This window comes from Stenella coeruleoalba (genome assembly GCF_951394435.1).
Source record: "Stenella coeruleoalba genome assembly, chromosome: 4".
Classification (NCBI taxonomy): domain Eukaryota; kingdom Metazoa; phylum Chordata; class Mammalia; order Artiodactyla; family Delphinidae; genus Stenella; species Stenella coeruleoalba.
In genome coordinates, this window is record NC_137149.1 from 126,796,033 (window position 1) to 127,084,390 (window position 288,358).

General features: G+C 40.1%; 2 protein-coding genes across 6 annotated transcripts; both read right to left on the bottom strand.

Annotated features, from left to right (window-relative positions):
• Positions 1 to 7,018: 7,018 nt before the first annotated feature.
• SMARCA5 (SNF2 related chromatin remodeling ATPase 5) lies at positions 7,019 to 54,516 on the bottom strand. The gene is made up of 24 exons (XM_079920387.1): positions 53,882 to 54,516; positions 50,624 to 50,698; positions 45,281 to 45,447; positions 42,787 to 42,887; positions 41,199 to 41,299; positions 40,249 to 40,428; positions 38,706 to 38,861; positions 38,476 to 38,607; positions 36,100 to 36,168; positions 32,844 to 32,953; positions 24,496 to 24,722; positions 22,543 to 22,664; positions 22,313 to 22,465; positions 19,894 to 20,026; positions 16,963 to 17,111; positions 16,642 to 16,761; positions 15,754 to 15,864; positions 15,318 to 15,431; positions 14,758 to 14,880; positions 13,874 to 14,006; positions 12,767 to 12,885; positions 12,136 to 12,348; positions 9,558 to 9,665; positions 7,019 to 8,755 (listed from the first exon to the last, which is right to left on the bottom strand). The coding sequence occupies exons 1-24, from the start codon at positions 54,056 to 54,058 to the stop codon at positions 8,690 to 8,692; spliced, it is 3,159 nt and encodes a 1,052-aa protein (XP_079776513.1). The 5' UTR covers positions 54,059 to 54,516; the 3' UTR covers positions 7,019 to 8,689.
• A 26,088-nt stretch (positions 54,517 to 80,604) lies between these two features.
• On the bottom strand, positions 80,605 to 209,176 carry GAB1 (GRB2 associated binding protein 1). Of its 5 annotated transcripts, none has more exons than XM_079920750.1 (11): positions 207,669 to 209,176; positions 124,047 to 124,341; positions 112,502 to 112,727; positions 106,599 to 107,200; positions 105,085 to 105,170; positions 104,591 to 104,894; positions 96,719 to 96,808; positions 94,886 to 94,979; positions 93,048 to 93,171; positions 87,357 to 87,479; positions 80,605 to 85,152 (listed from the first exon to the last, which is right to left on the bottom strand). In XM_079920750.1, exons 1-11 carry the CDS (start codon positions 207,738 to 207,740, stop codon positions 84,994 to 84,996), a joined length of 2,175 nt encoding a protein of 724 aa, XP_079776876.1. In that variant the 5' UTR covers positions 207,741 to 209,176; the 3' UTR covers positions 80,605 to 84,993. The 5 variants fall into 5 exon arrangements, with proteins under 5 accessions (XP_079776876.1, XP_079776879.1, XP_079776880.1 ...); XM_079920753.1 differs by lacking the exon at positions 207,669 to 209,176 and adding an exon at positions 200,907 to 202,761; XM_079920754.1 differs by lacking the exon at positions 207,669 to 209,176 and adding an exon at positions 192,654 to 192,855.
• Positions 209,177 to 288,358: the final 79,182 nt, after the last annotated feature.

A 288,358-nucleotide genomic window follows, 5' to 3' on the forward strand; every position in this document is an offset into this window, starting at 1 on the left:
TGCATATATAAGTAGAGAAGTCCTTCTCTCCCATCAGCCCAGGTTGTGCTTCATTGCTAGACAACATCAGCTTCCCCAACCAGAGAGGAGATTTCTCCAAACTACTTCACAACTCTTCACCTCACTTCTCCCTCTGTAAAATGAGAAGTTTGCACTCCATTTCTGTTAAGATCCCTTTCAGTTCTAATTCCTGTCTGAGTAAGTATCTACCAACAGAAAGTCACCCTCCCTCATCTTCCAATTTTCCCAACCACCACAATCAAAAATCTTTTAAACTCAGTTAAATTCAACAAACACTTACTGGCCTTCTCCAGCATGTCAGAGAGATATGGATCCTTCATAAATGTTTAAAAAAATAATAATAATGAGAAAACTACATCTTGGCCAGGATAACTCTCAGATACACCCAACAGGTCCTACTGTTGCCCTGACTTAGTCTCCAAATGAAGCAACCAATTTGACCTTCCCACTGAGTACTTCTGTGCCCAGGAGAAATTCACATTATCAGCCTTGTTAAAAAAAAAAAAGCCAAGGAGGATTCTATTTTGCACCTGAAATTAATCCTAGCCTTTCCGTGTTTTGCAGAAAATCACTCTCTTTCTCTCTCTTATTCTGTCTTTTGTTAAGGAATTACATTCAGATGAATGCAGTGCTTATGCATACATCTTTTTTTCTGGGTGACGTTACCCACGGCGATTTCTATGAAGTTGATCTGTTACATTCCCAGTTTCCTCCCAGTAAGACATGCCAGGGAAGCAAAACTAAGTTTTTTAGGCTTCTAGGATAAAACCTAGTGTATTCTAGATACAACCTACGGTGTATTCGGTAGCTGGGTTATGAAAATGATCTAATGGCTTAAAAGAGTGAAAAATGCCTCATTTCCTACTAAGAATGGAGCTACACACTATGGAAAATTGGGCTTATTTTCACTCTTCACATATTCTTCCCCAGGGATAACATTTTTATGGAGAAAAAGCATATACATTTTTCCTGATTTAATATTTTAGTTTTCTTAGGGATTTGGAAGGCATAATGGAGATATACCAGATGCCCATGACATCACTGTTACTGTGTAAACTATGAATGGAAAGATGTTGTACATTTTCATTCCAGTACCCAGTGCCAAATTTAAGGAGCCCACATACAGGGTGAATGAAAAAGGCAGCTAAGGGCATTCACTTCCCATAGTGGAGACACCAGGCACAGGTCCTTGCTGTGCTGCTACACCCACCAGGGCTCAGGTGATGACAGAGGATGACTCCACAATTAGTTTTCTGCCAGGTAAGCATTCTAAAATTTATTTGACACTAGTCACCCCAATATTGCTCCTACTAACCTTTTTTATAATAATAATAAGCAACCTAAATGTCCAGTACTCAGGAAATAGTTCATTGAATCATGAGATAGCCACTTGATGGCATAATGCATTCTAGATTATCAGTGATCATGTTGCTACTGCAAGCCTTAAAAAATATGGAAAAAACTGGGCTTCCCTGGTGGCGCAGTGGTTGAGAGTCCGCCTGCCGATACAGGGGACACGGGTTCGTGCCCCGGTCCGGGTGGATCCCACATGCCGCGGAGCGGCTGGGCCCGTGAGCCATGGCCGCTGAGCCTGTGCGTCCGGAGCCTGTGCTCCACAACGGGAGAGGCCACAGCGGTGAGAGGCCCGTGTACTGAAAAAAAAAAAAAAAAAAAAAAAACTAAAAGGACATGCCTCGAAAAGATAAGAACTTTGTGTTAGGGTAATGAGATTATCACTCATTTTTTCCAAACTTACTGTATAGTTCTATTGGTAAATCTCTTCAATGGCAAGTTGTTGCTATTTATGAAATTAAGGAAATTAAACAGGTTGTAATGATTTCTCTCTACTGTAATATCACAACTTGGGACAGAGTCATATGGGGTCCCTTTGGGAACATTAACTCTGACTTTGGAAAAATGAGCCGGACACCAAGAGGTATATGCAAGCCATCAAAACTAAGTACAATAGAAGTGAAAAGAAAAAGAAAAGTGGAGTTCAGTAACTGGGCTTCACTGAATGTGTCTCTAAACATTGGGAGGTAAGACAAAGGAAACGAAACAAACTGAATTTGACAGGTGTAGCAGGCTGAGTAACGGCCCCCAAAGAATTCAGGTCCTAATCCATGGAACCCGTGAGCCCTAGCTCATATGGGATAAGCATCTTTGCCGATAGGATTAAGTTACAGATTCTGAGGTGGGAAGATCATCCTGGGGCACCCTAACTGTACTGACAAGTGTCCTTATAGGAAGGAATCGGTGGAGATGACACAGAAAAGAAGGCAATGTGACCATAAAAGCAGAGATCGAAGTGACAAGCCACGGACGGTTGGCAGAGGCAAGAACTGGATCCTCCTCTAGAGCCCCTGGAAGAAGTGCAGCCCCACCAATGCCTTTAACGATAGCTTCCAAACTCCCACCCCCTTACAATTTCTCTTACTGTGTAAACTTCCTCAAAGCAGATTTCTTTTTTCAAAGGTGGCAACTGGAAGAGAGTGGTACATACATACAATTTATACTGTCGAATCAAGAAAGAGTGCCAACAGAGGGAATTCCCTGGCGGTCCAGTGCTTAGGACTTGGCACTCTCACTGCTGTGGCCTGGGTTCAATCCCTGGTCAGGGGACTAAGATCCTGCAAGCTTGCAGCCAAAAAAAAAGAGAAGAAGAGTGCCAACAGAGCGTTTGGAAAGAGGAGTCCGGAATATTATCAGTCCACACTCTCCTTTGCTGGGGGCAAAGCCTTCAAATGCAGAAGAGCCAATCCTGAGTTCCCGACTCTATCTCCAGATACACCTGCTGATAAAAACAAGGGCACCCATACTCAGCGTATCGCCCCGAACCTTTAAAAAAGCCAGCTTCCTCCAGACTTGCTCCCAGGTGGCGCAGCTCACGGGACTAGAAACTATAGGTATGGATCCTCCAAGCAGCACCATGTCCATCTGGGGGACGCAGCTCCTGTTCCTGAGCTGCCTCATGTTACTGACTTCCCTTCTACTCAGACATAAGGTTGATGTCGCAGATGAGAAAAATGACCAATCTGTAAGCTACTTTAACAGCAACCAGACAGTAACTCCACTCAGCAGTTATGGTGACTCCTCAGAAGTCTGCCATGCTACAAGCTGACCTTGACCATCCCTAGCAGCAGATATTGTCGTCTGTGCGTCAACAGGGGGACAAAAGTTTCTGACTTCAAACCAGATCAACCATGTATCGAAAGTGACAACATACAGCAGGACAAATGTGCTGAGAATAACTTTTGATGTTAAAAATGGTCCTTCCTGTGAAAGAGATGACACACTCATCCAAAACCCTTCTGTCACCACGTCTGGTTCTTTAACCACTGTTTGTACATCATCCCTATAAGGAGAGGTGGCTTATAGCTCTACCCATGAACGCCTCACCTTCGTTATAAAAATGAGATGACTCAGGCATGATTTGTTTAATGACCCACGCACTCAGCCTGCTTCCTTTTATAGTCTCATAATTGGATTTATAAAAAGGTGAGTAGAAAAATGCAAGTCACCATCCAAAGTCATGTAACATTTGTTCCCTTTAAAGGAAGGGGAAACCAACAGGTATAGTGAGAGGTACTAACCCAGTGCATCTCAAACTTCAGTATGAATCACCTGGAGAGCCTCGGACATAAATGCAAGCCACCCACCCCCAACCCCGCTTCTCATTCAGCAGAACGGAGTGTGGTGTGATCTGATCTGAGCAATTGTAATTTTTTTTAACATCTTTATTGGAGTATAATTGCTTTACAATGGTGTGTTAGTTTCTGCTTTACAACAAAATGAATCCATTATACGTATGTTCCCATATCCCCTCCCTCTTGCATCTCCCTCCCTCCCACCCTCCCCATCCCACCCCTCTAGGTGGTCACAAAGCACCGAGCTGATCTCCCTGTGCTATGCGGCTGCTTCCCACTAGCTATCTATTTTACATTTGATTGTGTATATATGTCCATGCCTCTCTCTCGCTTTATGGGGAGGGGGAAGGGTAAGCTGTGGCAATTGTAATTTTAACAAACTCCCAGGTGCCGCCACTGCTGCTGGTCCTCGGACCACACGCTGCTCCAATGTAATTGAAATGTGGTGACTTAAATGCTAGTATATTACAGCTCACCAGAGGAACCCCTGCTAAAACTATCTGCAGATCCAAAATTCAACATAAAAGCATTTTCTCTGAAATAGTATTGAATGATCTTCCTGACCTAAACTAAAAGATCTGTTACCCTGATGATATCATGTCAATATATCTGTTAAACAACTATTAAGGTTTCATTTTATTTTACTTTGGCAGTTTAAAGCAGTGCTTTTCAAAATTTCCCGTGCATATGAATCACCTTGGAGGGTTTTATTAAAATGCAGATTTTAATTCAGCAGGTCTGGCATGATGCCTGATTCTACATTTCTTACAAGCTCCCAAGGTGAAGGTTTTAGTTTATCACTGTAAGTCCACAGATTACTATGATATCTCCGTTTTCAAAATACATCAGATTCAGGGTGATACTTTTTTCTAAGTGCAATTTGCAGTACTGAGTGATGCCTGAGATATAAGCAGAAAAGAAAAGTGGTTTGAGAAAGGTGTACATGGTGAGGATGTTGGAACACTGCCCCGACTGCTTCTGCTGTCAAGGTTCACCAGTGTTCAGTGAGTGACTGCCTAAACATAGGCCGTAATTCTAAAACTTGGTGCACAAATCTGAGTGTGAGGACTGTGCAGGAGTATTCTGGCTCCAGACACGAGATAGGTTACACTATTATTTTTACAAAGAGCTGCCCCTGCCTTTAAAATGGTCATAGGAATCAGGACAACTGTGTTCTATGCCTGAAACAAGTGCATTATTGTGCACTTGATTCAACCTGTTCATACTTTTTCAACTTGAGCCTGCCTGCCCACTGAATTAATTCCCCCTGAGACACACTGACAGGAAGGGTCTGGTGTTAAGGGCTGGTGGCCTCTCAGAAAAGGGATTTATAAATGTTCCTTAAAATGTTACTATACCTGAACTTATCTACCACACTGACATACTGATCTTTAAAAAAATAGCAATATTTTTAAAATACACAAATATGAAATAAAATATTACAAAGCATAATCCTATTTGAGAAAAACAATTACTTGAAACCACCAACAAATAGGTTAATTGGTTAAAGTGTTAAATGTTAACATATTGACCCTTTTTACTATCTTATCACGTACCTGTTACACTTAACTGGACAGTATCTGTTTTGAATTTTATTTTTTTATACAGCAGGTTCTTATTAGTTATCTATTTTATACATTAGTGTATATGTGTCAATCCCAATCTCCCAATTCATACCACCACCCCCCCCCCAACCGTGCTTTCCTCACTTGGCGTCCATACGTTTGTTCTCTACATGTGTCTCTATTTCTGCCTTGCAAACCAGTTCATCTGTATCATTTTTCTAGATTCCACAGATATGCGTTAATATACGATATTTTTCTCTTTCTGACTTACTTCACTGTGTATGACAGTCTCTAGATGCATCCACGTCTCTACAAATGACCCAATTTCGTCCTTTTTTATGGCTGAGTTAATATTCCATTGTATACATATACCACATCTTCTTTATCCATTCGTCTGCTGATGGGCATTTAGGTTGCTTCCATGACCTGGCTGTTGTAAATAGTGCTGCAATGAACATCGGGGTGCATGTGTCTTTTTGAATTATGGTTTTCTCTGGGTATATGCCCAGTACTGGGATTGCTGGGTCATATGGTTTCTACTTTTAGTTTTTTAAGGAACCTCCATACTGTTCTCCATAGTGGCTGTATCAATTTACATTCCCACCAACAGTGCAAGAGGGTTCCCTTTTATTCACACCCTCTCCAGCATTTGTTGTTTGTAGATTTTCTGATGATGCCCATTGTAACTGGTGTGAGGTGATACCTCATTGTAGTTTTGATTTGCATTTCTCTAATAATTAGTGATGTTGAGCAGCTTTTCATGTGCCTCTTGGCCATCTGTATGTCTTCTTTGGAGACATGTCTATTTAGGTCTTCTGCCCATTTTTGGATTGGGTTGTTTTTTTAATATTGTAGACAGTATCCTTTAAAGACCAACATTTAGAGATCCATAAATGCCACTACCCTCAATTAGGGCTATTCAGTTCAGATTTCCTAAGGAAATGAATAAAACTTTAACACATTAAAATGAGCGTATGTAAGCACTGCTATAAAATTAAAGCACACACCTTAAGTCTACTATATGAATACAAAATACCCTAAATTTTTAAAAAAATGTTTGCTATTGGAAAATTTTCCATTATCTTTTTTCTCCAAGGTTACATTAATATTTAAAAGACTTAAGTTAAAATTACATTTTATTAGTTTTACCTGTATATTTTCCCAATAGAATATAATCTTCCCAAGAGAATAATATAGAGAGCCTTACTCAATTAACTATTAAATGAAATATTCTGGGTAACAATAGACAGTGACCCTGGTCACCTGTGTAAACATCCAGCCTCTTTCTAAGCTGGTTTTAGGGACCATCCCTTCCCCCTATTTAAGCCCTCCTATTCCTCAACTGGAAATTGAGGAAATCAACTGGAAACTGGGTTCCAATTTTGAGTCCACTCCAACCACCAATTCCTCTTTTAAAACAGTTGGGTTGAGCTTAGTTACCATTTTTCCTTCCCTTAGCTAGCAGTGTAAATAAAAACTTGGCTTTACTTTATTCTGGATAGACATACAAGAGCGATATCCTAATTGACCTGGGAAACACAAATGCCTCACACATTGGCTAAACCACAATGCTAAATTTAATATTGTTTCTTTCATGCTTTTTTCAAGTGTTTCCCTGTACACATGTTCCCATGTCCCTGAGCTCTGAAGGGCTGGCACTAGGTTCCTTTTGTATTTCCACTCTCAACCTCCTCCCACCTCCTCCACTCCCTCCTCCAACACCACACACACACACACACACAAATTAGGCTGTGTTTTCTTCCTCTTGAAATCACCACTTCCTTTGTGAGCTCCGTAAAGTTTTCTTTGGCCTTATATTTTCCCAATTATTTCCTCCAAAATAAAGCCACCACTCAAGAATGATAGCTCTTTTCATGGAAGGAACAACCATTCCTCACGTTTTGCATACATTAGATCCATAATTGTTATTTTAAGAATCCAAGGCTATAAAGAAGTCAATTTGGGGGGAACACAAAACAAACCAAATTACTCCAAAAATAGCCATGAACACTGCATTTTGCTTGACACTGATGGCAGCAATCCCACTTTTTAAAAGCAAGCAGTAGTAGTAATACTATAGAAATCACCCTTACAAATAAAAATCCCAATTATGTGTGGGCAAATGAAAACAACTGATAGAAATCTGAGACGAAAAAATCCAATTAAGGAAAAAAGATAACGTCCTAAGGAAAAAAGCAAATAAAAATCAAATGAGAAAAGAAAATTACAGCAATGGAAAGAAAAGACCACTTAAGGATTATAAAAGTTATATTTATTCACGATGCTACATTTATTGCATTCCCTTAGAAAAATGGAGACTATTTATGTACCCAATTTGCACATATAAAACTTTATACAAATTATGTGTAGCACATAAAGGCCTCTGGTACAGCTAAAATCCTGACACTACAATTTGGGTAATCCTGCTTCAGGGTCTCCAGTTTATCAAGTCTGTCCACAGAAAATAAAAACTGGAATTATAGTCAGTCTTGCTGCTCACACTTAGAAATTATTTTAAATATAATAAAATAAAACGTTCAATTACTCTAAAACCCAAAAAAGTAAACTGGAAGGGGATATATTTTACCAATTTCATTTTAACAGTATGACAAATTCACACCTTATTTTGGCTAGGTCTTTTTAAAAAAAAAAAATCACCTTAGTTTTGACATTATTTCTAAGCTGTGGCTGCTTCAGAAGGTAATTTGTCAAAAATATTTACCGAACAATTAAAAAAAGTAATAATAATATTCCTTTTACAAAATGGTACAACAACACCTTAAGGAACCAGAAAATACTAAATGTCTTTGGCTATGTAACTAAAAGGCCATTCTTCCAAACAAAATAGGGCATATTCACCTCAGAACCAACTACAGAAACAGAAAGCGTAACAGAAATATGCATAGAATTTAATGAGAATTTGTCTTGCCTTTTTTTCCCATTCTACCCATATAATAAGCAAGGAGAATGCAATTTACATAATCTTCCCAGATGAGACTCAATAGCACTACAAAGATACCCAAACTTCTGCAAAGGCAAAGTGAATTAAAACAATTACACAACTAAGTGAAGACTGAAGGGACAAATGTTATTTGCAATTTTCTGTTTTTTAACTTGTTTGCTTCTTTTTAAGCCTTACAAGTGTAGAAATTATAGCTGATAAACAAAAGTCACAAGCCTCACAAATGGAACTATAATATAAAAATAAATCAAATGAAACATTTATTAATAAATGAAGCCTATTTTATTACTTCAAGTGTTAATGATAAAAAATTTTCAGCACAGCTGTTGCATTTAAAAAAGTGAAACTACATACTATGTTTCTAGCTTGGTAAACAGATGAACCTGATGTCTTTGAATGACATAACAATTGAGCATTGTACAGTACATCTTATGAAGACCCGTAAATTAAAGAACTACTGGTTTAAAGTTAGTGATTATGAAACAATTATGTATTCATAGTTTCAGCTTCTTTTTTCTTCCTCGGCCATCAGGTGCTCCATCCATTTTACGTTTCTGGGTCTACAAACAAACAGAAGGATTATCTTCATCACAAGAGTAATATTAACATGAAATACATTGGAAGACTCATGATAGCAATTTATTAATAACTGCCACTTAGTAACAGGTATTACTTTTCTTAACCAGAATAACCTTAATTCTCCAAATAATCTTATCTACATATTTTACTAACATAAATACCTTAATGCTAATAATGAAGTAAATGAGTAATTCACAATTAGCAATAGTAAATCAATACACCAAACAAATGTATAACATGCCCTCTCATCAAAAGAAAGCAGTAATGAGAAATACTTTGTGAGTAAACTAGACTTTCCTGATACGTTCACTTACGCATGACTATATAAATTATTATTAGATAACAGAATTAGTTAACATTATTAGATGACTTTTTTTCTTATAATTCTTGCCTTCACATTGCTAAGATATTGGTACAATAAATCAAAGTTTAGAAGTGGACAGTAAAGGTTGTAAAGGCCACTGCCTTCCTAATATTTCTTTACATATTCTAAAATTATAATGTGTACTCTCAACATCAAGTGTAGGCTCTTGCCATTCACAAGACAGACCTTCCCATATTCTCACAAATCCCCATACTGTGAACTACCATCATAACATGATTTTCCCCACACAATGCAATCAAGTTTAATTTATACTTTTAAAGCAATCCAAGGCCATACTACTTACCAAAAAAAAAAAAAAAAAAAAAAAACTAACACATCAGTGATAGCCAAGTAATGTTCAAATTCTTGAAAAAAGTTAAGTTCCCCAAGAAAATATTTACATTTTCATGAGTACTTACTGAAGGTTTTGGTCCTCTTTTCTTTTTCTCTGCCTTCTCCTTTTCTTCTAGTTCCATGTTTTCTCTTTCAATCAAGGTAATTAAAGTGTTACACCTCCTCTGGAGCTCCTGAGTTACAAACATAAATTTACATGGTAAACTTGTATTCTCCATCCATAAGTTTTCATGATTACAATTTCAAAACCAAAGGTATGTTTTAACAGTGTAATATCACTTATATACCCCCAATAGACAAAATTTTAAAAAGCAAAAGGAACTGGTAATTTTCATACACAATCCATGCTAGGAGGATAAAAAAAGGTATCTGTAAACTTTTCACTTCATTATTTAAGGCCATACTGTTGTGTATTTTTCATAAATCCTTCCTTCACTTGGGAACTGAAGCAGTGAAAATGAACATCTCTTAATATATGCAATTCTGCTACATAGTGTCTATGCCTGAAAACTGTCATCTACCTCCAAAACTTAAAATTAACAGAGCACATATTTGAGGGTCAAAATCAACTAAAACTTAATAAGAGGTATATATAATCTTTCCCTTAAACGCATTACCACTAGAATTGTGGTAGACGGTGTACCACCTGCCGTCTTTCCCAGTTCGGGAAAAATAGTCATAGAAATCTATGATGAGTTTTACCTCATCTCTCCTTAGCAGTCTACACAGGCTCCAGAAAGGATTTTAAATTATAGTGTAGAAATAGTAAATACCCCTTAAGAAAACAGGAGTCCATTTGTATCATTGCTGGCTACCTACTGAGTAAAATTGTTTTTTTCCTCTCCTCGTCGTAACATTCTACACAAATGGTCACGATAAAATCATTTAAAAATATTATTGTATAGGACACAACCATATAAGGTTTGGAAATATTTGCAATAGTATATATAGAGAGAAGGTAGTACACTGCCTTTATTACCTTTAACAGGTACACTGAGATACACATGCCAGAATGTGTTACAGATGTACTATGGCATGAATCTTCTTGGCTCTTAGAGAAGGATTATGCCTCAACTGTTTATCACAAGGGGCCATACGCATATTATCATTTTGTATGTGTGCCTTAACATGAAACACATTAGGAAATAACACGCAGTTTTAGACCATGGTATTGTACTAGTAAATCAATGTGACACTGCATCTTGTTTCACTCACCACAAAATCACTTATTAAAATTGTTCCTACTTTAAAAGACGTAATACAGAGCTTATAGCAACTGAATGTGTCTCCTCTAAGTATGTATTTACAATGCATTTATAGTGCAACATTTCCCAAACTAGGGTTTCATAAAACAGTAGCCTCTGTTGATGTTTACTGAAAAAAACCCCTTCAGTGGTCACATTTAAAGACTAAACACTATCCTCCATCTTGAAGAGTGACAATGTATTTTAAATATACTGAGGTAAATCCTACTGTAAAGCTGTTTAAACTTTGCTATCCTAGTACATCTCAAAATTAAGACTACAGAATTGTTTTGGCATTATCATCATCCTGAAGAACACAAGATGAAGCTAAAAACTCAAAGGTGGTAAAATACAGTAAGTCAGACAGAGAAAGAGACATATCATATGATATATGCGAAATCTAAAAAAACATGCTACAAATGAACTTATTTACAAAACAGAAGCAGACTCAAAGGCTTAGAGAACGAATTTATGGTTACCGGGGGGAAGCGGGTATATTAGGGAGTATATGAGGGAAGTATATTAGGGAGTTTGGGATTGACATGTACACACCGCTGTATTTAAAATGGATAACCAACAAGAACCCACTGTATAGCACAGGGAACTCTGCTCAATATTATGTAACAACCTAAGTGGGAAAAGAATCTGAAAAAGAACAGATATATGTATAACTGAATCACTTTGCTATTATACACCTGAAACTAACACAACATTGTTAATAAACTATACTCTAATATCAAATAAAAAGTTTAAAAAATACATAAGAGAAGAGCAATTCATCAAAGCTAAACTTTTCTGAATTCTAATTTTAGGTCATTACAAATGGAACTTGCTGATCAGAAACAGGTTGATATTGGGAATAAAAACAAAACCTAGGATTAAATCAGTATAGTGTTTTACTACATTAAGCTCTTTTTAAATAACTCAAACTCAGCATTCTGATGGGCAGATGCGTGAGTACAAGTCCTTTCTTTATAGAAATGTGTTCATTTATAAAACCAAAAGTCAAATTTTAAATTGTGATCATTACATTCAGAAGTTAAAATTGATGGTGACATTTCCTACTTAGAACCTGATTAAAATTCACATAAAAAATTAGTCCTATCATATATAGTGATGTTAAAAGATGTGCTATTAAACAATAGAAAAAATAAACTTTGTAAGTTACTTATGACATTAGGTTTTTAACTGTGGATGTAACTTTCTTAAGGAACTGATTTAAACTGTAATACAAACAATATTGTAACAAAAATTTACTTCAAAGATACAGCTGAACCACAGTTTTCTCTTAATAGAATTTAAAAAGTTACCTTAAAGAACATTAAATAACCTACTTCCTTTGAACTGTCAGAGGAAGTTTAATTCTACTACATTACAGAAAAAGGCCCCCAGTACTCACCATTGCAGTTCTGGACTTTAGAAACCAGTCAAATCTGAACTGAGGAGAGTTGCGAATACACTGTCGCAATTCATCATAAACATTTTCTTTGTCAAATCCAAGCTTGTGAAGCATACAGATCAGAAAACGATCCTCTTCTTCAGTGTAGTTTTTTCCTTTGTTAGTACCATAAGATATTCTCAGCTGATGAAAAGGTGCTTTGTACCGTCCAATCTATGAAAATCAGATTTTATATTATATAAAATACAAATCCTATATAATCTATGTTTCAAACTCGGCTTTAGTAAAGTTAGCTATAAATGTTGTATTTCACATCAACTTTCTATCCAAAGTCAGTTACGTTGTAATCTTTGTTCTAAACCAACTTCAGTCTTTATTATTTTAAAAAGAAATACAGACTCAGACTTTCTGGTATACCACACAGCAAAGAGCCAATCATAGTGACTCTGACGCAGATATATCAACTGAAATACTGAGGTAAATTCTGTTGAGAACACCTATAATGTTTGAATGCTGTCCTTTGAAAAAAAATTTTATATCATCATTTCTTTTCCTTTTTAAAAGTTACTTTAAACTCTCATATTACTGAGAGGAGTTATTTTACTATCATATTTATTAATATTCAAAGTACCTTCGTGTCAAGTGCTTTTTTGATACTAATTCTTCTTTGAATTCTTGCCTCTCCCCTTTCAATCTGAGCCATAATCTTCTCTATGTCCTGCAGCTCATTGCATCTTTCCCAGAACACAGCTGTAGGAATAAGAGTTGGGCAGATGAGATAGGTGGGGGAAGGGCAGAAAGATAAATAACTTCTTGTTGTAAGTGCTCTATTTTACTTGCTAAGGATTAAGAAATGTTTCCATTTTCCCCACATCTAACACTAGTAAGTCACGTAATTATTTCTCAGTTTCCTTAACTATGAAGAAACCAGGAAGATAAGCTGGATGATTATAGGAAGTATCCCCCAATTCTTAGTTGTGTCTATTCTGAAGCTCTGGGTGGACCACCAGAGCTATACCCACCTGACAATCTGACTGGCTCCAGGAGACACAGAAACACATAACACTTGAAAACTTATGAAAGACAATGAAATAAAAATGAAGGCACTATTATTCAGTGACCTATTCTTGTTTCCTTGGCTACAGCTAGTGAACAGGGGTAAAAAAAAAAAATTAACGATGCCATTTTAAAGAAGGGGAGATTTTCCAATTCAATTTTTAAAAAACACAAAACAAAACAAGGCACTAGGGCTTCCCTGGTGGCGCAGTGGTTAAAATTCCGCCTGCCAATGCAGGGGACACAGGTTCGAGCCCTGGTCTGGGAAGGTCCCACAGGCCGCGGAGTAACTAAGCCCGTGCACCACAACTACTGAGCCTGCGCTCTAGAGCCCGGGAGCCACGACTACTGAGCCCACGTGCCACAACTACTGAAGCCCGCACACCTAGAGCCTGTGCTCCACAACCAGAGAAGCCACCGCAATGAGAAGCCTGCGCACCGCAACAAAGAGTAGCCCCTGCTCACCACAACTAGAGAAAGCCTGCACGTGGCAACGAAGACCCAACGCAGCCAAAAATAAATAAATAAATAAAATTTATTTAAAAAAAAAAAACAAGGCACTAAGTTGTGGTGAAATTAAGCTTATCAAAACAGTATTCAGAGTAAGAAAATCTGAACTTTCCAACAGCTCTCCAGAAGCCTGAGAACATTCTTATACCTATTAAAATAATACGAGAATTACCTGAGTATTCAATGACTTCTTCTGGAGTTTTTCCTTCTACTTCTCTTGCTATATTTTCAATATCATCACGACCCCACTTCTCATTGGCTTTGATAAACTGGTTAAAATCTCTCTTATTCCAATTGGTAAATCCCTTCAAAGCGATGGAAACAAAACATACAATCACAGCACACTGAACTTGGGAGAAAAGCTATTAAACTTTACCAATGCTGCTGAGTATTATAGAAAATTTTCAGTTGCTCCACGTTTTCTTTTTAAGTTAAGTGCTTTTAAAGTAGTAGATTTTCATGTACATAGATGAGCACTTTTAGCAATACATCATATATTGCTTAGATAGCCAAGCAATTGAAGCTGAGTGGGAGAATAAAGAATGCTGCACAAAAAGGTGACATTTTCACTGAGCTTTCAAAGAGTAGAAGTTTGCCAGGAGGAATGAACATACACTAAAGGGCAAAGATATAAACCAAGTGGGAAAACAGAAGGAAAATAAGGCTTTAAAGGTAGGTTAAGGCCAGATTCTGAAAGGCCTTGGCTGAAACTTAAAGGATGTTAAAAAAGTATGGAGCAGAGATTTGTCATTGAGAATTATAACTTAGTAGCAACGTAGAAGATTCACAGGAAAGGGAAGATGGGAGTGCTGGAAGAATGGTGATCAAAAGGATACCCATTCTACCAAGGCTGGTGCAAATCCATAATCTTCTCTACCACCTCAACAACTAATGACAATCAAAATGTAGCAAACACCATATGCCCATGCTTTATGATCACCAATTATTCCATTTTTGAAATCAAAAAAATGTACTTCCTTTATATATTCCAACACAGCCTAAGACAGCACCTTACAAAATAATGTTACTAAATTCTGTGTTGACTGAAGGCTATACCTGTGTTAGAAGCTTCTCTTTTTCCTCTAATTCTTCATCATTAAGGGGTTCAGCTTCATCAATTTTAAGCTGTTCTTCTTTTTGTGCCTGTGCTGCATTTGGTAGGTCAGGATTTCGAGGCACCTAAAAATATTTTTTTTTTCCTATGTCATCAGTCAATATATTTTAGGAAGTATGCAATCAACTAAACTCTTAACCAAGTACATGACATTTCACAAATTTTTCACAATTTTTAATCCAGCCATGAAAGAAAACATATTGATATTCTGCATTTATTAAGTTAAAAACAAACCAGATTAGGGACTTCCCTGGTGGCCAAGTGGGTAGGACTCCACGCTCCCAACGCAGAGGGCCCGGGTTCGATCCCTGGTCAGGGAACTAGATCCCGCATGCATGCCGCAACTAAGAAGTGCACATGCTGCAACTAAAGATCCCACAAGCCACAATGAGGATCCCACATGCTGCAACTAAGACCCGGCACAGCCAAATAAATAAATAAATATTTTAAAAAACAAAACAAAAAACCAGGTTAGTTACGAACAAAGTGTTACTTCTTCTACCTTGTACCCAATCGTTTTTCTGTAATATAGAATTTCTTTTTCCAATAATTCAAATAGACGTGGAGGAAAGAACTGGAAATCCTGAACATTAGGTTGTTTTGGAGGTCGAGGAGCCTAAAAACAAAAAGTATTCTTCATAAGAAAGCAACTATTTTGCTTTAAATCTATCTATAACCTTTATTCATTCTATAAAATCATGACAGCCAATTCTCCAAGCAACTGAATGCATCTTCCACTAAAACTGAACAAACATTAATCAAATTTTAAATGCTTACATTCAAAATTAATCTTTAGAAAACTTTTAACAAAAGCTGAAGGAGGTGTACTGTAAGAAACCATAAAATCTAATTCTCAATCTGATTTTATCTCAAGAGTATAAGAAGAAAAATGATTTACAGTTCCAATATTTTTAGACATTTGTGCTCTGTCAACTCACCTTGGGTGCTTTAGGTTCACTGACACGAAGAGCTTCCCTGAAATAGGCATCAACAGCATAGTTGGCTTTTCTTTCTCGTTTAGGTGGTTCAATCCACTCTGTGAATGCAATCTAGCACATGGGAAACAATTCAAATCACCAACTTTATTATGTAGTCGCAAATCCTACATGAATGCAACTCCAGCTATGTACATCACTACGACTGTTATTTATAAATGCAAAGATATTCATAAAATTTTAGACTACAAGCTCTATGAGGCTAGGGACTATGCAATTAACACACAGGAGGTCTAGTGAAGAGCATAGGCATTCAGTAAGTATTTCCTGACCAAATGAATACTAGGTGAAAAACAATGCTACAGAAGGTTTAGAACCCCAATTAGGAGACAAATGTAGATATATATTTAGCCTAGAAAAAATTCAGAGGATGTACATGCCTAAACATTAAAAGGGAAAGCACTAGGTAGAATTTTTTTTTCTTCTACCCTGTAGGTATTTTCTAATTTCACTATATAACAGCAAGTATTACTTATGAAATAAGAAGTTATTCCCTTTAATTATTACCAGCCAATTCTGCTGTTTAAAAAAAAAAAGTCTAATAAGGTTGTGACGATTTTTTTTGGCAAGTTTTAATTTTCAAATATCCCAAATTACTATAATCACCCCACACAACATCGTGCACTGTAACAGTATACATAAACTTTTTAAACATTTCACTTTACCAACTGAAAATGTCGCATTAAATTTAACACAAAAATGAAAATAATTTAGTTGTGAGTAAACAGAAATGACTGCTGTTTGAGACAAGGCATTACACCTAACACTTAAATTCCAAGTTTCAAGTAAAATATTAAGTCTTCAAGTAACCAAAATCTCTTTCTAAATTACCTTTTGTTTTTCTCTATAATCTTCTCCTTCAAAGTTATAAACACTCGACTCTGTATCCATTGTAAAGTTTCTAAGTGAGCTTTCACCCATCTTGGAGAGCTTTTCATTCATCTCTGCAGTCTAGGAAACAAAAGAAACATCCTATTAAATGGAGAATTTAAAAAGCATGAGAACTATAGTCAAAATAAATTAGGCTTTATACTACATAAAAACTTCTTTCTGTGGAAGTCAGATTACCGATAACTCACATAACCATTTCCTCAAACAGTTCTGGTTTAAAATATTTTACATATTAAACATATCATTTAATCTGCATCTCACCTTCTTTGCACCTCTTTCCAAAATACCATCAATATCCTCATCAGTAATCTCGCTTTCCTTTGAAGCAAATACATGTGTTGCCCCATGCCTTATCATTTGAAGCATTTCATCTTTCCCAATTTTGTTCAGATTCTGATCCACAAGTCTTCCTGAAAAAAAGGTTTTATTGTGTAATGTTAATCAAACAAACTTTAGGTTACTGGATATTTGGAATTTTAAATGTTAGATGTAATACCACATAATTTTGCCTCAAACGTCAATCATTTGTTTATTCTCATCTGATAATTTTCATTTTTATATAAAATACCAAATTCTAATCTGTAAACTCTGAAATATTTCTAAACTTTACATATTACATAATGAAGCCTACCGAATGCCACTTCAATAAAATATATTCTTATACGGTGAGAATGACAGTAACTTGGGATATCTGAAAATCAAAATTATTACCATAACTTTAAGTATCAAAAGGTGAGAGTATTATAAACACAAGAAGTTTCTGATAAGCAGAAACTGATTAGTATTATTACTAATGCTCCCAAATCAGCTTGTTCTACTTACAAAAGTATAAAAACCTTCATATTGCCAAACTTCAAGAGCCACTCACATATACTTCTTCTATTTTAATTTTTCTACTTCAACCAACTTGTAATGAGTAGGTAAAGATACAAGCTGTTTTCTGGGACCTTACATACTTGTATCATGGTTTTGGATCCCTAATAGAATGCACCATCAAATATGTGACTTTCAAAGTTAGAATATATCCACAGAACATGTTTCTTGAAAGCTATCTCACTGCTATCAAAATGCTCTTAAGCTTACAGAAATTACTTCCCTGTGGACTGGGAGGGAACTTTTCAGACATAAAGTACTTCTGTATATTCTCATATTTTTAGTTATACCCCTTAGTCCACAAAACAGTTAACACAGAGGCATATGCACCCAAGGCTTGTTTGACTAATATGTCTATAAATGGGATTAACAAAGCTACTAGCACAAAATTTTGCTCCAAAAGTTGCCTTAGTAAATATTAAAAAATACCCCAAAAACATTAAGTCAAAAGACTGAAAAAGCTTTTCTAAGCTGACTGTAAAAGAATTTGTATATTTTTAATCTTCAAAAAAAAAAAAAAGAGAAGGGTTTCAGAGATGAAAATAATTGAGAACAAGAACCATAAGGCAGATGTATTTCTAAAAGCATGGATGAATGTGAGGGGGAAAAAAACTAGCCATTACATCACTCATGAGAAACCTGTTTGGCAGGCCCCAGAAGTCCCCAGAGACCTTCCTAATTAAACACTGCACTGTAATAGTTTATATAGCTCTTGATGCCCCGGATGAGTCACCTCCTAGCTGTGTAAACGGTAAATAAGTGACTTGCTTCTACCTCTGATGCCAACCTCCAGCTGGCATGAAGACTAAAGAAGGTAATACTCAGTATTTAAATATTTAGCACATGGCTTGGTACAAAGTAAGCTCACTATGTTAAGCAATTATTAACAAAAACAACTAATAATAAAGCAATCATGTATTGTCTTTTTTTTTAACATCTTTATTGGAGTATAATTGCTTTACAATGGTGTGTTAGTTTCTGCTTTTTAACAAAGTGAATCAGTTATACATATGTTCCCATATCTCCTCCCTCTTGTGCCTCCCTCCCTCCCACCCTCCCTATCCCACCCCTCTAGGTGGTCACAAACCACCAAGCTCATCTCCCTGTGCTATGCGGCTGCTTCCCACTAGCTATCTGTTTTACGTTTGGTAGTGTATGTATGTCCATGCCACTCTCTCACTTTGTCACAGCTTACCCTTCCCCCTCCCCATATCCTCAAGTCTATTCTCTAGTAGGTCTGTCTTTATTCCCGTCTTACCCTTAGGTTCTTCATGACCTTTTTTTTTTTTTCTTAAATTCCATATATATGTGTTAGCATACCGTATTTGTTTTTCTCTTTCTGACTTTATGTATACAGACACGTGGCTAACTCTATGGTTGGCATTAAGGGATAACAAAGAAATGTAACATTCCCTTCCTTACAAGGAAATTAGAGACTGGTTGACAAAACCAAGATACACAAATGTAATAATCAGTGGATAATACAACAGTATACCTCTTAGCTTTAGAGACAGATAAAATGCATTTGGTCATGACACAATTTGGGAAGGAAGGAAACCAACGTGGACTCAAGGTTACTGAGGGTTTGTTTTGGTTTTTACATTTTACACATCCCATCACTAACTCTATTTTAAGCTTCATGAAAATATAAATGTCTTCCTTGAAAGCTGATCTGGCATGAGAACTTGAAGTTCCCTTCAATTAATCCAAAATAAAATCCCACTTTCACCATCTAGTCCTATTTACAAAGATGTTTATTGTGTGTCTTGCTCTCACTAAATTATAAAGTCCTTGAAAGTAAGAACACTGGTTGGTTTCAGTCACCACTGTATTCTCAGCACTAAGAACAGTGCCTGACATCTGCTGGTGCTCAATAAATCGTTGTGGATTAGGAAAAAGAATTCTGAGTTTTACTGTTATCTCTTCAGTTTCCCCAGAGTAGTCAATTGAGTGTTAGTACATGTAAATCACTCATCACACCTCTATTTAATATGTACCACACTGAATGCTGGGTATTTTTATATACATTATCCCCTTTAGTCCTTAAAAATCTCTGTATCCCTATTTAACACATGAAGAAGAGGCTCAGATAGTGTAAAAGAATTGCTAACCAGCTGAGTCAATATTCAAATTTCAACCTTCCTGAGCCCAAACCCATCCTCTTAACAAAACTGAAGCTTACTTTAGTCTGGAATATAAATATTGTTGCCTGGTAGCTTGATTTAATATATGTTTAACAACAAGAATATCCTAAAAAAAAATCCAGGAAAAAAGTGTTATAAATTCAACCTAGTAAATTTTTAAAGTCCTAAGGCTCACCTTGCTGGATGACTATTGAATCCAGTCTGAGTTTCATCTCAGCACGTTCCACTATTCTTTCTTCTACAGTGTTATCCGTTATGAAGCGGAACACTCTGACTGTCTTGGTTTGTCCAATTCTATGGGCTCGATCCTAGAAAAATAACCAGGTTACTTTGAATCCAGTTGAAAATTCACATAAATAACATTTGAATGTGTACACTGAGAAACAAAATGAAAATATTCTCATGTACAAAATAGTTTTAAAAATACGAAACAAAACAACTATAACGGATTCATATTCCATTAACATTTCTTAAATTCTCAGTTTCAATCAAATTAACTGGTTATCTCACAAGAAAATCTTTTAGGAGGTATAGAACACGTCATAGTTGCTGAATCTGTGAGAAACTACTGTATTAATTTGTCTAGGTTATACGGAAATAAAATATACATAATGTCTCCAGACAAGACAGACACAATTATAATCTTCAAGTCTGATGATAAAAGTTTTTAAAAAAATCTTTTTTTCTTACGTTTAAATTCAAAATGCTTTTCTACCTAAATCAAATCTAAATTTTCATTGCAATTAGGGGAAAAAGTGACATGAATAAACAATCTCCACAAACAATATAAAAATCCTAGGGGCTTCCCTGGTGGCGCAGTGGTTGAGAGTCTGCCTGCCAATGCAGGGGACACAGGTTCGTGCCCCGGTCTGGGAAGATCCCACATGCCGCAGAGCGGCTGGGCCCGTGAGCCATGGCCGCTGAGCCTGTGCGTCCGGAGCCGCAACCAGAGAGGCCACAACAGTGAGAGGCCCGCGTACCGGAAAAAAAAAAAAAAATCCTAGTCTTTAAATAGTGCCCAATTAACTACATATAAGTAATCAAATTAATTTGAATTCCATTTTCTGTTTAACTTCTGGTAAGTTCACAAAACACATCTTACAAAGCACCCCTACTTCTAATTGATCAATTTCCCCAGCCACCATTACAAACAGTCACAGGATGAAAGTGGCCAACACCAAAGATGTAAATAACACAGGTCAAATTATTAGCAATATCAAACTTTAGAACTTTTAAGTTTTCATATTAATCTATAGCCCATAAATTTTCTCAACATAAGAATGATTAGAGACTGTCATACGGAGTGAAGTAAGTCAGAAAGAGAAAAACAAATATCGTATATTAACACATGTATGTGGAACCTAGAAAAATGGTACAGATGAACCGGTTTGCAGGGCAGAAGTTGACACACAGATGTAGAGAACAAATGTATGGACACCAAGGGGGGGAAACCGTGGTGGGGTGGGGATGGTGGTGTGATGAATTGGGCAATTGGGATTGACATGTATACACTGATGTATATAAAATGGATGACTGATAAGAATCTGAAGTATAAAAAAACAAAACAACTAATACTAAACTTTCTTTGGGTTATTTGTAATGGAAGTATGTTAACATAAATGTTTCAGACATTACATGAAATTTCTAAAAATCTTATATGTTCTGGTATAATGTTATAAGTCATAATTCTAGTTATTACTTTAAAATGTATATCTCAGAAATAACTAAAAAAAAGAATGATCCTCTTGGGATTTCCCTGGTGGCAGAGTGGTTAAGAATCAGCCTGCCAATGTAGGGGACACAGGTTCAAGCCCTGGTCCGGGAAGATCCCACATGCCACGGAGCAACTAAGCCCGTGCGCCACAACTACTGAGCCTGTGCTCTGGAGCCTGCAAGCCACAACTGCTGAGCCCACACACCTCAACTACTGAAGCCCACACGCCTAGTGCCTGATCTCCTCAACAAAGACGAGCCACCGCAATGAGAAGCGCGCACACCGCAACGAAGAGCAGCCCCTGTTCGCCACAACTAGAGAAAGCCCGCACACAGCAAGAAAGACCCAACGCAGCCAAAAATAAATAATAAAATAAAATTAATTAAAAAAAAAAACGAATGATCCTCTTGATCTGGCCAAGATAGTCCCACACATGGGCCTGAAATTTTAAACATCTAATGTGGCAGGCAGGTTAGCAGCTCCCCAAACCCACTACCCCTTCCTCCTGGGACACAACTATACTATCATTTACCAACTCCCTTGCAGTAAGTTATGCTATGTGATTGAGTGCTGGCTAATGAATGTGGGGTCACTTTCAGTTCTGCCCCATAAAAAAATTTCCTGGGCAATTCTCAGCTTTCTCTCCTCCCCTTTCTACCAAAAAGATGCAGATATAATAGGACTCTAAGGTCCTAAGATATGGCAAAGATGTAAGATGGAAATACCCTGATTTAGATGGAAGATCACCAGCAAAATACCCTCACTGTACTATGAGGTCAGAGAAAATACAATTCTACGGGATTAAGTCACTGACATTTGTAGACTGTTTATCAGTTTACTTTAAAACGTCTGTTAGGCACAGAATATATTTATCTCTTACCATAGCCTGAAGATCTACTTGGGGATTCCAATCCGAGTCATACAAAATTACTACATCAGCAGTAGCAAGATTGATGCCAAGACCACCAGCACGTGTGCTTAACATGAAAACAAACTTTGTGCTGTTTGGTTCATTGTATGCATTGATGGACTCCTATAGACACAAAATAAATGTCAGAAAATTATTTTATCTGATAATTTTTTGATCTCCCCTCCCCAGATTTTACTTACTTGTCTCTCATCATGAGGTGTCTGCCCATCCAATCTACAGTAGTCATAATTTCTCCACATGCAATAATCTTCCAAAATATCCAATACCCTCGTCATCTGACTGAAGATTAGTACTCGTGAACCTGTCAGCAAACATTAACAGCCCATTATCAGAAGCTTCAAAAGTAAAAAGAAAAAAAAAAATTTAAATTTAAGGCTAACCAAAACCAAGACTAACCAATTACTCCTTAATTCCAGGTTACGTAGTTAGTTACAAGAAAAAAACTGTACATTATTTATTATCCAAGTTAGTCACTCCCCACATTATTCCCATCAATGCACAAATAGAAAAGGGTAGTATTTACACAACACACTGAAGGCAAGTGTTTTTGTAAACAGAAAAGGGTATTTACACCTCTGGCCTGAGAGGTCTTGCCATCCCAAAGGCTGAGAGAATCACTATCTTTTTATCCCACATACTTAAAAATAACCCTCCACCACAGCTCCTCCCTGTGCACAGCCCGACACATCTCCGAACACACACCCAACACCCTGGTCTCATTCTAGTTCTCCATACCCAATCCAGATGGAAGGACCATAAATATGCGCCTCACATCTAGACCATCACCCTTCACTTATGCCGTGACTCAAATTATCCAACTGCATTTCTTCAGCCAGCTGCACACCACCTTCAATAGGACTTACGAAGACAAAGGGATCCTTTTAAAAAATAATGATTACGAAACTATCTTCTCTTAGAAGCTGAGGCTCATAATCTGCTCTTGTCCACCCTCCCACATCCTAAATGCATACGGACGTTCAGTAGTCTCCTAGCAAGTTCCTGCCACTCCTCCCCATGTATTCAATTTCTTCAATTACTAAGCGTTTAAGGAAAACTATTTATTTATTTATTTATCTATCTTTATTTATTTATTTAGCAGCAGGGTCCCGGTTTACTCTGCCCTGGAAGGGTGGTCCTGAGAGTGGCAGGTGCCACCCTGTCCTGGGAGGTGGGAGGGCCCGAGGGCCGGTTAAGGCCAGTGGCGGGAGAAGCGGGGGATACTGCCCCTAGAATGCAGTGAGGCCAGGCTGAGGCCCAAGGAAAGCATTTTACAAAATACATTTTAGAAAAAGGTATAAAAAGAAAAAAGTAAACCAATTCACTGGCAACTCTTACAATGTTTTCAACAGTCAATATGCTAGAGGAAATTCATCTACTGGTACAATTTTCATTCTTACCAAAATATACAGAGAAACACAAATGGAGAAACTTTAAATCTGGCTGTAACTTCGTATTACAGAATGAATAATTTGTCTATGAAATGCTTTGATGTCTGGGATTTGGTTCAAAACGTTCTCAGAGATGGAAAGTAGGTACGATGTAGATGAAAACAAGTTTTGCCATGAATTTATAACTGTTGAAGCTGGCTTCCTACTAAATTCTCTCTACATTCTTGTAATTTAAATACATCTGTACACATACTCAGTTTCATATTAAAAGCCAATGTGTTACAAACAAAACCGCTTTGGGTCCGTGCACATGTCATTTAATTAAATTAAAAATCCACACAAACAGCTAAGAAAAAATACCATGAACACAACACCACTGTCTACCAAAGGCTCTGGGAACTACATATGGGTGAGAAGAGCATTCTTGGCATTTTATAACAAAAAGTTGACATTTCTAGGAAAGCATGTATAAAATAAGAAAGAACTCTCCCCCAAATCCAGGGAGTGTGGCTACCCTAACTACTGATCACTTTCTAAAAGATTTAAGGCTTAAAATAGGAGGGCGGGGGGGAAGCTCAGATAATGGACAGAAGTTTTTAAATGTCCCACACTTCAACTTTAGAAAGTGCCAGAGTAGTCATTTCATAGGGTAGGATGGCTCCTTCATCTTAACATCAGAATCTTAAGATTCTGTCTTAAGACAGTTTCCATTACTTCTCCATTTGATACCAGTAACGTAAGTACCTTGTTCTTTTAATTTAGGGAGCAGTTTGTCTAACACCACCATTTTGCCACTGTTGGTAACTAGATGCATGTCCGTTGTGTAAGGTGGACCAGGTTCAGCTCCGTCAAAGAGATATGGGTGATTACAGCATTTCCTCAACTGCATCAGGATGTTCAGTAGCCTCATTTTGTCCATCTTCCCTGCAGAGTTTAGTATATCTATATCCTTCATTAATATACGAGTATACCTAGTGAGAAGAAAAACATTTTAAGAGGGCTCAAATGTTCCTGGGACGAGTCTCTGCCACTTTACATCCTCAATCCCATCTCAACCCAAAATACCTGTAAGAAACAACCCATCAACTTCTAAGGTGTAGTTAGGAGTCTATCACCTATAACCTCTTTCTTCTTCTGTTTCTCTTTATTCCCCCCAGTGTTCTAATGTGTACCATTAATGCTTTGGGCCTTGAGGCCCGAAAGAGTAAATTCGTCTCCTTGGGATGAATTGAAATGCAACAGTATGATACAACATTTTTAAGTAATAAAGCAAAACTTAAAAGACCAGTTTTAAACATAATTTTTTTGTGTGTATGTGGTACGCGGGCCTCTCACTGTTGTGGCCTCTCCCGTTGCAGAGCACAGGCTCCCGACACGCAGGCTCAGCGGCCATGGCTCACGGGCCCAGCCGCTCCACAGCATGTGGGATCTTCCCGGACCGGGGCACGAACCCGTGTCCCCTGCATCGGCAGGCGGACTCTCAACCACTGTGCCACCAGGGAAGCCCTAAACATAATTTCAATTCGTAGTCTTTTCCAACAGAAGAGTGCCACTATTCCATTATAATTCAACGTAGCTAGTGTAGCATTTGGGTAAGAACATTAAGAGCTAAGGAGGGAGAAAGAATCATGAGAGCATAAAGCATATGATGATGATAAAATGAATACAATGCGATTTAAATATAAGTAAAAGTGTACAGGCTGAGGGAAGAGAAGGGATCAGTTAAGCTAAGGCTGGATTATGAAAAGCCTTGACTGTATACACTAAGAAGTTAGACATTATTCTAAAGGAAAGAGCAATCTGTCCAAATACCAAATATTCAGCACCTTGAACCCACTGAGCAAAGTAACATAAACAATGAAAGCAATCTATGCTTAACAACTCCAATTATGGGGCACGAAATACTCAAGGCACCCACAATTCCGACTGATATAAAGTTCCTCAATATGACTATAACTAAAAAAGATTTGTCTTCCCTCAGCATTGACTCATGTCTTAATTCTGTATTTTAGAACTATATAAGACAAGCCTAACCCTAACACCTTTCAAAATTTTTAGGATGGCCTATCTTCTACACTGGTCATCTCTTTACCAGATAACATCCCCATTTCTTTGCCTTACATCCCTTCTGTCCTTTTACCAACAACTGCAGACCCTTGCAAATACTTATCAATATAAAGTATGAAACAATATACTTGAGATGTGTTCTCTCCTGGTTATACCACATTGGCTATTTATTCCCCTCCTCTGAACACTACACTTAAGTCAGCGGTTTCCAGCCTTTTAGATTTCAGATACCCATAAAACTTTTAAAAAAAGACAAAAAGAGGAGGAAATGAAAATTAAAACCACAGTGAGGATTGGTTCAAGCTGGCGGAGTACAGGACATGCTCTCACTCCCTCTTGCAAGAGCACCAGAATCACAACTAACTGCTGATCAACGACAGGGAGACACTGGAACTCACCAAAAGATACCCCACATCCAAAGACAAAGGAGAAGCCACAATGAGACGGTAGGACGGTAGGAGGGGCAATCACAATAAAATCAAATCCCATAACTGCTGGGTGGGTGACTCACAACCTGGAGAACACTTATACAGAAGTCCACCTGGAGTGAAGGTTCTGAGCCCCACGTCAGGCTTCCCAACCTGGGGGTCCAGCAACGGGAGCAGGAATTCCTAGAGAATCAGACTTTGAAGGCTACTGGGATTTGAATGCACGACTTCCACAGGACTGGGGGAAACAGAGACTCCACTCTTGGAGGGCACACACAAAGTAGTGTGTGCATCAGGACCCAGGGGAAGGAGCAGTGACCCCATAGGAGACTGAACCAGACCTACCTGCTAGTGCTGGAGGGTCTCCTGCAGAGGTGGGGGTGGCTGTGTATCACTGTGAGGATAAGGACACTGGCAGCAGAAATTTTGGGAAGTACTCTTTGACGTGAGCCCTCCCAGTGTCCGCCATTAGCCCCACCAAAGAGCCTGGGTAGACTCTAGTGTTGGCTCACCTCAGACCAAACAACCAACAGGGAGGGAACCAAGCCCCACCCATCAGCAGTCAAGCAGATTAAAGTTTTACTGAGCTCTGCCCACCAGAGCAACACCCAGCTCTACCCATCACCAGTCCCTCCCATCAGGAAACTTGCTCAAGCCTCTTAGATAGCCTCATCCACCAGAGAGCAGACAGCAGAAGCAAGAAGAACTACAATCCTGCAGCCTGTGGAACAAAAACCACATTCACAGAAAGACAGACAAGATGAAAAGGCAGAGGGCTATGTATATGTACCAGATGAAACAACAAGATAAAACTCCAGAAAAACAATCAAACAAAGTGGAGATAGGAAACCTTCCAGAAAAAGAATTCAGAATAATGAGAGTGAAGATGATCCAGGACCTCAGAAAAAGAACAGAGGCAAAGATCGAGAAGATGCAAGAATGTTTAACAAAGACCTAGGAGAATTAAAGAACAAACAAACAGAGATGAACAATACAATAACTGAAATGAAAAATACACTAAAAGGAATCAATAGCAGATTAACTGAGGCAGAACAACGGATAAGTGACCTGGAAGACAGACTGGTGGAATTCACTGCTGTGGAACAGAATAAAGAAAAAAGAATGAAAAGAAATGAAGACAGCCTAAGAGACCTCTGGGACAACATTAAACGTAACTTACATTCACATTATAGCGGTCCCAGAAGGAGAACAGAGAGAAAAGACCAGAGAAAATATCTGAAGAGATTATAGTCGGAAACTTCCCTAACATGGGAAAGTAAATGGCCACCCAAATCCAGGAAGCGCAGAGAGTTCTATACAGCATGAACCCAGGGAGAAACACACCGAGACACATAGTAACCAAATTGGCAAAAATTAAGTACAAAGAAAAATTATTGAAAGCAGCAAGGGAAAAACAACATACAAGGGAACTCCCATAAGGTTAACAGCTGATTTCTACTAGAAACTCTACAAGCCAGAAGGGAGTGGCATGACATATTTAAAGTGATGAAAGGGAAGAACCTAAAACCAAGAGTACTCTACCCAGCAAGGATCTCATTCAGATTCGATGGAGAAATCAAAAGCTTTACAGACAAGCAAAAGATAAGAGAATTCAGCACCACCAAACCAGCTCTACAATAAATACTAAAGCAACTTCTCTAAGTGGGAAACACAAAGAGAAGAAAAGGACCTACAAAAACAAACCCAAAACAATTAAGAAAATGGTAATAGGAACATACATATCGATAATTACCTTAAACGTGAACGGATTAAATGCTCCAACCAAAAGACACAGGCTCGCTGAATGGATACAAAAACAAGACCCATATGTATGCTGTCTATAAGAGACCCACTTCAGACCTAGGGACACATACAGACTGAAAGTGAGGGGATGGAAAAAGATATTCCATGCAAATGGAAATCAAAAGAAAGCTGGAGGGCTTCCCTGGTGGCGCAGTGGTTGAGAGTCCACCTGCCAATGCAGGGGACACGGGTTCGTGCCTTGGTCCGGGAAGATCCCACATGCCGCGGAGCGGCTGGGCCTGTGAGCCATGGCTGCTGAGCCTGCGCGTCCAGAGCCTGTGCTCCGCAACGGGAGAGGCCACAACAGTGAGACGCCCGCATACCGCAAAAAAAACAAATAAACAAAAAAAAAAAAGCAAAAAGAAAGCTGGAGTAGCAATACTCATTTCAGATAAAACAGACTTTAAAATAAAGAATGTTGCATGAGACAAGGAAGAACACTACATAATGATCAATTCAAGGGATTGATCAATCCAAGGGATCAATCCAAGAAGAAGATACAACAATTATAAATATATATACTCCTAACATAGGAGCACCTCAATACATAAGGCAACTGCTAACAGCTATAAAAGAGGAAATCGACAGTAACACAATAATAGTGAGGGGACTTTAACACCTCACTTACACCAATGGACAGATCATCCAAACAGAAAATTACTAAGGAAACACAAGCTTTAAATGACACAGCGGACCAGACAGATTTAATTGATATTTATAGGACATTCCATCCAAAAACAGATTACACTTTCTTCTCAAGTGCGCATGGAACATTCTCCAGGATAGATCACATCTTGGGTCACAAATCAAGCCTCAATAAATTTAAGAAAATTGAAATCATATCAAGCATCTTTTCTGACCACAACGCTATGAGATTAGAAATCAATTACAAGGAAAAAAACGTAAAAAAAACACAAACACATGGAGGCTAAACAATATGTTACTAAATAACCAAGAGATCACTGAAAAAATCAAAGAGGAAATTAAAAAATACCTAGAGACAAATGACAATGAAAACATGACAATCTAAAACCTACGGGACGCAGCAAAAGCAGTTCTAAGAGGGAAGTTTATAGCAATACAAGCCTACCTCAAGAAACAAGAGAAGCCTCAAATAAACAATCTAACCTTACACCTAAAGGAACTAGAGAAAGAAGAACAACAAAACCCAAAGTTAGTATAAGGAAAGAAATCATAAAGATGAGAGCAGAAATAAATGAAATAGAAACAAAGAAAACAATAGCAAAGATCAATAAAACTAAAGGCTGGTTCTTTGAGAAGATAAACAAAATTGATAAACCATTTAGCCAGACTCATCAAGAAAAAGAGGGAGAGGACTCAAATCAATAAAGTTAGAAATGGAAAAGGAGAAGATACAACAGACACCGCAGAAATACAAAGCACCCTAAGAGACTACTACAAGCAACTCTATGCCAATAAAACGGACAATCTGGAAGAAATGGACAAATTCTTAGAAAGGTATAACCTTCCAAGACTGAACCAGGAAGAAATAGAAAATATGAACAGATCAATCTACAAGCACTGAAATTGAAACTGTGATTAAAACTCTTCCAACAAACAAAAGTCCAGGACCAGATGGCTTCACAGGTAAATTCTATCAAACATTTATACAAGAGCTAACACCCATCCTTCTCAAACTCTTCCAAAAAACTGCAGAGGAAGGAACACTCCCAAACTCATTCTATGAGGCCACCATCACCCCGATACCAGAACCAGACAAAGATACTACAAAAAAAGAAAATAACAGACCAATATCACTGATGAATATAGATGCAAAAATCCTCAACAAAATACTAGCAAACAGAATCCAGCAACACATTAAAAGGATCATACACCATGATCAAGTGGGATTTATCCCAGGGATGCAAGGATTCTTTAATACACGCAAATCAATCAATGTGATACACCATATTAATAAATTGAATAAAAACCATATGATCATCTCAATAGATGCAGAAAAAGCTTTTGACAAAATTCAACACGTATTTATGATAAAAACTCTCCAGAAAGTGGGCATAGAGGGAACCTACCTCAACATAATAAAGGCCATATACGACAAACCCACAGCAAACATCATTCTCAATGGTGAAAGACAGAAAGCATTTCTTCTAAGATCAGGAACAAGACAAAGATGTCCACTCTCACCACTATTATTCAACATAGTTTTGGAAGTCCTAGCCATGGCAATCAGAGAAGAAAAAGAAATAAAAGGAATCCAAATTGGAAAAGAAGTACTAAAACTGTCACTGTTTGCAGATGACATGATAATATATAGAGAGAATCCTAAAGATGCCACCAGAAAACTACTAAAGCTAATCAATGAATTTGGTAAAGTAGCAAGATACAAAAATAATGCACAGAAACCTCTTGCATTCCGATACACTAATGATGAAAAATCTGAAAGAGAAATTAAGGAAACACTCCCATTTACCATTGCAACAAAAAGAATAAAATACCTAGGAATAAACCTACCTAGGGAGACAAAAGACCTGTATGCAGAAAACTATAAGACACTGATAAAAGAAATTAAAGATGACACAAACAGATGGAGAGATATACCATGTTCTTGGATTGGAAGAATCAACACTGTGAAAACGACTATACTACCCAAACAATCTACCGATTCAATGCAATCCCTATCAAATTACCAATGGCATTTTTTACAGAACTAAAACAAAAAATCTTAAAATTTGTATGGAGACACAAAAGACCCCGAATAGCCAAAGCAGTCTTGAGGAAAAAAAGCAGAGCTGGAAGAATCAGACTCCCTGACTTCAGATAATACAAAGCTACAGTAATCAAGACAATATGGTACCAGCTCAAAAACAGAGATACAGATCAATGGAACAGGATAGAAAGCCCAGAGATAAACCCACACACCTATGGTCAACTAATCTATGACAAAGGAGGCAAGCATGTACAATGGAGAAAAGACAGTCTCTTCAATAACTGATGCTGGGAAAAGTGGAAAGCTACATGTAAAAGAATGAAGTCAGAACACTCCCTAACACCATACACAAAAATAAACTCAAAATGGATGAGAGACCTAAATGTAAGACCGGACACTATAAAACTCTTAGAGGAAAACACAGGAAGAACACTCTTTCACATAAATCACAACAAGATCTTTTTTGACCCACCTCCTAGAGTAATGGAAATAAAAACAAAAATAAATGAATGGGACCTAATGAAACTTCAAAGCTTTTGCAAAGCAAAGGAAACTACAAACAAGACAAAAAGACAACCCTCAGAATGGGAGTAAATATTTGCAAATGAAGCAACGGACAAAGGATTAATCTCCAAAATACATAAACAGCTCACACAGCTCAATATCAAAAACACAAATCCAAAAACGGGCAAAAGACCTAGACAGACATTTCTCCAAAGACGACATACAGATGGCCAATAAGCACATGAAAAGCTGCTCAACATCACTAATTGTTAGAGAAATGCAAATCAAAAGTAAAATGAGGTATCACCTCACACCAGTTAGAATGGGTATCATCAGAAAATCTACAAACAACAAATGCTGGAGAGGTTGTGGAGAAAAGGGAACCCTCTTGCACTGTTGGTGGGAATGTAAATGATACAGCCCCTATGGAGAACAGTACAGAGGTTCCTTAAAAAACTCAAAACAGAATTACCATATGACTCACTACTGGGCGTATACCCAGAGATAACCATAATTCAAAAGGACACACGCACCCCAATATTCATTGCAGCACTATTTACAATAGCCAGGTCATGAAAGCAACCTAAATGCCCAGCACCAGATGAATGGATAAAGAAGATGTGGTACGTATATACAATGGAATATTACTCAGTCATAAAAAGGAACGAAATTGGGTCATTTGTAGAGATGTGGATGAATCTAGAGACTGTCATACAGAGTGAAGTCAGTCAGAAAGAGGAAAAACAAATATCGTATATTAACGCACATATGTGGAACCTAGAAAAATGGTACAGATATACCGGTTTGCAGGGCAGAAACTGAGACACAGATGTAGAGAACAAACGTATGGACACCAAGGGGGGAAAGCCGCAGGGTGGTGGGGGTGGTGCTGTGATGAATTGGGAGATTAGGATTGACATGTATACACTGATGTGTATAAAATTGATGACTAATAAGAACCTGCTGTATAAAAAAATATAATAAAATTCAAAAAAAAAGAAAAGAAAAAGATAATTAAAAACTTACAAGGTTTTCAACTTTTTTAGTATGTCCTATTCAAGTATTGTAAAAGTAGCTACCATGTGTCATCACCATAATTTCACAAAAGGACATTTTATCCTGCCTAAAATAAAACATCAACTCAGAACGGAGTCTTTTAAATTAAATAAATGTAGCTTTCTGCGATAAGAGAAAGCACTTAAGTTTTCTCATACCTCTACAATCTCCAACTTCATCAGGGACTAACACTAGTCCACGGGCCAGTATTTATGAACCACCGGGTTAACCACATGTCTCACATCTGTGCCACCACAGCTTCTTTTATAGAAACCCAAGCAGCAGGCTTTAAATGCATCCCTGTTAAATGCCAAGTTTAATTTTTGAATTCATAAACCTCCCAACTTGATTCCTTCATCTAATAAAGGCTTTGCATCACAAATTTGATTAGCAAGTCCTAATCAAATTATACGACTGGGAAACTCTTTAGGCTGAGTTTAATCTAGCAAACAGAATTCCTTGACAACACAAGTTAGGAAAATAAAATACAAATGAAAGTTAGTACAGGATCAAGAGTGATTTCAAAAACGTCTCAGAACACATACCATTCCCTTTGCATTTTGCTGAGACCCACATAGATTTTTACTTCCTTCTTTGGAGGCAAACTCTTTTCAACATCAGCCTTAATTCTACGAAGGAGGAATGGACGCAAAACCTTAAAAGAGCAAAAAGAAATGCAGATGACCTTATCTGTAATATAAGTATTATTTCAGGATCTCAAAAGTGTCTATTAAATACATAGAAAGAAATGTAACTTCTTGGACATCAAATTATTCTTAGGACTTCTTCCTTCCAAATATACAGCTTATTATTAGTGATTTCCTAAAGAGTAATGTTAAGATTAATATTTTTTCAATATGTAGTCAGAAAGAGAAAAATTAATATCTTATATTAACGCATATATGTGGAATCTGAAAAAACTGGTATAGAGGATCTTATTTACAAAGCAGAAAGAGATGTAGAAAATGTATGGATACCAAGGGAGAAGGGGAGGGCGAGATGAACTGGGAGATTGGGACTGATATATATACACTATTGATACTATGTATAAAACAGATAACTAGTGAGAGCCTGCTGTGTAGCACAGGGAACTCTACTCAATGCTCTGTGGTGAGTTAAATGGGACGGAAATCCAAAAAGGAGGGGTTGTATGTATACCTATGGCTGATTCACTTTGCTGTACAGCAGAAACTAACACAACATTGTAAAGCAACTATACTCCAACAAAAATTTTTAAAAAATATATACTGTCATAAAGTATTAAAAATAGTAAATTTTCAAGATGATATTTTCAACATTCATTGCCTCTCAGATTTCAAACTAGTTACCTGCATGTAGACTGTCTAACATTACTTAAGAAATAGCTAGGTCTACATTAAGATGTCTTCATGGTTACAGTTTTTTAATTTACTACCATTTTCTTATGGAAGTAGACAAATGTAAAGTATACAAATGTAAAGTATACAAAGTATACAAATCGTGAATGCATTTTAATCAAGTAAACATACCCATGTAACCATCTCCTAGATAAACAGAACATCCCATAAATCCTTCTGTAAACTTACCAGTCACTATCCCCCTTTTTCTTCCCAAAGGTAAGCAATATTCATACTTTTTAACATCATAAATTAGTTTTGCCTGTTTTTAACTATAAAGACTCATGCTCATTTATATCTGGTTTCTTTTACACAACATTATACTTGTGAGACATACCAATGTTGTATGCAGTTGACATCTATAAAACTAAAGATATTCTTTTATTTGTGTCATCCTTTGTTCTATTTACACTAGCTTATAAAAATATAATCACCACAAAACAAATTAAAAATTGGTGAGAAAAATAATAAGCAACAGTACTCTAATGCCATCACGTAAGGAAGCTAGTGCGGCCCTAGCCGGAAGCTAGCACCAACTGCCAGACACATGAGCAAGGACCTTCAGCCCCACTGGCCCTCTTCCAGAACCGTCCAGGTATACGCAGCTGGATAAGTACAGGTAAAACCAGCAAAGAGCCCTCTCAGCCAACTCATAACTTCTGGAATTATTAAAACACATACAATTTAGGTTTTGGTGCGGGTTTTTGGGGGTGCTGGGGGGTGTTGCAACAATAGAAAACTCATACGACAAGAATTATCTCATTCCTAAGTACACCCATGTGATTGTGAATATACTCTTTCATTATGAGATCACAGGAGCTATGGTGGGATTTTCAGGACAGAGCAGAATGGTAGCCACCAGACCTTTTCCCCTGATTTGGTAAGTATCTTCATACAAACAAACAAATGCCAAAACTGGTATTCTGTTGTGTGGATTTTAGTATGCTTTACCTACATATACCCATCTATTTATTAAAGCAAAGCCTACATATATACTCCACAGTCCTTCAAACAGATAAATCTAAGTGCTTACATGCTTGAATGCCATCTAAATTGAAACAAAGGTGTCTAGATCATCATCTTCAAATGTTTAACAAAATAAAATTTCAGTACATAGAATTTTAAAGTATCTTAAAAATTAATTTATGTAGAAAGAAATATCGGAACATTCATAAAATTTTTAATTTTTTCCCCTTAATCAAATATCCACTTTGAGCCAGGCATTGTGCTAGGGATACAAGAACAAATGTTAAGACATACTCTGCCTTTGTGTTTACAATGCAGCAGGGAAAACATGTGTAAATAAGTCATTTCAGTACCCTGTGCAAAGTCCTATAACTTAGAATGTCAAGATTAGTAAAGATAGAATATACAGAAGGAGTCTCTAGGCTGGTCTCAGCCTGGGTATTCATGGAGAAAGTGACATCACCACTGAGTCTTGGCCTAGGTGTTATCAGTTAGAGGGCAGGAAAGGGGATACTAGATGTGGCAAAAAAGGTAAGCAGAGAGACTGAAATTAGCACAATGTTTACAGAAAACTGACAATGGAGCCAGCAACTCTAGCAAATTAAAGCTTGATATAAGAAGTGAAACAGAAGTTGGAAAATACTCGAAAGGTTAACGTTTTGGAGGAGGGGCAATGTTGCCCTGCAAGACATGTTTATAATGCCTAGAAACATTTTTCATTATCACAAATGAGGGCATATACTCTGGCATCTAGAGCACAGAAGCCCTGGGGATGCTGTCAAACAAGAAAGCCACCCTTCCTCGCCCTCCAAAAAATTATTTATACCAGAATGTCAACAAAAGTTGAGGAACCCTAAGTTAGGTCATGAAAGGCCTTCTATGTCATGCTTACATGATTTACCCTGCAGGCCAGGGTATCACAATTTGTGGTCTATCAGAGAAATTTCTATCTTCCTACCAACTTTCACTTGTGAATCTCCACAGGAAGAAACGAAGCCATATTTCACGGCAAAAACATATCAACTCTTCTCGCACTGAGCTATTAGCAACTGCTTACACACAGTCACTGGATTTAAGAACAACAGATGGACCTTTGGCCTTTTAGAACAAAATCTGTTAGATTCTCCTACGGAATGTAAATGGAACTAAGCTTCCAAAACTTATCTATATTAAGTCCTTATGCAACTCTTCTTTCCCCCACTGTACTTTTTTAACCCTAAGGGATTACTTTTTTCCTTCATAAAGTTAGTATTCCACCCTAGGTTCGTTCTAAGGCTAAAACTGCCTATATTACCCCTCCTCCCATCATAAGATTAAGCAGTTAAGTGGGCAGGATTCAAACAGATCTGATGCTAAAGCCACTGTGCTTTCTGTTAACAGAAAAATAATGCACTAATTTAAATCTGTAGCATTTTTCCCACTGGAAATATGCTTTCTAACCCTACTCCAAAATACTTACCATATGAAGCCTCTCAACTAGCTTTTGATCCCCAAGGCAATTGTTTGTATCAAACCAGGAATCAAAGTCCTAGATTAACAAATAAAAAATACGTTAAGATCAGAGATAATATTAACTACAAATACCCTGTTATGCTAGTTATATAGCATATAATAATTTCTAAAATTAATTCAATGTTTGAGTTGTGAACCACAAATATCATTTAGTTCAATTCTTTACTTTTCATATGCGCTATTGTTAGCAATTAATTTTAGAACTAGTTTGAGAATCATAATTTCCTTAACATTTTTCTCAAAAACATCCAGATGCCAAGTTTCATAGTGAAAAGAAAATTGTTAGAAACCAAGTTTTACAGAATTAGAAAATCAATATCCTTGAAAAAATATCCTTCTTCAGTTTCAGAAAACCTTAAAAACTAAAACCACTTCACGGTTTGTTCTCAAAGACCATTCAGACTACTCAAACACAAGCTTTCTAGAGCAATGTCAATTTTCATTAAACTTACTAAAAGTGAAATTGAGATTATCAGCATTTCATTAGTATTTGGGTAGGATTTGAACAAGGACAGTTTCCCTATCCTTACCTCTTTAGCATATTTATTATATACAGCTGACCCTTGAACAATGCAGAGGTTAGGAGCACCAATACTCCATGCAGCTGAAAATCCACATGTAACTTATAGGCAGCCCTCCCACTGTGGATCATGCAGAACTATAGTATTTACTACTGAAAAAAAAAAATGTGGACCCGCCCAGTTCAAACTTGTATTGTTCAGGGTCAACTGTATTTCCTTTGTTAGTAAACATAATCTTAGAGTTCACTGTGTTAACTAAAACAAAGCTTTAGCAGAGATTATTAAACAAATGGAAGTGTCAATGTGGTAGGAAAAAAATTATCTCAAAAACAAAATCAAAATACATAAAGCAGAACTAAAGTAGCTTGATGACACTGACTAAATGTCTTTCAAGAACACAATTTTCTCTACTCTTAAAATGATCCTTACTTAACACAACAAACCAAAATTAACACCTTTTTGGAACTTATTTGAATAAGCTCTTCAAAGCCACACACACTCCAGCAATGGGAACAAAGGGTCAAAAATGAATTCTAGTCCAACAAAAAAATGAAATTACTAATAAGCACAGACTCTCGACATAATGTACATTATGTTCCTAAGTACAACCAACAGTTCAAATAGTTAATTAACCATTTCCATCACTGCAAATAATCTATCAAAGGTGAGGATTAGGTTCTATGTTTGCTAGACCGTAAGAAAGAATGGTTAGACATATTTCACCAAATTGAAGGCCATCTTGGGGAGAGGGCATCCTGGGGACTTAAAACACAGGCAACATGAAGTACGCAAATTCACTTGGGGGAACACCCTGAGCACTACCTTAAAAACATAAGCAATCCACCTAGAGCCACTGAAACAATGTCAGGCCAACAGGACCACCAAATAAGAATGTGACTCTATGACATTCCAGAGAGAACAAACCATGATTTCTAAAATAAGACTAAAATCAAAAGGCACAAAAGTAAATTCTCAGAATGCATACAAAACTTAGTAGGTTACACGAGGCTAACTACCTAAAGGCGTAAAAAAGTAATGATTATCTCAAGTAGACTGAAAGGTAGGCCAATTCTTTTTTTTTATTCTTCTGGTTTTATTGAGATAAACTGACACACAGCTCTGGGTAAGTTTAAGGTGTACAGCACAATGATTTGACTTACACACATCATGAAATGATTATCACAATGTTTACAGAACATCCATCATCTCATATATGTACAAAATCAAAGAAACAAAAAATATTTTTCCTTGTAATGAAAACTCTTAGGATTTATTACTATTAATTACTCTTAGTTGTTGTTTACTCTCAACAACTTTCATGTATAACATACAGCAGTGTTAACTACGTTTATCACTCTGTACATTACATCTCTGTTACTTATTTATAAGTGGAAGATAAATAAGTACAATAAACTTTGTGCCTTTTGACTGGCTTCATCCAATTCCCCCCCTCCCTCTGCCTCTGGTAACTACAAATCTGATCTCTTTTTCTATGAGTTCATTTGTTTGTTTGTTTGTTTTGCGATACACAGGCCTCTCACTGTTGTGGCCTCTCCCGTTGCAGAGCTCCGGACACGCAGGCTCAGCGGCTATGGCTCACAGGCCCAGCCGCTCCGCGGCATGTGGGATCTTCCCGGACCAGAGCACGAACCCGTGTCCCCTGCATCGGCAGGTGGACTCTCAACCACTGCACCACCAGGGAAGCCCCATTTGTTTGATTTCTGAAGCAGGCCAATTCTATTACAAAAATGTATAGTATTAAAAAACATTATTCCAACTAGAAAATAATAAGAAATACTTACATCAGCTGAATTAAAGACATCTGGCAACAAAAAATTAAGAAGTGACCAAAGCTCATGCAGGTTGTTTTGAAGAGGTGTTCCAGTTAATAATAGTCGATTTGTAGTCTTGAATTCCCTCACTATTTCTGACAACTGAAAGAAACAAATTCATCATTAGGATGAATATTCTGTACATCGATCGAATTCTAAACTAAGGTACAAATGATTTGCACATCTAAATATCAAATTACCTTCGATTTTTCATTTTTGATCCTGTGAGCTTCATCTATAACTAAGTACCTCCAATTAAATTTCTTGAAAACAGACTTCTCTTTAATAAGCATTTCATAAGATGTTACACATACATCCCATTCTCCTGGTAATAAAACGTCTCTGACGAAAGCAGCCTGTGTAGCAAAAGAAAAAATTTACACCATGCAGAAATAAACTATACATTAAATTTACTGATGACAAGGAGGTAATCTACTATGTAAAAGGGGGTGGGAAGAGTAAAAAGAAGAGTCATCTATAGTACGCAAGCAGCTAGAACCAGCTCAAAGTAACTTCATTAACCATGAAGTAATCATGTCAGAGCCATTTAGTAAAAACAAACTGACAAAATTCTTCGGTACAAAAGTCAACAGACTAACTATTAAAATGTCTTCTTTCCTCGATTCCACTAGGTGCTGAAATTCTTAGCACATAGGTTTAGAAAAGGATAGAGAGTTTTCTGACATAAAGATAGATAAGGAGTAAAGGCTAGTTTGCAGTAAGCACTTTCATTCCTTTTATGTTTATAGATCTATTAAGACATTGCTATTAATTTTCTCATTTTACAGGTGAGGAAACTAAAGACTGGTTAAACAATTGGGCTTCAAAGCATAATAAGCAATTTTGTAACTTAGAATACAAAAAGGGAGAAAAGAAATCTAGAGTCATCACTGATATCTGAATAAAGGGAAAACAAAATTAGGTACATAGTCCTTCAATGCAGTATGAGTACATTTTTTAATCTGAATTTTATACTCTTAATAGTGTCATTATTTCCATATCTTCTTCCAAAAAGGATGTGCCAACTTATCAATATTTTAACTTATTTCGATAGTTATCACACCGACTCATCACGTTACTATTTACATTATTATTTACTATTACAAATTACTATTCCATGACTATTACCATTATATACATCAATCTAAAAATCTGGCTCCTTAAATTTCTAACCACCTCACACACTCAAAACTTCTTTTAAAAATAAGAAAATGGGGCTCCCCTGGTAGCGCAGTGGTTGAGAGTCCGCCTGCGGAGGCAGGGGATACAGGTTCGTGCCCTGGTCCAGGAAGATCCCACATGCCGCGGAGCGCTAGGCCCGTGAGCCATGGCCGCTGAGCCTGCGCGTCCGGGGCCTGTGCTCCACAACGGGAGAGGCCACAACAGTGAGAGGCCCGCGTACGGCAAAAAAAAAAAAAAAAAAAAAAAAAAAAAAAAAGAAAAAAAAAGAAAATGCTGCTAGAATGAGACACAGCCTTTGATTTTGTAACTACCCCCAGAAAGCAGGAGAGAAAACAACTATATTCTTATAGCTTTCTACAGTCTACAACTCCATTTTCATAGTATAAATCTTAACCATCAAAAAAATATTCCACTTATAAATTACTAATATTTGTGAAGACCAAGCTTATTATTGGACCCTTTTTCCTCTCCTTTTATCCCTCCTCTAATTATCCCCCTCCCACAAAACCTAAATTCAAATTCTTTTAATATCAAAAATGTAATGAAATATGAGAAACTTACTCTTTGTTCTTTATCTCCTATTAAACAAACAGACCTAAGTGTTGGTACCCATCTCTTGAATTCACTCATCCAGTTGTGTAATGTAGACTTAGGAACCAAAACCATATGAGGACCAGGAATGTTTCTATAGTGTTTCATGTACCCAAGAAGAGAAATTGTTTGAAGAGTCTTTCCCAGGCCCTGAAAGAAAAATAAACACAAAGCAATGAAATACAAAAACAAAACAGACTTCCATATTCATCCTTCCCGACATATATGGAAACATTTAAAAGAAAAGCTATGTGTACAGCTAACAAATGGCAAAAACTTAGTATGTGTCAAGTTTACAAGTGTTACGTCATTTAACCTTCACAAGCCTTTGAAGGATGTACTATTACCATCTCCATAAGGCCCAGATATTTAAGTGACTTTCCCAAGGTCACCTAGCAGAGCTAGAATTGATACCTATTTCTTTTGATTCCATACTTTCTCTAAGCAATTGTCTTGGCACTATAGCTATAGGGAAACATAAAACATTCACTACATAACTAGTAAATAGTAAACAAGATATAATGTTTTACGGGACAGAACTGTACAAGCTACCATCATGGATAAAATATTTCTCGATGACATTCAATTGACCCCACCACCTGTGTTTTGTAGAATTGAAGGGAGATGGCCAAATCATTACATTGTAAAAGTCAACCAAAGGCATGTTTCTCAAAATGTATTATTTTTAAATTTATTATACTTTCATAGATAATAATTCCTCACAGCTGAAGTACAGATGTAAGATCCCACTTATGCAACTAAAGTGAGCTTTTATCAGTTTGACAGAGGGTTAGTTTGCTAACAGTTCTAGAGTATAATCAATAAACTATATGCTGCAAGCCTTAACTTTTATAAATCTAATGATGTATAAGGTTTTAAATTATAAAATGTGGACTTGTACAAAGCTATCAAACACATACCATTTCATCTGCTAGGATACCATTGATGCCGTTCTCATACAAAGAAATGAGCCAATTTAATCCTCGGACCTGATAATCTCTCAGTTTACCCCATTTTACATCTAAGAACAAAAGAAAAACGACATGCACATTTTAAAGACAATAAAAACAGGTGGGAAGCTCCCCCTCCATCTGATACTCAGAGGTTTAACTTGGGCCTACACATGTTTATTCTGACTGTACTTTCTTTACTAGGTCTTAAGAATGGGAATTTTGCAAGTTTCAAATCAGTGGAGGTAGTGGCGGTGGTCTGGAGTGGAGATGACGGATATGGAAGACAACCGAGTACAGGAACCATGACAGGTGGCATCAGAGTACCTCAATCACTCAGTTCCTATGTTACCCATATACTGGTCCTAGAGACTCTTTGGCCTCTCTATTTCCTTTTTCAATGTTACTACAAGTGTTTCTAACCAAACGTTTCCACCTTCCCTGATGACCTCTGGGGACTTTGTTTTTGTCCTAACAAAGAGGAAATAGGAATTAGAAGAGATCGTTTTTCCTTTACCCTTCCCTAATTTACTTTTTTTACTTTTCCAAGGGGTCCTACAAAAAGGAACTGTATCTCTTTCAGGGTTTATTACATATTTCCCACCCCATAATAATTACTAAGTATATGGAACATAAATAACCCAACTTTTTTAAAAAACTATGTATTTTGTACTCCATCCCTTTTGAAAAACACTGCTTTGAGATGAAGAGTTCATCAATGCTGGGAAAACTAGTTACAATGTAGGAATGTGAGAAAGAGATAACAAATCATTCAAATTTCCTTTCTCCTGGTAAATCTGGTTCTGGCCTCTAGCTTCATGAAAAGAAATGGAAACTGCGTACTGTGTAGCAAAACAAAAAAAAAATCTGGAGGTACACGCTTTAACCAGCCTGCTGAATTTCTAACCAAATCCTATCTTCCCCGAAGTTCAGTTTGCTAATTATTAAGATAACAAATCCAAACTATACATCCTATATTGACTATTATAAATTTTTTTTTGCTCACAACCACTATGATCATACAAACTTGTCATCAAGTGAGACAGAGAAAGGAGGTCAGGAAAAAAACGCTGGGCTTCAGTGAAGACAACCGTGCCACCAGACAACCAAGATCATATATGGGTAAAACCTAAACCTTGTTAACCATGTTTTCTCTTGGAAAACCTTTAATAACAAGTACATTTTGGAAAAAAATTTAAAACAGAAAATCAGAAGATGAGTAAAAACAGTCTTTATGAAGTGCCCTTTTTTACACATTAGTCTTCTTATCTGGGGCAAATATAAGGCAAACTTCATTCCCAGTTTTACATATACATTCAGGCCACAACAAGCACAATGGCGTTTTATGACCCTTTGAAATACAGCACCACTATTGTACTAATATACTATGGCTTCCATCCAAAAAATATCTGAAGTTCATTTCATTATCAATAAATTTCAAAAGATCACTAAAAATTCCATTTATAAATTACAGCCAAGAAAAATCCAGAACATTAACCAAAGGATATCTCACAAGGGGATGTTTCAGAGATCAAGTAATTAAATATGTGTAACGTACATGATGGAGAGTCTTCAAATCGAGTGCAAACATTGGTTGCTTTGGAGCTTTCTGTTAATAATTCTTCATCCTCCTCTTGCTCTGTTCTTCGGTGCCGATAGCTGTCAAGTTTAAAATAAAATCAAGTGATTTGAGTTTTGGCTTTAATTTTGACTACCAGCTACTATTTCAACATAATAGTCAAGAGGCTGACCAAGATTACACAATAATCTCTTAACAGGGATGTAAATTAAGACAAAAAAGTAAACAGTAGAAATAATTAGTAAATTTAAACCTGAAATGTTTTACATGGCTTTCTAAGATATACATACAGTTTTCAAAATAGAGTAATACCTTAGGTTAACCAGAACCTGATAAACATAAATGTGATAATCTAATTTCAAGGAAATATGCAGTCAGAAAAACCTCATAATTTGCATTTTAAAGTTAAGTATTTTGCCCCCCGACCTCAAATAGTACCAAAAGTCACGTTTTTAAAACTACAGCTTTCACCAAAAGCTGCAGAATATGCAGAATAGAGACTTTGGGCTTAAGCAATGACTCTTAACTAGATTCATCAGAATTACTCAAAGCATTTTAAATACACTTGCCCAGATTCTACATCCCAAGAGAATCAGAGACTTCCTCTTAATAACTAATTTTCTGTAGTTATAATATTGCCAGATGTCTTAATCTCTAAAGGACTCAGGTAAGTAAAACTATTTACTCCCCAATTCTCAAGTTTCCAATTATACCTTCATATTTTCAACAAATATTTTCATTTAAATTAGAAAACAGTAGATTATTCCACTCTTGTGACCTCTAAATCTAACTTACTGCTTATTTCTACCAAAACTACATGCTTGATGGGAGAGGATAATCAGCCTTCCCAGACAGAGAAATATTCCTCAGAAATACAGGCCAAGGCAATAAAAACGCAAGGATGTTTTTGTTTGTTTTATGTGCTTCTAATCAGAAGGTCTTAGTGAAAAGTGTTATTTCTTGTGCTTCTCTGCATTCCAACCCTATGAAACCTAGTGCAAAGATCTACCCGCCCCCCCAACCCCAAGTTATTCTCCATAAACTGAGAATATTAACTTCGTTTTTTTCTTTATAAAGTCTCCTTCACAATATATTATCAAGATAATTATTATGGTTGTTAAAACTGAAGATAAAAGCTGGAATATGCTTTATTACTTCAAATTGAGGCATCGTTGATTGTTAACTGGATGATGGAAAGGGGAAAAAAAGCATATATCTACTTTTACTGAAGGACAGGACAGTACCATTACCCTAATTACTTCACTTAAGCTAATTTTCCATTTAAGATGGTTTGATGGGTAGAAAAGAAATCTATTAACCAAGACTCCTTTTCTTCACCAACACTAATAAGATCAAAGCTGAACAATTTTTTATCTATTTACTACATGGTATCTTTATCTTACAGGCTCTTAATAGAAGTGTTTCTTCTCATGCCATCATACTGATGACCCCATAACAATATCCATTACAGCAGTCTGCATTTCCAGAGCACGAGACTGACGCTATTTAAACAGCTGCAAACTTCAAGTCTGAAAAATTTAAATACATCTGAATTGCAAAGTTCTCATGAAGTTTCATACGTATTAAAACAAAAGCACTTTGGTTACAAACAATGGATTAGCAAAAAAGATATATCAGATGAGTAGAATACCCCAAATAAAATTAAGGTAATATGCTTTTTGATGATAATGCCCTCGAGATAGAGCTAATACCTCCATGTTTCTGTATACTATGTAGTAAATTTAACAGTGTTGATAACAGTTTGTACTCTCCTCTTTTAAATAACCTAGCATATTTTAATTACTGATCACATTTCATTTTTCAGTTTGGAAATTACATATAGCCATTCCAGGGAGCTGAGATTGCCCTAAATTTATTATTACAAACTGAACATCTTAGTTATCCAACCAGCACAAATTCTAAAAAAAATCTATCAATTCAACATGTAAGAATTACTTTACACATATTGAACCACCACCTAACAGTGTCATCATACACCTTGACACTTCAATTTATATAAAGAAAACTAAGTATGTAACAAAAATTTTAAACAAACTGCTGTGGCATAAATCATCACAACATCCACACACAAGCACAGACTTCAGATAATAGCAATACCCTCAATGCATGTATGTGGTTTAGGAGACCAGAGCACACCCCAAGTCAGATCTAAATTCAAAGCTGGATTATTCTAATTCCTTCTAGGTGATGTTAAATAGGCCGCTTAACCTCTGCATTTGTTTCCACTCCAAGGAGTGGAATACATCTGAATTCCCTATTCAGTCCATATAAAAATAAAGCATTATGCAAATTTTTATTTATTTATACATGTATGGCTATATCCTGCCAAGCCAATCAGGCCAAATAAATAACAGCACCAAAACAATTTTTTTTAATAAAGTGATTTTATGCTCCTAATGAAGACTATCAAAAATAAGTCTGCTTCAACTATTAAGTATCAAATATTACTCACTCGCCAACTGACAGCAAGTTCTGTTTCTCATCCTTTTTTATTCGTGGGCGCCCTGGTTTCATCTTCAAAGGTGAGGTTGGAGTCTTCTGAGCAGCAGGCTGAATGAAATGTGCAAACAGCTCTGTCTGCTTTAATAAATATTCAAATCTATTTGCCCGGTCAGTTTGCTGCAAAAAATTTTAAAACACATTTTATCAGAATATTAATACAACTTCAGAAATCAAGGTTTCAACATGCCTCCACACAACAATCTCAGAAATTAAAAGGAACAAACTACTGCTATGGGTAACAACACAGATGAGCTTCAAAAGCATTATACTAAATGAAAGAAACCAAACATAAAAGACTACATACTATACGATCCAACTTATATGAAATTCTAAGCAGTGATTTCGTAGAAAGCAGATCTGAAGTGGCAAGGGGATGAGGGCAGGAGCAAAAGTTTTGGGGATCACAGAACTGTTCTACATCATGACTGTAAGGTGGTTAAATGACCGCATGTGTTTGCCAAAACTCACTGAATTACAAATATAAAACTACTGTGTGTCAATTATACTTCAATACAGTTGACGAAAAAATATCAAATAAAAAATCAAAAGACATTATGCAATACAAGTGTATTTATTCAGAAGGGGGAAAATGCATTGGTCATTCATCAGTTAGGCTGTTTTAAATTTTAAAAGGCTATAAGGCTTGAAAAACATCTATTAAGTTCATGAAATATTCATTAACCCAATGCAGTTCTTAATACCATTTCTTATTTTCATATCTAAGATCTACTGCTTTGAATGTTCCCTATTATCACACAAAGAGAATGGAAGAATTTAAACCAAAAAACATTTAAGATCTTGAAATGAAGTTTTTATAAAAATAAACAAGGGTGGGGCTTCCCTAGTGGCACAGCAGTTGAGAGTCTGCCTGCCGGTGCAGGGGACACGGGTTCGATCCCTGGTCTGGGAAGATCCCACATGCCGCAGAGCAGCTAGGCCCGTGAGCCACAAGTGCTGAGCCTGTGCGTCTGGAGCCTGTGCTCCTCAACAAGAGAGGCCGCGACACTGAGAGGCCTCAGCACCGCGATGAAGAGTGGCCCCCGCTCGTCGCAACTAGAGAAAGCCCTCGCACAGAAACGAAGACCCAACACAGCCTATCAATCAATCAATCAATCAATAAATAGAAATGCTGTAGAATTATTTAAAAAAAAAAACCCTTGGGGGTTAGTTCTGTGAAACACTGCATAAAATTTTAAAAAATAAAAATAAATAAACAAGGGAAATCGAGAGCCTTTAAGACAACAGACTTTTTACAGACACTCTAACAGTTTGGTTAAAAAAAGGAGAAACAAGAAGACAAGAGTTCAATAAACAGAGAAACCAGTTACTCAACTCAACATCTCTACCTATAAATGCTTAAAATGTCAATTTTAGAATGAATTCCAAAACAATATTTTACCTAGCAAACACCAGAGATACTCAAACATCGTAATGTTGTAAAAACTATGTATTTTTTAAAGGAAAACATAATTTTTTTAAATCATACCAAGGTAAAACTGAAGCCCAATTTGCTATCAGGAAGGCACAGGGTGACTGTTTCACTGGACCACAAATGTAGCCCAATCCATACAACTAACAACAGGTCAACATGTTTCTCCTTAGTAATGTTCTATAGATGACAAGCTTCAGTTGTTTGTTTCTGAAGACTAAAAAACTGTTTTAAAGTACTGAACTGAGATCCATATACATATATGTATTTTGCACAATTTCATTTCCTAATACATGTATAATAAAAGAAAAGCCAAGAACATGCAATGAGAAAGATGCTGCTACTTAAAAAAGACTATTATTGTTGCTATGTTTGGATCAAGATAAATAAGCTCTGGAAATAAATTCAGATAGGTCAGAGTCTAGATATTTTAAAGTAAAAGTACTCTACAGTATTCAAATCACTGAATATGTATTCTTCACTTCTTTAAAAACATTTTCAAATCAAAATTTTCTTCATAAATACCTATTCAATTCAAAAAATACTTCTGTGTGTCTACCAGAAAAGGTGTTTTGTTTCTTTAGGAAGTTTTCATTATAATCCAATATTGAAAACAGAAAATAGGTAAATTATGTAAGATTGTCAGAAAATGATGAATACTCAGAAGTAAAAATAAAGCAGAGTGATGGCAAGTGCAAGGAGCACTGAAATTTTAACCACGAAGATCAGGAAAATCCGAACAGAGGTAATGTTTCAACAGAGAAGGGAGGGGGTCCCCCCAATTCTTAGACCTTATCACACCTCTCTAATGCTCAAAAACCTTTAATGGCTCTAGATGTCTTAAGGTGGTTATTTTTTCAAAGTGTGGTTCATGATCCATCAGACCAAAAATATCCAAGATCTCTGTTCTCTGTTATCTTCTACAAGGTCAAGTTTGAGAACTACTGTCTTAAAGAATTAAATATAAGTTTCACCAGGGCCTTACAAAAGATTCCATAATTTCCAAAATTCTCTCTCGGTTACAAACTAGTTGCAAAAAACCAAGTTCAGAACACACAGAATAAGCTTTCAGTAGAACTGTGGCAAAGATTTGAGGGGAATAACAGGCAAAGACCTTGCTGCTTGAAAAAATGAGAAGGTTAAGATAAAAATGACTTGAAAAAAAAAAAAACAAAAAAAATTAAAAAAAATAAAGTAATTACATTTCAGCAGGAAAAAAAAATGACTTGAGATCTTAAAAGAGGGGTAAGGAAAATGAACCTATCTACAAAATAAAAACAGATTCACAGACATAGAGATCAGACTTGTGGTTGCCAATGGGGGGGAGGGGAGGAAGAGGGATGGACTGGGAATTTGGGGTTGGTAGATGCAAACTAGTACATTTAGAATGGATAAACAATAAGGTCCTACTCTTAGCACACAGAACTACATCCAATCTCCTGGGATAAACCATAATGGAAAAGAATATTAAAAAAAGAATGCATATATGTGTAAAACTGAGTCACTCTGCTGTACAGCACAGACTGGCACAACACTGTCAATCAACTACACCTCAATTAAAAAAAAAAGGTTTAAGGAGAAAAATCGCTTCCTAAAAATCAGAAACAATAGAATAAGATTAGGAACCTAAAAGGAATGAAGCATAAAATCAAATGGAAGATTAAAATCAATAGCCTTGGAAAAAGCTTCTTTCTCTGAGACAGAAGGAAACGACCAGGACAGTAGAAGCTATACATGCTTGGAAACAGAGAGGAAGTAAATTGATGATGGGCCTGCAATTCTTTGTGGAGGAAGACTGAAAATGAGGGTGTGGCAGAAAGGAGTAGAACACTTAATCAGAGTGGCAAAGTTTTAGAATGGCTAAATGGGATTGTTGAAAGCCAAAGACAGTAAAAACCATAAACTTATTCCGGTACCAGTCAGCGCTATTATTTTAGTTTTCTCAAGTAGTACTCAGCATCTTGGGTTCAAGAATGAAGAGTGGATATCAAGACTTACCTATGAATAGGATCTAGCAGATGATAAAGAAGTTGCTTGGAAGAAAACTGCTTCTCAAGATCATGATGTTGAAAAAGGAAATTAAACTAGGAGACTAAAAAATCTGTAGGAAGTGAGAAAAAATTTACAATAAAGGGAACCGTGAAGACAAGAAGCATTGTAAAGAACCATGAAAACCTCCATTATATAATCAGATTTGTGTTGTAAATATACTTTGCAAAAACACAAAGAGATGTGGAAGAAGCCAGAGCATCAGAAAGGAGCCAAATAAAGATGCCAACACAATTATTCATGCAACAGAAGAATACTGAACTAGGGTGATGAGGAAAAGATAAGAGAAATATTTATGAAGTTAAATTTGCCAAGACTATTAAAACTATGAGGTACTGTAACAGCTTGGGTATTTATTAAGAGAAAGTTTCATTCATTGAGATAATCCTAAGTGTAAGTGTGGGGTAGAGATAAGGAATTCAATTTTGGATACTCCTAAATAAGAGGTACCAAAGGAACTTAAATGTCCAACGAACAAATGAAAATGCAATGGTTGGAGGCATCTGAAGTATTCACTTAGAGATGGCAGATGAAAACCAGTGACAAGGATCAAACTGTCCAAGAACAAATGTTCAGAATGTAATGAGAAGGACAAAGGAATTAGTCAAGTAAATAGGATATCATCAAGGAAAAAAAGGTCTCTCAAGGCAAGAAAAAATTCTGTGGAGTGGTCAATGGTGTCAAACACAAGTGACAGCAAGGAAAATCAAACTACAATTAAGCCAAAGAACTGGCCATTAGAATCACTAGTACAGTGTTAATGACAGAATCTAAGTTGTGAAGCGTTAATGGAACGAATGGGAAAAGTAGAGCTGGAAATTATATCTTTTCCTTCAATTAAGTTTGACAGCAAAGAAAGGCAGCAGGACAGTTACAGATATACACATATATAAATGTAATAGAATTCATATAGAATAATACATCATTTCTACTTTACATATTGCAATATGTATTATGCACACTATATGTGTGTATACATATACACATGTGCATACTTTTACGATTTTGAAGCTATTTAAGAGATTCAGAAACATTTATTGATATTGAAGAGAAAGTCAAAGAACAAGGGGAAAGTAAGATTTGTTAAAATGTACTATGTGCCAGATATTGTTCTGGGTGCTGAAGACAGAAAGATGAAGACACTGTCCCCACTCTTAAGAAGCATACTGTGTTGTGTAGTGGTGTTATTATTACACCTGCTATTTTAACTTTTTAAGACTTCAAAACAATTAAATGAGTTTAATCCATACAAAGCACTTAGAACAGGGCCTGCTACATAATAATCATTCACTATTAGTCATTATTATTGAATCTAAATTTAAATTTAAAGCTCTTTGTAGGTACTGGTTAACTCAGGGTAAAATAAAGTTTCCTAAGAGGATATGAAACATGAGCTGGGTATTTTTCAAGTATAACATTCATATTCTCTTTTGTAAAGATCCCATCCATATTATAAGAAGGCTGTAGGCAAGGAGCATGTATTATTTCCTTTATAACCAGTAGAGTACAATGCCAGACACATGCAGAATAAACATTACCTTGAATAATTACTTCTCTGGTCTTTAACTCACCTCACTCCCAAATGCTAAATCTTAAAATATAAGGGGTGTTAGCATAACCCACATATTTACATAATATGTGAATTCATGCCATACTTCTATATTTGGTTTACACAGTCAAGTAAGTCAAGTAAGGTACAAAAGTTATAGTACTCCACGTTATACATATTTAAATTGGGTATCTGTGCTTCAATTTTGGTACACTTAATCACCTAATAAAAGCTGATATAAAACTCTTCATATGCCTAGAACATACCATTTTTTCTTCATAGGTAGGATCTGGTTCTTGGATTTCTTTTTGCTTTCCAGGAGACGCATCATCAAATACTTCCTGGTAGGAGGGAAAAATCATGGATTGTTCTTCAAGAATACTCAACACACCATTATTAGACTGATTTCTGCCCAAAACACATTCAAAGTAATACACTCCTGTCCCAAATTTCCCAGATACTTAAATAGCTGTCATCCTACCTGATAGGAAACCTTGATGAAAAATACCATGATGATAACAACTTATTTAATCCAAATATGTAAACTGCATGGCTATTGCCAAGACTGAAACACAAGATTATTATCTCCATCATCCCAGAACAAAATTACTTTCAGCAAATGTTTCATTTTCTAATCAAAAATTATGAAGCTAAATTCAACAGTATAAAATGTGAAGAAAATACGTTCCCTTTTAATCATAAAATTGCAGTATCTACTGTACTGCTACACAAATATACACCTGGAAAGCCGCATTAGTAACGGTGATTCCCATCTTCTGGAAAATTAAAAAATTTCATCATGCAGCCTAAAGTGAATACCCTTTAAGTACAATCTGATTCCTAAACTGGTAATAAATGTGCTATTTTTGCAAATTTATTCACCCTGACATTCAAAACGCCACAAACAACAAAATAACAGCAACAACTACACTGCAAAGTTCCACTCATCCATTAAAAGAACATAAGAAGAGCTGGTGAAAGTCTAATTTTCATTAATGATGTACTAATCTGTGTGTGTCAATACATACTGTAATAAAACTACCTGTGATTAAGAAGTTGGGGGGATGGGGCTGGTATAGCACTAAAATTAAGAGGTCAACTGACCCAAATTCAAGTCTAACTTCATTGCTAAGACCTGTAGGAACCTGTGTAACCTTAAGCTCATCACAAATCTCTGGTCTCCACAAGTAAAAATGACAAAGCCACCAACCTAGCCTACTTCACAAAATGGTAATGGGATACCATGGAAGGTCAAATACATACTAAAAAAATAAGATGTGCTTTCCAACAGCAGTCATTATTTCTTTCACAGTTTTAATTTAAAAAAAAAAAAAGGTTTGGATTTAGGACTCTTGAGGTCATATAGTTATTGGTATACAGTGTACCTACCTATCAGTCGAGTCAATACTGAGAAATGAGGATGAACAAAGACAGGCCCCCATCCACATTGCCAAAAAGATCACAATAATAAACAAAAAATGAGACTGCTTCTGTGACCTATCAGTACCAAGCAAAAAGAAAAAATTAACCTAATACATAGGAAAGCTAGCTAATATTTCTAGGAAAGTGGGCTCTGTCAGAAAATAAATGATTTTGGAAAAACCCAAATTAAAAGACCAAGAAAAGAAAAATCACATATAATGTGAAGGAAAAAATAAAAACTAAAACTAGTCAGTAAAAAGATTGATAAAATTACTGATGTTCCTATTCTAAGAAGGTAAAAATAACTAAGTCACTCTTCAATAAATGAAATCGTCAAACACCTTTTTTGTAAGAATATGAAAGGGCAAGATATTCGGGGAAAGGGTCAGTTTCAGAGCCAGATGTGGGTTCTACTTACCAGAAGACTCAATTTCCCCATCCGGCAAATAAAAATACCACTGACATCATTTGGTACTTGTTGTAACATTAATATTCATAGTTAAACTTTAATTCTACTTTAACTTAAAAATAGCAACTGAAAGCCAAAATATTTAGTTTAGGCTTTAAATTATTCTGCTTTCTGATGTTTCCGTAACACCTCTTGTGAGACTTTGGTTGTTATTCCAACAGTTGAATGACAGCCCCTTTTGAGAAGCTGAGGACAACTAAGGACAGCAATTTGCAGAGAACTGCATATTTACATACAATTGCTTTTAGTGTCAAACTTCAAACCCCCTTAAACCACGAAGCAGGAATCCAAGTTAACCCTGGGAATGCAAAAGAACCATTTAAAACCTGAAGAAAGAGAAAACAGGTAACACCAGATATGAATTTGAAACAAATCTCGTCACTGAAAACTACAGAACACCAGATGTCCTAATCCATCAAAACCCACCGTCACCTAAAAGTTCTTTGAAAAACTAGTAACATGTTACTTCACCCTAGATTAGACCGCTGTTGCCCAAATAAAACTACTGCGCCAAATGCTTCAATGGTAAACTGCGCTACCAATTCCTTATTAATCCTGCAGCAACGTTCGTTTTTAGAACAGTATTACCTTCGCTCAATCTGTCCAAGGATGGAAAACTCCCAGAAATCTTTGGGCTGCAACTATAAAATATCTCAAAACAGACTGAAGGCCAAGAATAAAATTTGGAAGGAGCAAGCAATCACTTTGTTCCCAGACATCGCAAAGCCTTGGAGCACACCCAAGAGACCCGCCTGGCAGTTCCCCAATCTTTCCACCCCCGCAGTACTGTCACCATCCCCTGGCCGGCCAGCCCCAGCCCAGAAGACAGGCTCGGCAGCGAAAAGTACCAATTTTCAAAAAAAAAGGCCAAGGTCCCCAAAGACGAATTGCGCTGGTCTGAAAGCCCCTGACTCACTAACTCATTCATCCATCCATCCATCCATCACTCCTCCCCAAATGAGATGGGGGTTCAAGACAGCTGCTGCCGCCTTGGTCAGTTCCCTCCCCATGGAACAGTGCCTGGGAGGAGCCTCCTCTCCCTCCAAGGGAGCAGCTGCGCCCCGCTTATCCCCACTGCGCCCTCGGCTATCCAGCTCTCGCCATTGTTTCTGCCCGGAACAGATACCTCCCCCGCAAGGACCGGGATGAAGAAAAGGAGGCCCAAGTCCTCAGAGGCGCTCCTTTTAAATGCCTTCCCCACCGCGCCCATCTACCCTCTTTCCTAAGGGGAAATCTCCCTCGCCTTCCCCCCAAGTTTAGTGGAAACTAAAATCGAGATTCAGAGATGGGCGAGGGAATTATGGGAGTCTAGCTTAAAAAAAAAAAGGTAGATCCCACTCGGCCTCAGTAATCAAGAACATGTGTCTAACAAGAGCGTTCGAGGGTTTGGCAAGGTTCGCCAAAGAGACAAATAATGTAAATGTGAGGTGCCAGAGATCCATTTGAGTCGGCTGGGATAGGCTAGGCGCAGGGCGCAAGGGTGAGAGCATCATTTCGGATCCACAGGGTCCGAGGCCGAGTCTGGGTGCACAGGGGTGAAGTTCGGCTCTGCGTCTCATCACTAACACAGAGGCGAGGGAACCAGTTCCTCCTCCCCATCCCGCCGTCTCCCCACGCCACGAGCCGCTCTCACCTCCATCTCAGAGTCCGCGGCGCCGGCGCTGGCCGCAGAGGCAGCCGCCTGGGCTGCGACGCCCTCGGGGCCGCCTTTGTTGCTGTTGTTGTTCCCGCTGCCGGCGGCCGAGGTTGCGGGCTTGGAAGGCGCGCTCTCGGGAGGCGGGGGTGGCGGAGGGTCGGCCGCGGACGACATGATGTTCCTCCTGCGTCACCCGCTGCTGCCAGAGGCCGGGCCCGGCAGAGATGAGGAGGAGGCCTAGGCCTGGGAGGCTACGTCGCAATGAGTTGGTGGAGGAGCGAGAGGACCACCCGAACGCCCCCTTCGCCGCGGCTCCGCGACGAGCCCTAGCCAGGCCCAGCAGCCTCCCCCTCTCGTCGTCCTCCTCTTCCGCCGGGCTCGGGGTTCCACCAGCGCTTTACCTCACGGCGGGAATCACGTCGACGAGAGTGGGCGGGGTCACCCGGGTCACTGAGGTCAGGAAGGCGGGCTGATTTACTGTAGGGCGGAGGGTTGAGGGAGAAGGAAAGGAAAGCGAAAGAGGGACCGGGAGCGCACAGTGACTTGGCCGCCTCCTCTTCTTCCTGTGGTAGATATCATCTATCTCGCCTGCATCCAGGTCTACTACCTACGCCACCGACTTTCAACACTCGCGAGATTGATAGTTGGCTAAATGACTGAGTTCCAGTTGCGCATGCGCATTCTCTCCTCCTCGCCCTTGGCCACTCCCCCTCCAGGGCCCCCAGCAAGCTCTAGGGCAAGGAGTGGGCGGGGCCTCAAGGGAGGGCTCGGACGCGTAGGTTTGTGCTTCCGCTCCCGGGCAAGACGCGAGTGCAATCCTACAGGCGTTCTTAACGGCACACGGTCCCCGGACGCCGCATCTCCTGTGGCTGGCAGCGATCGGCAGCACTCCCTGAAAATTTGCACAGGTTTTGCGCTGCCTACTGCAGCATGGAGGTCTGGGCAGGCCTTAACACTTTAACCGCCTTCGCTTATACGCGTGACGCCACTGTGTTGACGACGTTGTGGTTATTCCAGTTGACGTCTCACTGTTTTGTTGTCTAAGGAAGAGTGCCCGTTAGTGTGATTTTTTATTTTTCTGTCATCAGATGTTAGCTATATCAGTCATTTCTAAATTCCTTCTACTCTTCGGTGCAGAGTTAGGCGATATTTCCTCTGAATTTACATGCTGAAAGTAAGCAAACTGTGCCCACCACCATGTAAGTGAGAAACGTGAGTAATCAATAGATAAGAGGCGATGGGTTGTATCTTTTCCTCAACCACCAAATATTAAATTAAAATGTACATTCTTCTCTTCTTAAGAAATGTTACAACTATTCACCACTGGTTTGTACCCTGCCTTGCCCGCTCTTCAACACAGCCTGAGGGTCTTGCGCACCCATCTGCTGCAGATTTTAAGCGCAGCGTGTTCTATTCAGTAGCAAATCTGCACACTGCAATAAATTGCTATCTGCCCTGCACAGGCTCTTATTCATCTTTGTATCCCCATGTCCAGTATCTTATCAGTACGTATTGAATAAAGGAGACACACTTTTAAAGAGTTAAGGCTTGAGCAAACTGTTGATTATGTTGAATTTCAAACAGAAGGGATCTCCTATGAATATATAGGCTGCAAACTTTTAACCAATCGAGTGATAATTCTTTAATTGAGATCTGGAAAAATGTCCCCCAGCCCATTATAAATGCTATTTCTGAGACTATAAGGAACCGCCTAAGGATATATGAAAAGAAGAATACCTAAATGATGTTCATCACAGGCTTCGCATGTAATTGCAAAAAAACTAGCAATAGGCTAAGAGTCCAACATTGAAAGTATGATTTTAAAACTATTGTACACCCACAAAATGAACTATTCTTGACCTTTAACAACAATTAATGTAGAAGAATGTTTATTCTATAGTGTTAACTGAAAAGAAAATTTAGCAGTTCAAAAATATGAATAAAACTTTGGAAGGATAATCATAAAAGTATTGAAAGTGATTGTTGTTGGTGTATATTTCCTAATTCTTTTTTGTTTGTATTTTTTAATTTTTTCTAAAATGAATTTGTGTATTATTATATTGAGCAAACTTATTTTTAATATCTAAAAAATACTTTCACCAAAAATAGATTGTGTGGAAGGGTAAAAAGTTAGTGTCTAGGGGAGTAGCTGACATATAGACACTCCATAAATACTTATGAGAACTTCCCTGATGGCACAGTGGTTAAGACTCTGCGCTCCCAATGCAGGGGGCCTGGGTTCAGTCCCTGGTCAGGGAACTGGATCCCACATGCATGCCACAACTAAGAGTTCTCATGCCAAAGCTAAGGAACCAGACTGCCACAACTAAGACCCGGCGCAACCAAATAAATAAATATTTTTAAAAATAAAAATAAAATAAATACTTATGAGTAAATATTTATTTAATATTGACATTAAGTAGAAAGAATATAACATTTATTTAATATTCAGAGTATTTCTTCACCCTATAATGAAAGGTAAATATCTTGGGTCCTGATTTGGAAACCCTAAAAATATACTGAATATATAAATGGATGAAGCTTAAGTCTGACAATTTAAGAAAAACAAATAGCAAGAAAAACAATAAATAAAATTGCCTCCAAAATGACAACTGTCTTTTTTAACATACACATTTATATTGTGAGTGCGTTTCTCATATGAGCATATGAACGCTGTATGAGAATCTTGTGGGGAAAATTATAGAGAAAAGATACTTAAAGGAAAGGAGGAAGGGACTTCCCTGGTGGCACAGTGGTTAAAGAATCTGCCTGCCAGTGCAGGGGACATGGGTTCGAGCCCTGGTCTGGGAAGATCCCACATGCCGCGGAGCAACTAAGCCTGTGCACAACTACTGAACCTGTGCTCTAGAGCCCATGAATCACAACTACTGAGCCCGCATGCCTAGAGCCCGTGCTCCACAACAAGAGAAGCCCCCGTTTGCTGCAGCTAGAGGAAGACCGTGCAGCACCGAAGACCCAATGCAGCCAAAAAAAAAAAAAAAAGGAAGAAGAGAAAACAATGTTTGAATGTTTGAATCACTAATCTAGCAACAGGGACAGAGAAACCAATTTTGAGCAGGGTCTAGAAGCAGGGAGGAAGGGGAGAGAGGAGTTACAGAAAAGACAGGATGCCCGGAAATTGAGCTATAGGGACGTTAATTGAGTTAGGCAGATGGTAGTACTTATATGGTGGCCAAATGACAAAGGCCTGTTGTTCTTCAAATACTAAGAGGCTAAAACTAACAGCTAGTTCCGAAATTGATAGTATAACATAGGATTGGTATAGTGGCAAGAGAATAGGTTAGTGAGTCAGGCAAGCCTAGATTCCCATGCAGGCTCAAGAACTTAGTAGTTGTGTGAATGCAGGCAAGTTATCTAACTTCTCTGAAGTCAGTCTTTTCTCATCGTTTTGCTATTATATTATGCCGACTTTATGTTTGGATAACATTCTTATAATAATGTCATAAGAATTAAATGACATTTAATCATTTAATTGTAAAACACCCTAGTGTACATAGGGTGTTTAATACAGTGCCTGACATAGAGTGAGCTCTGGGTTCAAGTCTTGGGTATTCTAATCTTGAAGACTCATAAGCCTAAGGGTCAGCCTCTAGCTGTAGGAAGGGTAATCTAATTGTTTTTTAATAAGGAGGAGGGTAAAGGGAGTAGTGTCACGAAAACACTAGAAGGAATTACTACTTTAAACATGTTCCCAGATATAGAATACTACAATGTAAAATCATGTTAATCTCAAATATGCAAATGCATTTTGTTTACACCTAAAATTCCCTCTATTGGATTTAGTGTGCTGGAACAGCATGTTGTATGCTGAATAGAGTGGAGCAAAGAGATATTGCCAGAGGACAAAAGATGCCAAAGAGCCAGGACTCTCTCAACATTTTGGCCTTGAATGGTAACAGAAAGGATTTTATTAAGTTTATCAAAAGCAAAGTAGTAATGTTGAGGCTGTCTTCCTCACGTACTCATTTATTTTGTGAAAGCCTAGGAAAATAAAGTCTGACTACTACGTGACAACAATAAAACAGTGTTGAGTTTGTGAGTATCTTAAGAATGGGGATTTCCAACACTAGGTACCAATGATCACATATGTATCTTTTTCAGAATTCTCCTACTATTAAACAAAAACATTAAGTAAGGTTCCAATGCATCCCCCTCATATTTGGTCACCAACTCATATCAGTGGGTGACTTTGTGTCTGCTGGATGTTAATTCATGTATTTATGTAGTCATTTAAAATTACCTTTTTTTCCCCTACTATTTACAAGTTAAAAATTCGAGTCCTCTGTGCATTTCCTTCCTTGTGGAAGATATTTTCTTCTTTCTTGAATTGGCTCTAGGTAAAAAACTTCTTGGAACCCAAATATTATAATCCCAAATGAAATTTTAACCACCACTACTCCTGAAATATTTTCAAATGAATTAACTGTAGCCAAAGCTGTGGTTAAGAAATTTGGTGTTCCTTTGCTCAAAAGATTGAAAGTAAGAAGATGGGAAGATGTATCCCTCAAACGTTATTCAAATGAAAACAAGAGTGACTATATCATTATTAGGTAGACTTCAGAGCAAAGGAAATTACAAAGAGCAAAAACGTTACATAATGATGAAAGTGTCAGTTCACCAAGAAGACATAGCAATTTGAAACATGTATGCACCAAACAACAGAGCTGCAAAGTATCAGAAGCAATAACTGACAACTGAAATGAGAAATAAAAAATCCACAATTATAGGTGAAGACTATGGTATCTTTTAATAATTAATAGAACAACTAAGCAGAAAATCAGGAAAGATATAGAACTCAACGACTCCATCAACCAAGAGAATCTAATTAACGTTTATAGAACATTCCATACAGAAATAGAATACATACTTTTTGAGAACCTTCAGAAAATATACCAAGAGAAACCATAAAACAAACCTCAACAAATTTAAGAGAATTGAAATTATACAGTGTTCTTCAACCACAGTAGAATCAAACTAGGAATCAATAACCAAAAATTACATCTCCAAACTTAATGACACCCTTCTAAATAACCCATGGGTCAAAGAGGAGGTCTCAAGAGAAAAAGTACTTTGAACTGAATGAAAAATACAATATATCAAAATTTGTGGAAAACAGCTAAAGCGGTGCTGAAAAGAAAATTGTAGTACTAAATGCTTACATTCAGAAAAAAAGGAATAGTCTCAAATCTAAGATTCCATCTCAGAAGCCTAGAAGAAGAGCAAAATAAATCTGGAGTAAGCAGAAGAAAGGAAATAATAAAAGCAAGAGCAGGAATCATTGAAATTAAAATCAGAAAAACTTAGACAAAATAAAACAAAGAATTGGTTCTTTGACAGGATAAAATTGACGAACTGTTAGGAAAACTGACAAAGAAAAAAGATACAGATCACCAATATTAGGAATGAAACAGGACCTATGACTACTGACCCTGAAAACATCAAAAGGGTAAAAGGGAATACTACAAACATAAATTTGACAACTTAAATGAAATAGACTGCTTTTTTGAAAAATAAAATCTACCATAACTCAGACAATATGAAATAGATAATTTGAATAGCCTTATAACTATTTAGGAAATTAAATTCATAACCTAAAAACTCCCCAAAAGAAATCTCCAAGCCCAGATGGCTTTACTGGAGATTTCTACCATATATTTCTACACAATTCTACACAAATTCTACACAGTCTCCTCCATAAAAGAAGATACGGGCTTCCCTGGTGGTGCAGTGGTTGAGAGTCCGCCTGCCGATGCAAGGGACACGGGTGTGTGCCCCGGTCCGGGAAGATCCCACATGCCGCTGGGCCCGTGAGCCATGGCCGCTGAGCCTGCGCGTCCGGAGCCTGTGCTCCGCAACGGGAGAGGCCACAAGAGTGAGAGGCCCGCGTACCGCAAAAAAAAAAAAAAAAAAAAAGTAGATGCACTTTGCAAATCATTTTATGAAGCTACTGTAACCCTGATACCAAACCAAAGATGCTATATAAAAGAAAGAAAGACCAATATCCTTGATGAATATAGATGCAAAAATCCTTAACAAAATATTAGCAAGTACAATTATACAATGTATAAAAAGAATTGTGCACCCTGATTAAATAGGATTTATTCCAGAGATGCAAGAGTAGTTCAATATTTGAAAATTAATTAATATTATCTGCCATATTAACAGGTTAGAGAAGAAAACTCACATGATTATATCAAGCAAAGCAGAAAAATCATTTGACAAAATTTCAACATCCTTTCATGATAAAAACTCTCAGAAGAAGAAAAAGAGGGAGACTTCCTCCGTAAAGAGCATCTAAAATACCTACCGCTAACATGATGCTTAGTGAGACAATGTTTTTCCTCTAAGATCAGAAACAGGCAAGGATTCTGCTCACACCACTGATATTCAATACAGTGCTGGAAAGGAAATATAAAACTGTCCCTATTGGTCAATTACATGATTATTTACTAGATAATTCCAAGAAATCTACAAAAAATCCAAAGGCCTAATAAGTGAGTTCTGCAAGTTTTCAAGATATAAAATAAACATTCAAAAATCAACTCTATTTTAATAAACTAGCAATGAACATGTAGACTCAGTGCAAAGAGGCTTTTCAACAAACGGTCCTGGAGAAATGTCCACAGGAAGGAAAAAAAGGAACCTTGACCTAAATCTGACACTTTGTATAAAAATTAACTCAAAATGGATAGTAGATTTAATGTAAAACAGAAAACTATAAAATTTTGGAAAAAAATAGGAGAAAATGCTAAGGATCTAGGTCTGGGCATAGAGTTCTTAACATTTGACACCAAAAGCATGATCAATGGAAGGAAAAATTAATAAATTGAATCACGAAATTAAAAGCTTTTGCTCTATAAGAGACTGTCAAGAAGGTGAGATGACAAGCTACAGAGTGGGAGAAAATATTTACAAAACACATATCAGACAAAGGATGAGTGTCTAGAATATATAAAGAACTCTCAAAATTCAACAGGAAAAAAAGCAAACAGTCTATTTAGAACACTGGGAAAATAAATGAAGAGACATTTCACTGAGGAAGATATACAGATGGCAAATTAGCACATCAAAAGAGGTCAAAAGCATTAGCCATTAGAAAAATGCAAATTAAAACCACAATGAGATGTCACTTCATACCTAACAGAATGGCTAAAATTAAAAATAATGACAACGCCGAATGCCGGTGAGGATACCAATAAAATGAATCACTCACACGTTGCTGGTGGAAATGTGGTGCAAAGGAGTTTGTAGACCAAAAACCCTGAGAATGGCTGCTTCACGAAAAAATTATTTTCCTTGCAAAACAAAAGTAGGTACACAGTTGTATTTCTCTGAAACTATTGCTTTTAAGTATATGGTCTCAATCATTTGTATTAATAGTAACTTTTAACCAAAGTAACTTTTATTTTACAAAAACTACAGGGTAAGTAATTGTGAACTGTATGATATATGGCATTTTAGCAGACTAGCAAAGCTTATGAATACACGGAACACAGCTGTCTATAGCCACACACATCCTTTATAAGGCTTCTCACAGTGGCAAAAATAAGCACCTTCGTTAACAGACCCAAAGAAATACCCTCTTTGTAGCATTTAAAATACAAAACAAAAGCATATAAACTGAAAATCATGCTCAGTAATCAATGTTTCCATTCCATGATTTAGAAATATTGATAATTTAGGCATCCAGTGAACATCTGGGAATTAATTATATAAGCCTAAGGTTTTAAGTTACCTAAATAAATTATTTTCAATCTAACATACTATAAAATGTAACTTCTATTGAAAATCAGAATAATAATTCAATTTAGTTAAGCACAAATTTATATATTTTTAATCTTAAACATTAAGTGGAAGTAATGCTAGCTTATTTGATCAATAAGCCAGTATAAATTTAGGAAGGTCATTCCCAACTAGAGTAAAATGTAGGCTTGCATTATCCTTAACAGTGATAAATCAGAAAAGGCACAGCTGGATTTATTAAACCAAAATATTAAACTAGTTTTGTTTGCCAAAGATTCACCTATATTCTGTGAGCTTGGCTTCTTAAAAAGTCACTTGTTAGTTTTGCTAAGAATACTTTTCTTTCCTTTTAGATTCTAGCACATTTAAAGTATTAGAAGTTTATTTTCTGGGAATTTTAGGAATATTTAATCCATGTAAGTACTTATTGACCTCTGTTAGCCAATCAGAACAAGATCGCTTAATTTAAGAGTTTTAACCTATTCAGTCAATAACACCCTAAGATGGGAAAGCATTACACACTTACACAATGAAGAAACACAATGAAAAGTAAAGGTCTTTCTGAATTGCAGACCCACATAGAGAGCACTTACAGTTTCAATTCTAAGATTTCAGCCACAAGTCAAGCAAAAATAAACACAACATCACAATATGTCTCTGGTCCAGGTATTAAAGAGCTATTCTTCCTGGTGGTCAGAAAATTCTTAATTGAGTTGAACTCGAAATAGATAAACAGACAAACAAAAGACTAACAAGCCCAATACTCTTTTGTCTTTCACTCAGCAGGAAATAGATCTCTATAAAACACTAGTGCTTTTTTTTTTCTCTAAACTTCAGTTTATTCATCTTTAGTCAAGGCATATCACAATTATAAGCTAAGTGCAAGGATGAAAAGACATCAACATGCACCAGAGAGAGAAAAAAATGAATCAGAATCTTCATAGTCCTGGGGTATCTGTATCCTCTCCAAAGAGAATTATCTGTAGGTAACTCTACTGCACAGAGATGGTAGAGGACAACTATTTATTAGTGTAAGGTCTGTCACATAAAATATTCTTACCTAATTGGAGTTCTCATTTATTTCTCCAACTCTTCTTCTCAGATGGCCCACAAAAGCTTTGTTTAAAGTATATAAATTTACAGACATTTATCTGAACTGTCATTATGTATGACACTTCTGAGCATCAGCTTAAATTCTCACAATGAAGTTTCTGTTTTCCTAATGTGTAGTTTTGTAGTATGGGCATGTGAGAACAGCTATGAAAATTCAAGAGAGCATCTGTGACATTTTTAGTAAATTACTAGCTGAGAGTCTGCTCCAAGTCTGAAGTCTTGGTGTTTTAATAATTAAGTAATGGGGACTTTCCTGGTGATGCAGTAGTTAAGAATCTGCCTGCCAGACAGGAATAAAGACACAGATGTAGAGAATGGACTTGAGGACCTAGGGAGGGGGAAGGGTAAGCTAGGATGAAGTGAAAGAGTAGCATTGACATATATACACTACCAAATGTAAAACAGATAGCTAGTGGGAAGTAGCTGCATCGCATGGGGAGATCAGCTTGGTGCTTTGTGACCACCTAGAGGGGTGGGATAGGGAGAGTGGGAGGGAGATGCAAGAAGGAGGGGATATGGGGGATATATGTATACATATAGCTGATTCACTTTGTTATACAGCAGAAACTAACACAACATTGTAAAGCAATTATACTCCAATAAAAATGTTAAAAAAGGAAAAAAAAAGAATCCACCTGTCAATGCAGGGGACACGGGTTCGAGCCCTGGTCTGGGAAGATCCCATGTGCCGCAGAGCAACTAAGCCAGTGTGCCACAACTACTGAGCCTGCGCTCTAGAACCTGAGAGCCACAACTACTGAGGCCGCGTGCCACAACTACTGAAACCCGAGCCTAGAGCCCGTGCTCCACAACAAAGAGAAGCCACCACAATGAGAAGCCCATGCACCGCAACGAAGAGTAGCCCCCGCTCGCCCGCGTGCAGCAACGAAGATCCAACGCAGCCAAAAATAAATAAAATTTTTTTAAGTTGTATAAAAAAATTGGGTAACAATTATTTATAATTAGCTTATTAAATGTTAGCATTCAAATGCTTTTATTAAAATAACTTTATGAGATCTTATATGGTTTGTAGCCCTTGAATTTCAAGGAATTTAAAGAAAACACTAATTCTTTTAGAGAAATCACCAAATGGTCAAACTACAAAACCAAATCGCCAGTCATTGCTGCCACTAATAGAAAATAATTGATCAGATGCAAAAGAACCAAACCAAAACAAAATTAATAGGGAAATTAAAAATAGAAAAGCAGCAAATCTGCTGCTTTGGATTCACCTCTGAGAGCCAAGAAAAGACAGACATGGACTTAAACTCCCCATGAGGTGCACTTTTTCATGGCAAAGTTTACCTGGTCCTGTTAGGGGAATCCACTGGGCATCTTGGTGGAAGACTTTCAAAACGGTCTAAAAATTTTTTTCAAAAAAGTAAAATTATGACTCTCATACATATATGAAAAAGAATGCATATTAAATGTATGTTTTATTTAACTAGTTAATGAGGAAATTAATGCGATGTTACAACCAGTTCAAAGGAGAAGTCAAAAACGCATAAATTTATGAGAAGTAAAGGAATGGTGAATGTGCAAAGGAGGGAAAACCAGTTCCACAGTGGGGAAAGAAAGTCAAGTTACTCTCTGCTGAACAAGACAGTATTTGCATTGCTATAGGCAAGAATTATTTTGCATTTGTATCAGTTATTTGTGATTTAGAATTGTGAAATAACTGCTGCAGAATCAGAAAACCCGGAGGGTTGTCCTCTAGGCTTTAGACAAGTCATAGTTTTCATTGAAGCACATTTTTCCCTACACACCATTGCCCCTAATTATTATAAATACTTCTCATTTGGACTATCATGTAGCTTCCTAACTGGATAATTTTTCTTTATTCTACAATAAGTGGAAGAACTAAAATTCAACTGAAGTCCATGCTGGTAACCACTGTAGTATATATTTCTGTCATTCTCCTGCATGTCTCTCTAGAATGGCTTTCTCTACTTTCTCTTGGTTTCACTGCTCTTGATTAAGTACAATGTATGTGGTCTGCCAAGTTTCCAGTTGACTATGCATTGTAGTATCTCATGGATTACTATCCGTGTTTCAATTCCAAATTCCTGGTGTTGGGAGACGGATTAGCCCAGTTTAGATCAGGTGCTCATCTCAAGTTCATTTGGTGTTAATAGGGGTCGGGGCCACTAGATACCAATATAGTTACCTAGGACTACCTCTTGAGCAGGAGCCGGGATGGGAGGCAGGTTCTCTTAAAAGGAAGAGTTATAGATGCAAAACGTTGATTGGCATCTCCAGCATCTGTCTACAGTCTATTTGTGTCACAGAAGATTAATTTTTTTATTAAAAAATCTACTAATATTCCCATTCAAGCACTCTGATCCTTTTAATTTTCATCTGCAGTTTAAATTTAATCAAAGGTCAATTCTAAGCTCAATTGCATTGGAAATACATTCAGCTAAGTTGTATTTGAAGTATGTTTTTGTGAGAGCCGGGGGTTAATTTCATCCATTTGAAAATTAGATTCTTACCTCTTTAGGTAAGAATCATGAAAGGAGATATGAACTTAATATCTTATAAATTCTAAAAAATTCTTTCAGCTTTTGACTTCTCTCAAAATAGATGCTCTTCACAAGTGCTGAACTTAATCTTCTGTCCATAGTAAATGCCCCAGAGGGTATGTAAGTGGGGAAATCCTGTGACTTGGTTATGAGTCAGGAGACCCACTGAGTTGCATTCTTAAAATAGCACAACTTTTGGTTCTGCCCTCAGAAGATAGGCTACTTCAGAGCCTAGCTAGAGGAAGGAAGTAGAGATTTTGTAAGTCTCACATTCAGACATAAAAGAGAAGGACGGAAGTCAAAGGAGGCATCACCCATTTACTTACTATTTTGTAAGAGAATCAGGAATTAAAGAGCAGGGACCTTGACTTTGTAACAAGTTTGTAAGACTCTGTAACCTTTGCAGGCCACTCCTACTTGTCACTTTTGTCACTCCTTTTGGTGAGCACTTAAAATCAAAATTCTCTTACCATTGAATTTTCTTCTTCTACAGTTCTTTCAGTATTTTGAATTGATGTACCATGATATTTGGAAATAGATCGAATTTTAATTCTGGAGTTATAGTTAAATTCTCAATGAAGTAGTTATTTTCATTATGCTATAATTTCCATTATGAAACTGGTAAATCTTTTTTTTTTTTTTTTTTTTTGCGGTATGTGGGCCTCTCACTGTTGTGGCCTCTCCTGTTGCGGAGCACAGGCTCTGGACGCACAGGCTCAATGGCCATGGCTCATGGGCCCAGCCGCTCCACGGCATGTGGGATCTTCCCGGACCGGGGCACGAACCCGTGTCCCCTGCATCGGCAGGCGGACTCTCAACCACTGCGCCACCAGGGAAGCCCAAACTGGTAAATCTTATGCAACTTTGATTCCAACTCGATACCTTAAGGTGGAAATTGTGATTGTAATTGTATCTTCCAGCTGGTTGGCATTTTATTTACATATCGTGTTCATGCCCTTGTGGAAGCAGACACCAAGACAGGATCAGACATGCAAGAGATTGATTGGGGGAAACGTCTGTTAAGGATAAAAGGGGGAAGCAGAAGCGGGTATGGGGTATCTTCAGAGATGCAGGGCTAACACTTGTAAAGAAGAGGGGAACAATGGAGGACTGGGAGTGTCATGGAGTGTCATAGTTTCACGGTGGTGTTGGAGACCAGAATATCCACTCCAAAATATGCCTCTTTGGCATGAGGATTATTGTGAGCTGGAAGCAAATGAGAATCAACAGATGCAGAAAGAAGCCTTCCTGGAGCTAAAAGCAGAAACTTTTGAAAAATGAGGAATGTCATAACTCTCCTCTCCCAGGGAAGTTTTATAGCTATGAGGAAGATAGAAGGTTGGCACCCAGATGGATCTGCACAAACCTTACTACATCGCTTTCCCCCGTATATTTACCTTCCCACAGTTTACACCCCTTGAAAGCCTAAAACCTTGTCCTTTGCTTTGTCACTTCTCTACAAATTTATTGTTCTTTTGTGAAGATGCTATAGAAGCCTAAGTTCTAACTACCCCTTGAATTACTCTTCATTGAGGTTTCTCTTGCGTTATGTGCACTACACATTAATCAATTGTTTGGTTTTCTCTTGTAATCTTTTGTAAGTCTAATTTTGCAGGGCCTCAGCCAGAGAACCTAGGATGGTAGAAGGAAAAAGCATTTTTTTTCTTCCCTACCATGGCCACAAACATATATGATATGTTTTGGAGAGAGAAAGATGTACTTTTATTTTATTTTATTATAAATTTTATTTATTTACTTGTTTATTTTTTAGTTTTTTTTATTTTTGGCTGTGTTGGGTCTTCATCGCTGCGCGCGGGCTTTCTCTAGTTGCGGCGAGCGGGAGCTCCTCTTCGTTGTGGTGCACGGGCTCTAGGAGCACAGGCTTCAGTAGTTGTGGCACATGGGCTCAGTAGTTGTGGCTCGCGGACTCTAGAGCACAGGCTCAGTAGTTGTGGCACACAGGCTTAGTTGCTCCACGGCATGTGGGATCTTCCCCGACCAGGGATCGAACCCGTGACCCCTGCATTGGCAGGCGGATTCTTAACCACTGCACTACCAGGGAAGGCCCAGATGTACTTTTAATAAATTCATCTTCTAATTTTACTTAACTAATTTCAAATGATTTTATATACACATATGTACACATGCATACATATACACACACACGCAAACACACACTACACAATCTTCAGGGTAGACAAGACGTAAACTTAGGTCCTAGTACAGGTGTTTTACATGTGTTAACTTATTTGGCCTTCACATTAGCTCTTGTGAAATTGGTAATATTTGTCCCCATTTTGCAGAAAGAGAAACAGACATAGAAGGTAAAGTGGTTTGCACAGCACTGTACAGCCAATGTATGATACAGCAGATTAATTAGACCAAATTGCACTGGAGTAAAAGATGAAACCTATAGTTCGAGACTGGTAGCTTATTATGAGTGTGGAAATGAATGAAGACCACCCAAATGAGAACAAACAAAGTGACCATCACTTGTTCTAGGCAGAGTAGAAAATCTTTATAGTGGTATGCTCTGATTACAGATTGTGGGCGTGGAAAAGCTAGATGTGGACTAACTAGAAGCAGGCCATCTTATATACATGATCGGTTTGAAGAGCACATTTGGTTTTCTCTGGTTGGTCCTGAGTTTGAGGCAAAAAGTAGAGAAGTTGGCAGTCACTGACCAAGTTCTGATCATTCTGGGCAGATTGCCGTAGAGGCTTTTGTGGTTTAGCTTCTCAGGCTGGTTGCTACACAGGTTGTGGGTCAGAGTTCCATTGTCATATATGATCAGTTTGTGTATTCAGCCTCTCAAGAGGAAAAGAAGTCATCCAGTTTATCTGAACTCTGTTAATAATAGTTTGTTTCTATAAGGATAATGCTGATAAAATGCTATTTAGGCTACCTCACTATATATGCATGCAATGAGGTTCTCTGCAGAAAAAAGTTAGATAAGTACCACACACGAGATGTACATATACACATATATAAACACAATTGCAGAAGAAGGTTAATTCTAAAGAAAATCCAAAAGGTTAGTGCCTCCATTAGTTCCTATATTGCTGTTACCTGAGAAAGTCTTTTTTGTTTTTTTGGTTTTTTTTTTTAGCTGTGCCACGCAGCATGCGGGATCTTAGTTCCCCGATCAGGTATGGAACCCACTCCCCCTGCAGTGGAAGCAGGGAGTCCTAACCACTGGACCGCCAGGGAATTCCAAGAAAGTATTTTAAAGTGTGTGATGATGACAGACTAAGAGTTGTTCTTTAACTACCATTATCCAGTGCTTTCATTTTAGCTGGACACGTGGCCATGCTGAGTAAAGAAGGCATTTCCCATCCTCCCGTGCAACCATGTAAGTGAAGGATGAGTGCAATTTACTTGAGGAAGAAATGAACTTCTGTTGTGAAAGCCACTGTTATTTTGAGCCCCTACTACACACCACTAAACCACATTCAGTAATACAGTGTTTAATTTTTCTCCTGTGCACAATTCTGGCCTTGAGAATATGATTTTTCGTAGCTAATTGAGACCAAGAGAAAAAAGTTATTTAGAGACAGAGACTCAAAAATGGTTTTCTGCATGGAGCAGGTGCCCCTCAATGAAAAACAAAAGGACGTCATCAGGACACAAAATCAGTACTTCCCAAGTGCCCCCAAATCAGTTTCTTTCTAAAATTTCTGCTGTCTATATAAATATCTGCATGTTGTCTGTCCAGAAAAGGGTAAATGTTTGGCTAAAATGCATTTATAATTACAAGTTTTATCCATTCCCAGGGTGAGTCAGAGTTCTTCAGTATACTGAAATAAAGTTTTATTGATACTAAACAAAATAATTTACTTTCTATTTCATACATGACTTTGTTTAAGTAAGGATTACTTTCCTAGGCTACGTAGGAGCTAATCACATGCCTGGGAACCACCAAGTCTTGGAGGAGATTAAAGAAAAGAAAAATAGCTTATATTAGCTTATGAGCTTGCCCATGTCTGTGGCTTCTGTGGTCTTAGAGAGGGGAAAAAAGGGGTTTGGAATTTGGGACTATCCCTTGTCATTTCTTCAGTGAAAGATGGGAGGATGTTAAATGACTAGTATTGAAGAGGAAAACCTCTTTTTAGTTCCTCAACAAGGTATTATGAGTTCTGTTGTTAGGAATCTGGCAGAGGAATGGGCATCTGGAGCAAACTTACGCCGCCCCGCTGGGAAGCAGAGCTCCAAGCACGCTGTAGGGCCCATTGTCCCAGCTCCACACCACATAATTAAAGAACTAATGCAACAGGATCTGTGTGCCCAGCTCTTTGGTGAGGGGAAAAGTCAAGCACGGGAATGAGGAGAAAGAATACACAGGTTCAGAAGAGTAATTCTCAAAGCCAGGCACATCCCCAGGGACATGTCAGCTCAGCTCCAAGGCAGATATCGAGAAAGGGACTAAATATTCCAATTAGAAAAAACAATTGTCAGACTGGATAACACAACATAACTAGTCTAAATGCCACTTACAAGAGATACACTTTAAATGTTAAATATCCTCAAAGGTTCAAAGGAAAGAGATAGAAAAAGATAGTCCTTGCAAATACTAACCAAAAGAAAATTGGTATAGTTATAATAACAAGAAGCATTACTAGAAATAAAAAGGAACGCTTCCTAATGGTAAAAGGGTCAATTTACCAAGAAAATATAAAAATTCTAAGTTCGTAGGCATCTAATGGCAAAGCCTCAAAATATTCAGAGCAAAATTTTACAAAGTTATAAGAAGAATTAGAGAAATCTACCATCAAGTGGGAAATTTCAGATTCCTTTCTTAGAAACTGATATAACAAGGAGCTAAAAAAAAATCAGTATGGATAGATGTAAGATTGGTATGATTAACAAACTTGGCCTAATTAATATATGTAGAAAATTGCACCTACCAACTGTAGAAACTCATTCTTTTCAAGAACAGGTAGAACATTTGCCAAATTTGAGGCTATGCTGAGTCAGAAAGGAAGTGTTGACAAATTTCAAATACTTTAAATCAAAGTATTTTCTCTGACTATAGGGGGATTGAGCTAGAAATCAGTAACTAAAAAATTACTGTAAGTCTCTCATGTTTGAATTTAATTTGGGTTTCTTTGTAATTTATAGAGATGAATACTTGGACCATTGATTTTGGACTGTCATATCTTTATTACCATTTAGTTCAAATATTTTCTAATTTCCCTTTTGATTTTTCCAGTTGATTAATTTCCAAACATGAGAGACTTATAGTTCTCATTTTACCTCCCAGTAGGATTTCACACTTTCGACCACTGCCTTTTTCCTGAAATACTCTTATTTCTTAAGACCACACACTTCTGGTTTCCCTCCTGCGTTACTACCTGTTCTTTCTCAGTCCCCTTTGCAGACTCCTTGTCCTCTGCTTGATCTCTACATGTTGAGCTTAGTCATGAGACCAATTCTCTTTTCTAACTGCACATTCTCCCTGGGTGACCTCATCCATTTCCAGGACTCTCTATATATCTATACTGTCAGGACTCCCGGACATATATATCGATCCTTGTGCTCTCTCTGAAATTTTGTCACATTCAACAGCCTATTTGTCTTTGCTCTGAGAATGTTTAGAACCCTATCTCAGACTTAACATGGCAATACAGAACTTTGTCTTCAAACCTCAAGGGCATCTCATCTCATAAACGGCACACAATCTATCCAATTAATCCCACCTAATGTCTATTCTGCCAAGACCTACTGTTGAATAGGTCTTGGAAAAAATACCTCCTGGATTTTAAGGAACGTAATGCTGAGCATTAGCAAATACCAGGTTTCCTAAGTGCTTGGACTAACCTATAGGCAGCTCTGGCAGCCTCAGAATGCGTATTTAGGTGTGTCTCCTGTCTTCCCCCATGTCCGCTAAATCCCAGACTCTGAGGCAGGGCTTGGGTGGGAATATAGCCAATATTTTATAATAACTATAAATGGAATATAACCTTCAAACATTATGAATCACTATGTTGTACACCATATTGTACACCAACTATGCTCCAATACAAAACAGACGTAAACAAAAGGCACCTGAGAGGCTTGAGTGGAGCCCTAAATAGAGCCCAGAGGGGCCAGGTGATCCCCAGCAGTGATCCAGGTGAGAAAAGATACAGGATTAAATGAAGGCAGGAGCAGAAGAGAAGAGAATGGACTTAAGAAAGAGGGACATTTATTATATGGGTAGAGAAAGAAGACTGAGAGTTATAAAAACATGTTAATAAGAAGTCTTTACAATCAAAATATATCACAAAACATGCATTGATAGCATGAGGGTGTCAGTAACACATTTCTCTTCCTGAGGAGGTCTCTCCCACCGCCCTGGCCATCAGTCTGACCAACCATGTGCTACCCAGCCCCCTCTCCAACTTGTCTCCCTCTCCTCTCTTCTCCATCTTTCTTCAGCTACAAAAACAGGGAATTAGAGCAGACTTGAACCACACATCCCTTAAAAGCTGAGTAAAACTATCTAACTAAAATGTCACAGGAAATCATCAAAAGCTGTTCAATCTGCCCCATCCGATATGGGGATATGATTGTAAACTTTACTAATGGTAACGAGAATTAAGTCAGTTCTGTTAACTGTTCGTTTGGTGAATTGGTCTGATTCCGTAAGATGTAGGGTGGAAACTTGGTGGTAGATGGCTGAAGGAGGTGGAGGAAAAGGTCATTAGAGTTCAAGGAGCTGAGAGAGGCTAGTGTTCCGTATGCACCGCTCAGGAGGATATTAAAGTCACCCAGAGCACTGAAAAAAAAATAGGAAAGAGCAGACAGTGATCTATGGGGTGGAGTGGGGGTGAGGCAAGAGGGAGTGACCACTGAAGGAGAAGGGGTGACCACGAGTCACTAGATTATAGCAACAAGAAGAGTGGTGTCTTAAGCTAAATTGCTAGGGATTGGGGAGGAGGGAGCAGTGCTGGACAGGAAGGGAACCCACTTCCTGCTCCCAGGGCCGGGAGATAGTTCCACGTGGTCTCCTCAGGGGAGCCGACATTCCATTAAGGCAAATGAGGCATGAAGTGGAGATAAGGTTTTTCAGAGAACCAGAGGAAAGGCTTGGCAAAGGGAGAGGGGGCGAGACGGTGGTAGCTGATGGGATGATCATTTGGAGGTTAAAAAACTGGAGATGATAGTGACAGGAATTCGGGGAAGGTTGGGGAGACTGCGGATGAGAGGAGCCCTCAGGTGTGGTGACTGATAACTGTGGTTGGGGTGGTGTTGGCAATGGGCAAAGAAGACAATTGTTTCCTCCTATTGTAAGCCTTTGAGGGATCGTCTCAGCTCAGAAGGTTTCCATCTTTGCAACTGTAGAAGGAGGACAATTGAATGTTGGTAGCAGCGTTATTAATAACAGCCAAAGAGTGGAAACAATCCAAATGCCCATCAGCTGATGAATGGATAATTAAATGTGGTGCATCCCTGCAATGGAACATTATTCAGCTCTAAAAAGGAATGAAGTGCTGATACATGCTACAACATGGTGAACCTTGTACACATTAAGCCAAGTGAAAGAAGAAATTCACAAAAGACCATACAGCATATTGTACGATTCCATTTATAATAAATGTCTAGAAAATGGAAATCTACAGAGGCAAAATAGATTAGAGGTTGCCTAGGGCTGCAAATAGGGTTGGGGAAATGGGTAGTGACCACTAACAGGTAGGAAGTTTCTCTTTGGAGTGATGAAAATGTTCTAAGAGAAATTGTGATGATGGTTGCACGACTCTGAATATACTAAAGACCATTGAGTTGTACACTTTAAATGTGAATTGTATGGAATGTGAATTGTATCTCAATAGAAAAGGAGGGCAGTAACTCCTGTTCTAATTAAACAAAATATGGATGTGAGATTTCTTTGGAAACCAAAAATCACAAAATACATACGAGATCACTAAGGCAAGTGTACGGACACTTTCAATGAGGGTTGAAAGAAAAGGGTGAATATTTGGGGGCTGGTCAGAACTGAGTAATTGAAGCTATAGCTTCAAGAAACTTTTACAGTTGTAATTCTGTGAAAGAACAGTCATATAAGTTTATTTCACTTTTTGTCAGGACTTCCCTTGTAGATTCGGTTTTATGCACAAGGGGGCGATGTCCACCAAACAACAAAAGTTCATAGGTGCTGGGAATATGCATATATAATCTCGGGGAAAAAACAAAAGTATAATTAAGAACAGCTGAAATTTATAAGTTGCATTAATACATATGAATTTGCTTATCAGTGCACATCTGGAAAAACAATGTGAAAGGGATACTTTTTGTGTTTTGAACTATGTCATTGTATTATTTATTCAAAATATATAGAAAAAAGACTTCATAAGGAAGATTATTTTGTGCTCTTATTTATTTAATTTATTTTTTAATAAATTTATTTTGTTTATTTATTTTTGGCTGCATTGGGTCTTTATTGCTGCACACGAGCTTTCTCTAGTTGTGGCGAGCAGGGGCTACTCTTCGTTGCGGTGCATGGGTTTCTCACTGAGGTGGCTTCTCTTGTCGCGGAGCACAGGCTCTAGGCACGTGGGCTTCAGTAGTTGTGGCTCGCGGGCTCAGTAGTTGTGGCTTGCGGGCTTTAGAGTGAAGGCTCAGTAGTTGTGGTGCATGGGCTTAGCTGCTCCGTGGCGTGTGGGATCTTCCTGGACCAGGGCTTGAACTGGTCCGTGTCCCCTGCATTGGCAGGCAGATTCTTAACCACTGTGCCACCAGGGAAACACTGTGCTCTTATTTAGATTGAAATATTAATTTGATAAAAGTGATGTGAAGAATATATGCAAACATATAGACGTTATTTTAAATGTTTTTTAGAATGAGTGCCAATTCACACTAATAGCTTTTAAAAAACATGTTCTGATGAACTCAAGGATTTCCTGTATATTATTTATTTTACCATTCTGTTTTCTATTTCTTCTTCCTTCTTTCCTTCCTTTCTTCCTTACTCTTTCCCTCCCTTCCCCTCTCTTTCCCCTTCTTTCTTTCTCTCTCTTTCCTTCTTTCTTTCTCTGTTTTTCTTTTTCTTTCTTTCTTTCTTTCTCTCTTTCCTTCATTCCTTCCTTCCTTTCTCTCTTCTTTCTCTCTTTTTTTCTCTTTCTTCTTTCTTTCTATAGGAAAGATCAATTATCTGTTCAATTATTTTTCAATTTTCTACTATCAAACTCTTCAATAGAAAGGTTGAAAGAATATTACAATAAGTACTCACTACCTTGACAATTATTAATATTTTGCTTTATTTAAATCTGTTTCTCTACATATACATGTATTGTGAGCAATTTTTTCAGATGCTCTAACCCTAAATATTTCCACATGCATCCATTTGATGAAGGCTGTTCAACTACAGTACCATAATACTGTTATTACACCTGAGAATGAGTAATTCTTCAATATCGTTTATTATCTAGCCATTTACAATTTTCTATTTGTGCCTAAATTGTCTTATATGGCTTTTTACCCCCAATCAAGGTTTACATATGGTATTGTGGTTGTTAGGTGTTGGAGGACAGAGGGAAAGAAAAGTACCCACCGAACTGAGAAGTCACCTTGAGACCAGAAACTGAGGCGCAGCTCCATATAATCAATAGATCAGTTTATTACAGGGTAACTTCCTCACAGGGTGGGATTGTGCAGACGATGATCCAGAAGCATTCGCAGTTGCACTCTATACCACCAAGAGGCCATTGTGCCATGTTGACAATTTTATAGTTAACCGAGAGTATCCCCTACATACGAATGAGTTCCGTTCCGAGAGTGCATTTGTAAGTCCAATTTGTTCCTAAGTCCAACAAAGTTAGCCTAGGTACCCAACTAACACAATCGGCTATGTAGTACTGTACTGTAATAGGTTTATAATACTTTTCACACAAATAATACATAAAAAACAAACACAAAAAATAAACATTTTTAATCTTACAGTACAGTACCTTGAAAAGAACAGCAGTACATGGGACTTCCCTGGCGGTCCGGTGGTTAAGACTACGCACTTCCACTGCAGGGGGCATGGGTTCGATCCCTGGTCAGGCAATGAAGAACCCACATGCTGCATGGTGCAGACAAAAAATAATAAAAATTTTATAAAAAGAAGAGTACAGTAGTACAGTACAACCATGAAGTGTGACGTTTGCTGATGGATTTTTAAAATAGATATTCTTGTCTTTGTAACACGTTTCTTTTTTTACTTCATGTTGATAAGAATTTTGTTTTTTAAACCATACATAGATGTTGAAATCTATCAACCAGTTTTCTGCATTAATTGAAATGATTGTGTAATATTTTCCCCTTTAATTTACTGATGTGGTGTATTACCTTGCATTCCTGAGCTCCTGTAGGATTCGCATGATTTCTTTCTTAAAAGTTTGGTAATATTTATTGGAGATTTTGTCTGAGCCCAGAATTCTCTTTGTAAAAAAGGCTTTTAATTATAAAATTCATTTTAGGTGACATAGGACTATTCAAATTTTCTTTTCTTTACTCAGTTGTAGTAAGTCTTTTATAATAGCCATTTGTTCATTTTATAAAATTTTCAAATTTATTTGCCTCAGGTTGTCCATAATATCTTTTTAATCATCATTTTAATGTCTGTAATATCTGTAGTGATATCCTGCTGTTTTAGTGCTATTAGTTACATACAAACATAGGATTATACTATGTTTAGTTATATAGCCTTAATTTTTACACAGCAGTATATCTTGGAAAAACCATTCATGACATTAAACGTACTTTTATTACAACAGTTAGGATGTTTTCCACTAGCAGAACCTATCTTTCAAGTAAAATCTTACACTTATCTTCCAATGTGGAAACAGAAGAAGTAGAGAAAGTAAAGCAAGGTGAAAGGGCATTGGACCTCCCAAACTTGGCCTCCCTTTTGTTTCAGAGGTCTCTCTTGTTAGAGGAACACACTTGAAAATTATTGTTCTATATTATAAATGGCTATATACATATGTATGCACAATTTAACCAACCCTCCATTGTTGAATACACTTCCAACTCCTTGGAGATAAATTAAAATTATTGTGCATACATTTGATTAATTCTTTAGGGTTAATTCCTTAAAATTCAGTTGCTTGGTTAATGGTTAAGTATAGTTTCAAGACATTAAAATTGTAATAATAAACTGCTCTTTAAAAAAAGTTGTACCACTAGACTGTGAATTATGGAGAACAAGACTGGGTCTGTTCATCTCTGAATACTCAGCCTTGCACAGTACTTGGCATGATGTAGATTCTCAATAAACAGTCATGGAATAAATGTAAAAAACAAAATGTTGTACCACTTTTTGCTCCCAGTGGTAGTACAGTAAGTCCCCTACATACAAACCTTCAAGTTGCAAACTTTCAAAGATTCCAACGTGCGTTCCATCATCGTCAGGCGTGAGTGAAATTGCAGCTTGCCCTCCGTGTCCTATTGACGATCCTTCAGCTCTACCCTCTCCCACCTCCTCTCCCTCCTCCAGTCAGTAACTCTTCTTGCCTGTTTACTTGATGTCAGCCCCTGTATGCCAGCTGTTGTACTGTACTACTGTACTCTTCTTTTTATAAAATTTTTATTATTTTTTGTCTGCACCACGCAGCATGTGGGTTCTTCATTGCCTGACCAGGGATCGAACCCGTGCCCCCTGCGTAGTCTTAACCACTGGACCGCCAGGGAAGTCCCATGTACTGCTGTTCTTTTCAAGGTACTGTACTGTAAGATTAAAAATGTTTATTTTTTGTGTTTGTTTTTTTATGTATTATTTGTGTGAAAAGTATTATGAACCTATTACAGTACAGTACTACATAGCCGATTGTGTTAGTTGGGTACCTAGGCTAACTTCGTTGGACTTATGAACAAATTGGACTTACAAATGCACTCTCGGAACGGAACTCATTCGTATGTAGGGGACTTACTGTATATGCCAGTGTTCCCTTCCCCACACCTGTATCCAAATTGGATATCATTGAGTATTTTAAAATATTTGAAGGGATATTATTCAGTCTTTAAAATAATAATTCAGATAGATGCTTAACACCTGGGAAGATATTTATGACAGCAGTAAATGCGAAAAGCAGAATCTATCTGCACATTTGCAGGCAAAGAAAGGGAAGTAACACAGATTGCAAGTGTTTTTCCTCTCCTCTCCCACCATCCCCCAATTTTCTTTAGTTATACAGTTTTGCAATATGAGAATAAGAAAAAAATATACTCCAGAATCCAAGAGGCAGGAAAACTGGCCCGTGTCAGTTTTCAACAGGGGTAAGCCACTCTAGCAATTTTAAACCAAAAGAAATTTACTATAGAGCTAACAATCACTAGCAGGTGTATAGGCCTTTAGGAATGATTCTCAGAACAATGCCACAGAAGAGCCAGACATGGAAGCAATCAGGAATCTGGGTTCAAGAAATCACCTCACTCGTGGCTGAATCCAGGATCACGTGCCCATGGCGCCATGAGGGTGCAGGAAGCTGCCACCACAGACGTGGGCTCCAAGAATATGCCATCTTAGCTGTCGACCAAGGATTAGGAACCATCGCTTCATCTACTAAAAGTGAACGGCTTGATTTAACAATACTGATGCTTCGCAGAGTTCCGCCTCCCGCTCCACTGAACTGTTTCTGACTTTGAATGTGACTGGTGGAAAGTGGAGGATGGGCCGGGCCCTAGCTGCAGGGAAGTCTGGGAAATGTAGTTTTTTATCCTTACAGCTTCTGAAGTACACGATGGCACTCTAGAAAGAGTTTGGATCAGCTGTTAAGCAAGCCAGTCTTCCACAGACCCTTTATTTCTTTGCTGGTTTGACACGGTAATAAATACGATTGTGAAGGATTTTCTCTGTTTGCTCTGTCTGACCTGCCCTCTTGCCTTCTCTGCCTTGCCATGTGCCCTGAGAAGATGACCTCCATGTATTGATATTACATCTCTTGGGTTATTTCTGGCTGCTGGTTGTCTTTAGCCAATGGCAAGTCACAGGAGAGGTAACCTGACTCCCTCCCTGCTGGTCTGCAATTGGTAGTGTTGCGTCCTTTTACCTAAGGCTGAAATGTCTGCTGGTGGACAGCTCTTGCTGGGTGTAACAGCACCATTTCCCTCCTCAGTTCCAAAAGTGCTGATGGCTTCTTACTGTTGCTAGTGGTTCTTAACCACCCCTTGTTTGTTCCCTTCACCCAATCTACAGATTTGCAACAGTTTCTTCATTCAACTCTCTTCAATTACTCCTTTGAATGTGCCATCTTTTCCTGCCAGGGCTGTGACTGATGTAATGACAGATAAGACAGTTTTTATTCTAAGGTGCATATAGCTAGGTAGATGAGCTAAACACAGCCATCTATTATGGACTGAATTGTTCCACCCAAAATTCATGTTGAAGACCCAACCCCCCGTACCTCAGAATATGACTGTGTTTGGAGATGGGGACTTTAAAGAGCAAATTAAGGTTAAATGGGTCATAAAGGTGAGGGTCTCATTCAATATGGCTGCTGTCCTTATAAGAAGAAAATATGCCACCAGGATTCCCATGTCCAGAGAAATGGCCAAGTGAGGGTAAAGTGAGAAGGCGACCATCTACAAACCGAGGAAAGAGGCTTCAGAAGAAATTAAACCAGCCTACACCTTGACCTCTAGCTTCTAGCCTCCAGAACCGTGAAAACATAAATCTGTTATTTAAGCCACCCAGTCTGTGGTGCTTTGTGATCGTAGCCCTAGCAAATTAATATACCATCACAAAAGCCCAAAGTGAAAACCAGAAGAGACTCGCCAATTTTGTGACTTTCAGAGGAAGGAGCTAGCACCTCTGGGTGGGGTAGTTGAGGGAAAGCCTTATGGAACTGTTTAAGTTGAAACTTGAAGGTTGGAGAGAATAACATTACCGACTTCACAGTATTACGAGGATTAAGTAAGAGTGACTATAAAACACAGTGTCTCAATTAACTGTTGAATAGCTTTGTAATTTATAATGACACAGAGCTAAACGCATAGACCCAGGTTCAGCACTATCTCCTGACTTCCTGTGGCCTACTCTTTCCAGGCTTTGTCTTCTGACATTTTAAAGTTCTTAATTCTCAATACACTTGAGTTCCTTGGTCCTTAAGGCCCTCCATCTTTAGTGTCATCTCTTAACACTCAACTCTGCCTCTGTGATAGCTAGCCTCTTAAGATGCTGCCCACGATCCTTACTTCCTGGTATTCATGTCCTTGTATGTCTCCTCCCACAGTGAATAGGGAGTAGACCCAGAGAAAGAACCTGTCCATCCATCCATCCATCCGTCCATCCATGTATGCTGTGCATCTATCTATGGAAATGGGGACGGCACGTTTGAAATCTGTAGGGCAGGTTGGCAGCCCGGAAATTCACACAGGATTTCTATGTTACGGTCTTGGGGCAGAATTCCTTCTTCTGTGGGAAACTTCAGTTTTTGCTTTGAAGGCCTTCAACTGATTGGATGAGGCCCATCCACACTATGGAGGGTGATGGGCTTTACCTAAACGGATTGTAATGTTAATCACATCCACACAGTATCTTCATAGCAACGTCTACACTAGTGTTTGAACACACACAGGGGCACCACACCCTAGCCAAGTTGACACATGAACCATCATGATACCATATTGGAGAAAGTGGGCTTTTAAAACATTTATGTGATGTTTTCTTTTCTGTACCACCACATACTGAGTCCTCCAAATGCTCTGGGCACCACACACAAAATCAGAGACATGTTGAGCTACGAGTGAATCACCAACATAACCATGATTAAAAGTAATAAAGTCCTGTCTAATGAATTATAGGAATAAACTTTAGGAACTTAATTTTCTTCCCAAATTTCCCAAGTATGATCTAATGACAGAGTCAGAGCTGCAAAATGCTGCGACTTATAGTAATTCTTGGGGTTTTCTGAAGCACTGGAGGTGTCTGAAAACTTTCCTAGAAATGAAGAAGCCCAGCCAGCTGTCATTTCCCAAGTCATGTTGGGAATGTATTTCCTGATGGTAAAGGTTGCATACAGGCCCTTACTTATTGGCCTTTTACTCAACAAAGTGCTGGTAGCATTGGCTACATGAAGGAATAACGCGCATACGCGTAGGGCAACTGGGTCTCAGGAGCTTTTTCTATTTGGTTAGAGCGTGACTATTATATTTAGCATGATTTAGTGGGATCTTTACTGCAGAAAATGAGTGACCCTATAGAAGTAGAACTGCGAAGTGTAGTTAATGGCAGAATTGGGTTTTTGATTTAGATAAAGACTCTAAGGAAGAGTTGGAAATAGAAGTTTTATGTCCTTATTGGGTCACAGTTTCAGTATCCAAATTGACTACTTAAGGTCTTGAAACCAAATTGTTTGAAAAGTTTTATTTGGTAGCAGAAAATATCTACAATAGGATCTTTACAAAAGAAGATGTGCAAGAGGGGAGAAATAAGTTTATACATAAGATTTTGCTGTGGAAATTTGGAATGATTATCAACAATTGATTTAGGTTACAAGAACTCACACAAAGCCGTATCTTTTTAGTAAAGGAAGCCAGAAGCTATGTTAATCCCTTGACGAAACAGTCTGTTGAAACTCACAATATGCATTATACTGATCCTAAAGAAAGATAAGTCTATGGACGATGAACTAAATTATTTCAAGCTGTAGTGATATATAAACATATTTAGTCAGATTAAAACCAATCATCTCAACAACCCGACAAGTGATTTTTCATCAGAACAAGTCCATGATGTCTACAACATTCATTTGCACCATGGCTTTTTCACCTCATAGTTGTTGGTATTTTAAATTATATACAGATTTACATATAGCTGATGTTATTGACAATAACTGTTATCCTGGGATATGCCCCTCTCTCTCTCTGTATCCACTTGGTTTGGTCATGTTATGTCAATCCTGTTACAGACCTGACTGCTTATCTACCAATGGAGGATAAGACCTACCACATGACCCAAAGATAGGAATAAAAAGATTCCGTCTCCCTTGTTGTTTCTAAACTGTTTAAGGCTAGTATATTTTTAAAGGATAATTCATTTGAAATACTAACACCAATCCTTTCAATGCGCCAAATAAGGAGGCACTAAGAGTGTTTGGGAATATCTAAGAATTATGCCTATGGTATAGTGTACAGGCATAAAATAGTCAACAGTTTAACAAAATATAAAAAATACTGTTTTTGCTAAAGGGGGAAAGCAGACAACTTCCCACTAAAAGAAAAAGAAAAACAAACACTGGTGTTCAATTTCCAGTTTGAATGCATTTATGACTATGAAGATTACGACCTCCGATGAATTAAATATAAAGAGTCCAGAGGGAATTATGACTTATGACATTAATGTACAAGTATGGCAGTATTTCTATATCAAATTAAACTTAGTCTATGATTAAATACAATGCTATATATACATACACACACTCATAGTACCTTTATGGAATTCTCTAAAACGCTCACAGTAGCTTATATGGTATTGATAAAAATAAAGATGAAAACGTATAGAGTGTAGATAAAAACCACTTTTATAGCTTTCTAAGGTGATGCATCCTGTGGGTTAAATAGCTTACATTATTCAAGTCTGAATTTTGAGTTTTGAAAGCAGAGCTGCGCACTGGTATTCAAACTTTCATAAAATTGTACAGTTTTTCAAAATAAGGAATAAAAGGTAGAGATCATCAAACGTGGGAGAAAAAAACTTCTGATTTATAACACAACTGTTACACAGTTAACCAGTGGTGTTCAACCCATGCCTGGCCAAAACTCAGCTTCTTGTGGGCGATTAGGGGTATTAAAGAGTTTGATTCAAATTTTGTTTTTATAAAAGTGTGTAGTTTAAAAACTTAGTAAAAATGCACATTCTAATGTGTTACATACACTATTTTACCACACTGGAGTCTGCTTATGTATAAACTTCCACTACCAGGATAATTTACGTTTATATAAACCTGGGAATACAACTTTATCTATTTCTAGTTAAAGAATCTCCTGAAATGTGTGTTTAAACCCTATTATTATTTGTACTTACTTACATTTGCATGAAGTAAAATTCGCTTGATAGCATGTGAATAAAACAAGGCATAGAAACAGACTGGCAGCTAAGGTTTCACCAACTATCTATAACCCCAATTTCACATTTGTGTTACTTAGAAATGTTATTCTTAGTAATGTTCTAAGACAAGTAAACATAAATGTGGACTCAAAATACAGTTACACTGATCAAATGGACTTTCCAGGCTTTACATATTGGGCTTACACAAGAGTTTACTTAAAAGAGATTCTAGTGCTAAAAAATCTTTGGGAAATACCACTCTATAAGAGACTGTCTTTTCATTTAATTTGTTAATGCAATGTTTAATGTGATTTAGTTTAACAAACTGCCTAATTTTCAATTCTTAAATTACTCTGCGTAATGGGAAAATTCTACAGATTTGAGTGCTGCGGGTCTTCAAAATGGTAACTTGCAAAAAATTGAGAAATTACACTAAAAAGTTCATTATTGCCTTAGACTCTTCTGATAGGTAGCTTTTAAAACGAGATTTCTTTTTTTTTTTTGCGGTTCGCGGGCCTCTCACTGTTGTGGCCTCTCCCGTTGCGGATCACAGGCTCTGGACGCGCAGGCTCAGCGGCCATGGCTCACGGGCCCAGCTGCTCCGCGGCATGTGGGATCTTCCCGGACCAGGGCACGAACCCATGTCCCCTGCATACGCTCAACCACTGCGCCACCAGGGAAGCCCCCAAGATTTTTGAATTAACAATGTATTTACTGTTGTGTTCTAAATCTCAGAGTATGTTTATCCTCCATGCAACACAATTTGGTATCTTCACACATCAACTGCGTTATGTGTTTTGACAGTTGAGGCACATTTCAATGATTTTCGACTCTATTTTGTGGTTTCATTATAAAACAGCTTACTCACAGCAAACTCAAACAATGTTTTTTTATTTAAAAATCCACCTCAAAATTCAGTTCTGGGTTTTAGTTTTTGTTTAAAAAGAAGCAAACATTTAAAAGCATTAAATGTTACTTGTCTACAATTCATCTTGTTATGAACGTTTTTAGCTCATGGAGGGGACATAAACCCATTACATTGATTAGGCACAGTACGGTGACCAAGGGGCCAGAAATCAGGGCACATCTGTGTACTCAGGTAACATTAAAGGTCTGCATGGAGGGAAACATGCCTCAGCTGTGGGCTCTTCAATCTCTATGCCCCCTCCAAACACTGTTAGTAAGTCTCAAATCAGTACATAAGAGATTGTATGTAACTTAGTTAAAAACCAATCAAACCAATAACTATACCTGCTTTCTAAATTACATTGCAAAGCCAAGACAGATAAATTGTAGCCTTACTATAGATAATGTGTGGTCTTGCTATAGGACCATGTTATAGGTGAGAAAGAATTATACGACACCTCTGGTGGTTTCAGAAATCTGGTTGGAAGAGGTCCATGACTTTAAGATTTCACATTATAGCAAGGCTCCAATATTTCTTGAATTGGGGCAGTGAATATAAATCACAGTACACAAGCCTTAATTCTTTTACTGGAAAAGCAATAGGTGCTACATATGAGAATCACTTATATAACATCTGTTTTTTTTAAAAAATGCAGATATAAAATATTAATTGCATAGGGATTTAAATAGGATAAGGCCAAGAAGAATATTAAGTAAAGTTTAAAAAAAAAATCATAGGGCACTATGGTGTCAAAAGACAGAATTTCATTCTTCGAGTAATAAATCTGAATGACTGTCTAATTAAAAATCACAGTATGTTGCTATAACTAACAGTGAATGTCAATTGTGCCATTAATTCCAAACTGGAAACCAGCATTAGAGGACTAACACGAATACAACTAAAGCTCACTGTCTAAACCTGATCATTGTATTAGCACATCAGTGCCTGGTACGTACCTGATTAGTTATATAATCTACACTTTGCAAATAACGTAAAGTTTAATACATGTTGAAAATGTGAGAGCACATCGTCACCACATGCCATCAGTGAGTTGTACGCTTACTTGATAGTGTGATTATTCACTCTTTCCAAGGTGTAAGATCCCACCTGGCAGAATCTTCACGTAATGAGCCCAAAACACTGTAATTAACAAAATACAAGAAAGTCCCACCACTGAAAACCAAATGTCCATGAACCAGAGAACAAAGTCCTGACACCAGTAGGTACATGATGCTTAGCACTTTGGAAGGCAATGAATGATGAGTCCAACTCTACTTTGTAGTTTAAGCTAACGGTTACCCCATTAAGTTTCAGGTAGAAAGGTATATTGTGAATCTACTTCTCACGTCCTGTTGTTACCCTGCAGCTGAAAGAGCAATTTCCCAGTGGAAAGTAGCTTAGTTCACGTAGCATTGTTCTTAAGAGTAGTGTGAGGAAAACAAGAACTCCCAACAGAATCATGTTAAGGTCCATTCGGGAATACCCAAACCAATGCTTTAAATGAAAAAGTGCATAAATACAGTAATACTACAAGTGTGTTAACTACGAAACAAATGTTTCTCTGGGAACCAAACAACAGTATTTTCCCACATTATTTACATGTGATGAATTGTTCAGATACCACAAAGCACCATTTACACGCTCAATGGCTTGATTAAGTCTGAAAGGTCCTCTGACTTCGACTCTGTTCAGTTGAGGGTCTACCTAGAGTACAAGGGTCAAGTTATCTTCAGTCAAACAGGATTTCTCCTTACAGCTCAGTCCTCTTTTGTTCAGAGACATTAAAGCGGCATTTTCACTTCACATTCTTGGCTGGTGTTTCAGACTCTGTGGACTGTCTCCCATCGGTCCAGGCTTCACGGGTGCTCTTCAGAGCCAGCGTCTTCTGTTGGTCAACCACGACATAGTCCACTCTCTCGTCAGCTACACTGCTGCCTGAGCCACTGCTCTTTTGCTAAAAAGCAAAGGAAAAAACCCCATAAACCTCCACAGAAAAAGCGGTGCTTCTGCATGAACTCCAGTCTTAAAACACAGACACATATGCACTGTGAATAACTCTTGAAATTCTACTGGGTCACCAAAAAATCAGTTTAACAATGTTGTCTCTCTCCTAACTGTACTCTGTTTTTCCCTTAATTTTAAAATTATTATATTTAAGAATTCAAACTAATGCTCCCATAACAGATGAAATTCTTAGAAAAGAAGGAGAGCAGCCCCCTGGTTCACCTTAAGAGACACAGCTTGCTTTTAGCTTAAGCTTGACTTTTTCAAGTCCTGAGAACAGGTACAGGTGTTTACTTTCAGAGTTAAGAAATGTTTTTTGAAAAGGAGTATTTCAAGAATGGCAGGCTACATAAAATCCAACTAGATACTCACTAACTTAAAACAAATGTAATTATTAACGCGTTGCTGGGCTCACGAGAAATTAAGGGAAATATCCAAGGTGTGAGGGAAATGGAGGGAGCAGAGAGCTGCTAAAGGGTCAAGACGGTGTCGTCTTCAGGATGAACGTCAACTGAGCAGTGCAATCAGGAGGCCTGGGTGGGAGGAATGCGGAACCCAAAACTATCCTGTTAGGATAGGGACCCTTGAAGGAAACTGAGGTAGTCCTAGGGTGGTAGCATCACCTGCTTCCTAGCAGAAGCAAATGCAAATCCTTTCTGAAGGAAATTTAGGTCTGCAGGTTTCCCACAGATATGCTTAGCAAAATAAATTCACAATAAAAATGCACGAACACACAAGGAAACAAGCCATCAGGTGTGTGAGAAACGGTAAACACAGATTCAGACCTCCAAGGACTTCAGGTATGGAAATTACTGCATAAATAGTATAAAATATGTGTATAAAATGTTTAAAGGAATTGGAAAATAAAAAATAAAAGGAATAGGATAACAAAAAAGGAGTAAGAAGCTATTCAAATCAGATAGGCATATTTGGGGGAAAAAAGCCAAGCAGAATGTCACTTCAGCAGTGAAAAATAAAATATTGAGATTAAAAATTAAACACATAGGTTAAGCAGAAGAACTGAGAAATTAGTGAACTTGGTGACAGACCTAAAGAAATTTTACACGTAAGCAAAGAAATGATAAAATAGAAAATATGAAAGAGTGGTAAAAGATAAGAAAAACAGAATGAGAAGTTCTAACTGTCTAATCAGAAACCTAAAAGGACAGAAGAAAGAGAATCGTGGAAAAACAATACTTAGGGAGATAATGATTCAGACTTTTCCATAACTGACAAAAAATATGAATCCAGAAATAAAGACTGCACAACTTCTACCAAGCAGGATAAATAAAGAAAAATCTATGTCTAGATGTCTAGACACAGTGTAGTGAACCTGCTGAACACCAAAGATATAGAAAAGATCTTAACATCAGCCAGATAGAAAAGACAGATTACCTACAAAGGAACTGCAATTAGACTGACAGCATACTTTTCACAGGAACAATGGAAGCCAGGTGACAGCAAATAGTATCTCCTATGCGTTGAGAGAAACTTACTGTCAATTAAGAATTGTGAACTCAAACTGCTCCCCCCGCAAAACCCTCAATACTCATTTTCCAGAATGAGGCAAAATAAAGACATTTCAGTTAAACAAAAACTGCAAGAATTTACCATTAACAGACTTCCATGAAAAGAACTTCTAAAGGAAGAAGGAAGGAAAATGATTAGAGAAGGAAGGTCTAAGACACAAGAAGGAATGATAAAAAAAAGAAGTTGGTAAACATGTAGGAAAATGTATATAAACATTGTCTATATAGTAAGAATACTACTACTAATGTCTAATTTGTGAGTGTAACAACAACAAGAACAACAAAAAACCCTAAAACTTTTGGACAAAAATACCAAGAAAGTCAGAAAAGGAGTAATTTGAACTAACATCGGAAAGGGAGTGAAGACCATGATTAACTTTGGAACTTTAGAATTTAGTAAGTAAGCATTTCGATGGTAATCACTAAGAGAGTACAAAGCGTGTAACTTCCATACCATCAGAGATGAAAAAATAAATTTATCAGTCTAACACTTTTGTGATTTATGAAAAAGCATTAAGGAATAGACTTTAAATTAAACATACTAAGAAAATTCCCCCAAAGGAGACCCGATTCTTCAGGTTTCAAATGGGAGCTCAGTGTATTTATAGAATGAGGTTTCACTTACCTTACGTGGTGGCGTGGATTTCCCAGAATCTAAATCTAGATCTAGGTATTCCACTTGTTTGTCTCCTTTGGGCTTGATCATTGGGCTGTTTCCTCCATCAAGACTATTACTGCCAAAAAGATTCTGAAAGTAAAATACAACAAAATCAACTGTCAAACATTCATGAGACATACTGCCTATTACCTTGTTTGCCATCTACTCAAGCCTAAATAGTAATTTTAAGAGGACACAGCTTGAAGAAATGTCTCCTTAGAAAATTAAATAATCTTTTAGGATGGAGAAAAATAAGTAATATTTTAAAAATTGATTAAAACATAGCATAGGTAAGCAAGCTAAAAGTAGTTTGAAAAGTAAAACTTGGTTCAGACTAAGACTGGGCCATCAAGCTACAGTTAACTGCAACAGTTCTTTCTTTCCTTTTTTTTTTTTTTCCCCGGCTGTGCCGTGCAGCTTAAGGAATCTTAGTTCCCTTACCAGGGATTGAACCCAGGCCCCCGACAGTGGAAGTGCCAAGTCCTAACCACTAGACCGCCAGGGAATTCCCAGTTGGAATAGTCTAACTCAATGCTATTAAAATGATATTTTAAAATGATATCTGTTCTCAATAACGCTATTAAAATGATATCTGTTCTCAATAACATTCTTTAACTATAGGATCCTTACAGTCCATGCTTTCAAATGAAATTTTTTTAGGGATTGACCAAGATGGCGGAGTAGAAAGACCCTGAGCTCACCTCTCAAATTAAAAAAAACTTTAAAGTTCTATAGTTGAGTTAAAGGCTTTCACACTAAAATCAATTTAGAATAAGTATGGTAGCTAAGGGCTATGCATACTGACTCCATTTATAAAGTCTGTTTTGTTTCAACTGCCTGGAATTTTTACCACTTAATTTTCTGTCTTCTTATCTTTTCTGTTCTAATAGGAACTGTACAACAGAAGGACTCCTCTCTAAGAAAAGAAAAAGAAAAAAGGAAGGGAGAGGACAGCAATGAACAACAAGAATGAAAAAGCTTGAGGCAGAAAAATGAAAAAGAAATAGGTTATTAGGAACATGAAGATCAATGCTAAATAAAAAGGAAAGGACGACGTGAACTTATGTCCCTACATGCACCTGCTACTCTGATCATGACAGTCTTCAAATGTGCTCCAACAAATGACTTGTTTCCTCGCCTTGCTGCTTTTAACCTCACCTGGGAATGTTCCTGACTTCTCAGGACACTACATATTCATTAGGGACTTTCATCCCTGTGGCTTCTATCACATAGGTATTATTGTTCACATGTTAGCTTATACTTTTGAAGAAAACCGTAACGATGTAATCAACTTGACAATTTTATACTTGTTAGGATGAACAACGTGATTTGGAAACTGCATAAATCTGGTTCTGCTGATTCTTTCATATTGCTACTCCATTCTGTTTGGGTTAAACAGACTAAGCTGTGACTTAGGGAAAGGACAATTGCTAGGAAAACACTGAGTTTACTCTTGGTGAGGGGGACATGGTCTGGGTCGCATGTACTCAGATGCAGCATGTGTGCCGTCTACTGTATATCCTACATACTGCACGCGGCATGTGTATGCAGCAGACAACCTGCGCTACTGAATGTGATGGCCCTATTTGTAGGAACAGATTTTTAAACCAAATTTATCAACTACCGCTAATAAAACATTAAAAAAATATTGACAGTAACATGTAGGGCACAAAAAATGTAAGCAAGTGTCAGTGCTCAATTAGTACAAATAGCTATCCCCTCCCCCCTCTTTCTTCTAATTCATGAAAAAACTGAAATTTTTTTCTGCAAATGACTCTATATTTCATTCTCACATAAAAAAAAACAAGCCAGATTGCATGGTGTGTGTGTGTGTGTGTGTGTGTGTGTGTGTGTGTGCGCGTGTGTAAAATTTTGTATTCAAATGTAATGACACAGCCCATACCTGAAATTTCCCTAATTGGAAACATCTAGAATTATTCACGGTGTTGTAGGCTACGAAAGAAGCCCTTGAGTTCATATGATGTACACATTTAATCTCAGTAAGCTGTTCTTAAAGAGAATTTCTCAGAATTGCTAGTTCGACTGTACTCTAATTACTAGGACTGGAAATGTTTTCATCTTCAAGTATTGTTAAAATGTGTGTCCCTCCAAAAAGTCTATTTGCTCTTGATCTAATCTAATCTCAACTGGGAACAGCCTGTCTCTGCATTCTAGGCTTTAACCCAGTGTTTTCCCAAAACAGTTTAGAAAAACCCTAAGATTCGAAGAGTTATTATGAAGTGTTCTGTGAATTAAAAGAAAAAATATAGTAGTACTTTGTTTTTCTAAAATTCTTGAAAAAAATATATAAAATTATTGAACATACTTTTGATGTTGTTACAAACAATATATATGTCTTTAGTAATGATGTACTGTCACTTGAATTTCAGGCATCACATTAAGGGTTCATTTCACGAATGCTTGACTTTGGATGTTTGTATAAAAAACAGGCAGCATCACCAATTCACTTTCATTAGACACTGCCTGCTCCATGATCACCAGTATAGGAAACAGACTGTGCTTCAACATTTCAATGTACAGAATTTAATTTTCATTGTCCCTATAAACCAGATTTGATCCAATCCTGTTTCAACTTCTCCAAGACTAATTTTATACCGACTTCATCAACCTGAGCATATATTAGACCTTGTGAACTTCTATGGTTCTCCACTGATACACTAAATTCCAAGAGGTGTGGGAAATATTGCTGTAACTATTACATTCATTCCTAAGGAAAAGTTGTTTGGACTAAGATGAGCCCTTGCAGTTGGTGGCATAAGATGGAAACGGCACAGCTGACTTTTCTATTGTGAATGGCAGATGGATATTTTCACTTGGGACATTTTTGCTTATTTCTAACCCTTAGGGCCTCAGTACCTTAGAAATTCACTATCTGGTGGTTATTTAGACACCTCTACTGTGCAGGTAAAATTACCTTTCTGGCTTAGTGTTATACTATATAAAAGAACAATTTTATATCTTCCTTTCCTTTGACTTTCTGATTGTAACAGATTTTTTCTATATTTTTCCCTTCACCTAACACCTACTCATGACAAATCATACTTTCAAACTTTCCTATTACAGGTCCTTTCCAATATTTTTATGTTTATTTACTATTTTGGGCAAAATAAAAGATTCTTTAGTATCTCAGAAAAGAATTACTTTTGTAATAAAAAAATTCATTTAACCACCTAAAGATGAAAATTGAGGGTAACATGTACTCCAAGGCAGCACTGAGGATTTACTTAGATTTTTTTTTTGCGGTACGCGGGCCTCTCACTGCTGTGGCCCCTCCCGCTGTGGAGCACAGGCTCCGGATGCGCAGGCCCAGCGGCCATGGCTCACGGGCCCAGCCGCTCCGCGGCACAAGGGATCCTCCCGGACCGGGGCACGAACCCGCAGCCCCTGCATCGGCAGGCGGACCCTCAACCACTGCGCCACCAGGGAAGCCCTACTTAGTCTCTTACTAGAGTCTGTTTACTATAACGAAGAAAAAAAATTAAGTTAATAAAAATAATAAAACACTACTCATCAAATGGAAAAATTACAAACCCAGAAGTGAAAGTCAGTTAATAAAAATTGCCCTACCTTGAAACATTAGTGAAAATGTTATTGATATAGTTCGTTTATATTCTAATTCAGGATTGACATAAATATTTTAAATTATCTTATTCATTTTTGAATACTTTATGAATTTGATAATATTTTACAGTTAATTAGATCAAGCATCAAATCAGGCTTTTCAAATCACTTAATTTTGTTCCCTGACAAATGGTCATGAGAAATCTGTTTCTGCCTAAATTAAAAGACATAAATTCAATGAAAAAATAGGGCTTTATATATTGAATCTCTGAACAGAATTGTTTTAAAGAAAATAAAGTCACTAAAATGTCATTCATGCCAAATTTTGACATTAGATATTTGTTTATCATATGCTGCCTGGTTGTGCCCCATGATCTGTTCTCCCCTTTCCACCGGGAAGGGGGTTTTTAGCCAGGCCCACTGTCCCTCGGTACAAAAGCTACGGTTTCCAGTCCCTTTCGTGTTTATGTGGCCAGAGGCTAAGTCCTGGTCAACAGTTTGGACTCAGCAGTTTCTGGGAACCTTCTCTATGTGGCAATTGGGCTGCATCCTTTGCTTCTTCTTCCTTCCCTCCATTCTGCAGCCTGGAATGTGAATCTGCTGGCTGGAGCATCATCTTGTTCTATTGAGCCTGTGAGCCAGACGCAGGGGACAGCAGTCTGGAGAGCGGCAAGGGGCAAGGATCCCCGAGGGCTTCTGGAACAAAAAGCTGCCACAACAACCACGGACTGACTCTCTGGAATTCTACATGAGAAAGAAATAAACGTCTGCCTTAAGGCCTTGTTATTTGCTTATTTTCTGTTACTCAGAGGGGATCCTAATGCCAACTGATACACTTATCTACTAAAAAGCAAATAACAGAGCAAGCAGTGTCTCTGGTTTGAGGGAAAGCAAAAGGAAAAGATTTTTAAAAAATTAAAATTGGCTTGTATTTTCAAACATCTGAAGTATTTTCTGGCAACTACCTGATTTCTGGGGAACATAATGCTTGCTACTATTACAAAATTCTTGAGCCTTGGGGTAATAACAGTCAGTCTGAAGTAAATCAGGTTTTAACAGGTCTTCTTTGATCTTTAAGCCCTACCTAAGGATGTACTACTGAAAGGTTATTAAAAACCCTCGGCATAAGACTGTTTCACTCTGAGTGCGCTGACGTGGGTCTGGAGAAATGCATTATAAAATGCTTCCAGTAAAAAGTTTTTTGAATAGTTTCAAAAGTGAAGTACATCTTAAAAGAAATATAACTGGAAAATTTTGTGATTTTTTTTTTTTTTTTTTCCCGCTATGCGGGCCTCTCACTGTTGTGGCCTCTCCCGCTGCGGAGCACAGGCTCCAGACGCGCAGGCCCAGCGGCCATGGCTCACGGGCCCAGCCGCTCCGCGGCATGTGGGATCTTCCCGGACTGGGGCACGAACCCATGTCCCCTGCATCGGCAGGCGGACTCTCAACCACTGCACCACCAGGGAAGCCCAAATTTTGTGATTTTTAACTAACTTGTATCTGCTTTATAGATATTAATATTACACTTTGACCCTTTATTGGTTTTAGACTTGATGATGCTGTTTTTCAAAAGCATTTTTATATAAAGTTTTTTTTTTTAATTTTTAAAATTTATTTTATTTTTGGCTGCGTTGGGTCTTCATTGCTGCGTGCGGGCTTTCTCTAGTTGCGGGGTGAGCTGGGGGTACTCTTTGTTGTGGTGCACGGGCTTCTGATTGCAGTGGCTTCTCTTGTTGCAGAGCATGGGCTCTAGGCGCGTGGGCTTCAGCAGTTGTGGCACACAGGCTCTAGAGTGCAGGCTCAGTAGTTGTGGCGCATGGGCTCAGTTGCTCCGCCCATGTAGGATCTTCCCGGACCAGGGCTCAAACCTGTGTCCCCTGCATTGGCAGGCGGATTCTTAACCACTGCGCCACCAGGGAAGCCCCCAAAAGCATTTTTAAAAAATTGTCTTTTATCCTTTTTCCTTAAGTAAAGAAAGATGGAAGGGTAAGGTGTATGGACTGGAAGAAAGGTCTAGTGTGAATGATTCAGAAGGGCTGCTCAGGAAGAGAGACGTTAAGAGAAGATTCTACTTACTGAGTCTTCACTGGACAGGTTTGGGTTCATGGGAACATAATTCTCTTCACTGTCATGTGAGTCGCTGCTTGAAGTCGTGCTGTGCACTGAATCCGGCCGGGGAGACATGGGAAACCTGGAGGAGCTGATTACAGAGATGACCATCACAAACACACACCCTGACCAAAATTTCTCAATTCGCTTTGAAAGTAAAAATGAGTGATAGTATACATTCTTCCAGAACCATTTATGCTCACAATCATTTATTGTACGCATTTATTACTGTACAATTTATCACACACATTCAAATGCACAACTAATATTTATAACTATTTGTAAAGGGATATCTTCTTTTTGAAAAAATTTTTGATTTTTTTACACAATTCTGAAAGGTTACTTTCCATTTACGGTTATTACAAACTACTGGCTCTATTCCCCGTGTTGTACAATATATCCTTGAGCCTATCTTACACCCAAGATGAGCTCCCACTTATCTCGTAGTGGGAGGTAGTTTGTACCTCCCGCTTCCCCACCCTATTTCCAGCCCCCCCCCCACCCCGCCACTGGTAACCACTAGCTTGTTCTCTATGTCTTCAAGTCTGCTTCTGTAAAGGGATATCTCTGAGCATCAAAGTACCTTCTGCAGGATCAAGAAGATGTGGCACATATATATAATGGAATATTACTCAGCCATAAAAAGAAACGAAATTGAGTTATTGGTAGTGAGGTGGATGGACCTAGAGTCTGTCATACAGAGTGAAGTAAGTCAGAAAGAGAAAGACAAATACTGTATGCTAACACATATATATGGAATCTAAAAAAAAAAAAAAAAGTCATGAAGAACCTAGGGGCAAGACGGGAATAAAGACACAGACCTACTAGAGCATGGACTTGAGGACACGGGGAGGGGGAAGGGTAAGCTGGGACGAAGTGAGAGAGTGGCATGGACATATATACACTACCAAATGTAAAATAGATAGCTAGTGGGAAGCAGTGCATAGAACAGGGAGATCAGCTCGGTGCTTTGTGACCACCTAGAGGGGTGGGATAGGGAGGGTGGGAGGGAGACGCAAGACGGAGGAGATATGGGGATATATGTATAACTGATTCACTTTGTTATACAGCAGAAACTAACACACCATTGTAAAGCAATTATACTGCAATAAAGATGTTTAAAAAAAACAACAACAAAGTACCTTCTGCAGAACAACGAAAAAAGTATTGCTAGTGATGTGGAGGATAAGTAGAAAGACACAGATATAAAAAGGAAGATTTAAGAATTACTATTTAAAAAAACATATATATATATACACATACACACACACACACACATATATTCACACACGTACACATTCAACACAGGTTTGTAACTACAAACATTCTTTTCATTTCCACATATACATTTAAATGAATCTCCATTAAATAATCCCTACAAGAAACTACCGTATTTTCCAGAGCAGTAGTTCTCAGAAATTTCTAGCCTCATGAATCTTTCACACTCTTAAAATTTATTGAGAACCCCAAGGAACTTTGGTTTTTATGGGTGATATCTACTGATATTTACCACATTACCTGTAATAGAAAAAAATTTAAAAAGACAAGTGTACACAAACACATACACTATTAGCTGTCACAACGATATCGTCCAACATTATGCCACCTCTGGAAAACTCCAGTGTACACTCATGAGAGAAGGAGAGTGGAAAAGCAAATGACATCTTAGTATATTCATGAAAATAGTTTTGACTTCACAGAACCCCAAAAAGGGAGGCTCCCCAGACCATCCTTTGGGAACCACTGTTCTAGTTACTCTCCATTATGATGCACAATCAAGCTAAGTATTTTAAACAAAGACTTACTCTCGAGCAAAACTCCTAGTGATGGGAGATCTTACTGGGGCTTGTAATTCTTCCCATTCTGGCAAAGGTTTTATTTCTAAAGGTGCTGGCTTGACTGAAACAAAAGAGAAAAAAAAAAAGAGACTTTAGCATACAGAAATTTGGAAAACAAAACAAGACCCTCTTTCTACATCTCTATTTATACATTATAGCCACTGTACGCCTAGGACCAGCTTAGTTTCACACATGAAAAGAAGCACACTGATGTTATGTGATTTTTCCAAGGTCACACAGCTAAAAAATTAGTGGCAAAAGCTAAATCAGATAATGTTTCCTGACTGTTGACTGAAAGTCTAAATAAAACTCTATTATTACAACATGCTGCTTCTTAAGTAAATATTTTATGAATATAAACGATGAGAACAAGAAAGAGTAATGTGACCCAATTCCTTCATAGTTACTTGATTTATACTTTTCATTATTTCCTTATTTTATTTTTTTCACTAATTTTATCCTTAAACACGGACATTTAATTTTCTATGTAAAAACAGTCCTCGTCATCAACATTGAAGCATCATTTATACAACTATACATATAAAATGATGTTTAGGAAGCAATAAACACAAAACTTCGCCAAAACCAAAAATTGACAAAAAGAATTAATAACCAAATCTTTTAAATTAATTCAGGCCCAGTCTGGAACCAAATAAAACAAAGCAATAATTATATCTTTATACTCAAACTCTGCTCTGAGAAAAGGCCACAATTTAACAACTGTCTCAAATTTTTAGCTTAATTCAACCAACAATATCCTTTAACAAATTAAGTAAAAATAAATGCTAATGTTCCTATTAGCTTTATTTATAAGTTGTCTTTTCTTATTTACCCTATTATTGCAGTGGACAATTAATTACTCTGCCAGTATATATTCCACAGAGCTCTTCGCCCTTAAAGTAAGACTCAGTTTTCAGAAATTCATGACATAAGCAAAAGAACTTCAACAATATTATTTGTTAATATTCATTATATTTTAGGATACTATTTAAACATATTAGGTAAATATTTTAGTTACACGTCATCCTGCCACTCTAAAGAAAAAGTCTTCATTTTTTCCAGGCATCCCTCCTCTAGTCTTTGTGCATATATGTGTACATTGAATCAACCAAGTTATAATTACCTTCCAACTATAAAATAGGTAGTCATTTTAAAGGATTATGTAGATTCTCTGGGGTTTATGCCGAAGTATTTTTGGCAACTCAAATACAAAAAAATTCAATGAGATTCTCTGAAGGCTATGTTGATTTAAGTTTCAGTTAAAATAATTTTGCTCACCTATACACTTAAAATGGACATGTACAGAATGCTGTGCTCACTTGCAAGTATTTCTTTAACTCTGATGTTTTCACTTTTTTTAAAACACAGAGGCTAAGAGCTGCTTAGCTGTCAAATTCCAAGTAATGGCATAAAATAATGAATCCATGGAAATGATTATATATTGTCTCAGAACAGAATATATACATTATACATAAGTACAGGAGACAACTGGAACTCACAAGCATCTCACAAGCTTAAAGAAAACACTCTATTGATGTCTAAAAGGTTAAAAGAATAATGCAAAAGGAAAAGACTGAATATCATATATTATCAAATATTTAACATGCTGCTGTTAATGGCATAACAAATATACTCGCTGTATATTATGGGAAGCATTCACTTTAGAAATTACGCGCTGGGAAGTTTTATTTACAACAAAATAGTATTTAAGGCTCTTCTCCTTTACTTTTAAAGGAAACAACATCACAGAATACATAAATTCCCAACACCCCATCCAGCATGCGGTGCTAAAGTACATACCCTTTCTTCTTGTAGCAAAGTCACCTATGGTTTGTGAATCAGTTCGCTCTAAACCATGGGGTTTGGGTCTTAAAATTTTAGGACTTTGACCTAATTGGTAAAAAGAAGACTCTCTTAATATAATGTTATTTTTTTAATTGGAAAAAAAATGGATTCTGTAAAAAAGCAACAGAGCCCTGAGCAGACATGTTACATCTCAAAAGCATAAACAAAAGTTTGTTTGTGGAGACTATTTCAGTCTGGCTATGCATATCATTCATGCTCAATACCATGGGAACGCCGAAGCTGCATGCAACAACGTAATAAGCAAACTGTTATAAAAGATGGTAGGGTTTTAGTGGCATAACTTCTTGGTTAGTTGTTACCTTTATTTGGAGGAAGAGAGGAAAAACATGTGTCATGTTAGTTACTCTTCTAACATGCCTTAGAAAACTGGATCCAATAAAAAATTAATAAACCTCTCAGTCAGATCGCAAGTACATCTTTTCTTTGAAGTCTGGTGTCTCATAGGAAAGTACCAAGGCCTACTTTCTTAACTTGATGGAGGTGTTTTAAAAACCTTAATCTGACTACTCCTTCACCACCTGAAAGCGCCCTTCTAGAGAAGTTCTATTGATACAATGTCTGCTACTCCAAAGTCAAAACCAAGACCAGCATTTCTTTTCCCTGAACACTCAGTGGTTGCCCCCGTGACACCATTTTGCAAGGATTAGATGTCTAGATTCTGGAACTGCTGACTGTCTAGCTTTAATTTGAGAATTGGAAAGTATAAATTCAGTTGCCATCTTTTTTTTTTTTTTCGTTTAATCTCTGTTATGTACTAGTACTGCTGAAAAGCCTTAAGAAAAGTACAGGTTTAATACCCAGCAGCTGGCCTCATACTTTTTCCCACTGGAAGCCTGGATGCCAGAGTAGCAATATCATTTCAATCAGGAATTTAAACTACTTCATTCTCAATGGCACCAAATTCTCTTTTTCCTTGGCATGTACAAAACTGAGTTGACATCTATTAGATGGAAAATAATATTAGAGTTCGCTGATTTAATGCTGATCTCTAGCACCTTATTGACCAAAATCTACAAGTTCTGGAAAATGTGATTTTCTAGCTTATAAAACATGAAAATTTCCTAACTCTCTCAAGTACTCTCAAGGGTACTCCTTGGCACTCTTCACAGAAAGATACCGTATTAAGTGAATTTTTTAATAGTGCATTTATAAAATTTCCATGTATTTTCTACTCCATGCAAAACTTAAGCCTGAGTTTAGGACAAACGCCTCAAGGTGAAAATGTTGCCTTGAATTGAACCCAGTCGCTCAGGCATTTTGGTAGCTTCATTTCTTTGTTATTTTTACTGCCTGGCTCAATTTGACATTTATGCTCCAGACAGAAATGAAAGTGATACTCAAATGATGGCTCAGTATTACTTATGAGGAGAGAAAGGAAAAAAAGTCCAAGGTGTATGTACTTCTCCTCTGCTGCCTAGAGGCAAATACTGGAATGCTTCTCTAATTACTTAAGTGCCACAATAAAGGGTATGAGATAAGACTAAAGCAGAGGCAGCAAATGAACCAACTCCGGGGATACACTGATTCTCAAATTCTAAGAGTCAACAGTGTTAAATAACTCACTTGAGCCTCAGCTTTTAAATCCAAGACAGTTACAAGGAGGCTTCAGCTAGATTAGGTTTGAACAAAGAAAGCAACATGACGCATTTCTTTAGCAAAGAGCACCCCATTGTGCTTTAACCCTCAGGGGTTAAAACAATCTCACCCGGGGCTGTCAATCTCTGGATCATGTGATCTGCTCCCTCATTAGGAGCACAACTTGGTAAATCTTAACCTCTGGTTCAGATCTCCCCTAAGATCCTTATTGGCATACCTACAAAGTCACCCCACATGGAGGTTCTGTAGGCTTTCACACTGCATGTTCGAAATGGAATTTATCTTCTGGGACCCACCACACCTGCTTTGTTTCCTCTGTCTGCAGTTGCCATAGCAGATCTCTTAAGAGTTACTCTAGATTCCACGTTCTCTCTGATTTCCCTTTATCAATTTTACTTTCTATTTATAATGGCAATCGTTTGTTTTCATTTATCCAAGAAAATTAAAGAATCTGTAAGTCTGAAGTCCTGGCTTCCTTTTTTTAATGTGCACTGCACGTACCTGGTTTGTTTTTCTGAAAGTGAACTCACACGGTATGGCTAAATAACCTCCACTTACACTCCAAGTGGCCTCCAAACTTGTAAAAATCACTCACTCTAGGTCCCCAAGTGGAGGCAGCTATTTCGAGTCAGGACAGGGACTTTTGTTATGCCTTCCTGTCTGATCATCTCTAAAGCAAGGCGTCAAGAACCCTAGGTTTGGAACACCAGGCAAAGCACTCTTTAAAGAAGATGCTGAAAAAAAGTGTGATTTTATAACAGTTTGCATTAAAAAATACCATTTTTCCCCTATGGTATCCTTAAATCTTAGAATGAGCTTTCTAGGGGCCGACCTGATTATGTTACTTGCCTACATAAAACCCTTTAATGGTGTTCTCAGAATAAAGCCCAAACTCATTAGCATGGATTATAAAACCCCCAGGAGCTGGCACCTGCCAGGCATTTGGCATTCGTTCCTGCATTCATACTTTCCTCCCTCCCACCCAAGACTGAGCCAGTCCCCTCTTTTTAAAGGATCTGGGTATGCTGTTTATTCTGATAGAAGATCCTCTATCATCATTTCATTGCCACTCACCCTCTGAGATTCTCCTCAGAGGAGACAGCCTGCAGGGCCAAGAGCTAACCTCAACCACAAGCCCCCTTCTGTGCTAATTATGATAATGTGTTTACTTTTCCACTTTCCCACTAAATGGGAGCTTCTTTAGAGAAGCCACCTGTCCTTCCTTGGGTTTCCAGACCCCAGACCTATCAGAGGGTACATCCTATAACTGGGAGGCCCTTCAATCTGTTTTGATGAGCTGCGGTTCTCTTAAAGCTCAATCTGATGGTGGTGTTTAATCTGATCAATGTCATAACTTTGTGTTTGCCTTTGAAGGAAAAAAAAGAATAAAAGCAACTGAATGTTGTTTCAAAAGTTGATCATTCCAGATATGGTCAAGGCAGTCATACGAGGTCATGCTTCAAAGAAGCAGATGCAGTCCTTTTTGAAAAGTCCATACACGATTATTATTTTAATAGGTATTGCTTACATAAATTCAACTCAAAGTGGAAAATTTATTTTCTCTATCATTATAGGTCTAACTTAGCCTAAATTATTCACTTATCTGAAGTTTCACAGATGATGCTACTATTTCCAGTAGGCATCTCAGAAATCAAGAAAGAAGAAAAATAATTCACAACATTATTATCCTCTGCTAATTCCAAGGAGTAATCAAGGTAGCACACTGAAAAACTTTTACACTTGTTTGAATAGTCTCATTGTATAAAGGGGACTATAATAATGACAATTATATTGGAAGGTCAGGAATATTTGGGTAAAAAAACCCGCACGTAGAGGCTGTGCTGTAAAAACGTACTCTGTACTCATTTCCTTTAAACTGTAACCACCAACCCAAAAAATCTGACTTGAGAGTCAAACTTTAATACTTGTTTATTAAAATCTAGCTATATTTACTGGTATCATTAATCCATCTTCCAAACATTTATTATAGTATAAAAGTAGTTTTTCAAAAGCATGTTAATTTTATTATTTTTTTTTTGGCGGTACGTGGGCCTCTCACTGTTGTGGCCTCTCCCATTGCGGAGCACAGGCTCCGGACGCGCAAGCTCAGCGGCCACGGCTCACGGGCCCAGCCGCTCCGCAGCATGTGGGATCTTCCCGGACCGGGGCATGAACCCGTGGTCCCTTGCATCGGCAGGCGGACTCTCAACCACTGCGCCACCAGGGAAGCCCAAAAGCATGTTAATTTTTAATCGCTTTCAAAAAACTTCTTTAGAAGCTCTCTTGAGCAAATATTTATAGCAAAGATACCAAAAAGATCCACCTAGGGAAGCTCCTCGATTGGTTTTCTGGATCCTTCCTATAGCAAAGCGAAGATCCAGCAGGACCTGAAGATATTTTAACCAAATGAACATACGAAAACACCAGAAGTAACCTCGCACTGCTTTTTTAAAACCAATACAATAACTAATGGTCAGATCTACTGCAGAAAGCCATGAATGGACAAAGCCAAACAAAACAAAATATAAAGACCGTATATCTGAGGCTTGAACAGCTGCTATATCACGTTAGAAAGAGAGTGAATGGGCCCAGTTAAATGCACAGATGAAATCTGGTAGATTTATGCAAGGACTTACTTTAAGAGAAATCACAATATCTTATAGAAATGTCTCAAACTTTACAAAGTTGCTTTTCCATTAAAATATAAAAGTTTCAGTTGAAGTAATCAAAACAGAATTTGTCCTGCATTTCCAATGACTCATCTGCCTACCTAATATTTAACACAGTACATGTAAATTATGATTTTCTCCACTGTTAATATACACAAGATACGGTTCAGGACAAATACTATTGTGACAGAAATAGTATGGGTGAAAATATAGCTACCACAGTTGGGTGACTGGGTAAAGTGTCCATGAAAATACATTGAATGTAAGTGTTTAAAACATGCACGTATTTCTGCAGCTTCAATTACTCAGAAGTATTTGAAAAACTCATGCGTACTACTAACTACAGCAGCTGACATCTATAATTGGGGGTATAAACAAGACTAGAATGTCACTCATTTATTGTAGACCCTTCCCAAGAAGACGATCACAGAAACCAGTTATACTGGGTGTTGAGTTAGTTATATTGAGTTTTAGAACTAATCAAGCCATATTTTATAGAATAAGGTTTGCTTATTATGAGGTTTAGTTAATAAGAGATACTAGAACAATAGACAGACTCATGTATCTGATGTCACAAAATTTGAAATGAAAACAGACTCATCAGATGCGAGCACCATGAGAAGAATTTCAGGACGAAATAAGACATCTGTTTTACGGTTTAAGTTTTTATGGATAAACTTTGCTCCAAGATCTGAATTTGGGTTTTAAAATGTTTTTCTCGAATAGCTATAACTTTCTAAAGTGACTTGACAAAGTTTGCCTTGCAATATTAGATACTTTCTCATGCCTTCTCTTGTATCATTTATTTTAAAAAGTAGAGGAATAAGAAAAGCAACCCACCCCCTTTTTTTTTTTTATAACTAAGACTTTAAGTAACTTCTTTACTGTTTTGCTAAACCTATTATTCTCCTTGAATTTGCCAAAAACTATGTGGAAATTTTATTCTGGGTGCTTTTTCAGTTCATTTTGTATCTAAGCAATGATACCAAATCAGTAATCTGGCCCATGAGCTCAAGATTGTCTTTCAATAGCTCAGTTAATTTTTTAAAGACTAAACAGAATCTCCAAAAGTAACCAAGGAACCTACTTTGTTCTGTTCTACAGTAGGGTCGCCATTGGTTGGTTTAGAGGACTAGGACAGTCTCTCATGTACTAGAATATATAGTACTTTCACTATATATTTACATAGGGAGGTTTAATTATGCAATATACATGATGTATAATACACATGCCATTTTATTATGCTGCCTACGTAAAATAACATATACTACAATATGGGGGTACGTGAACTCTGTCAGACCTAGATGATACTAAAAGCATTTCATTACGATCCTAAAACTTTCCAACATGTAAATAGGGACCTTTTCTGATTCTGCATTGCGCTTACCACGTGAAACCATTAACTGTGAAATATACTGGGAATTTTCAAACTGTGTTAAGCAGATCCTGAAGGGAGGAAGGAGAGGCAGGGGAGCAAAGCCGCAAGGACTCAGAGCTCCATGCATCACCCACAGCACACCATGACCATATTTATGTGGGGACCTCAAGATATAAAACGGTTACGTTTGGTGTCAAAAACTAGCGATCTGCTGCCAACATGCGTTAATTACAGGAAAAGAAGGAGAGAACCAGTTTCACATTAAAATGAGGGTTTTGATGTTTCACGGACTTCCTGACACTTGTATCTTAATCCTTCCACCCTCTGTGGGCTCAATTATAAACCTATACATGTCCAAACATACTTTTGTGTGTTGTATGCAAAGAAGAAAATGACGAGGGATGTCTAAATAGATTTAAAAACAAATGAGGACCAAGAGAAACAAAAGGAAAAGTTATCACCTAAAAAGCCTGGGATGCTCACACTGTTTCTAAAATAGCCAGCCCTGATCATGGCTCTGCTGCTGGGGCCTCTGGGGTGACCGGGGGTGCGACCATCCTTCCAGCTATCCGAGCAAAGGTGAGCCCTTGACCCAACAGCAACCAACACGTGGGCTCGCCTGCAATCTACAATCTGTCTTGTGGCCTGATGTGGACAGACAAAGGAGACCAATCAAACTTTCGCTGAGCGATCTGGAGTGAGTCAATAATGAACAAGGCAATTAGCAGCAGGTGTGGAAGCTGCGAGGGCCCATAAAAAGGAGGCACGGGGCGGAATCGGGGCCACGCAGGGGCATCAGAGGCCAAAGCTCTCTGACAGCAGAAAGCCGGAAAGTAGAGGATGCAGCGTAAAAGAAAACAGGAAAGAAGGAAAGAATGTGAGGGAGAGCAAAGCAGGATCAAAGAGTTTCCAGAGGACAGAAATGCAGGGAGAGCAGGACAAAGTGACAGCCTCCTAGGAGTGTCTCAGTTGCCGCTAACGTTCTCTTTTCATTTACTTTCTTAAAAGCAAAACAAAACAAAACTCATTTTCTTAAGATACTCTGAGTCTCAGTCTCTGTCCCCCACACTGGGAACTTAATTAGAATGACTATTAATGATCCAAGCCCAGGTTAATGAGAAATTGACACAAACATCACATGCTTTTTAAAAACAGCTACATAGAGCATACGAGACTCTTCAAATGTGCTGAATTCCCCAGAAATTGTGCCACGCATCTCACAGCCAATACACTAACTTACTTGGTTGTCGAGATTCAATCACACTTGCAGCCTGCGGCAACACAGCTGGCTGGCTGGGGTTTAACCACTTGAACCCAAATTTCAAAAACTTGGGTACATATTACCAGACTGGCTGAAAAGTTTCTTTTACACTGAGTTCTTAACCAACCATGCCACCTTAGACTTTAATGTTACTTATGAAGGCCAGTATGAAAGAATAGACTAGAAGCATTTGTTTACACCCCAGCAAAGGCAGAATCATTTTTAAAAAGTTGTTATATGCACAGAATGCAAAGAGTATACAAGCAACCTTACTGATCTTAAAGAATCATGGCAAGTGCACTAATAATCTCAAGTCTGATTTGATATTAAATACTCTGGAGGAGAGGTTACAAAAGACCAGCCAAAGACCATATCTAGCTTGTAAAAGTCTGTGGTATGGTCTGCAATGTTTTGTTTTTTTTTAAATAATTAAACTAGCTGGTAGAACTTAAAAATCAAAAGAAAATACATATAAAAACCCCCCAATTTTTGACTTCTTTTGATAATCAGAAGATTTTCCTCTAGGGGGCCCATGTTAGCTTCACAAGTCCACAAAGGATTGTAGCCAGGCAGTAATTAGTGACTCCATTTGGCCGGGCCAAGGGCATTCCAGTCTCTCCTAATTATCTCCTGTTGCTTGCCAATCCTTGTGAATAGTTTAGTTTGTAACCTCTGCTCCAGAGATAGGAGTCTTAAAAAAATTTCACCTGGGCATCAACATATGACATAATAATTATTAATCTATACACAGCACTACTACTTTACTTAAACAAGCTGGTAACTTAGGTAATATGAAATACTTCTGAATTTCTAGTCCCGATTCTGTTTTGGATTTAACGACAGTTAAATGCAGATCTCAGCTGGCAACCCCCGGCCCTTTTACCATGCCACGCTCTCCTTACCTTTTCTGTCTGGCTTGAGGTTCCGATCCACGGGGGGTGGTTCACAGTCTGCAACAGGAACTGGCCTTCTAGGGGGGGTCTTCGGGCTGGACCTGAAGCCCATATGAGCGGGAGGAGGCACTTGCATTCCAAATGAAGAAAAATCAAATGTCCCGGGAGTCATTGGCACATAATTTGCTTCCTGAATTGGTTCCGTGAAACTGCTGGAATGTTGTCGTGGAGGAGAGTTGGGATTCATGGGGACATAATTTTCATCCAGTTCTTCGCTTGATACACTCCCCACTGTCAATACATTTTTGATTTTCTAAAACACACATACATTTCTTTTAATAAAGAAGAACTACTGTCAAACAGGAAAACACAATTGTAAGTTATGCCTATTCACGTGGATCTGAAGGGACTTTTTTTCAGGATCTCATTTAGTCTCAGGGTCCTAAGTGCGAAGGTTTTGACAATGAAATACACTTGATGATGCCAAGGTCAACTATACTTACAAAGTGGTTGTGGAAGCCTTCGAGTGAACTAGATCTATCAGTTGGAAATGTTCGTGGAATATCATAGCAGTCTTGAGAACTAGCATCTAAAACAGAGAACAAACTATCAATATTTCTCCCCATCTTTGCCAGTTCCCAGAGTAATCAGGAATGACCTTCTCTCTCTCTCCATATATGCATGCATGCACACACACAGATCTTAAAAAGGATGCTCACAGAATAACATCTTGAATTGAAACATTAAGCCACTAGAAAATGCAGACATTTATTCATATGCTAACCAGTAGCAGTATTTTTTTTTTTTGCGGTACACAGGCCTCTCACTGTTGTGGCCTCTCCCGCTGCGGAGCACAGGCTCCGGACGTGCAGGCCCAGCGGCCATGGCTCACAGGCCCAGCCGCTCCGTGGCATGTGGGATCTTCCCGGACCAGGGCACGAACCCATGTCCCCTATATCAGCAGGCAGACTCTCAACCACTGCGCCACCAGGGAAGCCCCAGTACCAGTATTTGATTATGACAGTGAGATGGGTTATTTAAAGATGGAGAAAAGAAATACTTCTGTTTTCTTATCTTTTGCACCCTTGGGTATAACTTATATCTCACTAACTTATAACCACCTCAAGATACATTACAGCCATTTCGAGAAAGAAGTTAGAAATTGGTGTTGAATGGCTAAATAAGTATTGACATAAGTACCATCCACAAGGCATCAAATCTTTAACTTCTTTAGAACAGCTGGATAACTCTACCACAAAATCTAGAAGTGTCAGATGTAGTTTTTAGGGTGGGTGCCTTTTAAACTTGGGCTTTTTATTTTCAGGACTTTAGGACCCTCAGAGGCTAACCCAGACTCAATTTTTCTCCTCTCAAAAGTCTATAACTTTTGGCAGGCTCTAGGAAGATGGTACAGGAGTCAGTGAAGTGGCTAAGGGGTAAGGGGAGAGAAGATTCAGAGCTTTAAAAATAAATAAAATCAAACAAACAAAAAGCAGAATGACCTGATTGCAACTGAATATCACCTGGTAGACATAACGTAAAAACCGTTGATCTGGGAAGGAAGGAAACAGAGCCCAACAGATGTGACACAGAAGCGGCCGTAATAGGACACAAATACGGGAAAGGGTATGACTGGGAAAGGCTTTGCGGCTGGTCCATTTCCTGTGCCTCTTCCCCATCGGGTCTGCTCACCCAGGATGTAGAGGAAGTGAGAGAGAGTGGTGCACACTCCCTGAGGCAGGGAAGCATTACTAAGGCCATACTTCTTAGGGATGAAAATCTCCTCGTCTTTCTCCCTTCCACCACAACATGTACACAGGCACACGCTGCCTGCACAAACACACTTCCTGGGATCTACTGAGGCTCTGACAGCTTCGCTACCCGAGTGGGTAACTGCAGCGCTGAAGAAAAAAGGGACTGCCATTTAATGTCACACTAAGCGTCCAAGAACAAATACTCAGAAAAAGAGATTTTCTATCATTAACCTCTAAGCCAGGAAAAGCCAACTGGAGCTGACCTTTTCGCAATTTGTTCAAATCCACAGTGGAAATGGTATTACTACGGGACGGTGGCACCCCTGCTGTCGGGATACAGTAACTACTGTCAGTGTCAGAGGCTGTGCGTGTGATGCTACACGTGTCCACAGGAGATCGGTCATGAGCCGGATGCGGTTTCGGTGGCCGAGGTGGAGGAATATCTGGAATAGTGTCTAGCTTTGACGTCTGCCCCAAGGTTCCTTCTGGAAATGTTCGTGGAATCTGATAAGTATTACCAGGTGTTGGAGGAATGTCATAACTAATAGATACATGCCTCATTTGAGGCTCTACACTCGAGGTCCCGGATGGGGTATTAAAAACATAGAGCTCTCCGTCGGCTTCGGTACTTGAAGGAGACACCTTTGGTAAGACGTCATGGGAGTGACTTCTGGGCAGGTTATAAAGGCTGGAGTCTACGGAAATGGATGCAGCCCGAGACGGTGGAGAGTCATACATCATCTGCTGCTGGAAAAAGCCATTCACTCCATGTTTGCTCTGGGAGGAAGCAGGATTTTTATGAGAAGGGACGTTATCATTGCAGTCTGTCTCCGAAGGGGTGGATTTTGCAGAATCAGCATGCGTTCTAAATAAAAATTGTTAATGACAGAAAACACGGTGAAGACCGAAGACTACATTTTAATAAATATATTTCTAGCTTAGCAATCAAACTCCATGGTTTTTTCATTCAAGTTTTTGGTGTGTGTGACCCATCTGATTGAAAGCGCGAATGTTCCTGAGTTTTTATGATTATACACCAGATAACAAAACCGCCACCACAAAACCAAAAGCATTCTCCCTAATCTTGTTCTGTACCTGTCCACACCCCCCAACTCCACCTGGTAAGTCCACACGTAAAACCACAATCCCTGAAGCACTGTAATTAGAAAGGTACAAAACTTGGAGGAAGGTAAATGATTAAGGCACAAGACACCAGGAAAAGCACTTCCTCTGAAAAGCATGCAAAAACCTCGTGCCAACAGTTTATCAAGGCGATCCATTGCTCTTTAGCCCACCTGTGGCAACTCTGTTGTTCTGATAAATGAAAAGTCTAATGATTACCTGGTATTGAATAAATTCAATGTGATCTACAAGGAGGTGGCAACTTGATAGGTTTTGTGTATCTTCTTTTCTATTTATTTTCTTTAACAAATATTTAGCCAATACTATGAAAAGAATCAAAATACAAAGCAAGGAGTTAGCCAACTCCAAACAATAATTCACCTTGAGAAATCTCATTAGAGTGTATTTTACGCTTTGGGTACATTTTTGATCTCTGTATTTTGTGGTATCACGAAATTTGGGAATAAGTCAAAATGAAGCTACCAATACCCGAACGCTGGTCCTCCCTTAATGCTAAACAAGATACCTTAACTACCTATGTGTGTTGTCCAAAGTCCTGTAGGAATTTAAACTCAATATTTAAAACAAATAACTTGTGACAGTTTTTTTTTTTAAGGGCACATCTCTCTGATTTCTTGGTAACATCTGGCGCTGTGTATTGCATTTATTCACTGAAACTCTCCCCCGCGAGTATCCGAGGACCTTTATTGCAATATCCTGACTTTCCTTCTTCCTCACTGATTATGCCCTTGTTTCATTGACTGCCTCTTTCTTCCTGTCTCTCCAACCTGGAAATGGCCAACAGAAATCAGTCCTCTAAGTCTTTACAGCACACACCATTAAAAACTCCTCCTTTCCCGTTAACTTCCCTTTCTACTGAATGCTGACAACTGCTATCTTCTCACCAAACTCCGAGTCCTGTATTTACAAACGGTTCAAACATATTGCTACTTGGTTATCCCAGTGTTCCCTTGCTCATGTGTACCAAACTAAACTCAACTTACTTCTCACATTGGTGGTCCTTTCTGACTTGCCATGAAATGTCTTTATCCCAGATTCTCTAAACTCAAAATCGAATCAACTTTGATTCATTCTCTTTGATCACCACCATCACTTGGGCACAAAGTCCTTCTTTCTAGCCAAGCGCCCATTCCCCGACTCCGTTCCCACTGTTACCACCCCAAGTTCAGGTCCGTATCTTTGCTGAGATCTACACCACGGACCCCTCCCTCAGCAAACTTCTTTCCTCTAGTTTCTCCCTCTTCCAATCTATCATACCATCCATAGGACCAGGACTGCTAGAAGATCAATATTTCCAAAACGTGGTTTTCAGGTCACTCACCTATTCAGAGAAAGTCCCTTTAAGGGTTCCTACAGGCTGTAGGAACTACAAAAAAGCCTGCAAACAACTCCCCTGGGCACTGAGGCTACTCCTCCTATGAGGCATCTCACCCTCCCTCTCAAAAACACTTGCACTGACCTTTCTAGGAATTTCTAACACATATTCTAAAATTTGTACTTGATTTAATTCAAACGTGAAGTTAAGAAGAAGCTAGAAGTACAATGAGTACTAAGTTCCCTGTCTTTGACTAGCTTAGAGTGTAGTGGAGAATACATAAAATTATTAAGCTATTTCCAATTCTGTGATACTGGGCTGGCCAAAAGGTTCGTTCCGTTTTTTCCGTAAGATGGTTCTAGTAGCACTTAGTTGTCTTTAACTTCGTTTGAAACAGTTTTGTTAGATTGTATGTGACAGCTGTCATATCAGCGTGCATTTTAAAAAAAAAGACTTATCAAAATTGGTGAACTTTTCTGTAGCCATTTTAATATTGAAAATGGAAGGAAAAAGCAACATTTTCAGCATATTATGCTTTATTCTTTCAAGAAAGGTAAAAGTGCAACTGAAACACAAAGAAAGATTTGTGTAGTGTATGGGGAAGGTGCTATGACTGATCGAATGTGTCGAAAGTGGTTTGCGAAGTTTTGTGCTGGAGATTTCTCACTGGGCTATGCTCCACAGTCAGGTAGACCAGCTGAAGTTGAGAGCGATCAAATCGAGACATTAACTGAGAACAATCAACATTATACCACGTGGGAGACAGCTGACGTACTCAAAATATCCAAATCAAGCATTGAAAATCATTTGCACCAGCTTGGTTATGTTTTAATCGCTTTGAGGTCTGGATTCCACATAAATTAAATGTAGAAAACCTTCTTGACCTATTTCCACATGCGATTCTCTACTTAAACGTAATGAATACGTTCCGTTTTTAAAACAAATTGTGACGGGTGATGGAAAGTGGATACTGTACAATAATGTGAAACGGTAGAGAGCGTGGGGCAAGCGAAATGAACCACCACCAAGCACACCAAAGGCCAGTATTCATGCAAAGAAGGTGATGTTGTGTATATGGTGGGATTGGAAGGAAGTCCTCTGTTATGAGTTCCTTCCGGAAAACCACAAGTACTACTCCCAATTAGACCAACTGAAAGCAGCACTTGATGAAAAGTGTCCAGAATCAGTCAACAGAAAACGTATCATCTTCCATCAGGATAACGCAAGACCACATGTTTCTTTGATGACCAGACAAAAACTGTTACAGCTTGGCTGGGAAGTTCTGACTCATCCGCCGTGTTCACCAGACATTGGACCTTTGGATTTCCATTTATTTCGGTGTTTACAAAATTCTCTTAATGGAAAAAATTTCAATTCCCTGGAAGACTGTAAAAGGCACCTGGAATAGTTCTTTGCTCAAAAAGATAAAAAGTTTTGGGAAGATGGAATTATGAAGTTGCCTGAAAAATGGCAGAAGACAGTGGAACAAAAGGGTGAATATGTTGTTCAATAAAGCTCTTGGTGAAAATGAAAGATGTCTTTTATTTTTACTTAAAAAACTGAAGGCACTTTTTGGCCAACCCAATAAAACAGAGACATGGAGGTACAACCAGGATTCTCTGAAAACCCTGAGAGGCATTTAATCCAGCCTGGGAGTTTAGTGGAATGCCTCCTTAGAGGAGCAGATGTCTGAGCTGAGTGTTGCAGGATGAACGGGAGTTTGCAAGGCAATGCTCACATCTTACCTTCACCTACAAGCACTTCATGCTTGCATGTTTTGATTCCTTCACAAGATTTACTTTTAAACTCTGAAGGTGACTGAATCTAAGGGGGCTTTATCTTATGTACTTAGTTTGTACCTTCATAGCACCTAGCGAAACAGTGGGCCCTCAGCGAGTACTTCACAAATATTTGCTATTTAACTGTCACTTTTGCAAAATACAGATACAAAATATATCTGAGTAATGATTTTGAGCATAATTTCTACTACAATAGGAAAGTTATGATACCAATGAGATCAATGAAAGACACTATATAAAAAGAAAGTGTACTGAAAACTGTCACTTAGCCGTTGGCTTTTGAAAAGCTGAGATGGAAAACTAATTGTGGAGCTCCCTAAAATAAAATCTTAGTTATTAGTAGCATATGCAACAACGTTGCGAGTGTATAATTTTAAATTCTCACAGCAAACAAGCAAAAATCAAGTTAGAATTTGATATTAACCAGTGTTGATTTATAATTTTTCCTCCTTTTTTTTTTTTTTAACTTTTACAGGTAAAATCCCATTACAACAAATATACAGAAACTCATCTTTGGAAGATTTGTGAGCTGTTTCCACTATCTCAGGGAATGGTTCACAGAAACTAATTTGTGGATCTTAACAAATTCTACATAAAAAAAAATTTTTTTTTTTTTTCGGTACGCAGGCCTCTCACTGTTGTGGCTTCTCCCGTTGCGGAGCACAGGCTCCGGACGCGCAGGCTCAGCGGCTGTGGCTCACGGGCCCAGCCGCTCCATGGCACGTGGGATCTTCCCGGACCGGGGCACGAACCCGAGTCCCCTGCATCGGCAGGCGGACTCTCAACCATTGTGCCACCAGGGAAGCCCCTATATAAAAATTTTTGAACAAGGGTTTTGTATGATCCTTTAGCCCAGTAACAGTCACTTTTGACATGAAAAAATCCTTTTTTTTCATAAAAATAATGCTTGAATCTAATATCCCTGTTTAAAAAAAATCTTTTATATTTCAATGCAATTCACCTCCCTCCTTAATATTGCAGATTAAGATAATAAATATACCCAATATCACTAGTTGTCACATAGCTATTAACGGTATGACAGCCCTTGTGATCATCAAGTTCTGGCTCAGTTCTCACTGTTACCTCCAGTCTTCCAATGATTCAACATCAAATGAGAAGAATGATTAAATTAAAATATCTCATAGCTTAGAAGAAAAGAGGGGTATGGGAGCAGAGATCAAGATGACAGGGAAACCAAGGATTCGGGAAAGTTTTATGATGTCTTTGGTCAAGTACTGAAATCCATATACTTCATTCTACTTAAAAATCTGCAAAGTCAAGGCCTGTGGTAAGCGCTGCTTCATTGCTAGGTGTGAAGATTTGAAAGTTTCAAAGTTTTTAGCAATATATTTGATTTCATCAAATTTCACTAACATCCGGTTTGTGTATTCCATAGCATTTGCTATAGTGGGATTTTACCTGTATGATTAATTTCTCACACAGATCCAAAGCAACCACAACACACTCACTGCAATGGGATCGTTTTGCTTTCAAAATCTTCTAGCAGTAGGTATTCCTCTCCTTCTTCAGAAACAAAAGATGACCCTTGGCTGGTTTACAATCACATAAGAAATGGAGCAAGATCACCATTTATATATAAATCAGTGAAATCTGTTAAGCAAGTAACACTGTGAACCTGTAACAAGGACTAAGACACAGGAGACAGATTTCCAAAGGAGCCGTGAAGGCGCAAGCGTTCTTTGCCAAAAATGATAGACAATGTGCTTCTCCAATAAAATCTCCTGAATATCGGAAATCGTTCGTGGAGGAACATCAACCTGAATTATAAGCCTAGAAGATGAGCTTCTACAGATGGTTACTTTTAAGCCTTCAAATCAGGCTTTAAAAAGTTTAAAGGTAAGATGCCTAAGGGTATGCACGTACACGCACAGAGACACAGGTGATTTACCTGGTGGGTTCGGGCTTCTTGCTCTGACAGTTGATTAGCAAGAGGTAGTCTTGAGGATCCTCCTGGATGCCAAGGGTTTCCAGGTGTGGTGGAAGGCTAATTAGCTGATATGGAGGAGGCGGAGCGGCAGAGGAGGCATCCACCTGGGTGGATGGTGGTGCTGTATTTATCGCCAGTGGTAAATCAGCCGGTGCTTGTAAGGAGCTGCCAGGTGGCTTCACAGGATCTGCAACACCCAAGTGTGACCGTCACTGTCCATCCCATTTTTTTTAACATCTTCATTGGAGTATAATTGCTTTACAATGGTGTGTTAGTTTCTGCTGTATAACAAAGTGAATCAGCTAGACGTATACATGTATCCCCATATCGCCTCCCTCTTGCGTCTCCCTCCCACCCTCCCTATCCCACAGATAGCTAGTGGGAAGCAGCCGCATAGCACAGGGAGATCAGCTCGGTGCTTTGTGACCAGCTACTCGGAAGTTTGGAGAGAAATCGTTTAAACACACGGAAACAGGATAAACCAGGACAGTGTCAGTTAAAATACGTGCTACCTAAATGGCAACGCTGACACAGAAAATTACTGGTTCTCGTTAAAGAGATCTGAAGGGTAGGGTTCTTTCTTCCAGAGGGTCTAAAAAAGCCATGGGTGGAAATTCCCTGGCGGTCCACTGGTTACGACTTGGCGCTTTCACTGCCAGGGCCCAGGTCCGATACCTGGTGGGGGAACTAAGATCCCGCAAGCCTCAGGGTACGCAAAAAAAAAAAAAAAAAAAAAAAAAAAAAGCCTTGGTTAACGTTGCCTTGAACGCTCTTTGGTTTTGAGGTTACTGGGAATGGAGATGTTAGCACAAGCACCAGCAGACTTTTTTTTCATGATAATAAAGCACTTTCTAAGCCAAGCCAACCTTCCAAGGAGACCCATTTTATTATGTGGTATCTACAGGCCCATGGTGCTGTGTGTACCAGGGCCAGCTCTTTACCCCATGTTTATCTTGCTGTTCACTCTTTTCTTTCTATTTCTTAGCCACCGACTAGGGAGAAATATGTCTAACTCCAGGATTCACATTTAAGGAAAGAGCTTTTCTTTAAGGCATCACCTCTTCCCTCCGCTCATAGCCTCATTTGCCGTTATCGGATTTCTGTAGTATTTTAATGCAAAAGGGGTCAGCAGGTAAAGAAGTCATTTATTAAGCACTTAACTACATTCTGAGAAGACATATGAACATAGCTAAATTGTGTAGCATGAAGTAATTTGAAAACAAGTTGAAAGCCTAGAAATAAAATCTCACTGACACAACCAAGGAAAAGTTTGAGGGCCCAAAAGAAAAATTGTTAGTCTGGTTAGGAATACGGGGCTATAAATCCAGAAAAAAAGGTAAATGCTCATATTCGAATAAACAAATCTGTTTATTGTCTGTTTATATTAGAACAGAAAAGGCTGGGTTGAAACTGAGATTTTTCACAACAAAACAGTATCTAATGATGATAAAAAGTGGTAAGAAGACTTAATACGTTCTACAGAATAGAATAACAGGCAGGTCATTTGGTCTGTCAATTCCCCAGGGAAGAGCGAAAGGTCTGCTCTCTCTTCTCTAGATTCTACAGAATAAGTCCATGTGCTTTTGATGAGGTCTTTATGTATTCAACATTAACATCCACATATGCACTACAGCCAAGTTTATGTAGCTTATTTCAAAACTCTTCTTCCTAGGCAGAGAAGCTCATATCCTAATGGTAAAGCTTGAATGATAACACGTGAGTATGGCTACCTTTCATTAGTTTATCTTTAATTGTGGGTCCCCAAAGCAAACCAATAGGATCAGAACTCCTGGGGCAGATGCTCAAAAACACTCCATTCACCCAACAGAAACTCACTTATTAGCACTTTCTCTATACCGGGTTGGAAGAGGTGAAAGCAATCCCCAATCTGCAAGACCCCTTCGACCTGCACGTGCAGTCTGGAATTTGCTCTTCCAGAAATCTCTGTGAGCCCTGCTAGATGCTAACCGAGTATGAAAATTTCTTTCTGTTGGAGACTTCGGCCTGGGTTAAGGAGAACTTGAGCTAATTTCTAATGTTCTATCTTTGCTATGCTGCACGCAATGTCAAGTCTTCACACAAGCTCATCTAACAAAAGCTAACACTTTATGACAGAAATTAATTCATTCTTTCTTATTTATGAAAGGCCAGAACAGACGATGGTGAGAAAAGAATAAATTAATTTTTCGACATTTATACAAGATAATGGCGTAATTTCGCAGGAACTCATAAGTACCTCATCATGTCTAATTGATGCTGGTTATAAATAGTGTTTATAACATACCCTATGAAATGTTTTACTGTTTTGATTTTGAAACAAATATAAACAGATGTATTTAAGGGGATTTGAAATGCCCTAGATTAATCAGTGACTCAGAGTAAATCCTTGTGGAGTGTTAAACTTCAGAGAACTATGAAAAATATTTACCCTTTAAAGACCTTAAGAAAAATATATACAACATTGAGGAGAAAAAAAAAGCAGAGGAATCAGAAAGTAGTTGCTGTATTCTATGCAGCCTACAGGGTGTATTCACAAGTATATTTTATATACTTCTTTCTTCTACCACAATAATATGGTAAAATTGTATAATCCAGTTCAATGTTTAGTTCTGACCAAACAAAATCAAACTAAACACTGGAAAAACTTTACCGTATAAAATAGTATGAATTCTAGTTTTCCACTGTAACTCCTAAAATAACTTTTCCAGGCAGTTGTTTTGTTTTGTTTTTTTCAAGTCATTGTTTTTATAGATACACTTTTCCTTTAATATTTTTTCTAAACTGGATGGCTATATACTAAACGAACTGAGTGATTCATCTTAAGTGGGGAAAAAAGTCACCCAGCCAAGCAATCACTTTTGTTTGGCCTTGTTTTATTAACACAATGGGACTATCTCATTTTTAACCTTCCATTTCTGCCACCTGTGAATGATGAAAGTGTTTTACTCTTTTATAGCTGCAAGAGCCTCTCCATTTTCTGACAAAAGGACTGGGATTCAAAGGTTCCTTTTTAAGCAAAAAAATCTTGTTCACAATATGGGAAGACTTATGTATACTTCTCGGAGGCAAGAACTAGAGAGAAACCTCCATTATGTTCACTAGCAAGCTCATGGAAGAAAAGACCTTCAAATAGCTGTGAACAGCAAGCCCAACCGTTCCAAACAACATGGCACCCAAAGGACTTTAAAAGGTAAGGGGACACTGCTTTCCCACCTTGGGCTCAGACAATGCACCATCTTCAACGTTTGAGTGTTTGGGATGATTTCACTCATGGTAATTTGACTATATCCTCAACTCTGTGTATTTTAATGCCAGCATGGCATGGTATCTAAATATTCTTTAACATAAAACTTCTAGCCAAAGTTAACCAACTGGTCTGAAAGAAACTTCTCTTCAACCTTAGAAAGACATGGGATTAGCCCCCATTCTACCCTACAAGTAGTTGAGCAGACCATGTTTATTGCTTTCTGCCTCACTTGGGTTTCTGACTTACTGTTCTTTCTAAGTAACGGGGGTATCAAGTTTCTGAGAACCAAACATCAGCATAGGGTGTGCTTCTGTGTGTAAAATTATTTCCTGTCTCTTAATTCAGAAGGCATGAAGACGGTAATTGGCATCCACTAAAGACCTGATAAGCTACTGCAGCAAACTCTGAATTTAATTTTACTTAGAAAGCTAATAAGTACTGCAAAGGAAAGGCTTAACGGGTTTTCAGTGAAGAGGAACAGATTGTTCTGTGAGGGGAGCCACGAATAATAGATTGGTTCACACGATCCCTACCTCAATGCACAGTTTTATCCCATTTGGAAGCATAACGCTCTGGAGTTAGTGTCCCTCATACAAGCTGGGGTGCCCAGCCAATGCCTTGAAATATTCAAAATAATATTTTTTAAATCAAATGGTACACGTGCTTAAGCCCAGGGAAGCAATCTTACTCTTTATTATGGGTAAGGTAGACTATTTCAAAGTTGATGTGATAAGATCCTCTGATTTTGTAACTACTGACATACCCTGCCTGAGCATGTGGTAATAAAACTGTGGTATTGCTCACTTCCTGTCAGGAGACCAGATGAGATCCTTTCCTCCCAAGATGGGCTACATTTGTTGACAGAACATTTGTTTGTTGCTATTGCAAAAGCTTTCCCTTTATGTTCACAATTAAAGGTAAATAGGTCAAGGTTGCTCTATATCTACTGATTCCTGATTTACCAGGTCTGTTGTAGATTTTTTTTTCTGTAAAGAGAAGCATTTCAAATAGATTTATGTGATTTATATCTAATTAACCTAGAAAATAAGAGTCCACAAAGAGTAGGCATTACTATTAATGCTAAAATGGCCATCTTCTACTTCCCCAGTGGTCCAGTGGCTAAAACTCCCCCTTTGGGACTTCCCTGCTGGCGCAGTGGTTAAGAAACCACCTGCCAATGCAGGGTACACGGATTCAATCCCTGGTCTGGGAAGATCTCACATGCCGTGGAGCAACTAAGCCTGTGTGCCACAACTACTGAGCCTGCTTTCTAGAGCCCACGAGCCACAACTACTGAGCCTGCGTGCTGCAACTACTAAAGCCTGTGCGCCTAATGCCCGTGCTCTGCAAAGGAGAAGCCTGCACATCACAAGGAAGAGTAGCTCCCACTCGCCACAGCTAGAGAAAGCCAGCGTGCAGCAACAAAGACCCAACACAGCCAAAAAAAAAAAAAAAAAAAAGTTAAAAAAGGAAAAAAAAAAGACTTAGCCTTCCAATGCAGGAGGTGCCAGTTTGATTCCTGGTCAGGGAACTAATAAGATCCCACATGCTGTGCGGTGTGGCCAAAAAATAAAAAATAAAGTAAAAAGAGGAATAAAAAAAAATCGCCGTCTTCTCACTTCTGAACATACCCTTCTTTATGGAAGAACATTTTATAAGGGTAAATCTATCAAATGGATACAAACAAGAAAGGGCGGTAGTCACAATTTTCACTGAAGCAACCTGAAATGTCTTCAAATTATTTAATCAAAAATCGAAGACCTTTCATCAGAGTCCAATCTTCTTATCTGTCATGACCATCTATCTCCTTAATAGAATGTGAAAACATTCTTGGAGACTTTTAAAACAAACCCTTAGTGCTGACAAATGATTTAATTTTTATCCAGAGGTGTCATGGCATCTTGGCAGAATTACTTGTTGGGTATTTGAGAAATCTAGGTGCCTGGGCCTCACTCAGGAGACTCAATGAATCAAGATCTCAGGGGCAGTAGCTTGAAAATGTGTGATAAAACAAAAGAAGACAAAACAGAACAGACTCTGGTTGGACTGGTCCTCAGGAAAATGCAAAGTAAGACCACAATGAGATACACACTCACTAGAATGGCTAAAATTAATGACCCACAACACCAAATGCTAGTAACGTAGAGTAACTAGAAGTTTTATATGCTGCTGGTAGGAAAGCAATTGGCACAATAACTTTGGAAAACTAAAGCTACTAACAAATCTACTAAAACTAAAAATATATATCCTATGATGAATTGCAGCAATTCTACTCATGGGTATATATACCAAAGAGCAAAGTGTTCATGTCCATCAAAGGACAGATGTAAAAATGCTCACAGCAGCTTTATTTGTATTAACTAAAAACTGGAAACAAGCCAAATGTCTATCAACATTTGAATAGATCAATAATTTACAATATATTCACACAGTGGAATGCTATATAGGACGCTGAACTCGTGCGACATGCAACATAGATGGATCTCACAGGCTTACTATTGGAAAAAAGAAGCCAGACTCAATGGTTTTATTTGTGTAAAGTTCAAGTACAGGGAAAACTAATCTATGGTGATAGAAGCAAAATAATGGTTACGTCTGAACTTTTTTTCTGGGTTTTTACTGGGAAGAAATGTGAGAAAACCTTCTAGGGGACTGGAACTGTTCTATTTCTTGATTTGAGTAGGGGTTTCACAGATTTCTATTTCTATGTATAGATACAGAATGGATATATAAAACTATATTGAACTGTACACTTAAGATCTGTGCTTTGCACAGTAATAAGTTATACCTGTATGAAAGAGTAAATAAAAAGAAATTTAAGTTCCCTAATTAAGAAGCACTGCTTTGCAGGAATGGCAGCGTGTGTATAGTCTCACATTAGCTTACCTACTTTTCTAAAAGGAAGAATATCAGAGAATCACACTATTTTTTTTTTTTTAAGCCAGTATTATCTGGGCATTTTGAGAAAAGCAACTCAACTGATTAAGAGGCAACTTTCTAAACTTGCCCCTGAAATGAGACCAGGAGCCTCTGCACCAAGTCAGTTGCATTCAGCCCTAAGGCTGAGTTTCCTGGCACTTGTTTAGCAGATTGTCCAGCTTCCACCTCCGGGTAGAAACAAAAATAAATCTGCACACTTCCAAGAAAAACAAAAGAAATTAGTTTCTTGGTCTCAAGTTTACTAAATAAAAGCATTCATAGGAACCACACACAGGGCAATGAGCTAGAACTGAAAAACAGATTCAGCCTGCCAGCATTCGGAGTATTCAATAATAGCAATGGTCACCTGGGGCAGCGGAAATAACATGGTAATGATATTTTGAGAGGTTCCTGGAATCAAAACACAGGTCAGAATTTTCCCCTTTCCTTTTGTTTTCAGGAGAAAATTAGTTGTTCTCCTAGGGATTGGGGATAGTTATGTTCTCAGGCTGTAATACCAAGCATAGTCTATTTCTTCCCACGTCTACCCTGAAACTAGTTTTAGTGAAGAATCATTTTGTGTTATTAATTTTACACCAAGAGTGGGAGCATATTCGGCTGTCTGAAAAGGGAAGAACACAGGGCTCAGGGGACAGATCTAGGTAAAGACAAAAGCCCCTATTATACAGTCAGTGGAGGAGAATATAAAGCAGGTAGTAAAGTTAATGGAAGAACAAAGACATTTTGATACTCCCCTTGTCATATTAAACTGTATGAATGTGATCACGAAGGATAACAGCAGTTCTCTGCAGTTTAGAATTTGATACAAAACTTTAAAAATGTGGAATTTTGAAGAAGGCATCTAGCAAAGTCAGCTACTACAAATGAGTAGGGAAATACAATGGCTGGCTTTTAAAGGCTTTTTGCAGTTTTGCTACTATGCCTCAAAAACCAAAATTATAGAGCAAAATAAAACTATCTGTGTGGCTCCTTGATACTACACAATGGAGGATTGCTCATCTTTCACCGATTTATTCCTAGAAACTCAAGTCTCCAACACAATCTAGTAAGACATTTCTGACTGTGGTTATTTGGGAGATGGCCAGGATGAACTTGTTAAACATCTAAATTATAGAATTGAAAAAATACGTACAATTGCATTTAGATATAGATCAGGAACTAAATTTAAAAGTATTGGCAAACTGAAGTCCTTAGGGACTTATTTTAATGAACAGATAAAAATAATCTGTGGGGCTTCCCTGGTGGCGCAGTGGTTGAGAGTCCGCCTGCTGATGCAGGGGACACGGGTTCGTGCCCCGGTCCAGGAGAATCCCACATGCCGCAGAGCGGCTGCGCCCGCGAGCCATGGCCGCTGAGCCTGCGCGTCCGGAGCCTGTGCTCCGCAACGGGAGACGCCGCAACAGTGAGAGGCCCGCATACCGCAAAAAAAAAAAAAAAAAAAAAAAAAAAAAAAGATCTGTGATTAGCATAGCTACTCTTGGTAACCAACTCAGCTTATATACATCAAATTTGATTAATCATATTATTAATTTTCTTACAACTTCCCCTTTTATGGATATTGTAAAGATTACAAGTCCACAAATTGAGAGCTTCACTCAAGGCAAATATACTTCTAATCTGTTTTATAAGAATTTGGGAGTTTTGCCACTGAAAGGTGGCTTTCAAGTTTTGAAACTTTCCCCCTCCCTATACTAGTAAGTTTATGAAGTGAAAACAGGCACTGTAACTGATTCTGACTACTAATGCCAATGAAGATGTTCCACTAAGGACAAAAATAAAGTTCTCAGTACATTATCAGTTATAGTCACAGAGCCATTTAAAACTACCTAGGCTTTTCCTGATCCTCCTGAGATGCAATCAGCTGCTATCTATGCTTTTCTTTTTCTTTTAGCGGAGCACCGAACAACTGGTATTATAATTCCTAGATTATTTGCCTGTCTCTCCTACTAGACTGACTTAAGCTCTATGAGGGCAAAAACTGTATTTATACACTTCCACAGTATCATACTTTAATATATAAAATTATATCTTAATGTTATATATTAACACTTAAATATATGTTAAAATATGATTTATATTAAAAAATGTGAACACATATATGTACATACATATACATCTAACTTGCACTTATCAACTGTACTGAATTATTTTGGGTATGACTCTTCTCTCACTAGATGCTCAGTTTCCTGTCTATAATACCTCTCATCTGTCTGCCTAACTGGCCACCTAATATGTATCGGTTGAATGAATGCCCAGAGCCTAGTGGAGTACTGGCAAACTCAAATAATTGGGTAGATAACTGAATTAATGTTCTAAAGCAGACAAAACCTATCTACTTCCCAGAGCTGACTGGCTCCCAGATGATAAGAATCATTCTAAGGTGGACAGATGGACCAGACTCCTTGCCTTAAAACTTGCAAAGCTAATCTGGGACACTTGAGCATGACAAATTCTTATTTTGGGGGTTCTCAACTCTAACCACCCCCAAAAGTGCTTCCAAAAATTACACACTCACATTCCTTAACCGGAGAACGCACTAAGAGGGCATCTTATATCCTTTGCTAAGTCGGACAGTTATAAAGAAAACAAAAAGAGACAGAAGAACACCTACTGTAGTCTTTCAGATCTGCTGAATCTGTACAGGCAACCAATGGAGAGAGAAATCTGCATTTATATCCCCCCAAATTCTAAATTGAAAAGGTAGTGGGCAAAAGAACAACATCAACACAAAGATTATACAACCACTTCAATTATTTTAGCTGAAAATCCATCATACAAGGAAATGAATGTGAGGTCTAAATCCAATCATTATCATTACTGAGGGGCTGTTAACCATTAAAAAGAGAGCGATCTCATTTGTGACTTCAACTGAAAAATCCTCTGCTGCGCTCAAATATAGATCATGTATGCCACCAAGAAGGGAAAGGAGTTTAACTGGAGTTACAAGTAATACCAGCAGGCCCGCTTAAAATGTGAACATATTTAGTAACTTCACAAAAACAACTGAAGCTTTAATTCCACATGTGCAACAATTGCTTGAGGCTTTTTAATCAGTAGAACTCTGCTGAAGAGCTCTAGGTCATTAGCCTCCGGTCTAAATCAGACGCCTCCTTCCCTTTCTCAGCGCTGTTTTCCCTCGAGCATTCTAGATTTCCTCAGCAAGGGGTTTCCCCCAGCCCACTGGGCCAATCCCAGCCCTGGAAGCCTCCTTCTCCTGGGGGCTGCCTGGCCAAAGAGGAAACAGCATGCTGACCTGAGCTAATTAGAGATGATGACTGTTTCACTTCAATCTAACTCTTGAAGTTGATTGTTAACACAATTTTTCCACCCCTCACTGAATCTCCAGCACTCCTAAATATAGATATTTGGAAATGCATGCTTGTCAATGTGAGTATAACCATGAAAACAACAGGGTCAAAGACCCTATTTAATAAGGTCACCTTTATTTCTGATTCTTGGCTCTGCAAACCTAAATTAGTATTGGAGTCCCCTCCGTGGGTTCTTAGTGTTTGTTTAAAAAGGAAGAGAAGTACAGAAGTAGACAGGGAATATAAGAGGTCATGACAGCTATATAAAAGCACCCAAAGAGGAATTCCACTTGTAAAATTCTTCTTGAGGGACTTTTCTGGTGGCGCAGTGGTTAAGAATCTGCTTGCCAATGCAGGGGACACAGGTTCGAGCCCTGGTCTGGGACGATCCCACAAGCTGTGGAGCAACTAAGCCCGTGCGCCACAACTACTGAGCGTGCACTCTAGAACCCGCGAACCATAACTACTGAGCCCGCGTGCCACAACTACTGAAGCCCGTGCACCTAGAGCCCACGTTCCACAACGAGAAGCCACCGCAATGAGAAGCCCGTGCACTGCAATGAAGAGTAGCCCCCGCTCGCCGCAACTAGGTAAAGCTCGCATGCAGCAATGAAGACCCAATGCAGCCGAAAATAAATAAAAATTTATTAAAAAAAAAAAATTCTTCTCGAGGCCTTTAATCACTCAGCTTCTCCCAGGAAAGGCACTCAAATCTCAGATCCTCAAGCAAGTCTCTCCTTGCCTTTATCATTCATAGCCCTCTGCTCCAGCCAAGGAGGAGTCTACTCCACCTCTGGGCCCTTCCCTAGCCCCTAAGCCTGCAGGTTCTGCATTCCTCCTTTCCTTTATGTAGATATAACACTACTTCCTTCAAAAGCCTACAGTTCACAATTGGTCTTTCTCCAAGAAGCTTTTCTTCACTACCTCTTTTTCAAAACTTGAGACCCCTCTTCCTCCATGCTTTTTTTAGGACATTTGTGTTAAGTAAATTCGTATGTTTGTTGCTTTTTCATCATGTTTTGTGACTGATTCTCATTTGCTTTTCATAGGTACTGACAGTCACCTTGGCTATTTCATAACTCCATAATCCAATATAGTTTAAAACATAACTCCTGTATCCATCATTAGATGAATGGATAAAGAAGATGTGGTGTGTGTGCGCCTGCGCGCGCACGTGCGCGTGTGCACACACACACAGTGGAATACTACTCAGCCATCAAAAAGAAGTAATGTTGCCATTTGCAACAACGTAGATAGACCTGGAGGGTGTTATGCTAAGTGAAATAAGTCAGACAAAGAAAGACAAATACTGTATGATATCACTTATATGTGGAATCTAAAAAATATAACAAACTAGCGAGTATAACAAAAAAGAAGGGGACTCACAGATACAGAGATGAAATTAGTGGTTACCAGTGGGGAGAGGGAAGGAGGAGGGACAAGGGAGAGGTAGGGGATTAAGGGGTACAAATTATCATGTATAAAACAAGCTATAAGGATATACTGTACAACACAAGGAATATTGCCAATATTTTATAATAACTATAAATGGAGCACACCCTTTAAAAATTGTGACTCACTATACTGTACACCTGTAACATATAATACTGTACAGCAACTATACTTCAATTAAAAAAAACTCCTGAAGAATTAAGTTGAGCCGCATGAAAATGTTATTTTAACAAGTTGAAATATCAAGTATCAGCAGTGTTATTTAAGGTTCAACTTAATATTTACCTTGGAACTCAAGAAATGCTCTTAAATAAGTATGCCTTCTTGTCATCTTCTTCAGGACATTATTTAGACACTGCCCCACAATGGTAGTCTCTCTTTCTAAAATCTATAAAAATTTCTCCTTAAACTGATTAAAAGGTTTGCTTTTTCTAAATGTTGTTACTATTTAAAAAAAAATATTATATTGTGTAACTGAAATAACAAAGAATTTTACAACGGTTTTTAAAATGTAGTAATAAAGGAGAACTCAGGTTGAGTCACAACATCTTGAACTTACCTTCTTCTGTAGGATTAAACCCACAGATGTCACAAATACAACGAACCCACTTATTCATCTCCTCTTCACTGTCTGCTACCAAGTAGAAAATCCGGTCAATGGTGTTGATATCAAAAATGTAGCTGTTTTCAAACTCTTTTTTGTTAAATGTCAATCCAGCATCAACTTGCTGACATAAATTTAAATCAATAATACGGATAGGCTTCTTGGCATGATCATTTTTGTAATATTCCAAGACATCTGGATCTCCAGTTAAACGGCCACTGCGTAACACAAACCATCTCCTCTTCCATGCCTAGGAACAAAACAAAAATATCCATCCAGTGTTAACTCGAGAGAAATTTTTCAAGATGCACATTCGTCAAACCAATTTTATAAATGCACTGACTAGAGAAAGTCATAGACAATGTTTTGTTTCCACAGAATAATCTACCACTCCAGCAAAGTTTACTGATGCTTCCTCAATTAACTTAATAATATGTGTATACACGTTTATTGTTTTCTATTAGAGCTTCTGATAAAACATTAGAAGACACCGATTGATATTAGAAGCTATTACACTGACAGGTAATATCAAGTCAACAAACCAAGGAAGATTTCGTTTTTACTAAATATAAAAAGCAAATGGTGCTGGGAAAACTGGATATCCAAGTGCAAAAGAATGAAGTTAGACTCTCACCGTATCAAATAAAAATTAACTCAAAATGGATCAAAGACCTACATGTAACAGCTAAAACTAGAAAATTCTTAGAAAAACAAATACGGAAAACCTTGATGATATTAGGTTTGGTAATGATTTCTTGATTATGACAGTAAGAGCACAGGAAACAAAACAAACGCCAGGGAAACTGGACTGCATCAAAATTTTAAACTTTTATATTTTTGAAGAACATGATCAAAGAGTGAAAAGGCACCTCACAGAATGGGAGGAAATATTTGCAAATCATATATCTGATAAGAACTTAATGTCTAGAATACATATAGAACTCCTACGACTCAGTGACAATGAAAATATACAACCCAATTAAAAAATGGGCAAAGGACTTGAAGAATTTGACTCCCCAAGAAAGATATACAAATGACCAATAAGCACAAGAAAAGATGTTCAACATGACCATCAGTGGAGAAATGCACCATGAGATACCACTTCATACACATTAGAATGGCTATTATCAAAAAGGCAGAAAATAACACGTGTGAGCCAGGAGATGAAGAAACTGGAACCTTTGTGCATTGCTGGTACGAATGTAAAATGGTGTAACTACTGTGGAAAATGGGATGGCGGTCCTTCAAAGAATTCCAGTGTCGGTATCTGACTCAAAAGTATGAAAAGCAGGGTCTCTCAGAGACATATCTGTACACCCATGTTCATTGCAGCATTATTCACAACGGTCAAAAGGTGGAAGCAACCCAAGTGTCCATTGATGAATGAAGAGATAAACGAAATATGTACAATGAAATATTATTCAGCCTTAAAAGAAAATTCTGACACATGCTACAATCTGTATAAACCTGAGATGTTATGGTAAATGAAATAAGCCAAAGGGACAAAAATTGTAGGATTCTATTTATATGAGGTACCTACGGTCATCAAATTCACAGAGAGAGAAAGCAAAATGGTTGTTGCCTGGCGTTAGGGGGAAGGGGGATGGGGAGTTAGTGTTTAATAGGTAGAGTTTCAGTTTGAGAAGATGAAGAAGTTCTGGAGATAAATGACCATGATGGTTGCACAACAATGTGAAAGTACTTAATGCTACTGAACTGTACACTTAAAAAATGATTAATGGGCTTCCCTGGTGGCGCAGTGGTTGAGAGTCCGCCTGCCGATGCAGGGGACACAGGTTCGTGTCCCGGTCCGGGAAGATCCCACATGCCGTGGAGCGGCTGGGCCCGTGAGCCATGGCCGCTGAGCCTGCGCGTCCGGAGCCTGTGCTCCGCAACAGGAGAGGCCACGACAGTGAGAGGCCCACATACCGCAAAAAAAAAAAAAAAATCCATTTAGTTAATATATGACATCTACTTATTTCAAAATAAATAAATATCATCTCTTAGTAAAAGGACGCCTTCACAGATACCTCCCTATCAAACAGTAAGCTTAAAAAAGGAGAGAAGTAAAGAGAAAGGAAAACAGAGTATTATGTCACTTATCCAGGGCCATCAAGGAATCACATCTTTTTGTAAAAGTGATTTCTCCAGATAGTGAAGGTTCTGTCTTTAAATACATAAATGACTTTTTAAAACTTTAATGTCTTTCATGGAAATCCTTCTAAAATGCCTTACTACATAATTCATTGAACATAACTCATCCATTCCCCGATGGCTCAGACTAAGTATTACAGGCATCAATTTCTATACTGCACTTCAGAGAAGCTCTCGGGCTGCAGGACTGTTCGGAGGGTTATCTGTCCCTATACTAAATAGTGCCATACTGCTGTGCTTGTATATAGTTCATCTCTAACCATTTAAATACGGTCTTTTTTTTTTCTCTTAAGTTTTCACCAATTGTGACTTCTCCCTTCTAATCATATGGTTTATAGCAGGGGTCCCCAACCCCTGGTCCACGGACCGGTATTGGACCATGGCCTGTTAGGAATCAGGCCGCACAGCAGGAGGTGAGCGGTGGGCAGCGAGTGAAGCTTCATCTGCTGCTCCCCATCTCTCACATGACCACCAGAACAAACCCTATCTCCTCTCCACCCCACCCACTCCGTGGAAAAACTGTCTTTCACGAAACCGGTCCCTGGTGCCGAAAAGGTTGGGGACCGCTGGTTTATAGGATGCCAAACTGTCTCCTGCCTCAGGGACTTTGCACATGCTGTTTCCTAAGTCTGGGATGTTCTTTCCTCTCTTTGCCAGGCAGACTTTGACCTTTAGGCCTTCCCTTCCCTGACCAACCTCAACTCAACCACCACCGGTTGTAGAGCAGGGCATAATGTTAGGGACCCCATCACATACCTATGCAGTGATTTTTGTAATTTGCAATCCAGTTTTTCTTTGTATTTATTTATTTAGTATCTAACTCCCCAAGCAGACCATAAAGTCCGAGAAGACAGTGACCATGTCTGCTTTATTTGCCGTTACATACTCAATGCAGAGCAAGGCAAGGGCCGAATACCTAGAAATATTTGTACAATAAATAGAATTCTCCTAAGACTATGAAGTTGTAAAATTTTTGAGACTATTAGATTAGATACATTGGCCACCCTGAATAGAAAGGCGTGTGCTTTCAAAACCCCTTCCACTTGAGAAAAATACTGAACATTTACATCATAAAATAAACATAACTGAGCTTTACCAACACACACACACAAAACACCTTGGGAAAATGACAAAAAAGAGAATAGAATGAAATATGTCCCTTTGCTACAGCTCATGTGTCACTCTTTGTCATCCAGTTGACTGTGGCTCCCCCAAACATTTCTTTGCTTCCCTCTTGAAATGATACTGTGAAAATGTAATAGGCCCTTGGAAACTAAAATACCTAGCCAAGAAATGAACAGCAGTGAACTGCGGGGCACTAGACAGATTGGGCTAGCGATTACAGAGGCCGAGAAGACATTATCTAAGAGATGAACCCTTGCAGCAGGAAATTACAGCATGAAAACACAGAATTTAGCCAAGCAGCACCTGCCACTTATTTATTTATTTTTAATGTGGTCCAAATGTGAATGTTTGTCTCAGTCACAAAATGAGTCACTCTCATTGAATCTGGCACAGATTAAACTGGAAAACAAAAGCAATTACATAAACTACACACTTTAATAAGGCAGATACAAAGGTTCTCTGGATTAGGGTACAAAGCACAATTTAGCCACAGAATAAAGCTTGATGCTCGACAAGAGAACTGACATCAGCACCCTTGCTAATCACAGCACAAAAGCTTCTCTATGTTTTGTCTGAGCACAAAATGGGTCCACATAAATCAGTCTTTGTTATCTGAAAATATCTGGGATTCTTAAAGTTTGCCCTATTTTTATCCTTGCTGCCTTGGTAGCCCCAGAGAAAGCTGTACATTGCCTCACCAATCCTACAGAGCAGTAACAGACAAAAGGGACACATTTTCTAGAAACGCTCAAAAACACTCCAAGCAATTTTAAACAAAATGCACATGAAAAAACGTTTTATCTACTGGCAAATGAGCAGGTGTGCTTGAGAAGAACTATGCAAACATTTATTTTGTTGTCATTTCCTACAATGCAATAGTCACTTCAACCTGAAGTCGAATCAATGATGCAGTAAAAAGATTTCACCAGCAGGTCTGCATTTTGAAGCAGCTTTGAAAGCACCATACTCTGATACAGGTGTTCCATCTCAGGGTTTCAAGAGTAACTTTGGCTACTGTATTAACATCAAAAGAGAACAGCACGGAGAGTCCATGGATCCCAATGGAAATACATTTAGATCAGACTGCCAAACTAAATATCCAATATCCAATGGAGTATTTGCATTGCCATCTACCCATACCCTATGTTTGGTGACTGCCTACCGCCTGCAGAGTTTGCCCTGCCAAACTCTCTGGCAGGGCACACGGGGCTCTTCCAGCCTCTCCCTATCTCTCCAGCCTCACTTCTTGCCTCTCTGCCTTCCAACCACATCGGAAATGCTTGCAGGTCCCCTAACACTCTGCTTCTGTCCTGCCTCTGGCCCTGATACAGGCTGCCCCTTGGCACATAATCCACCCCCTGGATTTAGCTCAGATCTCAGGGCACCATCCCTAAGCGGCCCCCTCCAAGCTCTCCATTTCCCCCTCGTTCCCAGTTACCGTGTTTGACATCCCTACAAGTGAGCCTCTTGAGGGCTGGAGCCATGTCTTTTCACCTTTCATCTTTCTTCTCCTAGTCCCAAGGAGGTGCTCAGTCAGCATCTGCTGAATATGCCAATCAAAGGAACCATGGACAAAAATATGGAAGTTCTCACACTTTCTATGCATTCTGGGGATATTGACATGACTGCAATCTCCGCAGCCCATTTGCAGTTTGGCTGACAAGAATTTGTCAGGCAAGGCAGAGGTGCATAAACCATCAATTCATTTGTTTTAAAAACTCTACAGATATGAGAGGAATTTTTATACTCCATTTTAAAGGAAAACTGTTCTTTTAAATAATTTCTGTATTTAAGCCAGCTGCATACATCATACCGAAGACAGACTTGTCATGTGGAAGCAAGGTTCTAATACAGGTTTATCACGTACCTACAGAGTATGGGTATGTACACATTGGCAAGAAAGTACAGATGGAGTCCCATGACCTCGTGGGAAGAAAAAAATTTCAATACGGATTAGCCCCAAACCACGACCTGTAATCATATTACTAACAAACTTACAAAATATGTCTAATTTGCCTAAATGGCAAACGGGCTCAGTTTTAAAGAAAAACATTGCGAATGCTGCACACACTTGTTTTCTGAGCTTTCTCTGCTATAACTGACGTAACACGGGCTTGGTACAATGCTTTCCAAGACTCCCTAATCGCTTCCCTGTACTTATAACTGGAAGAGCTAATTACTGAAGAAATAGCCAATAAATGGATGGGCAAAGAGAAGAGGTCAGGGTGGTCCAGTGATTCTCAACTCTAACTCTAGGTAAGAAATATCTAGAGAAATTTACTTAAAAAAAAAAAAAAGATTGATGCCTGGGGGCCTCACCTCAGGCCAACTAAACTGGAGCGTGGGGCATCAGCCCTAGCACCAGCATAGGTAGTTTTAAATGCTCACCAGGTGATTTCTATGTGCCACCAAGACTTGAGAACCACTGGTCCAATCAATAGACAGAATTAGGTTGCTTCTTAAAATAGAATTAAAGAAACAAACATAGAGGTCCTTTAAAGCTTTCATCTATCTAATTCCTTATCTTCTCAAGGCTTCTGCTCTTGCCAAGCTAGTTTATCTTCTCCCTTCTCGTCTTTGTTGACAATATTTATCCTATTGGCGGGTATGTCTGAACTCCTTTCTACTGTTGGAAACCTAATCTATTCTCCAAGGTTCTGTCCAAACTTTCCCTTTTCCTCGCCACACCTTCCCTCTGGAGTCTTGGCCATCCATCAGATACTGCCCTGGAAAGTCTTCTGCATGGCTATAGACAGTTTGGAACCACCTGTTATTTTACTGTGTACATCTCCAATGTTCCAAATGCTTGTGAATTATTTTCCCCGAGTTCTTTGAAAGCCGAGACCATTCCTTAAATGTTTTTTTATATCTGCCCCAGCGCTTCACCCACTGTGAAGCCCTCAAAGCCTCGGCAGGATGCTTTTAAAGTTTTCTGTTCATCACAATGATTGCGGAGAGTCAGTGAACTTAAATGAAAAGACCTCAGGGAAAGAAAAAAAGAAGTCCATAGTTCTTATTAGGGTGGCCCAAACTGCCTTTACAAGTTGCCATACAAGGTTCTTCAAAACCATACTTACCTGCCTGGCCTTTCCAGCCAACGCGCGCATTTTGTTGTTTTGTTTTGAGTCTAACGCATCCTCTCTCTCTCACCCAACGATCCTACTCAGTCTTCAAGAGTCAGCTCAATAACCTCTTCTTTGCAGCTTCCCTCAACTTTCTCTGAGTTAAGGCTTCTCTGAACTCTCAGCACACAGGTCCCAAGTAGCCCATTAACAAGCCCATTCTGTGACCTCTGATGACTGCATTCAGGTCTCTCTAGTTGCTGAATCCTCGAGTTTACCTTGAGCCGATAAACTGAAGAACAGCACTTGCTATATTCTTGAGCCTTTCTATCATGAAGCATCCCACTAATTTTACTAACCCTATATTATCCTAGGAAACTGGGGGGAAAAGGAGAGTGCAACTTTCTTATTCTGAAATCTCTTAAAAGGTATTTCATGACTGATACTTAAGGAAAGAAGGTCGTGACTGTGAATTCAAAATTTACGTAGAATCTCAGAAATCTGTAAAATGTTAACCCATGAAGACATGGGTTTCACAAAATGAAAATGCTGTTTTTAATAAGATAGGTTTTAATCTAAACTTCATCAGCAGGGTAATGGTTAAATTTAAATAAATTACGAGCTATCTATACAATAGTAAGTTGATGCAAAACATTTTTAAAAGTGAGCTAGATCTCACTTATATATGAAAAATGCCCACAAGATAATTGTTAAATTTTTTTAAAAAGTGAGTTACAGAACTTTATGATTTCATTTAGTCTGAAATGATTGTGTGCTTGTACATGTAAACTATGTTTAGAGAGCAGGTCTGGAAGGAGACACACCGGAAGTGTTAAATGTGGTCATTCCAGGAATAGGGATGGGAGGGTCAGACCAGTTTCATGTTTTTATTTTATATGATTTTGTGCAGTCTGATTTTTTTCAAGGAGCTTCCATTTACTCCTGTTATAATTTTTAAAATATTACATGATTTAAAAGCTTATAGTTAAAAATGCTCTGAAAAACAAAGTCTATTAATTAATATTTTAAAATCTAGGAATGATGTACACACACAGAAAAGTTTATTTCTGTATGGAAATGCATACTCTTCTTCTTATTCTGCAATTAGTGAATAAATTTAGCCTTTCTTTTAAATATAGAATTCCAGGATACATCTGGAGAGAGTCTTGGTCAGGAAATAGCTTAGACAAAGTAAAACTACTTTGTTTTCAAGACTGGAATTTACAGGGTTAAAAAGAAAAAAAAAAGTAAAGTTAGGAACACTTAAAATAGAGAAACAAATTTCTTCCACCAAAGTCCAGTGGTTATAATAGTCTCACAATTTTAATTTATTTTAAAAACCATGTTAGTAAATGGTTAACATACTTAGATAGTTAACTATCTAAAATAAGCACTTTGGGAATTACTTTACCTATTAAAAATATTAAATTTCCATAATAATAATACAACCAGGGTAAATAAAATAAAGAAAAACAAATTAACCATGAAGCAGGGACAAAAGAAAACCGTTTACTTTAAAATACTTGAGTTGTTTTCCAGGAAGCACCATCTTTTCTCATAGAGCAAAATAAGGAAAAAACACACTCGGTGGAAGTTTCCACTCCACTGGCTCTGTCATTATGATCATCTGTTCCAAACACACACAAGCCTAAAATTTCCTGTTTTCAAACTATTGTCACCATTTTCTAGCCTAGTGTTATCTGTGCTAACTTTAGCTTAGTAATATAAACAAAAGAATACACCAAAAATAATGCAGAACAATGCCTAGATATAGGCTCACAACTGTGCCACAAACCTTTTAAATGGGAGTTTACATATGCTGCCCGGACAAAAACAAATTAGCTAGACCTGAACCAATTTCACAATAGCAAAACAACAGCAAAAAATCAAATTTAACTCAAACACTACAGTAGCTGGGGAAAAAAATTCAGGGAATTTTAAACTATTAATGAATAATCGTATCATATCATTTACTTGTTGAAAGTAAATGTGCATATCATTTACTTGTTGAAATCGTTGCTAAACTGATGCCTACCTCGAAGCTCTGGTGTTAAGTCCTGCATCAAATGAACAAACAAACAAAAAAGCAATGATGAAAACTCCCCAGTATTTAATATACACAAGCTAGTTTTTATACCTTTTGGGGTCACAGACTGCTTTGAGAATCTAATAAAAGCAATGGAACCTTTTCTTAGAAAAAGGCACATACATAATATTGCAGTTTCAGGGGTTCACATGACCCCTGGGGCACATGTTAAGAATGCTCGAAATAGGACTACACTTTAATACTTCTTACTACAAAGAACAGTTTGATATGAGACCTTGGACCCCAACCAGGCATATCAGTTACTAAAGTTCCACAGGAAGGTAGGTCACCTCATGGCATTAACTCTCAATACAGCACTGTGGGGCAGGCTGAATATATTTTTACCTGTGAATACTAGTTCATCTCTCATCATATTTCCACACTAACTCTGGGGCTTTTCAAGGCTTCCTTATCCTGACCATGAGTCTGAAGAGAGGCAGGAGCCTGGCTAGCAGTGGATCCAAGATAAGCTTGCTATGTCCTGTGTGTCTGGGAATGAAGGTCTGGGGTGATGGTATAGCTGAACCTGTACTGGTAAGAAAGACCACCTGCCTTGGGTTTCATCTGTTCTCACCCTTTTCCTGCCACCACATGCACTAAGGGTCAGTGAGCTCATATCAGGGTGTGGTCATAGGAAAGTGGGGTCAGGGAATCCACCTGAACTTTTGGAATCAGCCTCCAGCCTAGACAAAAGGTAGCTGGAGTCATATGCAATCTGGCCAGCTAGAGATTTAGAATGGGTGCCACAGCTAGCGACAGAGCAAGTATGTACCTGGCCGTGTCGTCTGTATATCTCCCTAAGAACCTGTGGAGGCAGAGGTGGCACAAATGTCCAGGCAGACTCTTAGCAATCTAGCTGAAAACAGCAGAAGTACAACGCAGGGCTGTGAGCTCCAAACACGCCCAGAAGTCACTGAACCATTCATTTCATCTCTACGAATCTCACCTAAAGAAACAATGCATTCTGCAGCTAAATATATAGGCATCAAAACACTCAACACCGTGCTGTTTATATGAGTAAATATTTGAAAACGATCTAAATATCCAACAATAGGGTGACCAACCATCCCATGTTCCCAGGGCTGTCCCTGTTTTGGAAGTCAAAGTTCCACGTCCTGACACCCCTCAGTCCTGAGCAAACCAGGAAGGTTGGTGACAGCAGGAAACTGAGTAAATAAATTAAGATACATCTCCATGAAGGTGTCTGACAAAATCAGTAAAAGATGCTTTTCAATGGCATTTTTTAAGATCCCCCTTCCCCATGGTCTGAAAAATTTCCAAAACATTGAGAGAGCTTGGCAAGGAACTAACCTTTTGCATTTGGAGTAACTGCAATCTGGTGTGAAGGAAAACTGGAACACCTGCCTTTCTACCTTCTCTGGCTCTCTGTCACCTGCACCAGGTAAAGCTGACTGCTCCAGGGTATTCAGAGCACCTGTGCAAACTTCTATTTGAGTACTCTCCTCTTGACTGTCAAGCAGTCCTCTGTACAGCTGCTTTCCTCCCCAAGATCTTGTCCCATTCCTCCTCTATCTAAGTGCTTAGCATAGTGCATAGCAGGCAAGGGCTTGGCGCCTTAAAAGGCATGTGTGATAACTTACCTGAACAAATGAACGAACGAATCAATGTCTCCTGGTGACCCTGAAAACGCTGTCTCTGTCCTTCGCTAACTTAGTCTTCACATAAATGGATGATACGCCAAACCAACAGTGGGCCTTCTTATTGCTAGGAGTTTAGCCATAAATCCTATCAAATCTTTCAGCCAACAAAAAGGGAAACTAACTTAATCAAGAAACAAATCAATATGAAACCATGCCAATGTGCTAAAATTCAGAAACTACAACTTCAGACAGTGCCTACAGTATTTTGGAAAGTCTACATATTTATGTTAGTATATTTATTTATATATATAATTATTCTCTCTTCATATATTCAACATTGGGGGGTGTGTGTGTGTGTAATGACATCCCAGTTTCTGAGGGCCGAATGCAATGTTGTTAGGGAGAATAAAGACAAAATGCCATGTACTATGAAGTATAGTGTCAACGCACATGTTTAAGTGAAGAAGATGTGAGAACGTTACTTAAATTTTGTTGTTTAAGTGGTAGGAAATTGATATCACATCTTAAAGTCACAAGATTTTCCAGCACAGATACAAATTCTAATTGCAGTTTTAGAGCAGTACTGTCCAAGAGAACTTTCTGCAATGATGCAAATGGCTACATTGATCACACAACAAGTTCCGGCTTCCCTGGTGGCGCAGTGGTTGAGAGTCCACCTGCCGATGCAGGGGACACGGGTTCGTGCCCCGGTCCGGGAAGATCCCACATGACGCAGAGCGGCTGGGCCCGTGAGCCATTGCCGTTGAGCCTGCGAGTCCGAAGCCTGTGCTCCGCAACGGGAGAGGCCACAACAGTGAGAAGCCCGCGTACCGCAAAAAAAAAAAAACCCAAAAAACCACATTAAGTTCAAGATGCAGGGAAGAATAACCTCACCCAGAGAGGAGAGCTAAGCACAAAGCTGAACATGATACAAAAATTACTCCACAGATACTGAAATCAAGAGGACCTCTGATGCGAACGTGGAAGACTTAGCCCAAGTGCGGATAATGATGTTCTCCCCACCCCCAATCGCAGAGGGGCGTGTCACCCAATCACAGAGGGGAGTGTCACCCTTTGAAGACGTGATTCTTTGGGGGAAAACACTTTTTCATTCATGTAACATCCAGATAATGATCTCATCGTACAAGAGAAACTGTTGATCATTTACTTCTCTTTGTTTTCAACAAATCGGTGCTATCTTGCCCATTCTATGATGTGTTGGCCCTAAAATGAGCCCAGCTTTCTTTTTCCTGTCAACTTTCCATCTCCCTCTACACCACCCAAGCCTCCTGACCTTTGACCAACAGGAAGTAGATACAATGGACTGAAAATAACAGCGACTGGAAGGATTTGTGAATGCACAATTTAATGCTTGAGGACTAGGAGAGAAGGGCTGGGGAAAAGAGAAAAGGACTAGCTATTTCTGCCAGTGCCATTTGGCAGGACCCAATTCATCTTGAATTCCATACAAAACTGTTATCGCAGTTATACAGCTCATAAAAGCTAAAAAAAAAAAAAGGACAGTATGTACAGTAGTACATATATAGATATACCAGATGCAGTGGACACAACTTATACACCCATCTGCTTTAAGCATGTTAGAAACCCTGTGAGACAGTCAGTCATTCACAAAGTGCTGGCATCCGAGGTAACAGACAACAACTGACTGTGTCTGACTTGCCAACTTGGAAGTTCACTAAAGTCTATAAAAGCTAAAAATAGCCCCACAAACATGTTTACAGGCATTTTGAAAATACAGGATCCACACTGTTTTCTAAATATAAACCTTGAGTTTGTAGCACAGGGATTGGCTTTGGGTTTTCAGAGACGTCATTGGGACATCCCACACTTTGGCACAGAAATTCACATTTCACTATTTTACTTTAAATATATAATTGGTAGTATTTAACTAGAGAGAAGGTGGGGTGGATCTGGAAGGGAGAGGATGTGCAGAAAAAGATGGTATCTCTTCCCCCATTTAATTAGAGGGCTTCAGACGACCACAAACTCCCAATTCTTTGTGGTGGGATCAGACCGTCATAAAATTCTGAAAAGGGAGATCTGGCCTATATTTTTCCACTCTTTATATCCACTCTCCAATCCAGTCCCTGCCCCCTTCCCAAGACTGTAGGTGCTACTGCAGTAGATAGAGACAGAAAGTCAGATGGAACATGTACACATGTGTAAAGTCCCTGCATCCCAACTGGTCCACGAGTGTAGGCGTGCTGAAGGCAGCAATTCTTTTTTTTTTTTTTTTGGCCACGTCACGCAGCTTCTGGGATCTTTGTTCCCTGACCAGGGATCGAACCCATTGCCTTGGCAGTGAAAGCTCAGAGTCCTAACCACTGGACCACCAGGGAATTCCCAAAGGCAACAATTCTAATTCTTGTCCAGTTCCTGAAAAGTGAAATCATTCTGAATCAAACACGGGAAAATTCCAACTAAAACCCACAATGCTCATATCAACTGGGATTGCTGAGGGGGAAAGTGGTATACTAAGACTATGAAAGAGTTAAAGGAGTATTTTACTAGTGCAGAAAAACATGTCTATTTGGTCTCTTAAGTTATGTAAAATTACTTTTTGATATTAATTTCTGGTTAGAATTTGTTTAGAGTTTAGCCTCTGAATTTAATTCTACTAAATCTTTAAAATTTAGCAGCTATTAAAAAAATAAGAGAAAGAAAAACCTACAGCAACAGACTTAGCTCCGTACTAGTATGTTATAAACTTCAAATGTCTGTGCCTCTTAAAGTCCTGTTATTTCTGGAGGTTATGCAACATCCAAGTGAAATACTCTCCAAAATAAAGTTGTGTCAGTCGTATGGGCATTTTCTTAACAAATTTATTTGTAATAAACTACAAGCAATAAGAAATTCAACTGAAAAATTAGGGGAAATTATATATAATCCTACCACCATCAAAAGTATATATTTTTCCATATTTTCATCTAATTTTTGTTCATTTACATATATACTTTCTAAGGATACTGTTTAAATAAAGATGACTGTGTTTTTGGTTTCCTGAGCCACACTTCTAACTTTCAGGAGCTTAAAATTCTCAGGTATAAAATTTTAATTCATTAATATTTCACTAATATTCACTAGTATTGATTAATTTTTCCAGGTCTTGCTTATCATGCTAGAATTATGGAAATAAAGGTGAAGCCCTCACTGAATGCTTTCTGAAACCCGATAAAGAAAACACACTTAACGATTGTAAACACACAGGACATTTATTTACCATGGGTTTTCTTAGCACAGCATCCCAGATACACTCTAGCAATTAAGATATTTAATTATAACTCGAATGATGTCCTGCTGGGCCTTGTCCAATTTGCTACAGTATGTAGTTGATGCTCTAAGCAAATAATGATGAAAACAAACATATATCTTCTCCAAAGAAATGCTATCACCTTGTATGACCATTATTGAATGGCCATCTCATACTGTATAGACCAATTTATTAAATCTAACAGATGAAGAATTTATTCCAGGAAAAAAGATCTTTTGATACTTCAACTTATGTTAGGCATTGTAACCTGAAGACATTCTCAGAATAAACATCTCGACTTCTCGGCCATTTAAATGTTTATACCTTAAAGATTAAAAGATGAGGCAATCTAGTTATAGATTATCTACTATGAACAAAGGATAGTTTGGTCCAAAAACAGAGGAGAAGTTAAGGAGAAACAAAATATCTCTAGTTAAAATTTGACTAGCTTTAAAAAAAATGAAAACAAAAGTACCTGCTCTGTATTTTGTTGAGTAATTGACCATGAAAAGGCAAAGTAATGAGATTTTCATTTAAAGATTAAGATTATGTAACCCTAGGCTGGCTGAGGTCAATGAGTTTTGGGTAACTAGATCTAATTCTTGGTGGAGCAAAGACAAAGAATAAAAAACACAAGACCTTTTTAGCTAGCCTCCTAGACATGGCACTGAAGTCCCCACGCCAACCCCATATGGCTTTCTAATCTTTAGGAGCAGTTGGAAAAGAATAATCAGAAATAAAAACTATTCAGCACTGTAGCTATCAAGAATTCCTTGGGGGGCGCAATATAGGGGGGGAGTGGGAGGTACAAACTATTGGCTGTAAGACAGGCTACAAGGATGTATTGTATAATACAGGGAATATAGCCACAAGTTTGTAATAACTGTAAATGAAGTATAACCTTTAAAAATTGTATAAAAAATAAAAAATTATAAAAGAAAAAAGAACTTAAAGAAAAAAAAAAAAGAATCCCTTAGGGTTCCTCTCAGCTTAGTCCTTTCACCAAATGGCTTAGAGGGCAACCGTAAGTAACCATTTATTTATACACAGACTCCTAGAACTCTCTCTTCACTGCTCTATTCTCAAAACCTAACACACACAATGCTTGACAGAAGTAGGGACCCAGCTAGTGTGACTGAGTGAATGAATGAACGAAAGTCTTCATGAATAAGATGAACCTTACAATGATCACCGTTACAGTCGTCCATAAATAATAATTAAGTGGTTTGAGATTTGATGGTGGAAATGGAAACCTGCTAGGAAAGCAAAAGAAGTATACTGTGACAATGAATTAATTGAAAAATTACCAGTAAGACTGAAAAAACATTTACACTTTAGGGCTTCCCTGGTGGCGCAGTGGTTGAGAGTCTGCCTGCTGATGCAGGGGACACAGGTTCATGCCCCGGTCCGGGAAGATCCCACATGCCGTGGAGCGGCTGGGCCCGTGAGCCATGGCCGCTGAGCCTGCGCGTCCGGAGCCTGTGCTCCGCAATGGGAAAGGCCACAACAGTGAGAGGTCCACATACCGCAAAAAAAAAAAACATTTACACTTTAAATATAGAAATAAGCATAATATAGATGCTATTAAATGAAAGATACTAAATAGAAAAACCTTCCCCCAAGGTATCCAGAAGGAGCAGCAAACACAGGGCATAAAATTATAGCAAATGCAATGCATTGAATAGGTTTCCTTTCTTCTCCATTCTGTCGTCTGCCCCCTAGTGGAGTCCTTATGAGCAGAGAAAAACGTAAGAAAGGCAGGCACTACAGAAATCAGGAAAAACCAAAACAGAACACAACAGAACCGAACAAAACAAAGCACAAAGCACAAAGGGGTTACTCTGGACTTCTACAAATCAGCTACTCAAGAGCAGAAAGTTAACTTATGAAATTCCTGTTCAACGCTTTTGCCCCAAAGACAAAACGCTTGTATCAACTTAGGCAGGTTCACTATTCCCTTGTGCACCTTTGGACTTCTGATTATTACCTTTTAAGGAAAAGTCGGCATCTGTAGATTGCATCTAGGTAGTATATGGGTTTCAGGATATTTAAGAAGACAATTTACTAACTGCTAGTTTCTCAGTGCATGTGGTCAGCCCGCTTTAATTTCTGGTTTTCAGGTGTCTTTGACATGAGTGGCTAAAACAAAATCATTTCCATAAAGATGACTCTGGAAAGCTATGGATTCGTTTTCACCGTACTTCAAATCAAGGCACGGGTAAAGTGAAACGGAGACGCTGAACAGTGATGACAGGCATGGCTGAGGGACTCCTCTGGAAAGCAGGCTTATCTCCATGGGGAGCTTTCTGTCTGGAAAGAGGTGTGGGTTTTATCTATGATCTCATCAGCAGCAACAACCGACTCTCCTCCAAACCTGCATTTTGTACTCGAGTTTTGCATCAACATGTACATTGCTTTAAATATGAAGATGACAGTCACTGCTATTGACTTACGTAAACAAGCAGTCCGGTGACCCCCCTTGTGACTGGTGACACACATTTGCAAGGCAGCCATCCAGCCAGCCAGGGTTAGACAAACTACACTCACTGAACAAAACGTCAGAAAAGCATCCCTGAAGGGAGATACAAGTCTTAGGAGTTTCTGGGCTTCAGTGATCCAGTGGTTCTATTTCTTAACCTCTGGAGCAATCAGAATGCTTAATAACTCATGACTATTTTAAACAAAATGATCTCTAGAGAGGTGATACTACATGTTCTCCCATATGTAAGTACTTGAACATTTAAAACTCCTGCATCGGTAAGACTTCTGTTTCCCAGAACTGTATGAAAAAATTCAAATGAGAAGATCCATACAAAAAACATTCAGAGACGAATAAAGGCACCAAAATAAACAGTTTCCTTAATTAGCATGTTTTAACACCCTGTGTAGAAGTGCATTCGTATGATAATTCTGGCAGGTTCTAAAAACAGTTCGCTTCCAGTGATTCATGACTACATCTTACATGTAGCGCAGTTATCAGCTTAAAACACCCTCACCAGCTTTTCCATGGAGGAAACAGAGGGGCCTAAATCAGGGGAGATGAAGTATTCAAGGTTTACTTTAACAAGCAAACACTCAGGATATAGGAACCCAAGACTTAGATTTTTTTCTGTTCTCAGACTGTTGTGCATGCTGTGAAAGGTGAGAGGGATGAAGAGACAGCTGACATCCATCTTCCTCAGATCATTTATCTTTTCCCTTTGGACAAATCCTCAGCAACAGGAAGTATCAAGAAGACCGAAGAAAACTCTTGTGCTGGTAATGCTTTTCCCAATTTCTCTTTTGTTGCTCAGATCTCTACTAGAAAAGGGCTTCCCTGGTGGCGCAGGGTCGCCTGCCGATGCAGGGGACGCGGGTTCGTGTCCCCGTCTGGGAGGATCCCACGTGCCGCAGAGCGGCTGGGCCCGTGGGCCATGGCTGCTGAGCCTGCGCGTCCGGAGCCTGTGCTCCCCAACGGGAGAGGCCCGCGTACCGCAAAAAAAAAAAAAAAAATCTCTACTAGAAAAGCAAGGAAAGGCAAATTTCCACCAAAGACCCCCCCGAAAAGATTTACTCCAATCATCGAGGCTCCTATGTCAGGAAGAAGGAAGGTGGGGGGAGTTTTCCCAGCTCTCTATACTTGGATATTATGGCTCCTCGGGTTAATTTTTATCTGCTGTCTGTTTCACTACCAAATTACAATATTTATAGAGGGCAAAGCAGCTAAAATAATTGACTTTCTTAAAACTTACTATATTTAGATAATGATATCACTACTAAGTTTTAAATACACTAACATTATGATTTAATTCTTAAAGCATGCTTATATATCTAATATAATGTTTTGGAGTCAGTTCAAATTATTCATTAAAATGAGTAACAAGGGAACAAAACAACAAAGAGGCAGCTGTTCTGTTATCTGATTTGCAGCATGTCGTGTATTACGGTTAGAGCAAAACAAGCTACTCAAGAGAAGAACTGTCCCCACTCCCAAATAATTATATTTTAAAAATTAGTGCAGGGGCTACCCTGGTGGCGCAGTGGTTGGGAGTCCGCCTGCCGATGCAGGGGACGCGGGTTCGTGCCCTGGTCTGGGAAGGTCCCACATGCCACGGAGCGGCTGGGCCCGTGAGCCATGGCCGCTGAGCCTGCGCGTCTGGAGCCTGTGCTCCGCAACAGGAGGGGCCGCAGCGGTGGGAGGCCCGCGTACCGCAAAAAAAATATTAGTACAGTATCATTATTAAAGACTTACGTTTATACAAGTAGCACTAACTTTTTGTGTGCTATGAAATTAAATTTATAGCATTAATCACAATTTGTAATATTTATTACTTTGTTTGCTGGTTTGTTTAGCATCTTTTCTCTCCAAGGAGACGATAAGCAACTTAAGAACAGACTGAGTCGTGCATAGCACATTAGATGAAATAATAGGTGCTGAATAAAAGTATGTATATTAAAATGTTCTATTAAATTCATACCTGCAGGAGGTTAAAACATCAAATTGTACAACACAATAACAAAAATCCCCACTGCAGGCATCCTCACCCCCAGCTGGACTCCAAAGAGAAGCATGTCCTGGCTTTGGCTTCTCTGGGTGGCTACCCTGGGTTGGTTATTCTTGGTTTAAACCTCTCCCGCCCACCCATTCTCCACCCTTCTCTGTTTGGGGAAGGGGTGAGCGTATTTATCCTCCTCTCTTCTCCTGGCTTTACCTAATTCCTGAGCACAGCATCCCTGGGTGGTCACTCCTCATTGTTCCAGAGCTCACTGGTCTTGTATACACAGTGTTTTAAATTAGCATTTATTATTTCCTCCCCTGTCCCTCCAGCCTAAGGGTATAAGGACCCTCATCTAAGCCCAACCCACAGTGCCATAAATAGTCCCTTCATTAAAGTCTACATTTGAACCATCTGAACTGAGCTGAGTCTCTTACTAGGACAGTAAAAGACATATCCTATTTCCAAACACTATGCTTCTATATGACTTGTCCCTTTTAGACACTATCTATTGAGGTCCAGCCTTGACAGACAGCTCACTTTCTCCCTACTGCCTCTTCCCTCCTTCCTCCCAAAGCAGTGATACCCCCATTCCAGTCCCTCAATCAGAGAAACTCTGAGCCACATACTAAGCTACTATTGTAGTTTATCAGGCACAGAGTGTAACTTTCTTGGAACAATTAGTTTTCATCCTCTCCTCCATCTTCCCTCACACTCTTCCACTGCCTAATTTTCATCTGCTGTACACATACTTTCACACTGTTCTATAACCATCTCAATTTTCTGTTTTTTAACTCTAAAGGTTGAGTCTAAGAGTTTAAAATCAGTAAAGGGCATTTACACTCTCATGGCCGTGGATGTGTGCTGTTTCCTACAGCCCCTTGGGGCTAGAATTGCCTTGGCTTCTCCTCTTGTCCAGGGTCAGTGTCACTATCCCCAGGCCACACAACAGAGAATGCTCCTTGGGTTGTGCTCTAATGGAGTCTCTGTTTTCCACCTCACCAATTGCCTTTATCAGATCGTCAACTTTTCCCAAGCTTCCCATTGTAATTCCCATTTTACCAATCCTCTCCTTTCTTAGGTCCACTCCGCTGGAGTCCTCTCCTGCCCTGTCCTTCTGTTTCACCAGGCTTTCCTCCTGTGATTTCCCACCTTATCTTCCCAGGGTGCGTCCACCAAGCCCTACAGGCCATGCCTTCCTCCTTCTTGGTTTACTACTCATTTTGTTACATCCAAACCCGAAGAAAGGGTATATGGAAGGCATGCTTTAAAAGACGGCAGTACAAATGATACATGCAGCCCAATGTTCATAGCAGCACTCTTTACAATACCCAAGACATGGAAGCAACCTAAGTGTCCATCAACAGATGAACGGATAAAGAAGATATGGTATATATTGATATATATACAATGGAATACTACTACTCAGCCATAAAAAGAATGAAATGATGCTATCTGCAGCAACATGGGTAGACCTAGAAATTATCATACTAAGTGAAGTAAGTCAGAAAGAGAAGTACAAACACCATATGATATCACTTATATGTGGAATCTAAAATATGGTACAAATGAATTTATCTGCAACAGAAACAGACTCACAAACATAGAGAGCAGACTTGTGGTTGCCAAGGGGGACGGGAAGTGGAAGAGGAATGGATTGGGAGATTGGGATTAACAGATTCACACTACTGTATATAAAATAGATAAAAAAGGACCTACTGTATAGCACAGGGAACTATATTCAGTATCTTATAATAACCTATTATGGAAAAGAATCTGAAAAAGAATATATATATACATATATATATGCATAACTGAATCATTTTGCTGTATACCTGAAACTAGCACAACATTGTAAATCAGCTATACTTCAGTTGAAAAAATGACATATATACACTATCCAACGTAAAATAGATAGCTAGTGGGAGGCAGCCACATAGCACAGGGAGATCAGCTCCATGCTTTGTGACCTCCTAGAGGGGTGGGAGGGGAGACACAAGAGGGAAGGGATAAGGGGATATACGTATACATATAGCTGATTCACTTTGTTATACAGCAGAAACTAACACATCATTGTAAAGCAATTATACTCCAATAAGCAATTATACTCCAAGATGTAAAAAAAAACAAAGGTGCGAAGAAAATTTAAAATTTAATTAATTAAATTTGCATTTAATTAATTAAAAATAAAATTAAATAATTAATTAAAAATAAAAGTAAAAGGCAGCAGCAGAGTATAGTGGTTAATAACGTTTTACAATCCACTGTTATTTGAAAGAACACTGCTTTAAACATCAGTACTTATTACGCTATTCTCTTGGAATAAAGGGAACAACAATACAGTCAGTCTGCCCTCCATATCTGCAGGTTGTGCATCCACAGTTTCAACCAATCTTGGATCAAAAATATTCGGGGAAAAAAAAATTCCAGAAAGTTCCAAAGAGGAAAACTTCAATTTACCGTGCCAGCAACTATTTACATAGCATTTACATTGTATTAGGTATCACAAGTAATCTAGAGATGATCGAAAGTCTATAGGAGGATGTGCACTGAGCCGTTTTATAGAAGGAACCTGAGCACCCGTGGACTGTGGTATCTGAGGGGAGTCCTGGAACCACTCCCTGTCAGATACCAAAAGGGACAACTGTATTTTACAAGCCCTCTCAAACATGTTTAGCACAACTAAAGGCTTTAACTGCCTGAGCCGTGGGTATCCAACAATCTTACTGCTCACCATTTAAGTTACAATAGTATTAACCCATGAAAACACGGATTTCATTTTCAATTTCCCTTTTATGTGCTCAACTGTTCATGGGTTTAAACAGAATTCATTCAAAATTTAAAGTATTCTTAAGATAGTCTTCTTAGCACAAAAACATCTAGAATGACACCAACTGGCAACCTATATGCATCTGGGGAGGATATTTCAGTGGAAATCAACAACTGTATTTAATTTATTCATTCATTCACTCATCCAAAAGTACTTATTGAGCACCTCCATGTGCCGCTGTTCTGGCTGCTACAAGGACATAGTTTAAGAAACAAGAACTCGCCTGCCTCAGCAAACGTAAATTCTAGTGGAGGAGGGCAAACCCAAGTAAACGAGCAGGATTGATTTTAGTTCTGTAACTGCTACAAAGGAAAACTGAAGTCAATTTGAAAGTGCTAACCTTATCTGAACAATCCAAAGGATGGGGGGAACTGTTATAGCACTCCAATAAAACGTATTTTAGTACACGAAGCCACCACTATCCCTCACACGGTCCCACTGGGCAGTAACAATTATCAAGCTCTCAGGGTCACATCCTGGGAGCTGCAGGCTTGAAAGCTCTGCAGTCTTGTCTCCTCAAAGGTCTCCATCAGCTAATAATCAATGTGTGGCTTCACTGTGTAATCTTCGAGCGAGGCCATTACTTCAGTCCCCTGACATCATCAAATACCAATCCTGGACCATTCATCTCTCGGGTCCGATATCCACAAACAGAATAAACGACTAGAGAAAAACAGAAGGAAAAAGAATGAATTTTACTTAACTAATTTCTTGTGTGTCTCCTGTAACATTTTCTATATTTTGTAAATAACTAAGTTTGTTCTTCCCCTACTCATGGCAAATCAAGGGGTACTAGAGAAAATGAAGAAAGGTATTCAGGAATCCGACAGATGTTTTCATGATGAGAATGATGATGATGAAGACAAGTGGCTAAAGGTAATAAAGTTACTTGGCTTCACAAATAAATATACAAAATATGATGATTTTGTGTATACACACACACACATATATGTGACAGGGGAACACACCCTACATATAATGTGTGTTCAGTAAACACTCCTTGACTTGATGCTGAAAATTTATTTCTGCAGAGAAAAAAATAAAAGGCGACAGGCTTTCCTTCAAATGGGAGCAGTTAAATTGGACACACAGAATGATTAAGGTGGGCTCCCAAGGGAAGAAGGGATGTTAACGCTGGACATGCTGCAGAAACCGCCAGCCTCCCTTTTGATCTAACCTTTCTCCTCTTCTGCTGACAGCCTTTCGTGTTCTTGTTTCCTCTTCTTTCCCTCTCTAACAATTATCCTTTCTCCAATCACTCTCGTTTCCACTTTATTTCTTCTTACGCTTGTCATAAGTAACATCAAAGAATGTCCATCTGCTTTGTTTTAAAGTGTCACGTTTATGTATATGTATAACTGATTCATTTTGTTATAAAGCAGAAACTAACACACCATTGTAAAGTAATTATACCCCAATAAAGATGTTAAAAAAAAAAAAAATAAAGTGTCACGTTTAATATTCTTTTCTGAACCTAAAAAGCAGGTATCTTTATTATTTCCTTTTATGCTTTTGAGCATTTTTTTTTTTAACATCTGAGTATGGGTCTGTCTCAATGTCTTTCTTCAGTAAAGTAGGCACTATTAGAAAGAAAATGGCCTTAAACAGAATGTGGCGTTTGATAATTCGCTCATTCACCAATTGAAAGCATGGGCTAGTTTAGATGATCTCTAAGGGCTGTTCCCCACAACAGTAATAATCATCACTGACATTTACTGAGTACTAAGTACCAGGCACTGTTCTAAGCACTTTATACATTAACACAGTTCTCACCACAACCCTATGAGGTAGGCACTGTACTCATTCCCATTTACAGAGGAGAATACGAGTCACAGAGAAATTAAGTAACTTGCTGCAAGTGGTAAAGCCAGGATTTGAACCAATGTCCCCCGGCCCCAGAGTCTGTACCTTAACCACTTAACATTATACTATCTGTCTATGACAGGGGGCAGCAAACTTTTTTTTTTTTTGCGGTATGCGGGCCTCTCACTGTTGTGGCCTCTCCCGTTGCGGAGCACAGGCTCCGGACTCGCAGGCTCAGCGGCCATGGCTCACGGGCCCAGCCGCTCCACGGCATGTGGGATCTTCCCGGACCAGGGCACAAACCTGCACCCCCTGCATCGGCAGGCGGACTCTCAACCACTGCGCCACCAGGGAAGCCCAGCAAACTTTTTTGTAACGGCTCAGATAGCAAATATTTCAGGCACTGCAGGCTACACATGGTCTCTGTCTCATATTCTTCTTTTATTTTTTTTACAATCTTTTAAAAATATAACGAGCCTTCTTAGATATAATCAGACCTACAAGGCTGTAGCTTGCTGGCCCCTGGGCTATGATTTTATTAATTCATATGCACCACTCTACTACTTTTTATTTAGACAATTTCAGACAGAAGCAAAGGTGAAAGATTCCAGATGGGTAGTTTATAACGCATAGCCAATGAATGCCCAAGAGCTACCAATCATAGGTTGCCACTGCAACAGTAAAGGTAAAGAAAATGCAAACATCCTGGAAGCAACCTAAGCGTCCGTCAGCAGGTGAATGGATAAAGAAGATGTGGTATATATATACATATATACAATGGAATACTACTCAGCCTTAAAAAGGAATGGAATTTTGCCATGTGCAGCACCACGGATGGACTTGTAGGATATCATGCTAAGTGAAATAAGTCAGACAGAGAAAGACAAATACTGTATGATATAACTTATACATGGAATCTAAGAAATACAATGAACTAGTGAATATACCAAAAAAGAAGCAAACTCACTTCTCAATAGAGAACAAACTATTGGTTACCAGTGGGGAGAGGGAAGGAGAAGTGGCAATACAGGGGTAGGGGATTAAGAAGTACAAACTATGGGTATAAAATAAGCTACAAAGATATACTGTACAAAACAAGGAATACAGCCAATATTTTATAGTAATTATAAATGGAGCATAACCTTTAAAACTTGTGAATCACTATACTGTACACCCGTAACTTATTTAATATTGTGCAGCAACTATACCTCAATTTTAAAAAAAGAAGGGACTTACTTGGTGGAGTAGTGGTTAAGAATCCGCCTGCCAATGCAGGGGACATGGGTTTGAGCCCTGGTCCCGGAAGATTCCACATGCCGCAGAGCAACTAAGCCCATGCGCCACAACTACTGAAGCCTGCGTGCCTAGAGCCCGTGCTCTGCAACGAGAGGCCACCGCAATGAGAAGCCCGTGCACCGCAACGATGAGTAGCCCCCGTTCGCCGCAACTAGAGAAAGCCCGCGTGCAGCAACGAAGACCCAACACAGTCAAAAATAGATAAATAAATAAATAAGTTTATTTTAAAAATTAATTAATTAAAAAGAAAATGCAAGCATCAGAATCAAAGAACTGTAGGGGGTTTGTGAACACACAGAAGGACACAGAGCTTATAGACATGAACCAGGTACAGTTATCACTAATGGGAATTCATAAAAAACAAAAATCTAAGTACGCCTCAGCAACCTAGTATATATTTCACAAGTAGAAAACTCTGGATATCCCTTCCTTTATCTGTTGGACAAAACTACTATTGTAATCTGCTCCCTGACATCTAACAACAGCATCTGCAATATTAAAGAAATGCCTTCTTTTTCCAAGTCCTTCATACTAATTCATTATTGAATTATCAAAATATGTCAGAAAGTAAAGAGTAGCTAATTAACTCCTAGCCCAAGAACGCTGAAGAATTTGGAAATCGTAAGAATCTGAACTTCATCCACTGGAATTCTTGCTGAGTCTCCGGCAACAGGAACATAAATTATCAACACGTCATCACCACTTACCACCCTCTAAGATTTCAGAATTTTTGAAATAAGTTTTCGTAGGCTCCATATATTTCACCGCAACTTAATTTTCCTTTAAAAAACAAAAACTCCATTTCAACAGCATAGCAATCATTTTGATAAAAGCAATCAGAAACTAGGAATTTAAGCACTATATTTTGACTGTACAAGTCAAGTCATACAGGTCAATCTACAAAATCCCACCTCTTAGGAAACTTAACTTCCTTAGAGGTTAACACTTCCATGAAATCTGGTTCAGAGGATATGCTGTTATTTTTGTCATTTTGCTGGGGGAAAAATAAAAATTGAGAAGCAGTCTCACTTCTCCTTTCTTTCCTATGAACTTTGGACCATCTGTTTAAAATAGCTGCAGCTATTTTCAGTGGTTAGGCAAAGGGTTACTTACAAAAACAAAAACCAATGCCTGCTCATGTCTGAGCATTACTTGCATACAAAAGAGTCTAGAGTAAGTTACTTGCCAAGTCTAAAATTGTAGGAGATTTTAAAAAATATTATGGAGAGACTCAGGACATCATTTCATTCCTTCTAATTGTTTCTTAGCAACTGCTAAATGCACAAGAATAAAATAATTTGGAGATCATTTTTATTAGCATTTGAAAATATTCTGCTCTAATACTAGATCTTTACCCCCAACTTGGCTGTCCTTAAGAATCTGTGCATTTCTTCTGTTGAGAAAAGTTGCTTATTGAATAGTTCATCTTTTTACCTGAAGTACTTGCCTTTAAATGCAGAAACTCGTGTATTTGTCTTTTCTCTGGCAACAGTGACAAGTCAGAGATAACTCAGTGAATATTTATGTAATTTTTTCCTTTGCATAGCACAAAGTATATCTTTGAAAGAGAAAAAGATGAATAAGACTTCTCTGTGCAAGTCTCCACTTCTCTGCCTTTCTTTTCTGTGCTTTGAAATAACTTCCTCACGCCTAGAAAAAGTTTCTCTAGAAGCCACTGTCCTTTGTCCTTGCCGGGTCACATGAGGGGTTAAGTTTTACTTACAGAGCAGGCCTTTCAAGAAGAGCACAGCTAATCAGCCTTCACTCCATTTATCACATTCCCACCCCTTCTACAGCTTTCTACCCACCCTTTCTACTCTGCCTCAAGGTTTACCTGGGTTTGCCATTAACACTTAAAGGACCCCCTCCCTCAGAAAACAACTAACCTCTTAGGGGAGACACAAATTCTGTACTGCAACAGCTCTTTCATTCCTCTTCCCCCAGAGCCGGGATATTAAAACCCTCACTTGAGATGTTATTTTTTAATAAAAAAAATAATGGTTGCATTGATTAAGTCCTGCTCCCCCAAGTCTGTTTTTCCATCTTTCCACCGTGAATGCCTTGTAACTGGGTACATGCTGTCCAGTACCCAGAATCTAGAAATTCTACTTCCAGCCTCTCTGGCAGCCAGATGTGGTCAGGTGAGTGCAGGGGTGTGTACCTTTTCTGGGTCTGGGCCTGAAGACACTGAGCATGACACCTCCACACTCTTTCCCCTCCCCTCAAGCCTGGACACAGAAGTGCCCATGACCTCACTCTGACCATGCAGATGGACTCTGCGATATCAGAAGGATGGAGTAACAAAGTAGAAAACCTGAGTCCCTGGATTTCTGCAAGGAGTATGACTGCCTTGCCTTGCAAGCCTGGATGCACTAACTAAAGTTGTATCTTCTTTAATTCACTGTATTTTGGGATCCCTTTGTTCCAACAGCATTGGTTTTATCACAGTCGATGCAAGCACTGTACGTAGCACTGTTCTGAGAGCCTTCCATGAATTATCTCATTAATGAACCTCTGAGCAAAGTACTGTTACTGTTCCCAGTTTCCAGATGAAGAAACATAGACTTGGAGGATTGAGTGACTTTTTCCAAGGACAAAAGGACGTTGCAATGATCAAAACTGCAGGTCTGTACGATGCAAAATTCAAACGCCCATCCACTACACTGCAGTGTCCCCTACGGATCACTTTGCAAATCATCTCCCTCCGGCTGAGATTTTTCTGCTGTGTTATCTCTTACATATCCAGAGAAGAAATATTACGAGCTCAAAATGAAGAGGTATAAATTATATTTGGTTGCTCGTAAACATCGCTAACCTACTGTTTGTTGAAGATCAAAATTTGTAAAAAAAAAAAAAAAAACCCAAGCTTCAAAGGAATCAGACAGCAGCAAGTTGAAAGAGGCTTCTCGGTGAAACCTTCTACTTCCTTTCCAAAATTCTATTATGTGACACACAAAGCCTAGATCTGTACCTCAAATCAGTGCTGTAACACAAGCTTAATTCAAAATGAGCTCATCTTGGCTGTGTTTAATATCATGCTTATTATGAAAGGGGACATGAACCCCTTACCCAACACTGGGGTTTTCCTTTCAGTAATAGGAGGCCACACACCGTCACTCCTCATGAACTTCTTAAACTAAAACCAGGAGAGGTGCCAGGGACATGTGTACTGGAGGAGACTGGTAAGGTGAAGGCAAGAGGGGGATTAGAAAGATCAGCTTCTTTTGTCTTTACATTTCACCTCTGGAAAAAAAATCATTTTGCTGAAGAGTCCATGTAATCTTCCAGAAAGCTCTTATAAGTAAGAGCTTTATTTATTCCTTCCTTTATTAAGAGCCATTTATTTACTCGTTCAGCGCATATGTATTGAACACTTAATGGCTGTTGATTACTGTGCCAGGCACTGGACACAGAAGAGTAAGTACAGGATGAGTTAAGAGACAGAAGGTGGTTTTTTATCGTAACTTAAGCTTGAGTAAAAATTCCAGAATAAATTGTTTAATTCTTTAATAATTGCACAGACTGTAAGAAAAGAAGGCCCTTCCCTTCCCTCCTTTCTTTTTTTCTTTTTTTTTTTTTTTTTGCTGTACGCGGGCCTCTCACTGTTGTGGCCTCTCCCGCTGCGGAGCCCAGGCTCCAGACATGAAGGCTCAGTGGCCATGGCTCATGGGCCCAGCCGCTCCATGGCATGTGGGATCTTCCCAGACCGGGGCACGAACCCATGTCCCCCGCATCGGCAGGCGGACTCTCAACCACTGCGCCACCAGGGAAGCCCCCCCTTCCCTCCTTTCTGACAAAAGAGGCTGTAAGCACTATTTCTAGGTGTGCTTCAAGCATCAGCTCTTGAACTCCCAGGTGGAGCTGTACCATTTTGTCTAGGTAGTATCGTTCCTTCCGACCCTTTCAGAAAGTCTGAATACACATTTAAAATTCATGCTTATCCATCTGCTTCCTGCCATCATTGCCAACTTCACTAAGTTTTTGTTTTTCTAATTAAATTTATTTATTTATTTATGGTTGCACTGGGTCTTCGTTGCTGTGCGTGGGCTTTCTCTAGTTGCGGTGAGCGGGGGCTACCCTTCATCACGGTGCACAGGGGCTTCTCATTGCGGTGGCTTCTCTTGTTGTGCAGCACGGGCTCTAGGCGCGCGGGCTTCAGCTGTTGCAGCACGTGGGCTCAGTAGTTGCGGCGCATGGGCTTAGTTGCCCCATGGCATGTGGGATCTTCCTGGGCCAGGGATAGAACCCATATCCCCTGCATTGGCAGGCGGATTTTTAACCACTGAGCCACCAGGGAAGTCCCGTCACTCGGTTTTAATTAACAGGAGATGGATAAGTGGACAGCATGAATTCTTTCCCAGCGTAAGCAAGTATCTCATGATTTAGATGGGTCCCCTCGTTCTAGGCTTGGTTAAAAAGACAGAGGGAGCAAAAGCAGTTGGCACTCCATAGGGTACATCATTTCTATAAACATAAAAGTTCCTCTGACATTTGATGAGCGACTGTGGAAAGATGAAGCTGTGAAAATGCTACCTTCTGTGATGATGATGGGAGTGATTTTAGATGGTTCGTCTACATGATAAGGTATGTCTCTGGCAGCACTGGTTAGAAAGGGCTCCAATCCCACCCTGGGAGTGGATTAAGAGGCTTTTCTGCAGGTGGCCCATCTCCTGTACTCGGGGTCTGTGTCCACATGTTCCCCCTTAGGCCTCACACAAGGGCTGTCTGGTTTCTGGCTCAGCCTTGGCTTCCAAGGAACTGCTTGAAACTTCCAAATGCATTATATATATATATATATATAAATGTATATGTATATATATACACACACACACACATACATATGGAATTCCCTGGCAGTCCAGTGGTTAGGACTCCGTGCTTTCACTGCCGAGGGCCCAGGTTTGATCCCTGGTAAAGCAACTAAGATCCTGCAAGCCTCTTGGCGCGGCCAAAAAAAAAAAAAAAGAATGCATTCAATACTGCTTCCAGTCTGAAGAAAACACTTTTACAACATAGTGTTCATCTTCTAAAAACTCGCTAAAATACTGCACTGAGTTTTGAAGATCTTAAGCGGCACTCATTTTCCACATAATTAATCAGAGTCCTATTTTCATTTGCACCTAAATTCCTCCAGGTAAGTCAGTTTCATTTTCCGTTTGTTACAGGCATTCATTTGTAGACAGCATCACTCTACCACTGACCAGCACCTACTAGGTAAAAGTGAAGAGGGCAGGGCTCAGGTGGACCTGGACTCAGCCTCAGAGGCCTTACAGCCCCTGAGAGACTAGAAACAGACACAGGATGACTAACCAACACCCCCCCCCGCCCCCCCGCCCCGCACAGAAAGTAGCGAGTGCCGTAAGATGCCAACAAAGCACTAGAAGCGTTTGAGGAGGGAGCGCTTACCCTTAGGTTGGGAGACAGGGCCCAGCTGGAAAGGGAAATCCAAATGTGGGAGGCACCAAAAGGAAGTCAGCACCCGCATCTGCCCGGCTATGAATGTGCCTACCCTGCACCCACCGTGGCCTAGGTCCCCAAAGCCTTTCGATAGAGCGAGGCTAAGGTGGTGATAGGAGCAGATCCGTGGAGACAGCCAAGTGCAGAGTGGGCAAGAGGTGTTTCTGTGAGGAAACTGGAGTATGTTTACACACACTCCAGTCCCCAGTTTCCTGGGGACTGGAGTGTGTGTAAGGCTATAAGGAAAACAGGATAGGAAATCAAAGGGTGGAAAGATCTGGAGTGACCAGCCAAGGAGCTGGGCCTGTATTGAGTAGATAACGGGACCCACTGGAAGTCCTTCAAAGGGGAGTAACCGAAGAGACACACTGACAGAATTCCCTGGTGGTCCAGTGGATGAGACGTGGCCTTCCAATGTAGGGGATGCGGGTTCGATCCCTGGTCGGGGAGCTGGGAATCCCACATGCCTTGCAGCCCAAAAGCCAAACATAAAAAACAGAAGCCATGTTGTAACAAATTCAATGAAGACTTTAAAAATGGTCCACATCAAAAAAAAAAAAAAAAAAAAAAAAAGCCACACTGAAAGGAGGTTACCTTGGGTGGTTTGGAGGCTGAGGTTCTATGCAGGGAGACCAGTGAGGACGCAACGGGAAAAGAAGATCTGACCCACGGTAGCGGCAGTGGGAACGCAGCAAGCATCCAGTGCAAGACAGAGGAGAGGGCTGCAGGGCATGGGGTGGCGGGGAGCGGTACTTGAGTCATGAGGCTCCACTTTAAAGATGGAAGCTCACTTCAGGAAGCAGCCTTCTGTAGCTGCCCCCTTCACCTCCACCAGGCTCCTTCAGGCCTGGCTCCTTACATCTTTCCCAGTGCTTTCCCAATGCTTCTTCAATGACCACCCACACACAAACTCACTCTCCCGGGCTCATTAGTCTTCATAAGACCCAACTCCTAACTCTGAATTTCCAAGGCAGTGACTCACCTGCTTACCAGAGACTATCAACTGCTCCCTTAATAGTCATTTCCCCCTTTTCTATAGTAGAGGTCAGCAAACCTCTGTAAAGCGCCAGGTAGTCAATACTTTAGGCTTTGCAGGCAGGAAGGTCGTCACAACCCCTCACCTCTTCCATGGTAATGGGATAGCTGCTGTGGACAATTCATAAACGAATGGGTCTGGCTGTGTTCCTATATAATTTGTTTCTAAAATTTTGTGTCTTTTTACCGAGCTATAGTTAATTTACAATGTCGTGTTAGTTTCAGGTGTACAGCAAAGTGATTCAGATATACATATACACATATATATGTGTGTGTGTATCTATATATTCTTTTTCAGATTCTTTTCCATTCAATAAGATATTGAATATTGTTCCCTGTACTATACAGTAGGACCTTGTTGTTTACCTATTGCGTATATAGTACTGTGAATATGTTAATCCCAAACTCCTAATTTTCCTCCCCACCCCCTACTATCCCCTTTGGTAACCATAAGCCTATCCAATTTTATTTACAATGACAGGTAGCTGGCTCATTAGATGCTCAGACCACTGTTTGCCAGCTCCCGTTCTACAGTACCAGAAGCCTTCGCAGGGTGTCTGGCTTGCTAAAGATGACATTTTCCAGCCTCCCTTACAGCTAGTTGTGGTCGTGTGACTCTGAGTGAAAATGATCTGTACAACATCTAGATCATGTCCCTTCTCTTGGCTGAAAAGAGGTCATGGTGAGTCACCTTGACTGTGAAGATGGGGGCAGCACTCACGGGATAGCAGAGAAACAAGATGGAAGGAATTTGAGGCTTCCTACTTCTCCCGGAGTACGGACCATCTGGACTGTTCTAAGAAAAAGGAAAAAGCCCCCCCAAACCTTTTAACTTAAGTCAGTGTACTTTGGGGCATCTCTTTATAAAGCTTTGCGTTTTCGAGTTTAGCTCAGTGCACGAGGAGGCTGTATTCAGAAGGGGAAACGACTTTGTTGCAGAGCTACCGCATAATCAATGATCAATCAAGCACCCAGAGGGTGGTCGGACGACTCGGCACACATCTATCATCAACACAGCATGAATCTATCATCATCATGGGAACTAATATTGAGCAAAAGCTTACTCTGTGCCATGCACTTATAAAATACAAGCTCTCGCTTATCTTGAAAGCAATTCTTATTCCCATCATTTTTTACAGATGACGTTCAGAAAGATTAAGAAATATGCCCAAAGTCATACTACTCCAAAGTAGCTGCACAGATATATAAACTCGGGGACACATGATTCTCCAGCACGTTCTTCTGCCCACATCAGCTCCCTTGTGTCGAGGACAAGCCACAGTAGTCAATTCTAGGGTGATTTTCAGAGAAGGTTCTGTGACTGCAGGCTTAGTTTTCAAACTGAAAAGCGTCACTAAGATTCACTGACTGACGGCTCCATTTGGTTTCATCACTACTCCCCGTGAGGCGCCAGAATGACACAAGGTTAAATGACTGATTCCTTTGAAAGACTCTGAGAACGCCAGAATGTGGATTGCATGAGACAGCCACAGGGGCTGCCAACTCGGCCCCAGCTTTGCCACTACCTCCTATTTCGCTGCCCATTAGAAGTTAACTGCCCTGACACCTGCTACCCCAGGCTGAACAGAGGCTGCAAAGCAGTTTCAAAATATGCCAGCAGAGGAGGAGAGCTTCTTTTCTCTCTAGGAAAGGGTGAGCAAGGCCACCGACATTTACTGTTGACCCTAGGCTGTGAGGTGTAGCAGCCGTCTCTGCTGGGGTCTTGGCACCCATCATGGGGACCATCTGCCTCTGTTTCCCTGACGGCACGGCCTGTCCTGTCCTGTACAGCCTGGAGGCCCAAGGAAAGTCAAGTTCACCTCCAAATTACAGCCTAGCTGATGGTACCAACTGACTGCGGTAGGTGAACCCAAAATTCAGGTGCAAAAGATTTTCATCTTATTTCAGGTTTAAAAGAAAGAACTATTTCAGGGGCTTCCCTGGTGGTGCAGTGGTTAGGAATCCGCCTGCTAATACAGGGGACACGGGTTCGAGCCCTGGTCCGGGAAGGTCCCACATGCCGCAGAGCAACTAAGCCCATGCGCCACTGCTACTGAGCCTGCGCTCTAGAGCCCGTGAGCCACAACTACTGAAGCCCGCGCACCTAGAGCCCGTGCTCTGCAACAAGAGAAGCCACTTCAATGAGAAGCCTGCGCACCACAACGAAGAGTAGCCCCCGCTCACCTCAACTAGAGAAAACCCGCGTGCAGCAACAAGACCTGATGCAGCCAAAAAAAGAAAAAAAAAAGAAAGCTATTTTAAAATTAGTTTGATTTTTTTTTAAGTCTTTTTTTTTTTTTTGGCTGTATCATGAGGCATGTGGCTCTTTAGTTTCCCGACCAGGGATTGAACCCGCGGCCCTTGCCGTGGAAGTGCAGAGTCTCAAGCACTGGACCGCCAGGGAAGTCCCTAGTTTGATTTTTTTAATAGGATAAGTTCATTTTTGAAAACATCACTTGTTTAATCAGCTGTGAATGGCTAATTAAACATTAATTACTTATAATTAGTTGTTGCTATACCAAGAATTATATAAAGTACATGTTTTATTATAGAAATGTAGTAAACATTAAATAAATTTATCTTGAGTAAAGCACAAAATTAACACGTTCTTAATTACTTTTTTAACCCAATTATTTTTAAAATTAGGAAGAAAGACCTCACCCCCAAAGTGCACGTTTTTCTTTGGCACGTCTTTAATAAGTATTTCCAGAGCCATATTACAATGGATGCCAAACTGCAGCTACTTAAAATCATATTTTCAAAGAATAGTTTTGGGGACTTCCCTGGTGGCGCAGTGGTTGAGAGTCCGCCTGCCGATGCAGGGGACACGGGTTCGTGCCCCGGTCCCGGAAGATCCCACATGCCGCGGAGCGGCTGGGCCCCGTGAGCCACGACCGCTGAGCCTGAGTGTCTGGAGCCTGTGCTCCGCGACGGGAGAGGCCACAACAGTGAGAGGCTGAGTACCGCAAAAAAAAAAAAAAAAAAAAAAAAAAAGAATAGTTTTGGGATGTGAGAAAGGTTCTCATATCTATTATTATGCTTTTTAAAAGGCACGTTTCAAAAAGGTTTACAGACATTCTTGTAAAAGAATAACTACATATCCATATAAATAAGCATGGAAAATTAGTCAGTTTTTCTCTGAGTGGTAGTTACAAGTAATTTTTATTGTCTTCTCGGCATTTTCAAAATTTTCTAACATAGCCAAAAAACGTATATTTTTAAAAGAGCTAGACTATATAAAGAGTATGATAACACTAAAAGCTTTCTCCTTTCACTGCATTCTGTAAATGGATGCAGAATGTGGTTTGTGCAAGCTATTTTATATCCAAACCATAGAGAAAAATCTCAGAAATGCCTATATTAAACACCAAGTCTCCGTGCTCTGACACTGCACATTTCAGAAAGATCAGAGGGGCACCATAACATATGGAGATACGCAGCCACTGGGGAGAGGGTCCAGATTCATTACACCCACAGCTATTATCCATGTTTTATCTCCACTAAATTGACATTAAAAATGGAGTAGGGAGTACGTGTAGCACTCAAACACCTGTGACACACCATAATGGAAGAAAAATATTTCCCGTTATTTGAATTCCCAAGTACTGCTTACAGATTCAGAAAACAGCAGAAAACAACTGTGAAACTGAAAAGAAACACATGCACGTCACAATTGAGCAGTTGGTAAGATTAACTAGAAATCAGTTTCTATTTCACAATGGGAGTTACTAAAACCACAGAAAGCCCCACAATTAGGCAACAGGAGTTAGAATCAAGTCTAAAACTGGAGAATGTATCTCTCACCCCCAGTCACAATGCCCAACAGGGTCCGGGGACACACATTTGTTTGCAGATATGAAAAGAAAAAAAAATTTGTAATGGCTCAAGCTAACAGATCGCTGCCCCAGGTTTCACACTAATGGTCATATGATCTCCCAAGTGCTGTTTCTCAGACAAACGTCTCTTTTTTATATAAAGCCAAAGGATCACCAAAAAGGCCTAAGTCAAGCAAGCTCCTATATTTTTAAAATGATGGATCAATCCTCTAACAGAGGAAAACAGGACTTTGAAAGAAATATTTCAGGAAAAGGTGAAGGTAGGGAGGTTCAGGAAAATGTCTGATAAAATTCCATGGCTTTTCCAAAACAACAAAAACATAGTTTCCCAAGCCCCCAATACAAAAGCAGAGCAGAAAATAAAAGTGGGTTCTCAAGCGACACAGTTCCTGAGGGAAACACACTTTCACTTGCTATTTCGACAAATATTTTCCCCACAGGGTTATTTTACTTACAGAGAAAGAAAAAAAAACAATATAGATTGAATAGTCCCCAAATGTCACATCTCTTTATATAGACACACACAGTACAGAAATATACAGCTTTATGGAGAAATTTCACCTGCCTTCAATAAATATTTAGTTAACTGAAGATTTTCAACAATAAAACAACAATGGAGAAAGACAAATAATAAATCAGCGTCAGTCTGTCTAACCCGAGAACAAGCAAAACGACAGCTAAAGGAAGAGATAAAGGTTGTAGGGTAAGAGAAAAAAAAAATTACTAGGATATTAAGTAAGATTCTGATCCATCAGCACCAATACGAAGAAGACGGCAAACACACCTTATGTGCAGGCTGCCTAGAAGGACAGCTTCCCCGTACCTCTGATTTCCATCATCCTGTTCAGGACCAGCCTAGGAAAGTAATATGCACCCGCAGAAACACTGGCCTGGCCGGCACCCAAGTCAGTGACTTCAACTGCTCCACATTAATAACAAAAGCTGTACAGAGTGGACAGGCAGGGAGCAAGATGAAAGACCGGAGCAGACTTCTAAGAGCAAATCTATCTCCTGTTAAAAGATGCTGGCCAAGCCCTGTTCCTCCTTGATGGAAAAGATCTGTTCTCTTTGTAAAGACTACAGTTATTTCATGTAATGGGTTTAATGTTTGCATGACACTAACAACAAAAAACGATTTTCATGGTAACAGACTGCAGTAAACACAGACTTGTTAGGTGCCAGGGACCATTCTGCGCGCTGCACGCAAATTAACACGTGGGATCTCCAACAACCTGATGACGTAAGTGCTACTAGCCTTGGTTTACAGATCGGGAAACTGAGGCACTCAACTGATCAGTGACTTTACCAAAATCACAGAGCTAGGACAGTTGAACCCAGGCTCTCAGGCTCTGGTGGCCAATGGCTTAACCACGACACCAGGCTACCCTGTGCTGAATCCTGCTCATGCCTCCTGCCCTCCATATGCCTTAACCCCACGGAGGTCTCAGACCCTGCTATTCCACAGACTGCAGTTTTGTTGCTGCTTTCTGGCTGCTCCACGGGTTGGAGGGGAAAGGCAGAGAGCTACCTTTCATGGAAGGCCTATTTTATGTCAGCCCCTTCAGAAAAGAGAAATGCTCTCTTCTATCCTGCGATCTCAGCATTATTATTGTAATTTCCGTTTTCTAGATGAAAAACAGGTTCTGAGGTTAAGTGTCAATACCTTGCATAAGGCTAGTGAGAGGCAGTGTTGGCATCAGGACCTAAATCTGTCTGTACTTGGTCTGTGTTCTGGCCACTACAGAAGGCATCTCCCACCTCAGTCACAAATTCATCCCCTAACTGGGGGACACATCTAACAGCCACAGATGAACTCCCATATTTTAACTAATTGTTTCACAAAGGAATGCCGCCTGGACGATTGGGAGGAACAGAGAGGGAAGAAAGGTCAGGAAAATTCCAACACAACAGCCAAAAAACCCTCTTACACCATAGAAAATTCCAGTTAGGTAACAGAAAGCATATTTTGTGCGTACATGCTCAGCACTGCTGCAGAACTATGAATTGTAAATATACAGAACTGGATATTTCTGGTGCACATAAGCTCTGCAAATCATATTACATTTCTTTTTTTTTTTTTGAAGTTGTCTCAGTAGATCAGGTTCTTTATTTGAAAGGAAAATTTAGGCATGGGCAGTTGACTGCCTTGATAATGCAAATTATTTTGAAGTGGCAAAATAATTTGGTTTCAAAATTTATAGTGGGAAACTCCTGCTAAAACCTTCTGAGCCCTCATCTACTTTGAGAATTAGAACTGTCTCCATAATAATGAAAGACTCCTTGACCAGCTATAGTTTAATTTAAAAAAAGAAAAAGAAAATAACATATTACATTTTAAATGCACTGGAGGAACTAACTCACTATGGAAAAGAATTCTGTGGTCAAATCCATTTGTAAAGTCAAAAGCCCTTTCACATCCTCTAAGTCTTTGAATATTCAAAAGCAGGCATATTCTATTTTCCTAATGAGCTGTATAAAAATCCAAATTATTTTACACAGGTTTGGGATCTATTCTGCCTTAAAATTGAAGAAATGGACCATTATACTATTCCCTACTTTCTCCAGCCTGAGGTTCTATAAAGGGCTAAGTTGCCTATCACACATCAGCATGTAAATTAATTAGCATCTACATCTTAGCTAAGAATTCCTTGAAATAAAAAGAATAAATGGAATCAAAAGATTGATGATTAAAATGAAAAAGTATCAGGAGACTGTGACTCACAAAACATACAGATATGAAGGCTTCAGACTTCAATCTCCTCCCGTTATGGTTAAGAAAACTAAGGCCCAAGAAGTAAATTGATCTTTTCTAAATCTTAAGAGTCAGTAGGAGAAACACTAATATCCAATTCAGTACGTGCTGTGTGGTCCAGAATTGGTTCCCTCTAATTATGAGATAATACAGCACTGTAAGCTCTAAAAGAGCAGAAACTGTCGTATGTCTTGTTTCTGTAGCTCCTACAAATTGCCTTGCTTAATGAATAATACTAATTCTCTCTATGGTGGGAGACAGGAATCAGAGGTAGTATAGTAGGCTACCCCCTACTTCACGTCTGGTCTTTGTAGACTGTTAGGCAGATCCTAGGATCTCAGCGAACGGCTGTGCCAATCAGTGCCAACCTTACCCAGAGAACAGAGTGGGTAGCGAGCAGATGTAGCACCTTAAGGACATCCTATGAAAGAGCTCAAGATTTGAAGGCACGAGACACTTGCAAATGAGTTGACTTGTCCAGCTCAGTATTTCTCCCCTCCAGGGAATTCTCTGGCAGTCCACTGGTTAGGACTCTGTTCTTTCACTGCAGAGGGCTCGGGTTCAATCCGTGGTTGGGGAACTAAGATCCCGCAAGCCGAGGTGCAGCCAAAAATTTTTTTAATTTTTTATTTTATTTTTTTTTTTTGGCGGTACGCGGGCCTCTCACTGCTGTGGCCTCTCCCACTGCAGAGCACAGCCTCCAGACGCGCAGGCTCAGCGGCCATGGCTCACGGGCCTAGTCGCTCCGCGACATGTGGGATCTTCCCGGACTGGGGCACGAACCCGTGCCCCCTGCATCGGCAGGCGGACTCTCAACCACTGCGCCACCAGGGAAGCCCTTAATTAATTTTTAAAAAGTTAATTAAAAAAAAAAGATTTCTCCGTTCCAAAAGGAATAAGCTATACTTCCTGACCTCTAATGGCTGCTTCCAATATTAAATGTTATTATTCTGTTTAGACCCGAAATTTGTAACTTTGACACAAAAAGCAATACTTTAATAAGTCCCTTTCAATGCACCTCTTTGGTGGGTTACCATGAATCTTACATGTATACAAGTAGTCTCACCCCAACCTGCCCCAGTGAATAGGGCGGGGAATGGGAACACTTTGCTCTGCAATGGCCACTGAGCCCCCATTTTCTTTCCTAACACCACTTGCACCAGAAAAGCTCCTGGGTTGGGCGATGAGGCCCATAGCACTTCAAGTGTTACACTTAGCATCAGGGTCTAGGGCCAGGCTTGTCCCATCAAAAATACTGTTCCAAGGCTGTGGTCTCTCCAGACAGGCTGCCTCTGCTTGGTGTCCAGCGAGGCTTTGAGAACAAGGGGCCCCTCGTCAGAGCTGGTCAACTGCAGGAGGTGCCGACAGTGCAGAGCTGGTCTGAGGCCAGAGGCATGGGTCACAGAGAGGCCAGGGCCGCTGGGAGGCCAGGCTGGAGGGGGAGCCCTGCTGTGTAACCTGAAACTTGAGAAGGTGATTAAGAAAGAGATACTCACACAAAGGAAAGAACAGGAGAGGTTTGAAGACTAGAAACATGAGAGCGAGATTGCTTTGGAAATTCCAACCAACCTTCTCAAAAAAGCAAATGTGGGGCTTCCCTGGTGGCGCAGTGGTTGGGAGTCCGCCTGCCGATGCAGGGGACGCGGGTTCGTGCCCCAGTCCGGGAGGATCCCACATGCCGCGGAGCGGCTGGGCCCGTGAGCCATGGCCGCTGAGCCTGCACATCCGGAGCCTATGCTCCGCAACGGGAGAGGCCACAACAGTGAGAGGCCTGCGTATCGCAAAAAAATAAATAAATAAAAATAAAGCAAATGTTACTGTCTCGCAAATGAGTCAGAATAACATGCATTTGTTGTGTCTGTGAGCGAAATGGGATCAATCTTAATTGTTAAGCAGTGCTGCTACTAGTACACATGTGTCAGGAAAAAGAAACGCCCAGTCACAGGACTTTCATAATTAAGGAAAGAATCAGAACTTACCCTGGACCTCTGTATAGAACTTCACAGTTTACAAATCAGCTTCCCGTGCACTTTCTGCTCTGACCCTCACCATCACTTCATGACACTGAACAAACTGAGGATCAAGAGGTTGATTTACTGGCCTCAGATGCACAAATTGCTACGTAGCAGGTCTTCAGGTCCACCTGGGGCTCTTCCACTACGCCAAGTCTCCTTAGAACTACTTTTCCTCAAAACCCACCTTTTAAGAGAAATTAAATGTACCCCTAGGCAATACATTTTTTTTCAATTTTAAGGTCTAGCACTGAAACAAGCTGCAGGTTGAATATCATTAAACAGTGTTTGTTTTTTATTTTTATTGAAGTATAGCTGATTTACAATGTGTTAATTTCTGCTGTACAGTAAAGTGATTCAGTTATACACCCACGTATATATTCTTTTCATATTCCTTTCCATTATGGTTTATCACAGGATACTGAATATAGTTCCCTGTGCTACACAGTAGTACCTTCTTTTTTATCCATTCTATGTATAATATTGCATCTGCTAATCCCAAACTCCCAATCCATCCCTTCCCCACCTCCCCTCCCCCTCAGCAACCACAAGTCTGTTCTCTATATCCGAACAGTGTTTTGATATGCTACACAGCACTGTCCCTTTGCTGCAAAGCATGTTAGCCTATGATGGGTTAACTAAGCTTTGAGGGCTAGTCTGGAAACTTTAGCACCACACATACTATACTATTGTTTCTATGGGAAGCTCTGTTCCAAGTTCCAGTCAGCTGACTTAAAAGAGAGCTTTTGGTGCATATGAACACGGCCTAAAAATAATCACCACTGCAAACTGAAGGCATTTCTTGGATTTTGCTTTTCTTTTTCATTTCATTTAAATATATACAGACATACCCAGAGCCTGTTTTCACGGAGCAGCATGTCCGGTATGAAAAGCTAAGCATTTCAATATAACAGAAGAAACTGCATCAAATTCCCACATGTGATGAGTGTGGACTACATAAACAAGTGGGAAAGTCCCCTTCCACCCCAAAACTGTGCCAAGACATCTGACATGCCTATGTCTGCCAGAAGTCTACAGCTATTCAAGTCAGAATCCATGTTTTTGATAAATCAGCGTAATACTGTAATGATCTAAAAAGCTTAAAAAGGACTTCTTGCCAGGAGAATTGTTTTATGGCCCTTCAAAAGATTTGTTCCGAGAAAAATGTCTCCCTGCCAAGGGATTTCAAATGCTAAAAGCAGAAGGGCAGCTTTTCAGTGATGAATTTTCAACAAATTACTCAGCATACATGGTTGAAAGCTCTCTCATCAAGAATTGAGGTGTTAGGGCTTCCCTGGTGGTGCAGTGGTTGAGAGTCCACCTGCCGATGCAGGGGACACGGGTTCGTGCCCCGGTCCGGGAGGATCCCACATGCCGCGGAGCGGCTGGGCCCGTGAGCCATGGCCGCTGAGCCTGCGCGTCCGGAGCCTGTGCTCCGCAACAGGAGAGGCCACGACAGTGAGAGGCCCGCATATTGCAAAAAAAAAAAAAAAAAAAAAAAAAAAGAATAGAGGTGCCAGGTTTACGATTAAAATAAAAAATACAGCGTATATTAAAAGATAAATCAGAGTAGGGTTGGGACCACTGTGTCTACTCAAGGAAACAGGTGACCAGAACGTTGGGATAAATTCCATTAACAAGTTCTCCTGATGCTTTTTGATTCGTTAATAATGGATTTATACACCATTTTCCAGAAATCTTCCTGTTGTGTGAGTTCAGACGTGACTGGCTTATGCTAAACCAAACCTAACTGACACCACAAGAAAGAACAGTCAGATGGAATCTAAATATAATACTCTCAACCGAAAGTTCAGACAGAAATCTGTCCGTCGCCTGTTACCCTACCTCAGATAGGAAGGATTGTGTGGACCGGTGGCTCAGGATCCTGCCATTTTTCTCTTCTGTCCTCACTCAGGACAGTCTTTCCCGAAGAATCTTGAAAAAGACCGACTAAGAATGACAGGGATCAAAACAAAAGGCAGCTAACACGCATGAGAAACTCTGAATTGCCTAATGTCAGTCCCCCAGCGTCTCAGCCGGCCGATCCTCTCTAATTTTTGATGAAGTACAACATAAACCTCTTTAGAGCTGTTTGTAATCAAAAGGTACAAAGTGTGAGACCCAAATTCTCTTGGTTATCGAGATGAGTCTTAAAATAACCACAAGCGGCTAATATTTAATTTGCTGTTCTTGCCTTTCTGTGAGAATTCTTAGTAAGATACAAAATGCCCTTAATAAAACATAACTTAACCGACAGTGGAAATATCTCATGGGGGGGGGCCACTGTCTAGATTATCTAGATCTAAAAAGCAAATCATTGTTTGAAAAAGCCCAATTATTGTTACCTTAAATCCTCTTCTCTGTTTCTCTCTCTCTCTCTCTCTCTCTCTTTCTCTCTCTCTCTCTCTATACACTTAAAATAGTCTAATATGAAGCCCATACAGGCTCCACGGGGCTGTGCCAGAAAGCCAGTCATATTCTAGTGAGTTTGCTCTGTTCTTTTTTTAATCTAAAAAATATTCAATAAATATCTTAAATTCTTTTTTTAGTGGTGCTAGCCTTTGATTTTCCTGTGATGTGAATCCTTGTTCATCTTTCTTATCTATTTCCATAAGCTTATGTTTTCTTATTGAGTTGCCTCAAAGTAGATACACTTTCATGACCTGTAAATCATCTTAAATAAGCCTACGGTCCAAAATCAGTATTACCTCCAACACTTGCATTTTTTTCTTTTTTCTCGTCATTAATTGCCCTGGGCCACAGTTTCTTCAGGTATAAAATGGTGGTGTGTGTTGGAGAGGGGGTGGGTAGTACCAGGGGAAAAAAACGTGCTTGATGATTTCTAAGTTCGCTTCCAACTCCAGAGTTCTATTATTTGCTGGTTTCTCTGGTCTGCATTTATCCCAGACATGAGCTCCCATAGAGCAGTGGTTCTTGGGGGGGCAGAGGGGGTACTATTTTGCCCCCCCCCAGACATTCGGCAATGTCTGCAGACATTTCTGGTTGTCACAGCTGAGGGAGGGGTGTGCTACTGGTATCGAGTGGGTAGAGACCAAGGATGCTGCTAACTAAACATCCTACCACTGGCAGGTAGCCCTAAAACCAAGAATCATCCAGGCCCGCACTGTCAATAGTGCTGGAAGTTGTAGGGTAACAAACCTGAGAAATTAAATGACTTGTCAGATTCAGAGAGTTGTGGAAGCCACTTCCTAAAATATTTACTACCTTTCATATTCCTAGACAGGCAGCTCGGGTGCTTCAACTCCTAAAAGGGAAGCAGAAAGCAACAGAGCTTATTCACAGCTCCTGTTCTTCCTCTACTTCCCTCTTTCTCTCATTCAAACCCACAGAATGATCAATGATGGAGGCAGGATGGATAAGCCACGGTCCCTGCCTTCCCAGTGCTACCATCTAGTGAAAGAGATAGAAAATCAACAGTGGTCAGTGCTTTGGATGTAGCAAGATGTGATGTGGCTTGCAAAAGCCCACAGGTTCTTTCAAGACCCATTAGGTATCAAATCTTCATTTAATGAGCAGATATTACTAAAGAACCTTCATTGACAAATTTTTAAATAGATCAGTGCAGCTAGAAAAGTAGACGATGTGTTTTCATTAAGAAGATGTTTTTTCAATCTACCAAAATGATGAAAGTTCTTCCTCAGCCATGAATAGCATCTTTATCCTTCTAAAGCAGTATACGATCACGTGCGTCCAGGAAAACTAACAGTACTCCAAGGATTGTTAGGTGTTCAGGTCCTGCAAGTCATTCTGGAGTCTTTTTGTAGGACAAGGTGAGTAAGGAAGGCCCAGAGGTCAGAGCAGTGACTGCACCATGGGAACCACTGCTTTCTAGGATACTCTGGGATGTACCCAAGGGAACCATACAATTTTTCTTCCAAACCAAGAAACTTCTGAGAGTGAGTTATGCCAGGACAACAGGATAAACCAGGACCAATGTTCACCACAGCTATGACTGCTATGCTGTGGCAGCCCCTCTGAATGCCTGGTGGAAGACGATGCCCACAGGAACCTCGGAATAGCCGTGGGCACTAAACAAAAGTATGACTTCCACTTTCTTAGTCAACTAAAAATCAGTGATAGTCAAACGGAAAGAAAAGTGATACTCAGGAATAGTCAACACAGGCAAATCTGGAAAACCCAAACATACTCTGTTTATGAATCTAAAGTACAAGATTCTCACAACAGTGCGCTCCAGATGGGACGTAGTCTTTTCTCTGTAGCATGTGAAAAGCAAGAAAAACTGTGAAACAGCTTCCGGTCTATCCACTTAGCTAATACACTGATCCCCCTAATACACTGACCCTTCAGTCAGCCCAAGCGAACTTCTGGTACTTGCAGTCAAGGCAAGCCCTCTGCTAAACGCCATGTCTTGGCAGGTACGGTGTGTTTAATCACATTCTGGTCCCAGTGGAAACTTCTGTACTAGGCAACGGACAGCCTCAGGAACACTCCCCTAAAGCCCCATGACCAGCAAGGTGGATGGGTTCCTGGGCATTTGAGTGGAACAGAAAACAGGATACCCACTGCTTTGGAAAACAAAAATATTCCCAGGATCAGTAAGGTTAATGTTGTCTTTTTTCTTACCCATAAACAAGGTAGCCTCTTAAGAAAACATTATAATCTTACATGGAGCTTGCAAATCAAAAACCAAACCAAAAACATGTCCTAGTGCTTTGGGCACATGAAAGAAGACTGCATGCGAGCCCTGACCCCCCGCAAGCATGCGAGGAAGGCAAAAGCAAGCCCAGGAGACCTCAGGGGCTGCCAGCGGCAGCAGCAACCTTGACACCGCATCCCCTCCCACTTCCTTTTAAGCTTTATCAGAGCAAGATAAAAAATCCTGGAAAAGGGACTTCCCTGGTGGCGCAGTGGTTAAGACTGCGTGTTCCCAATGAAGGGAGCTTGGGTTCGATCCCTGGTCAGGGAACTAGATCCCACACGCACGCCGCAGCTAAGAGTTCGCATGCCACAACTAAGGAGCCAGTAAGCCGCAACTAAGGAGCCTGCCGGCCGCAACTAAGGAGCACACCTGCCACAACCAAGACCCGGTGCAACCAAATAAATAAATAAAATATTAAAAAAAAAAAAATCCTGGGCTTCCTGGTGGCGCAGTGGTTGAGAGTCCGCCTGCCGATGCAGGGGACATGGGTTCGTGCCCCGGTCCGGGAAGATCCCACATGCCGCGGAGCGGCTGGGCCCGTGAGCCAAGGCCGCTGAGCCTGTGCGTCCGGAGCCTGTGCTCCACAACGGGAGAGGCCACAACAGTGAGAGGCCCGCGTACCGCAAAAAAAAAAAAGAAAAAAAATCCTGGGAAAGATGGTACAACCTTCACCAAAGTCAGAAGGCCCAATTATTCAACTTCTATTTCACCTCAATGTTCTATATTTGATCAAGGAAGAGACTTAAAACGGGCAACGGTGGCCCATCCTGAAAAAAGGGAACAGAGGTCACTTTTCAATTTTAGCCTCATCTCATCCTTAGGTACCAAGGGAGTCACTACTGGCAAGCTCTCCACACATGAAGGCAGAGGTTCCAGAAAAGAAGAAAAGGGCACATACAAAAACGGTAAACCACAGGCAAGTCTGGTATCAATTCAAACACAATTCAGTAGATAGATTTTAAAGACTCAGGGGTAGGACAGAGCAGCAATGGCTTACTGTATTTCCAGTGTCATGTCAAATTATCCTAACATGTTTTCTGGTAACCCTGGTATCAGAGAGAAATGCCACAAAGAGAATGTCTCTTCATTTTCCAAAAAGGTCTGGATAAAATGAAGAAATGTGGGCTGGATGACATAGTTAAGGGTAGTCACAGTTATTTGAAATACCATCCACAAAGAATACTAATTATTAAGCTGTCATAACCTGAAGGAATGCCCTAGTATCATTATTCGATTTTAATTGAGTAATTATATTAATCACATAGATGATGTTTGAGAATACGCTTATTAATTTTGTAGATGGCATGAAGTCAGATGAAAGATAATATTCAGAAGAATCTGAATGCAGAAGGCTACGTGAGATGACATTTTAATAGAGATAGATATTGAGCCCCACATTTAAGTATAAACATAAATTGTACAAAAAGAAATGCTGGAGACCTGGCTTAACAGTACTTTAACATTGAGAGTCAGAAGTAAGACAGTTGTTTCAAAAGAAAAGGAAATTCAATCCATGGCTGCATTACTAAAATTAAATTACTGGGTCAAGGGAAGAGACAGTCTACTAAGCATTACCCAAGTTGAAACCGCATCTAGAGAATGGAGGTAAACATGAAAAAGAATATGTATACGTATAACGGCGTCACTTTGCTATACAGCAGAAATTAACACAACACTGTAAATCAGCTATACTTGAACAAATTTTTTTTTTTAAAAAAGGCTACACTGGGGACATCCGCTGATCAAGTTCTAGTTTTCCAATGTCCTTCTAGAATGTAGATGCAACACTTCAGGTCCAGCTGGACAGTCAGAAGGCGGAGGAAACATAACCTCTCTAGTGTTGGGCATTCTGTTTACATAGCCTAAGACGGAATGAGGTTTTTTGGCAACTGCATTACACAGCTGACTCACAACAAATTTAAGTTTCTCTTGTGAACAAGATAAACAGTTGATAGCCTCAGCAGTTATCAACACTGGTCGGTCATCACATTATACACTTCTGTGTTCAACGTCCACCTCTATCCACGAGAATATGAGTTTCATGAATGCAGGAGGAGTTTTGCCCTGTTCACAGCTGAATATCCCACACCTAGAACAAGTCCTGGCTCCTAGCAGACATTCAATTAGCACATGTTGAATAAATGAATGACGGTTAAAACAACAACCAACAAAAAGGCTATAATGGGGACAGAAGATACAGGGCAAGACAGTAGCCTTGGGACTTTCCTGGTGGCGCAGTGGTTAAGAATCCGCCTGCCAATGCAAGGGACACGGGTTCGAGCCCTGGTCCAGGAAGATCCCACATGCCGCAGAGCAACTAAGCCTGTACGCCACAACTACTGAGTCTGCGCTCTAGAGTCCACGAGCCACAACTACTGAGCCCACACGCCACAAGTACTGAAGCCCGTGTGCCTAGAGCCCATGCTCCACAAGAAGAGAAGCCACCACAATGAGAAGCCCATACACCGCAGCGAACAGTAGCCCCCGCTCACCGCAACTAGAGGAAGCCTGTGCACAGCAATGAAGACCCAACACAGCCAAAAATAAATAATAAATTTATTTTTAAAAAAGAGAGAGAGAGACAGTAGCCTTGTTCTGTGTAGCTCCAAGAGGGAACAAGAAACCACTCTTGAGTTACAGGAAGGCACTTTCAATGCAAGAAAAACCTCCCTAATAATTAGAGCTGTTCCACAACAGAACAAGCTGCTCTTTCAAGTAAAATTTTGTTCTCTACAACTGAAAATATGAAACTAGATGTTGGATGAATAGGAAGTCTGCACTTTCTGGATGCCTGAACTGGGTAACCTCAAGTATTTCTGAGAGTCAATGATTCTTCATAGAAACAAGTTCCACAGTATTCATGGGGATAACAGGGATGTCTCCTTCAACATAGGAACTTCTTTTACAACATCTGTGCTGGACAGTTTCCAGCTACCCCTCCAGATCCAGTCTCCACCTGGTCCTGTCCTGCTGAGCTGAGGGAGGCTAACTTAAGGACTGCATCATGTCTGGTTCTCTGGCTCTGGGATGGGTTTGGTCAATGGGGATAAGAGAGAGAGGAGCCTGAGGGCAGGAGACTGATTCCCTGGCTGCAGCCCTATGCATCCCTGAAAGGCATCATCTCTACACAGCCATCCCTCCTGGGGTCTGGGAATATTCCTTCCTCTTTCCTCTTCAGGTGTAGGTACTGGCCCTCGCCCTCCCCTCTTACTTGTCCTTGGAGTCTCACTATACCCTAGATTTGGGTAAGCATTTTTTTTATTCAATGTTCCTCAAATTATCCAACTGGAGTGTTGCCACCTGCTTCCCACCAGGCCCCGATCCGTGCACCAGCTAAGCGGGGACTCACCCGGTGTCTGTTTGAATGCTCCCAGGGACAGGGAGGGAGCACAGCAGGTTCTGGAGAGCTCTGGTGCACAGCTCTAATTGTTAGACGTGCCTCCTTTCTATTCAGCCAACTCCATAATTCTTATTCATTAGTTTTAGTGCTGCTATGATAACACCAAGCCTTTCCCTTATTTGAAGCCAGCTTTCAAAACCAGTCACGACAGTGGGAAGGCAATGCAGCCTGACAGTTTACAGCCTGCCTTGTGTCTCAGCAGAAATGCTTAAACAGCTCGATTTCCTGTGCATTCCGGAACAGCAGTTTCCTACTTTAGCAAGCATTTGGGCTTCACATTCGATCAATTCTTCAGAAAAAGGAAGCAATGTTAGGTTGTCACACAACAGCATCAAACCTGGACACCAAAAACGGTTAATAGGAAATCATGTATATATTAACGTTCTTTCTCCAAAAACAACTTTGTGAAAGAGCAAACACCACTAAACTTCTCCTTTTCATCCCTTGTTATGGAGGCTGCCTTTTTGCAGGAACGTGAGCAAAAGGATAATTTCACTCTGCATTGATTTTGATCTTATAAAGAATGTATCCAGTGGGGAAATATTCTTTTCTCACTGCCAACAGAGTGGTATAAAATGAATGAAAATGTCTGGTAAGAATCGTTTTTCTTTACATGGCCTAGTGTCACAGCAAGCATTAAGCAAACAAAACATCAAGTGGGAAAAGTACACATAAAACCAGATGAATTTAGACAACGGAAAATAAAGACAACTTTTTAAGTTATTAAATGAAGAAGAACAAAACCTTGAGAACTGCCCAAAATATGCAGAAAAACCTCCATAGGAATGTACTGCCAAGAACAACTACTTGTATATCATAATTTTTTATTTCTTTATTATTTTTTTTTGTGGTACGCGGGCCTCCCACTGCCGTGGCCTCTCCCATTGTGGAGCACAGGCTCCACACGCGCAGGCCCAGCAGCCACGGCCCACGGGCCCAGCCGCTCCGCGGCACGTGGGATCCTCCCGGACCGGGGCACGAACCCGCGTCCCCTGCATCGGCAGGCAGACTCCCAACCACTGCGCCACCAGGGAAGCCCTATCATAATTATTTTTAATTGTATATACTTATAGAAATCCGGCTTCTGTAACAGCTTAGGTGGGTAGAAACGGAGAAGGTAAAAATGAAAGCCATAAAACTTCTATTATTTCAATTTATAATTAGATTCGCAACAAGTTTTCAAACTGTTTAAATATCTAAGTTTTAGACAATCACAGGATGATGGGGTAGCATTATCTACTCCAAAAACAGCGCAGTCCTATTTGGGGTGGACCACCGTTAGGGAAAAATCAGAAACTAAGCGAATCCTAAGAGTTTAGGTGCTTACTTCTTTCAACACTGGGCTGCTGTCCTATCCTGCCTGGGGCCCCCTTTCTCTGAACTTTGACTACGTAAAGTAATTAGTACCAGTATGTAAGAAACTCTTCACTACACCGGCAGGAACCCCTGTTTACTCTTTTTTTCCTTCAAAAACAGGACCCACCAATAACATCTTTCTCCCTTGGATGAAAGCCCTGTGGATGGGGCTGAAAACACTAACCTAGAAGCAAAGTCCCTCCCCTGTTACACCCGAGGGGAGCCCTTGTGGATGGCCCCATCATCAGAACTTAGATCCTCATCGGAATTTGCAGCTTGACCCCTGACTTAAGGATGGTCCAAACACAGCTTCAAAAAAGCTGAAAGATGTACCCTCAAGCCCTTGTACTTAGAGGGGAACTCACAACAGCGTGTTTTATTGAGGCTTCAGTGGTAACTGGCTACTAGAACTTATGCCTCTGGAAGGGAAAAGAAAGAAGCAAACATTTAATGACATATCCAAACATGACATATCTAATATAAAAGTGAAAAGCAACTGCTCTGGGGCTCTCCCGCAAAGAGATACTCACCAAACATTTTCCTCGTTGGACCAACATACATTCTCACTCTCTCCCATTTCAACTCGGGGTGACTAAGTATATTTATAAATACAGAATTTCCTTTCTAGAGACATTGAAGATTTCCCTAGTCGTGCTACCAGATCCTGGATCCGGTTCAACAAACATGTACTGAGTTCCAGTTATGTGCCAGACACTGAATAATGGGAAGATAAGTTTTTCCAAAAATGTAGTTATCTCCCTTAATTCCTGGTTCAGTTTTCTGGCATCCTGACTAGACACAGTAACTATCAATTATGGCTTTAGTCTTATGACACCCAGGTGATCTCCAATGATTTCATTCGCTAATTTAAAAACTACTTACTGATTTTTGGCTCTTTGCAAGGCTATTTCTGGTAGCAACAGAAATGTCCCTGTCTCATGCATTAAAATCTGAAATGAGGTCCAACTATATAAAGAACCAAAAGCACAAGTTGAAACTGTGGCACAACAAAGGACTGTGACAATTTGAAGGAAGAGAGATTACTTATCACTCAAGGGACCAAAGAAAAAAATTCAAAAAGGAAGTAGCATTTGAGACAGTCTTCAAACAAGGAAACCGTACAGTGAAAACCCAGCCATGAAAGGTATGGAATGTGAACAGAGGGAGAGGGAAGAGAAAGCAGCCTGGAAAAATTACAGAGGGTCTTGAGGATCGCAAAAAATGAAAAAATAAATTTAATCCACTTTGGATAAACAAATTGTGATATATTCATAGAATGGAAGATTATTCGGCAATCACAAGGCATGGCATTCTGATATATGCCACAACATGGATGAACTTTAAAAACATTAGGCCAGGGGCTTTTCCCTGGTGGCGCAGTGGTTAAGAATCCACCTGCCAATGCAGGGGACACAGGTTCGAGCCCTGGGCCGGGATGATCCCACATGCCGTGGAGCAACTAAGCTCGTGCGCCACAACTACTGAGCCTGCGCTCTAGAGCCCACGAGCCACAACTACTGAGCCCACGTGCCACAACTACTGAAGCCCACGCGCCTAGAGCCCATGCTCCGCAACAAGAGAAGCCACCACAATGAGAAGCCTGCGCACCACAACGAAGACCCAACACAGCCAAAAAAAAAAAAAAAAAAAAAAAACTAGGTCAAGTCGAAGAAGCCAGACACAAGAGGCCACATATAATTCCATTATATGAAAGAGCCAGAATAGGCAAATCCATATAGGCAGAAAGTAGATTAGCGGTTGCCTAAGGCTGGTGGGGGGGGCATTGCAGGGAGATGGGAGTGACTGATAATGTTATGGGGTTTCTTTTTTTAGGGTGATGAAAATGTTCTGGAATCAGATAGTGGTGATGGATGCACAGTCCCGTGAGTCTACTAAAACCCCGTGAACTGTACACACTTACATAAACGGGCGAACTTTATAGTATGTGATTTAATATCTCAATAGAGCTGTTATAGAAAATAAAATTAATCCATTTAATATTTACATTTATATAGAATTTGAATACCTAGGCTAGTGCCCTACACATATTTTTCACTTTGACATATATATTAACTATGTATAGAGAATACCACATATGTACAGGACATAAAACATAACAGCAGGTTGAAATTTTTAAGTTTAAGGTTCACCGCCTTAGAACTTTCCTAGAAGAAATGAACCTGCTGTCTTCCTAACCCTCCAAACCCTGCAAAGTACATTTCAAGTATTAAAAAATAAATGATAAATAACTTACATGAAGCTTTTTAACACTGGAACACAAAGTAGTTAGTATAAAAGATTAATGTCCTTTATATAGCATCAGGTTTAATTTTCGAATGGCACTTTTATTGAAGCTCAGGGGGCTGCATTCCATTGTATATGTTCTCCAAGACCATATAAAAAAGACCAATCATAAATTTTCAGATGCCACGTTTTTGTGCATGTTGATGGTTCATTTATTTGTTCTTAATTACAGAAAGTGGCCTGATATTAGTATTTAATTTATTCTGTCTTCCTCTGAGAAAGACTCAAAGACTTTAGAAAGCTAACAGTTTCCTCTTCTGGGTCAAATTTATCATAAATTTCTGATTTTGTGCTTTGCTTTGTACACAATGAACTCAGAAAAAACTCAAGTAGGAGCAAAACGACTCATCACAAGCAAAAATCTAGCTAAATGTTCATTTTATGAGTAAAAGGAAATGAAAGTGAAAAAGATAATACAGATGCACATAAAACGATAAAAAGTTTACCAATTTTATACCATGTGCACATACTTAAGGCATAAACAGAAGGAAAATGTCTCACAGTGTGCCGACCCGTGCATTGTGAGATGGTCTGAACTTCTGAGTCTAAATGTTTACGTTCTTTAGCACAAGTGACAGGATTACTTATTGGGTACCTATTATGTGCCAGTTATCAAGAAAAGCATTTCCCTGATTTCAAACGTGGTTCATTACACTGCAATAATTTGATTTTCTCCTATAAGGAAACTTTAGTTAAAAACAATCTTCCAAGTATTGATTAAACCAAGTTAATATGCATACAGTTTGTTTTAATAATTCAAAGTTCTTGCCAACTTTAAATAATGATCTTTTTGACAGTACGAACACCGTGATATATACCTGCATGAAGTATCATTCTGTATTCAACAGAACAACAGAGAATACTGAAAGTATTTTGCTCACAGAAGCAAGCTACTGAATAATTGATGAACTGTTCTATCATTAAAACCGAACTACTCCTCAAATGTGGGTTTTCAACTTCTCATAACTACAGGGACCAGATTCTAGCTAAGGATTGATTTTTTACATTAAAAGAAACTGCTAAATAAGAAACCAACAAGGCAAGAAAACATGTAGTTTATTAGTAGTTATTGTAGAGAGGAAAAATAACACTCCAAAACGTATTTGCAAATTCAAGTTTAAGCACTAATTCAGGAATTATCCTGTTACCCTGATCACTAAATGGAATTCCAGAAGCTAGATATAGTACCCGTTTCTCTCCAGATCCTGGGAGGAACCAGTCATTAATTCACTTACCAGAAACAGTTAATATACTACTTGAATTATAGACTGTAATTAAAAATAAAAGAGATCCAGCAACAAAGAAGTTTGTGGCTCAAATCAGATTTGAAATAAACTACCAGGTAACTTTTCCAAGTTTCAAGGCAGACTAATAAGACTATTTCCACACAAACACAACTATTTTCCCCAAAAAAACCCATTATTTTTTTTACAGGGAGTTCCAAGTATATTTTATAAATACCTGTAGAATTTTTTATATACACATCCACATTTCCCACATTCCAGTTCCCAGAAACTAGATTCTGTTCATCAAGTATTTATTAAGATGCATGGGTAAACAATTTGGGGAAAGAAGGACATCTCACTGAAATATTTTTACTTACATGAAGAGATGCCGTGTTGTACGCATGTGTTATGTGTGTATGTGTGTGACGGTGACAATGGAGGAGAAACACGTACTTGCTGTAAAAAGTTTGAAAATTACAGGAGAGCATTTTAAAACTATCTGTTAACGCCAACACCCATACATATTATCCCTGAGGAATACGCTTTCAAATTAAAGTACCATGGCACTATTTTTATGTCAATTTCATGATGGGTCCGGCTTCATTCTTTTCATGATAAAAAGTTGGAATAAAAATAAATGGTTTGCTCCTGGATTTCTCATTCTCAATAATACAGACAAATTCAGAATGACTGAAAAGCTGTAAAGGTGGGGTTATTGATATTAATTGTTACTCATGAACGTCAATATGCTTTCTCCATCATTATCTAAAAATACATTTCATAACAGAACCACATGTGATAAGGAAAATGGGCAAATGAATAGAGCAATTCAAAACCACAGAATTACTGGCCTGGAAGCGACCTTGTGTGCTATAGGAGTGCAATTCCTTTTTAAATGGAAACCTGCCTGTGCCCTTGCCAGGACAGAGTCCCTATTTTATTCACGTGTGAATCCTTCCCACAAAGCCCAGCATGTAACAGGCACTCTATGAATACCTTTGAAATGAACCACCATGTTTGTCAGATGAAGGAAATTCATTTTTTGTTTTTTTGCGGTACGCGGGCCTCTCACTGTTGTGGCCTCTCCCGCCGCGGGGCACAGGCTCCGGACGCACAGGCTCAGCAGCCATGGCTCTCGGGCCCAGCCGCATCGCGGCACGTGGGATCCTCCCGGACCAGGACACGAACCTGCGTCCCCTGCATCGGCAGGCGGACTCTCAACCACTGCGCCACCAGGGAAGCCCAGGAAATTCATTTTAATGTAACAGTTTATCATCTCAGAAGGAAAGACTTCTGGCTCTGCTCCTTCTACAAAGAAATGGCTTACTGTTCATTTACATATCAGTAATGAATAAAAGCCTGAATGGGAGATCATGCAATGGCAGTCCTCAACTAATGGAAAGGATGCAATCCAAAAGTTTCTAAGTAAGTAGATTCATTTGAACTCAGAATGCATTTTCCCATAGAAACAATGTGGTACATAATGGCTCCCTTCTCTGGCCAGCCCACTAAAACTCCCTTAAGTATATAGTTCCAACAGACTAAGGACCATGCAGAAAAACGTGCCATGGGAAAATGTGTCCAGCACCCCTCTGTGGGAACCACCTTGCTGCTGCCAGGAGGTGGGCTCCTTGAAGATCAGAGATGGGGCATGACCAAGAAATGGGACCAGGGCAAGGTTGTCAGCAACAATAGAAATCATGGCTTACTCCCCCTTCCACCCCAAACTCGCTGTCGGTTCCTCACTCATCCACTAAATGTGCGTATTTGCAGCATCTTCTCTCTATGTCAGGCACTATACTAGGCCCTGGGAAGCACAGCAGAGACCAAAACCCACACGGTTTTTATCCTTCCGGAGCTTACAGTCTAACAGGGAAGACAAACACTGAAGGCTCAGAAAGGAGAATGGCGTGAGGGTGAGTGGGGAGAGGGGAGAGGTCTTATGAGCGGAAAAGGAAGAGTATTTAGAAATGTAAGGTATCATTTCCTCTTTGTTCTCCCATCTGCATTCCTTTCCTCATTGGAGGGAGAGAAGGTGAGGGACAGAAACGAACAACTAAAAAGCAGATGCAGGGAGAACTTTCATTTTCATCTCCCCTGTTTTCACCCTTTTTTATAAATCCCAATGCCAACAAGCACAGGCAGAGATGACTGGCGCTGATGTGGGCTGGGGGGAGTGGACCAGCAGACACTAGGGCTACAGCAGGGACCACAGGACCCAGAGGAAGGAAATCTCACCACCCCAGAACAAAGGAGAAATCACACTGTGATCAAGAATGGACAAGACAAGGCTGCACCTAAATGAGAAAAACGCCCTCCCGCTCAGGGCCCACCCAAGACAGACTCTGCCCTGGACATATAACCTCACAGACATTAAAATCCATCCCAACACCTCTCAATTTTCCCCATCATTTTCTATAACTCACTCAGGAATACTTCCACTCCTATGCCTGTATATTCTAACGAGGTTCTCTAAAGAGGGAGGAACCAAATAAACTGAAAATAGTTAATTTTTAATCATTCATCCTTTCCGAAGCTTAATCACAAGGATGCTTTAGGATGACATCAGGCTCTTTTGATTTGCAAAAAGACAAACAAATAGGTTAAGTGGCTGGAAGATTTCACCAGGCCCCGTGGGTTGGAAGGAAGGAGGCAGATTCGCTTCCACGTGGGCAGACATAAAATAACAGACTGAGGGGGAATCAATCTAAGTCATTCTTCAGGGATGATGGCCTCTAGATAAACAAATATGACTCCAGAATGGGACGCAGGAAACACTAGTCCAATGGTTGGTCACTCTATGGGTGTGGCCCAAAGACCACCAAAACTAAAGCATCATTAAAAAAAAGGAACTAAAATTTTAAACACAAAATTGCACGGGCCCGCTGAGTGTGTGAACCTAAACTACAGGGTGGTGTTTCTATCAGATTTACAGAGAAGGGTAAGATTCAGAGAACATTACTTCAAATTACAAAAGGCCACCCTAACTTCCTGCTTGACTGGTCTACCCCAGTAGCCTATTTTCCACCCAATTTTGATTCCTGAAGCACCTGGCTCCCAACCACACCTTCCTTCTTACACTGTGATCTTTGGCTCCCCTAACACGATCTCCTCCTACTAAGAGAAAATCAATCTGTCTCTTTTGCTGGTTCCTCTCCTTCTGACTCACTCCCCAAACTAGTGTTCTGTAAGGTCTCACCATTTGTCCTCTCACTCCACAAACTCTTCCCAGACAACCACGTTGATGCCCAGAGCATCAAGGGACACTTACATTCTTGTGGTTCCTGAATCTGTAGCTCTAGCCCCAGTCACCTGCCTGAGCCTAGGAGCACCTCCCAACTCACATTAATGGTAAGTAATGGATTATGAAGGGAAACAATGCAGAAGCAAACATACAATTATTTGGTTTAAATCAGGGAGGGCATCTGTGCTCTTCCACAGAATTTCTGTGAGGAGGAAACCTGGTACAACAGAAAGAACAGAGGTTTGGAAACAGTCACAAATGGGTTTGAATCTCAGCATTGCCATATACCAGCTGAGTAACTTTGCTAAGTTACTCTGAGCATCAGCTTCTTTACCTGTAAAAGTGGTGGCAATAATGTGTACTTTCCAAGGTTGTTGAGTGGATCAGTGATAAAATTTAAAAACAAAAAAACCCCAAGCAACCAAAACACCACCACCCAGCACATAACAGTTGTTCACTAAACAGAGTGCTTGCTCCTATGTCTGTGGAGGGTGCTGTTAGGAGAATACACAACTTCCTCGACTTATGATGGGGTTACATCTTGATAAACCCACTGTAAGTTGAAAATATTGTAAACTGAAAATGCATTTAATACACCTAACCTGCCAAACATCATAGCTTACCCACCTTAAATGTGCTTGAAACACTTCCATGAGCCTACAGCTGGGCAAAATCATCTAACACAAAGCCTATTCTATAGTAAAGTGTTGAATATCTTACGTAATGCATTGCGCACTGTACTGAAAGTGAAAAACAGAATGATTGTGTGTCTTTCGGTCGTTTACCTTTGTGATTGTACATGGCTGTCCAGGAGCTGCCACGGCCTCTGCCCAGCATCATGAGAGAGGATTGTACCACAAAGGATCAAAATGCAAAATTCAAAGTACATTTTCTACTGAATGCGTATCTCTTTTACACCACTGTAAAGTCACAAAAATCCTAAGTCGAACCATCGTAAGTCGGGGACTGTCTGCTAAGAAATTATTGGTTTTGTGATGACTTCGTTTCCTCATACTGGTAGCAGAGTTTTTATTTTTGAAGTTCTGTGGGAGGGTCACTGTTGTCCTTATTTTTTTCTCGTTGCGGTATGCGGGCCTCTCACTGTTGTGGCCTCTCGCGTTGAGGAGCACAGGCTCTGGACGCGCAGGCTCAGCGGCCACGGCGCACGGGCCCAGCCGCTCCGCGGCATGTGGGATCTTCCCGGACCGGGGCATGAACCCATGTCCCCTGCATCGGCAGGCGGACTCTCAACCACTGCGCCACCAGGGAAGCCCCTGTCCTTATTTTTAATCCTTCTGCCTCTACCACCAATATGCTGGGTGTGGTAGAGTTACCTGACTCTGTTAGGTTGTCCAGCATCTAAACTCCCCTTCCTATGTTTGTAAAATCATTAACCCTAATATTACAAAAGCAGAAAATTCCAGATGACAGTTTTCTTAGCCCTCCCCCTGACCCCACTCCCCCGTGCAATACAGAGCAGGCACATAATCAGGTCTGCTGGCTCCGCCAAACACATTCACCCCAGATTTTGAATCCCAAGAAATCTCAAGAAACAAGTACCGTACAGAAACCTGGATCTGGGGTTGGGGCAGTGTGAGCAGCTTCCAGAGGCAGTAGTGGCAGCGTCTGGGGTGTGGTGTCAGTGATGTTGCTGGTGCAAGATGTCGGGTCTAAAGTCACAGCCCAGGAGGCAGTAGTGATGTTCCCTGGACCAGTTCAGTGGCGTTGTTCCTGGTTGATGACGTTCTGAGCTAGGTTCTCAGCTTTCCCAGGGAACCTGTGAGCTACCTAATTGCCTTCAGAAACTCCTTTCCTGATGAAATGAGCCAGAGGTTTCTGTTGCTTACACCTGAGAATCCAGACTGCTACACCAAGTCACGTGACATTTTATTACTTTCGGTCAAAGGCCACTGTAAGATTTACAGAGTAAACAATTACGGTGAGATCCTACCAGTAAGTCAGGGAGTCAGAGTGAGCAGCTGAACAAGATGTTACTGAGCATTTCTGAAATCCTCTCTTAAAAGGCATGACAGGATGAATGCGTCACCACACTGTTTTAATAGTACGAAAAAATCAGTCATATTTTAGATACTATCAGGTTGAGAGATGCAGAACACTGGCCATCCCCTCAAACGCATTCAGTTTCTTTCTCACATGCTCTAAGGTATCCTATTGCTCAAGAATTCCAATGACTCCCTCCACAGACTTAAATTTTTACCTCCCTGCTTGATTATTCCCAAAGAAACTGTGATGCCATTCCATTAAGCGAGCTCAGTCCGGAGCATTGCCTTATACTAGCCTGACAGAAAAATCTTAAAAACACACATCCTTGGGGAAAAGACCAGGTAGGAAGTGAAAAGTGTAATTTTTGAAACTAGAAAAGAGCACTCATATACTTTATCTTAAATGAGAATTGATATTTCCCCTACAATCATCTAACTTCATTCACCTTGGATAATGCATTTTTGAATTTCCCCTAGTCACTATAACTAAATTGTATAGAAGTTCATATTAAATTTTTCTTTTGGTTTATTATCAGCAACGTTTACCACTGTACCTTAAAAAAAACATATTTTCAATAAGACCCATGTGATTTCATGTGTAGAAATCACATGAAAAACAAATCTTTGGCACATGAAATTCTTACTAACAATAAGCAGCAGGATTCTGAGAAAAAGCAACGCACAAAAAGCTTTTTTTAGAATGACGGCAAGGGTTTGGGAAAAAGGAACTTACAGGAAAAAGTGTGTGTTGCCACACACGCTTTTTTTTTTTTTTTTTGCTATTTTTGCAATGTCCAAGAAGAATTCCTTGTCCTAAACCTAACTTTATTTTCTATTTTATCCTCCAAAGGTCTCACAATCTTCTGATTATAAACTCCAATAGTCAACCACTGAAAAGATGGTAATTCCATGGATGTAGGTTTCAGTTCAAAAAATAAACAGTCAGAATAGAAAAATGTATTTTCGATTTCAAACAATAAAAGCAAATTTAAAACAGCAAAAATGTTTAAAAAAAATCAGAATCAGAAGAATGTGAACTGTTTGTAAATTTTTCCAGTTCTGAATTCTGATTTTTTTTAATTATGTGATATATATGGGATTTTTGTCTCTCAGTATTTCAGAGGATAGAGTGGTGAATCTAGTCATACAAAGGAAGCTTCTGTCTATAAGCCAGGATTCATATAGTTAGATCATTTGCACAAGGCCGTATAGTTTTAGGCCACATTCATAAAAGATCTGTTTTCTCTTCTACTCTCTAAAATCCTTATTAACCAGAGATCCTGAAAAATCAAGCAGGCTGCAACCTGCCTGACCTTCAGAAATAAGAACTTCTTTTAGGATATTTCGAACTAAGAGTGACTCATGGGGGAAAGCGGGTTGCTGTTAAACTGAGATCTTCCACGTTAGGGTTCCCCGGGTTTTTGCTCAAAGAGAAGCCCCGCGATGGGCACAGGTTAGAGGGAGAGACTGTTATATGGTGGAGGAGGTCATCACCATCACTCTAGGTTGACCAACACCCTCTGGCCCTGGGAACCCCTGCAAACCTCAGAGAGGCCCTGTAGGGAGGGGAGAGGCATTGCAGGGAAGACTCCAAAATATCCACCAGGAGATCCCAATTTCTAGGTAGGGGGCCTGATGATAAACGAATATGGGAAGGACACGGTCAATACGGAATGGGGCACACAGTCCTACAGAGGGTTTAGGGGAATCACACACGAGAGGATGCACACCTGTCAGAAAGTTCAACTGACAAGGACAGAGGATGCCTTAGGAAACCCAATAACCCTATAACTGTGGGTGAATTAAGCACCATAGGTCAGCGTAACCCCACAGTGAGCAGGCATCAGAAACGCTCATCACAAAGCATGTGGACACGTTCTCTCATTGTGCACTGAGCTAGGAGGGGGACAAGACTCACCGAGTCACCTTCTCCTTCATTGTTTCTGTATTGGGCACAGACGGATGAAAATGGTCCCACTGGTTTGGTTTGTCCGTTTCTGCTTGTGTACACGGTTCATTAACGGACAAAGTTAACATCTACTTTTAGGATCAGATGTTTCTGGTATCAGACATGGCAGGCTGGTTGTCATCTGCACTGAGGAGTGGTCCTCTGGCCAGGAGTTGCTATAGTTTCACGTCGACTTCCTGTTCCTCAGAGGAAACAGAAATGCCCCCCTCTTTCCCCAGGAGGCTGACCCTGGGCCACCTGACAGCTGGGCCCCTCTGCTACATCCCTCCTCAAGTACTGGTTAATTTTTAATGCCATTTAAAATGTTCTCCCACGTTTACTTAGCTCTGCAGTTTATAACAAACCTACCAAACAGGACAAACCAGTCTGGATTATATAACATGGAAATAAGCCTGGGCGCTGAGGAGGGAGCTGACAGCAGACAAACTGCAACTATGGTTAAACCGGTTCAACCTCAGTACACCTGAAGGCAGCCTTTTCCCTGCTCCCTCCTAGCACTTTATAGTTAAAATAAGGAGAAGACAAAAACCGACCCAAAAAAGTTATTAGATGTGTCCCCACAAATACCGACCAGTAAGTCACTAAAGTGAATTAAAAGGGACATGAAAGTCAATATTTACATTTCGTCTAGTTTTTTTTAATCTGGTGCACCTGCTGAATAACTCATATTCGGACCTAACAATATTAACACATTCTAAAGGGGTTATCAGTAATTAATAGCTTCTTCTACACACGTGCTGCCAGTTTAAATGTGGGGAAAGAGCCTGAACTCAAGTTTCACTAGTGCTGTTCTATGAGGCCAATAAACTTTTATAGTTTCACGCATGTACTTGTTTAAGAAATAGATGCTATATCTACCACCCTCAGAGATGTTCAAGATGTACTAAATAGTGAAACTGGTAACAAGATGTACTAAATAGTGAAACTGGTAACATTGCATATTTTATTAATTCTATAATACAAGAAACCGACAGAGAAGCCCCAAGAATATAATACTTGACATTTTATAATAAAAAAGGAAAACACTGAACTGCTAGTTTTTCATATTAATCCTACATTGCTTCATGAATGACATGATTACAATCACTTATACGTTTTTTTAATTTTAAACAGGCTGTTAGGAATCAACTGGAAAAAAAAAACTATGAAGAATCAAAGTTGGGAATTCCCTGGTGTTCCAGTGGTTAGGACTCCGCAGTCTCACTGTCAAGGGCCCAGGTTCGATCCCTGGTCAGGGAATTAAGATTCCGCAAGTCACGTGGCATGGCCAAAAAATATATATGTATTAAAAAGAAAAAGAATCAAAGTTGTATTTATATAATTAGTTAAGAGTAGATGGTGACTGGGACTTCCCTGGTGGGAAGTCTGGGGGCTTCCCTGGTGGCGCAGTGGTTGAGAGTTCGCCTGTCGATGCAGGTGACACGGGTCCGTGACCCGGTCCGGGAAGGTCCCACATGCCGCGGAGCGGCTGGGCCCATGAGCCATGGCCACTGAGCCTGCGCATCCGGAGCCTGTGCTCCACAACGGGAGAGGCCACAACAGTGAGAGGCCCGCGTACCGCAAAAAGAAAAACAAAAAAAAACAAAAAAAACTCAGTCTAACCTTACACCTAAAGTAACTAGAGAAAGAAGAACAAAAAGAACCCCAAAGTTAGCAGAAGAAAAGAAATCATAAAGATCAGAGCAGAAATAAATGAAATAGAAACGAAGAAAACAATAGCAAAGATTGATAAAACTAAAAGCTGATTCATTGAGAAGATAAACAAAATTGATAAACCTTCAGCCAGACTCGTCAAGAAAAAAACGAGAGAGGACTCAGATCAATAGAATTAGAAATGAAAAAGGAGAAATTACAACTGACACTGCAGAAATGCGAAGGATCATAAGAGACTACTACAAACAACTATATGACAATAATATGGACAACCTGGAAGAAATGGACAAATTCTTGGAAAGGTACAACTTTCTAAGACTGAACCAGGAAGAATTAGAAAATATAAACAGACCAATCACAAGTAATGAAATTGAAACTGTAATTAAAAATCTTCCAACAAACAAAAGTCCAGGACCAGATGGCTTCACAGGTGAATTCTATCAAACATTTAGAGAAAAGCTAACGCCTATCCTTCTCAAACGCTTCCAAAAAATTGCAGAGGGAGGAACATACCCAAACTTGTTCTATGAGGCCACCATCACCCCGATACCAAAACCAAAGATACCACAACAAAAGAAAATTACAGACCAATATCAGTGATGAACATAGATGCAAAAATCCTCAACAGAATACTAGCAAACAGAATCCAACAACACATTAAAAAGATCATGCACCATGATCAAGTGGGATTTAACCCAGGGATGCAAGGATTCCTCAATATATGCAAATCAATCAATGTGATACATCATATTAACAAATTAAAGAATAAAAACCATATAATCATCTCAATAGATGCAGAAAAAACTTTTGACAAAATTCAACACCATTTATCATAAAAACTCTCCAGAAAGTGGGCACAGAGGGAACTTACCTCAACATAATAAAGGCCATATATGACAAACCCAAAGCCAACATCATTCTCAATGGAGAAAACCTGAAAGCATTTCCTCTAAGATCAGGAACAAAGCAAGGATGCCCACACTCACCCTACTACTCAACATAGTTTTGGAAGTCCTAGCCACAGCAATAACAGAAGAAAAAAAATAAAAGGAATCCAAACTGGAAAAGAAGAAGTAAAACCGTCACTGTTTGCAGATGACATGATACTATACACAGAGAATCCTAAAGATGCTACCAGAAAACTACTAGAGCTAGTCAGTGAATTTGGAAAAACTGCAGGATACAAAATTAATGCACAGAAATCTCTTGCATTCCTATACACTAAAAACAAAAGATCAGAAAGAGAAATTAAGGAAATAATCCCATTTACCATCTCAAAAAAAAGAATAAAATACCTAGGAATAAATCTGCCTAAGGAGGCAAAAGACCTGTACTCTGAAAACTATAAAACACTGATGAAAGAAATCAAAAATGACACAAATGGAGAGATATACCACATTCAAGGACGATTAGAATCAATATTGTGAAAATGACTATACTACCCAAAGCAATCTACAGATTCAATGAAATCCCTATCAAATTACCAATGGCATTTTTCACAGAATTAGAACAAAAATTTTAGTTTGTATGAAAACATAAAAGACCCCGAATAGCTAAAGCAATCTTGAGAAAGAAAAAAGAGTTGGAGGAATCAGGCTCCCTGACTTCAGACTATACTACAAAGCTACAGTAATCAAGATAGTATGGTATTGGCACAAAAACAGAAATACAGACCAATGGTACAGGATAGAAAACCCAGAGATAAACCCATGCACCTATGGTCAACTAATCTATGACAAAGGAGGCAAGAACACACAATGGAGAAAAGACAGTCTCTTCCATAAGTGGTGCTGGGAAAACTGGACAGCTACATGTAAAAGAATGAAATTAGAACACTCCCTAACACCATACACAAAAATAAACTCAAAATGCATTAAAGACCTAAACGTAAGACCCGACACTATAAAACTCTTAGAGAAAACCATAGGAAAAACTCTCTTTGACATAAATCACAGCAAGATCTTTTCTGACCCACCTCCTAGAGTACTGAAAATAAAACCAAAAATAGACAAATGGGACCTAATGAAAATTAAAAGCTTTTGCACAGCAAAGGAAACCATAAACAAGATGAAAAGACAACCCTCAGAATGGGAGAAAATATTTGCAAACGAAGCAATGGACAAAGGATTAATCTCCAAAATATACAAATAGCCCATGCAGCTCAATATCAAAAAAACAAACAACCCAATCCAAAAATTGGTGGAAGACCTAAATAGACATTTCGCTAAAGAAGACATACAGATGGCCAAGAAGCACATGAAAAGCTGCTCAATATCACTAATTATTAGAGAAATGCAAATCAAAACTACAATGAGGTATCACCTCACACCAGTCAGAATGGGCATCATCAAAAAATCTACAAACAGTAAATGCTGGAGAGGTTGTGAATAAAAGGGAACCCTCTTGCACTGTTGCTGGGAATGTAAATTGATACAGCCACTATGGAGAAGAGTATGGAGGTTCCATAAAAAACTAAAACTAGAACTACCATATGACCCAGCAATGCCACTCCTGGGCATATATCCAGAGGAAACCATAACTCAAAAAGATACATGCACCCCAATGTTCATTGTAGCACTATTTACAATAGCCAGGACATGGAAGCAACCTAAGTGTCCACTGACAGATGAATGGGTAAAGAAGATGTGGTACATATATACAATGGAATATTACTTAGCCATAAAAAGGAACGAAATTGGGTCATTTGTAGAGATATGGGTGGACCTAGAGTCTGTAATACAGAGTGATGTGAGCCAGAAAGAGAAAACCGAATATCATATATTAACGCACGTATGTGGCATCTAGAAAAATGGTACAGATGAACTTAGTGCCAGGGCAAGAATAGAGACACAGACATAAAGAACAGACATGTGGACATGGCAGGGGGAAGGGGAGGCTGGGATGAGTTAGAAAGTTAGGTTTGACATAAATACACTACCGTGTATAAAACAGATAGCTAGTGGGAACCTGCAGTATAGCACAGGGAGCTCAGCTCAGGGCTCTGTGATGACCTAGAGGGGTGGGATGAGGTGGGGGGGCGTTTGGGAGGGAGGTCCAAGAGGGTGGGGATATATGTATACGTATAGCTGATTCACTTTGTTGTACAGCAGAAACTAACACAACATCGTAAAGCAATTATACTCCAATTAAAAAAAAAAAAAAGACTCCATGTTCTCCATGCAGGGGGCCCAGGTGCGATCCCAGGTCAGGGAACTAGATCCCGCATGCTGCAACTAAAGATCCCTCGTGCTGCAACTAAGACCCGGCACAGCCAAATAAATAAATAAATATTTTTGAAAAACAAAAAAGAGTAGATGGTGATTTTGTAAATATAAGAATCATATAGAACACTGAAAAAATTACAAAGAAATCAGTGAAGTTCAACAAAAGCTGGCTGCAATTTAATAACTTTGGCCTAGACACTTAAAAGCATATATATTTATACACACACACATGATTGGCATATAAAGTGTAAATATATATGCTCATCATAATATTTGTTAAAAATTTAGGCTCGGGGGCTTCCCTGGTGGCGCAGTGGTTGAGAGTCCGCCTGCCGATGCAGGGGACGCGGGTTCATACCCCGGTCCGGGAAGATCCCACATGCCGCGGAGCGGCTGGGCCCGTGAGCCATGGCTGCTGAGCCTGCGCGTCCGGAGCCTGTGCTCCGCAACGGGAGAGGGCACAACAGCAAGAGGCCCGCGTACCGCAAAAAAAAAAAAAAAAAAAAAAAAATTTAGGCTCGGTTTAATGTACCAGCCCTTTCTTTTTTAGGTTCTCATTCTTTTAAGTTTTAATAGCTATGATCAAATTTGTTCTTTTCTGTTTTTGATACTCCATATTTGTGATTTTAAAATATCAGTCTTATGGCCCACTTTTGAAGAGATAAGGAAAAAAACAAAGCTCCAATCAGGGGAAAAATAAACCCTTTTCTGACAATCTTATTAAATGTACATTTAACATATTATTTCAAAATCTTTCGCAGGAGGAGTGAATGTTACTGTCATCAGGGGGTATCTTTCCATTCCTGAGAGTAAGCATGAGACAGGAGAGCAAACAGGCCTAAACTATGCAACCTGCCACACTGTGGCAGGCACCCACAGCTTCAACAGATACTAGATTCACCTCATTCCTTTGTCATCCCTACCTACCCTTTGCTGCACTAGGAAACAGGAAAAAAAAAATCAAACTGCATGGTTTTTGAAAAAGCTCCCTGGTGATTTTTTTTTTTTTTGCGGTACGCGGGCCCCTCACTGCTGTGGCCTCTCCCGCCGCAGAGCACAGGCTCCGGACGCGCAGGCCCAGTGGCCACGGCTCACGGGCCCAGCCGCTCCGCAGCATGTGGGATCTTCCTGGACCGGGGCACGAACCCGCGCCCCCCGCATCGGCAGGCGGACTCCCAACCACTGTGCCACCAGGGAAGCCCCCTGGTGATTTTTATACTCTCCTGAGTATACTCCTGATCATCTGTGTACTGCCCCCCAACATGAGAACTCAAGATATGCCTTGCCTCATCTCACCCTTAAATGCACTATATCCAAATACCTGAGAACACCTGGTTTCAACTGACTATTCCCCTGACTAGTTTTAGAGCCCAAAGTTGTGGCTGCAGCCAGACAGGTGTCAAGGCATCAACTGTGATACAGGCCCCCCAAAAGAGAACCTTGTAAAGACCATTTTTCTACGCCTCAGAGCTGAGCCAGGCTGCCATCTTTATGATCTGAGCAACCACTGGGTAGGCGGTGACTCCACAGGTGCCCTAGTTTATCCTGTCTGTCCTGTTCCCATATTTGTGTTCACATGATAATCTTGCGGAAGAGGTGCTCCAGCGAGGCTCACGGAAAGAGCTTCAGGACTAATTCTGCAGAGACAAAAACCAGGCAGAGCAAGAACTCAAACTCATCCCGGAGAGATTACCAAAAGCTTTTTGGGAGACAAGTCCTAAGGTACTATTCTAAAAAAAAACACAAAAAGGTGGTGGAAAGAGAAGATCTGAAATTTCTGCAGAATTTGAACGCAGAGGACGAAAAATTTATTTTGTTCAGAGGGTAAGGGAAGTATCCTAAATAGCATCTTCTAAAAGGTTTCCCCTTCAAGAAGAAAACGTCAACACTTCACAGGCTCGAATCTCCACACTCCTCCCAGAAATTCCCATCGCTCACTTGGCAGGCGTCCAGATGGCCTAGTTCAGCTGGCAAATATTCAAATACAGTTATTCCAAATATGTTAATGAGACTAACAGGGTGCTCCCACCACGTCACCCCACCCTCCCTTTCTTTGTGTGAACTGAACCTGTGCAGGTTAAAACAGGTGTGCCAGACACTTGCTAAGTGAGATTACTGACTGTTAGCTAAGTGACTGCCAATTTAAAATAAGCATTTAGGGAGAATGGCTTTGCTCAAATGTATGTTGTCTTTTGAAAGGAATATTTCCACGTTCAACCCACTCCCACTCCAGTAATCCTCTATGGGTGTAAAAATATAAGCATCAATGATTTACATTCTTTCAGTGCCATATTCAAAGTATCCTAAAGATTCCAAGGTACTTGACAAGTATTCTTTTAAAAAGAACTTCCCAGTGACATATGTTTCATTCTGCAAACGAAGACATGGAATTAGTGGTTACACACTGGGAAAGATAATGATAACCGGAAATCACCGGCAGGTTTACTAATTTGTTAATTTATCGGTTAAGGAATTTATTCAACAATATCTCTTTAGCCCAACCTTAAGTATTTCCTTTGTGAACCCAAAGAAATCACAAAGCCTCATCTTTGGTTTGTATGTATTCTAAAAAAATCTCAAAATTTCCCCCACAAAATCAGACTACCTAGAAGTTTTCATTCCTCTTTCTCCCTGCCTCCTCCCAAAAAAGCTTTAACTTGTTTCTTCATCCACACAGACATTCCACACATAGTCTGAATTTTAAAATAGGCCATGCAGCTTCACTGTCAGGAGACTAGAAACTGCCGGTTCCAAAAAAATCTCAGCATCGCCTGGTCCCTAAATTAGCCCCAAATCACCAGACCTTATACAGGAAAACAGGATCCAGTATTTTAAGTTTAAAAATTAAAGGGAGGTTGGAAGGAAGGTATAAATGGGATTACATACTTACCCAGGGTGACTCATGCTCATATGATCAAGATTAAACTGAGCACGGAATCTACAATCAGGAAAGAATTTTTTCTCGGGGGCAGAAAGGGGTGTGGCATTTCCAAATGAGCACTGAGGTAGGATCTCCTGTGTGGATTAGGTGAGCAAATCCCACGTAATTAACTTCCTACTATCAATACAAGAAAGGAGCAAACACAGGTGAGCTGCATGCCTTCCCAAAAGGTGCCAGTCTAAAGCCCCTTCAGATGTCTCCAAGGCTCCAGAGATTAGATGGAGACGCAAAAGAGACTGGGGTGGCACAACCGTGTCAATACACTTAACATTACTGAACTGTGCACTTAAAAATGGGTAAGAGGGTAAATTTTACGTTATGTGTTTTTTTTAAAAAAATAAAAAGTTTAGGGCTTCCCTGGTGGCTCAGTGGTTGGGAGTCTGCCTGCCGATGCAGGGGACGCGGGTTCATGCCCCGGTCTGGGAAGATCCCACATGCCGCAGAGCTGCTGGTCCTGTGCTCCACAGTGGGAGAGACCACAGCAGTGAGAGGCCCACATACCGCAAAAGAAAAAAAAATAAAAGAAAAAAAAATAAAAATTTTTAAAAAGAGTGAGAGACTGGGGTGAACTTACCACATTGTCACTGCTCTGAGGGGCAGCTAAAACGCTCTTAAAATGTCAAAGCATTTGGATTTTGGAAAGTACAACAACCCTCTGAAGATGGGGATAGATGTGGCAGATTGGGAATGGCACCAGGCTGGGTGTCAGGAAGCTTGCATCCATGACTACCTCTGCCTGCTAAAACCAACTGGCCTTGAACTCAGGGTATTTCCTTGGCCTCAATTCCCTAGGTCCTCATTTTCTCACTGCGAATAGGATCAGTAATTAAGTTTTCCTCCTTTCACTACTTTAAGACAAGTATTTCTTCTCCTTAAGTACTTCAGTAAAAATCTCAAAGTTATGAAAAGTTATTCTGCTTTGGAAATACACGGTTTAGAAACAACAGATTCTCTTTGAAAAACAAACATGAATGTTTTCAACACGAGAACCTTATCTGAAACATTAAAAATACTTCAATATCCATGTTCCAATATCCCTCAGTTAATAAGAACATGGGTTTCTCAACATATAACTGTTTCTCCAGCTTGGGAATAAATATTGCATTCGCTAAAATATTTAGTATGCATAAAACCTACCATAAAAGAGTATGTTTTAGCTGTTTAAGCATCACTGAAATCAGTAGGGAGATACTAAACTTTTAAATATATCTGAGTATTAAAAATTATATCTTAAAACAGAAATAATCAAAGTACCAACATCCTATGAATTTTAAGTCAATCTATGCATTTTCTATTTAAATATAAAATCATTAGAAGTTAAAATATGTATATTCAGTTTAATGATGTCTTATTTAATTATGAAAGAGACATTTTAGTAACATGCAAAGGGCAATACATCTGCTTACCTAATATTTTACAACTTCTGCTTAACTAACATTTGATAACTTTTTTTTCCTATATGTTAAAGCAAAGCCAGAAATTTTAAAGTTAAAATACTCCCACTGAAAACTGATAAGCTATATATTTTTTTATGCTGCACTTGGATGACTAATGTTGCGGTTCTCCCCAGGAGCATTTACACTTGTTTACAGCAAATTTAAATATTCATTGGAAACATCTATCACTGTGTTAAACAACATATGGGTTAGAATAAATTATAGAAAAAAATCTGAAAAAATAACTAGAACTATCAAGAGACTCCTAAGAAAACAGGTCTACCAAGTATATGGTTTTAAAAATACAGGAAAGCAAGGCAATAAAGTCACCTGAAATGAAAAGAGCAAGGCGTGAGCCCAGCCTTCGTGCGGGACAGACGTCACAGGAGTCTAGCCTTTCTTGATAGAAGCTGGCTCTGGGTCTCCACCGCCAGCCAGCAACAGCCCTTCTATTCACTTCAGGAGCAAAGCGATCTACTAGCTGAACGTACTTGAACTCTGGGTGCAGTGAGAGGGTGTGGTAGACACTTCGTATAATAACAATAGTGATACCGTATAATCCTTCGTGCAGGACAGAAGTCACAGGAGTCTAGCCTTTCTTGATAGAAGCTGGTTCTGGGTCTCCACCACCAGCCAGCAACAGCCCTTCTATTCATTTCGGGAGCAAAGTGATCTACTAACTGAACGTACTTGAACTCTCGGTGCAGTGAGAGGGTGTGGCAGACACTTCGTATAATAACAATAGTGATACCGTATAACAGCAATAATGCTACTCAACACTTACAAAGCAGATGGGAAGAGGCTCTAAGATCTTGCAGGCAGATGGGCAGAGTATCTCCCTGAGTAAGGAAATGGAGGGGAAGGGAGAGAGAGTGAAGGATGGAGAAAAGGAAGGGAGGGAGGAAAGGTCAGCCAGCTCATCAGTATGACACCACAGTGGTGAAAAGTCGACAGTACAATCTGGGTTCCCAGCATGGAGAAATGAACACTCTTGACACCGAGACGGTTAGGGTAGAGTAAATTGAAAGACGCACACTCTGATGAAAAGATGGTTAGAGCAGGGTAAGGAAGGAATTAACGAAAGCTGATGATAGCCATCATTTTATAAGTAACTCCCCCAATGCCTTTTATTTTGGGAGGAGGGTGTCAATCTCTTTCTGCAAGGTGTAAATAGAATCATAAAGTTCCCCTAAGAAAATACTATCTGATAGCTTTCTAAAAACAGAGTGAACTCAGTAGGTAGTTGGAAATAAATTCTTTATTCCTCTGCTAGGATTAAATAACCATTCCCACCTGGGCCATTTCTTGGCCAATTTTCTAAGGTAGAGTCTGTCTTATCTCTCTCTCTCTCTTGCTCTCGTTCTTTAAAACGGACTTTAACATCAAAGTTTAGGTTCAAAGAAACAGATTAGAATATATACATTACACACAGGGAGAGAAAGAGAGACAGACAGACAGGCAGACAGAAATTTGAAAACAGAACTTCTTTAGTCATGTAGAACTATTTTGGTGCTCTGTTACAAACCAACCACATCTCAACTAACCAAAACTTAGGGCAAACTAGACATGTACTATAAAGACAGTGGGAAAAAAATATCTGAAATTAGAACTATTCCAGGAAACCTGGACTGTATTTTCATAATAGGCTTTCAGATCCCATAACCAGAATAACCAGAACTTCTGGTTACGGCACGCAGGCCTCTCACTGCTGTGGCCTCTCCCGTTGCGGAGCACAGGCTCCGGACGCGCAGGCTCAGCGGCCACGGCTCACGGGCCCAGCCGCTCCGCGGCATGTGGGATCTTCCCGGACCGGGGCACGAACCCGCGTCCCCTGCATCGGCAGGCGGACTCTCAACCACTGCGCCACCAGGGAAGCCCAATCCTCTTCATCTTTAAGCCATTCATAAAGCTCTCGATTCACGAATGCGCGTTCTTTTTCAAATCTATACCTGCACAGTACCTTCCTCGATTTCATCACATCTTTGAGCTTCTTGGCGATGGTTAGGTACTTTCTCATGTTCTTACCTTTCTAAAAATTCCCTTTCACTTTTGTCATCCTCTAAATATGTCCCCTTTAGGGGAAGCTTTGATCTAAATCACATATTTTTTAAAGGATCACCGCATATTTCCCTTATCTCACAGAAAAGAGGCTGAAGTTACTTTCTGAGTTCTGGTTCTTGCCTTCCTATCCCACTCTCTATACACATTTACTTCTACTGGATTTTCTTCCTTTTCCCATGTTTCCTCCATGCTAACTCAGCACTTATCCAAGTGTAAGGTAAGGACCACCTACATCAGAATCACCAGGGATTTGAGAGTTAGAAAATGCAGTTTTCTGGACCTCTACCGAGATTTACTAAAAATTTCAGAAAGGGCAAAGGCTCCAGAATGTTCATTTCAGAAGTTACCCAGGTGATTTGTATGCACATTAAAGTTTGAGGTCCACTGCCCCAAACCCTTGATTCTTCCTTCACCAAAGGACACAGGGACTCCACCGAACTATTACATGAACAAGTGCCATCAGAGCATCTGAGAAGAGAGAGCAGCATGGCAGTTCTGTTCACCTTCCTTTTGAAATACAGATAGAGGAGCTAACAAAGTTTGGAGACTGAGCTGACTGTGAGACATCAGCACAAATGCAGACTCATCAGCCCTGCTCCATGGCTGCTGCCAATTACAGTAGCCAGACCTGCAAGAAGACTGATTACATGTAATTTATAAAAAGTAAACAAGCTGAGCAGCTTGTGAACAATGAATGGTGATATTCAAGCCAAGAGGTAATAAAAAGTATGAATAAATGACTCAGCATCCCCCTCCCCACCCAGACAACAATTGGTTGTACTCCAGCTAGGATTAGCATGGGGAAAAAAAAAAGAGAGAGAGTATTTGGGGCAATGATTTAAATGATAACAGACCATTTACCATTGGAGAGAGATTTCTGTCTCTTGCAGAAACCCTTGTGACAGGGGTGCATGGCCCCAACCTCGGGGGTTCAAAAGCTCAGGCATCTAAATGACTTTTTCTCAACCTTACTGAAGCCAGAAAAGGAAATGCCTGGGTCCAAGGCTGCCACACAGTCCTGTACCTGAATTATGGCTTTTAAAGGAAACACAGGGAAATAAACCAAATGAATAATACAGCTGTAGGAACCAAGCTTTATGAAGGATTCCTCTACCTGAGGGTTTCCCAACTTCTGCCCTATTGATATTTGGGGCTGGGTCATTCTTGGTTGCAAAGGCTCTCCCGTGCATCGTAGGATGTTTAACAGCATCCCTGCCTCCACCCACCAGCTGCCAGTAGCACCCCCAGTGGCGACAACCAAAACACATCTCCAGACATTGTTAAATGTCCCTGGCGGGGGCAATATCACCCCCCCACTTCCACTAAAAACCACCGCTGTACACGGACACAACACGAGGAAACGTTCGTATTAGTGAATTAGCTCGAGGAACATATTTTTGACATCATAAAGATCTCATGATTTTTGCTTTTAAATATACATATATATACGCCTCTTAAGTCTGTGATCCTACTTTTTAAAATATATTTTTCCGATACCAGGGACTACAATACACAATCTTCATATGGTTTCAGGGAGCTATTCAAGCCACTACAAACGTGCCACGTAAGGAAATAACTAGTGGGCTCCTTGCCTTTCCGAGTCACAATCAAGAAGCCGTCAACTCTATCGCCGAAGGATTCATGTCCACTTGACACCGCCAAGGTGTCCATCAGGTACAGGCCACCAAGTGCTAGAGCCCGTAAAACTTTCAGGAGCCCACAAAAAGTGTCTTCATATGAAATTCACTTAAAATCAGAATAAAACATGAACATAATAAGGATAATAACTATCTAATAATAAATCCAGCTTGGAATATATTCATCTATCTGGACACAGTTGCAAAATATAATTTTTATTCTTTTTTTTTGTTAGAGGAAGGGAGCCCTTGAAGGCAAAAGTACTGGGGGCTCGTGGAAAATTACAATGAGACCCAGCATCAAAAGGGGGAACAAGAAATTAAACAAACAAGTGCAATCCGGTGCGATGGGCACCGTCCTGGGGGAATGGCCGAGCATCGAAGGGGAACAAAACAGATGCTCTTGGCCCGCTGGGTCTGCGTGGGTGAGTGATAGTGGTGGCGGGAGCTCGAGGGAGGCTCCCGGGGTAGCCTTGGTGTGGAGGCAGAGAGAGGAGGGCCAGGAATCCCTGGAGGAGAGAAGCGCGCAGGCCAAGGCCAGAGTGAGGGATCACAAAGCCAATCCGGGACCTGAAAGTTCAGTACAGCTGAAGCGGAGCGGGTGAGTGAGAAGGAGGTACATGCATGGGCCACATCACAGGGAACCCTGCAAGCCAAGAGAAGGGGTTTGGGCATTCCTCAGAGCAAAGGAACCCTGCGGAACAGCCTCAAACTGGAGCCCGGGACGATCAGATCTGGGTTTCAGAAAGGCCATGCTGGCTGCCTTGATGAAGCTGGTTTGGAGGGACGCAAGGATGGAGACAGGGAGATGAACTAGCTATTGCAGAAATCCGGCAGAAAGGCAAAGGCAGCTTAGGCAACACAGAGGTCAGGAAGTCAAGAGATCTCTGGAAGGTAAAGCTGACAGGATTTGGTCACTGGATGTGGAGAAGAAGAGAACAAAGAAAACCCTCTGGCTTAAGCCACTGGGAGAGGGATGGTGGCGTGACTGACTGAGAGAGGGAACAGCGAGAGGACGGAGTTTAGGGAGAGGATGGTAAGCCCTGCTGTGGGCATGCGGACTCTCCGTTGCTGTGGGGATCTAAGCAGTTAGAGACCTACTAACCAGTTAGAGCCAAAGATGTGGAGTGACAAATGGGCTGAAATGGTGTCTTCAGATCATCAGCATATAATTCAGGGGCATTTCACTGGGCTTTATGATCCACAGATGGGCTTTGAAAGTTAGGAAGCGTGCAAGGGGATAATAAGGTTTGTGTGTAAGTTTGTAAGAATTCTGTGGACACTACTATATATAAAATAGATAACCAGCAAGGACCTACTGTATAGCAGAGGGAACTATACTCAATATCTTGTAATAACCTACAATAGAAGAGAATCTGAAAAAGAATATATAACTGAATCACTCTGCTGTACACCTGAAACTAACAAAACTGTAAATCAACTAACAACCAGCATGATGTGGGCACTGGCCAAGCAGGGGGAAAAAAAAAGAAAGAATTCTATGGAAATGGAGAACATGGAGCTTTTATCAAATTTTCAAAAAAGTTCAAGAACGCCCAATGGATGAAGAACTACTAACGGTGTGACATGGGAGTAGAGAGCATCCAGGGCTAGCCAGCACTAGAACGCTTAGGAACTCCAACACTTCCAGAAACCAGAGCCTGGTATCAGGAAGGCACAGGGAAGAACATATTTTGAGAAAATGGACTGGTTATCTCCAACGATGTAGTCAAGAGTTTCATGAAAAATAAAAACTAAAAAGTTCAGATCTAGTTCTGCTAGATTGGGCAACCATCTGGGATCTTAGTGGGAGCCGGGTTAGGTAAGGATGGTGGAAGAGGACCCGGGCTGTATTCCACTCTGACATGAGCAGCAGGTGAGGAAGAGGGGGCCGCCAGGTGGACACAACCCACCCACGAGTCTGGCTGGAAAAGGGAGCAATAGAGTCTCGCTCCAGCCCCATCTTTGAAAATTGAATCCATCTTTTTTTTTTTTTTCTTTCGGTATGCGGGCCTCTCACTGCTGTGGCCTCTCCCGTTGTGGAGCACAGGCTCCAGACGCACAGGCTTAGTAGCCATGGCTCACGGGCCCAGCCGCTCTGCGGCATGTGGGATCTTCCCGGACCGGGGCACGAACCCACGTCCCCTGCATCGGCAGGCGGACTCTCAACCACTGCGCCACCAGGGAAGCCCTGAATCCATCTTTTAAGGTCCTGGTGAAATCTCTCTTCATGAAACCTTCATGAAACCTTCCCGGAATCCCTGAATTCACCTCCCTCGGCTGAATTCTTCTAAAGCCTGGCCTCACACATCACTGATCACAACACAATTTGCAGTACTGAGTGCCTCCTATGTCCCTAGTAGCATATAAACTCCTGAAAGGTAGACGCAGTGCCCTCTTGGGCCTCTTCTGAATTCTTTGCAATGTCTTGTTCTCAGCGGGCATCCCCTCAAGGACTGCAGGGTCTGACCTGAGAAGTAAGAGATCTGGCCCCGCCAGAACAGCTGGTTAACTTGTATGACCTCGGACAAATCAATTAAGTCTCTCAGAGGCTATTTATTTTCACTCCCTGTAAAAAGAGGAGGTTGGACTCTCTACTAGGGAAGAAGGAGATAAGTATAATTGGGAGAGATATTTGATATAGCTATTGTTTTTGTAATGCAAATCATAGAAAATAAAACTGGATGAAAAGCCATGGGAAACTCAAACAATACGTGATAGAGAAATGGGTTAGAAGAGGTTGAGAAACATTGAACTAGATGATTTATCATTTTAGGCTTAAAATTCAACAAGTATTTGGTCACGCTACTCAAGAGATTGTGCCAGGTACCACTCTGTGCATTTCAGACGCAGAGAACAAATGCCGTCTTTGTCCTCTGGAAATTAATAACCTATTACAAACACCGAAGAATGATAAATGAAGCCATAATTTTCTTTGTAAATAGATCATGTGTACACGCTTTCTACTGTGTATACTGTGGGCCATTAGGAAAATCATCTAGAAAGATATGTTAAAACGAAAAATATACCAGGCATGCTTTTCCTGTTTTGACTCTTCCACTGCTTAAATGAAGAGAAAGAAAAAAGAAGAGAAAGAAAAAAGAACTACAGCATCAGTTTAATTTTGTGCACTTTTCTTCGGAGATAAATGACCTAGATACCCTGTGAAGATTACTCAGAAGACTTTGGTTTTATGTAACAGCACCACCAGGAACAAATTAACTGCCCAAATATTTCGCATTCTTCCTAGCTCAGTATTTCCTTTTACCTTTTTCCAACACTTCAAACATTTAAATCTGAAATTGTCGGGGAGAACTTGTAAAATCCAATCCTCCTACACGACTCTGGGGTCAATTATAACTTTGCCAGAGGGTAGGGGCTTCATATGATGCTTCCCTAACCCAGTGGGGTGAGCCTTCCTCACCAAGTTCTACTTAACGCCACTGGAATTCACAGCACTGGAGGTAGCATTTTACCAAGTGTTTCTCTTCCAAGTGACAAAGATAAAAGCACTTCTTTCCCGCAAATCAAGTGGTCCTCCCTCCAATCAGAAGCACCTTCCTCTTGGCTACGATGACCCTAGCCAAGGCACCGATGGGAATGTGTGATGGACTGGAGTTGACAAAGCACACCAGGTACTTAATTCTTTAACCAGGTAGTCATCTCAGGGAGGAGTCCTGCCAGTCAGAAAGTGGCCTGACCGCATTTCCCAATACAGTAGTAACTAAAAACTGCATTTCAGGAGAGAACAACAATCTACCTGCTGGGTAGAACATTATGATTCCTAGTCTTGATTACTACATAACAGGACATAAATAACTCCCCCTTGTTTAGAGAAAAGGTGGAAGACTGTGTGTGTAAGGATTTTGACATGAATACTTTGTGATGTTGGTAGTGAGGCTTCTACTACAGAGGAAGAAGTAGAAAACAAGGGGAAAAGGGGAAAAGGGCAAGTGGGTAGGGATTCCTGGGGGAAAGAGTGCTTTTTACCTCTCTCCCACTTAAAAAAGTTAGCAGATAAAATTTTATAGCAACTGGCTAACCAGTGTATTAAATACAATAAATATTTAATACAAAATATCAATGACCAAATATTAACTACAGTAAAAATGACAAAAACAGATTGAGTTCTCAATCCCCTGATGCTACCGTCCTGCATATTTTACTTCATAAAAGCAAAAAAGCCTCTTAACTAAAATATTTACCTGCTTATTTCACATAAAACTGCTAAATACCTCTAGGCAATAATGACAAATATTCAATTCAACCAAGCAACACGAAGTCAGTTACAAACCCTTACTGTTAATTAACATTTTTTCCCCTCTTCAGACCAGACGATGAAAAGTAAAATGAAATTTTAATGTTTTCGTTTTCCATGTGTGGTATTCTTAAAGAAGAACCATATGTAAAACTTTTCAAAAAAAATTAAACGACACGAGTGAAAACAAAGGAAAATAAATAAAAAAGGGAAAAGAAAATCAATGAGCAGCATAGTTAAAGCAAAGTTTGGTATTTTTCTTCCTTAAAAAAAAAAAAAAGACCTAAGATTTCTACACTGAAGAGAAATGTTTGGACTCTTGGTATATTGTTTTTAACTCATGGAACAATGTAGCCATTTGGTTTTTTCCTTTTAGGACACTGTTGTTGTTGTTGTTGTTGTTGTTGTTTGAACACATGGGGAATTACCTAGGCCAAGTATGAATTCAAAAAAAAAAGCTGGGAGAAAAAAAAACACCACCATATGAAAAACTTGTGGTAAATTTGGGATTCTTTCCAGTGTATAAAAGTAAAAGAAAACTCAGTTTAGAAATACGAAAAAAATTTCTGAAATACACAGAAAGGAAAGAACAGTTAAATAGTAGGAAAAAAAATTAAGATCACTCACATTTCCCCTTCTAGAAGCTCTATTTCTTTGCGACTTACATCTTCACATGCAGTTTGCATATAGTAGCTCTGCTAAAAACAACCACATGGAAAATTTTTGTTCCAGATAACACTGCAGGACAGGGCTTGGCAGCTACAAGCTGTAATCAGAATGCTTCAAGGGCTAATGTAACCCAGATAACGACCAAGCATGCATTTCGGTGCAGAGTCTTAACTATTTTTTTTTTTTATGAAGCAGGCTGTGGGAGGGTCAAAAGCTGCTGGGTTCTACTTTATACACATTCAGCAATGAGCATTTTTCTCTTCAGTTAGGGAGCATTTTGCTCCTACGAATAAAAGAATTGCTTAAAATATAAAAGATTCTTTTCCAGTTAAGGCATTCTTGTAGGATTTGAGGTGCTCACACAGACAAGCCTGGAATGGTCGAAGCTTCCAAGTTCCTAAAATGACTTTTCCCAGTAATTCCACAGGCCTGCATCGCCATCTCCTATTCATTAAGGCTCTCCCAGCCATTGAGTTGGCAAATGAAGAGGCTACATTTAAGGGCCGTGGAAATCCATGGTACAATGAGCCACTTTCGCCCAGGAGTCATCTAAAGAAGAAAAGAATGCTGATTTTATTTGTTCCTGTAGCTGAAGAGGGGGAGCAGACAGGGACCTGGGTCTTGCTAAGTTTCCTGTACTTAGTCGACTGAGATAAAGAGTCACAGAAGCGCTGTGCCTTCGATCCAAGTTCAAGTGGCAAATTCAGATGGAACTCTGACTTGGGGGGAAGTGAGCCACCATGTTAATGCAAGGAATGTGAAATGGGAGAAACCCTTCCATCAACAGTCAGGAGGGGTTTAATGTGATCCATTGGTGTTATTCTCTTTCCTCCAGCACTGGCTGGCACTCACACAGCTGGGCTAAGATGGCTTCCAAAGTCCAAAATAAGACGCTAGCCCAAGGCAGCCCCTGCCCTCCTGCTGGAGCTCAGAAGCAAATGAATCAAAGGCTCTTTTATTCTCCCTCCTACCAGAACATGCTCCCTCTCTGTTGTCAACTAAATGCTTGCCAGAATGAATTATTTAGTTCCAAACAGACATAAAGAAATCTTAAATAACACATGTCCCTTGGAATTTTAATAAGTTCAGGTGACCGGACAAGTGGGGTTGTTTGGTTTGTTGTCTAGCCTGGGACAGAAAATTCACTTGTGGTCAGGATCCCATCAAGAGCATTAGGTCATGGCAGAAACTGAAACTTCTCAAACTGCAAGTTACAGCTGACATCCAAATTCCATGCATGAAACGGAGCTGTTCTGTTCTTTTCACAGGGATGTCTGAACTCAACACAAAGTCCCCGTTCTTCCTTGAAAACCAGGCTGCCCTTCTGATTTTGCTAGTTCTGTCAGAAGCACCTGGATTCTTCCAAGAATAGAGCCTGAAATTCACCTGTGAAGTCTTCCCTGGCTGCCCCCCTCCCCCTCCCCTCTAGTCTGAGCTCTTAAGCAATTATTGTCTGTATCAACCATTTGGCAATTCATCATATACAGCCTTATAAACATAGCTCTTGTAAAACGATTTAAAGGAACATGCATTTACAGCTTGTCTTGGGGAACAGATTAGAAACTCCTTACGGGAAGGGAGTGGGCCTTTCCCTCCACGGTATTCAACACGTGACACATTTACAAAAGCTCCAGAGATACCTGTTTATCGATTCAGTCAACAGATACCTGGTGAGCCTCCACTCTGTATCAGACACAGCAGCACAGGCACTCGGCAGCCCTGGGCTCAGTGAGCCTGCATTCTGTTAAGGGAGGCGCCGAAGGGTCTCCAAAGAATTCTGCTTCTGTAGTTCTAACATATTCACTAGGCTATTTAAGATGAGCAAGAAATGAAGATTTATTTCCCCCCCCCATCTGCCCCTCCCTGCTAAGGGAAAGTCTGAGAAGAGGAATGTTAGAGGGCAAGAGAGCTTAGAGTGTAGATGTGGTGCCCACCACATCCCCATTTTACAGATAAGGAAACTGAGGATCAGAAGGCTCCAAAGATCACGTGAATAGTGGCAAAGCCCAGGTGAATTCTGGGTCGTGACACTCAGTTCAGGGTTCCTTCCACCATGGCCCAATTTACCCAAAACCCTTCAAAAATAAAGTGGTAATCCACCTGCTACCATGTTCTTTCTCGTGTGTTAGTCTCTGTAAGAAAATTAGCAGTGCCGACAGTTAATCACCTCTTAAATGTCTTCAACCTGCAAATCATCAAGACCTTAGCTACGTATTTTTTATGTCAACTCCAAACTAGGGAATCTTACTTAGGCTTAAAAGTGCCTTGTCACTTCATTTCTTTCATATTTCAGCAGACTCATTATGGCAAAAAACACTGAAATAACCAGTTCACCTGTCAACCAGATTATCCAAGTATAAATTCTTGCCATGTTTTTGTATTTGTTCAAAGATGATCAATTAAAAAAAAATTTAAAAACTGCAGAATTCTAAAACTACCCTCCAAGCTGATACACCTTCTTAGTAATTTTGAATCCCAAAAGACAACAATCAGATTTAGGGATTCAGCAACTCATATCACTAAGCCCAGGCACAACAAAAGAATTAACTATCATTAACTTTCATAAAGACAATGTACTTGCTAGTTGATGATCTTTCTTAGTAGAAACAATGTTCCTGCCTTATTGGAAAAGGTAAAAAGAAAACATTCGAAATTTGAATGGTATGTTCACTAATGGGAGAATTGCAGGAAAAAAATTTCCTTGAACAGAATAATTATGCTCCTTCAGTCACTGTAAGCAAAAGCTTCAGAATCTGTTGACTACTGGCAATTCCCAGTAGCAGAATCTGCTACTGGGAATTGCCAAAAAAGGGCAGGAAAAGCTTCCAAACATCCCAGCCCTCTTTGTTGTAGTGACACTATGGAACAGTTAGCCCAGCTCCTGGGTTGTCCTTGAACCAAGGAGATGCTGTTATTTTGCCTTCCCCATGCCTCTCTTCTCCATGTAAGATGTCAGGTGCCCACCCAGAGGAAGATGCTATTTCTGTTTCTAAGTTCATTCCCAGAACCACAAGTTCAGACAAAAAACATCCTATAAACTGACAGCTGAAGAGCACAGCCCAAGCTGGGTGCAGATTACACACCCAAGAACTGGCTGACGTTTTGCTCCCCAGCTGGCTGGCAGCTAGCTGGCCACCCTGCCCTGGTCCAGAAGCAGGTTCTCCTGCTGAGACTGCACACCGGCCCAAGGCAGACATCTGGGCCATGGAGGAGCCCCAACTTGGTGTCTTGGCTTGAGGCAGGCCACAGGGAAGCTCCCCCCTGCAGAGATAGGGAGACAGCCAGCTGGCTTGGAGCAATCCTTTGTTTTCAAGACTTACCTTTTATCTCAGCTAAAATTTCAAATCCTGATGAAAATTCTACCATTATTTCAAATGGCTGATTTGTCTTTAAACAGCCCTTTAAACATCTGAGCGCTGCCGTTGAGTGCATACTACCAAGAGTCTACTTGGTTTCTACAACCCTAGTGACATTGATCTGTATGTGATTCCACTCAGGTCCTTGACAGAGTGAAAAATCAGCTGTTTAATATATAACACAGGATGAAAACGGCAACACAGTAGTAGCAAAACTGAGAGAAAGCAGAAAAATCTTCCCCTCCATATTAAGTGGACTTCTAAAAATTCTCAGAGGATGGAACACATACAAGAGGTTCTTACCCTTTGGCAAATAAATATAGAAAAAATTAAAAAGAGGCAAAAAGGCTGGAGAATCTGCTCGCTAGTCTTTGTCTTTAACTGTCTTTTATGCCACTTCCACTCTCTTTAGGAAATTCAAGAAAAGCTTCCATATCTGAGGAACATACTAATATAAAAAAACAGTGCTGTTGACTATAAAAAAGCAAACATAAAATGGAGTTGTAAATGGAATGCATGGGGGCCATACCTTGAGATGACTTTGAAGATAAAACTAAAACAATTTTTTGTCACTTAAAAGCCCTGATGGATCATCTTAATCAATGCTTGGACTACCCTATAAATACTGTAAACAGCGAGACAACTGTCAAAGTTCTCTGGCCAAATGTTCCCCAACAAAATCAATGTTCAAACTCCCTGAAGTTTCATTTAACAATTACAGTACCAGGCATCCAAGATATCTTATCACAGTGAATCTGTTCATTCAAAACGATTATCAAGCAACATTTTGCCTACTGGGTGGCCAACAATGTTTCCTTTCATCCAGAAAATAAAGATTCTACATGAAAACCAAACCAGCACAGGAGATGCATGTATATATGCCAATGTCTTTGAGGGGCAAAGCTGCTTTAGCCAAAACTGTCTGAATTGGATACCAAGCCAAAGAGCAATCATCTGGGAATGTCAAAATCTGGGCAACCGACTTGACAGTGCAAATATAAGACAAGACTCATTTTAACTTGTAAGTCTCCAGTCACCCTCTTGGACCCCTCAATTCTGGTGGCCACCCTGCCCACTTTCTTCCTGGGCTGTCTCTATGTACTTCACTGGTGTGGAAAGAAAACCCCAGTGCCCAGCCAGACAAAGAAAAGCCTGCCTCCCTCCGCTGTTTGGTATATTCTCCCCTCAGCTGACAACAATTTAGGGAGCCCACTGTCTCCCTGAAGTATTCCTGTGGTTTCAGTCTACAAGAAGCTTGTTCCTCAAAACATCTATGCGATACCCATAGTGATCCACTTGGGCACACAATCAGAAACCATGTGGCGTTGCTAGCTACCTTTTGTGCACACATGCTTGTCTTGTGTTTCTTCAGCACTGCACCTCTGATGCACAGCCCGCCCCTTCCTTGCATGCTCAACCAATATCCATAGACTCACAGAAAGTTACAACTTGAAAGGCTGTTTACAGATGACCCACCTGAGTGCCGCTTGAAATCAACTAGATGACTCATTAACCTTTTAAAGGCCAGTCAGGCAGGCAGATCTGGGTTCAAACCCTGCCTCTGGCACACTCTGGTTATGTAGACTGTGTTCTCATCTGTTAAACACATAGATAATACCCGCCTCATAAAACTGTTGTAATGATCAAATGAAATAATAAATTTTTTTAAATTCAGATTTTCCATTTTCTTGGTCCTTGTTAAGACATAATCTTTGGGGCTGATTTTCTTCCGGTTTGTATTACATTAAATTGCAAGCCCAAGAGGCAAGTCTTTTTTCCTACTGTATTTTTTAATCTTATGGTCCCTAGTCCAGTGCGGGGCATCTTTTGAGAGAGCCATAAACCAATCATGTGAAAGAAAGCATTAAACCTCTATTACCACTACCTATTTCAGCTAATGTAGTGCTCTTCAGTTCCCCCAAGGACCCAATCATTTCCTAAACAGCGCCTTCTCAAAACAAATACATCTATCAATCCACTCCCTCTTCCCACACACATACAACCTTCTCTTCAGAACTCAGAGCTGAAAACAACACTGCCTCTCCCCAATTTTTGTATTAAAGTCAGCATATTTACCAGAATATTCAGGCAAAGTGTGATAGGTGGAGAGACAGGATTTGGAAGGATTCAAGAAATCTCTGGAGAACTTTCTTAGGATTTGTGGCATCAAATCCTTAAATAAGAATTACTTGCCTATAACAAATTCTGGCAGAAAGTAAACCAGAAACTCACCGGTGAGTTGTTGGTGAAGTTAAATATTGCACTTCACTCCGTTCTATGCAAGCAAACAGTGACTAATAGGATTACCTCGAGCTCTCTGGATGTAGATACCCTTCCACAAGAAACAGGTTCCATTATTAGTGTCGGCCCCCTGGTAGTAAATTTATATTTAAGGGGGCATACATTTTGTTTTCGAGACATACTTTACTAGAAAAATATTTGCGTCATATGCCAGGGCGAAGGTGTCATTTCTGTCTTTTGCAGGGGGCAGCAACAAAGAGCCAATGGGGGAGAAGGGGATAAGATCGCAGACACCCCCCCCCCCCCCGAAGAGGACACAGATTTCCACCTAAGCAAGGTTGGTTCTTTCAAGGAATATCTTCCTTAACAGCTAAAACGGTTTAACACATAATCAGCAGAAGCAATTCGGGTGGCCTGGGAAAGTACCGTAACACACAGAAATCCTGACTGGCCCCAGCTGTCCTCTCCTGCGGGGTTTGACAGCGTGTCCACGGCGCCCGAACACCAGCCACCAGGCTCCCCACAGCGCCCTCCTTTCGCAGCAAACTGCCAAGGCTCTCGGGCCAAACTCCAAGGTCCCTCGCTTCAAAACCGCGAAAATGTGAACCGTGCTAAGCAAACGGTAGGGCGCGTAATAACTTTTCTTTCCCGTGTGCGCGGACTGGAGATGCTGGGCTCTAAGGCCAACTTCCCAGGTCCCCCTCCCGCTTCCGGCAACCACCCCGAGGGGAAGGCGGGAGGGAGCGCGGACCAAATAGAAGGCTGATGAGTTCCAACACCTCCGTGGGTTTCCCACCGCGGGAAATTCACTATACAGCAGTCCCTAAGGATTCCCTGCAGATATAACGAAAGGAGAATGCTCTCCCCCTCGCCCCTGCTAAAAGGAACAATAAAAACATGCAGCCGGCGCTCAGCTGGCCATGCCGGGCCCTCCTACGGGCCGATGTCTGGAATCTGGAGAAAGAAAGGTGCCCGGCCAAGAGGAGGCCCGGGCGTGAGTGTCCAGCCTGGGTCCCCAGCCTGCCGGGGAAAGGGCCCACGGGAAAAGGATGGGGACCAAGGGTAAGCAGCAGCCCGCGCGCGAGCCTCCCGGGAAGGGGAACGGCGGCCGAGCTCTACTTACATAACGCTTCAACTTTTTCTCCGGGGGTGACTTGCGGAGCCATCCGGAGCAGACCACTTCGCCGCCGCTCATGGTGCGCGCCTCTCCGGCTCCGGGCCGGGCGCGCTCCCGACACCGCCGACGCCGGACAGCCGCGCAGCGGCGGGGACCTAGCTCTCCCGCGGCGCACCCCGGGCGGACGGGCTCCGCGGCGCGCCGGCTCTCGGCCTCCGAGCTTCTTCCCTAGCAAGCAGGTCCGCGGACTTGAGTAGAAGCGGGCCGCGCCGCCGAGGCCGATACCTCGGGGCAGGGTCCGCGGCCGGGCCGAGGGCGCCCCGGCCTCCCTTCAGTGCGCCCGCCCAGCCGCCAGGCGCGCCGTCCCGCCGGCTGCCTCCTTCGCGCTCGGGCTCAACGGGACTCTGCCCCGGCGCGGAGCCCAAGCCTCGGCCCCCTGCGCTCCGCCCCCTCGGGACGGGACCTCCCAGAGCGCTCTCTAGACAGACACGACGCTGCACGCGCGCACACCCACACTCACACACACACACAGACACACACAATGCCCTGCGCGGTGCCCACTCCGGCTCGCCCGCTCTCGGTTTCGGTGCGCCCTGCGCGATCCTCTCCTTCCTCCTCCTCGCGGGAGGGTGGGTCACTTCCCCGCGGCGCCTGGGCAGCCGGGAGGAAAGGGGAAGCCGCGAGGGTCCCGTGGACAGCGGGCGCAGGGCTGGTCCAGGGCCACGGAGGGAGCCGCCGGCTCGGCGTCGCTGGGCAGGGCAGAGGTCCCGCCGGAGGGTGGGTCCGCGCTCGCCGCCGCCGCGGGAGAGAGAGGGCGGAGGGCGGCGAAGGAACGAAGCACTCGACTGCTTGGCTGCGGGGACAGAGCCCACCGTCCAGTCCCCTCGCGCTCCTCCCGCGCCGCCTCCCCCACCCCCGGGCGCGCGGCAGGTTCTGAGCGGCCTGGCCCCCGGCCCCGATCCCTCCCTCTCCCGGCCTCCCGGCTCCCTCTTCCTTTCCTCCTCCCCTTCCCACGTTCGGGCCGGCTGCGGTTTCTGCCCAGACTTTCTCTAACTCCGCCGGAGCGCTTCCAGCCAAAACAAGGGCCAGGGAGGAGGAGACGCACGGAGGGAGGGAGCGAGAGAGGGAGGGAGCGGGAGTCCGAGAGGCACCCTGGGATCTGTAGTTCGGAAAGCTAGAGAGGGGTCCTCGGCCGCCCGGCGGCCGTGGAGACCGGAGCCCCCGGCGGCCTGCTCGCCGGGGAAGGCGGAGAGGCCTCGGCGAGGGCGGTGCCGCCGGGGCTCGGGCTCCGGGCGGAGCGAGGAACCTTCGAATGTTCAAGTCTGGAGATTGCCATCTTGGCTCAGCCGAGTGTCAGTCAGTTCGGAGTTAGTACTGTGCTCGAGATCAGGAGTTGGAGGGGGAGGGGCTGGGGTGTTTGTACTTGACAGCGCGCAAAGCAAAACAGCCCGGAGGGAGACCGCGCGCCCTGGAGAGTCTGCGACCCCCGGATCCCTGCCCGCGAGTCTGAAGGGCAGGGACCAGGAGGGCGAGGACTCGGGGGAACGCGCTAAGGCGACCAGCCTGGAGCGGAGGGCAGAGGGGGACCCTTCCGGGCTGGTGTGGGCTGGTCCCCGGAGCAGCCTTGCCTGAGTGGTGTGGGAACGCTTAGCGGGGCCAAAGGATTTGGTTGAATCGATCTCTGGGACATTTTGAAGTCTCACACTCCCTCCATTTGTTGCCAGTTTCTTCCACTTGACTTGGCATTTGTTTAAAATCTACCTTTGGGGTGTTGGACCAGAAAAGGGAAACTTACTGGATGTCTTAGCGCTATTTGCTTTCTTGCGTGTGCTTTACAATTATGATACGTGGTCCTGAGTTTAACACGATCCTGTAATAGAAATATCTTTTCCAGTTTATTTATGGAAAACAAAGCCCTCACACAAATTTTGGAAGGTAATATAAATAATCAGATAAAAGTGCTAAAAATAGTAGGAGATAAGTGAACGTTTCTGGAAAAAATAACCTCAGGCATTTTCTTGTTAATACAACATTCACTTTCAGGAGTTCCTCTGAGTTTGAAAAGCTTGTACAGTTGTAGGAAATTAGGTGCTGGGGTGGTGAGAACTAGAGGTCTCTGCCCTCATGGAAGTGACATTTCTGTGGCTGCGTTGCATAGTAAACAGGGGTCAACACAAGTACAGATTGTGATAAATGTTGTGCCCTGGGGGAAATAAACACAGTAAATTAGAAGAATAACCAGGGTGGGACCAGGTCAGATAGGATGAGACAAGTCTTCCTTAAAGAGGCAGCTAGCCAGAGATTTGAAAGATGTTGTGAAGAAGAGAATCAGACTTGTTTTGTGAAGGATCAAAGGGATAACCGTAAGGAGAATTGAGAGAGAAAAAACAAGCAAAGGGGGTTCATTGTTTTTCTTACATTTTAAGGCTTTTTAGAATACAAGTGAGTGTAATTTTTATGGCAGTTCATAAACCAAAGCAATTTTTATGTGAACTCAGGTTTTACCACAAGCGTGCAAATGAAAATAAATCACTGAATTCATTTTCCACTTCTCCCACAGGCAGTGTGTCTGTACACTAAGTCAAAGTATTTATAATTAACATTGCTAAGACTAGTCCACTCTTTCATAGTTAACTGTTGGCTAGATAATTTACCACTTCCTCCACTCCTGTTATGAAGTCCTTTTTTTAAATCTCTGTGTCTGTCTCTTTTTCTTTTTTTTTGGCCACACCCATGTGGCATGCAGGATCTTAGTTCCCCAACCAGGGCTGGAACCCATGCCCCCTGCAGTGGAAGAGGAATTCTTGACTACTGGACAGACAGGGAAATCCCTAAAGTTCTTTCTTTTTTAAATTGAAGTATAGTTTATTTACAATTGTTGTTTTAGTTTCAGGTGTATGGTATAGTGATTCAGTGATACACATGTGTGTTTATGTATGTGTGTGTGTGTATATATGTGTATATATATACATATATGCTTTTTCAGATTCTTTTTAATGGAAGACTGTAATACAGTCAGCCCTCCTTATCCCTGGGGAATGGGTTTCAGGACCCCTCCCCATACCAAAATCCTTTGCTGCTCAATTTCCTTGTATAAGATGGTGTAGTATTCACATCTTTATACTATAAATCATCTCTAATTACTTATAATACCTAATACAATGTAAATGCTATGTAAATTGTTGCTAGCATGCAGCAAATTCAAGTTTTGCTTTTTGGAACTTTCTGGATTTTTTCCGAGTATTTCCCACCCGAGGTTGGTTGGCTCCTCTGATGAGGAACCCAAGGATATGGAAGGACCGACTGTATACCCAGTAATCTTTTTCATTATTTCAAATAAGGGATTCAATGATCTCATTTCCATATAAGAAATCATTAAGTATTTTCCCTTATCTTCGACTATGTTGTTTGAGATTTATATTTCTAGAGATCAAATAAGTGAGGAGAGGTTGAAGATAGATATGTCTTCATGTATGTATGTTAGAAAGGAAATTGGCTTTATCTTTACATTATATGCCATTTTTAGATGATCTGTAAAATTACATTTTGTATCCTTATATGTTAAAAGGTATGCTGGAAAACACTACTACACATCAGTATCTTAAATTTCATTCATACAACAAATATTTATGGAATGTCTTTGTATATACAAGTTCTTGAGGACCCAGGATATAATAGGGAGGTTAGCCAGACCTATTACCTCACTCCTTTTTTCTAGAGAAGAGCACTTTACTAGTCATTAGCCCCTTAACTTCTACAATACAGTTGATAAATGCTGTGAAGGAAAAACAAAGAGTCTTACCTGGGCATACAACTGGAGGCTCTACCCCCTGGGAGAAGGATGGGTATGTGGGGAAAGACTTCCCTGAGGAACTGACTTTAAACTGAGATCCTCAGGGTGAGTAGAAATGGCCTGGCCAAGCAGCAGAGAAGAGTATTCCAGACAACAGAGAAACTACCAGGTGTCTAAATCCTCAGGCTGGAAGAAACTCCGGAGGACCTGAATGAAGGCAGCAGGGAGATGAGTGAGAGGGACATTGGACTGGGTAAGGTGACAGAAGCAGACAAGGGACAGGTTGTGCTGAGGCCTGGAGATCTTCTTAGAGTTTAGACTTTTCCTCAGAGCAAGTGCCAATTGTCACCTCCCATGGCCTTCAAATCGCCTCAAACCATCACCCCTCTGTGGACTTTGTCATTCACCTCCAGCAGCCCACTCCAGCTACGCGTCTTCCAACTTGATCTTTCAAGTTCTTCCTCTGTAATCTTTCTTCTCCAACAGCTTTCTAGCCTGTTGACACCTCTGCTTTCGCATATCCCATCAGACCTCTCCGCCTTCACTCCCCCCCCCATCCAATTTGAATTTTGCGGTCCACATTTTTAATAACACGCTTCCGACTCACAAAACCCCAACACTGGGTGAACCTGACTGCACTTTCTTCTGCACCCAAACAGCCAAGCGCTGTTGGAGAAAGTTACACAACAGAAATAGTGATGTCACTGTAAATTCATGGTCAGTGACCTCAAATAGATAGATCCTCAGCTCTCTGCAGGGGCAGATCTTGGTCTTCTGGAACCTGAAGCATATACAGTTTGGGGAGTCATTTTAAAGGAAAAGAATATACAATTACAAATTAAAAATTACGATGAATATGAATCTAGAATGAGGAAATGAATAAGGAACAAATTACTGGCGCCTTTGAGATACAGATGCCTTTCTTTTGAGACCTCTATGATAATTTGCCAGAATCCTTACACAGATATGCTTTCCGAGTGCATCCTAACTTCCCCTCCCAACTAGGACACCCAACCTCTCCCAGCAGCTCCCTACTCTCGTGGGGACCTGTGCAGCCAGCTTCATTAGCTTCATGGATGTCTCTGGTACCTGGCAATCCCACTTCCTTTATCTGGACAGTGCACTATATTCTCTGCAAAAAGTTTTCTTTCTTTCTGTCTTCTTTTTATTAAACAACAGCTTTATTGAGATATAATTCACCTACCATAAAATTCACATTTTTAAAATATAGAATTCAGTGAGTTTAGTATATTCACAAAATTCTTCAACCTCACCGCTCTCTAATTTCAGAATATTTCATCACCCCGAAAAGAAACCCCATTCCTCCTCCCCTGCATCCCTGACAACCAGTAATCTTTCTGTTTCTATGGATTTGCCTCCTTTGGACATTTCATATAAATGGGATCATACAACATGTGACCTTCTGGGACTGGTTCCTCTCAGCATAATGTTGTCAAGGTTTTTCCATTATTGTAGCATGCATCAGTACTTGATTCCTTTATAATGTTAAACATTAAATGTTAAATACTATTGCATTATATGGCTATTTCACATTTGTCTTATCCATTTATCAGATGATGGACATTTGGATTGTTTCTACTTTTTGGCTATTATGAATGATGCTTGCAATAATTCTTAAACCAGCTTCAGATATCTCAAATGTCCAAACCCTCCATCAGCCAAAGATCTTATAGTTTCATCAGAAAGCCAGAGTGCTCAGATGGAAACTCCTTCAGCCACTAGCCATCAAACGTGCAAACCTACATACCATCTTCAGTCCTGCTACTCCCCCCTTCCCACGGCAAATGAAAGGCATTGCTTTCCTGTTATGAGAGGTCAGTCCCTCCACTTATGCTTTGGATTTCATGCCATTGCATCTTTTCAAGAACATCACCCTATAAATGATCTCTTCTCTCTATATCTAAATACTCTCTATGTAATTGTATCACTGGTGTGTGTTGCAATAAAACTTTATTTAAAAAAACAAATAGTGGGACGTCCCTGGTGGCGCAGTGATTGGGAATCCTCCTGCCAATGCAGGAGACAAGGGTTTGAGCCCTGGGCTGGGAAGAGCCCACATTCTGTGGAGCAACTAAGCCCGTGCGCCACAACTACTTAGCCTGCGCTCTAGAGCCTGCAAGCCACAACTACTGAGCCCACGTGCCACAACTACTGAAGCCTGTGCACCTAGAACCCATGCCCTGCACCAGGAGAAGCCACTGCAATGAGAAGCCTGTGCACCACAGCAAAGAGTAACCCCCACTTGCCACAACTAGAGAAAACCCGTGCACAGCAATGAAGACCCAATGCAGCCAAAAATAAATTAAAAAAACAAAAAAAACAAGTAGCCAGACTTAGCCAAAGGGCTGTAGTTTGCCAAATTTTGTTTGATACCACCATGTTCTGATAGGGTGTACATTCACATACACGCACACGCATACACACCCAACTCTTTTTTAAATGGAAAGGAGCCATTACTATGATGCCTTTTCAAACAGCTATTGTGAGAGGAATCTTATATGAAATTGCTGATAACATGCAGGTACAGATTATTTAATTCTCTCTGAATGTTAGCACTGTTCCTCTGAATAAACTACCATAACATTGAAATGAAAGTTGGCTGCACTGTATTTGACAAAAGGATTGTAGGCAACAGACTACAGTTCTCTTCAGTGTTAACTGGAAACTGAGTGAAATTATCCATTCCATTTTAAATATACTCACATCTCTTAAAACAATGTAAAAAATCCTCTACAACGTATATTGCCTTTTAAAAAAAAATTTATTTATTTGGTTGCATCGGGTCTTAGTTGCGTCAGGCGGGCTCCCTAGTTGTGGCATGTGAACTCTTAGTTGCGGCATGTGTGTGGGATCCAGTTCCCAGACCAGGGATCGAACCCGGGCCCCGTGCTTTGAGAGCGTGGAGTCTTAACTACTGCATCACCAGGGAAGTCCCTCTGTAGGTATTTTAGTCCCTGCACATTTAGTTTTGTTTTGTTTTGAACTTTATTTTATTTTTTATACAGCAAGTTCTTATTAGTTATCTATTTTATGCATATTAGTGTATATATGTCAATCCCAATCTCCCACCACTACCCGCCCCCCATATATTGCTTTTTAGCTACCTTTTTCTCTACCAGCTTTTCTCTCCTCTTTCACAGCCAGACTTCTGTTGAGTGTTGCTATAGTTTCTATCTCTTGTTCATCCTCCCTTACTCTTCAATCTGCTTCACCTTGGCTTCCATCCCACTTTCTCTCTTATATTTTCCAAGGTCATGACCCCCACGTCACTAAATCAGACGAGAATTTTCACGCCTTCCTAAAACTCTCAGAACCTTGGCCTCTGAGACATCACAGGTTTGAACCTTCCTATCTCCCTGCTCCACTCAGATTTCTTTGCAGGCTCTTCTTTTACTGGCCCTTGGCATTGTAAAGTCTAGCCCACCACTCTTCTCATCCTATACTTTCTCACGTGGGTGGTATTTGACACTTCACAAATTTTCATCCCCAGCCCAGTTCTCTCTTCTGAACCACCAACCTGTAAATATAACTGCCTTCTTTACATGCCACTTTGCTCTACAAAAATCAACCAAATCAGAATCATGATCTCTTCCTCAACTCTCACCAAATCAACTCCAGTTTCTTTTTATTTCTCTTGGAGTCACTCTTTACATCTTCCTTTATTGTCTTCCATTACCAACCCACTACCAAATGTAGATGAGCTTGTCTATGGATTATTTTTCCATTCCATCCATTTCTGTACTACCACTTCTTTTCAAGCTACTTCCTCTCTCTCTTGGATTTTTGGTCATATGCTTAATGTATCTGGTTCCTTTTTCCCCTGCCCCATAGATTCTCCACTTTTCAGCCAGAGAAATCATTGTAAAGCACAAATATAATCACTTCAATGGCTGCCCATTGAGCATAGGATAAAAACCAACATCCTTAACGTGGCCAACCAGATGTGAGTGGCCTCTCCCCTCCACAGGTGTCCATCCAGCCTCATCTGGACCACTTACCCATCTCCTTCTGTGCTCAATCACTCAGACCTTCTTCCGGTTCCTCAAACACACTCTTTTTCCTTTCCCCTCCAGGGCCTCTATGTTCTTTCTGTTCCTGCACCTGGCATGCTGCTATCTCCCTTGTGTGACTTTCCTTTTGTTTTATTGGGGCTGGTTCATTCCTGCCCACCCTTCAGATCTTGGGTCACCCATCTCTCCCTCTGGAAAAGTTTCCTCAGACCTTGGTTGAGTCATATTCCCTACTCTACCCTCTTACTGTCCTGTTGTAAGAAATAGATATCATAGTTGTCATTTTACATCGTTTGTGAGATTATTTTATTGATGTTGACTGCTCTCACTAGGTAATGGACTCTGTGGAGGGAAAGGACCCTGTCTGTTCTGTTTATTCACTTTATTTGTACCCCTAACACCTACCAGGGTACCTGGCATGTAATCAGTTCTTAATGCATATTTGTGGAATGAATGAGTGAATGAAGGAAGTGAAGGGCTTTCCTCAGGTGGCTGATGACCCAGATGTTTGCTCGCTCCTGACATGGTAACAGGAGTTGGTGTTGGAGTCGAGGTGTTTGGGTATTGCTACAGTCTGAATGTTTCTGTCCCCTTAGAATCCTTACCCCCAGGTGGGGCTTCAGGGAGGTGATTAGGTCGTAAGGACAGAGCCCTAGTGAGTGAGGTTAATGACTCTGTAAAAGAGGCAGAGCTAGCTCCCTTCCCCCCTTCCACTAAGTGAGGGCACAGCAAGAAGGTGCCAGCTATGAGCCAGAAATTGGGCCCTTTCCAGACACCGAATCTGCTGGCACCTTGATACTGGCCTTCCTAGCCTCCAGAACTGTGAGAAATAGATTTCTGTTATTTATAAGCTACCCAGTTTATGGTTTTTTTGTTATAGCAGCCCAAATGGACTAAGACAGGTAGGAATTGTCCCCTGAATAACCAGACTCCAAAAAGTGACAAACTGTGCTTTATATTATTATTGATACCTAAAGGTGAGATTGGTTTTCTTTTTAAAATTTTCCACTTATGTATATTTGATGATTTTCCTATAACAAAAATGTATTCCTTTAGTAATAGGAAATTCCAAGTTCTAAAAAACAGAAGTGATATAATATTTTCAAATTAATAAGTAACTTAAACCTAAACTTTAAACATTGAAATTTTCACACATCTAAATATTTCTAAGGAAGTTGTGTTTAAATAATTTGGAATGAAAATATCCTTGAAACGTACAGATGGCCAACAAACACATGAAAAGATGCTCAATATCACTAATTATTAGAGAAATGCAGATCAAAACTACAATGAGGTATCACCTCACACCGGTCAGAATGGGCATCATCAAAAAATCTACAAACAATAATGCTGGAGAGAGTGTGGAGAAAAGGGAACCCTCCTACACTGTTGGTGGGAATGTAAATTGATACAGCCACTATGGAGAACAATATGGAGGTTCCTTAAAAACTACAAATAGAACTACCATATGACCCAGCAATCCCACTCCTGGGCATATACCCAGAGGAAACCATAACTCGAAAAGATACATGCACCCCAATGTTCATTGCAGCACTATTTACAATAGCTAGGACATAGAAGCAACCTAAATGTCCATCAACAGAGGAATGGATAAAGAAGATGTGGCACATATATACAATGGAATATTACTCAGCCATAAAAAGGAACAAAATTGGGTCATTTGTAGAGACACGGATGGACCTAGAGAGTGTCATACAGAGTGAAGTAAGTCAGAAAAGGAAAAACAAATATCATATATTAATGCATATATGTGGAATCTAGAAAAATGGTATAGATGATCTTATTTGCAAAGCAGAAATAGAAACAGACATAGAGAACAAACGTTTGGATACCAAGGGGGAAGGGGGTGGTGGGATGAATTGGGAGATTGAGATTGACATATATGCACTACTATATATGTATAAAATAGATAATTAATGAGAACCTACTGTACAGCACAGGAAACTCTACTCGGTGCTCTGTGGTGACCTAAATGGGAAGGAAATCGAAAAAAGAGGGGATGTATGTATACGTATGGCTGATTCACTTTGCTGTACAGCAGAAACTGACACAGCAGTGTAAAGCAACTCTACGCCAATAAAAGATAAATAAATAAAATCTATAACCCCACATATATATCATTAAAAGTTGCCAGCAATGCAAAGTATAAGAATTTGCAACTGCAATGAAAATATTTTGTAAGATATGTAAACTGGAGGCTCCACTACGTTGCTCAAAAGTTATTTGGTTAGAGGGTAAATACACCTTGTACATCATAACGGAAGTCTTAAAGGTAGAGGTGGAGATTAACACTTCAGGCTGTCTACAGCATATTAATGAAATTCAGTATATTTTCTAAAAAAGAAACGAAAATATCCTTGGAATAAGGTTTATATGGATATAGTGAGAAGATGGTCTTTTGCAAAGGAATAAAATACTGTTTGTTTTTAGAATATTTCAGTTATAATTTATTAGGGGCTATGATAACTTTAAACATTATGCTAACACTGCCTGAATTGCATCATTTTGTTTCAAACCTGATATTTCAAAATTTAGGTTACTCATGAGGTAAAAGAGAGTTTTTATTTTGTAAAATGTAAACCAAAATCCCTTAGTAATTGTGACATTAAAACATTATATATAATAGTATTAGAGTTATTTAATATAATTACATTTACACAGTTCTTGTGTTCAAACTGTACTTTATTTTGGACGAAAAACAATAGTCTACTAAGTTAAAACTTATGTATACTTAAGTTAAAGTAAGAAAGGCTAGAGAGTGCCTGGGTAGCTCAGCTGGGAGAGCATCAGACTTTTAATCTGAGGGCCCAGGGTTCAAGTCCCTGTCCAGGCGCCAAGAATAAATAAGTAAATGGAATAAAATTTATTAAAAAAAAAAAAGGAAAGAAAAATGAACTCAGTTGTCTTTTAAACTGAAAATTATGAAATGACTGCTTCAGATCAATGCTGTTTACCAGACAGAGGTTAAAACTGTATGTACAGAGAACCAAGAAATAGACCCACACATGCATGGTCATTAAATGGATGACAAAGTTGACACTGCAGTACGGTGGGGAAATGATAGACTTTTCGGTAAGTGGTGCTGGGTCAATTGGATACTCATAAAAAAAAAAAAAAGAATCTTGATTTCTAGCTCATAACATATGCAAAAATCAATGCCAAATGCATTATAGATTTTAAAGTTAAAGTAAAAAACCCAGAACATTTCCAAACAAAAACACAGAGAAGTGTCTTCTTAACTTTGGGAAAGGTAAACAGACACAGAAAGCATTAACCCTAAAGTTTAGAAAGTAATATATTGGGCAACATTAAAATTGACAATGTCTCTTCATCAAAAATCATGTTTAAGAGAATACAAAAACAAGTCAGAGTGGAAGAAGATAGAGTTGAAGAAGATATTTTAATTCCTATATTTGTCAAAGGGCTTGTAGTTGGAATATATAGATACTCCTAGAATCAATAAGAAGATGATAGGCAATCCAAGACTTCAGCTTTCAACCAAGATGGAGTGAAAGAGAATAGATTTGCCCACCTTACTGAAACAACTTTTTTAAAAAGGACAAAATATATGAAACACCCAAGGTAAAACAAACAAGGAGAGCACTGCTTGTTTACTGCCTTACTTTCTGGGTCACAGCACAGCGTGCTTGCAGTCCTCTCTGAATTGAGGAGATGGATCTGGGAATTCAGGGAGGCTAATGCAGTTAGAGATCGCAGGACACTAGACCAGACAGGAAAGAGCTACACTGAGAGAGAGCTCTGGCCATCCCCACTCAGGTGGTCCCCTCATGTCTTTAGCTGAATCAGCAGATGAAGGTGAAGAAACTTCCTGACACTAGGACAAGAGTCACTGGAAAGAACTACAGGGAAAAATCACCAGGGAAGGGACTTCCCTGGTGGTGCAGTGGATAAGACTCCGTACTCCCAAATGCAGCAGGCCCAGGTTTGATCCCTGGTCAGGGAACTAGATCCCACATGTGTGCTTCAACTAAGAAGCCCGCTGGCCTCAACTAAGGAGCCCATGTGCTGCAACTAAGACCTGGTGTAACCAAATAAATATATATTTTTAAACTTATTAAAAAAAAAAAACTAAAAAAAAAAATCACCAGGGAATCATTCAGGGTGGAAATAGCTCCTGTTCTTTCAGCCAGAGCAAAAAACATCATAATTCACAAAGCACTGTAGGATTTTGTCTTAGTAGTGGGCAAAATTAAAAATTAGCCCTAGACTAAATGCTGCTGTGACTCTGCCTAAGAAAACTTAATAACAAGATCCCATAGGTTCAAACTGCTCCCAAGAAACTTAACTATGTCCTAAATCAGAGCTCAGTATATTCATAGGAAAAAAAAAATGTCTAACACCAACTCATTTTCTGTAATTCTACCCACAGTTTTCTCAATTTCCAACTTGTACCAGTATTTAATACTCTTTTAATCTGCTAAAAATATTAACTGACTGCTCTCCTAAATCTGAAGATTATCTAGTTTTAGTATAAATATATATCACATATTTTGTAAAATTTGACAAAACCTAATTAGCATGCCTTGTTTTAAGTCCATGCTTCGTCCACTGTTTATAAAATCTGATTTAATCAAAAATTGTTGATTTGACATTGATCGAAAATTACAAAGAGGCAGGTAAGTATAACTCACAATGAGGAGAAAAATCAACTGGAGCCAACCCAGACATGATATAGATGGTAAAATTATTTGGCAAACAGAATAGTTGTTATAGCTATATCTCATATGTTCAATAAGCTAGAGGAATGGCTTAACATGTTAAGTAGAGACATGGAAGATATTATAAAGACCTAAATCAAACTTCTAGAGATGAAAATTATAATGACTGACATGAAAAATGTACTACGTAAAAAAAAAAAAGTACTACGTGCAATTAATGGCGGATTAGACATCACAGAGGAAAAGTTTAGTGAATTTAAACACATAGAAATATGAAACAGAGAGGGGGAAAAAAAAGATTGAAAGAATGCACAGAGCATCAGTGAAAATGGGACCAGTTCTAATGGCTTATAGGCATGTAATTGGAGTCTCCAAAGTGGGGAGCACAGAAAAGTATTTGAAAAGATAATGGCCAAAAAATATTCAAATTTGTTGCAACTGTAAATCCATAGATTCAAGACACAGTATCGCTCAGAGAAATTTAAAAAGACCTAAGTAAGATATACTGAGTTCATGAGTGGGAACACAATATTATTAAGTTATCAGTTTTCTCCCAGAATAATCTGTAAATTTAACACAATACCAATCAATACCTCAGCAAGCTGGGTTTTTTTTTCTTTGCAAAATTGATAAGCTGATTCTAAAATTCATATGGAAATGCAAAGTACCTAGAATAGCTAAAACAACTTTGAAAAAGAACAAAGTTAGAGAACTTATACTACTTGACTTCAAGACATATAAACCCACTGTAATAAAGACAGTGTAGTATTGGCATCAAGAGAGACAAATGTTAAAAAACTAAAAATAGAGTTACCATATGATCCAGTAATCCCACCACTGGGCATATATCCAGAAAAGACGAAAACTCTAATTTGAAAAGATATGCACCCCAGTATTCATAGCAGCACTATTTACAATGGCCAAGACATGGAAGCAACCTAAATGTCCATTGACAGATGAATGGATAAAGAAGATGTGATATATATATACACACACACACACACACACACACACACACACACACACACACACACACACTGGAATATTACTCAGCCATAAAAAGGAATGAAATATTGCCCCTTGCAGCAACATGGATGCAACTAGAGATTATCATACTAAGTGAAGTGAGTCAGACAGAGAAAGACAAATATCATATGATATCACTTACATGTGGAATCTAAAAAAATGAAACGAACTTATTTACAAAACAGAAAAACAAACTCAGAGACACAGAACACAAATTTATGGTTACCAAAGGGGAAGAAGGAGAAAGGGATAAATTAGGAGTTTGGGACTAGCAGATACAAACTACTATATATAAAACAGATAAACAAGGTCCTACTGTATAGCACAGGGAGCTATATTCAATATCTTATAATAAATTATAATGGAAAAGAAAAAAAAGTAGACAAATGGATTAATGGAACAGAATAGAGTCCAGAAATAGACTCACACATATATCGTCAATTGATTTTTGACAAAGGTGCCCAGACAATTCAAAGGAGAAAGGATAGTCTTTTCAGTAATTGATGCTGAAGCAATTGGATATCAAAATGCAAAAACAACAGCAATAAATTCAGTCCATACCTTTGGCACATGCACAAGGGTACTCACAATAGATTATAAATAGAAAAGTAAAACCTGATAAAAAGAAAACTTCTGGAAGAAAGCATAGGAGAAAATCTGCGTGACTGAGTTATGCAAAGATCTCTTAAATATGATGCTCAAAACATGATCCATGAAAGAAAAAAATGATAAATTGGACTTTTATCAAAATTAAGAATCTCTGCTCTTTGAAAGACATCATTGAGAGAATGAAAAGACAAGCCACAAAATGAGGGAGAAAATATTTGCAAATCACATATTTGATAAAGGATTTGTCTCCAGAATAAATAAAGCACTATCAAAATTTAATAATAAGGGCTTCCCTGGTGGCACAGTGGTTAAGAATCTGCCTGTCAAAGCAGGGGACACGGGTTCGAGCCATGGTGCAGGAAGATCCCACATGCCGTGGAGCAACTAAGCCCATGTGCCACAACTACTGAGCCTGCACTCTAGAGCCCGCGAGCCACAACTACTAAGCTCACATGCCACAACTACTGAAGCCGGTGCGCCTAGAGCCCATGCTCCGCAAGAAGAGAAACCACCGCAATGAGAAGCCTGCGCACCGCAACGAAGAATAGCTCCTGCTCGCCGCAACTAGAGAAAGCCTACGTGTAGCAATGAAGACCCAACGCAGCCAAAAATAAATAAATTTTTAAAAATCTATTAAAAAAAGTTAATTCTTTAAAAAAAACTTAATAATAAGAAAACAACCTAATTAAAACATGGGCAGAAGATTTTTATGCACACAACTGAAAAAGACATACAGATGGCAAATAAGCCATAGCAAAACATGTATGTGCTCAAAATCGTTAGTCATTAGGGAAACACAGATTAAAATCACAATGAGATACCACCACACACCTATTAGAATGCATAAAATTGAAAAGGTTGATTATACCAAGAGTTAGAAGATTGAGCAGCTGAAACTCTCATACACCGCTTGTGAGAATGTATGATGGAAGACGTATTGGCAGCTTCTTGTAAAGTTAAACATACACATAACATATAACCCAGACATTCCACTCCTAAATACCTGGGATAAATGAAATCATATGTTCACTCAAAGACTTGTGCGCAAATGTTCTTAACCCCTTTATTTTAAATAGCCCCAAACTGGAAACAACTCAAATGCCCATCAACAGGTTAATGGATAAACAAAGGGTAGTATATCCATACAACGGGTTACTACTTAGCAATAAAAAGAAATGAACTAGTAATCCATGTACTGACATGGATGAATCTCAAAATAATTATTTTGAGTGAAAGAAGCCAGACAAAAATGTACTATGTGATTCCATTTATATAAAATTCTAGAAAGATAAACAATTGATAATGATATCCTTGATCCAGCCAATGATGGATCAGTGGTTGTCTGGGGCTGGGAGGGCTTGATGGTGGTGATGGTTTCATGATATGTACATATACCTCAATTTATCAAACTGTGCACTTTAAATGTGTATACTTTATTGCATGTCAATCATACCTCAATAAAGTTGCTTTAAAAATAAAACAAAACAAGATGGCCAACCCAGTAGGAAAAAAAGGACCAAAGACTTTAAACTTAGGCAAAACTAATCTATGGAAGTCAGGAGCTAGTGTGTGTTTGGGGGCGGTGGGGCAGACAGAGGGGAGGTGGGAAGTAGGACGATGATGCTGATTTCTCGATTTGGGTGCTGGCTACGAGGGTGTGTTTACTTTGGAAATTCATCCAGCTGAACACTTATGATTTGTGCACATTTGTGTATTTGTGTTATGCTTCAATTTTTAAAAAAATCTTGTTATAAAAAGCAATTTTATATACATCTGTGTTCATGGTGCAGAACTTTGTGACATTTTGCAGCTCTGTTTCAGGCTAAAGTCCCTGCAACTCTTATTCTAGGAGATGAATCCTCTCACTGTGCTTTTCCAGGTGGTAGAAAAATTTCCTCAGAAGTTTCTCAGAAAGCTGTTTATTATTTTTATAAGTGAGGGATGTGCCGATTTTAGCTTCAAAGAAATCAGCAACCTCTTCCAGACAGGAAATTGCTGGGGAAATGAAATTAGATTGTTGAGAATGTTAGTGCAGTTAGATTCCAGTGGGGTGGTGCCTTGGAGTGCTAGCCAATTTGCCTGTTCAGCTCATGTGTTGCTTCTCTGAGAACTGCTTCCCTTCCCAAGCCCACCAGGGTGGATTCTTTGGTCATGGTTGCACTCTCTGATGCTCTTGCCTCCGTTGACAGCTGACAGTACCACTTGATGAATGGGAAAACAATTGATAAGCCAATCAGATTCACTCTTGAAGAATTTGGATTTGAGACAGACTTTAATTAGTTAGTGATGGGCCCTGGAGCTGGGAGGTCTTGTAGCTAGCTCTCCAGGAAGGAGAAATGAGATGTCTGCTGAGGGAGAGATTAAATCTCATGAAGTACCAGAAAGGCAGAGACAATCCTGGTTTCAGCTGCTCAAGGGGCCACCCTGGAGTTCTTGCCCTTGGAATCCATGAGATTCCATGCGTTAAATTAAAACTTTGCTTTGTATTTAATGTAACCTGAGTGGTTTCTCTTCCTTGCATCCAAACGATTCCTGTCTAAGACAATCAGCAAGTAATCTAAGTAAGTAAAAATCTGGGCTATGGTGGTGGAAGGGAAGAGTCCATCATGTAGAATCTCACATTTGCAAGGAAACTTCAAAGTTGTCCAGGCTTCTCCCCCATATCAGGAACTCCTTCTATGAGAGAACCATTCTGTCTCTGCTTGACCCCTGCAAGTCTTTTTTTCCCTCCCTCCCTTCCTCCAGCAAATGTCTGTTGAGTGTCCACTCTTAGCCAGGCACTGGGTGCTTGGAATTAAGCAAACCAGACCAAAAAAAAAAAAAAAAAGAAAGAAAGAAAAGACAAAATCCTCTGTCTTCATGGAGCTTACATTCCAGTGAGGAGAAACAGATGATAAAAATTTTACGTAGTATTTTAGAAGGTGATAAGTCCTATGAGAAAAAGAAAGCAAGTAGGTCCATTGTAGACATATACCACATCTTTGATACCTTGGAATAACCTATAATGGAAGAGAATCTGAGAAAGATATACATAGATATAGATAGATAGATAGATATGTAACTGAATCACTTTGCTGTATACCTGAAACTGAAACAGCATTGTAGATCAACTGTACTTCAATTAAAAATTAGTCAATTAAAATTTTTTTTTTGGGGGGGGGCCATGCAGCATGTGGGATCTTAGTTCCCTGCCCAGGGATGGAACCCATGCCCCCTGCAGTGGAAGCACGGGAGTCTTAACCACTGGACCGCCAGGGAAGTCCCTAATTAATTATTTAAAAAAAAAAGAAAGGAAGAAAGAGAGTAGGGCAAGAGCCATGGAGAGTGACAGCAGTGGTGAGGTATGCAATTTAAAACTCAGTGGGCCTCACTGGGAACATGTCATGTGCAGAGACTTCAGGAAGTGACGAAATGTGGGGAACGAGGAATCAGAATGAGCTGGAGGACAGCTGTCGGAGATGAGATGGGGGCACAACATGGGACAGGTCACGTGGAGACTTATAGCCTTATTTTGGCCCTTGCTCTGAGTGAATCGGGGAGCCCTTGCTGGGTTCTGAGCAGAGAGAAATACTCTGACTTATGTGTTAACACAAGTGGCTTCTGCTCTGAGAACAGATTACGGGAGGGCAAGGATCGATTCAGGGACATTGTGATTACTCCTAAGGCCACCAGTACCACTGAGTCAAAATCTCCGTTCTTAACAGTTTTACCCACTCTTCTAAACTCTGAAGCATTTGAAATTTTGATTATGTTTCTTTTTAACAAATGCTTTACATGGGGCTTCCCTGGTGGCGCAGTGGTTAAGAATCTGCCTGTCAATGCAGGGGACACGGTTTCGAGCCCTGGTCCGGGAAGATCCCACCTGCCGCGGAGCAACTAAGCCCGTGCGCCACAACTACTGAACCCGCGCACCACAACTACTGTAGCCCACACGCCTAGAGCCCGTGCTCTGCAACAAGAGGAGCCACCGCAATGAGAAGCCCGCGCACCGCAACGAAGAGTAGCCCCCGCTCGCTGCAACTAGAGAAAGCCCACGCGCAGCAACGAAAACCCAACACAGCCAAAAATAAAAACAAACAAATAAACAAATAAATTTATTTTAAAAAGTATGCTTTACGTGATTATAAAACTAACCATAGATATCCCTGGCAGGATAATTGGGAAACACACAAAAAAGAATCACCCATTACACTATCTCCAAAGGGAACCACGTTTTCAGTTTTTTGTTGTTTTTTTTTTAGAAGATGTTGGGTGTAAGAGTTTATTAATTAATTAATTTATTTTTGCTGTGTCAGGTCTTCATTTCTGTGCGGGGGCTTTCTCTAGTTGTGGCAAGCGGGGGCCACTCTTCACCGCGGTGCGCGGGCCTCTCACTATCACGGCCTCTCTTGTTGCGGAGCACAGGCTCCAGACGCGCAGGCTCAGTAGTTGTGGCTCACGGGCCTAGTTGCTCCGCGGCATGTGGGATCCTCCCAGACCAGGGCTCGAACCCGTGTCCCCTGCATTAGCAGGCAGATTCTCAACTGCTGCACCACCAGGGAAGCACCGTTTTCAGTTTTATATAGCATTCTAATCTTTTTCCTATGCATGCGTTTACATAATTTTAATATTCTTCTCCAGCAATTCTTCAGCTATTTGAAGGAAGACACTCATATTTTCTCCCCTAAGTATTTCATCTCTAGGTCAGGGTATCTTACTGTGCGGTTCGCGGATATATTCCAAGGTTCTAGGAATCTCTTGAAAGTCTAAACAAAATTTGTGTGTATTTTTGTATAGAGTAAAACATGTTTCTCCAACTTTTCAAAGGGGCTTATGACATCAAAGAAAGTTAAGAAAGTGATACAAAACGTTTTGGGTATTTTCCCGCCACAGAATGACCTACTTAATCATCCCCATCTCAATCATAGGGGACGGTTTTTTTTTTTTTTTTTTGGCCGCGCCCCGGGGTTTGGGGGTTCTCAATTCCCCGACCAGGAATCAAACCCAGGCCCTGGCAGGGAAAGCATGGAGTCCTAACCACTGGACCGCCAGGGAATTCCCCATAGGGGTGGGTTTCTTGCAGCCATGTTTGTCTAATGTACTCCATGCACTTGGCCACAGTTGATAGGGATGGGGTAGGCATCCCATGCTAACCCAAGTCCTTTTGGGAACTTGGAGCTGGAATCGAGAGAAAGCCAGTTTCTGGCAAGTGGATTAGGGGTTAGAGAAAGCTGTCTCATACAGACAAAGACGAATGAAGCAGACGGGAGGAGAAGAGAGCCAATACTGCCAGCCTTCCAGTGACATTCCGTTTCCTGGCTCTAGCCCTTCCTAGAGCTCAGCTGTATTCTAGCCCTGGATTCTCTGAGGCACTCCTGTTTCCAGGGGTGATGTTCAAAATATTTAAAGCCAGTACTCTATGGGAACCAATGAATCAGAGCAGATGCCAGAGATAAAAAACTAGTTCAGCCATACCTATGTATCTGATCTGAGTGGCAGTCCTGTCTGTATCGTTAGGATTCATGACCCCCTCTTGCCTAAGCCTGCTGAGTTTTCTGTGGAACCAAGAGTTTCAACAGTTAGAGAGCCACTGCTCAGGCTAAACAGTCGGCCCAACAATTTTCTGTGCCATGGAGAGCGCAGACCTCTGCACCCGGTTCTGCTTCCCCAGAATTGTCTGTGGTTGTTAATGATCCCCTTGTAGAACGACGGTCACAACAGAGTAGTCAGCTGTTGCCTGACCAGTTGAAGGTGCGCCTGCGGAGATTATTGCCTTGCGTGATTTGGACGCAATCCTGTTAATGCAGCCCACAAGAGGATTAGCTTTTAGAGCAGCTAAGTCACATCACACTGAACTTATGATCAACAAAAACAGCCCGGTCTTTTCACATAAAACAGTCAAGGCATTTTTTCCATCATCTATATTTATGAGATGGTATTTGGAATTCAAACTCACGGCTGTTAAATCTCATTTTGTTGCTCTTGAACCAGGCTTCCAAAACACTCAAGAGCTTTTAAAAGTCTTCATATTCGCCATCTCTCCTAGCTTCAGGTCATCCACAGATGTGAAGACTTTGCTCTCTTGTACCCTAGCATGATTAGGCTTGTCTGAAACTCAATCTGGGGGCATACTCAGTCAGTGACTGGGGTCTCATTTGGGTATCAGATGTTGCACAATATCTAGAAGGCTGGACTGTGGTCAGACAGCTGAGCTGGCCACAGATATTTTTGTAAAAGGTACTGAGATGGGGGTGTCAGAAATCTGTAGCCCGGGACAAACCTGAATTGCAAACCAAATGGAATAACTAGAACTGGGGGCAACTACAGATACAAATTTCAGTAAGACAGAAAGGAAGTTGGGAGAATCCGGTCATCCTGATAGAGGACTCAGCCTAGAAGTACTCTTGTCTACATGAGTGAATGACCTTGGTTGCTTCATTGGCCTCACCTGGTCACCGGGGAGCAACCTTCTCCCTCACCTCCACCTTCTTCCAAACTGTTTGATAAAAATGCTGATCCAGACAGCACCAAAGACAAAGCCACTAAAGACCTTGGTATTGCTCGATCTATAAATCTACGAACAGCCGAGCTCGGGAAGCATGAGAGAAAAGGAGATGCCAAATCTAAATAGCAATTAGAATCCAAGGTGCAAGGCTGGAAAGTGCCCACGGAGACGCTGACAGTGTTTTGTTGCCATTGGGATGCTTGTGAATGTCAGGCCTTTCACCTCAGACTTCCAAACCCCCTGATGTAAAAACTGTGATTTCCAGAACCCAATGTCTACCTACGTTCATTGTCAAAATTATTTTGCACAAATTATAGCTAATGGTTTAGCCATATGTTTTATTGTGGTTCTCTTTTCTTTCCTTTTTTTATGAGAATGTTAAGTCCAGAGATTTCCTCAGTGAAAAATGATATATTTATCTGGAAACAGTTACATCTTTGAATTCCTGGATAAGGGATTAATGATCTTCAGATTGTTAATTGCATGACAAAAAGTTGGCAATGAGCAAAGGCCGAAACAAAAACCATAGTTACTATCTTATTATAATTGTGAGCCATTCTGAGTCAATAAAAACAAAGTTAGGATGTTTAAAATCTGTACACTGCTTGGCAATTTCCAAAAATGGTACTGCTTTCTAGTCAATGTTTTATCCTCTTATTTCATACCTTAAGAATTTTCATGCAATTATTGCACAAGCATATGCAGTTTTGTAGCGAAGTATGAAACTATTATAACCTGTGCATACTTTCGCAGGATTTCTTTTACACATTTTTTCATGGTCATTTAAGGTCATATAAATGTAAGCACTAATGTATTCCAACAAAGAGCCTTCTTTTTTCCCTTTTATCCCTGCACTTAGATACCTAAATATAAAATTTCAGTAAATTGATAGAAACACATACATTAACAACAGTATAGAAAGGTAGAGAACATTCAACGAAGACCCTTAGTCCACTTCCACCATTGCAGAATTAGGAGCTCTGAGGCCTAGTTGAGATGGTCATCATCGCAAAGAGCTCCATGGCCTACTGTCCATACTGAAAGCACAATCATGGTGAGGTGAGACTTGGCTCCTAGATACCCCTTCAGCAGCCCATGTTCCACAGAGCCACCAGGGGGCCTTTTCTCTCTACAGTGGGATAAAGTAGTTTTTTTTTCCCCCAGAGCTCCATGTGTAGTAACCCAGGCTTCAAGGTATCAGTGGGTTGGCTTAGAGGAATATACCTCTAGGAGACTCCAGTTTAAGAACAGGAATTTCCTTCTAGGAAACACGATTTAGTCAGTATGAAGTTTTTTGGCATCTCTGCCATCCAGAAGCTTATAGTCCAGTAGGGTTAATCTTCAAGTTGTCTAAACTTTAGAGGGTATAAATAGTGGCCAGATGTTGGGAGAGGGTCCACCTATTCCTTGAATGATTTGTCTAGGCAGCATCCACCGCTCTAGTTGCTTTTGTGTAGAGATTGCCGCTAAGATGTCCTTCATTTCTAAAGGGTCTGCACGGTCCCTTTAGGTCCTGTAAATTTCTCGAATACTCCCATGCTGTGCGTGGGAGGCCCAGGAGTTATTCGGCTTCCTTCTTGCCAACCTGAGATTAAGAGTATTTGTGATGTTCCGGTGCTTCTCTGCTCAGACCCATCTTCAGAGAGCTCCTCTGGGGTCTTACGTCTCCCTGGAGCTCTGTGCAGTCAACATCAGGCAGATGCCTGTTCAGACCCCACACCTCTCAGGGATCTCGCTCCCTCCCCAGGCTTCTGCCCTAAAACGGGTGGAGAAACACGCTGTTCGGCTCCACTGATGTCTCTTGGCTCAGCACGGCTCCTTCCTACTCCTCTCTCCACCCTGCCCCAAGGGGGGACCCTTTGTTAGTCTTTCCTCACTTTGATCTCATTTTTAAAATCACTCTGGAAATTTCATCAGTGGGACACAAACCCAGAAATTTCTTTTTTCCCTGCTTCCTTCCCTGTGGCCAGGTCTGACCGTGTCCTTAAATGAGGTAGGGAGAGGAAGGAAGTAGGAAGACCCAGGGAGAAAATAGTGGTTAATGTTTGAAAAATACAACTGTACAACAAGAAGGCCATGAACACCAGAGGCAGAATGACCAGGACAGGATTTTAGTGCTCTAAGAAGTATTCAAGGAAGGGAGAAATTAGTGTTAATTGCAGAGGCAGAGTAGGCTCCATGGAGGAGGTTGAATCTAAGCTGTGCTTTGCTGGGTGGTTATGTTTCAGGGCAGATAAGAGACCAGAATCTTACATTCCAGATGGAGAGAATAATTATCCTCAAGGCCCCGACATAGGAAGGTGAGAACAGAGACCACTGATAAGGAAGGCTGGAAAGATTCTGAAGACCCTTGAATCCCAGGTAAGGAGAACAGTTTTAATATGTGGAACAGTATTTTCTAAAATGGGTTCAGTTAATGTAAATAAATATGTATTTCTACCGTCAGATTAAATTAAACAACTCGTGAATTCTTGCACATGTTTCCTAAGTGCCTGGGATACGCTGGGCATTTTTTTAAAAAATAAATTTATTTATTTATTTTTATTTTTGGCTGCCTTGGGTCTTTGTTGCTGTGTGCGGGCTTTTCTCTAGTTGCGGCAAGCGGGGGCCACTCTTCATTGCGGTGCGTGGGCTTCTCATTGGGCGGCTTCTCGTGTTGCAGAGCATGGGCTCTAGGCGTGCAGGCTTCAGTAGTTGTGGCACGTGGGCTCAGTAGTTGTGGCTCGGGGGCTCTAGAGCGCAGGCTCAGTAGTTGTGGTGCACAGGCTTAGTTGCTCCGCGGCATGTGGGATCTTCCCCGAGCAGGCCTCGAACCCGTGTCCCCTGCATGGCAGGCAGATTCTTAACCACTGCATCACCAGGGAAGCCCACACTGGGCTTTTTGTTGGAGGTGAGGACCACAGTAGTAAACAGAAGTGGGTCTTGTTCCAGTGAGGGAGGTAGTCATTAAACAAGACATTCCCAGTGATGAGCGCTCTGACGGGGGAAGTACAAGGGAAGAAGAAATATAGACAGGAAACAGAACCTTGTTTCTGGTTTGGGCAATGGCTTTGTTGAGCAAAAGGAATTTTCAGCTGAGACTTGAAGGGTGAGTTGGGGTTCACCAGATGAAGAGGTGGAAGAGTGTGCCGAGCAGGGGGAATGGTGTACGCAAAGGTGGGGAGGAAAGATGGGGTAGAACATTTGAAGAACTGGAAAGATTTCCATATGGTTGGAGTGTAGCATTATCAAGGGTTTTCGGCCAGAGGTCTCCCTAAGGGACTAGACTACCTTATGGATTTTAGACCTTCTCTGATCCTCAGTTTAATCATCTATACCCTGAATTAAGTGTATCTGCCTCACCATTGTTAGGATAAAATGGTATGAAGTATATTAAGCTTCTTTAAAACAGGCACTCCATAAATGTTACTCCTTTTCCTGCCTCTGTCTCCAGAAGGAGAGTAACTTGTTCAAAGCCCCACACTGAGGGAGCAGTAGACTCAGTTCTCAGACTCAGCTTTCTGTGTCCAGGATTTATTTTTACATCATTTGCCTTTCAGGCATTAAAAAAGCACCAGACCATAGTGGGCAGTGATATGGAGACTTGTTCAAGTTCTGTTCTCTAAACTGATGAGAGGGACTTCCCTGGTGGTCCAGTGGTAAAGAATCCACCTTCCAATGCGAGGGACGTGGGTTTGATCCCTGGTAGGGGAACTAAGATCCCACATGCCATGGAGCAACTAAGCCCCTGCGCCACAACTGCTGAGCTCTCGTGTCTCAACCAGAGAGCCTGCGTGCCGCAAACTACAGAGCCCACGCTCTCTGGAGCCCGAGCGCAACAAGTAGAGAGAGAAAAACCTTCATGCCACAACTAGAGAGAAGGCTGCATGCCGCAGCTAAGACCTGACGCTGCAGCCAAAAAAAAAAAAAAAAAAAAGAAAGAAAGAAAAAAATAAATTAAAAAATAAAATGTTGAGAAGCCCTATGAAGTCAGGGCCTTCATTTCTTCCTGGAGCTTTTCCTCTTCTGTCTCTAGAAATAACCTTGTTGTTAGATCAAGGAGATCCTGGCTAATCTCCTAGATTCAGCACTCTCTTGGTCTCTCTGGGTGACCATTCTTTCTCTCTGGACCTCAGAGCCACGGGTCCTTTCCTGCTCCAAGCCTGTGTGAAGATTAAATTAGAGAAGAACGAAGGCTCTTTTTCCAGAGACCAGAGCTGCTTATCAAAATCCATTCTCCTCTTCTTCCTCAGTAAGAAAATTCTGATTTTATTTGGAAAAGCAAAGTGCCCCCCGCTAAAAACCTACCTTTCGCAGCCCACTCTGCACCTGGGTGTGACCGTGTGACTATGGTCTGGTTAATGAAGTGTGAACAGAAGTTGGGACTCTGAAAAGTTTCCTTCAAGGAGACAGACAGCTGTCTGTGATGCAGATGTAATGGTTGGGTTCTGTCTTATCTTATGAAGTGAACTTGAGGAAGGAACAACATGATAAGGAGGCCTGAGCAAAGAGGAGAGAGATAAGGATGACGAGTCCCTGGTGACTGTGAGTCACCATACTTGCCCTGGGCTGCCCACTGTTTCTCTGAGAGAGAGACGAGAGCGAGAGGGGGAGGGGAAGGGAGAGAAAGAGAGGAGAGAGAGGGAGATGGAGAGAGAGAGAGAGAGAGAGAATGAATATCTTCTACTTCGTTTAAACCATTATTTCAAGTTCCTGTTATCAACAACCACACACAATACCCGATAACAGCTAGGGGCCTCCCACTAACCCCCATCCACTTAGCTTAGAGAGGTGGCCTTTTAAAATGTGGAATAGACAACCTCTGGAAGGATTAGGCGGGCACTGTGCTAAACCCTTGGCACGATTAGCTCACGTAATTCTTATAATAATCCTGTGGTCATTATTATTATTTTCATTTTACAGATGAAGAAACCGAGACTGTGGAACTTGCCCAAGGTTATAGAGCCAAGAAGAGGTAGAAATGTAATTCACACCCAGTTCTGTCTGCCCCTAGAGCTCATGCTTTTGATCTCTATAACCAGGGTGTGCTACCTGCAATGATCCTGGTTTGATGTTTGTCACTGACCTAGATCATAACATGGTTCTCCCTATCTCAACGCATTTTATTTAGAAGAGGAAAAAACGAGAACTTTTCTTTAGAGATGACCTGAGTGTTTCAGCATGTTTGACAATTATATTTCATACAGATTAAGCAGGCCCCTTGGATTAGCCATTCCGTTTCAAGGTTATGCCCTCCTGACCACACTGAGAGTTTATTGCTGAGGACCAGCCCCTCCATCTGGTCAAGCCAAGGCTGAGTTAAAGGAAAGGCCCCAAACTCTCTTCTCTTTCCACCTCTTCACTGTAACACCTAGATCTTCTTGTTGCTCCGTTGTGTTGATAGTGACAAAGGCCTGTAGGTGCAAATCTAAGCAGCAACCTAAACCCTAGCATTAAACTTCATGATAGTGAAACGAAAGGGAGAGGTGTTCTTTCCTAGAACTCCAAGAGCTTTGGAGATGACAGATGGGCCCGGTCAGGGGCCCAGCCTACACTTCTGAGGTAGCTTCTTGTAGTGTGAGGTATCTCTGAAGGTAGAGTGTGACGCACAGGCTGCAGTGTGGAGGCTGTGCAGCCACTGCTCTGGGGAACCTAAGTGGTAAACCCAGGAGAGGTCCAGCCTGAGCAGATTTGCTGGTACTTCAAGGCAAGGGCAGAGCTCTGATCGCAGGCCTGTAGAGCATATGGATGAGTTTCTTAGGGCTTCTGTAAAATAGTACCACAAACTACATAGCTTAAAACAGCAGAATCGCATTGTCTCACAGTTACAGAGGCCAGGAGTCTGAGATTAACGTGTCAGCAGGGCTATTCTCCTTCTGAAGGTGCTGGGGAAAGCTGTCTCCTAGCTTCTGGTAGCCTTAGGTATTCCTTGTCTCATACATGAACACCTTCTCCTTGTATCTCTTCACTTCATTAGCCCTCTGCGAGGGTCTGCTCCTGTAACCAAATTTCCCCTTTTTAGAAGGACACCAGTCATATTGGATTAATGCCCACCTTTATGATTTCATCTTAACTTGACTGCGTCTGCAAAGACCCTCCAACCAAATAAGGTCACATTCTGAGGTACTGAGGGTGAGAACTTTAACATGTTTTCTTGGGAGACATAATTCAGCCCATAACAGGATGAAACTCAGATTAGAGAAACAGATGTAGGAGCGAAGATAGAAGGAACCAGAAGGTTAAAAGGCCAGGAATTCTTGGGAAAACGTTCGGAAGCCCCGGACTCACACAAGCTATAACTCTGGGAGTTCAGGAATCTCCAAGGGTTAGGGAAGCTTTCCTATGAGATCTACTGGGCTGCAGAAGAACAGGTAGAGTCAAGGGGACTCCCAGAAGGGGACACCCTCTCTGATGGAGCCTTAAGAGTCCTCACACCGTGGGGTGGATTCTCTGTCTGCAGGAAGCCCATCTCACAATGCAGTTTCCAAGTTTTTTTTTTTTTTTTTTTTTACATCTTTATTGGGGTATAATTGCTTTACAATGGTGTGTTAGTTTCTGCTTTATAACAAAGTGAATCAGTTATACATATACATATGTTCCCATATCTCTTCCCTCTTGCATCTTCCTCCCTCCCACCCTCCCTATCCCACCCCTCCAGGCGGTCACAAAGCACCGAGCTGATCTCCCTGTGCTATGCGGCTGCTTCACACTAGCTATCTACCTTACGTTTGGTAGTGTATATATATATGTCCATGCCTCTCTCACGCTTTGTCACAGCTCACCCTTCCCCCTCCCCATATCCTCAAGTCCGTTCTCCAGTAGGTCTGTGTCTTTATTCCTGTCTTACCCCTTGGTTCTTCATGACATTTTTTCCCCTTAAATTCCATATATATGTGTTAGCATATGGTATTTGTCTTTCTCTTTCTGACTTACTTCACTCTGTATGACAGACTCTAGGTCTATCCTCATTACAAATAGCTCAATTTCATTTCTTTTTATGGCTGAGTAATATTCCATTGTATACATGTGCCACGTCTTCTTTATCCATTCATCCGATGATGGACACTTAGGTTGTTTCCGTCTCTGGGCTATTGTAAATAGAGCTGCAATGAACATTTTGGTACATGACTCTTTTCGAATTATGGTTTTCTCAGGGTATATGCCCAGTAGTGGGATTGCTGGGTCATGTGGTAGTTCTATTTGTAGTTTTTTAAGGAACCTCCATACTCTTCTCCACAATGGCTGTATCAATTTACATTCCCACCAACAGTGCAAGAGGGTTCCTTTTTCTCCACACCCTCTCCAGCATTTATTGTTTGTAGATTTTTTGGTGATCGCCATTCTGACTGGTGTGAGATGATATCTCATTGTAGTTTTGATTTGCATTTCTCTAATGATTAATGATGTTGAGCATTCTTTCATGTGTTTTTTGGCAGACTGTATATCTTCTTTGGAGAAATGTCTATTTAGGTCTTCTGCCCATTTTTGGATTGGGTTGTTTGGTTTTTTGTTATTGAGCTGCATGAGCTGCTTATAAATTTTGGAGATTAATCCTTTGTCAGTTGCTTCATTTGCAAATGTTTTCTCCCATTCTGAGGGTTGTCTTTTGGTCTTGTTTATGGTTTCCTTTGCTGTGCAAAAGCTTTGAGGTTTCATTAGGTCCCATTTGTTTATTTTTGTTTTTATTTCCATTTCCCTAGGAGGTGGGTCAAAAAGGATCTTGCTGTGATTTATGTCATAGAGTGTTCTGCCTATGTTTCCCTCTAAGAGTTTGATAGTTTCTGGCCTTACATTTAGGTCTTTAATCCATTTTGAGCTTATTTTTGTGTATGCTGTTAGGGAGTGTTCTAATCTCATACTTTTACATGTACCTGTCCAGTTTTCCCAGCACCACTTATTGAAGAGGCTGTCCTTTCTCCACTGTACATTCCTGCCTCCTTTATCAAAGATAAGGTGACCATATGTGTGTGGGTTTATCTCTGGGCTTTCTATCCTGTTCCATTGATCTATCTTTCTGTTTTTGTGCCAGTACCATACTGTCTCGATTACTGTAGCTTTGTAGTATAGTCTGAAGCCAGGGAGCCTGATTCCTCCAGCTCCGTTTTTCGTTCACAAGATTGCTTTGGCTATTCGGGTTCTTTTGTGTTTCCATACAAATTGTGAAATTTTTTGTTCTAGTTCTGTAAAAAATGCCAGTGGTCGTTTGATAGGGATTGCATTGAACCTGTAGATTGCTTTGGGTAGTAGAGTCATTTTCACAATGATGTTCATTCTTCCAATCCAAGAACATGGTATATCTCTTCATCTATTTGTATCATCTTTAATTTCTTTCATCAGTGTCTTATAATTTTCTGCATACAGGTCTTTTGTCTCCTTAGGTAGGTTTATTCCTAGATATTTTATTCCTTTTGTTGCAATGGTAAATGGGAGTGTTTTCGTAATTTCACTTTCAGATTTTTCATCATTAGTGTATAGGAATGCCAGAGATTTCTGTGCATTAATTTTGTATCCTGCTACTTTACCAAATTCATTGATTAGCTCTAGTAGTTTTCTGGTAGCATCTTTAGGATTCTCTCTGTATAGTATCATGACCTCTGCAAACTGTGACAGCTTTACTTCTTCTTTTCTAATTTGGACTCCTTTTATTTCCTTTTCTTCTCTGATTGCTGTGGCTAAAACTTCCAAAACTGTGTTGAATAAGAGTGGTGAGAGTGGGCAACCTTGTCTTGTTCCTGATCTTAGTGGAAATGCTTTCAGTTTTTCACCACTGAGGACAATGTTGGCTGTGGGTTTGTCATACATGGCCTTTATTATGTTGAGGAAAGTTCCCTCTATGCCTACTTTCTGCAGGGTTTTTATCACAAATGGTGTTCAATTTTGTCGAAAGCTTTCTCTGCATCTATTGAGATGATCATATGGTTTTTCTCCTTCAATTTGTTAATATGGTGTATCACGTTGATTTATTTGCGTATATTGAAGAATCCTTGCATTCCTGGAATAAACCCCACTTGATCATGGTGTATGACCCTTTTAATGTGCTGTTGGATTCTGTTTGCTAGTATTTTTTTAAGGATTTTTGCATCTACGTTCATCAGTGATATTGGCCTGTAGTTTTCTTACTTTGTGACATCCTTGTCTGGTTTTGGTATCAGGGTGATGGTGGCCTCGTAGAATGAGTTTGGGAGTGTTCTTCCCTCTGCTATATTCTGAAAGAGTTTGAGAAGGATAGGTGTTAGCTCTTCTCTAAATGTTTGATAGAATTCTCCTGTGAAGCCATCTGATTCTGGGCTTTTGTTTGTTGGAAGATTTTTAATCATAGTTTCAATTGCAGTGCTTGTGATTGGTCTGTTCATATTTTCTATTTCTTCCTGACTCAGTCTTGGCAGATTGTACATTTCTAAGAGTTTGTCCATTTCTTCCAGGTTGTCCATTTTATTGGCATAGAGTTGCTTGTAGTAATCTCCCATGATCTTTTGTATTTCTGCAGTGTCAGTTGTTACTTCTCCTTTCTCATTTCTAATTCTATTGATTTGAGTCTTCTCCCTTTTTTTCTTGATGAGTCTGGATATTGGTTTATCAATTTTGTTTATCTTCTCAAAGAACCAGCTTTTAGTTTTATTGATCTTTGCTATCGTTTCCTTCATTTCTTTTTCATTTATTTCTGATCTGATTTTTATGATTTCTTTCCTTCTGCTAACTTTGGGGTTTTTTTGTTCTTCTTTCTCTAATTGCTTTAGGTGCAAGGTTAGGTTGTTTATTGGAGATGTTTCCTGTTTCTTAAGGTAGGATTGTATTGCTATAAACTTCCCTCTTAGAACTGCTTTTGCTGCATCCCATAGATTTTGGATGGTCGTGTCTCCATTGTCATTTGCTTCTAGGTATTTTTTTAATTTCCTCTTTGATTTCTTAAGTGATCACTTCGTTATTAAGTAGTGTATTGTTTAGCCTCCATGTGTTTGTATTTTTTACAGATCTTTTCCTGTAATTGATATCTAGTCTCATAGCGTTGTGGTCAGAAAAGATACTTGATGCAATTTCAATTCTCTTAAATTTACCAAGGCTTGATTTGTGACCCAAGATATGATCTATCCTGGAGAATGTTCCATGAGCACTTGAGAAGAATGTGTATTCTGTTGTTTTTGGATGGAATGTCCTACAAATATCAATTAAGTCCATCTTGTTTAATGTATCATTTAAAGCTTGTGTTTCCTTATTTATTTTCATTTTGGATGATCTGTCCATTAGTGAAAGTGGGGTGTTAAAGTCTCCTACTATGAATGTGTTACGGTTGATTTCCCCTTGTATGGCTGTTAGTATTTGCCTTATGTATTGAGGTGCTTCTATGTTGGGTGCATAAATATTTACAATTGTTATATCTTCTTCTTGGATCAATCCCTTGATCATTATGTAGTGTCCTTCTTTATCTCTTCTAATAGTCTTTATTTTAAAGTCTATTTTGTCTGATATGAGAATTGCTACTCCAGCTTTCTTTTGGTTTCCATTTGCATGAAATATCTTTTTCCATCCCCTTACTTTCAGTCTGTATGTGTCTCTAGGTCTGAAGTGGGTCTCTTGTAGACAGCAAATATATGGGTCTTGTTTTTGTATCCATTAAGCCAATCTGTGTCTTTTAGTGAGAGCATTTAGTCCTTTTACATTTAAGGTAATTATCGATATGTATGTTCCTATTCCCATTTGCTTAATTGTTTTGGGTGCGTTATTGTAGGTCTTTTCCTTCTTTTGTGTTTCTTGCCTAGAGAAGTTCCTTTAGCAGTTGTTGTAAAGCTGGTTTGGTGGTGCTGAACTCTCTCAGCTTTTGCTTGTCTGTAAACGTTTCAATTTCTCCATCAAATCTGAATGAGATCCTTGCTGTGTAGAGTAATCTTGGTTGCAGGTTTTTCTCCTTCATCACTTTAAATATGTCCTGCCAGTCCCTTCTGGCTTGCAGAGTTTCTGCTGAAAGATCAGCTGTTAACCTTATGGGGATTCCCTTGTGTGTTATTTGTTGTTTTTCCCTTGCTGCTTATAATATGTTTTCTTTGTATTTAATTTTTGACAGTTTGATTAATATGTGTCTTGGCGTATTTCTCCTTGGATTTATCCTGTATGGGACTCTCTGTGCTTCCTGGACTTGATTAACTATTTCCTTTCCCATATTGGGGAAGTTTTCAACTATAATCTCTTCAAATATTTTCTCAGTCCCTTTCTTTTTCTCTTCTTCTTCTGGAACCCCTATAATTCGAATGTTGGTGCGTTTAATGTTGTCCCAGAGGTCTCTGAGACTGTCCTCAGTTCTTTTCATTCTTTTTTCTTTATTCTGCTCTGCAGTTGTTATTTCCACTATTTTATCTTCCAGGTCACTTACCTGTTCTTCTGCCTCAGTTATTCTGCTATTGATCCCATCTGGAGTATTTTTAATGTCATTTATTGTGTTGTTCATCATTGTTTGTTTCATCTTTAGTTCTTCTAGGTCCTTGTTAAATGTTTCTTGCATTTTGTCTATTCTATTTCCAAGATTCTGGATCATCTTTACTGTCATTATTCTGAATTCTTTTTCAGATATACTGCCTATTTCCTCTTCATTTGTTAGGCCTGGTGGGTTTTTATCTTGCTCCTTCATCTGCTGTGTGTTTTTCTGTCTTCTCATTTTGCTTATCTTACTGTGTTTGGGGTCTCCTTTTTGCAGGCTGCAGGTTCGTAGTTCCTGTTGTTTTTGGTGTCTGTCCCCAGTGGCTAAGGTTGGTTCAGTGGGTTGTGTAGGCTTCCTGGTGGAGGGGACTAGTGCCTGTGTTCTGGTGGATGAGGCTGGATCTTGTCTTTCTGCTGGGCAGGTCCACGTCTGGTGGTGTGTTTTGGGGGTGTCTGTGGACTTATTATGATTTTAGGCAGCCTTTGTGCTAATGGGTGGGGTTGTGTTCCTGTCTTGCTAGTTGTTTGGCGTAGGGTGTCCAGCACTGTAGCTTGCTGGTCGTTGAGTGAAGCTGGGTGCTGGTGTTGAGATGGTGATCTCTGGGAGATTTTCGCCATTTGATATTATGTGGAGCTGGGAGGTCTCTTGTGGACCAGTGTCCTGAAGTTGGCTCTCCCACCTCAGAGGCACAGCACTGACTCCTGACTGCAGCACCAAGAGCCTTTCATCCACACGGCTCAGAATAAAAGGGAGATAAAGTAGAAAGAAAGAATTAGTAGAAGTAGAAAGAAAGAAAGGAAGGAGGGAGGGAGGGAGGGAGGGAGGAAGGAAGGAAGGAGGGAAGGAAAAAAGAAAGAAAGATGATAAAGTGAAATAAAATAAAGTAAGATAAAATATAATAAAGTTATTAAAATAAAAAAATAATTTTTAAGAGAGAAAAAGAAAAAAATTTAAAAAAAAGAAAAACGGACGGATAGAACCCTAGGACAAATGGTGGAAGCAGAGCTATACAGACAAAATCTCACACAGAAGCATACACATACACACTCACAAAAAGAGGAAATGGGGAAAAAATCATCAATCTTCCTCTCAGAGTCCACCTCCTCAATTTGTGATGATTGGTTGTATATTCATGTATTCCACAGATGCAGGGTACATCAAGTTGATTGTGGAGCTTTAATCCACTGCTTCTGAGGCTGCTGGGAGAGATTTCCCTTTCTCTTCTTTGTTCTCACAGCTCCCAGGGGCTCAGCTTTGGATTTGGCCCCGCCTGTGCGTGTATGTCGGCCGGAGGGCGTCTGTTCTTCGCTCAGACAGGACAGGGTTAAAAGAGCAGCTGATTCGGGGGCTCTGGCTCACTCAGGCCGGGGGCGGGGGGGGGAGGGGCACGGAGTGCGTTGGGGGGGGTCGGGGCGGGGAGGAAGGGGCACGGAGTGCGTGGGGGGGGGGGGTCGGGGCGGGGAGGAAGGGGCACGGAGTGCGGGGCGGGCCTGCGGTGGCAGAGGCTGCCGTGACGTTGCACGGGCCTGAGGCGCGCCGTGCGTTCTCCCGGGGGAGTTGTCCTTGGATCCCGGGACCCTGGCAGTGGCGGGCTGCACAGGCTCCCCGGAAGGGGGCTGTGGATAGTGACCTGTGCTCGCACACAGGCTTCTTGGTGGCGGCAGCAGCGGCTTTAGCGTCTCATGACCGTCTCCGGAGTCCGCGCTTTTAGCCGCTGCTCGCGCCCGTCTCTGGAGCTCCTTCAAGCAGCGCTCTTAATCCCCTCTCCTCGCGTACCAGGAGGGAAAGAAAAAGTCTCTTGCCTCTTCGGCAGCTCCAGACTTTTCCGCGGACTCCCTCCCGGCTAGCCGCGGCGCACTAACCCCCTGCAGGCTGTGTTCAGGCCGCCAACCCCAGTCCTCTCCCGGCGCTCCGACCGAAGCCCTAGCCTCAGCTCCCAGCCCCGCCCGCCCCGGCGGGTGAGCAGACAAGCCTCTCGAGCTGGTGAGTACTGGTCGGCCCTGATCCTTTGTGCGGGAATCTCTCTGCTTTGCCCTCCGCACCCATGTTGCTGTGCTCTCCTCCGCGGCGCCGAAGCTTTTCCCCTCCGCCACCCGCAGTCTCCGCTCGCGAAGGAGCTTCCTAGTGTGTGGAGACCTTTCCTCCTTCACAGCTCCCTCCCACTGGTGCAGGTCCCGTCCCTATCCTTTTGTCTCTGTTTATTCTTTTTTCTTTTGCCTTACCCAGGTACGTGGGGAGGGGGGTTCTTGCCTTTTGGGAGGTCTGAGGTCTTCTGCCAGCGTTCAGTAGGTGTTCTGTAGGAGTTGTTCCACGTGTAGATGTATTTCTGGTGTATCTGTGGGGAGGAAGGTGATCTCCGCGTCTTACTCTTCCGCCGTCTTCCCCAGCAATCCCCAGGTATTTTTTAATATTGATGCTAAGGCGCCTTTCCAGCTGCCACCAGGAAATATTAACCTAAAATATAGTCTTGCATGATGGTACAACAACATCATTAAAGTACAGACTGGGGAAGAAAGATGTAGCTGATGGATCTGTACTTACACAAATAGAAGGGAATCTTGAAAAAAAGAGAGTTGAAAAATAATTGGTTTTTCTTTAATGCTATCTAAGGTAGAGGGTGGTGATTCTAGATCAACAGTACCAGGTAATTGCCCCCAGTGGAAGTAGTTAGGTTTATTCATCTGCCCAGTCTCCCTGCCTCTGCTGCTCCCAGTGACTCTCAGCTGAGCTACTGATCTCTCCCCATGGGGCTCAGTTCCAGATACTTCCCAGAACAGTTCTGACTTGAGGCAGGAATCATTTAACAGTCCCAGGTTCCCCTCTAACCAGTGAAGGATTACTATTCAGCTCTCTGGCAGGTTTATCGCAATTAGAATACCCAAGCTCTGACTCTGTGCTACAAACCTGTGCTGACCTAATTTTCCTGGTTTGCAGTTGCTCATCTGTGGGACTCTCACCCTAATTACGGAGTTGTTGCCTTCAGACTTTTGAATTTATTTTCACACACACATGCACGCGCACGCACACACACACACAACCATGCACGCACACGCTTCCCCACTCCTCCCTTGTTCATACACCCATTTGGAAGCCCCATGCATCTACTTTGGCTTTCATTGTGAGTTCCTATCCAAGTCATCTGTTTAATCCTTTAGTCCTGCCAGTGAGCTCTGGGATCCAGCTTTTCCCTGGCTGTTCCCTTCTTCCTGATGACCACAGCCATGTGAGTTCCCAGATGCCTTGTGACTAGACTTTAGGACACTTAACCTAGATTCCCTGTTGCCATGCTACCCCATCTATTGGGATCCCTGTCAGTTTCTCCAGGACTCTTCCTTGGTCTGAGAATGGAGAGCATCATCTTCTTATATTTGTTCTCTTATCCCCTGGCTTTGGGAATTGGTCCAGCTCAGGGATTAGCAAACTTTTTCTGTGAAAGACTACATAGCAAATGTTTAGGCGTTGCAGGCTGTGTGGTCTCTGTTGCAGTCACTCAACTCTACTATTGTAGCAGATAGACAATGCATAAACCAATGGGTATGAATGTGTACCAATAAATCTTTATCTGTAAAAGTAGGCAACAGGCTGGATTTGACCCAAGAGCCATAGTTTGCTGATGCCCTGGTCTGGTCTGTAGCTTTATTCTCCACTCTCTTACTCCCGTTTCCTCTACTTTCATCCTCTTCCCTTATATTGTTGTTTGAGTGAAGCACCATGCCTTAATATCAAGTCCTAAGATAGGACCCTAACTAACACTGGTTATATCAATAAAAACGAGTCTGTGTATACTTGAGTAACAAGTCTTAAGGTTCAGTGGCCACAGGGGTTTCTTAGAGGACACGCATAGATTAGGGTCAGACATGGTTAATAATTGAATCCGATGCCATTTAGGCAATAATTGAATCCGATGCCATTTAGGCAATTTTTTTTTTCTAGGAAGTAGGACCCTACCTTGACTCTTATATTACAGTGTGGGTCGTAGTTGCCATTAGTTGCCTTATCCAATGCTATTCCTTCCATAGGCCCCGAGTAAGTGTAAGAACCCTGACTTTTGTTCAGCTGTGGCAGCAGCGTGCTTAGGGAGGATATAACCCTCCCAAGTGCAGGGAGTAAATTTTTCCTGGAATTTGTACTAGATGATATCTCAGACCCAGTTCTGCGCAGTAGTGTCTGGAGCAAGTCTCCTCAGGGCTTCTAGGAGAGACTTTTTCTCCATGATAAGAAAGAGAGACATGAGGAGAAATCCATGTCCTTCTCTCCCTGCTCTTGCTTGTCCCTGTATGAGAATAATATTCTTGTAGTTGTTGTACCCATCTTGGCAGCACGAGGGGAGGCATGATCAATACTTTAATGGGGGCAGAAGGAAAAAATGGAGTCTGTCTGATTATGGGGTGCTGTCCCATCCTCTGAGGTGTAGACTATATGCCCCCTATTAAGTTTTTAAAAATTTTATTGAAGTATGGTTGATTTACAATGTTGTATTAATTTCTGCTGTATAGCAAAGTGATTCAGTTATGCATATATGTACATTCTTTTTCGTATTCTTTTCCATGATAGTTTATCACAGGATATTGACTATAGTTCCCTGTGCTATACAGTAGGACCTTGTTTATCCATTCTATGTATATGCCCCATATTAACTTTTTAAAAATCCGAAAGATTCCAAATCCTGAAACACATCTGGCCTCAAGGGTTTTGAATAATGGATTCCAGACCTGCACTATAATTTGTATCCTGCATGGGGAAATAAAATCCCATTTCTAGGGTGACTAGTACCCCCTCGCCCCAGGAAAGCCTGTTTTTCATATGCTGACAAAGAGGCAGCCTTTCTGTATGCAGCACCTCCCCAGAGTCTTCACCTCACTGAGCTCAAGTCTATGAATGAAATTCCTGGCTACTACCCGTGAGAATTCAGCGGTGTCTTCTTCCTCAATATACATTTGTTTTTATGAGGAAAACCCCATACAAAGGTATCACTAGCTAAGAGTCTCCTTCCTTCTTCAAGATACGGTGGAGGAATGCAGCAGAGCAATGTGGAAGCAGAGATCAGCTCTCTCTCCTGACCCTGTGTGCAAATCAAAACTGAAGTATGCAGTGATAATATGTGTTATCATTATCATGAAGATTTTCATATCAACATATTTCCCCATTTGATCTTATCTTAGAGAGTGAAGTAAGTCAGAAAGAGAAAAATAAATACCGTATGCTAACACATATATATGCAATCTAATAAAAAAATGGTTATGAAGAACCTAGGGACAGAACAGGAATAAAGATGCAGACATAGAGAATGGACTTGAGGTCACGGGGAGGGGGGAAGGGTAAGCTGGGACAAAGTGAGAGAGTGGCATGGAAATATATACACTACCAAATGTAAAATAGATAGCTAGTGGGAAGCAGCCGCATAGCACAGGGAGATCAGCTCAGTGCTTTCTGACCACCTAGAGGGGTGGGATGGGGAGGGTGGGAGGGAGGAGATATGGGGATATATGTATATGTATAACTGATTCACTTTGTTATAAAGCAGAAACTAACACACCATTGTAAAGCAATTATACTCCAATAAAGATGTTAAAAAAAAAATCCCCATATGTGCTTGGCCAATAAAATCTGTTTGAATCAGGCCTATGTACTTTGGGTGGCCCACAACAAACCTCTAAGGGCAGTAAATTGCATCTTGGAAATGCAAGCTTTTTGGAACTGTGTCTGCTTCCAGACTCTGGGGGATTTCAATGCAGAGAGATTTGCAAGGTTTGCATTTTTCATTCATTAAGGTTGCGTTGCTGCCAAAGTTCTCTTCCTGTTAGTCATCCAGAGAGGAGGGCTCAACACAGCGGGCTGGTCATAAATTATCGTGCAGCTCAAGGCAGCCCAAATGGAATACCAATGGGGCCATAGATCTTGGCACATGTTTTGTGCACGATTTCTGAGAAATCCAAATGTATTGAAAAATCACATGTTTACAGAGGACTGAAAGACTTGGGCTATCTTTAAATTCAGCAAGCCAAGAATTAAGCTTGTCCTTTATGTACACCAGTGTTAGAAACCCAGAATTAGATGACTGTGAATAGTCTATTTTTGTGGCATTCCATAGGAAAAATTACTACAATTAAAGGATTCTTTAGTCTTGATCTGTGGTTCTTAACCTTTTTTTTTTTTTTTTTTCTTGTGGATTCCTTTAAGAATCTAAAGAAAGCTCTGGGCCTTCTGACCAGAAGTTGCCAGCAAATACACACACATTTGTGTATACAATTTCAGGAGCTTTATGGGTCCTCCACGGTTCATCCATAACCCTCAGGTTAAGAATCTCTGCTCTTGACACTAGAAGCTCCTTGATGGTAACGATTATGTCTAATCGTTATGTCTAATTATATCTAATCTGCATAACATCCCTTCTATTCGTGCCTAATACCCCGTTACATACTCAGAAATTCTAGTTAGTTTCCTGACACGAACTTACAGTAATAAAGTTCCTTTCTATTTTCACAGTGCTCTTTTAAAAAGTCCAAGGTGTTTATTGGATTAAAAATGCAAGTCTCCCTTTTAAGTAAGTTCTGCAATGTGTCATTATATTCCCTTGATACAGAAAAAAATTATGAAAAAGGATTACTTCCTCTCTCGCTCCAGAATTGCCCTGAGCCAAATTTATACTTAGGCAAAACTGGAAATGGAATTGCTGCTGCTGAGAATTGCCCACTAACTGTCTACATTCTGCTTCATGTGGACTTGGTATTTTATTTTATAAATTTATTTATTATTTATTTTTGGCTGCGTTGGGTCTTCGTTACTGTGTGTGGGCTTTCTCTACTGGCGAGCAGGGGCTGCTCTTCGTGTGGTCCGTGGTCTTCTCATTGCGGTGGCTTCTCTTGTTGCGGAGCATGGGCTCTAGGCACATGGGCTTTAGTAGCGTGGCACGCGGGCAGTAGTTGTGGCTCGTGGGCTCTAGAGCACAGTCTCAGTAGTTGTGGCACACAGACCTAGTTGTTCCATGGCACGTGGGATCTTCCCAGACCAGGGCTTGAACCCGTGTCCCCTGCCTTGGCAGGTGGATTCTTTTTTTTTTTTTTTTTTTTTTTGCGGTACACAGGCCTCTCACTGTTGTAGCCTCTCCCGTTGCAGAGCACAGGCTCCGGACGCGCAGGCTCAGCAGCCATGGCTCACGGGCCCAGCCGCTCCGCGGCATGTGGGATCTTCCCGGACTGGGGCACGAACCCGTGTCCACTGCATCGGCAGATGGACTCTCAACCACTGCGCCACCAGGGAAGCCCTGGTCACCTTATCTTTGATAAAGGAGGCAAGAATATACAATGGAGAAAAGACAGCCTCTTCCATAAATGGTGCTGGGAAAACTGGACAGCTACATGTAAAAGAATGAAATTAGAATACTCCCTAACACCATACACAAAAATAAACTCAAAATGGATTAAAGACCTAAATGTAAGGCCAGGCACTATAAAAGTCTTAGAGGAAAACATAGGCAGAACAATCTATGACATAAATCACGGCAAGATCTTTTTTGACCCACCTCATAGAGAAATGGAAATAAAAACAAAAATAAACAAATGGGACCTAATGAAACTGAAGAGCTTTTGCACAGCAAAGGAAACCATAAAGAAGACGAAAAGACAACCCTCAGAATGGGAGAAAATATTTGCAAACAAAACAACTGACAAAGGATTAATTTCCAAAATATACAAGCAGCTCATGCAGCTTAATATCAAAAAACAAACAGCCCAATCCAAAAATGGGCAGAAGACCTAAATAGACATTTCTCCAAAGAAGGCATACAGATGGCCAACAAACACATGAAAGGATGTTCAACATCACTAATCATTAGATAAATGCAAATCGAAACTACAATGAGGTATCACCTCACACCAGTCAGAATGGCCATCATCAAAAAATCTACAAACAGGGGCTTCCCTGGTGGCACAGTGGTTGAGAGTCCGCCTGCCGATGCAGGGGACACGGGTTCGTGCCCCGGTCCGGGAGGATCCCACGTGCCGTGGAGTGGCTGGGCTCGTGGGCCGTGGCCGCTGAGCCTGTGTGTCCGGAGCCTGTGCTCCGCAATGGGGCGGGAGGGGGCACAACAGTGAGAGGCCCGCGTACCGCAAAAAAAAAAAAAAAAAAAAGCTGGAAAAAAATCTACAAACAATAAATGCTGGAGAGGGTGTGGAGAAAAGGGAACCCTCTTGCACTGTTGGTGGGAATGTAACTTGGTACAGCCACTATGGAGAACACTATGGAGGTTCCTTAAAAAACTACAAATAGAACTACCATATGACCCAGCAACCTCACTACTGGGCATATACCCTGAGAAAACGATAATTCAAAAAGAGTCAAGCACCACAATGTTCATTGCAGCACTATTTACAATAGCCAGGACATGGAAGCAACCTAAGTGTCCATCAACAGATGAATGGGTAAAGAAGATGTGGCACCAACAGATGAATGGATAAAGAAGATGTGGCTAGCTAGTGGGAAGCAGCCGCATAGCACAGGGATATCAGCTCGGTGCTTTGTGACCGCCTGGAGGGGTGGGATAGGGAGGGTGGGAGGGAGGGAGACGCAAGCGGGAAGAGATATGGGAATATATGTATATATATAACTGATTCATTTTGTTGTGAAGCTGAAACTAACATACCATTGTAAAGCAATTATACTCCAATAAACATGTTAAAAAAATAAATTATCATTATTAATCTAAAAAAAAAAGTCATTGAACTGTGTACTAAAAGGGGTACATTTGATTGTATATAGAACATATTTCAATAAAGTTGTAAAAAGAAAAAAAAAAGATGTGGCACATATATACAATGGAATATTAGTCAGCCATAAAAAGAAATGAAATTGAGTTATTTGTAGTGAGGTGGATGGACCTAAAGTCTGTCATACAGAGTGAAGTAAGTCAGAAAGAGAAAAACAAATACCATATGGTAACACATATATATGGAATCTAAAAAAAAAAAAAGAAAGATTCTGATGAACCTAGGGGCAGGACAGGAATAAAGATGCAGATGTAGAGAATGGACTTGAGGACACGGGGAGGGGGAAGGGTAAGCTGGGATGAAGTGAGAGAGTGGCATGGACATATATACACTACCAAATGTAAAATAGATAGCTAGTGGGAAGCAGCCACATAGCACAGGGAGATTAGCTCGGTGCTTTGTGACCACCTAGAGGGGTGGGATAGGGAGGGTGGGAGGGAGACATAAGAGGGAGGGGATATGGAAGTATATGTATAGCTGATTCACTTTGTTACACAGCAGGAACTAACACAACACTGTAAAGCAATTATACTCCAATAAAGATGTTAAATAAAAAAAACAGTAATGAGTGAGAGAAAACGTTATGTAACACTGGCTTCAAAAGTAAATATCCAGTTTAACATTACAGTTTCTCAGAGTTTCTCTGGCTCTAGCTGTGTGTGCTCTGATGCTAATAAGCAAGACAGGTCTTACCAGCTATTCAAAAATCCTAAGCAAGTAGCATGTCTGAACGAAGAATATTTTGACTACTTTGCATAAAAAATTTAAAAGTTTGGTGATGTAATATTTTGGTGACATAAGTATTTAAAGAAGTATTTGAGGGAGGAAACTACACCATTCAATTCTTCTGGAATTTGGGGAAGTCCCATGGCTGCCTTGACTCCAGTGGGTGTTCTTGGCATGATTCCATTTCTAGGTAGAAGATTGTTCATCGAAAGATCCAGTCTCCTTATTTGGGAGAAACCGCAGCAGCAGGAAGGCTCACCAAGTCAAAACCTGGTTATGTTAAACCTGATTTGACAAACTTTCATATGGGTGATACCTATGTAAGCAGTCCTCTCACCGCTTGGGGAATAAAAGTGAAAAGTGAGTGAATCGGGAAGGAAAACATCTAGATAAACCTCCCAGCTCATAAAATTCCCCACGTAGCATTAGAAATTCACTGAGAGTTCTAAAATACAGATCTCTCTTGGAAGAGTTGAACCCGTTTCTCATTTCAGTGATACAAATTACTTTACTCAGGTACATTTTACTCTCATTTCACAAGTTGAGCCCGGGTGTATGGAAGCATTTGGAAATATTGACAAGAGGTTGGTGGTGGGAAGGGAAAGGTTCATTTTTAAGCAAGAGATGTTTGCCTGTCTGTTATAGATGGTTTTGTTTTGTTTTTCTTGTAGAGGAGACACTAGTACTATTACACGGTCTTTATAACACCGAATGAGAGACCACATACAGGGTTCTGGAAAACTCCAGGAGCTGGAAGGACTCTAATAGCAGGGGTAATTCAGGCCCTGGGTGGTAGGAGAGGGAGTCTGGGGGATGGGAATGTTGTAAACCCAACATTACCTACTTCAAAATGTTGCCCAAGGACCTGGTGGTGGGAATCACTCCTTGACATTGAAGAAAACCTGCTAACGGCTTATTTCCCACTCAATGTCTGAATGGCTTTAAGTAAGTATTATAGACCTGTTTTGAATTTTTCCTCTTCCTGTGGATAATGAGAGGGATCTGGTAGACAAGACAGGCTCTTGTCCTTATCCTAGTTCTGGCACAAATGTGCTGTGTGATACTGGGCATATGACTTAACCTCCCGGAGCACGCTTTTTTCCCCATGTGTAACAAAAGAGGCGATAATCCCTGTCTCGCAGGTTTAATATGAGAACTAAATAAAATAATGTATGTTAAAAAAAAATCTCAGCAGGATACTTTCAGTAAATACTATTATTTCTTTTCTGTAATGCTTCATTCCATTTTGGAATTCTGGAAGGGCAGTCTCACAGTGAAGAGCTGGCAGGGCACTGGGGTTATTCTTGATAGGGTCCTCCAGGTCTCAGCTACGGCCCACACCTTCAGGGCCCTGAAGCTGACTCATTCTCTCGGGGGATCTGGGAACAGAAGAAGAAATGGACTTCGGTTCAGTGCCAACTAGAGCAGAGCCTTTCCAGAGCTGTCCCCAGCCCAAGGTGTTTCCCTGAGCTGGAGCAGCCCTGAACGGAAGGGGCCTGGCTTCTCTGGGTTTGGCTTGCTTTGGAGTTTCCAACGAACCCTGCCGGTGTCCTACCAGATGTGAGATGCTGCGCCCTTTTTCCTCAAAGCTGTTTATGGTAATTAATCAAGGCATTTTGGAGCAGGAATTCTTCACGGAGAGGATATTTCCTACAAACATTTCAGCCTGTAACACATCTTCCAAGCGCAAAATATTTTATATGTTCTCACCCCTAAAACTTTATAAATTACCATTCAAGCTGGGAACAGCTGATGACTTATACATGTTCTTTAATTGAATGTCATTTGAGGTGAAAAAAAATCAATCGTTATCCAAGCAACCATCTAATATGTTATCGAATTAACTCCAACCTCTCTAATTTGCATGGCTAAAAGCACTTTTGGAAACTATAGGTTTTCTTTCTCTAAAGAGAAAAAATAACTGGGGAGTTGCCGTGTGCAGATGTGTTGATTCGTTTTTGTGCATGTTTCTTTGGGAGGGTCAAATAAAACTTCTGGAAGAATATTTTTAGTAGATATATCAATTCCTTTATTTTATGGTAATTTGTGAAATGTAGTTTGTCTGACACAGCAGGAGACTGTAAACCTTGAGAGTGACACATCTAAGCTTAATCTAGCTCCCCACACAGAGAGGAAGGTCAATCATTGGGCCATGATACTAAGGAGTAGACTTTCTGGGGGAGGGACAAGGAGGCTAACACTTTTGCTACTGCTTAGCGTCCTCTTTGGGAGGGGAGGGGGACTTATTTTGCTCTTCAGATCGTCCTTTCAATTTTGTTTTTCTTTCCTTTTTTTTTTCTTACCAGGCTGGTTCAAAGAGGTGGGACTGAAGTACTTGTCAATCAGAAGGGCCCCTTGGGCCTTTGGAAGTCCTAGAAGGAACTGAGTAGGGCCCTGGGAAAGGGAGACCGACCAGCAATTCTTGCCCTGGTGCAGAAGCACGCTCCGCTCTTGCCTTGAATTTGTCTCGTGTCCTCCTGCATCTGGAGACAGAGAACCCTGGGGACACGGTCTGAGTGGGGGCCTATAATAGTGAGTCTCAAAATGTGGTCCCCAGGGACTTCCCTGGTGGCGCAGCGGTTGAGAATCTGCCTGCCAATGCAGGGGACGTGGGTTCGAGCCCTGGTCCGGGAAGATCCCACATGCCAAGGAGCAACTAAGCCCTTGCGCCACAACTACTGAGCCTGTGCTCTAGAGCCCGCGAGCCACAACTACTGAGCCCACGTGCCACAACTACTGAAGCCCACGTGCCTAGAGCCCACGCTCCACAACTAGAGAAGCCAATGCAATGAGAAGCCCACTCACCCAACGAAGAGTTGCCCCCGCTCGCTGCAACTAGAGAAAGCCTGCGCACAGCAATGAAAACCCAGTGCAGCCAAAATTAATTAATTAATTAAGATAAATGTGGTCCCCAGACCATCTGCATCAGCATCACCAGAGAACTTGAAAGAAATGCCAGTTCTCAGGCCCCACACCAGATGTACTGACTCAACATCTCTGTGCGCAAAGCCTAGTAACCCATGTCTTAAGCCCTCCGGGTTTTGCTATCGTAGATTAAAAGTGGAGACCGCTGGCCTCAGAAAACCTATTTCTAGGGTAAGTCTTAATTACTTAACTAGGCACAGCTAGAGGGGCTGCGCCTGCCCAGCTCTGCAGAGTAGGGAAGAACTTCAGCAGGTAACAAAGTATGTGGGCACAGACAACTCTGCCCTTTTGGACCTGCAGCAGCAGTAAGTATCTGTCTGAAGAATCAGGATTTTGAACCAATCTGCTTCTCGAATATTGGAGGTAATATTAATAGTATTCTTCAGTTAATGAGCCGAGACATTTGACAGGGACGAGAGTGCCTTACAAAGGTATTCGAGGGTGAAGAGCCTCAGTGCTGGTACCTACCACCTGGATGGCCTGAGGCAAGTTGCTTAACCTCTGACACTTATTTTCATCATTTATAAAAGTAGACTAATACCTAGTCTTCAGTACTGGTGTGAGGTTAGAGATTCTAGGTAACCCCATTGATCTGCCTTAATGGAGGAGGGCAATAGATCATCCAAAAAGAATGGCTTTCTCTTTGGCTTGGGAGACATGTGATTCCTTTTTTCTTAAAGATTTATCTTCCTAATTCTTTGCTTAAGTGGAGATGAAGATTCCCTTCCATGGTGGGAATGATTCCCTTGTATTGGGGGAACACATTTGTGGCTGGAGTTTGCCAAGGAGCCATGCAAACCTTTTGCAGATAACTGAGAGTTGGCTGTCAAATTATGATCAGTTCAAAGGTCATAGGTCATTGGAAATACTGTCTGTGCTGGTTTACATTCCAGCTGGTGACCCTCGTGTGCCTGAGGGAGGGTGAGCAGAGCAGGGGATTGGGAAGTGAGCCTGAGCTCAGGGAATAAGGCGGGCCCAGGTTGGGGGCAGGGGTTGGGCAGAGAGGACACACTTCCGTGTTGATGGCGGCCGGTTCTCATAAAGCAACACCGACGATTACTCCAGAGACACCTTGGGCAAAACACAAGGGTCATTACACCTCAGTTTTCTCGTCTGCAAAATAGTGATATAGCCTGTGCCTCACATCTCGTGGTCCTAAGGATTAAATGAGATGGCTCTATGTAGACAGCCCATAATAGAATACTTTCTACTGGAGGAGTCTCTCTAAATCCTATTGGCCTTCATTATTTTTCATGTTTCTGTATCTCCCTGTTTTCTCCCAGAAAAGCACCATTCTCAATCTGAAAAGTGTAAGAATAGATGATTACTACCTGATATGTCCTACTGCAGTCTGCCAAGAAGAAAATGTCTTTGTTTCTTGAGGAGAACACAGTGACAGGCTGGTCCTTTCTTTCTTTTTGGGTGAGAGAGGCATGCTAGGTTCTGAGTTCAATCATGAACCCAGAAAATCTCCTGACGTTTTCAGGCCCTCATTCTGCTCCTGCATTGAAACAGGGAAAGGACATGTGTTTTCTCTCATTTTCTTAAGACTCTTGTTGAGGGTAACTTGTATTTGTTTGTTTTCTTGAAATATGGTAAACCAAGATTTTCCTTGATGGTTATTTTATCAATCCCCATATTTTATCAGGTGCCATATTAACTCATTTATTTATACTTTCTGTTATTTCATGCAAAATAGGGACTATGGTGAAATGGCAGCCTCGTGATGTGGAAATTATGCACGCTCTCAAGTTCAATAGACCTAGGTTCAATTGACTCAAGAGTCTGTTGGATGCCAGCTGTGTGACTTCAGAGAAATCACTTAACCTCTCTGACCTTCAATTTCCTTATCTATAAAAGGAAAATGAATGATGCTATCTCATAGGACTGTTGTCTAGGGTAAAGATAATATATGAAGGCACTTTGCACAAAGTAAGTAGTAAACGAATAATAGCTGTGATTAAATCCTAGCCCTAGAAATTATAATATTCATCTGGAAGTTTAACAAAAGTTGTGCTCTTCACAGTAACCCTTTGAGGCACTCTTGTTCTCTTTTTATAGACAAGGAATGGAGGCACAGAGAGGTGATGTACAATGACATGCTCAGAGGTGTGCTTCTAGAGAATGAAAAAACCCAGGATTCAGCCCAGATGTTTTGGGACCCTAAATTTAGGGCTCCTTTTACTCTATCCCAGCTGCCCTCTCATGATGAAAACTTAATTCTCTGTGGTATAATGAGACCCAAAATTGTAAATGCCAAAAACAGACACTTTGCCTGTTCCTCTTTAAGGCACTGATTACCTTCTGCCTCACAGGATAATTACTTATGCATATGCAATAGTTTATCTGTTAGCCTATGCAAAAAAAAAAAAAAAAATCAAATCAGAGCCTGACTGTGGGCGTTCTTGTATTCTCCATAGCATCAGCACAGGGCCTTGGAGCCAGTGGGCTCTCGACATATACTCATTGCATGATATAGAGCTGAGTGGTGGAGACTTATACCCAGCTTTGCGTAATAGTTACACCAGCATGCCAGCCCGTTTCTCTTGTGTGTCTTGCAGAGTTTGTTTTAAAAATAATTTCTTACACCTGTCTCTAGTCCCAAAATGCTTGAGGTGGTTTATTGTTCAAATTAATCTGTACCTGACTTCGCTGACTCACCTGGGGAGAGCAACAAGTTCACACACCGATGTGAATGAAGAGGAGGGAGGGGACAGGCTTCTTATAATTTAACAAGAGACGGGCACTGACATATCAAAAAAACGTGTATGCAAATGACATGTTCTGTTTAAGTAAATCAATTGACGGAAGTCCATGTTGCAATCATTTCCAAGCAATGCTCTGACGAAAATTAATGTAGTTGACTTATCAGATAACAACATTAATACATTAATAAAATTAATGTAGTTGACTTATCAGATAACAACATCTGAAAGCATTTGTCTGCTCGGCTCAGTCATCCTGTGGTCTCATCCCACCCAATCCTGCACACAAGCAGCTCTGCTCTTAGTAAAGGCTTTAAGCTATAAACGATTCCACACGTACAGTTACAGGGTTGCTTCTGGTCCATTTCATGCTATACGGACTTGCTCTCCTTGAGAGTGCAATTAGTCTCAGAACTGACTTAGTGACTCCCCAGGAGGAGAACACCAACCAGACATATTCAACCCAGCCAAGGATTCAGTGCAGCAAGAGGGCAAATGAATACTGACAGCTCAGTCTTAGTGGATGTGTTTTCAGAACTAACCAACTCAAGGAATAAATTAGGGTCTCAGTGAGTTTCCTGTGGGGTGGGGTAAAGTGGCTGTCAGGGTCTTATGCTTGGGACTTGGGAGTCATCATCTTCTTTTTCCAGTTAAGCGACTGCTTTTTGGCTGGATGCTATTACTTAAGTTCATTGACTGCTCCATGCCTTGATTTTTCCATTTAGAACAGTGCTTCTCAACTGGGGGCCATTTTGTCCCCCAAAGGACCACATGGCAAGGACCGGAGACATATTTGGTTGTCACCAGCAGGGGAAGGGATGGTGGTGCTACTGGCATCTAGTGGGTAGAGGTCAGGGAGGCTGCTAAACGTCCCAGATAGCACAGGGTGGGCCCACAACAAAGAATTATCCAGTTCAAAATGTCAGTAGTGCCAAGGAGGAGAAACCCCGCTTTAGGGAAACAACCCCCTCGAATCACCCCCCTTGAATGGAACATTAGGAGATCTGACTTTTGTAGAAGACTTTGAGATCCTTGGATCAAAGTTGCTGTGTAAGTTTAAAAAAAAAAAATCGTGTTGCTACAAGTCCCCAGGCCTCAGTGAAGCTTGCTGACAGGGTCTGACTCAGCTCCTTCCCACATTTTAAAGGGTTATCTTTGCTCTCCTTGGGATTTGTCTTTTTTTCAAAGCTTGTTTTTCTTCCTAACTACTTTATTTTTTTAAATTAATAAATTATTTATTTTTGGCTGCGTTGGATCTTCGTTGCTGCGCACGGGCTTCCTCTAGTTGCCACGAGCAGGGGCTCTTCAATGTGGTGCGCGGTCTTCTCATTGCGGTGGCTTCTCTTGTTGCCGAGCACAGGTTCTACGTGAGCGGGCTTCAGTAGTTGTGGCACGTGGGCTCAGTAGTTGTGGCTCGAGGGCTCTAGAGCGCAGGCTCAGTAGTTGTGGTGCATGGGCTTAGTTGCTCCGCAGCATGTGGGATCTTCCCGGACCAGGGCTCAAACCCGTGTCCCCTGCATTGGCAGGCGGGTTCTTAACCACTGCGCCGCCAGGGAAGCCCCTCCTAAGTACTTTAAATTTTAAAGGTTTGGTCCAGAACCCCTTAGTTATCTAAGTTATTTTTGGCTTAATTCTCAAGAGTCCTAAAGAGAACTTTGCAAACTGGTCTTTGTTCTAGACTAAAGGAGATTATTTTCCTGAGGTCTAGGAACCCGGTAAGTCTTTAACAATGATCCTATTACTGGCTGACTCAACAGCTCACCCACAAGTGAAAAAGAGTTAGGTTAGTAAGAGCAAACTGAGTCTTTTCATTGGCTCTTCTCTTTCCTTTGCTCCTGGAAAATTCTCTTCAGCGGTCCATTGAGATTCACACAAAGAATGACAAAGAAGGGAAAAAACAATTTCCAAAGTAGGCGCTCACAAGAATCATATTTATTTTTTCTGGAACCATCTAGGAAAAAAAGAAAACAACCAGACAAGACAGTTTTAAACCAAGCCTGCTTCTGATTTAAGTCATTTCCTTTCTGCTAGCCTGTCAAAATTCAACTGCGTCATATCAGGTCGTTCTGAAAACCAGATTGGTGCATGAGGTATTTTTGGCACTCCCTGGACTTTGGCAGACTCTAGAAAATATTAAACGTGTCAGAAATCTGGGAGTGGGGGGAATGGAGAAATGGACTTCATTTTCATGGAAAGTTGGTTGTGTGCTTAGGTCGCTGAGAATATTTTCCCTATGAAAAGATGATTTAACGAAGGCTGAAGATGAGGGGGGAAAACTTAAACCACTGACGATCAGGCAAAGAAATAGAATTTCTACCTAAGAAAATTTATATTGGTCTACAAACCTGTATTTCATTAGCCAAGGAAGAGCATTCTACCAGCCCTGTTAATAATACTTCATTACTGTTGAATGAATTCCTTTAGTGGATGGCAAGAGTCATTAAAAAAAAAAATTGTGAGCTGGAGGGCACCACTGGAAAGCACTCATGGAGAACCCACGGAGGCTTCTCTGAGTCAGGACAAGAGCTAGAGAAACAGTCTTCCTACCCATCATTGTTGTGAACTACAGCATCCCTCTTAGCTTTACCTTTGATGTGCCTGGGACTGACATTTCTTCACTTTTCTTCCTCCCGCTGTTTGAAGGGGATTATGGGCGTACAATTGGCTCCTGGCGATGACACCAGCATTATGAATAACGCTCAGGGGCTAGATCTAGGATGCTGAGAACTGACTGTTGGATTCCCAGAACATTTTGCACAATGATGTCTGGGATGCCAAGTCAGCAGAGTGATGTCAGAGGAAATGTAGGCAGCAGGAATCCTTTGGAAGAAGGCCTTAAAAACTAGATATGTAGACAGAGAATTTTGCTGTAGTATCTTCGTCGTGTTTGCATTGTGGTGTGGTGGTGTTTACCTTGCCATAATTTTGTTATTCTTTATTCGTAGCATTATACAGCTTGAAAAAATATTCTCTTGCTGCTACTCAAATGTGATCTCTCTTGGCTTCGTTGTAATTCCTGTAATCAGCCATGGGATTGGCAAAAATTCATGACTTATCAAGAAACCAGCAGTCACATCTATGCTTGTTTAGATTGTTGATTCCGTGTAGATGGGAATTAAATTAAAGAAGAAAGTAACTTGATCTGATTGGTAGAATGTTATGGTAGGAACGAGCTTTCCCTTGTAGGCTGGAGGTGTGAGCAGGGAGGTTTAACTCTTGTAGGAGCAGAGCAGAGATGTGGTTCAGGAGTACTGGTTATATCTATAGTGGGGAAAAAACCTGCTAATGCTGGGATTTTTTTTTTTTTATTGAAGTACAGTTGATTTAAATGTTGTGTTAATTTCTGCTGTACAGCAAAGTGATTCAGTTACACACACATATATATACATACGTTTTTAAAAATATTCTTTTCCATTATGGTTTATCACAGTATATTGAATATAGTTCCCTGTGCTATGCAGTAGGACCTTGTTGTTTATCCATCCTATATATAATAGTTTGCATCTGCTAATCCCAAACTCCCACTCCATCCTTCTCCCACCCCCCTCCCCCTTGACAACCACAAGTCTGTTCTCTATGTCTGTGAGTCTGTTTCTGTTTCGTAGATAAGTTCATTTGTGTTATATTTTAGATTCCACCTATGTGATATCTTATGGTGTTTGTCTTTCTCTTTCTGACTTACTTCACTAAGTATGATAATCTCTAGTTGCATCCATGTTGCTGCAAATGGCATTATTTCATTCTTTTTTATGGCTGAGTAGTATTCCATTGTGTGTGTGTGTGTGTGTAAATACACCACATCTTCTTTATCCATTCATCTGCTGATGGACATTTAGGTTGTTTCCATGTCTTGGCTATTGAGAATAGTGCTGCTGTGAACACAGGGTTGCATGTATCTTTTTGAATTAGTGTTCTGTCCAGATATATGCCCAGGAGTGGGATTGCTGCGTCGTATGGTAATTCTATTTTTATTTTTTTGAGGAACATCCATACTGTTTTCCATAGTGGCTGTACCAACTTACATCACCAACAGTGTAGGAGAATTCCCTTTTCTCCACCCTCTCCAGCATTTGTTATTTGTAGACTTTTTAATGATGATCATTCCAGCGGGTGCAAGGTGGTATCTCATTGTAGTTTCGATTTTCATTTCTCCAATAACTAGCGATGTTGAGCACCTTTTCATGTGCCTGTTGGCCATCTGTATGTCCTCTTTGAAGAAATGTCTATTTAGTTCTTCTGCCCATTTTTCGATTGCGTTATTTAATTTTTTGCTGGGATTTAAAAAAAATGTTACTACCAACTTAGGATAACGTCATCTTAAAGGACCCGATAGTAAATATTTTAGGCTGTAGGCTGTACAGGCTCTGTAGCAACTACCTAACTCTGCCGTTGTAGTATGAATGCAGCACAGATAGCAAGGAGATGCATGGGTGTGGCAGTGTTCCAATAAAATCTTACTTATGGACACTGAAATTTGAATTTCATGTAATTTTCACATTTTACAAAATAACATTCTTCTTTTGATTTTTGTCAACCGTTTAAAGATATAAAAACCATTCTTAGTTTGCAGACTGAGGTGGCACAGCAGACTTGGCATGTGGTCTGTAGTCTGTATACCCCTGGTTTAGAGGGAAACGCGGTGACTTTGGAATTAGATACTCAGGTTAAAAATCTGGCTCCACCCACAACTCACAAACGGCTTGGTTTGGCTGTGGGCAGATCACTTTTCTAAGCTTCAGTTTCCTCACATGGAAAATGCAGATAGTACAGTCTCCCATTCATGGTTATTATGAGTATAAAAATAACAACATAAGTAAAATGCCTAATACTCTGCTCTCCCTTCACAAATGATAACAAGATAATAAAAACTATTATTGTTAACTGCATGTACCAAAATTCACAGTCACCCACCTTTGCAATATGAACATACCATTGTAGTTTTCTTTAAAGGTAGCAAGAGATCCGATTTTCTCAAGTCAGTTATTTTACTTTCATTCTACAAGGATTTTCTTCATCCAAATGCATTTCTGTGGTCTCCTGATGGAGTCTACAGATCCAGACTTAATATGTATGAACCCAGATCTATATATCCTTTCCCACATGAACAGATAAACATTCAAAGCATGTGTTTCTTGAACCTTCTTAAATTACTCCAGGGAGAATCTTGTCAGGTTCACGCTGCAGTTTAAACCTGGGAGTTGCTATGTTTCTGGTTTGCCTTTCTCATCAGACTTGGCAGGACAAGTGTTTGGTTTCACTTTAGTGCCTTATGTTTGTGACAGAGCAAGAGATAACCATGAGAAGAGTGTTTGCCTGGCTTTTGCTAGATGATGTAAATGGAAGAAACTTTATTCAGAATAAGTCTTCACGTCTAATTCAAGGTACAAGCATTTCTCCAACCCCATAATTTGTGAAAATATCTTCCCAAGAGAACTTCCAGCCTCAAAGTCTACATTCGGCTGAACCCAGACACTTAAGTAGACTTTCCACTTGAAAGAAGTACCTTTGTTTCTCCATCTCTTCTGACAGTACCCAATCAAAATCTGAAGAACGGTATGCCCTATGGGGCCGGCATTAGGGTAAGACAAATAGGGCACTCGCCTTGGGGGAAAAATTTAAGGGCTGCCAAAAAAACTTAGTCATCAAGATAAATGATATTTTAATGCAGTATTAAAAAAAAAATTAAAATCCATTTGAACAAAATCCAACTGAAAAAAATTTCAAAATTTTACCTAGGGCTTCCCTGGCGGCGCAGTGGTTGAGAGTCCGCCTGCCGATGCAGGGGACGCGGGTTCGTGCCCCGGTCCGGGAAGATCCCATATGCCGTGGAGCGGCTGGGGTCGTGAGCCATGGCCGCTGAGCCTGCGCGTCCGGAGCCTGTGCTCCGCAACGGGAGAGGCCACAACAGTGAGAGGCCCGCATACCGAAAAAAAAAAAAAATTTACCTAAAGACAGGCTCAGGAACAGTGCTGGCCAAAACATATTTGAGCTTAAGGCAAAAGAAAAATTCAGTAATACTGATCCAATAAATCTTGTTTAGACCCCTTCATAACTATTTCTTCCCTGGAGGTTTGCTCAAAGTTATTACTGTCATTAAAAATATTCGCTTAGAAACAGTTGGTTCTGTTGCACTGTTTTCCTTTCTTCACTGCTTAATCTCTCTCTCTACGTTCTCTTCTCGGACTATTTTTTCTCTCCTTTTTATTTTGTTATCACTCGCATTTCTTTTTGCTGCTTTCTTTATACACATTAACTTTGACCCATTTACTCTTCCTCAGTTTTTGCAAGGAAAACGATCAAAGAGCTCTTTCATTTATAATAACTGAGTGGTTTCCTATCAGTCAATACTAAGTCCCAGGCAAAATGCCTTTTGTCAATGGTGGTATATGTCCTCTTGGCTTGAAGCCACCATGGTGACCTCTTTAACAATTCTCATGGTTCCCTGGGGTGTGGAAGTCCAATCTGGGAAACTCTGAGCTACATAAGAGCTGATAAACCACAATAAGGTCTGAGGATTTCCCTTTATTCTATCGGTGGCAATCTTAGAGTGAGTGTTCATGAATGCAGGGGGCCACTCCTCCGTGATTCCTGACAGTTTCCAGCACATTCTTTAGAGAGGAGGTTTGAGAACCAAAAGTTTGAAGTAAGCTCCACGTGGCTGTGTTGGACCATTAATTTGGCAGCATCTGGCATTTATAATCTGAGCAAAAGCTCCCTTCCTCTTTCTTAATCTTTATCCCAGATGAGAGCATGGCTCAGGACCAAGAAAGTTTTCAGTTTTTCTTCCCAGGAAAGCTAAGCCAGATGCACAGAATGCCACAGGGAGGCGACCATGGGAAGAGGGGTCAGAGTTGTCATATATTCCATGCAGTAGCTAGAGCACCACGGGGACACAACCTTTGATGAACACTTTAAATGCAGGCAATTCCAGGGATACCGCTTAAACCTAGCCCTGTGAGTTTATAGCAGATTATCAGACAGAATCATGATTTGGGGATATTTTTGCTATTTCCCAGTGTTTAAAAAATGCTTTAGCTCCTCTGTTGCCCAAGAGTATATATAAGTGATAGTTCCTTTAGTCCGGGAGTTTAAGCTCTACAACAATAAAATAAACATGTCACATATTTATGCACATATTATCCAAACACACACCAAGTACTTTTTGTGGTTGGTTTGAAGTTTTGATTCTGGGTTTCTGTATTTATTTATTTTTCTTTTAAGAAACAATGTGAATATCCTGTGTTAGGGTGGGAGTTGGGGGAGGTGACTTTTTCCAGATGATGGGAGAAATTGAATTTAGTTCCTCCAGGCTTGGAAAACTTCCGCCATTCAGTAGAATTAGAGATGAGCTTGAACAAGGTCAAAAAAAAGGGAGGTCTCTGAGGAGATAAGGGAAGCCTTTTCAGCTGGATGAGAACAGAGGCCAATCCAAGGGAAGTAGAGAGTTGTGTTCTTAAACTTGAACTTGAGCACGCATCAGAGTTGCCTGGAGGGATCCTGAAAACATGCATCACTGGGCCCCACCTTCCGAGTTTCTGATTCAGCAGGTCCAGGTGAAGCTCGAGCACTTGCAGTTTTAACAAGATCCCAGGTGATGCTGTTGCTGCTGGTCCAGGGACCACACTTTGAGAACGACTAGTATTGAGTAAAAGTTGATCTTAACTGGATCATAGACTCCACTGGGAATCTGAAGAAAGCTGTTAGAGTCCCCCTGGAAAACTGCACAAACAAAAATGTGAAATTTGGGGTCTAGTTTCAGGATTCAGTGATCCAGATTAAGGATACCCCTTAGGTATTGTTGACTGAAAAAAAATGCACGACCTAAGAGTTGAGAGTCATGTTTTACTTGGCAGACTAAACTCAGGACTTAAGCTTGGGACACAGCATCTCAGGTAATTCTGAGAGACTCTTCCGAAGAGGCAAGGGGGGAGCCAGGATATATAAGAATTTTTGCAGCAAAAGACCAGGTAGTTGGAATCAAAAGATTACTGTCAATTAAAGAAAACCAGATATATCAAGGTAGGGAATTTAGTGCTTTTTTTTGTATGGGAAGATGCAAAACTTGGGCTCACTGCCATCATTCCTTTGATATGCACCTCACCTATCTGGGGCCAGTATCCTATGTTCTTTCATCCTGAGTTCCCTCAGGGCTCATCATCTGGGCAGCTGTAATGTGATGTCTTGATGGCTGCCACAGCCTTTGTTTACTGATGTGGCAGGTGACATTTTGTATTCACAGTATTGCTCCATTTGAGATGGCCCACACTATCCCCAACTCCATGATTCTTCAATTAGGGATTTCATTCATCCATTCCACCAAACCTTGCAAGATGTGATGTGATGCTGCCTTTAGGGATGACTTAATTAAAGCCTCTGGATTTAACTCACATTCTTAAAGACAGAAAAGGTTTTGTAGAAAAAAATCATTTCCAAAACCCCAATATTTAAGACTCTGTGTAAATGTTTTTACAAAGTTTGTTCTGGTGCCCTGAAGGTACTCAATTCATTTTTTAAATAATTTGAATAAAACGATAACCCTTCTCTAAAGAAAGTTGACCTTGATAGGATGAAGAAAAACTGCAGCATTTATGAAAAATGTTGAGTACGTACATTGTTAGTGTTGAGTGCCAGTTTCAAGTAATTACTGAAGGAAGAGAGATTTCCAGTAAGTAAGATAAAGGAAAGATAATTCCGAATTTTGTCAACCACAGACCATGGTGCAAGGAGAGAGAGCACGCAAACTGCAAAAAGACATGTGTTTTTTGGTCAGAAGCCTTAATCTTGGATCGAGGCACTGACATTTACTAGTTCTGTAATCCTGCAAATCTATTCCCTTCTGGAACCTCAGCTTCCTTTTCTGTAAAATGAGTGTATTATCTATCTCACAGGTTTTTGTGAAGCTAAGATATACGTGTTAACTTGCCTAGTGTAGAGGAGCCTCAATAAATATCCTACGGGGTGTAAATTTTCCCACACTCAGTGTTATACCGTTTGATCCTTTTAGGTGGTACTTTGCCCATACTTGGGTGGTTTCCTCACTTGCATGCATTCATCAGAATTCTACTGAATTCTCAAAGGGGACTCTGCAGATCTCTGGAGTTCTCTCTCCATGCAGCTGTCCTCTCTCTGGTATTTGGTCCTGTGAACCCTGGCCACTTTTGTCTCTCAGGACTTTCTTACATCTCAACTCGGGGAGTCTCCTGGGCTCTGCTTGAGTCCCCCCTCTATTTCTCCAGCTAGAAATTCTCAAAGCAGTAAGCTGGGCCAGTTGTAGGGCTCCCCTCTCAGGGATCACTTTCCTTCAATGCCTGGTGTTCAGTGTTTTGAAACCATTGTTTCATATATTTTGTCCATTTTTTGGTCCATTGTTTCAGGCAGTAGAGTGTCTTGTCTCTGTTACTCCATCTTGGCTGGAAGTAAAGATTCATTATTTTTTTAAATTTGTTTTTCCTTTTTTCTTTTGAAATCTTTCATATAAACCTAAGAGCATTTAAAATACATATGTACATTTTTAATAATAAAACACCCTTTCACATGTCAACCAAGTTATAAATTAGAACATTAAGAGTGTATTAGAATTTTTCTCTAGGCCTCTCCCCAATTCTGTTCCCTTCTTTTCTCCGCAAAGAAAAAAATTCCTCTGAATTTTATGTCTATTATTCACTTTTTAAAAAATATCTTTGCCACCCATGTGTGCATGCTTAAATAATATTTTTTAGTCTTGCCTGTTTTTGTATTTTCTATCAATGAAACCATAGTGTATGTATACTTTTGTGACTTGCTTCTTTTATTCTACATTATAATTTTGCTATTCAATCGTGTAGATGTAGTTCCTTCATTTTCATTGGTTGTATTCATGTTTTATTTACCGTTCTGTGGTTTATATACTTTTGGGTTGTTTTAAGTTTGGAGCTAGTGAGAACAATCTGCTTTGATTATTCTTATATTTGTACCCAGGTGCTCACGAACATGAGTTGATCGAGGATATATATGTTGGAGAGTAATTACTGAAATTGCAGTGTATGTACAAGTTTAATAGTGATGAAACATTGTTTTCCAAAGCAGTCATTCCCATTTATACCCCCAACAAAGTATATAAGAATTCTCACTGATTCACTTCTACACTTTATATTGCCACAGTTCTTAAATTTTGCAAAACAGGTGGGTGTTTAATGGTATCTTCTTATGATTTTCATTTCTCTAATTACTAATGAAGTTTTTTTTTTTTTTTTTTTTTTTTGCGGTACACGGGCCTCTCACTGTTGTGGCCTCTCCCGTCGCGGAGCACAGGCTCCGGACACGCAGGCTCAGCAGTCATGGCTCACGGGACCAGCCGCTCCGCGGCATGTGGGATCCTCCCGGACCGGGGCACGAACCCGTGTCCCCTGCATCGGCAGGCAGACTCTCAACCACTGTGCCACTAGGGAAGCCTGAAGTTAATTACTTTTAATGTTTTTGTCATTTGAGTTTCTTCTTTAGTAATATCTATCATCTATCTATCTACCTATCTTTGCTCAGCTTTATCTTGTTTTTTTCTCATTTTATTTATCAATTCAGTAGTGTTCTTAGTATATTCTGAATGCTAGTCTTTTGTGCTAATATGTGTTGCAAATACCTCTTTACAGTTTGTTTTTTTTACTCCCTTTCATGATAGCATTTGAGGAATTCTTAATTTCAGTGTAACTGGATTTATTAACTTTTCCTTTAAAATTGTCCATTAAAGAAAATCTTTTTAAAAATCCTTTAATACCCTCAAGGTCACAGAGATAGTCTCCTTTGTGATATTCTTAAAGCTTTATTTTTTACGTTTCACATTTAGATCTGTTCTCCACTTGAAACTGGTTCAGTGGTACATTGAACTGCACAATCACTCTGCACTAAACTGCAATAGCGACTCTATCATTTATCAAATGATTGTCTATGTCTCCATTCTCTTCCACAGTTTGTCTATTCCTGTGCCCAAACCACATTGTCTTAATTACAATAACTTTACAGTAAACTTGATAATTGGTAGGACAATTCCCTACCTTCTTCTTTCTCAAGAATTGACACTTTCACAATAATAACTCCTCTAACCCAGGAATATCATGTACATTTCAGTTTATTTAGGCCATCTTTAATATGTAGTAAAATGTTTATGGCTTTCTCCATAAAAGTTTTCCACATCTTCTGTTAGATTTATCTTAGGTACATTTTCAAAATATTACTGGAAATGACATTTTTAAAAGTTCATTTTATCTATTTGTTGCAGGTTTATGAAAATGCAACTCATTTTTGTATGTTAACTGTATATTCAGCTGCACTGCTAAGCTCTCGTTAATTTTAATAATTTACCCATAGATTCTTTTGCATTTTCTGTGTGTACATCCATGCCATCTGTAATAATGATAGTTTTGTTTCTCCCTTTGAAACTCTATGCTTTTACTTTTCCTCTTGAATTACTGCACTGACTAGAATTTTCAGCATAATATTGAACACAAGTGGTGAAAACGAGCACCCTTATCTCAATTCCCAATCTGAAAGAAAATATTTACAACATTTCACTGTTAAATATATTAACCGAAGAATTTTTGGAGACATTAGTTCTTCAGTACTTTGACTATTATTTCACTGTCATCTGGCTTTTTAAAAAAAATAAATTTATTTACTTATTTTTATTTCTGGCTGTGTTGGGTCTTTGTTGCCACGCGTGGACTTTTCTCTAGTTGTGGCAAGCAGGGGCTACTCTTCATTGCGGTGCGCAGGCTTCTGATTGCGGTGGCTTCTCTTGCTGCAGAGCACAAGCACGGGCTTCAGTAGTTGTGGCACTCGGGCTCAGTAGTCATGGCTCGTGGGCTCCAGACGCACAGGCTCAGTAGTTGTGGCGCTCGGGCTTGGCTGCTCCACGGCATGTGGGATCTTCCTGGAGCAGGGTTCAAACCCGTATACCCTGCATTGGCAGGCGGATTCTTAACCACTGCGCCACCAGGGAAGCCCCTGGCTTTTTTTTGAAAGATGAACAGTTAGGTGTCTGTCTAATTTTTCAATCCTCTGACCACTATTAAAATCCTCTCTGACTTTATTTTAGTCTTCTGCAGTTTTACTGTGAAGCATCTGGTTGTCGATTTCTTTTGATTTATGCTGCTTGGATTTGTAAGACTTCTTGAATCTCTGAGTGCTGCATTTTAAGAAAATTTTAACTGTTCTGTCATCAAATATTTTCTCTGCCAAATTCTCTCTCTTATCTCTTTCTGGAAATCAACTTAGATTTATGTTAGTCTTTCTCACTCTATTCTTATAACTTCTCATAAATTCACTTTCACAGCTATCCTGTTTCTTTATGATGACTCCTGAATAATTTTTCCAATCTCTTCCTGTTCACTAATTCTCTTTTTGATTATATGTTAAAATCTATCCATTTTGTTTTCTAAAGAATATTGTATTCTTGGAACTTCCCTGGTGGTCCAGTGGTTGAGACGTAGCCTTCCAATGCAGGTGGTGCGGGTTTGATCCCTGGCTGGGGAGCTGGAATCCTACATGCCTCTTGGCCAAAAAGCCAAAACATAAAACAGAAGCAATATTGTAACAAATTCAATAAAGACTTTAAAAATGGTCCACATCAAAAAAAAAATCTTATATTCTTAATTTTTAGAAGGCCTATTTATTCACTTTGAAATATGTTTATTCCTCTTAAAGAGTTTCTTTTTCCATGCACATATTTTCATAGTTGCCTTGCGTTTTTTTTTATTTGAAGAAATAGACAACCTACAGTTGGATCTTGCTGCTTGTTCAATCTGTCGATCTCTGACTTCTGTGTTGTTTAGATTATTTATATTTAATGTAGCTAGTAGTATGATTGAATTTAAATCTAACATCTTGCTACTGTTTTCCATCAGTTCCTTGTTCTCTTTCCCCTCTTTTACCACTTTCTTTTGGATTTTGTCACATATTTCTGATTTCATTTTATTACTACCATTTGTGTTATTAGTTGCATCTCTTTAATTTTTTTAGTGGTTGCTCTAGGCTTTACAATATCCATCTTTAACTTATCGCAGTTTACCTTCAAGTAAGATTATATTACTTCCTGTATAGTGTAATAATCTTACAGTGCTATGCTTCAAAAAATTTTTTTCTTTTAGAATCAATTTTTAAAAAAAATTTTTATTGGAGTACAGTTGGTTTACAATGTTGTGTTAGTTTCAGGTGTACAGAAAAGTGATTCAGTTATATACATATATATATATTTTTTTTCATTCTTTTTCAGATTCTTTTCTCATATAGGTTATAACAGAATATTGAGTAGAGTTCCCTGTGGTATACAGTAGGTCCTTGTTGGTTATCTGTCTTATATATAGTGGTGTGTGTGTGTTAATACCAAGCTCCTGATTTATGTCTCCCCTCCACATTTCCTCTTTGGTAACTATAAGTTTGTTTTCGATATCTGTAAGTCTGTTTCTGTTTTGTAAATAAGTTCATTTGTATCATTTTTAAAAAAAAATTAGATTTCACATATGAGTGGTATCATCAGGTATTTGTCTTTCTCTGACTTACTACACTTAGTATGATAATCTCCAGGTACATCCATGTTGCTGCAAAAGGCATTATTTCATTCTTATACTTCAAATTCTTTCCTCCCACCTTTGGTAGGATGTTGGTCATACATTTTAATTCTACATGTTATAAAATGCACAATACATCGTCATTTTTGCTTTAGATAGTCAGGTTTTTTTCTTTTTTAAAAAGAGCTTACAAATAAGATAAAGTCTCTTTATATTGACCATTTTAAAATTTTTTGGTGCTTTTTATTGATTTGTGTAGGTTTAAAAACTACCACCTAATATCATATATCTTCTTCCTGAAGAATGTTCTTTAACATTTCTTGTGGTTCAGTTCTGCTGGCAGTGAATTATCTCAGCTTTTATTGTCTGAAAGAAGTCTCTATTTTTCTTTCATTTTTGAAATATATTTTCACTGGGTATAAAATTCTGGGTTGACAGGTTGTTTTCTTTTAGTACTTTAAAGACATTGCTTCATTGCTCTGGCTTTGTGTAGTTTCTGATAGTCTGCTATAATTCTTATTTTTGTTCTTCTTTATGTAATGTTTCCTTTTTTCCCTTCTTGCCTTCCGTGTTTTCTTGCTTTTCAGTTTTCAGCAGTTTGTTTATGATATGTCTAAGTGTGTGTGTGGTGTTGGTATTTATCCTGCTTGGGATTCTTGGAGGTTAGCTATCATCATCATTGTTATTATTATCATCATTACTCTGTTCTCTTCCTTCTTCTTTTTTATTTTTTTTGGCCATGTCATGTGGCTTGTGGGAGCTTAGTTCCCCAACCAGGGATGAAACCTGTGCCCCCTGCGGTGGAAGAATGGAGTCCTAACCACTGGACCACTGGAGAATTCCTTTTCTCTTCCTTCTGAGACTAGTTACATATATGTTAGACTGATTCTGTCCCACAGCTCTTGGATGCTCTATTATATTTTTTTCACTCTTTTTTTTCTATTTGTGTTTCAGTTTGTATAATTTCTGTTGGCCTATCTTTATGTTTGCTAAATCTTTCTTTAGTTGTATTGATTCTGCTAACAAGTCAATTAAAAGATTTTTTCATCTCTATTACTTTTTAAAATTTCTAGCATTTCCACTGGACTCTATATTTTCTACTTCTCTGCTAAAATTCCCCCAAATATTCATACATGTTATAGACCTTTTCCACTCAGTCCTTTAACATATTAATTCTAGTTATTTTGACATCCCTGACTAAGGGCTCCAACATCTGGGTCATCTCTGAGTCTGCTTCTGTTGATTCCCTAATCTCTTGACAATGGGTAGGTTCTTCCCTTGTCTTTCTGTGTGACTCAAATATTTGATTGAATGTCAGACATTATGTATTGAAGAACTGTAGACACTGAGACATGTATAGTCCTTATGTCTGGAAATAGGCATGCTGCTTCTTCAGTCAGGCCATTAGTGTGGGGCACTGGGGCCATCTAGTCACAGGTTGAACTAAACTTGGATTTTGTTGTTGTTGTTGTTATCTTCAGTGTGATACAAGATTGAAATTCAACCAGCAGTGGGTTATGGTTACCTTGTGCTTAGCGTGTGACCTGGCAGTGTTCCCGCTCTACCCATAGCTTCCAGTAGTCCCTTAACATTTGCACTGAAGAGGAAGTCTCTTTTTTTTCAGTGGAAGACTGTTGTTGATAGTTACTAATGGTAGGCTCCTGGTAGTAGTGGTGGGGACAAAGGGGGTTATCAGTTATCCTGATCCAGCCGTAGTCTTAGGCAAGCCTGTGACCCTGGAACTCAGAGGGTGGAACTTTCTCTGCAATTCTGCCCATATTCCCCCATGGTAGCCAAACTCTGCATTGTATTTATTGTGGTCTTACCCCTTCTCCAGTGGTAGCAGACTTCTAATTTATATCAGTACAGGAATCTGAGCCCAAGAGGTATTCCTGTGCTTTCCCCAGATGCAGGGGGCTTTTATTTCTACCCTTCCTTCAAGCAGTAGATCTTTCATAAAGTTTTGCTGCCCCTAACAAGTGGTAAAAAGCTTTTGCTCCAAAGAAAGAAGGATCTAGGGAAGCAGGCAGTCTTTTATGCGTTTTTCCTCCCGCATCAGTCAATTACCATTGCACATCAGCAGGGACTTTCTCGAGTCTTCTGCCCTATGCTTAGTTTTGACCTAGTAGAAGCCTGCAGAAAAGAACTTGCAAATGAGTGCAGATTCTCTTTGTGTCAGGGACTCCCAGTTATTCTAAACTGATTCATCAGCCTGTACTGATTTTAAGAATTTATTAAGCAATATTAGCTGATTTCTTCTTATCCACCTTTATGGCAATGACCTCTTCTACTCATGCCCTCTCAAAGGCAAAAGTCCCACTTCTCTGCAGAGGGGATTGTCACTCTGTAGAATTCAATTTACTTGGTTGTCCTGTGACCTCATCTCTCTGGTGAGTTCTAGAAAAGTTATCATTTTACTGATTATACAATTTTTTCTTGTTGTTAGAATGGGAGCAACCTTGTCTAGCAGCTTTTTACATCCTAAGCACAAGCAGAACCCTCTCACCTTTCTTTTTTTTTTTTTTTTTGAGTTTTAGCTCCTTTTATTTACTTTATTTTTTACTTTACTTTTTTTGTTTTTAAAAAACAGCTTTATTGAGATATATTTCACATACTATAAAATTCATCCATTTAAATTATACAATTCATTAGTTTCTAGTATATTCACAGTTGTGCAACCATCACCAAAATCAATTTTATAACATTTTATCATCCCAAAAAGAAGCCCTGGACCACTTAGCAGCCACTCACCATTTCCGCCTAACCCATCCAGCCCCTAGCAACCACTAACCTACTTTCTATCAATGGATTTGCCTCTTCTGGACATTTCACATAAATAAAACCGTACAGTACGTGGCTGTCTGCGGCTGGCTTCTTTCACTTAGCATAATGTTTTCAAGGTTCATTCATGATGTAGCATGTATCAGTACTTCATTCCTTTCTCATAATATATTGTCCTTGGATAGAGGACATATCAGATATTAAACTGATAAGAACAGATACTACTTTTGATCTTAGCCACCCAGTTTTGGTTCTTGCTGAATCAGTTATTACTGTGGTGATTGTAAAAATGGGGATTTTCTACTTACATCATGCCTTTGCATTTAGTAGTTGGCACTTTTTTTTCTGTAGAGTATAACTCCTCCTCCACTTGGGCTTTGTAAAGAATTTTTATCAGTGTCAGTATGACCTTCATGGATCCTTTTTCTTCAACATGTAATATCCACTTCATTCAGTATTCGTTCTGATGAATGCATGGCCTAGAATACTGCCAGTGGTTGCCCCTTCATGCAGACTCCTACAACCTTTTGACAGGCCCTCATTAGTTTGGAGCATCATCATACTTTCTGGCATTTCCTTACTTTTCTATAACAAGGTGTCCCAGGCTCATGGAAGTCCTATTTAGGGTCTTCTGTCTCTGCTCATTACACAGTGCCCATTCCTAGGTTCAGATCTTTCCCAATTTCTTCCCTCATCTTCTCTCCTTGCTTTTTCTAGTTTCCCTTGATTCTCCCATTTACTTCATCCATTGTGCTGACATAGTGGGCTTTTATATATATTATAGGCAATCAGAATGCATCATTTATGCCTTAAAAGTTTGGTCCAAGCTCTACTCTGCTTCTATCTTACCTCCTACAGTCCATTCTTCTAAAAGCAGCAAGAACAATCTTTTAAAAACATAAATAAGGTATTAGTGACTTTTCTGCTTAAAATCCTCCAGTGACATCCAACTGCACATAGAATAAAAATAAAACTTCATCCTATGGCTACTAAATACTTCTCCGATCTTAACCTCCTACCACTCTCTTGCTTGCTCCCATGCTTTAGCCTTTGTCCATCAACACACTAAGTTTATTGTTACTTCGGACCCCTAGCTCTCCAATTGTCTCTCTCTGGGGTGCTGGTCCTTGGATCGTAGCATCCTCATCATTCCAAGACTTAGGTTGAAGGCCTTTCCTGTTCAACCATCCAAATAAACCTTGTCTGTCTTATTTACTGCCATGCCCACACGCCCCCCCACCTTGAATGGAACTCGTTATAGTTGGTAAATAAGTATTTGTTGAATCAATCAACAAGTGAATGAATGAATAAATCATATTCAGAATATCAGGTGTGATATGTATAGATTGAGGAAGTTTCTGGTTTTTATTTTGTTTTGTTTTGCTCAATGCTCAGGTATTATCACTACTGTTGTTTTATTATTATTATTTTGTGTGTATGCAAGAATGGAGGGATCAGGGTTACTTCCAGGTTCAAATCCATTTTGAAAACCTTAGGGTTCTGGAAGGCTGTTTTGCAATAGTTAAAGTTTCACTGTTTTTTGTAGATGAAGTTAATTATATTTATGAAGAGTCTGGAGGCTATAACAAGATGAGAGCTCACTCTGAAAGTACCTGGTGAGAGCTTACTCTCTTGTCAGCCATGGGCTTTGAAAGACAGACGGAATGGGAGATACGGTGATAGAAAGGGGCCTTGCTGTGTGGTGCTCAAGACTCAAAGGCTACTCTTTCTGCTTGTGAGACCAGTTTTGAAGAGAGGACTGTGTTACTTAATGATACTACTCATACCTCTGAAATGTTTAGAAACATGTCTCTGTTTTAGTTACACTTAACATCGTCCATTTTCTGTGAAACAGGCTCATAGCAGAGTGTTCCCCTGAAATAACACACTACAGGTCCCAAGAAAAATAATCTATGAGTTGTTCCTGCATAGCTTAATTCAAATCAATACTAAATAGAATTAAGGACTTCCCTGGTGGTCCAGTGGTTAAGACTCCACACTCCCAATGCAGGGGGCCCAGGTTCGATCCCTGGTCAGGGAACTAGATCCCACATGTGTGCCGAAACTAAGAGTTCACATGCTACAACTAAGGAGCCCGCATGCTGCAACTAAGACCTGGTGCAACCAAATAAATAAATTAAAAAATAATAATAAATAGAATTAAGAATGCTGCATTTTTCAGATGAAAAACAAAATGTATAATGAAGCCTAGAAATCATATGGTGGTGGACACATATGACGGCTAATGAAATAGGAGTCAGATACTCTTTTGTCTTTGTCTCCAAATTCAGTCATTTCCTGTCATGTGGACAAATATTATCTGAGTTTTTAAGTTTGTTTTGGATGTGTAGCTGCCCCTAGAATTTTGTTTGGCATATCATTTTTTTTCATAGCCTTCCAGTTTCTTAGCTATAGATAAGTCTAGAAATAATGCTTAAAGCTTTTATTACTTCCTCAAATTACAGTGATAAGTAAGAAAAAGAAGTAATTAAAATTTAAAATTCTTTCTGAATTAAAAAACAATGACCGCTATGCAAAATGTCATCACTCTACAGTGTCAATATTTCTGACTCTTCTTACTAATGAGATAATTAAGAAATAACTAGTTACCTGAAAATAAAAAAATTTAAAAACATTAAAAGTCATTGTCAAATAAAGCTAGCAAAGGCAAAATATAATATAGATGTGTGTGTATATATGCATATACGTGTATACTATATACATATGTAAATATATAAATACATATGTATATATATGTTTTCTCCAAATCCTGTATTCATGACAGAATGCTATTAATCTTGTGGCAAATTGCTCATGGGAATTATTTTAAGAGCCAATTCCTACTCTATTTACTTAAGTGTCTGAAAAGCCAGAAAGGTTGACTCAGCCAGGGCTGGATGCAAGCATCATCAGCCCATCAAATTCACTATCTAAAATAGTCTGGACAAGTTAAGTAATTTTGGCCTGAGCGCTAATGAGCTAGAGCATCCTCTGCTTGGACCACTCCCTGGTGTTAGGCTTGACGTTTAGAGTGGTCAGAAGTCACAGTGTCCTGCCTTTATGTGATGACAGCCCTGGTGGTCTGCCCTCATGGAGGCCTGAGCCTCGGGTGTCTTTCTAGCAGTGAAGAGGTTTCTCCCCAGTTCCTCCTATTCCTAGGTCGACCCCCTTGGGATATATGCTGTGTATTTGGGAGGCATAGCTAGTGGTCAGGGAGATGTTTTGTTCCTTGCAAACCTACCTGGCCTAATACTGAGGACACAGAAATGGTAATTTAAAAATATAACCTTAGAGATCTAAATCAAATGTGGGTTCCCCCAAAGCACCTCTCTTTCTCCTCAGAGAATCTAACATAATGAAATAAAATTGTCGACACCAGATCTGCAACTTCACCGTTTTATTTTCCTTCTTCTCCGACTTTCTTTTTTAATTTTGTTTTATTTTTTAAATTTATTTTTGGCTGTGTTGGGTCTTCGTTGCTGTGCATGGGCTTTCTCTAGTTGCAGCGAGCGGGGGCTACTTTTTGTTGTGGTGCGTGGGCTTCTCATTGCGGTGGCTTCTCCTGCTGCGGAGCACGGGCTCTAGGCGGGCAGGCTCAGTAGTTGTGGCATGTGGGCTTCAGTAGTTGTGTCTCGCAGGCTCTAGAGGGCAGGCTCAGTAGTTGTGGGGAAGGGGCCTAGTTGCTCCAAGGCATGTGGGATCTTCCCAGACCAGGGCTCGAACCTGTGTCCCCTGCACTGGCAGGTGGATTCTAAACCACTGCACCACCAGGGAAGTCCCTTCTCCAATTTTCTATTTTAAGAATTTTCAATCCCATAGAAAAGTTGAAACAATAGGACAGCACACACTTATTTACCCTGTCTCTAGATTCAAACGTTGATACATTTTGCCACGCTGGGCCATTTGAAAGTAAGTTTCAGATATCATGACCACAATTCTTCAACATGCACCTCCTGAGAACCATGGACGTTCTTCCGTCATATCATTATCATGCCTAAGACAATTAACAGTAGCTCCATAATATAATCTAATATCTAGTTCATTTTCAAATTTCCTCAGTTGCCACCCCAAATGGCTTTTTTCCTTTTTCTTTTTTTTTTTTTTTTTGCGGTACGCGGGCCTCTCACTGTTGTGGCCTCTCCCGTTGCGGAGCTCAGGCTCGGGGCGCGCAGGCTCAGCGGCCATGGCTCACGGGCCCAGCCACTCCGCGGCATGTGGGATCTTCCCAGACCGGGGCACGAACCCGTGTACCCTGCATTGGCAGGCGGACTGTCAACCACTGCGCCACCAGGGAAGCCCCGTCCAAGTGGCTTTTATAGCTTTGTGTGTGTGTGTGTGTGTGTGTGTGTGTGTGTGTGTGGTACGCGGGCCTCTCACTGTTGTGGCCTCTCCCGTTGTGGAGCACAGGCTCCGGACGCGCAGGCCCAGCGGCCACGGCTCACAGGCCCAGCCGCTCTGCGGCATGTGGGATCCTCCCGGACCGGGGCACGAACCCACGTCCCCTGCATCGGCAGGCGGACTCTCAACCACTGCGCCACCAGGGAAGCCCATTATAGCTGTTTTTTAAAGTATCCAACAAGTTTTATGAATTGAAATTGGTGGTTAGTCTTCAGTTTTTCAAAATTTAGACCAGTACCCTCCCTAAATCCTTTATTACTCATAACATTTATTTTTATAATGGTGCAAAACTGTATCTTTCTGGCAAAAAGATCTGCAGTACCTACATTACTTTTTTAAAGAAATTCATATTTACTCAAATATATATTTACTATACCTTTTAAATCATATTTGTCTTTGTTTATACTTTGTTATTTTATATTCTCATAAGTAGCTTTATAATAACCTTTAGTTGTTTTATGCTAATGTATTCTTCCCCTATTTCATGACTCATTTAAAACCTTATTTTTTAGGTATTCTCATGTATAGTTGCAGGTAGTATATATTGAAGTCATCTTTTTGGAGGGCAATTTTGAAAGCATCTATCAACATTTAAAATATACATATATAGGGCTTCCCTGGTGGCGCAGTGGTTTTGTTTAAAATGTTTTATATATGCATATATATTTTGCATGTTTAATGGGTACATAGATATGCATTTATGTATGTTGTATACATTTGTATATGTATGGGAAAATGACTTGAAGGTAAAAGTAATAGTAAAAGTAATTGTATATACTTCAGATTAAGTTTTCTTTAAGAAACTTAAAATTTGTTGTTTTAGCTGTGGGTTTTGAGAGATGGGAAAAGGAGAATTCTTCTCTTTTTACTTTGTAAACTTCTTAATATGTTATATTTTGCAATGAGGGTGTATTGCTTTTATAACGAAAAATATAACAAAGGTTTTAAACTTTCATCATATCAAAATAAATTATATCATATGTCAAAATAATTTTCAGAGAATTTAGAGATAAATGTAAAAATCCAATCTTTTAAAAAAATAGAGACTTTTTATAAATTTTATACTTCCATGTGTAAACCACTAGTACCTCTAAATAAAAACTCTGTGCTTATTTATATAGTTTTCAATGTTTGGTTAAGAAGTTTTTCTAATGCAAATTAAGCAATAGTTAGTTTTTAAAAGAATTTCAAAAACAATATGAAAAAGTGCTGATGACTCGTATCATAAGAACATCTTTGCTAATGTTTTAAAAAGTCGAGAAGAAGGAAAGGAGGTTCTTGGCAGATTGTTTTCCATTAGAACATCATAAAGCTGGAAAGGTGTAGAAAAGAGGCACTGTCAGGGAGACTGGGGCTAAGGGGAAGGGCAGAAGGAAATATTTGGAATGCAGGTTATTGTGCTACCAAGTAGTTTCTTCCTTTTTCAGTCTGGCCACGTGCAAGAGCCTCAAGGGAGACGTGAATAGAATAGCAGTTAAAAGGAACATCTGGTAGACCAGCCACCTTCTCAGGCCTGCCAGCCTGTATCACAGGGTAAAGGAAAGAGGCCATGGTCGGGAGGAAAGTGCTGTGGCTTTTGCCACCATCCTGACACTGAAAAGCCCTGAGAGGGCCTAACGTGGAAAGAAAACTCAAGGTCAGTTAGGGAGAAACAAACCTGGAAAAGGTAATTAGATTTCAGCCAAGCAGTTATTAACAAGGAAGGAAAACTGAGAAAAGACCTTGGTTGCCCGCATTCTTTAACTGTTATGATGATTTTGCTTTCAATATAAATTTGGCATTTGGAAAAAACAGTTCATCTTTATCCCTAGATTTTTTTTTTTCCTAAATGAAGAGCTCTATTTTGTTATGGTGATGGTTTTTAGAAACATAACTGAGAGGAAGAATATACTAAGATCTTCATCCCAGTAACCACACCTGTGAATGGCCTCATCTTGAAAACCATGAGATCACAGTCCAATCTTAATTCCTATTACAGATGATCTGGCTTAGTGGGCCAAAGACATTCCCTCTGATTTCTAATTTCCTCTTAAACTGTACCAGGCTGATTGAATGAAGTAGCCAACACCCAAACTGTTCTGATCACACCTATATTTGGGGCAAAGCAGTCAAAAGATGTGTAGATTACTCTCCCATCCTATTTCTTCCGATTCTCCTGGGCCCCATGTACACACATAATCAGGACTCTTCCTGCAATCAGGCAGCAGGAGATGGAGTGGTGAGGGGAGGCTCTGAATCAACAGGCAGTAGAGCTGCGCCCAGTCTGGTTGCTATTTGCAGGAGGGACAAGAAGCAGAGTTAATTCTAGGCAAAGATTGCCATGTGCACAGCCTGGTGTGTCTAAGTCAGCCTGCAACTTGCTTGGCTCCCACTGTATGTGTTCTCTGTGTGTTCTGTGTGTGTGTGTGTGTGTGTACAGTTACTAAAGGTCTCAAGAAATTACAGAATACTAATCATTTACAAATAGAGATTGTACAGGTAGACTCGGTTTTATCACTGCCTCTTTTACTTTCTAAAGTTTGGACCAGCCTTCCTCAGGTCTGCCCTCTGTTAGTTTGTTGCAGTTTCCCAAAGGTTGGCTGCAGCTGAGCAGACTGTCCAGTTCAAACTGTAGGAACCCCTTGTGCTCTCTAGGCCACTCAGTCTCCAGCTGACCTCTGACCTAGGCTATGCATTCTGTCCCAAAGCGGTACACCCTGCCCCCTCTGCCTGAGAGTATGGTGCTAACTCTTAGGTTATGTTCAAAATTCACATGTTGTATTCTGCACCTTTTTTTCAGTCAGTCTTTGTTTTCCTGAACACTTGAGCAGCTTTTCGTACTGCAGTGCAGCTTGGTTAAAGAAAGGTGTCATTCTTTAGCTTTATTCCCTCCTGGTCTGGCTGACAGGAATGGTAGAAGATTAATTCCTGCTTCTTCTTGTAAACCAGCACTTGTTTCTGTAGCTGAGGCCTCTAATCAGCATATTAACAATACTCCCTAAATTTACATAATGTATGCATGATCCAGTTTCTCCATATCCTTGTCAGCATTTGATGTTGTCACTATTTTTTATTTTAGTTGTTCTGGTAGCTATGTAGTGATAGCTCATTGTGGTTTTAATTCATGTTCCCCTAATAGATAATGATGTTGAGCCTCTTTTCCTGTGTGTATTTGCCATCTATATATCCTCTTCAGTGAAATGTCTGTTCTTGTTTTTTGTCCATTTCCTAGTTGGGTGGTTTATTTTCCTGTTGAGTTTTGAGAATTCCTTATGTATCCTAGATACGAGTCCTTTGTTGGATATGTACTTTGCAAATATTTTTCCAACTCTATAACTTGTCTGTTCATCTTCTTCAAATGGGTTTTCACAGTACAAATTTTTAAATTTCATGAGGTCCACAGAAAACTACTAGAGCTAATCAATTAATTTGGTAAAGTAGCAGGATACAAAATTAATGCACAGAAATCTCTTGCGTTCCTATACACTAATGATGAAACATCTGAAAGAGAAATTAAGGAAACACTCCCATTTACCATTGCAACAAAAAGAATAAAATACCTAGGGATAAACCTACCTAAGGAGACAAAAGACCTGTATGCAGAAAACTATAAAACGCTGATGAAAGAAATTAAAGACGATACAAACAGATGGGGAGATATACCATGTTCTTGGATTGGAAGAAATAACACTGTGAAAATGACTCTACTACCCAAAGCAATCTACAGATTCAATGCAATCCCTCTCAAACTACCAATGGCATTTTTCACAGAACTAGAACAAAAAATTTTGCAATTTGTATGGAAACACAAAAGACCCCGAATAGCCAAAGCAATCTTGAGAGAGAAAAATGGAGCTGGAGGAAACAGGCTCCCTGACTTCAGACTATACTACAAAGCTACAGTAATCGAGACAGCGTGGTACTGGCACAAAAATAGAAATATAGGTCAATGGAACAGGATAGAAAGCCCAGAGGTAAACCCATGCACATATGGTCACCTTATCTTTGATAAAGGAGGCAAAAATATACAATGGCGAGAAGACAGCCTCTTCAGTAAGTGGTGCTGGGAAAACTGGACAGCTACATGTAAAAGAATGAAACTAGAACACTCCCTAAGACCATATACAAAAATAAACTCAAAATGGATTAAAGACTTAAATGTAAGGCCAGACAATATAAAAGTCTTAGAGGAAAACATAGGTAGAACACTCTATGACATAAATCACAGCAAGATCCTTTTTGACCCACCTCATAGAGAAATGGAAATAAAAACAAAAATAAACAAATGGGACCTAATGAAACTTAAAAGCTTTTGTACAGCAATGGAAACCATAAACAAGGTGAAAAGACAATGCTCAGAATGGGAGAAAATATTTGCAAACGAAGCAACTGACAAAGGATTAATCTCCAAAATTTATAAGCAGCTCATTCAGCTCAATAACAAAAAACAAACGACCCAATCCAAAAAAGGGCAGAAGACCTAAATAGACATTTCTGCAAAGAAGATATACAGATCGCCAACAAGCACATGAAAGGATGCTCAACATCACTGATCATTAGAGAAATGCAAATCAAAACTACAATGAGGGAGGGAGACGCAAGAGGGAAGACATATGGGAACATATGTTTATGTATGACTGATTCACTTTGTTATAAAGCAGAAACTAACACACCATTGTAAAGCAATTATACCCCAATAAAGATGTTAAAAAAAAAAAAACTACAATGAGGTATCACTTCACACCAGTCAGAATGGCCATCATCAAAAAATCTACAAACAATAAATGCTGGAAAGGTTGTGGAGAAAAGGGAACCCTCTTGCACTGTTGGTGGGAATGCAAATTGATACCACCACTATGGAGAACAGTATGGAGTTTCCTTAAAAAACTAAAAATAGAACTACCATACGACCCAGCAATCCCACTGCTGGGCATATACCCTGAGAAAACCATAATTCAAGAAGAGTCAAGTACCACAATATTCACTGCAGCACTATTTACAATAGCCAGGACATGGAAGCAACCTAATTGTCCATCGACAGATGAATGGGTAAAGAAGATGTGGCACATATATACAATGGAATATTACTCAACCATAAAAGAAATGAAATTGAGTTATTTGTAGTGAGGTGGATGGACCTAGAGTCTGTCATACAGAGTGAAGTAAGTCAGAAAGAGAAAAACAAATACTGTATGCTAACACATATATATGGAATCTAAAAAAAAAAAAAAAGGTTCTGATGAACCTAGAGCAGGACAGGAATAAAGATGCAGACGTAGAGAATGGACTCGAGGACACGGGGAGGGGGAAGGGTAAGATGGGACGAAGTGAGAGAGTAGCATTGACATGTATACACTACCAAACGTAAAATAGCTAGTGGGAAGCAGCTGCCTAGCGCAGATCAGCTCAGTGCTTTGTGACCACCTAGAGGGGTGGGATAGGGAGTGTGGGAGGGAGACGCAAGAGGGAGGGGATATGGGGATATATGTATACATACAGCTGATTCACTTTGTTATACAGCAGAAATTAAGACAACATTGTAAAGCAGTTATATTCCAATAACGATGTTAAAAAAATTTTTCATGAGGTCCAGCTTACCAGTTTTTTCTATATTGGATTGTGCTTTGGGTGTCAAGTCTAAGAACTGTTGGCTTAGCCCTACATCCTGAAGATTTTCCTCTGTGCAGACTTGCATTTTTCACCAAATTTGGGACTTTTTCAGCCATTATTTCTTCAAATGCTCTTTCAGCTCTACAATCTTTCTCTGGTCCCTATGCAACTACAATAGTAAGAATGTTGATTTTTTTGTTATTGTCCCACAGGCAGTTGTCTCAAGTTCACTGCTTCTGTCCTTTGTCATCTTTATTCTACTATTGAGCACATACAGTGGGTTTTTAAATTTGTATTTTTCAGTTCTATAATTTCTATTTGTTTTTGTTTTAAATAACTTCTGTTTCTTTGCTGGGCTTTTCTATTTTTTTTTCATCTATTTCAAGAGAATTTGTTATTGATGAAGCACTTTTATGACTCTGTTTTAAAATCCTTGTCAGATAATTCCTACCTTTGCTTTGTCTTGGTGTTGGCATCAGCTGATTGGCTTTTCTCATTCGAGTTGTAACTTCGTTCTTGGTATGATGGTGATTCTCAGCTGTATTCTGGACACTTTGCCAATTATGTTGGCAATACTCTGGGTCCCATTTAAAGCTTTTATTTTAGCAGGCGTTCACCCTCTTCAGGTCTGGCATGCAGCTCCTGACCTACTTTTGTGGCTGTGATTCCAATGGCAGTTTAATTCCTAGAGCCTTTGTGGTGTTATGTTAGTGGGTTTGGTTTATCAGTGCCTGGGGCTCCCTGTGCTCCCTGCTGGTGCTGGCTAAGCGGGTGGAGGCTGGTCCCCAGGCCTGGGTGCTTGGGCGAGACTTGGTGAGGAGGGATGTGGTAGGATGCCCCTGTCAATGTCCCTTGGCTACTTCTGGGCAAAGGAGAGTTTTGGGCCCATGGGAATAAAGAGGCTTCTTGGACCAGGCAGCTTGCTGTCGCCGGGTCTTTTCTCCTGTTTCTGCCCACTCACCTCAGTTTCTCTTGGCAGAAAAGATGTCTCAGGCCCTGCAGGAAGGAAAGTGCATCCCCTCAGGGCTCCCAATTCATGCCCCTTGCCTGTGGAGTTGGGTTTGCCTGATGCTGTCAGAGGGTCTCCAGTTCAATATGGGAGAAGAGTGAGCCCACCTGTGCTGCCTTCCTTTCCTAGGTGGGGAGCTGGGAAACAACATGTCTGGTGACCTTCTGTTGTGTAGATGGCTGGTGCAAGATGCCCCACCACTGTGCCATTCCTCTCCTCCTGGGGTCCCAGACCAGCTCGCCTTCTTCTCACCACTTCTCAGGTTCTCCTCTGGGTGCCTTGCATGCCGTTTCCAGAGTGTATAGTTGACCAGGAAATAAATGACTCTATGCCATTGGGTCCAGACTGGAGGTCCGTGTATGTGTGTTTTATGACTTCTGTTGTCTTCCTTCAAGATGCTAGGCTGGGGTATGGAGGGAAGAAAGCTGTTTGATGCAGCAAACACACGTTAATTAAAGTAAGGGAAGAGTTACTTCTCATTGGCTTAGAATTTAATAATCCTTATAAATTTATTTCCTGAAGATTGTCCCTTCATTTGCCTCAAAACATTATTTTCTCCAAGCAACCCTTTTTTTGTCCTTGCCTAGGTTTGTACAACTGGCAGCATACTCTTTCTGCTCACAATATCCTAGAAAACTACAGGATGTGATGAGCAGTGAGAATTTGCCTTTCTGCCTTGTCCGACTTTACCTTTATCCAAGCTGCAGACAAAGTTTCTAGGAAGCAACAGCAACCTCAGTACTTATCAGATTTAACTGTCCCCAAACTCTGAAGTAACTACAGATCTCATAGTTGTAAGATAATATACATGTAATAGGTCATCCAGTAACTATCAGCTGAATGAATGATTTATAATTTCAATTTTTATTTTCTTAGATTCTCATCTGAATCCCCATTTTTCTTAAGAGAATCATTTATTCATAATTTGATTGAATGTGTCTTGAAAGTAGGTTGACTGCTCTGGTTGTGTGTTTCCATAGTTTCCTGCACTTCCCTTCATGCAAGAAATATCTTCTGGTCCGGTTCATCGAGCTCCTCATGAATGTTGGAGCTTATACTCGTGTTCACATAAGCAAACAATTGACTTTAGGAATATGTAGAAAGACATTCATTAAAAGGAACAATCAAGGCTTCCCTGGTGGCGCAGTGGTTGAGAGTCCGCCTGCCGATGCAGGGGACATGGGTTCGTGCCCCGGTCCGGGAAGATCCCACATGCCGCACAGCGGCTGGGCCCGTGAGCCATGGCCGCTGAGCCTGTGCGTCCGGAGCCTGTGCTCCGCAACGGGAGAGGCCATAACAGTGAGAGGCCCGCATACCGCAAAAAAAAAAAAAAGGAACACAGCAAAGGTGGGGAGTTGGGGAGCTAGAGTTCCCTCCTCCTCACCCCAGAGCCTTGAGATGTCTTCAGAGGCCCCTTCGGCTTAGTACATGTATGGTCTGGATGCGAGGCTCACATGATTCTTCTCAATGACTAGGAACTGACATCTGAACTTACTCAGCTTCCCAAGAATTCATATTCAACCTCCAATGGAATGCTACTGAACAAACCACACTTCATTTTACCTGTGGAATACCACCCTTGGGGCATTCATGATGCAGGCATCGAAATGAACCCTCTCTGGACACCTCACGTCCAATCACAGGATGCACGGCATTTTGCTGTGATTGCTTATTCAATCATATGTCATATCCATCTAGACTCTAAGCGATGGGTGAAGAGAACTGTGCTAATTTTGCTCTCCATTTTCTCTCCAGTAGCTAACACAATGCCTGACACACAGCGGGTGTTCTTATTTAATAATTAACTATTCCACTGTGGGTTCTCTACGGTGTACTCTTCTAATAGTGAGTAAACCAAGTTCCTTCTCTTACAAAGCTTACTTTCTAGTGGGAAAGATAGGCCATAAACAAACAAACTATTAGGTATAAAATAAGCTACAATGATGTATTGTACAGCACGGGGAATATAGCAAATATTTTATAAGACCCTTAGATGGAGTATAACCTTTAAAAATTGTGAATCACTATATTGTACACCTATAACATATAGTATTATACATCAACTATACTTCAATTTAAAAAAGTAAATAAATAATAGAAAAGTAAAAACATATTAATAATGAACTATTCCAGACACTGGTAGGGGTGAGAAGGAGTCCAAAATGTGGAAGAACTGGTTGTTTCCCCAAGAACTTAGAACTTTGGTGAGGAAGATTCATGGGGAAATAACTAACGGTGGTATAAGTCATTCAAATAAATGCTAGGAAGAGATTAAAATGATCAGCCCTGGTAGTCACCATCACAGGGAAGTTAATTACTAATTTATGGGATCAAGGAAGGCTTTACACAGGAAGCGGTTTTCAGCTCATCTGGAAATAATGCAGTCTGGTAGATGTAAATTCCTTCTCCAGAGTGCATCCCCCTTTTCCTGACTTCCTTTTCCTCAAAGGAGAAAATTTCACAAAGTCTTCCTGTTACTAAGGGTCTACTTCCTGCGGAAAGTCCTGGATAGCATTCAATGATTTAAAAAGAACCTCTGTGGGATAATAGTAGATCCAGATCTGGGTGCTAAGTCTGGAGGGAAAATATTAACCAAATTTTCAACTCAAATACTATTCCAGGGCCGTTGGGAGTCACGTTGTTTTGGTTTAGCAGTTTGGTTTTGGCTCATAAGTAATCTCAGATGGCAATAGCCTTCTAATTAGGTCTCAGTCATGCTGACTGTAATTCATTTAAGGGTGTGAACATTTTTTTTTCTTAATTGGATTCATAGCATTACTGACTTCTCCAATGACCAAGAGAAATTGTATAAACTTTGGTAATTGGATTTTCCAACGGAAGGGCTATTAACTCTCTCAAGAAGAGAGAATATATAACAAATCCAATTCAACTCTGTTATTTTCTTATAAAAAGCCTGCACATTTTCATAAAATATTTTGCTAAAATATCGCCAAATGTTTTGGGGCTGCCTCACTGATTTTTCACCAGGAACTTGATTGAAAAGGTGGGAAAGAGGCAAATCATATTGCTTTTCTTTAAATGATTTCTTCAACACAGAAAGGTTAGGTGACTTGCTGTTTATCACACAGCAGACCAGGAGCAGAGTCGCTGACTGTATCTTATATGATGTGCTTATTTTGTGGCTAGAAAAAAGACCTTTGCCCCTAATAATAGTTAGGTGTTCACTAACGACTCAGAAAATGAGGGTGTGGGACTAGGAATGAAGGAGTTAAAAATGAACATCTTGAGGACGTCCCTGGCAGTCCAGTGGTTGAGAGTCTGTGCTTCAAATGCAGGGGGCACGGGTTCGAAACTAAGCCCACATGCCTTGTGGCACAAACCAAAAAAAAAAAAAAGGAAAAAAAAATGAACACCTTGAGGAAGGCAGGAGAAGGTGGAGAAGTTGGCGTTGAAGGCTGTCTGAGGAAAGCAGGATTTCTGGATGCAATCTCTAAGGCCACACGATTGGCCCTTGCCACCAGAATGGTGGGATATAAACATCGGAAGAGGCTGTGACCCTGGGGTCAGGGGTGACCAAGAAAGAGCTGTGGCAGAGCTGACTACATGAAGTTTGGTTGATTGAATTAAACATTTCCAGGCCTTTCCTTCCTCTACGTGAAGTAGTTTATATCCCATTATCTTCAGCAAAGCTTATTGGGGTCAAAACATTTATTGTCTCTACCTCACAATTAGCTCTCATCTTTTCCCCATCGTGCTATTTGCACGGGCTTCTCCTCAAATAGATTATAGTCTCTTCAGGGGCGAGGACCAAAGCTTATAGATTGTATCCCTGCAGGGTCCTGTACAATTCCTTCTACAAGTTAGGAGGTCAGTAAATACCTTTTGATGGTATTTCATTTAACGTAGATGTAAGAGAGGTCCATCGTGTTTATCTCCAGGTCAAGACAATTCCCATTTTTTTTGAGGACTGATGTTCTCCTCTTTTGCACCTGGGAATCATCAGAGGTGGCACCAGAGCCATGCCTTCACTTTGAGATTCTCCCTGATAGGCCAAGCAGAGCCAATGAGTCTTTCTCTTAGACCTTTGGCATTTGAGAGAAGGAGGAAAAAGGCATTAGAGTTTCCTGCCGATGGAAACTCATTATCAGAAGAAAGCAAGGTCCACAACTCCCTGGTCCCTGTATGAGGCACACACTGCGGTCGTTCATCAAGAGGCATAGTTTCCATTCTTATCCACCATCAAACATCACAATTTCCCTCCGGTATCAGCTGACAATTCCTCGAGCTCATGAAAAATGAGATTCCAGTCTAGTGATGATCATAAACCTATTAATGCTGTTCTATCCAGTGATAATCATAAACTCAGTTCTGTCTGGTGAGACGTAGTAGGAAGTCTGCTGAGGGTCTTCTATAAAATACTTATTGCTACTTGAGAAAAAGAGAAAGAATAATAAGTTTCTCTCTGCCCTTGCCACCATCCTCACCCCCGGCTTCCTGCCTTTAAACCAAGAGCCTGGTGTTAAGGCAGCTATCTTGTGACCATGAGGCAACCAAGTACAAGAATGACTGGCCCACAGAGGCTGGTAAAATGAAAGGATGGAAAGGATCTGGCTCCTTGATGACACTGTTAAGTGGCAGAACCAGCCCTGGAATATCTGGAATGTTATTTTGTCAGAGAATTAAATGTCTTTTTTTTCTAAAGCCACTCAGTCAGATTTTGGTTAGTTGCAGTAAAATGTATCCTAAGGTTAGACCATCTGACCCAGATCTTCCTTGAATTTCATTAGATTCACTAGTATACTTCCTATAGATTCTTTTCCCCCTTTGGGTAACCAGAGTAAATTTCTATTTTGTGCAACCAAAGAAGCATTAACTTCTTATGTCGGCTCATTAACTTATTACATAGGCTTTTCACAAAATATTTGAGTTTTTTTTTTTTTTTTATATCATAGGAGGAAATCAGGAAAAATGATCGTCCAAATGTAGAGAGTATTTGTTTCCTTTGCTTCCTTGAGTATTTTCCTCGGCATTTTGACTTAACTCTGGATGAAAGCAGCAATCAACTCAAAAGCTACTGTTGCTATTATACTCTTAGCTTTGAGAGAGAATTGCAAAAGAGAGATGAGAGAGTTCGAGCATGGCTTAATCAAAGGTAGATGCTCTTGCTGGTAACCTGGGGAATGGAATTCGAACTTAGCATTTTATGTCACCTGAGGTGAGAGTAAAGTTTATATAAAAATATGTAGTGAAGAGCATTTCAAATTGGCATGTCTCCTTTTTAAAGAGATGAGATAACGTTTAGTGAAAGCTGCAAAGATATTCATGTCCTTTGACCAAGTAATTCTACGCTAGAGAATTTTTCCTAAGGAAATATTTTGACAGATGTAGGACAGATGTTTCTATCTGTAATATGAAAAAAAAACCCACTGAAAAAGAAAAACATTAAATATTCAACAATAAGAAGATGTCGTTAATTACAATATATCAACTAGAGGGCCTACAGTCCAACCATTAGATATAATAATGATGTAAGCAAGGTAAGAATATAGAAAATGTTTGTCATTTTTTTTTAAAGCACAATACCTAGTGATATGTAAACTATGATTGTAATTATAGCTAAGATCTGGAATGTATATGAAAAAAATTTAAAAATAGTTTTTGGAGTTAGGTGGAATTGAGAGTAATTTCTTTCATTTTTTCAACGTTATTCCAATGTGTTTTATTCTTTTATTTTTTTTCAGTGTTATTCCAATGTGTTTTATCCTTCATGCCAAGCATTGTGTCATGCCAAGATTATCACCTGTGCATAGAAAAAGAGTTTTCCTTCGCTCCAAACCTCATGTGGACTTAAAAATTTTGCTTGTTTTATATTCTTATGCTGAATAATCTGAGCGATGGAAAACTCTTGAGGAGTCTTTAGCTGAGAACTGACAGGACCACCATCAGAAGGGACATGAATGCTCAGAAAAAGTTCTCCAAGGCCTTAGCAGGATTGATGATATCTGGTCTAAGGGGTATCAGAGTGGCCTACATTCTTCCTGATCCATAATTTCTCCCTGTGGTCTACTGGGTGGCTATTGATCTCTTATCCTTGACAAGTTTCCTGAGCCTAAGAAGTTCTCTCCTAGGCCTTCTGAAGTTCATTCATGTGGCTGAGGTCTTTTTCAAGGGCATACCACATATATTGCCTGGAAAAGATCTCAATAAAATAGTTCCTCCTACTAGAATTTAAGTCGTTCTTCCTACCAGAATTTAATAGGCCTTTTC

Excerpts from the sequence above, each read along its gene's own strand:
- SMARCA5 (XM_079920387.1), bottom strand. The coding sequence starts at position 54,058 with ATGTCGTCCGCGGCCGACCCTCCGCCACCCCCGCCTCCCGAGAGCGCG. Across the intron at positions 15,865-16,641 it reads ATTATAGAGAAAAACAAAAG|ATTGCATTCACAGAGTGGAT; the intron begins GTAATTTAGAAA and ends CCCATGTGCTAG. Across the intron at positions 12,349-12,766 it reads AAAAAGCACTTGACACGAAG|ATTGGACGGTACAAAGCACC; the intron begins GTACTTTGAATA and ends TGATTTTCATAG.
- GAB1 (XM_079920750.1), bottom strand. The coding sequence starts at position 207,740 with ATGAGCGGCGGCGAAGTGGTCTGCTCCGGATGGCTCCGCAAGTCACCC. Across the intron at positions 96,809-104,590 it reads CCTCAAGCCAGACAGAAAAG|GTCAAAGTCCTAAAATTTTA; the intron begins GTAAGGAGAGCG and ends TTTACCAATTAG. Across the intron at positions 85,153-87,356 it reads AATCCACGCCACCACGTAAG|CAAAAGAGCAGTGGCTCAGG; the intron begins GTAAGTGAAACC and ends TTTGCTTTTTAG.